Source organism: Heterocephalus glaber, unplaced genomic scaffold (genome assembly GCF_053883595.1).
Source record: "Heterocephalus glaber isolate CG9 unplaced genomic scaffold, H.glaber_assembly_v1.0 deba00001497, whole genome shotgun sequence".
NCBI lineage: Eukaryota > Metazoa > Chordata > Mammalia > Rodentia > Bathyergidae > Heterocephalus > Heterocephalus glaber.
The window spans coordinates 44,292,939-44,581,296 of record NW_028258320.1 but is presented as its reverse complement, the minus strand read 5'-3'; the positions used below and the strand labels follow the sequence as shown (position 1 = coordinate 44,581,296).

General features: G+C 37.1%; 2 protein-coding genes and 3 pseudogenes across 2 annotated transcripts; 3 read left to right on the top strand and 2 right to left on the bottom strand.

Annotated features, from left to right (window-relative positions):
* Nucleotides 1-143,350: 143,350 nt before the first annotated feature.
* LOC101710504 (cytochrome P450 2C9-like) lies at nt 143,351-180,417 on the bottom strand. Its single transcript, XM_087184950.1, has 8 exons — nt 180,234-180,417; nt 179,293-179,455; nt 178,975-179,124; nt 153,301-153,437; nt 152,344-152,485; nt 149,835-150,022; nt 146,137-146,291; nt 143,351-144,509 (listed from the first exon to the last, which is right to left on the bottom strand). The coding sequence occupies exons 1-8, from the start codon at nt 180,387-180,389 to the stop codon at nt 144,329-144,331; spliced, it is 1,272 nt and encodes a 423-aa protein (XP_087041076.1). The 5' UTR covers nt 180,390-180,417; the 3' UTR covers nt 143,351-144,328.
* LOC101710635 (solute carrier family 25 member 36-like) lies at nt 159,988-160,997 on the top strand (annotated as a pseudogene).
* A 14,912-nt stretch (nt 180,418-195,329) lies between the features above and the next one.
* Nucleotides 195,330-210,080, top strand: LOC101710137 (metal regulatory transcription factor 1-like; annotated as a pseudogene).
* Nucleotides 210,081-219,276: 9,196 nt separating this feature from the next.
* Nucleotides 219,277-273,079, bottom strand: LOC101708592 (cytochrome P450 2C55). The gene is made up of 9 exons (XM_004838543.4): nt 272,682-273,079; nt 271,931-272,093; nt 271,610-271,759; nt 260,815-260,975; nt 250,664-250,840; nt 248,953-249,094; nt 246,174-246,361; nt 222,345-222,486; nt 219,277-220,619 (listed from the first exon to the last, which is right to left on the bottom strand). Exons 1-9 carry the CDS (start codon nt 272,847-272,849, stop codon nt 220,438-220,440), a joined length of 1,473 nt encoding a protein of 490 aa, XP_004838600.1. The 5' UTR covers nt 272,850-273,079; the 3' UTR covers nt 219,277-220,437.
* LOC101708256 (SH2/SH3 adapter protein NCK1 pseudogene) lies at nt 258,258-259,755 on the top strand (annotated as a pseudogene).
* Nucleotides 273,080-288,358: the final 15,279 nt, after the last annotated feature.

The window sequence follows — 288,358 nt, the reverse complement described above, 5'->3', positions numbered from 1 at the left end:
TCAGATAACTTTGGATGGCTTATTCTATTGCAGGAGCTATGTTACAATCCCCTATTGTCATGAGGAACTCAAAATTGATTAATATGCTGTCCAAAATGTGGTTTCAACTTCAGACATTTTAGAAAATATGAAAATGAATAGAATACTTTTTTGTTTTTAGATTGACTTCCTGTTGTTGACACACAACCTGTTCAGAATGGCCAACACTACTCTATATTTTGATTATATGTTTTGCTTTAGAAATAAGAGTATTTCAGCAGTGCACTTGAGGACATTTGGGATAATTTTCACATGGTTAAGGTTCACCTTGGGAATCATGCCTAAGAATTGATTCCTCCAAGCTTGAGTCTACAGAGTTCATTTCATTTTTTATTATTTATGAAGTGCTCTGAATGTACACCACACTGCATGATGAGAAGAATGTGTCAGAAGAGAACAAGGGAGAGAATAAGAATCAAAAGTTCTCCTCCTAGGAATCTACTGTTCAAAATTTACGTGATTGAAGTCCAGCGGAACATGCCGAATCAGCCCGCTGCAGACAGGAAGGTCTGCGCACGCCCTACGGAGGTCCCAAGTTGCTCAAAACAGGGTGAATCAGCCCACGCCCCAGCAACAATCCACTGGACCACCCCACCCAAGCTCCTCTGTACACCCACCTGGTTCCACACTGCAAAGACGCAGAGGACACTGGAGCACCAGATCATGGTAATGAGTCCCACAGCTCCCAGCCCAGAGATAGGCGCTTCTGAGCCACCAGTACACTGCTCCTGGTCCGGAGGAAGGGGCTTCCCAGCCACCATCCCTACCACTGCTCTTAGCCCCGAGGAAAGGGCTTTTGGGCCACCTTCCCTACCACTGCTCCCGGCGCCTGTTCCACCTCACCCAGCTCAGAGGAGGTAATCCGTGCAGGCGCCAACATCCCCCCCCCCAGTCGAAATGAGAAAAAATGTAAATAAGTCTCAAAACCAGACTTCCAGATCACCTACAGCAACCCCAAAGGGAAATGAGATGGAAAACTCTGATAACCACCCGGACCCACTGAACTGGCAACAAAAGGGGATCTGGAAAAAATGAAATCAGAAATAATTTCTCAGATAACAGGAGAAATTGTGCCGCTAGTGCAAGACATGATTAATAAATCTAGAGAGAAACTGAGAAACATGATGGAATCCCAACATAAGAAACAAATGGAATCCATAAAACAGATGCAAATAGATTTCCAGGAGATGAAAAACTCGATTGAAAGTCTACACAGCAGAATGAGCCAATGTGAGGACAGAATTTCAGATATAGAAGATAAGATTGCAATTAGTGACCAGGAAAAGAAAAATTGCTTCAAAATTATAAGGGAACATGAGAAATCAATCCAGCAGCTGCTAGATGATGCAAAAAAGAATAACATAAGACTGATTGGAATCAAAGAAGGCACAGGAGAGAGTGCAGATGACATAAAAAAATCTCTTCACAGAACTAATGGCAGAAAACTTCCCAAGCAGGGGAAAAGAGTTTAACATACAGGTAATGAGGCATACAGGACACAAATAGCCTTGATCAAACAAAATCTACACATAGGCATATAATTGTTGAGATTTCAAAAACTCAACAGAAAAACAAAGTTGTACAAGCAGTTAGAGAAAAGAAACAAATCACATACAAAGGAAAGCCCATCAGAATCACAGCAGACTTCTCAACACAAACCATCAAGGCAAGAAGAGCTTGGAGTGACATATTCCAAGCCCTAAAACAGCCTCCAACACAGACGGATGTACCCTGCAAAGCTATCTTTCAAAAGGGACAGAGAAATATACTTTCATGACAAAGTGCACCTTAGAACTTCAGAAATACCAAAGCAGCACTCCAAAGAATTTTACACAATATCCTAGGTACAGACATTGAGGATCACAACCCCAGGAAGCAAAGTAGAATGAACCCATCTGGCATGACAAGAAATTAAATGTAAAGGGAGAGAACCCAACAAAAAGAAAAAGTCAGGGCAATGACAAGTCAATACGTCTCAGTTATAACCATCAACGTTAATAGTCTCAATTCACTAATCAAAAGAAATAGACTGGCAGAATGGGTCAAGAAACAAAATCCAACAATATGCTGCATACAAGAATCACAATTCAAAAGGAAACTCATAGACTGAAAGTTAAAGGGTGGAAAAACAATACTCCATGAGTTGGGAACCCCCCCAAAAAAGCAGGAGTAGCTATGCTCTTGGCAGATCTAGGGTTCAAACCAACAGATTAAGAGAGATAAAGAAGGACACCACATCCTTGTAAAGGGAAGAATCCAAGAGGAAGAGATGACAATCACAAATGTCTATGCACCAAATACTAGTGCACGCAACTATATAAAACAAATACTAATGGACATGAAAAGTCATATATGCACTAGTACAATTGTAGTGGGGGATCTTAACACCCCACTGTCACAAATAGATCAACTAGACTAAAAATAAGTAATGGAGTACTAGAACTCAATTGAACTCTTGAACAAATGAACTTAACAGATGTTTACAGAGTCTTCCACCCCACAAAATCAGAATACATATTCTGCTCAGCTGTACATGGTTCATTCTCCAAATTAGACCACATACACATAGAACATGTTTAAGTAAGTGCAAGGGAATTGAATTCATATTACCCCTTTATATTATCAGACCATAGAGCTATGAAATTAGAGATGCGTAGCAAAAGAAACTCAAAAAATTTCTTAAACACATGGAAGTTAAACAACACACTTCGGAATAACCAATGGGTCACAGAGGAAATTAAGACATCAGACAATTCTTTAATTAAATGAAAATGACAATACTATATATCGTAATCAATGGGACAATGAAAGGTTGCTTACAAGGGAAATTCATAGCAGTGAATAGGCATATTAGGAAAACAGAACGAGCCCAATTAAACAACCTGATGCTGAACCTCAAGCTTTTGAAAACTAACAGGACAATACCAGAACCCATACAAGGGAGGAAATTATAAAGATCAGAGGAGAAATCAATGCAATGGAGACTAAGAGAACGATACAAAAAATCAATGAAGCCAAGAGTTGGTTCTTCGAAAGAATCAACAATATTGATAAACCTTTAGCCAAACTTCTCAGAAAAAGGAAAGAAAGGGTAGAAATCCATGCAATTAGGAATGACAAGGGTGAAATTACAACGGTCCCAGCAGAAATCCAGAGGATCATCAATACCTACTTCCAGAAACTATACCCCAATAAGATGGAAAACACAGAAGATATGGACAGATTCCTAGATACATATGAATTACCAAAGTTGAACAAAGAAGACCTAAAAATTCTGAACAACACAATATCAACCAAAGAAATTGAAAATGTATTTAAAACTTATCAACAAAGAAAAGCCCAGGCACTGATGGCTTCACTGCTGACTTCTACAAGACAATTAGAGAGGAACTGCTGCCACTCCTGTTTAAACTCTTCAATGAAATTGAAAGGGAAGCAATACTCCCAAATTCATTCCTGGAACCAAGCATCACCTTGATCCCTAAACCAGAGAAAGACCCAACCAAATAGGAGAACTATGGGCCAATCTCACTAATGAACATAGATGCAAAAATCCTTAATAAGATAATGGCAAACAGAATGCAGAAGATCATCAAGAAGATCATACACTCTGATCAAGTGGGATTCATCCCAGGGATGCAGGGATGGTTCAATATACGAAAATCAATCAATGTAACACACTATATCAATAGAGTGAGGGACAAAAACCATACGATGATCTCCATAGATGCAGAAAAAGCATTTGACAAAATCCAGCATGCATTTATGATGAAAACTCCACAAAAATATTGGAATAGATGGTCTCTTCCTCAAACTGATAAAAGCCATCTATGAAAAACCAACAGCCAATATCATACTAAATGGTCAAAAACTGAAATCACACTAAAATCAGGAACAGGACAAGGATGTCCACTATCACCACTCCTGTTCAATATAGTTCTGGAAACATTAGCCACGGCAATTAGACAAGAGGAAGAAATAAAAGGAATAAAGATAGGAAACAAAGAAGTCAAATTGTCATTATTTGCAGATGACATGATACTCTGTATAGAAGACCCCAAGAACTCCACCAAAAGTCTTCTAGACTTAATAACCAAATTCAGTCAAGTAGCTAGTTACAAGGTCAACACACAAAAATCAATAGCTTTCCTCTACACCAATGACAGACTCACCGAGAGAGAAATAGGGCAAATAATTCCTTTCACAATAGCATCCAAAAAACTGAAATACCTAGGAATCAACCTAATGAAAGAAATCAAAGACCTCTTCTCTGAAAACTATGGCACTCTGAAAAGAGAGATTGAAGATGATATCAGAAAATGGACAGACATCCCCTGCTCCTGGGTAGGAAGGATTAATATAGTGAAAGTGGCCATATTTCCAAAACTGCTATATAGATTGAATGCAATTCCAATTGAGATCCCAGCTGCATACTTCATAGACCTCGAGAAAATCCAAAAGTTCATTTGGAACAAGAAGAGACCCAGAATAGCAAAAGCAATTCTAGGTAACAGAGACATGGCAGGCGGTATCACAATCCCCAACCTGCAACTATACTACAAAGCTACTGTGATTAAAAATAGCATGGTACTGGCAATGAAACAGGCTTGATGATCAGTGGAACAGATTAGAAGATGCAGAAACAACGCCAGACACACTCAGCCTTCTCATCTTCCACAAAGGAGCCAAACACCCTCACTGGAGTAAAGCCTCTTTAATAAATGGTGCTGGAACATTTGGGCTTCAACTTGCCAAAGACTAAAACTAGACCTGTATTTCTCACCATTCACTAAACTAAAATCAAAATGGATTAAAGATCTAAATATTAAAATAGAAACTCTGAACCAGTTGGAACAGAGGTTAGGTAGAACCCTTGAAGACATCAGTGTAGGAAAAGATTTTATGAACAAAACCTCAGTTGCCCATGAACTAGCACAATCACCAAATGGGATCTCTTCTTATTAACAAGCTTCTGCACAGCAAGAGAAACCACCAGCAGTGTGAAGAGACAATTCACAATGTGGGAAAAAATCTTCACCTGCTCTTCCTCAGACAAAGGTCTACTATCTCGAATCTATAAAGAACTTAGAAAGATCAGACCTCCCAAATTTAAAGACCCAATCCAAAAATGGGCATCTGAAATCAACAGACATTTCTCAAAGAAATAGAATTAGCAAATAAATACATGAAAAAATGTTCAACGTCACTGGTCATTTGTGAGATGCAAATGAAAACAACGCTGAGATTCCACTTCACTCCAGAAAGAATGGCTGCTATCATGAAATCAAGCAATTACAAATGCTGGCGGGGCTGTTGGAGAAAGAGGAACCCTGTTCCACTGCTGGTGGGAGTGTAGACTGGTGCAGGCACTGTGGAATTCAGTATGGAGATACCTCAAGGAACTAGGACTGGAACTCCCATTTGACCCCATTATTACACTGCTGGGGATCTTCCCCAAAGAATTAAAACGTCATACCAAAGTGATATATGTCCGCCAATGTTCATAGCGGTGCAGTTTGTAATAGCTAAAACTTGGAAACAGCTCCACTGCCCATCAACGAGACTGGATAAAGAAAATGTGGTTTTTTAATAAAATGGAGTACTAAGCCATAAAAAATGAGAAATTAGAGACATTTATAGCTAAGTGGATGCACATTCAGGCAATACTCTTCAGTGAAATAGGACACAGATGTGTAAATACCGAATAGTTTCTCTGGTGTGAGAAACTGCAAGTGTAAATAAGGACTAAATGTATAATAGGTAATGTGAAATAGGAAGGAAAGGGGCATAGAGGAAGGAAGTGGGAGGGCTAAGGGAAGAATAGAAGGGAATGTGGTTAATATGAGAAAATGGAAAAATAGGAAAGGAAACCTTTGTAAATAGGACTGGAGGGGTTGAAGGGAGGGCTGGGCAAGGGTGAAAAATAAGAACCAAGAGAGACTATGTAAAGGTGCCAATTTCCAATGATGAATGTCATTATATTGTATACCTATAATGTGCCAATGATTGGAATGAATAATAGATAATGCAAAATAGGAAGAAAAGGTCCAAAGCGGTAGGGTTAGTGGGAGGGGCAGGGGAAAGGAAAGAAGGGAAAGGAAAAATGCTGAGAAATGGAAAAAATGGAAATAAAGTCTTTGTAAATAGGGATGGGTGGAGGGGGTGAAGGGAGGGCTAAGAATGGGCAAAAATAAGACCCAGAATGCCTTATGTAAAGGTACAATTCCCAATGAGAAATGTAATTGTGTTGTATACCTACAATGTATCAATAGAAGAATTTAAGAAAAATAATTTACTTGATTGCTCTTATTACTGAAACCAGCACCTGCTGGATCAGTTCTTGGCTCACATCTCTAGGATGTGTGTGTGTTTGTGTGTGTGTGTGTGTGTGTGTGTGTGTGTGTAGTTTTTGCAGTGCATTAATTCAGAAATTAAACTTGTTTGACCGTGTTTTGTAGTTAGTGAAAGTACAGTGAAAATGCCATGAGAAATTTTACATGGTGATTCTGTGCTCTTCTAGTCAATGTGGCCATTCTCCTTGCCCCTCCCTGAATGCTTTGGAAGAACGTAATGTTGATCTTTAAGACTTCTTCATTCCCAGATACTATTATTCAAGACACCAATGAATACAAATTCAGGGACCCATGCCATGTTTTGTATAATCATTTAATTCTAAATTCTGTGGTTATATGAAGATGTGGAATATGTAGATAATTCCAAACAGTGCTAGTGAGACAGCACAGCCATGGGCTTTAGTTGTATTTAATTTTATAGTTTTTGTGATGTGTACTGGTTAAATATTTGAGTCTAAACAAACATTTTTCATGGCCACGATTACCACTGTGCACCTCCTTCTTTACCTTATTGGAATTTAGTCCTGTGTTTTTATAATTAGTTTCACGAAACCCTGTCCAAACTTGTTTTTTAAGCCATTAATCCTCTATCAGGCAAAAAGCCATTCATCAGATAGAAAATTGAGATTCTTCTTTATAGATTGTAGTTCAGTACTTTGAGGGTGGCACTGGTTGTTGTTGCCTTTAAGCTGTTTGGAAAACCAAAACCTCACCATCTGACAAAAAATATGACTAAGGTACTGAGAAGACCCTGTGTTCAGAAGGCCACAGATGATGATCACTGTTGAGTAACAGCCAAAGTATGTCCACTGTCACTTCTGGATAATGTCCAACTGGGCATCCAGAGAACTACACTTTTATGAATTCATTCATTTTACATTTCTGTCATCTTTGCAGTTGGTTAACATAATATGTTTGGAGTGATGATAACCTCACTGTTCGGTGCCTGTGTTACTATAATTCTGACCAAACGAACGTCTGATATTTGTCTTCCTTCTGTCCTCCTTCCCCTTTCATACCTTCTCATCTTTCCTTTTTCTTAACCTACATTCCTTTCACTTTTTTCATTTCCCTTCAAACTTACTCTAGATAGACTATAGTGGAGAAAAAAGCAAGAGATATTTTTATGTATATTTTAGGAAAATGTATGTTTTGTGGTAGAAATTGAGGGACATAAATTTTTTTTAAAACCCTAGACTATTTGAGATTATTGGAAAGCTGAATCTTCATTAAAGCCAGAAAGAACTAAAAATTTAAAATTCAAAGTAATGGACATTTAAGTAGGTGACTCTAGGGTTGTCTTAACCTTGGTCACAGTTAAGAAAAATAAAGCATACTTGTTGTCTGCATAACAATGAATTTATTTTGTGTTGAAGAAAGTAAAACTGTTCCAAACTCTTGATCTTGAACAATGTGCTTCATGTAGAAAGTTTGTGTCCATGAAACTAGTATTCAAGGCTTAAGGTGTTTAAAACAGATAGTCCTTGTTTAATGACTTAGCTATGTAATGACTGTTGAGACTTACAACCAGCCACTCAGACTGATGATCCAACTTCTTTTGGGTATAGTTCTGTGCATCTTGTTGATAAAGCCTCAGTGTCTTTTTTTTCATACAATACACCTTCTTTATACAGTACTATAATTTTTGCTGATTGTATTCTATAGTACAGTACTATAGTTTTATGTTCTATTATACACAACAGTACTGCATAGAAGAGTTATACAAATAAAAGCAAAGTCATAAAAAAAAAATAAATGCTTCATTTACATTGACTAGTCATCTAGATGCACTTTAATTTCTCCTCTGAGTAGACTTTGTCCCAATGATAGATGTTTAAATATATATTTCATCATTGTGTCTTTTCCAGTGCACATCCTGAATATTATTTAAATATGCTGGGTTGGTGAGCAGGTTTTGGAAATGTTTTTAAAATTTGTTTTGCAGCTATGACTGCATATTACTAAAAGTAATAATGTGATGAACAAATTACTCAAAATACTCCATTCTCAGAGTAATGTCCACTGGAAATTTATGACTTTGAGAAATTCATTATATTCTATGTCTTTATACTTAAATATGCCACATTGCTACAGTAAACACTGAGACCTTTTTCTCAGTAATGAAAGTCCTTGAATTATTTAAGATACTCTGCTAACATTATCTCTATTTAAACATAAAATGACTCATACATCATCACTGACCAAACGTGTTTTTTACATTAAATAATAAAAAATAGACTATAGGAAAACAGGAAAATGTCACCCTTACATAGGTCATAAGTAAAAGAATTGTGATTTAAATGAGATCTGGTCCATTGTGGTGTGCTGTGGTTTAATCACAGATGCCTAAAGAACAATTTTAATAAAACAAAGCTCAAATATTAGTTACTCCAAATGTATACCACACTGATTCTTTTTCACAAAGCAAAGTCTCCCCATTAAATATATACTCCTAATGTTTCCAGCAACAGCAGGACCAGAGATACTCAAAAAGAAGCTGAAGATAGGATTTTCATCTCCCCATCATTGCACAGATAAAACTCACCCAACATATGTGTTGGAAAGAAAAGCCAATGTGTGAGTATTGAATAGGAAGGACTCTATGAACTGTGGATTCCCCCACCTAGCAGTTGTACAAAACAAATTGTCTTCTGTTGCATGCTTTATTAATAATGATTATAAGGACATTGTCAGTTTACAAAACATTTTCACATTTGTTGTATCCCTTTGACAATGGTAAAATTATTCCCATAGTAAGACTGAAAAACTATTTTAGAGATTCAGTTCCTGGGCAAAGACACAGGGACTGCTGTTGAGAAAGTTGGTGGTGGAACCTCTATAACCTGTATCTTGCCCCCTTTCTTGCAAGCAAGACACTCACTTCTTGTACACGGTTGGTGGGAGTTCAAAATAGTATCACTATTATAGAGAACAGTGTGGAAATTTTTCAAAAATATAAAACATTAGTCTATTAAACCATCATGGTTCCACTCTGGGTATATATTCCAAAGAAATTAAATCAGAATACAACAGTAATATGTTTATTGAACCTCCATATCTATTGTGGCACTAGGGCCAATTGCTAAGTTATAAAATCAGTCTAAGTGCCTGTTGTACCCAGTGAGAGAGAACCAATCAACCAAAGACCGATATTAAATCCACACAGGAGTTTATTACCGGCCGGGACCCGAGCCGAGCTTCGGACTTGAGCCCTGACTGGGGGTTGAGAAACATGTTTTATACACCTTTGAGACCAACAGTTTCTAGCCCCCCCATGGGATAGAACTAGTAAAGCAAGTGAAAGGTACAGAAGCGGAACATCCTGGTGTTAGAACATTTGTGAAACAATAGTTGATTAATTGTTGTTTCTAAGAGACTCTCTAAGGGAGGTGTCTAAACTTCCTCCTTCTGTGTTCATCTAAAAGGCAGGCAGGTGGGTCAAGCAGCAATATGGAGTCTGTCTTGCTAACTAGGGTCTTTCAGTGCCCATCATTAGATAAATGGATAAAGAATGTGCATGTTAGTCAACAATTAAACAGAATGAAACCCTGTCACTTGCAGCAAAATGGAAAGACCTAGAGAACATTAGCTTCAGTGATATAATTTAGAAACAGAAAGATAAGTGCTGCATTTTCTCTTTTAAATGAAAGCTGAAAGAAGTCAACCAGAATTTAAAATAATGATCACTACAAGTTGAGAAAGGAATTACTTAGGAAAAACACAGACAAGTGGATTTGATCAGTGCATGCTTTATACATTTTTGGATATGTCACACTTAATCTGATTAATAGATCAGTTAATGTGTGTTAATCAAAAATAGCTGATTTTTTAAGTGAAAACAGTATTCATTTCTACTAGGTCCACCAATTCCTGATTGTGTACTATGGTTCAATAAATCATGTCTAATCAATGACTTACAAAATAAACATGAATTTTATTAATCATTATAGAAACTACTGATTAAAGCAGAGGTAAGAAACATTTACTCCTGTAACCTCCCAATCTCGATCCCAGTCTCGGTATGACCTTTATTCAGAGCAAAATAAGCAATATTTTTCCATGACTTATATGACTCTTTTAAAGGATCACATCAGCTTATTTTGGGTAAAATAAACTTAGTTGCCCTCTTTACTCCTTGAAAGATGTCTGTTCCTTTCTACAACTCTTCCATTCTGCTGAGCTGAGGCTCACACCTGGATCTTTCCTATAGCAGAATGAAAGAACCAGGCATAAATTAAAGATAGAAGGGATCTCTGGGATTGACTAGCCTAAACTTTGCTTTGATTTTAGGAGTAATACACAATTGAAGACTCAATGAAATAAGTGTCACTAATACATGAGAATAAGATCTTGTCTCAGAGTCCTGGCTTTGCAATGATAGTTCAGTGACCTCTCACTTCCCACTACACAGGATTCTCACCCAGTCCAAATCTTCAGGAGGGCATCAACATTAAGCCCTCAAGATCAACAAAATATTCCAAACCTCAGCTTAGCTAAAGTTGTGGAGTAGTGTAGGTTTTTCAAATAATAGAATTTCTTTTTAGAAAAATTTTAAGTTCACAACAAAAACAAATGGGATTACATAGTTCCCACACTCACTTTCCGTATATCAGCACTTCTCCCACATTCAACAGCCCCCTCAAGGGCTGTTTGATTCATGATAATCAAACCAAAATTTACACATCATCATTCAAACAACATAGCTTACATTGAGTTCACTCTGAGTCATATTTTCAATGCGTTTGACATACATCCTTGTAGTATCATGCACGTTGGTTTCACTGCCCTAAACATACTCTGTGCTCTCCACATTCATCCCTCTCTGGAAATTATAAACATCAGAACAGAAATCAATGCAATGAAGACTAAGAGAACAATACAGAAAATCAATTAATCAAAGAGTTGGTTATTTGAAATAATAAATAAAATCCATGAACCTTCAGCCAACCTTCAGAAAAAGGAAAGAAATACGAGAAATTAGAGACCTTTATTGCTAAATAGATGCACACTGAGGTGATACACTTAAGTGAAATAAATAGTACACACATGTGTAAATACCAAATAGTTTCTCTAGTTTGAGAAACTGAAAGTGTAAATAAGGACTAAAAGATATAATAGATCATGTGAAATAGGAAGAAAGGGGGCAAAGGGGAAGATGAAACGGGAGGGTTAGGGGAAAGGAAAGAAGGGAATGCAATTAATAGGAGAAAATAAAAAAGGAAACAAAGTCTTCGTTAATGGGGAGGAATGGAGGAGTTGAAGGGAGGGCAGGGGAAGAGAGAAAAAATAAGAACCAAGAGAGTAGTATGTAGGGGTGCAAGTTTCCATTGATGAATGTCATTATTTTGTATACCTAAAATGTATCAATAAAAGGATATACAGTTTTAAAAAAGAAGAAAAAAAAGAATGAAAAAGAAGTCACAACAGATCCAGCCCAAATCCAGAGGATCATTACTACCTACTTCAAGAACCTGTACTTTAATAAAATGGAAAACACAGAACAAATCGACAGATTATTAGATACATGCAAATTGCCTGTTAAATGGAGGAAATATAGAAATTCTAAACACTCCAATAACAATGAGTGAAATTGAAAATGTAATAAAATTTTAGCAACAAAGAAAAGCCCAGGTCCTCATGACCTCACTGCTGAATTCCAGAAGACAGTTAAAGAACTATCACCATTACTCTTTAAACTCACTAAGGAAATTGAAAGGGAAGCAAGGCTTCCAAATTCATTCCTGGAAGCAAGTGCTATTTTGATTCCAAAACCAGGGAAAGACCCAACCCAAAAAGAACTACAGGCCAATCTCCCTAATGAACATGGATGCAAAAATCCTCAACAAGATACTGGCAAACAGAATATAGAGGGTCATCAAGAAGATCATACACCCTGACCAAATCAGATTTATCCCAGGGATGCAAGGATGGTTCAACATTCATAAATCAGTAAAGGTAATACACTATTAACAGAGTCTAGGACAAAAACCATATGATCATCTCAATGGATGCAGAAGAGGCATTTGATAAAATCCAGTACCCATTCATGATAAAAATGCTACAGAAAATTGGAATAGAAGGTCTTTATCTCAACCTGATTAAGGCTAATTATGAAAAACCAACAGCCAACATCATACTATGTTGAATTTTATTTTTAATAAAGGTCTCTCTTGAAGGAGACCTGGAACCCCGGAAAGCACCAGCTTTTGAAGAAAGAAAAGGAGACCACGTGGGGATGAACAGCAGTTTAATTCTTCTGACATTATTCGACAATCACAAAGGAAAGAAGTAAGGCTTTTATACATGTAGGAAAGCAGCTTAGTTAGTCTGGCTATCATCTTTCTGATTTTAACCTCTGGTGATAACCAGTGACTTTAAGTGACTCATAAAAGCTACAGACGAATTCACAAGTCCCCTGTTTCCTTTCACCAATCCCGTACATCAAAGAGCACACTGCAGCCCTCTTCTTATCAGATAGTATCAAAAGAGCAGGACTATTTCAGCCAAAATCAAGCCCAGCGGCCCACCATAAACATCACAGATGTGCATAGTGAGTCACATCTCTCCTACCACCCATAGAGTCATTGGGTCGCGGTCCTCTGATCCCGGAAAATGGTAAATAAGAAAACTAGGAAAACCTGTTTTTCTTCTGTGGGACATTTACAAGGTCTCAAAGTTTTCTGGCATTCTTTTAACAGACTTGTGGAATTTCCCAGAAACGACTTAATTCTCTTAAACTTCTTGTGATCTACTCTTACAACTGGATAGCTGAATTCTACCATTTCCCACGATACTAAATGGTTAGAAACTGAAAATTTTCATGCTAAAATCGGGAACAAGGATGTCCATCATCACCACTCCTGTTCAATATAGTTCTGGAAACAGCCACAGCAATTAGAAAAGTGAAAGAAATAATAGGAATAAAGATAGGCAAGGAAGAAGTGAAACTGTCATTATTTCCTGATGATGTGCTTTAAATAGAAGACCGAAAAAGCTCAGCCAAAAGACTTATAGAGTTAATTGACAGCTTCAGGGAGTGGCTGCATATAAGGTCCACACCCCCAAAAAACCCAGTAGCCTTCTTATACACAAACAACCGTCTCACTGAGAGAGAAATAGGGCAAATAATTCCTTTTACAATAGCTTCCAAAAAAAAAAGAAATATCTAGGAATGAACCTAACAAAGGAAGCAAAAGACCTCTACACTGAAAACTACAGCACTCTGAAAAAAGTGATCAAAGAGGATATAAGAAAATGGAAAGACATCCCTTTTTCCTGGGTAGGAAGAACCAATATAGTGAAAATGGCCATACATCCAAAACTACTATACAGATTGAATGCAATGCCGAATGAAATTCCCACAACATACTTCACAGAACTAGAGAAAACAATCCAAAAATTCATTTGGAACCAGAAGAGACCTAGAATAACAAAAGCAATTCTAGGCAACAGAGACATGGTTGAGGGTATCACAATCCTCAACTTGAAACTATACTACAAAGCTCCTGTGATAAAAACAGCATGGTACTGGCAAAGAAACAGATCCGAGCATCAGTGTAATTGATTAGAAGATGCAGAAACTACTCCAGACATACTCAGCCACCTCATCTTTGACAAAGGAGCCAACCACCCTCATTGAAGGAAAGATAGCCTATTTAATAAGTGGTGTTGGAAAAACTGGATTTCAACCTGCCAAAGATTAAAACTAGACCCATACCTATCACCATGCACTAAACTAAGATCCAAGTGGATTAAAGATCTAAATATTAAGTCTGAAATACTAAACTTGCTGGAAGATAAGGTAGGTAGAACTTTTGAACACATTGGCATAGGAAAAGACCTTATGGACATAACCTCAGTAGCACGGGAACTAGCACAAAGAGTCAACAACTGGGATCTCATCTTATTAAAAAGCTTCTGCACTGCAAGAGAATCCACAAAGAGAGCTAAGAGGCCACCTACAGTGTGGGACAAAGTTTTTACCAGCTACTCCTCAGACAAAGGCCTACTATCTAAAATATATAAAGAACTGAAAAAGAATCAGACCATTCAAATTCAAAGACCCAATTCAAAAATGTGCATCTGAAATGAAGAGACATTTCTCAAAGAAGTAAAAGAAGCAAACAAATATATGAAAAAATGTTCAACATCACTTGTCATTAGAGAGATGTGGATGAAAACAACCCTGAGATTCCACCTCACCCCAGAAAGAAGGGCTGCTGTCAAGAAATCAACCAATAACAAATGCTGGTGGGGATGTGGGGAGAAAGGAACCCTTCTTCATTGCTGGTGGGAGTGCAGACTGGTACAACCACTGTGGAAATCAGTATAGAGATACCTCAAAGAACTAGGACTAGACGTCCCATTTGACCCAGCTATTCCCCTGCTGGGTATCTTCCCAAAAGAATTAAAAGAACCATACCACAGCAATATATGTGAACCCATGTTCATAGAAGCACAGTTTGCAATAGCTAAAACCTGGAAACAGTGCAATTGCCCATCAACTGGAAACTGGATAAAGACGTGGTTTTTTTTAATAAAATGGAGTACTACTCAGCCATAACGAGAAACTAGAGACATTTATAGCTAAATGGATGCATATTGAGGCCATACTCTTAAGTGAAATAAATAGAACACACATGTGTAAATACCGAATAGTATCTCTAGTGTGAGAAACTGAAAGTGTAAATAAGGATGAAAATGATTAAAATGAATAATTGATAATTTGAAATAGGAAGAAAAGCCCAAAAGGGTAGGGGAAGTGGGAGGGGAAGGGGAAAGAAAAAATTATGAGAAAAGGAACAAATGGAAACAAAGTCTTTGTAAATAGGGAAGGATGGAGAGGGTGTAAGGCACACAGGTAATGGGGGAAAACCAGGATACATCATGTACAAGTACAAGCACCTAATGATAAATGTAAATGTATAGTATATCTAAAATGTACCAACATGGGCTGGGGATTTAGCTCAGTGGTTCCGCCGCCTGCCTCACAAGAGCAAGTACCCAAGTTCGATCCCAGGTACCAAAACACAAAGAAGCAAATGTACCAATAAAAGAATTTAAGCAAAAAAAAAAAAAAAAGCATATTCTTCCCTCTCTTATTGCAAGCCATTGGAAACAAATGATCTTTTTATTGCCACGTGATTTGTAGGCTTATGTCACTTTGACAATAATGTTGCACTGTATTGATGTACCTCAGTGTCTTTATGCATTAACCAATTGAAGGTCTTTTTGCTTGCTTACTATTTTTAACAAAATTGAATATACCATAAATACCCATGTACAGATTTTTGAGTGGATATTCATTTTCCATGCATTTTGATAAATACCAAGGTGTATAATGGCTCCATCACACAAGTGCATTTAATATTGGAAAAAAGGCTAAAATGTCTTCCAAAGTATAATAATTACTGTCTTTTTACCAGTAATAACATGATCCCCATTGAACCATATCTTTGTCACCTTTTAGTTTTATCTAGGTTATGATGCCAGCCATCACATTCCATACTGTGGAATCTAATTTTTGTTTTAGTTGTTAAGTCCCTAATTCTGCATGATTTTGAGCATTTTTCACAGGCTTATTTGCCATTTATATGTCTTGTTAGGTGACAGGTTTCTCAGATGGTTTGCCCAATTTTTAATCAGGTTAGTCAATTTCTTACCATTCCATTCTAAATGCTCTTTTTATTTGCGGTAACAGTCCTGTATCAGTTATGTTATTTGTTAATATTTCTTCCTGTCTATAGAATGCATTCTGATTGCCTTGATAGTGGTTTTTCAAACTAATAGTTTTGCCTTTTAATTAAGGTCAATTAGTTCCCACTTTCATGGACATTTTCTTCTTTAATATCTTTTGAAAAAAATTGCTAGAGCAAAGTTATCTAGATTTTCCTCTTCTGGTTTCTTCTTAGAAAGTATAGTTTTGCATTTCACATTTAGATCTACGGTATATTTTGAGTTATCCTTTTTGATCGGTAGACTCACCTTTTTACATGTGTATGTCTAGTTGTTCCAGGAACACTTGTTGAAAAACTTATCCTTTAGTCATTGAATTGCCTTTGCTTTTTTATCAAAGATTAGTCAGCTATGTTAATGTAAATTTATTTTCACATCTCTATTCTGTTTCATTAATCTACTTGTCTGTTCTTTCACCAATATCACACTATCTGAGTTATTGCACCTTCATCCTAAGCATGGAAATCAGGTCAAGTAGGGTCATATCTCTGATTGTATAGTCCCTTGGCGTCATGTCCTGGGTTTTTGCCTCATCATATAATCATCAAAATCACATTAATTTATAGAATAGAATTTACCCTTTTCTAACATTACACTGTGTCAAATAAAAAAGACAGAACAATGTAAGTCTTTGATTCACGAATAATAGCTCTCCATTTATTTAAATATTCTTTGATTTCATTCATTAGAGTTTTTCAGTTTTCCTGAAATGATCTTGAACGTATTGTGTCAGACTTGACCTTAGAATTTCAAATTTTGGGGCACTACTCTACATGATATTGTTTTTAATTTCAAATTATGATTTGAAAACTATAATTTGTCAAAGAAAGGTAATTGACAACTCTATGTTAACTGTATATCTTCCTACTTTAAATTATTTTTCTTGTTATGTTTTGGTTGATTTTTTTTAAGGGATTTGGGGTATTTTATTTTTTGAAATTTTCTACATGGACAATCAAGTGATCTGTAAAAAAAAAAAATCACAGCTTTATTCCTTCCTTTCCATAAAGTATAACTTTAGTTTCCTTTTTGTTATTACATTAGGATTTTCAGTATGATATCAAATGAGAGTAACAGGAGGGAGTAATATTTTGCCTTGGTATTTAGCTTAGGAAGTTTCAAGTCTCTCATTATTCATGATGATGCTATCTGTAGAATTTTTCTTTAATAACATCTATTTTAACTGCTATAAAACTATGTAAAAGTTGCATATTTTAATGGGGTATTCTGTAATGTTTCAATACAAGCACATATTGTGTAATGTTCAAATCAAGTTAAATACATCTCATCATATACTTATAATTTTGAATATTAAAAGCATTCAAAAATCTTTTCTCCTGGCATTTGGAAATGTACAATACATTATTGCCATCTATGTTACCCTACTGTGCAATAGCACAACAGAACTTCTTACACCTATGTACCTGCAACTTTGTACCCATGGATTAACCTTTCCTCATCCTTCCTTTGCTCCTACTCCTACTCTGTGGTAACCACAATTATACTTTCTACTTTGATAAGATCATTTTCTGATTCCACATAAAAGTGAGACTACATGATATTTGTTCTGTGCCTAGTTTATTTCACTTAAAATAATAAATTCCAATTCAACTCACATTACCACAAATAACAGGATTTTATTTTTATAGCCAAATAGTGTTCCATTGTGTATATGTACCACATTTTCTTTATCCACTCATCAGCATAGCTCTTTTCTTTTTTTATAACAATTGTGAATCGTGCTGCAAAGAATATTGAAGTCTAAATGTCTCTTTAACATGGATTTCATTTCCTTTGGTTATATAGCCAATAATTGGATTTCTGGATCACATGGTAACTTTATTTCTAATTTTTTGAGGAACCTCGATACTGTTTCATGGAATAGTTGTACTGATTTATAGTGTCACCAATAATGTGCAAGTGTTCCCTTTTCTCCACATCTTCACCAGCACTTATCTTTAGTCTTATTGTAATAGTAATTCCTACTATTTTGAGGTAAGAAATCATTGTAATTTTAAAATGCCATTCCTTTATAATTATTGATGTTGAGCATTTTTCTAGCCCTTGCAGAACATTAGTGCCTCTTCTTTTGAGAAATGTCTGCTTAGATCTATTGCTCATTTTTAAACAAGCCATTTACTTTTTTTCTATTGAATTTTAGGAATTCCTTATATATTCCAGATATCAATCTTTCATCAGATGTAAATTTTATATACCGTCCCTGCACTCTATCATTTCCTTTACTTTGCAGGAATAAATAAATTGATATAATCTTATCTGTTTAACTTTTGTTTTCTGTGTTTTCAAGGTCTCATCAAAAAACAACAAAAAACTTTGTACTAGCCAATTATCTGATGTATTTCCCTTTGGCTTGCCACCAATATCTTCAAAGTCTCACATTTTACATTTATGACTTTAGCTTAAGTTGATTTTGGTAACTGATGAGGGTTGATTTTATTCCTCTGAATGTGTATATCCAATTTCCCAGCACCATTTATTGAAAATATCCATTCTCCAATTCATGCTATTGGTACCTTTCTAGAAAATCAGTTGACTATAGATGTTTGGATTTATTTCTAGGCTAGTTTTTTCCATTAGTTTTTTATGTCATATCATAATTTGTTTAAAAACAAAAGAATATTACACCATATATAAAAACAACACAACATAAAGATAGAACATGACTTTGACAAACGTGGCATACATACATGTACACATTATAATATAAAGCAGAATGGAAAAAGTGAAAATGTTGGCGGTCAGATCAGATGCTCCAATATGTGCACAAACTAAACTGTGGGGTCCCAAAAGAATGTCCAAAGGAATTTTCTTTAATCAACAGATGAGTTTTAGAATGAAATAACTTCAAATGGATGGTTGAAGCTTTTGCAATGAAAGTAGATGGAGACAGAAGGTATTATTTTAGGGTTCAGCTTCATACAAAGGATCAATATTCAAGAGGAAATGTGATTTCTTAAAAACAATAGAGTAAAGAAATATTTAAAAATGTGTTAATATTGCAAAAACTTTTCCTCTAATTTTTTCTCAGGAAAAAATATATCCCAAAGCAAATAAAATAAGTCAAAAAAGGAGCTGGATGCAGATACAGAAGCTCTGATAAGAGGGTCAAGGAAACCCTCAGAGAATGTTGAAAATGGATGCTAAGACAAATGAGCTCCAGTCTCTGAAAGCAGGTAGAGTCCTTGGAGTAGATTGAACATGGGAAGATGTTATTCTCAAAGAGAAAATTGATAAAATATATAATGTATTTGATCATACCACTTGATTTTCTAAACACAGAAATTGTGTTATAGCTGTACTAGGAGCTCTATTAGAAGGGAGGGGATATGGGATCAATTTGTGTGGTAATGTGGTAAGAAAACAACTTCCCTGGCAAAGGACTCTTGGAGGCTAGCTCTGGATTTTCTGTCTTCTGTGTCTGTCACTTCACTCTCTATTTTCATTTGTGCCTGGTATGATACTTAAAACCTGGTCTCCCAATAATTGCAGACTCCTTTCTGAGGCCTCTTCCAGATGTGTCCCATAATCCTTGGCCTGAATTTCATTCTCAAGTTCCAGGAGCAGGGATAGAGAGCCAGATAGGCACACCAATGAACTAGGCCCCAGGACAGTTAAATCTCAGAGGCTGACCACTCACTAGTAGAGCTGTGGCCTGTAAAGTTGAGTTAAACCAGGAACCACATGAACCAGAGGATTCAAGACCCTGAAGATTCAGCAGCACCAGGAAGAAAACAGATGGTGATGGGACATACAGTCCACAATGCTGCTCTGCCTCTTTGTTATCAGGGCACCAGTGTCCTGTCCTGTCATGTTTTCTTCTGGTGCGCATAATTTGCTGCTGGTGACACCCATGTGATCCTGAGTTCTAGGAAGGAGAAGCATCTCTGTGGGGTGTAAAGGAATATGACTCACTCTTGGGAAACTGGACCTGGAGCATAAGTATGGCCAGTGGGATGGTCCCTAATTCCTGTATGGAGTTCTGGTTCTGGGCTTACAATATTAGCCTGATTACCCTTCAGTGCACAGGTTCTCAGTAAAGAAGGGAAAAACGTGGGTGAGTAAATTAGAGGAATGGACAAAACCAGACATTAAAACATAGTCAGACTCAGAAGAAGGGTAACAAAGAGAAGGGACAGACAGATGACCAAAGCAGACAAGTCATAGTCTGGTGAAAAATGTCTGATGGGAAGAGAAATATGCCCAGCATAGAACCAGCGGCTATTTTCTCCTCTAGTTTGGATCACAGGGTTTAAGGTCATGATTAGTCTTGAGTGGTTCACAAAATTCCCAGCATAGCACACAGATGTGTGACTTCTGACTGCAGCCTGGGTTTATGGGCATTCTAGTCCCTGAAAAGATACCAAGTCTAAGAGGGGTTCACTTCCTCAGGTACAACCCATCCTGTGTGTGTGAAGCAGGTGAGACAATAGGCTGCTAATGGACAAGCATACCCACACCACCATCTCTCCTGATGTTGACCCCATAAGCCACCACACATATCCAGCCTTTGCTCAGCCCAGCTGTCTGAGATGACTTCTCAACACCTTTCTAGAGTCAATTCACATCTATCAAAAACAAGTATGGGTTTCCCAGAAAAAAGAGACACCAGACATAGGAAGGGGATATGGGCCTAGGACATGATCACTAAGAAAGTGAAAAGAGCTGGAGGTGAAGGACAAGGAGAAAAGGAATCACCTCAGGCTGGGCCTTCGGAGCCTGAGACACTAGCTCTGTTGTTTCTTTTCCTGCACTCCGCAAATCTACCCACCACTCAGTCCCTATGATGTCATTCTCTAAATCAACTCTCATGAATTAAGGTCCAGAAATACCTTTTTTTAACATGATGTTACAAAAAAACACTGTAGCATGAAAGCATATTTTGACATTGCAAATGATTCTAGTGTCTTAACTAATCTTAGAGAAGTGCAAATAGTTCACCAAGGTAAACTTTCCACTCCTTTTTTATTTTTTTGATATTGGGGCCCACTTTCTACAGCAGGCTGGCCTTTAACTCATTATGTTGGCTTCAAACTCATGGCAATCCTCCTGGCTCTGCCTCCCAAGTGCTGGGTTTACAAGTATGTGCCACCATGCCCAGCATCCACTCATGTTAACTAGACAATTCAATTGAATGAGAAGCACTTAAATGATGTTTACATAATACAATTAGCCTGCTTATTACAATAAAATCAAGATTTAAAGTGAGCAAAACAGTTGTAAAAGTAAAAATAACTAAATGTATTTCAAAATATTACTGTACAAAAAGAAAATATCCAGTGATTTAGTGTGTTTTTTTCTTTTAAAATTTTACATCTCTAATCATGTCAGGATGACCTAGAAGGTCACCATACAATTTTCTGGATGGTGATGAAATGTCCATGAAAGAATCAAACCAGTATGGCCAGAAAAAAGAAAGGATAGCCTAGTGGAAGCAAGCTCAGACTGCTGATCCAGGCATTTTGTGGGACTGGGGAGTAGAGGACACCCTTATGTCTAGAGGACTCCATTTAGATCCACCAGAAACACGGCTGGGTAACAAAGGAAAAAAAAAGTTTGGCAGCCAACTAGAGTCCAAGAACACTCAAAGAGACTCTCTGATCTTAGGTCATTCTTTGCATACCAGGGACCAAATTCTTAATGATAGGTGCTCCAATGGGATCACCAAAAGCCTGAGGATCCATTTCTAGAAGCTCAATATTAATTGTTCCTTGGATGATTCTTTTTTATTTTTGTGTTATAATCATTAACTCATTAATTTTGCAGATTAATTTCTCTGTACACATCTCCATATGTACATAGATGGTGATTTGTTTAAATCCTCCCTCATAGTACCTTCTCTGGTCCTCCTCTTTTCTCAAGCCTCCAAGTCCTTTCCCATTCAATTAGTCACTATTCTATTTTCAAGTCACCTTTTTTTTTAAATCCACTTTCAGGTCAGTTTATACATAGGAAAGAAGATATGTGATATATGTCTTACTGTACCTGACTTATTTAATATGATGACTTCCAGCTACATCCATTTTTCTGCAAATGGCATGATTCCATTCTTATTTGTAGATGAATAACAGTAATACTTCATGGTGAAATAATAATGTGAATATATATCAAACTCTTTATCCATGCATGTCAACAGATACCTAGACTGGTTCTATAAGTTGGCTATTGTGACTATTGATACAGTAACGTGGGTGTTCAGGTTTCCCTATGTTGATGGAGACCACCCTGAGTGAGCTATAAATTCATAAATTGGCTTTTCCTATTAAAAGTCTGAGGGGCCAGTGATTTAGCTCAGTGGTTCTGCCATCTGCCTCACAAGTGCAAGGTCCTGAGTTTGGTCCTCCCCCCCAAAATGTCTGAGTCTGCCTATTAGCCCACAGTGGCCTTCCTGAAGAACTAGCAGTTGGTGTGTGAGAAAGGAACAACTCCCCACACCACTGGTTACAGCAGAGGTCTCAATGATCCGATCCGTGCTGCCGTGATGTCTTTCTTGGATGACAAGACAATAATACAGCTAAAGGCAGCATAACACGTACAGAAGACTCCCATAGAGGCAAAAGTTAATCCATGGGAAGAAACAAATTTCCCATTAATCAGTGATCTGTTCCTACTAGTATATCTTATTCCCTTGTTGTTATGACCCTGCTCAAATCAGTGCTCTCCACTTCACTGTTCCCTGCACAGCCCCTTACTTCTTCTAGAAGCTGCATGTTCAATAAATAGTGACAAGCTCCAGGAGATGGAGTCTTAGCCAGATAGCTTTGACCATCCTGAGACCCTATTTATGCATTAAGATCTTGTCTTCTCGTTTATTATCCCACCGCCATACCCTTGGTCAGGTGATTGGGAGTTTGCTCAGCTTCCAGTACTATGGCATGAAGACTTCATTTCCTTCAGAAATGATTACTTTTGCTCCCCAAGAATAGTATAGATGGATGGTATTTCCACTTTTAGTCTTTTGAAGAACTTCCATACTATTTTCTATAGTGGGTTTACTAATTTATATTCCCTCAAACGTATGTATAAAATCCTTTTTCTCTGCATTATCAAAGCATTCATTTTTATTTTTTATCATAGCCATTCTGACAGGAGTGACATGGAATCTAACAGTTTTGACATGAATTTCCCTGGTGGTAAATATGTTGAGTATTTTTTCATATATTTATTGGACATTTGTATTTCTTTTGAAAACTGTCTGCTCAGCTATTTAGTTCATTCATTGATTGGATTACTTGTTCTTTTGTTGTTAATGTTGAGTACCCTATATGCTGTGAATTAAACCTCTGTCAGATGTATAGCTAGCAAATATTTTCTCTGATGGTATAGGCTATCAATTCACTCAGTGGTTTCCTTTGCTGTGCAGAAGCAATTTAAGGATATAATCCCATATATCAATTCTTGTTTTTATTTCCTGAGCTATTGGAATCTTACTAGAAAATTTCTTCCTGCACCAATACTTGTGTTTTATTTACATCTCCTCTAGCAGTTTCAATTTTTCAAGTCTTTTATTAAAGATTTTGATGCATTTTGAGCTGATTTTGGTTCAGGGGAAGAGATGAGGATCTAATTTCAATCTTTTACTGTGAATATCCAGTGTTTTTCTTTCTTTATATTTTTGTTTTTATATTTTGTATTCTTTTATTGGTACACGGTAGGTATACAACACAATTACATTTCTCATTGGGAATTGTACCTTTACATAAGGCATTCTGGGTCTTATTTTTACCCATTCCTAGCCCTCCCTTCACCCCCTCCACCCATCCCTATTTACAAAGACTTTATTTCCATTTTTTCCATTTCTCAGCATTTTTCCTTTCCCTTCTTTCCTTTCCCCTGCCCCTCCCACTAACCCTACCGCTTTGGACCTTTTCTTCCTATTTTGCATTATCTATTATTCATTCCAATCATTGGCACATTATAGGTATACAATATAATGACATTCATCATTGGAAATTGGCACCTTTACATAGTCTCTCTTGGTTCTTATTTTTCACCCTTGCCCAGCCCTCCCTTCAACCCCTCCAGTCCTATTTACAAAGGTTTCCTTTCCTATTTTTCCATTTTCTCATATTAACCACATTCCCTTCTATTCTTCCCTTAGCCCTCCCACTTCCTTCCTCTATGCCCCTTTCCTTCCTATTTCACATTACCTATTATACATTTAGTCCTTATTTACACTTGCAGTTTCTCACACCAGAGAAACTATTCGGTATTTACACATCTGTGTCCTATTTCACTGAAGAGTATTGCCTGAATGTGCATCCACTTAGCTATAAATGTCTCTAATTTCTCATTTTTTATGGCTTAGTACTCCATTTTATTAAAAAACCACATTTTCTTTATCCAGTCTCGTTGATGGGCAGTGGAGCTGTTTCCAAGTTTTAGCTATTACAAACTGCACCGCTATGAACATTGGCGGACATATATCACTTTGGTATGACGTTTTAATTCTTTGGGGAAGATCCCCAGCAGTGTAATAATGGGGTCAAATGGGAGTTCCAGTCCTAGTTCCTTGAGGTATCTCCATACTGAATTCCACAGTGCCTGCACCAGTCTACACTCCCACCAGCAGTGGAGCAGGGTTCCTCTTTCTCCAACAGCCCCGCCAGCATTTGTAATTGCTTGATTTCATGATAGCAGCCATTCTTTCTGGAGTGAAGTGGAATCTCAGCGCTGTTTTCATTTGCATCTCACAAATGACCAGTGACGTTGAACATTTTTTCATGTATTTATTTGCTAATTCTATTTCTTTGTCTGAGAAATGTCTGTTGATTTCAGATGCCCATTTTTGGATTGGGTCTTTAAATTTGGGAGGTCTGATCTTTCTAAGTTCTTTATAGATTCGAGATAGTAGACCTTTGTCTGAGGAAGAGCAGGTGAAGATTTTTTCCCACATTGTGAATTGTCTCTTCACACTGCTGGTGGTTTCTCTTGCTGTGCAGAAGCTTGTTAATAAGAAGAGATCCCATTTGGTGATTGTGCTAGTTCATGGGCAACTGAGGTTTTGTTCATAAAATCTTTTCCTACACTGATGTCTTCAAGGGTTCTACCTAACCTCTGTTCCAACTGGTTCAGAGTTTCTATTTTAATATTTAGATCTTTAATCCATTTTGATTTTAGTTTAGTGAATGGTGAGAAATACAGGTCTAGTTTTAGTCTTTGGCAAGTTGAAGCCCAAATGTTCCAGCACCATTTATTAAAGAAGCTTTACTCCAGTGAGGGTGTTTGGCTCCTTTGTGGAAGATGAGAAGGCTGAGTGTGTCTGGCGTTGTTTCTGCATCTTCTAATCTGTTCCACTGATCATCAAGCCTGTTTCATTGCCAGTACCATGCTATTTTTAATCACAGTAGCTTTGTAGTAGAGGTGCAGGTTGGGGATTGTGATACCGCCTGCCATGTCTCTGTTACCTAGAATTGCTTTTGCTATTCTGGGTCTCTTCTTGTTCCAAATGAACTTTTGGATTTTCTCGAGGTCTATGAAGTATGCAGCTGGGATCTCAATTGGAATTGCATTCAACCTATATAGCAGTTTTGGAAATATGGCCATTTTCACTATATTAATCCTTCCTACCCAGGAGCAGGGGATGTCTGTCCATTTTCTGATATCATCCTACAAGCAGTTAGAGAAAAGAAACAAATCACCTACAAAGGAAAGCCCATCAGAATCATGGCAGACTTCTCAACACAAACCCTCAACTCAAGAAGAGCCTGGAGTGAAATATTTGAAGCTCTAAAAGAAAATAACTTCCAATGTAGACTGTGGTATCCTGAAAAACTATCTTTCAAAACTGATGGGGAAATTAGCTACTTCCACGACAAAGAGCACCTGAGAAATTTCATGAACACCAAACCAGCACTCCAAGGAATTCTAAACAATATCCTAAAAAAAACCAATGAAGGCCATGAGGGTCCATGAGGTCAATGACACTCCATGAGGCCCAACAGAGGGAAGCCACCAGGCAAGGTAAGAAACTAAAGGGAAGGCAGGGGATTTAGCTCAATGGTTCTGTCACCTGCCTTGTAAGCACAAAGATCCAAGTTCAATCCCCAGTATGAAAGAGAGTGGGGGAAAAAATAAAGGAGCTAACAAAAGTAAAACATCATGAAAAGGATGAATCAATATCTATCAATTATAACCCTCAGTGTTAATGGCCTCAATTCAACAATCAAAAGAAATATACTGGCAGAATGGATTAAGAAGCAAAATCCAACAATATGTTGTATACAAGAAACACACCTAACTCAAAAAGAAAATCATAGACTGAAATAAAAAGGATGGAAAACAGTTCTCCATGTCACAGGAACCCAGAAAAAAGCAGGGGTAGCAATCTTATTTGCAGACAAAGTAGATTTCAAACCAAAACTAATTAAGAGAGATAAAGTTGGTCGCTACATCCTTGTGAAGGGAACAACCCAAGAGGAAGAGATGAAAATCATAAACATATATGCACCAAATACAAATACCCCCAAATATACAAAACAAATATTAATGGTCATTAAAAACCAAATAATCACTAACACAATGGTGGTGGGGGATATCAATACCCCACTATCACAAATAGATCATCTAGACAAAAAATTAACAACAAAATTCTAGAACTGAACCAAGTTATTGAACAAATGGACTTAGATGTTTACAGAGTGTTCCACCCCACAAAATCAGAATACACATTCTTTTTGGCTGCACATTGGTCATTCTCCAGAATAGACCACATGCTAGCTCATAGGACATGCCTAAGTAAATGCAAAAGAATTGAAGTTACACCTGTATATTGTCGGACCATAGTGCAATAAAATTGGAGATCAATAACACAAGAATCTGCAAAACCCCAACAAACACATGGAAACTGAATAACATCCTCTTGAACAACAAATGGGCCACAGAGGAAATTAAAGAACAAATTAAACAGTTTCTACAAGTAAATGAAAATGCCAGTACAACATACAGGAATCTGTGGGACACAATGAAAGCAGTTCTACATGGGAAATTCATAGCACTGACTGCCCATAATAGGAAAACAGCAAAAACTCAGCTAAATAACCTAATGCAGAACGTCAAGCTCCTAGAAAAAGAAGAGCATTACAAATCCAAAGCTCATACAAGAGAGATTCAGTAGAGTAACTAGATACAAGGTCAACACTCAGAAAACAGTAGCCTTCCTGTACACAAATAAGAGACTCACTGAGAGAAAAATTTGGGAAACAATTCCTTTTACAATAGCATCAAAAAAATGAAATATCTAGGAATCAACTAAACAAAGGAAGCAAAAGACCTCTATACTGAAAACTACAGCACTCTGAAAAAAGTGATCAAAGAGGATACAAGAAAATGGAAAGACATTCCTTTTTCCTGGGTAGGAAGAACCAATATAGTGAAAATAGCTATACTTCCAGAACTGCTATATAGATTCAATGCAATGCCAAATGAAATTCCAACAATATACTTCACAGAACTAGAGAATACAATCCAAAAATTCATTTATAGCCAGAAGAGGCCTAGAATAGCAAAAGCAATTGTAAGAAACAGAGCCATGGCAGGGGGTATCACAATCCCCAACTTGAAACTATACTACAAAGCTACTGTGATAAAAACAGCATGTTACTGGCCAAAGAACAGACCTGAGGACCAGTGGAATAGATTAGAAGATACAGAAGCAACTCCAGACATACTCAGCCACCTTATCTTTGACACAGGAGCCAACCACCATCATTGGAGAAAAGATAGCCTATTTAATAAATGGTGTTGGAAAAACTGGATTTCAACCTACCAAAGATTAAAACTAGACTCATACCTATCACAATGCACTAAACTAAGAGTGAAGTGGATTAAAGATATGAATATTAAAACAGAAACACTAAAATTGCTGGAAGATAAGTTAGGTAGAACTCTTGCAGTCACTGGCATTGGAAAAAGCTATGAACAAAACCTCAGTAGCAGGGAGCTAGCACAAAGAATCAACAACTGGGATCTCATCATATTAAAAAGCTTCTGCACTGCAAAATAAACCACCAACAGAGCTAACAGACAACTTACAATGTGGGGAACAATTTTCAGCAGCTGTGCCTCAGACAAAGGACTACTATCTAGAATATATAAAGAACTGAATAAAATCAGACCCCCCAAATTCAAAGACCCAATTCAAAAATGGGCATCTGAAAAGAACAGACATTTCTCAGACAAAGAAGTAAAAGCAGCAAAAAAAATATGAAAAAATGTTTAACATCACTCATCATTCGAGAGATGCAGATGAAAAAAACACTGATTCCAAGTCAAGCCAGAAAGAATGGCTGCTATCAAAAAATCGACCAATATCAAATGCCAGCAAGGGTGTTGGGAGAAAGGAACCCTTCTCCATTGCTGGTGCGACCAGTCTGGAAATCAGTATGGAGATACCTCAAAGAACTAGGACTAGAGGTCCCACTTGATCCAGCTATTCCCCTGTTGGTTATCTTCCCAAAAGAATTAAAAGAATCATACCACAGCGATGTATGTCCACCCCTTTTATTAGCAACACAATTTGTAACAGCTAAAGCTTGGAAGCAACCCAAGTGCCCATCAAGTGGAAACTGGATAAAGATGTGATTTTTTTTTTTTTATAAAATAGAGTACTACTCAGCCACAAAGAATGAGAATCTAGAGTCATTTATAGATAAATGATTGCATAGCGAGGCCATACTCTTAAGTGAAATAAATAGGACACACATGTGTAAATGCTGAATAGTTTCTCTAGTGTGAGAAACTGAAAGTGTAAATAGGGGTTAAAATGATTAAAATGAATAATTGATAATTTTAAATAGGAAAAAAGGTCCATAAAGGTAGGAATGAAAGGAAGGGAAGTGGAAAGGAAACAAGGGAAAGGAAAAATTATGAGAAGGAAGAAAACCCCAAAATGATGTCTATGCAAATAGGGAAGGATGGAGGGGGTAAAGGGTGCACAGGTAATGGGGAAAAAATAAGAATGAAGATACATCATGTACAGGAACGAACACCCAATGATAAATGTAAACATATTGTATGCCTAAAATGTACCAATAAAAGAACTTAAGAATAAAAAAGTCCCCCAAAGACTCACGTATTGAGGACTTAATTCTCTAATGTAGAAATGTGCAGCAGTGGAGCTTAGAGAGGTGTCATGAGGGTATAATCTCATTAATGTATAGCTGGTCTATTCGGAGGTGGTGCCTGGTTGAAGAAACTACATTATTAGGGGGTGCCTTTGAAGAGTATTTCTTATCTCCAATCCTATACACATGCTGGTTCTTTCCATTTCTCTCTGCTTCCTGGGTGCCATGAGGTGCACAGCTTTCTTCTGCCACATCCTTCCACCATCATGTTTCTGCCACAAACCCAGAAGCAAAAGCACCAAATAACAGTGGACTGAAACCTCTGAAACCATTGGCCAAAATAAACCTTTCCTCCTTTAAGTTGTTTATCTCAGGTATTGTCACAACAATGAAAGGTAACAAAGTGCCTATGAAGCTTTCTTGCCAAAAATCATAACCAGAAGCTAATCTCTAACAAACAGACATAAAACCATCCTAAGGAATGGTTTAAATGAATGTTGGCCTGAGCTGTTCAACTGGAACTGAAAACAAACTTAGATTTTATAGTTTTACATGCAAATGATATTCTTCTATTTTATTTAGTTCAGTTTAAGGATTCTTAGCTCATGAGCTATACCAAAAGAGGTGGCAGGCTGAATTTGTGTATGGGACATTTTTCCATGCCTGGCAAAACACATTCCCATAAAAATACAAATTTTCTTTATACTATTTTAAATTTTGAAATGGTATGTCCTAGCTTCAAGTACAATAGAGTGGCTTGCAATACAAGCAAATGAAATCTTTCCATAAATGTAAAAATTATGGTCTATAATGCTATGAAGCTACAGTAAGAATGCCACTAAAACAAACACTGGTCTCAAGATGCTAGATGTTTGAGGCAGAGAGATAAGTAATGTAATGGCTATAATCAGTTGACAGCAGTATTCCTGTCACATCAAACTCTGAATCAGAACAGAAAAAGTTTTGTCATTCTCACTACATAGAGGAGAAATTTGAATGCTTTAGGGAAGAAGACAAATATCACCTTAAATTCTGGATTTTTTCATATATAGTACCTAGTAAATAATCAAAGGTTATTTACATCTCAAAAATGAAACACAGTAGCCAAAGAAATGAAGTAAATAACAGACCATAATCAGGAAACTTTTCTCACATAATTGTATAAGCCAGTATTATCTTGATATTAGAATTATGAGACAAAAATTTTGCAGAAGAAAAATTTTGGACTATATTCTCTTATAAAATAAATAGGGAAGTCATGAACAATATGTAGAAGATCAAATAAACTGTGTGTACAACTGTAATTTGAATATTTAGTGAGGGAAGTGCAGCCAAAACATGCAATCATACTTATAGATGCAGAAAATCCATTTGATAAAATTATACACACAATCATGCTGGAAATTCACATAAAATATGAGAAGAGGGGAAACCTCCATAATCTAATGAAAAACTTCAAATCAAAATCTACTTGACATCATTCTCAGTAGTAATACAATAAACCTCCATCCATTTCCCCACATCAGAAATGAAATAAAATGCCTACTCTGACAATTCTGTTCAACACTATCCTGAAAACCCTATGCAGTATAATAAGTTAAAAAGAGAAATTAAGATCATAATAACCAGAAAATAAAAGTACTAACAAAGATATCAGGATAATACACACTGAAATACTTATTGAATCTATAGATAAACCATTGGCAATGAGTGGTAAGTGTTCCAAGATTACTAGATATAAAGTCATCAGAAAATAAAGTCAAATGTATTTTATATGCCAGATTCAAAGTAATAGCAAAGGCACATAAAACATTTTGACATCAACAAAAAATATTCATTCGTGAGAAAAAACTAACCAAAGATTTGTAAGCCATTGCACTGAAACCACCACTAATAAAATCAAACAAAGCCCAAATAAAATGGGCACATGATCATATTCATGAATTGAAAAATTAACAGGGCAAGATATCAGTTCTTTTCCAAGCTTATCTTGCTCTCATGACATTCATGACATTTGAATAGGTACACATACATACATCTTTTTTTAAAAAAAATTGGTACATTTTAGGTATACAATATAATGATATTCATCATTAGAAATTTACACCTTTACAAAATCTTTCTTGGTTCTTATTTTTTCCCCATTCCCCTGTCCTTCCTTCAACCCCTCCATCCCTCCTGCTTTACAAAGATTTCCTTTCCATTTTTTTCATTTCCTCATATTAATTCCATTCCCTTCTTTTCTTTGCCCTACCCCTCCCATTTCCCCTTAACCTTGGCCCCTTTTCTTCTTATTGCACATTATCTATTATATCTTTTAGTTCTTATTTACACTTTCAATTTCTCACACTAGAGAAACTATTTGGCATTTACACGTGTGTGACCTATTTATTTTACTTAAGAGTATTGCCTCAATGTGCATCCATTTAGTTATACATGTCTCTAATTTCTCATTTTTTATGGCTGAGTAGTACTCTATTTTACAGAAAGACCATATTTTCTTTATCCAGTCTCCAGTTGATGGGCATTTGGGCTGCTTCCAAGCTTTAGCTATTACAAATTGTGCTGCTATGAGCATGACTGCACATGGTATGATTTTTTTTAATTCTTTGGGGAAGATACCCAGCAGGGGAATAGCTGGGTCAAATGAGACTTCCAGTCCTAGTTCTTGGAGGTATCTCCATACTGATTTCCACAGTGGTTGCACCAGTCGACACTCCCACCAGCAGTGAAACAGTGTTCCTCTTTCCCAACAGCCCTGCCAGCATTTGTTATTGGTTGATTTCAAGATAGCAGCTATTCTTTCTAGAGTGAGGTGGAATCTCAATGTTGTTTTCATTTGCATCTCTCAAATGACCAGTGATGTTGAACATTTTTTCATATGTTTATTTACTATTTGTACTTCTTTGTCTGAGAAATGTCTTTAAATTTGGGAGGTCTGATTTTTTTTAAGTTCTTTATAGATTCTAGAGTGTAGACCTTTGTCTGAGGAACAACAGGTGAAAATTTTTTACCACATTGTGGGTTGTCTCTTCACTCTGTTGGTGGTTTCTCTTGCTGTGCAGAAACTTTTTAATAAGAAGAGACCCCATTTATTGATTGTTTGTGCTAGTTCACAGACAATTGAGGTTTTGTTCATAAAATCTTTTCCTACACCAACGTCTTTAAGAATTCTACCTGACCTCTGTTCCAGCCGGTTCAGCATTTCTGTTTTAATATTTAGAGCTTTAAATCATTTCAATTCTAGTTTAGTGCATGGTGAGAGATATAGGTCTAGTTTTAATCTTTGGCAAGTTGAAATTCAATTTTTCCAGCACCATTTATTAAAGAGGCTATCTTTCCTCCAGTGAGGGTGTTTGGGTCCTTTGTCAAAGATGAGGTGGCTGCCTGTGTCTGGAGTTCCATTTGTTTTGATTAATGAATTGAGACCATTAGCATGATAGTTATAACTGATACGTATTGACTTATCATTGCCATGACTTTTTCTTTTTGTTGGATTGTCCCCCTTTGTGTTTAATTTCTTGTTGTGCCCAATGGATTCATTCTGCTTGGCTTCCTGGCATTGTGATCCTAATTGTCTTTTCGTAGGATATTGCCTAAAATTTCTTTGGAGTGCTGGGTTGGTATTCATGAAGTTCCTAAGGTGATTTTTGTAATGAAAGTATCTTATTCTCCATCAATTTTGAAAGATTGTTTTGCAGGGCACATTAGTCTGGGTTGGAGGCTGTTTTCCTTTAGGGCTTGGAATATGTGTAGACTTTCAATGGAGTTTTTAATCTCCCGGAAATCTGCTTGTGTCTGTTTCATGGATTCCATTTGTTTCCTATGTTGGGATTCCACCTTGTTCCTCAGCTCCTCTGTAGATTTGTTAATCATGTCTTGCACTATGGGCACAATTTCTGTTCTTATCTGAGAAATTATTTCTGATTTCATTTTTTTCCAGATCCTCTTTTGTTGCCAGTTCAGGGAGTCCAGGTGGTTGAGTATCAGATTTTTCCATCTCGTTTCCCTTTGGGGTTGCTGTAGGTGATCTGGAAGTCTGGTTTTGAGACTCATTTATTTGTCTTCTCATTTCAAGGGTGGGGGGAGGTGTGCTGCTGTTGCCCATGTGGCTCACTTCCTAGGCACTGGGGGTAGTGGTATGGCAGCCTGGAAGTTTCTCCTCTGTGCTGTAGGCAGCTCTGCTCCTTGGTGCTAGGGGCAGTGGTAAGGTGGTCCAGAATGTTCACCTCCTCTGCACTGGGGGCAGTTGTGCACCTTGGCACTGGAGGCAGTGGTAAGGCAGCCCAGAAAGTTCCCCTCCTCTGCCTGAAATCTTGACTATTACATGCCTATGTGTAGATGTTTTTTGATCATGGCTAGTTGGAGTCCTGTATGCCTCACTTACCTCTATGTCAAGTTCTTTTCCCCTACTTTGGAAGTTTTCTGCCATTACTTCTGTGAAAAGTTTTTTATATCATTTGCACTCTCTCCTGTTTCTTCATTGAGTCCAATAAGTCTGATGTTATTCTTCTTTCCATCATCTAGCATGATGTATCCCTCATGGTCCTTTACTATTTTAAAGAAGGGGAAAGAAGGGAATAGTAATTTGATGCCCTGACCCTGAAGTCATTGGCCTAATCTCATTTCCAAATAATACAGAAACAAATAAATGTCTTCCACTAGTATTTCTAGTTATCTTTTCCTCATTCCTTCTGTCCTGAATTGTATGCAATGGAAAATGACACCACCCTTTATACTTTCTGAGCTCGGGTCTCCTGGGAAACCACTTTGTAAAGGTAGTACATAAGATATTGATGCATATATTGATGAATATATATATATATATATATGCGAAGAAATATACACTTCTGTATTTTATTTGTTATATGTAAACTTATGTGGACTATATGTAGACTTTATGTGGTTCTTTGTAAAACTGACTGGTAACTACATGTACTTGATGCCTTTCTATTAATATAATGGGAAAACTCTTAAGAAATAGAAAATTGGTAAAAAATTTTAATGGACAGAAATTTTTATTAAACAAGAATATAGCTTAAAAATAAAAAGTGAAAATTAAAACCATACATGTGCTTTTTAAATTTCTTCATTGGTTTTCCCCCATAAGAGCAAGCAGACTCACCCTGGAAGAGTGGTGCCTCCTGATGCAAGGCCACAACCACCCACCAACTTCATGCCAGCACTAAAGTTTGCTTCCTCATGGCCCATGGAAGCATAGGTGGGAACTAACCAAACCACCTGAACCTGGACAAGGATAATATCTAGTGACAGAAAGGAAGAACCAGACCCCACAACTGTGGACATTAAGTCGAAAAGCCCACTCCAATTCCTCCCTGCAAGAACGTAGTCAAGGACTTTCTGAACAGAACCCCAGTTGCATGGGAAATAGCACTGAGAATCTATGAATTCCCATCCTCATATCTATTAGAAAGATTCTTCACAGAAAAAGAAACAATCAACAGAGTGAATTGACCGCCTACAGAATGGGAAAGAAATTTTGCTAGCATAAATGTGTAGTGTAAATGGTCAATAAGTAGATGAAGAAATCCTTGACATTGCTATTAGATAAATACAAATTAAAACAACACTGAAATTTCATCTTACCCCAGAAAGAATGGGCATCATCAAGAAATCAAACATAACCAATGCTGGTGAAGCTGGGGAAAAAGGAACTCTTCTATATTGTTGGTGGAAATGTAAGCTAGTACAACCACTATGCAAAAAAAATATGGAGATTTAAAAGAAAAACCCAGAAACTGGAAATTCCACTTGATCTAGCCATTCTCCTAGATATCTTCCCAAATGAGTTAAAGACATCATGTTACAGTGATACACACATATCCATTTTACAAAGCAAAATTCACAATAGCTAAATCTTGGAAGCAGATTATATTTCCATTATCAGTTGATCAATTGGTAAAGAATATGTAGTATTTCCATGAAAGGTGTATTACTGTACTATAAACTTGAGCCATTTGTAGGAAAAATGGATGCACCTTGAGACCATAATGTTAAATGAGATAAATGACACATAAGCTTAAATATTGCAAGGTTTCTCTTATATGAAAAATCCAAATTATAAATAAAGAGCAAAATAAAGAGACAGTAGGTAGTAGGGAGATAGATATTTTTCAAAGGGGAGTAGGGTCAAAATTTGGAGGGAAGGGGGGAGGGGAGTGAAACAATTGATAAAGGAATTAAGATGTGTTATGTACATGTACCAACTCTACACAAAGAATATAAACATTATGTTCTGTAAATTTGTACAAAAAATGGAAAGCGTTCAAGAGGTGGATGAAGCAGAGAGAAAACAAATGGAAAGGAAATAAAAAAGCAAAGAAGATGTATTATGTATGTGTATCAACTTCCCACAAAGAGTGTAAACATTATGTACAATAAACATTCTAACAAGTTAAAAAATGAATACATGAAAAAAGTGTTAAAAATAAGTGTCTGTATTGGAAAATAAAAGTATATTGGTCTAAGGGTTACCAAAGGTGTGTGCAAACAGGTGGTCATGAACACTGACATCTGGCTAGCTTCTCAGTGAGGTCTATCTCGAGTGTCTCACTAAAATTTGTCCCCTCTATTACAACCACCCCAATTACTAATCTAATTACCTTTACACTATTTTAAGTATTTTTATATTTAATATTACCAAATTTTCCTCATAAATCTAGCTGATGGTGTTAATTCACCATAGTACTTTAAAAAATTACCACATATTCAATAGCTTATAACTAGATATAAGATGATTATCTTACTAGAGTTCAAAGTTAAAAATATCAGTTTCTTTGACCTAATAATTGTGTTGGCAAGAATGGTTCCTTCTTGAGGGTCTAGGAGAGAATTTATTTTCCCCTACTCAAGTCATCCTTGCATTCATTGGCTTATGATTCCTTGTATGCATCATTCCAATTTCTTGCTTGGGATAGCACATCATCCACTATTGATTCTTCTCTTATTTTTGCTCTTATAAGAACCTCTATCACTACATTGGGCCTATTTAGATAATCCTGTAAAACCTTCTCATGCCCTTATAATCACAATTGTGATGTGCCTTCTATCGTGTAAAGAAACATTTTGATAGGTTCACAGGTCCCAATTATTAGGACATGGACATCTCTCATGGAGAAGGATGATTTCATCATTTCATCAACCAAATCAATGTAATGTTTAATTCCTGTTCAAAGTCACCCAGCTTCTAAGTGACAGATGCAGGGGGTTATACAGGGTAATCCAGCTGGAAAGTAGAGGTTGCTATCCAATTTATAATTGACTCATTTATTTAGTATTGAGTCTAGAACCTTCCCACTGAGCTACATCCCCAGCCCTTTTAAAATTTCTTATTTAGGGTCAGGGTCTTTCTAAGTGATGAAGTTTCCCAAGCTGGGCTCAAACTCATGGTTCTTCTGCCTCAGCTTCCCAGGATGATTTTCTTTATTATTTATGATCATTTTTTTCTATTAAAATAAGTATTCTGTGATTAGTTCTTATTGCCTGCTTCATGTGTGGTTCCTAGTGGCCTCAGTTCAATAACCTCTGTGATGTTGTGTGGTCCAAATAGTGTTCATAGTGTCCTCTACATCAGACTGGACCACTATGGAGGACTTCATCCTGATGGGTATCTGTACTTATGGTAATCACAACAGATGATGAAGAGTTTCATGTAGATCAACAGAAAACAATTCAAATCTCTTGAAGGACAGCTGGAAATAAACATTTTACTATCTGAGACAGTGTATGGAGGGCTGGGGATGTTGGCTGTAAAACAATTTACCAAGGTAAGAATAAATAAAGATAAGAATTTATTCTTACATTTATTCTTTCAATTCTATAAGAATTTATTCTTACATTGTCAAGAGGGACAGCAGGTAAGTTTCCAAGAGAGGAACTGGGCCATGAGGGGTGAGAGATTGGAATTTTTATAAGGGTTTCAGCATGTGGGAAAAAGGGTCTAGGCAGGAAATGTAATTCTTTCCACATTTAATCTTCTCTGAGGCAGATTCTGTCCTGGAACTGAAAGGTCTTATGTGCAGAAGTTTGGGTGAGGGAAGGAAAGCTTATCTTTTCTGGACAGCAGGCTGTAGATATGTGACAATCACTTGAAGTCTCATCTCAAGATGGAAAATTAGAGGCAGCCAGCACTTACCAGCTTCTTCATGAACTGAAATAAAAATAATGAAACTATTACTAATAAAAATAGCTACTCATAGAAGTGGGTGACTTTGGGAAAGTGCTTACATTTAACTGTAATTAGATACTGGGAAAAAAATCCAGGAACTTTGGAGAGCAGAACAGAGGATAAAACAGAGTGTGATAGTACCTCTACACATAAACATGACAGAGGGCAGACATAGAGGCGAATGAAAGGCCTAGAAAGCACACGTGGCACAGGACTCAGCACCATGTAGCAGTGCAGTCCAAACATACATTAGACCAGAATCTGCATAGTGTCCAGGCACTGGGAAAGTTCTTCCTATTCCAGCATATAATCAAGGTTTAGTAATGTGGAGCCATCTTGAGGTTTTGCCTGAGCTTACTGCTATAGGAGTCAAAGATTCCTGGATTTCTTTGTCTCCAGGAGCCCACAGCAAATACCTATGAGTACTCACCAGTGCTCCGGTGAGTATTGGTGTTGACAACTAATTTTGCTATGCTGCAGGAGTGGGGAACAAAACTGAAACAAAACTCTTAGATCTCCATGTAGAGGGAAATTGGTTTGTGATATGTAAGGGACATGTTCTCTTTTTCAGTTTAGAGATGGCAATTAGGGAAGTCAGGTGCTGGAGCTTGGTGCTGGGGAGGTGTGGTCTCACTATGTCTGGGTCAAAGTTCTGAAACATCAGTCTTGGGATTGGAGTGCATGCTGGACCACCATTGCTTCCCCATTTAATGTAAATAGTTGTCACCTATGTAATCTCCTGGCTCCCAAGAGGAATCACAAAAGACACTGGGTTCCCTGTTGTTCTGCTATGACTAGCATCAGCTTTTCCATAAGACTGTGCAGACATAATACTGGAGTAAAATGCTGGAGGCTGAATCTGTGTTCTGCCCTAAACAGATGGTTGAGAGGTACTACAATTGTCTCTATCCACAACCATTCCCTCTCAGATGAGCAACACGGAAGAACAAAAGGTGAACAACACACAGGATATTCTTTCCTTAACATGCATAAAGGTAGAGATCACAGAAAGAACCTTCAGATATAGATTAATAACCTCCTTGTCCACAAAATTGACCTCCTTGGTAGAGAAGAAATTTTTATATTTCTCTGTCATATTTTTTGTATTTTTATACATATATACATTTAAATTTTTATTTTTCTTTTAAAAATTAATTTTATTGGTACATTTTAGATATAGATAATGATCACATTCATTGTAAAGAATTTGTACCTGAACATGATATATGTTGATTCTTCTTTTTTTTCTACTGCTTTCCCTTCAACCCCTTTTCCACTCCTTATTTACAAAAGCTTTGTTTCCATTTTTTCTTTATTTTTTCTCTTCCTTTCCTTCCTTTCTGATCTCTAGTTCCCCTTTCCATGTGAACATTTTCTTCCAGTTTCATAATATCTATTAAACATTTTGGATCTTATTGACAGTTTTGGTTTCTCACACTAGATAAACAATGTGATATTTACACATATGTTCCGATTTATTTCACTTAAGCATATGGTCTCAAGGTGCACCCATTTACCTACAAATGTCCCAAGTTTATCCTTCTTTGTGGCTGAGCAGTACTCCAATGAATAAAAAAATGCACATCTTTATCCATTCATTAGTTGATGGGTATTTTGGATGTTTCCAAAATTTACAAACTGCTACTATAAATATGAGTTTACATATCCCTGGGGTATGATGATTTTAATTCTTTTGGGAATATACCAAGAAGGGGAATAACTGGGTCAAGTGGAATATCTAGTTTTAGTTTTTGAGGAATCTTCACATTGATGTATTCAAGATGTGGAAAGCCAGTTTCCCAGTACCATTTATTAAAGAAGCTATCTTTCTTCCTTCTAGTGAAAGGGTTTGGTCCCCTTGTCAAAGATAAGGTGGCTGAATATGTTTGGAGTTGTTTCTTCATCTTGTAATTGGTATCACTGATCTTTGGATCTTTTTTTTTTGTCATAGTAGCTTTGTAATATAATTTCATGTCAGGGATTGTGATGCTCCCTGCCTTACCTTTGTTGCCCAGAATTGTTTTTGCTATTCTAGGTCTCTCATGGATCTAAATGAATTTTAGGATTGTTGTCTCTAATTCTGTGGGGTATACTCTTGATATTTTGATTGAGATTGCATTAAATCTGTATAACAAGTTTAGGAGTATGGCCATTTTCACTACATTGGTTCTTCCTACCCAAGAGCAAAGGATATCTTTCCATTTTCTGATGTCCTCTTTGATCTCCTTTTTGAGAGCACTGTAGTGGTCAATGTAAGGGTCTTTTACTTCCTTTGGTAGATTCATTCCTAAGTATTTAATTTTTTTTAGTGGTATTATCTCCCTAATTTCTCTCTCAGTGAGTTTGTTATTTGTACAGGAATGCTATTGATTTTTGAGCGTTGACTTTGTATCCAGCTATGCTATTGAACTTGGTTATTAAATCTACAATGCTCCCTAAGCTGCGACTGGACAGGTGAGACAAGCAGCTTGAAGCTCGGTGGCCATCCTGGGCCCCGCCCACACCACAGTGAGGTCCGCTTAGCCGTGCCAAAGGCACCAGTCCTCCCCCCACCACCCGTGAACCTCTGGACTTCTAGCTTTTTTGCTACCTGGTCCCGCACTACAGAGGCACAGGAGATTATAAAGACCCTTGTCCTCAGCACCACAAGATAGAGCAGAAGTTAGTAACACAAAGAGGGCTTCTCAGGCTCCTCGATGAAAACTGAAGCTCAGCAGAAAAGTAAAGAGACTCTGTACAATAAAGGCATATCAGACCACTGTACTTGGTCTGCTGCTGGCTTGCTGAGACTCATTGACTCATATATGCACACGGATTCCTACATTGCCTACTGTGACAGCAGAGACATACCCTGAAGGAGGTCCATAATTTCTATTTGCAAAAAAGAAAAGAAAAAAAATTTTTTTCTCTTAATTCTTAATTTTTACTTTCTACTCTTCAAAGTTATACTTTTCTTTCTTTTCTTTCTTTTATCTTTTTCCCTCTCTCTCACTCAATCTCTTGCTGTCCCACATTGCTCCCCATCTCCCCATTTATTCCTTTCTGCACTGAATTTGGATTTCTCCCTTATTGTTTTTTTCTTCTCTTTTTTCTTCTAATTAGGTTTAAAGGAAAGTAAATTTGGTATCTGGCCTCCCTGTTGCTGTTAGGTGATTTTATTCACATCTTTGTTCTTTCATTCTGCCTTTTTCTCTTGCCTTTTACAACTTCTTAGAGTTTGTGTGATCTTTCTGTGTCTTCTAGCCTCACCGCTAATCTTACCTGTTCTTTCTACCTGTCCCTCCCTCCCCAACTCCTTTTAACTCCCCACTGCAAAGGGGAAAGATGCTATATTGAAGAGTTTATTCATTATAAACTTATGTTGGATTGGTCCTCAGTTTTAATTTAACCCACATAGTTAAAAGTGATAGATTAATAACTACCACAAATTGTCATTTTCTAAGCTGTGCTTGAAGCTATGGTATTGCTGACTATGTCATTTGGGCTAATATGTTGTGATTGATCTAATGAGTTTTCCTTCCTGGTATAAGGAAAGTAAAATAGCCTCAGAGTCATTAGAGTCTTAAAATCCAAACACAAGCTATATCTGGAAGACACCTCTGAAAAAAATCATTCCACAAGGGTTTTAAACACAAGCAACAAAGATACCTTCATTAAGCAATTTTGAAATATCAACCCAGGAATTAAACCAAGGACAGTACCAAAACCAAAAATGAGAAGACATTTAAGCAAGGCACAAACGCAGGCTTCCATGCCACAAAAAGGAAATTGTGGGGGCAATGAGGTGGAAAAGTCTGATAAGCAACCACTTGGACACCCTGAACTGATAGCACAGGAAGTAACAAAGCAAATGCATGAGGCTCTAGAAAAATTCAAACAGAAATAATCTCCAAGATAAATACAGACATGGTGAGCAGAGTGAGAGACATGATTAGAAGCTCTAGACCAGAAACAGATAAGAAAATAGATGAGATCAGAAACATGCTGGAAGCCATGAATGCCCAGCATAAGAAAGAGATGGAAACCATGATCGCCCAACATAAGAAATAAATGGAATCCATGAAACAGATTCAAACAGATATTCAGGAGATTAAAAACTCCATTGAAAGCATGCAGAGCAGACTAAGAGAATCTGAAAACAGAATATCAGATATAGAAGACAGGATTGTGGTTAAGGACCATGAAAACAGAGATTTCTTAAAGATAGTAAGGGACAATGAAAAATCAATCCAACAGCTGCTAGATGATGCAAAGAATAACATAAGACTCATAGGAGTCCATGAAAAAACAGGAGAAAGTACAATTGACATAAAAAAACTGTTCACAGATGTAATAGTAGAAAACTTCTCAAACAGAGGTAGAGAATTGGACATACAGATAAGTAAGGCATATAGAACTCCAACCAGCCATGACCAAAAAATCTACACCTAGACATATAATAGTCAAGATCCCAGAAACCCAACAGAAGAACAAAATTCTACAGCCAGTTAGAGAAAAACAAATCACCTACAAAGGAAATTACATCAGAATCACAGCAGATTTCTCAACACAAACCCTCAAATCAAGGAGAGCTTGGAGTGAAGTATTTCAAGCCCTAAAAGAAAATAATTTCCAACCTAGATTGTTGTAGTCAGCAAAACTATCTTTCAAAATTGATGGGGAAATTAGATACTTTCATGACAAAGAATCTGAGAAACTTCCTGAGCAGTTAAACTACTTCTCTGGTCCTGTCTCTATTGAGAATCTCCCTGTCCCCCCTCAAATTTATCTCAAATCTAAATCACTACCAGCATCTGCCTACCTGGCATGTCTGGGGAAAGGATATAGAGGTTTGGCAGGTTCATCATTCATATTCTTGTCTCTCCTCCTTGTATACCACCCATGGTTCAAGTGCTGGGTTCAAGGTCTTTAAAAGCAGCAGGAGGAAATGATAAACATGAAGAAAGCTGCTTTCCCTTTTACCTTGACACTGTTTGGAAATCTGCATCCACTCTTTCCCTTGAGAGGATTGTCTTCTGTCTTTGGTATTATAGTTTCTTATCCTATTCCTTTACTCTGTACATTTGTGCAGATATTTTTAACTGCAACTTGAGGGAGCCCTCAGTAACTAGCTGTTCTTTGTTCTTTTGCCTTCCTCTCTGCCTGCAGCTTGTTGCTGCAGAGTCTTCTCCTTCTGGGAGCTACCCAGGCAATTTTGTCTGCTCCCAGAGTGAGTCCATATGAAGTAAAAGAGGCACTTTGCTTTCCATTTGCTGGGTAAGCCCTGGTCCTAGGTTCTGCCAGATAATACCTAAAAGATTGTTGAGCAACTTGAGTATCCAGTCCCAGTCAATTTTAAAATCCAATGAACATTGTGGTATTTGTTGTCTTGGCTTGCAGTTTCTTATATTTTGAATTTAAAGTTAACTTTTAGAAATGTTCTTAGAAAAGAACTATTTTTTTCCCATGTTTGGGTCTGCTTTGTTTGGCTACTGGGATAGATAAGCATGGATTTAAAAATTGTGTTCCTCCCAGCTTTCTTGCCATAACAATCATACTCTGAAACCTCCCCTTCCTTTCTTCCCCCCCCCTTCTTTGCCTTCCCTTTCCTCTGCCAGGCCATTTTTCAAATCTACAGCAAAAATATCTCAAATGTTGGTATCTGATATTTGTTACTTACCTGAAGAGTGACATTTTATTTTTAAGATGACTACAGACCTATTTTTAGATATGTTTTTGATACAGTTTTGAACAGCAACTTTTTAACTTAACGTCTTCCAGTGTTGGGAAGGTAAGAAATTTCCATGGCCAAGCCTGCCATTTGATATCATTGTCCTTTGTGTCCCCTCCCAATTTCTTCTCAGCTCTTTCCTTCCCCGAAAATTTTGGGTGTGCGTTTTTAGAGTTTGTAGTGGGTAGTTTGTAAAACTGGACCATTCTGCCTTGCTGTGGGTTGTTCAGGAAAGCCTTATTCTTATCCTTTTGTTCTTGCATTCCCCCTTCTCCCCACCCCACTCTCCTAGTACTGCTGACTGGCACAGTGGCTTCAGGAGTGGCTGCACTGTAGGAAGACAGACACCATCTCCTGGGGGAAGACAAGTGGAGTAGCCACTGGTGTACTGGGAATTTCTGGTTGGATTCTTAAGAGATTCCAGGGAGAGGGTAACAGGCCCATTGGCTAATAAGAAAGCAAACTGTTTTTCTTTGCGATTATGAGAAGACCCTATTTGCAAAGATATTTTAGAAAGGGGGGTATTTGCAGAAATTTGTTCTGTCTTTTGCTACAAAATGTGAATAGTTCAGAGTGAAAAACCTCTTGTGACAGTTGATGTCTCTCAAGAATACCCTGGATCTCCAGTGTTTTGAGGGTGCTTTGAGTCTCACAACCAGTAATCAGAAAATATTTTAATGTATTCCTATTTTAATTAAACTTCAAATTTTGCTTTAAAAAAAAGAAAAGAACTTCCAACCTAGACTGCTGTATCTGGCAAAATTATCTTTCAAAATTGAAGGGGAAATTAGATACTTTCACAACAATGAACACCGGAGAAGACAAGGATGCCATTACCACTCCTGTTCAATATTGTTCTGGAAATATGAGCCATAGCAATTAGAAAAGAGAAAGAAATAAAAGGAATAATGATAGAAAAGGAAGAAGTGAAACTCATTATTTGCAGATGATATGACACTTTACATAGAAGACCCAAAAAACTCCACCAAAAGACTTCTAGACCTAATTGACAGATTCAGTAGAGTAGCTGGATACAAGGTCAACACTCTAAAAACAATAGCCTCCTTATATGCAAATAGCAGACTCACTGAGAGAGAAATTTGTGAAATCCTTTTACAATAGCCTTAAAAAAAATGAAATATCTAGGAATCAACCTGACAAAGGAAGCAAAAGACCTCTACACTGAAAACTACAGCTCTTTGAAAAAGGACATTGAAGAAGATATAAGAAAATGGAATGACATCCCTTGTTCCTGAGTATGAAGAACCAATATAGTGAAAATGGCCATGCTTCCAAAACTATTATAGAGATTTAATGCAATGCTGATTGAAATTGCAATATACTTCACAGAACTAGAGAAAACAATCCAAAAATTCATTTAGAAACTGAAGAAACCTAGAATAGCAAAAGCAATTCTAGGCAACAGAGACATGGTTGGGGGTATCACAATCCCCAACTTGAAACTATATTACAAAGATACTGTGGTTAAAACAGCATGGTACTGGCAAAGAAACAGACCTGAAGATCAGTGGAATAGATTAGAAGATGCAGAAACTACTCCAGACATACTCAGCCACCTCATCTTTGACAAAGGAGCCAACCACCATCATTGGAGGAAAGATAACCTATTTAATAAATGGTGTTGGAAAAACTGGATTTCAACCTGCCAAAATTAAATTTAGACCCATACCTATCACCCCACACTAAACTAAGATTGAAGTAGATTAAAGATCTAAATACTAAGTCTGAAACACTAAACTTGCTGGAAGATAAGTTAGGTAGAACTCTTGATGACATTGGCATAGGAAAAGATTTTATGAACAAATCTTCAGTAGCATGGGAGCTAGCAGAAAGAATCAACAACTGGTATCTCATCATAGTAAAACTTCTGCACTGCAAGAGAAACTACCAACAGAGCTAAGAGACAACCTACAATGTGGAAAGACATAGCAGCTGTACCTCAAAGGTCAACTATTGTGAATATATAAAGAACAGAAAAATCAGACCTTTCAAATTCAAAGACCCAGTTCAAAAATGGACATCTGAAATGAACAGACATTTCTCAGACAAAGAAGTAAAAGCAGCAAATATATGAAAAATGTTCAACATCACTGGTCATTCGACAGATGCTGATGAAAACAAGACTGAGATTCCACCTCACCCCAGAACGAATGGCTCCGATCAAGAAATCAACCAATAACAAATGCTGGTGGGGGTGTGGAGAGAAAGGAACCCTTCTCCATTGTTGGTGGGAATGGAGATTGGTGCAACCACTGTGGAAAACAGTATGGAGTTACCTCAAAGAACTAGGACTACAGGTCCCATTTGACCCAGCTATTCCCCTGCTGGTTATCTTCCCCAAAGAATTCAAAGAATCATACCACAGTGATATATGTGCACCCATGTTTATAGCAGCACAGTTTGTAATAGCTAAAGATTGGAAACAGCCCAAGTGTCCATCAACTGGAAACTGGAATAAGAAGATGTGGTTTTTCTATAAAATGGAGTACTACTCAGGAATAAAGAATGAGAAACTAGAGTCATTTATAGCTAAATGGATGCATATTGAGGCCATACTCTTAAGTGAAATAAATAGGACACACATGTGTAAATACCAAATAGTTTCTCTAGTGTGAGAAATTGAAAGTGTAAATAAGGATGAAAATGATTAAAATGAATAATTGCTAATTTGAAATAGGAAGAAAAGGTCCAAGGGTTTTAGGATGGTGGGAGGCTAAGAGGAAGGGAAGAAGGGAAAGGAAAACTTATGAGACAGAAAGAAAATGGAATCAAACTGCGTAAATAGGGAAGGGTGGAGGGGGTGAAGGGTGCACTGGTAGTGGGAGAAAAAATAAGAACTAAAATACATCATGTTCTACTACAAACACTCAATGATAAATGTAAATGTATTTCATACCTAAAATGTACCAATAAATATATATATATAAATAAAAATCTACAAGTCTTTTCGTAGCATTTTTGGGGTCTTCTATATAGAGTATCATGTCATCCACAAGTAATTATAATTTAACTTCTTTCTTTCCTATCTTTTTTCCTTTTATTTCTTTCTCTTGTCTAATTTCTGTTGCTGTTTCCATAGCTATATTGAATAGGAGTGGTGATAGTGGACTCTTTTTCTATTTTTCTTTAACTCATTCCTATTTTCATTTTTAATATCTAATTTTCATTTTCTTCCATTTTCTCTTCTTCCTCTTTAAATTTTTAAATTATTTTTATTGGTGCAGTAATTACACAGAATAACATCAATATGACCGAACAGATACTTCTCAAGAAAAAAAATTAAAACATCCATTAAATACATGAAAAAATGTTTAATTTCAGCACTTGCCAGGCAAATGCAAATGAAAACTACACTGAGATTCCATCCCACCCCATTCAGAATGTCTGTTATAAACACTGCAAAAAAAAAATTGCTGGTGAGAATATGAGGAGTAGGGAACATTTCTACACTGTTGGTGTAGAAATCAGCCACTATGGAAATCAGTTTGCATGTTTCTCAGAAATCTAAAAGTAGTGATGCCATCTGATAAAGCTGTACTAGTTCTTGGTATATTACTGTTAAAGTCAGCATACTATGGCAATACCTGCATACTTATGGTTCTTGCAGCCCAGTTTACAACAGTAAAGCTAGGGAATCAGTACACATGTGCAGCAACACAAATCAAAGGTGATATATATGCATATTATTATTCAGCCATGAAGTATTATTATACTCAAATTATACCATTTTCAGGAAAATGAATGGAGCTGGAGGTCATTATATTGAATAAAATAAGCCAGACGGTGGAAGACAAATATTACATATTTTCTGTTATATTTGAAATCTATGAAAAGGAGATGGGGAGAGATGATATGAAAATATATGGAACACTATGAAAGAAGAAATAAGTGGCAAGGGGGAGGGAAGATTGAAGGGCAAGGGGGATGACAAGAGTGAAAATGATCCAAATATGTTACATCCATGTATGGCTCTGCCCAAGTGATATGCAATGGAGACTAAGAGGACCATTCAAAAAAAAAATCAATGAATCAAAGAGTTGGTTTTTTGAAAGTGATGTGGAAATGTTTTAAATAACTTAATAGATGGAATATTAAGGTAGTTGTAGAAAGAAAATAAGTAGTGTGTTAAGATTTGCTTTTCCCATAACTCCTTGTTTAAGGTGAGGATTATCTGACTCTAACCTGTAACTTCATTAACCTAACAAAGTTACCATGCCAGGGTGAATTTACAATGTATATGTGCCTTTCTTGTGTCTGTGACTTGTAAAGAGGAACTGGAATTGTATTTACACATCAAAGACCACTACTGATGAGATAATGGCTAAAAAGGATATAAAAGGGAAATGCTGAACAAAGGGGGCACAGACACTGACCAGACCAGTTTCTGGCATTCCCGCCCACTCGTGAGAAGAAATTTTATTATTTTATCCAAATTCTGTGTCTCTGTGTATTTCTTTCTGAGATTTCTGTAACAAAAGAATAAATAAAATCGATAAACCTTTAACCAAACTTATCAAGAAAAGGAAAGAAAATGCTCAAATCCATGCAATTAAGAATGAAAAAGTTGAAGTCACAAGAGACCCAGCAGAAATCCAGAGGATCATCAGTATCTACCTAGAGAACCTGTACTCTAATAAAATAGAAAACACAGAACAAACCGACAGATTCCTAGATGCATATGAATTGCCAAAGTTAAATTAAGATATAGAAATTCTAAACACCCCAATTACAATGAGACTGAAAATGTAATAAAAAATTTACCAACAAAGAAAAGCCCAGGTCCCCATGGCTTCATTGCTAAATTCTACGAGACATTTAAAGAAGAACTATCACCATTACTCTTTTTTCCCCATTAAGTTTATTGGCAGATTTTAGGTATAAAATACAGTTACACTCATCATTGGGATCTTGTACCATTACATGAGTATCTTGGTTCTTATTTTTTTCCCCTTCCCTTGCCCTCCCTTCACCACCTCCACCCTTCCCTATTTGCAAAGACTTTCCATTTTTTTCCTTTTCTCATATTTTTTTCTTTTCCCTTTTTTCCGTTCCCCAACCCTCTCATTTCCCCTGATCCTTTAGACCTTTTCTTCTTATTACAGAATATCAATTATACATTTTTTAAATTAACAAAATCAAGATCTAGGAGACATTACCACAGATTTTACAGAATTTAAAAGGATATAGAAAGCATATTACAAAAATCTGTTTTGAAATAAATTTGACAGTTTCTAAGAAGTACCTTGGAAGACAAATTAATGAAACTAAGGAGGAAATGTAAAATTTGAATAGCACCTATTAAAGAAAGTATATTCCTAACTTGAAAACCTACCTATATGAAAACAGCAGGCTCATATATATTTTAACTGATAAATTATATCAAACAATTAAAGCAGAGAAAAGAGGAACACTTCTCCCCTCATTTTAGGAACTCAACATTGTGCTAATCCTAAAACTGGATAAAGATAATAGAAGAAAAAAGCATGAACATAGAAATTTAACAAAACAATTAGAAGTCAGATCTGGCAGTATGTAGAAAGTGATTTTGTTATAGGGATGGCAGTGTTGGTTCAGCATTGGAAGATCTAGCCCCAAAAGTCATCATTTTAACAGAGGAAAGGAAAAAGCCATATGATCCTGTCACTAGCTGGAGAAAAAGTATTGGACTAAATTCTAGAGCTGTTCATGGTAAAAGCTATCAGGAGACTAGAAGTAGAACAGAAACTTCTCAACAGATTAAAGACATGTACTCCATACTTCCAGCAAAAATGCCTATATGAATGGAGAAGATACAATGCTTTCTCCCTAAGGTGGAGAACAAGGGCAGATATGCCTACTCTTCATCTGTCCATTAAACTTTGAAGCCTAGGCCTAACAAAAATAGTCTGACAAAAAAATGACACAATTAAGATAGGACTGGCAAGGTAGAAGCAAAATCTTTATATGTAGATGAAATGATCATCTACAGAGAAAATACTAAGAAATCTCTAGGAGCCCCTAGAACTTGTACTTGAATTTAGCAGGATTAGACAATACAAGGTATATACAAAAATTCAGGTCTGTGTATACTAGCTATAAATGAAGAATTGGATATTGAAATTAGAAGTTATGTAGGAGTACAAAAGACCTAGAAAATTTAAAATAACAACAACAACAACAACAAAATAACAGTGTTGGAAGATGTTTAGTACCTAATTTTAAGGCTTATTCTAAAGCTACAGTAATCAAGGCAGTGTTGGTGTAAGGAAAGACATATAGATCATTTGAATAAAACAGAGAATCTAGAAATAGAACCACACATATATGGTCCACTGAGTTTTGAAAGATTATTTAACATTAGCATTTTATAGACTATAAACTCAATTCAAGAGCCAAGGAAGAGATAGTGTTTTCAGCAAACGGCACTAGAACACCTGATACTCGTACATAAAAAATTAACCTCAACCCTTCATGTCCATATATGAAAATAATTTGAAGTAATCTATGAAACTAAATATGAAAGCCTAAAAGTGTAAAACTTTAAGAATAAATTATAAGGGAAAATGTTTATGAATTTAGGGTAGGCAACAACTACCTAGGATAAAAAAAACCATGATGTGTAAAAGAAAAAAATTGATAAATGAGATTCTGTCAAATTTTAGAACTTTAAATGACATCATTAAAGTGAAAAGTAGTCCTTAAACAGACCATATTAACAATGCATATCACCTATAATCAGAATATATGAAGAACTCTTAGAGCTCATAGACAACCCAATTGAAATGTAGACCTAAGAAGATGCAACTCTAGAATCATTAAAATACTAATCAGTACAATAACAAGATTGAATTATACACTCATTAGGGAGATGAAGTTAAAAGTTTTAAAAGCCTTGTCATGACTTTTTCTTTTTGTTGGATTCTCCTTCTTTGCATTTAATTTGTCATGACCAATGGATTCATTCTGCTGGATTTCCTGGGGTTGTGATCCTCACTGTCTTTTCCTAGGGTATTGTCTAAAACTTTTTGGAGTGCTGGTTTGGTATTCATGAAATTCCTGAGTTGTTCTTTATCATGAAAGCATCTTATTTCTCCATCAATTTTGAAAGATAGTTTTGCAGGGTACATCAATCTGGGTTGGAGGCTGTTTTCCTTTAGGGCTTGAAATACATCACTCCAAGCTCTTCTTGCCTTGAGGGTTTGCATTGAGAATTTGGCTGTGATTCTGATGGGCTTTCCTTTGTATGTGATTTGTTTCTTTTCTCTCACTACTTGTAGAATTTTGTTCTTGTGTTGGATTTCTGGAATCCTATTATATGCCTATGTGTAGATTTTTTTGATCAAGGCTAGCTGGAGGCCTATATGCCTCACTTATCTGTATGTCAAGTTCTTTTCCCCTCCTTGGGAAGTTTTCTGCCATCACTTCTGTGAACAGTTTTTTTATGTCATCTGCACTGTCTCCTGTTTCTTCATTGACACCAATCAGTCTTATGTTATTCTTTTCATCATCTAGCAGCTGCTGCATTGATTTCTCATGTTCTCTTACAATTTTAAAGCAAGTTTTCTTTTCCTGGTCATTAATTGCAATCTTATCTTCTATATGTGAAATTGTATCCTCACATTGGTTCATTCTGCTGCACAGACTTTCGATGGAGTTTTTAATCTCCTGGAAATCTGTTTGTATCTCTTATGGATTTCATTTGTTTTCTATGTTGGGATTCCATCATGTTCTTCAGCTCCTCTATGTTTTTTTAATCTGTGTCCTGTGTAGATTTATTAATCATGTCTTGCACTATGAGCACAATCTTCGGCTGTTATCTGAGTAATTATTTCTGATTTCATTTTTCCCCGATCCTCTTTTGTTGCCAGATCAAAGAGTACAGGTGGTAGAGGATCAGAGTTTTCCAACTCATTTCACTTTGGGGTTGTTGTAAGTGATCCAGAAGTTTGTTTTTGAGGCTTGTTTACATGTCTTCTCATTTCCATGGTGGGGAGGGGTGCTTCTGGTGCCACATGGCTCACCTTCTCTGCCCTAGCAGGGTGGGATGAGGGTGGGAGAGCTTCCTTCTGTGTGCTGGGACCAGCTCAGCTTCTCTGCCTTAGGAACCTGTCACCCTTCCTCTTTAAACTCATCAAGGAAAGTGAAAGGGAAGCAAGGCTTCCAAATTCATTCATGGAATAAGTGTTACTTTGATTTCAAAACCAGCGAAAGACCCAACCAAAAAAGAAAACTACAGTCCAATCTCCCCAATGAACATAGATGCAAAAATCCTCAACAAGATACTGGCAAACAGAATGCAGAGGATCATCAAGAAGATCATATACCCTGACCATGTCTGATTTATCCCAGGGATGCGAGGATGATTCAATATTCATAAATCAATAAATGTAATACACTATATTAACAGAGTCAAGGACAAAAACCATATGATCATCTCAATAGATGCATAATAGGCATTCAAAAAAATCCAACACCCATTCATGACAAAAACCCTACAGAAATTTGGAATAGAAGGTCTTTATCTCCACCTGATTAAGGCTATCTATGAAAAACCAACAGCCATCATCATTACTAAATGGTCAAAAACTGAAAACTTTCACATTAAAATCAGGAACAAGACAAGCATGCCCCATCCTGTTCAATATAATTCTGGAAACAGCCACAGCAGAGCTACTTTGATGAAAGCAGAATGGTACTGGCAAAGAAACAGACCGGAGGATCAGTGGAATAGATTAGAAGATGCAGAAACTACTCCAGACATACTCAGCCACCTCATCTTCGACAAAGGAGCCAACCACCCTCATTGCAGGAAAGATAGTCTATGTAATAAATGGTGTTGGAAAAACTGGATTTGAACCTGTCAAAGATTAAAACTAAACCCATACCTATCACCATGAACTAAACTAAGATTGAAGTGGATTAAAGATCTAAATATTAAGCCAGAAACACTAAACTTGCTGGAAGATAAGGTAGGTAGAACTGTTTAAGACACTGGCATAGGAAAAGACTTTATGAACAAAACCTCAGCAGCATGGGAATTAGCACAAAGAATCAACAACTGGGATTTCATCTTATTAAAAAGCTTCTGCACTGTAAGAGAAACCACCAACAGAGCTAAGAGACAACCTACAATGTGGGAAAAAATTTTTAGCAGCTGTACCTCAGAGAAAGGACTACTATCTAGAATATATTAAGTGATATATGTGCACCCATGTTTATAACGGCACAGTTCTTAATAGCTAAAACTTGGAAATAGCCCAAGTGGCCATCAACTGGAAACTGGATAAAGATGTGATTTCTTTTTTTTTTTATAAAAAGTACTACTCAGCCATAAAGAATGAGAAACTAGAGACATATATAGGTAAATGGATGCATATTGAGGCCAGACTCTTACGTGAAATAAATAGGACACCCATGTGTAAGTACCAAATAGTTTATCTAGTGCGAGAAACTGAAAGTGTATAAAAGGATTAAAACAATTAAAATAATTGATAATTTGAAATAGGAAGAAAAGGTCAAAAGGGGTAGGGTAAGTGGGAGGGGGAGGGGATGGGGAAAGGAAAAAACATGAGAAAAGAAAAAAATGGAAACAAAGTCTACGTTTAAAAAAAAGTGTATGTAAATAGGGAAGAGGGGGAAGGGAGCACAGGTAATGCGGAAAAAGTAAGAACCAAGTTACATCTTGTACAGGTACAACCACCCAATTGTAAATGTAAACATATTGTATACCTAAAATGTACCAGTAAAAGTATTTAAGAAAAAAAACAAAACAACATCAACAAAAAAACAAACGTGAACTAAGTCTCATGGTGGAATCACATACTTTGGATCATCTCTATTTCACTTTTTTTCCCTCTTTTTTTCCTCCCTTCCTTCTTTCCCCTCTTCCTGAATTATTTGTTCTTCTCTAATAAACTCTCTTCTACCTTCCTGTCATCCTCTCAGATTTCATTCATATATATATATATATATATATATATATATATGGTCCTTATCTTTCTGAGTATGGCTTATTTTGCTTATCATCATAATCTCAAGTTCCATCCAGTTTCCTACAAATTTTATGAGCTATTACTCTTTATGGCTGAACAATATTGCATTGTGTGTATATAGGGATGTATATATAGATACATACACACACGTATATATATATATATATATCACATTTTCTTTATCCATTCATCAATTGATAGGCATCTAGGTTGATTCTATAATCACTACTGAGCTGTAATAAACATGAAGAGAATATGAAGTAATATAAAGAGGGACGCCCATCAGAATATCAACAGGTTACTAAGCAGAAACTCCAGAGGCTAGGATAGCAAAGAATAATGTATTTCAATCACTGAAAGAAAAAACATACACTTCCAACTTAGATTATGGCATCCAAGAAAATTATCCTTCAGAATTGTTATGACTTATATCTAGATATGACCCCAAAAGCCTCATGCAGTCATGGTGGGGCTTTTCAGAGGTGGTTGGATCTAGGGTTTGTGCTGCTGGGATCAAGGATATGATGTGAGGATTGATTCATGGTGTGATGTAGAATTAAGGGTGCGAGTGCTACCCAGCCTAGCCTGGGTAAGACATAAAGGACTGTGGTGATGGCTTATCACTTGTAACTTACCTGTTTGATGCCTTCTGCTTGTCATGAACTGTTTACCCTCTGCAATGCCTCTCTGTCTTGCTACCCTTCCTTACAGCCAGACAATTATGGACAGAAACATCTACAAACTGAGAGCCAAATTTCCTCATTTAGCTTTGGGTGTTGGGTATTTTGTCTCAGGAATGAGAAAAGTAACTAAGACAATAGATGAGTAAAATGTGTCAGAAGAGAAAAAGAAGATCATTACACTGTAATGCAAGGAACAGTTCATAAGGAAGACAAGGCAATTATAAATATACATGGCCTGATTATTGGAGCATTTAGTTTCATAAAACAAATAACACAGAATATAAAAGGAGGTATACAGCCATTATATTAATACTCAGTTATTTTAATACCAATCTGTCACCAAGACAAAACACAAAGGGAACATCAGAGTTAAACTACACTATATATAAAATGGACTCAGACACCTATCAGGTATGTCTTCCAACAGGCACTGGATACACATTTTTTCACAGAACAGAAGTTTTAAAAACTACATTTACAACATAAAACAAGTTTTAAGAAATCCAAAACATTGAAATAAATTATAATATCTTACTAGATCATGGGAGAATGAAAGCAGAAAACAATAAAAAGTGAAACTACAGAAACTGTGCAATCACATGGAAATTGAACAACACACTTTGAAAATATATCACAAAGCCATAGAAACAGCATGGTATTGGCAAAAAAACACAGACTAATAGAATAGAGGACACAGAAATAAACCAATATATTGGAAGCCACCAGCTTCTTGATAAAAGTGCCAGAAACAAACACTGAAGAAAAGACAGCACCTTCAAGAAATGGTGCAGAAAAACACTGGATACCGAATTAACCCCTCTGCAGACAGGCAGGTCTGCCCACACCCTGCCGAGGTCCTGAGTCACGCAGAAGACACCGAATCACCCCACTGCAGACAGGCAGCCACCTGATTCCACATTACCAAAGCGCAGAGGACACCAGACGACCAGACGAAAATACTGAGTCCCACTGTTCCCAGCCGAGAGGTAGGGGCTTCCTGGTCACCATCCCCTCCGCTGCTCCCAGCCCAGAGGAAAGGTCTTTTGGGCCACCTTCTGTCCCGCTGCTCCCAGCCCACAGGAAAGGGCTTTTGGGTCACGATCCTTACCTCTGCTCCGGGCCCCTGTCAACCTCACCCAGCTCAGAGGAGGTAATCCGTGCAGGTGCTAACAGCCCTCCACCCCAGTCAAAATGAGAAAACACCTAAATAAGTCTCAAAACCAGACTTCCAGGTCACCTACAGCAACCCCAAAGGGAAATGAGATGGAACATTCTGATACTCAACCACCTGGACCCACTGAACTGGCAACAAAAGGGGATATGGAAAAAATGAAATCAGAAATAATTTCTCAGATAACAGGAGAAACTGTGCCCTTAGTGCAAGACATGATTAATAAATCTAGAGAGGACCTGAGGAACATGATGGAATCCCAACATAAGAAACAAATGGAATCCATAAAACAGATGCAAATAGATTTCCAGGAGATGAAAAACTCCACTGAAAGTCTACACAGCAGAATGAGCCAATGTGAGGACAGAATTTCAGATATAGAAGATAAGATTGCAATTAGTGACCAGGAAAAGATACATTGCTTCAAAATTATAAGGGAACACGAGAAATCCATCCAGCAGCTGCTAGATGATGCAAAGAAGAATAACATAGACTGATTGGGCTCAATGAAGAAACAGGAGAGAGTGCAGATGACATAAAAAAAAATCTCTTCACAGAAATAATGGCAGAAAACTTCCCAAGCAGGGGAAAAGAACTTGACATACAGATAACTGAGGCATATAGGACTCCAAATAGCCTTGATCACAAAAAATATACACATAGGCATATAATTGTTAAGATTCCAGAAAGACAACAGAAGCATAAAGTTATCCAAGCAGTTAGAAAAAGGAAACATCACATACAAAGGAAAGCCCATCAGAATCACAGCAGACTTCTCAACACAAACCATCAAGGCAAGAAGAGCTTGGAGTGACATATTCTGAGCCCTAAAAGAAAGCTTCCAACCCAGATTGATGTACCCTGCAAAACTATCTTTCAAAATGGATGGAGAAATAAGATACTTTCATGACAAAGAGCACCTTAGGAACTTTATGAATACAAAACCAGCACTCCAAAGAATTTTACACAGTAGCCAAGTAGCAGACTTTGAGGATCACAACTCCAGGAATCAAAGCACAATGAACCCATCTGGCATGACAAGAAATTAAATGGAAAGGGGGAGAACCCAACAAAAAGAAAAGGTCATGGCAATGAGAAGTCAATACTTTTCAGTTATAACAATCAATGTTAATGGTCTTAATTCACGAATCAAAAGAAATAGACTGTCAGAATGGGTCAAGAAGCAAAATCCAACAATATGCTGCATACAAGAAACACAATTCAAAAGGAAACTCATAGACTGAAAGTTAAAAGGTGGAAAACAATACTGCATGCGACAGAAACCAGAAAAAAAGCAGGAGTAGCTATCTTCTTGGCAGATCAAGTAGATTTCAAACCCACACTGATTAAGAGAGATGAAGAAGGACACTACATCCTTGTAAAGGGAAGACTCCAAGAGGAAGAGATGACTATCATAAATATCTATGCACCAAACACTAGTGCACCCAACTATAAAAAATAAATACTAATGGACACCAAAAATCATATATCCCCTAGTACAATTGTAATGGGGGACCTCAACACCCCACGGTCACAAATAGATCAACTAGACTAAAAATAAGTAATGAAATACTAGAACTCAATCGAACTCTTCACCATATGAACTTAGATGTTTACAGAGTCTTCCACCCCACAAAATCAGAAGACACGTTCTTGTCAGCTGCATTTGGGTCATTCTCCAAAATAGACCACATACTCACACATAGAACATGTTTAAATAAGTGGAAAGGAATTGAAGTTATCCCCTGTATATTATCAGACCATAGTGCGATGAAATTGGAGATCCATAGAAAAAGAAACAAAAAATTTCATAAACGTGGAAATTGAACAACACACTTCTGAATAACCAATGGCTCACAGAGGAAATTAAGATATCAGACAGATCCTTCAATTAAATGACAACGACAGTACAACATATCGGAATCTATGGGACACAATGAAAGCAAACTTAGGAGTGAAATTCCTAGCAGTGAATACGCATATTAGGAAAACAGAACGGGCCCAAGTAAACAACCTGATGCTGAACCTCAATCTTCTAGAAAAAGAAGAGCAGGACAACCCCAAAGCTCATACAAGGGAGGAAATTATAAAGATCAGAGGAGAAATCAATGCAATGGAGACTAAGAGAACGATACAAAAAAATCAAGGAAGCCGAGTTGGTTCTTTGAAAAAAATCAACAAAATTGATAAACCTTTAGTCAACCTTGTCAGAAAAAGGAAAGAAAAGGCCCAAATCCATGCAGTTCGGAATGAAAAGGGTGAAACTACAACAGACCCAGCAGAAATCCAGAGGATCATCAATACCTACTGCCAAAACCTATACACCAATAAGATGGAAAAGACAGAAGAAATGGACAGATTCCTAGATACGTATGAATTACCAAAGTTGAATGAAGAAGACCTAAAAATTCTGAACAACCCAATATCAACCAATGAAATTGAAAATGTAATTAAAAACTTATCACCTAAGAAAAGTCTGGCCCCAATGGCTTCACTGCTGAATTCTACAAAACATGTAGAGAGGAACTGCTGCCACTCCTGTTTAAACTCTTCAATGAAATTGAAAGGGAAGCAATACTCCCAAATTCATTCCTGGAACCAAGCATCACCTTGATCCCTAAACCAGAGAAAGACCCAACCAAATAGGAGAACTATGGGCCAATCTCACTAATGAACATAGATGCAAAAATCCTTAATAAGATAATGGCAAACAGAATGCAGAAGATCATCAAGAAGATCATACACTCTGATCAAGTGGGATTCATCCCAGGGATGCAGGGATGGTTCAATATACGAAAATCAATCAATGTAACACACTATATCAATAGAGTGAGGGACAAAAACCATACGATGATCTCCATAGATGCAGAAAAAGCATTTGACAAAATCCAGCATGCATTTATGATGAAAACTCCACAAAAATATTGGAATAGATGGTCTCTTCCTCAAACTGATAAAAGCCATCTATGAAAAACCAACAGCCAATATCATACTAAATGGTCAAAAACTGAAATCACACTAAAATCAGGAACAGGACAAGGATGTCCACTATCACCACTCCTGTTCAATATAGTTCTGGAAACATTAGCCACGGCAATTAGACAAGAGGAAGAAATAAAAGGAATAAAGATAGGAAACAAAGAAGTCAAATTGTCATTATTTGCAGATGACATGATACTCTGTATAGAAGACCCCAAGAACTCCACCAAAAGTCTTCTAGACTTAATAACCAAATTCAGTCAAGTAGCTAGTTACAAGGTCAACACACAAAAATCAATAGCTTTCCTCTACACCAATGACAGACTCACCGAGAGAGAAATAGGGCAAATAATTCCTTTCACAATAGCATCCAAAAAACTGAAATACCTAGGAATCAACCTAATGAAAGAAATCAAAGACCTCTTCTCTGAAAACTATGGCACTCTGAAAAGAGAGATTGAAGATGATATCAGAAAATGGACAGACATCCCCTGCTCCTGGGTAGGAAGGATTAATATAGTGAAAATGGCCATATTTCCAAAACTGCTATATAGGTTGAATGCAATTCCAATTGAGATCCCAGCTGCATACTTCATAGACCTCGAGAAAATCCAAAAGTTCATTTGGAACAAGAAGAGACCCAGAATAGCAAAAGCAATTCTAGGTAACAGAGACATGGCAGGCGGTATCACAATCCCCAACCTGCAACTCTACTACAAAGCTACTGTGATTAAAAATAGCATGGTACTGGCAATGAAACAGGCTTGATGATCAGTGGAACAGATTAGAAGATGCAGAAACAACGCCAGACACACTCAGCCTTCTCATCTTCCACAAAGGAGCCAAACACCCTCACTGGAGTAAAGCCTCTTTAATAAATGGTGCTGGAACATTTGGGCTTCAACTTGCCAAAGACTAAAACTAGACCTGTATTTCTCACCATTCACTAAACTAAAATCAAAATGGATTAAAGATCTAAATATTAAAATAGAAACTCTGAACCAGTTGGAACAGAGGTTAGGTAGAACCCTTGAAGACATCAGTGTAGGAAAAGATTTTATGAACAAAACCTCAGTTGCCCATGAACTAGCACAATCACCAAATGGGATCTCTTCTTATTAACAAGCTTCTGCACAGCAAGAGAAACCACCAGCAGTGTGAAGAGACAATTCACAATGTGGGAAAAAATCTTCACCTGCTCTTCCTCAGACAAAGGTCTACTATCTCGAATCTATAAAGAACTTAGAAAGATCAGACCTCCCAAATTTAAAGACCCAATCCAAAAATGGGCATCTGAAATCAACAGACATTTCTCAGACAAAGAAATAGAATTAGCAAATAAATACATGAAAAAATGTTCAACGTCACTGGTCATTTGTGAGATGCAAATGAAAACAGCGCTGAGATTCCACTTCACTCCAGAAAGAATGGCTGCTATCATGAAATCAAGCAATTACAAATGCTGGCGGGGCTGTTGGAGAAAGAGGAACCCTGCTCCACTGCTGGTGGGAGTGTAGACTGGTGCAGGCACTGTGGAATTCAGTATGGAGATACCTCAAGGAACTAGGACTGGAACTCCCATTTGACCCCATTATTACACTGCTGGGGATCTTCCCCAAAGAATTAAAACGTCATACCAAAGTGATATATGTCCGCCAATGTTCATAGCGGTGCAGTTTGTAATAGCTAAAACTTGGAAACAGCTCCACTGCCCATCAACGAGACTGGATAAAGAAAATGTGGTTTTTTAATAAAATGGAGTACTAAGCCATAAAAAATGAGAAATTAGAGACATTTATAGCTAAGTGGATGCACATTCAGGCAATACTCTTCAGTGAAATAGGACACAGATGTGTAAATACCGAATAGTTTCTCTGGTGTGAGAAACTGCAAGTGTAAATAAGGACTAAATGTATAATAGGTAATGTGAAATAGGAAGGAAAGGGGCATAGAGGAAGGAAGTGGGAGGGCTAAGGGAAGAATAGAAGGGAATGTGGTTAATATGAGAAAATGGAAAAATAGGAAAGGAAACCTTTGTAAATAGGACTGGAGGGGTTGAAGGGAGGGCTGGGCAAGGGTGAAAAATAAGAACCAAGAGAGACTATGTAAAGGTGCCAATTTCCAATGATGAATGTCATTATATTGTATACCTATAATGTGCCAATGATTGGAATGAATAATAGATAATGCAAAATAGGAAGAAAAGGTCCAAAGCGGTAGGGTTAGTGGGAGGGGCAGGGGAAAGGAAAGAAGGGAAAGGAAAAATGCTGAGAAATGGAAAAAATGGAAATAAAGTCTTTGTAAATAGGGATGGGTGGAGGGGGTGAAGGGAGGGCTAAGAATGGGCAAAAATAAGACCCAGAATGCCTTATGTAAAGGTACAATTCCCAATGAGAAATGTAATTGTGTTGTATACCTACAATGTATCAATAGAAGAATTTAAGAAAAATAATTTACTTGATTGCTCTTATTACTGAAACCAGCACCTGCTGGATCAGTTCTTGGCTCACATCTCTAGGATGTGTGTGTGTTTGTGTGTGTGTGTGTGTGTGTGTGTGTGTAGTTTTTGCAGTGCATTAATTCAGAAATTAAACTTGTTTGACCGTGTTTTGTAGTTAGTGAAAGTACAGTGAAAATGCCATGAGAAATTTTACATGGTGATTCTGTGCTCTTCTAGTCAATGTGGCCATTCTCCTTGCCCCTCCCTGAATGCTTTGGAAGAACGTAATGTTGATCTTTAAGACTTCTTCATTCCCAGATACTATTATTCAAGACACCAATGAATACAAATTCAGGGACCCATGCCATGTTTTGTATAATCATTTAATTCTAAATTCTGTGGTTATATGAAGATGTGGAATATGTAGATAATTCCAAACAGTGCTAGTGAGACAGCACAGCCATGGGCTTTAGTTGTATTTAATTTTATAGTTTTTGTGATGTGTACTGGTTAAATATTTGAGTCTAAACAAACATTTTTCATGGCCACGATTACCACTGTGCACCTCCTTCTTTACCTTATTGGAATTTAGTCCTGTGTTTTTATAATTAGTTTCACGAAACCCTGTCCAAACTTGTTTTTTAAGCCATTAATCCTCTATCAGGCAAAAAGCCATTCATCAGATAGAAAATTGAGATTCTTCTTTATAGATTGTAGTTCAGTACTTTGAGGGTGGCACTGGTTGTTGTTGCCTTTAAGCTGTTTGGAAAACCAAAACCTCACCATCTGACAAAAAATATGACTAAGGTACTGAGAAGACCCTGTGTTCAGAAGGCCACAGATGATGATCACTGTTGAGTAACAGCCAAAGTATGTCCACTGTCACTTCTGGATAATGTCCAACTGGGCATCCAGAGAACTACACTTTTATGAATTCATTCATTTTACATTTCTGTCATCTTTGCAGTTGGTTAACATAATATGTTTGGAGTGATGATAACCTCACTGTTCGGTGCCTGTGTTACTATAATTCTGACCAAACGAACGTCTGATATTTGTCTTCCTTCTGTCCTCCTTCCCCTTTCATACCTTCTCATCTTTCCTTTTTCTTAACCTACATTCCTTTCACTTTTTTCATTTCCCTTCAAACTTACTCTAGATAGACTATAGTGGAGAAAAAAGCAAGAGATATTTTTATGTATATTTTAGGAAAATGTATGTTTTGTGGTAGAAATTGAGGGACATAAATTTTTTTTAAAACCCTAGACTATTTGAGATTATTGGAAAGCTGAATCTTCATTAAAGCCAGAAAGAACTAAAAATTTAAAATTCAAAGTAATGGACATTTAAGTAGGTGACTCTAGGGTTGTCTTAACCTTGGTCACAGTTAAGAAAAATAAAGCATACTTGTTGTCTGCATAACAATGAATTTATTTTGTGTTGAAGAAAGTAAAACTGTTCCAAACTCTTGATCTTGAACAATGTGCTTCATGTAGAAAGTTTGTGTCCATGAAACTAGTATTCAAGGCTTAAGGTGTTTAAAACAGATAGTCCTTGTTTAATGACTTAGCTATGTAATGACTGTTGAGACTTACAACCAGCCACTCAGACTGATGATCCAACTTCTTTTGGGTATAGTTCTGTGCATCTTGTTGATAAAGCCTCAGTGTCTTTTTTTTCATACAATACACCTTCTTTATACAGTACTATAATTTTTGCTGATTGTATTCTATAGTACAGTACTATAGTTTTATGTTCTATTATACACAACAGTACTGCATAGAAGAGTTATACAAATAAAAGCAAAGTCATAAAAAAAAATAAATGCTTCATTTACATTGACTAGTCATCTAGATGCACTTTAATTTCTCCTCTGAGTAGACTTTGTCCCAATGATAGATGTTTAAATATATATTTCATCATTGTGTCTTTTCCAGTGCACATCCTGAATATTATTTAAATATGCTGGGTTGGTGAGCAGGTTTTGGAAATGTTTTTAAAATTTGTTTTGCAGCTATGACTGCATATTACTAAAAGTAATAATGTGATGAACAAATTACTCAAAATACTCCATTCTCAGAGTAATGTCCACTGGAAATTTATGACTTTGAGAAATTCATTATATTCTATGTCTTTATACTTAAATATGCCACATTGCTACAGTAAACACTGAGACCTTTTTCTCAGTAATGAAAGTCCTTGAATTATTTAAGATACTCTGCTAACATTATCTCTATTTAAACATAAAATGACTCATACATCATCACTGACCAAACGTGTTTTTTACATTAAATAATAAAAAATAGACTATAGGAAAACAGGAAAATGTCACCCTTACATAGGTCATAAGTAAAAGAATTGTGATTTAAATGAGATCTGGTCCATTGTGGTGTGCTGTGGTTTAATCACAGATGCCTAAAGAACAATTTTAATAAAACAAAGCTCAAATATTAGTTACTCCAAATGTATACCACACTGATTCTTTTTCATAAAGCAAAGTCTCCCCATTAAATATATACTCCTAATGTTTCCAGCAACAGCAGGACCAGAGATACTCAAAAAGAAGCTGAAGATAGGATTTTCATCTCCCCATCATTGCACAGATAAAACTCACCCAACATATGTGTTGGAAAGAAAAGCCAATGTGTGAGTATTGAATAGGAAGGACTCTATGAACTGTGGATTCCCCCACCTAGCAGTTGTACAAAACAAATTGTCTTCTGTTGCATGCTTTATTAATAATGATTATAAGGACATTGTCAGTTTACAAAACATTTTCACATTTGTTGTATCCCTTTGACAATGGTAAAATTATTCCCATAGTAAGACTGAAAAACTATTTTAGAGATTCAGTTCCTGGGCAAAGACACAGGGACTGCTGTTGAGAAAGTTGGTGGTGGAACCTCTATAACCTGTATCTTGCCCCCTTTCTTGCAAGCAAGACACTCACTTCTTGTACACGGTTGGTGGGAGTTCAAAATAGTATCACTATTATAGAGAACAGTGTGGAAATTTTTCAAAAATATAAAACATTAGTCTATTAAACCATCATGGTTCCACTCTGGGTATATATTCCAAAGAAATTAAATCAGAATACAACAGTAATATGTTTATTGAACCTCCATATCTATTGTGGCACTAGGGCCAATTGCTAAGTTATAAAATCAGTCTAAGTGCCTGTTGTACCCAGTGAGAGAGAACCAATCAACCAAAGACCGATATTAAATCCACACAGGAGTTTATTACCGGCCGGGACCCGAGCCGAGCTTCGGACTTGAGCCCTGACTGGGGGTTGAGAAACATGTTTTATACACCTTTGAGACCAACAGTTTCTAGCCCCCCCATGGGATAGAACTAGTAAAGCAAGTGAAAGGTACAGAAGCGGAACATCCTGGTGTTAGAACATTTGTGAAACAATAGTTGATTAATTGTTGTTTCTAAGAGACTCTCTAAGGGAGGTGTCTAAACTTCCTCCTTCTGTGTTCATCTAAAAGGCAGGCAGGTGGGTCAAGCAGCAATATGGAGTCTGTCTTGCTAACTAGGGTCTTTCAGTGCCCATCATTAGATAAATGGATAAAGAATGTGCATGTTAGTCAACAATTAAACAGAATGAAACCCTGTCACTTGCAGCAAAATGGAAAGACCTAGAGAACATTAGCTTCAGTGATATAATTTAGAAACAGAAAGATAAGTGCTGCATTTTCTCTTTTAAATGAAAGCTGAAAGAAGTCAACCAGAATTTAAAATAATGATCACTACAAGTTGAGAAAGGAATTACTTAGGAAAAACACAGACAAGTGGATTTGATCAGTGCATGCTTTATACATTTTTGGATATGTCACACTTAATCTGATTAATAGATCAGTTAATGTGTGTTAATCAAAAATAGCTGATTTTTTAAGTGAAAACAGTATTCATTTCTACTAGGTCCACCAATTCCTGATTGTGTACTATGGTTCAATAAATCATGTCTAATCAATGACTTACAAAATAAACATGAATTTTATTAATCATTATAGAAACTACTGATTAAAGCAGAGGTAAGAAACATTTACTCCTGTAACCTCCCAATCTCGATCCCAGTCTCGGTATGACCTTTATTCAGAGCAAAATAAGCAATATTTTTCCATGACTTATATGACTCTTTTAAAGGATCACATCAGCTTATTTTGGGTAAAATAAACTTAGTTGCCCTCTTTACTCCTTGAAAGATGTCTGTTCCTTTCTACAACTCTTCCATTCTGCTGAGCTGAGGCTCACACCTGGATCTTTCCTATAGCAGAATGAAAGAACCAGGCATAAATTAAAGATAGAAGGGATCTCTGGGATTGACTAGCCTAAACTTTGCTTTGATTTTAGGAGTAATACACAATTGAAGACTCAATGAAATAAGTGTCACTAATACATGAGAATAAGATCTTGTCTCAGAGTCCTGGCTTTGCAATGATAGTTCAGTGACCTCTCACTTCCCACTACACAGGATTCTCACCCAGTCCAAATCTTCAGGAGGGCATCAACATTAAGCCCTCAAGATCAACAAAATGTTCCAAACCTCAGCTTAGCTAAAGTTGTGGAGTAGTGTAGGTTTTTCAAATAATAGAATTTCTTTTTAGAAAAATTTTAAGTTCACAACAAAAACAAATGGGATTACATAGTTCCCACACTCACTTTCCGTATATCAGCACTTCTCCCACATTCAACAGCCCCCTCAAGGGCTGTTTGATTCATGATAATCAAACCAAAATTTACACATCATCATTCAAACAACATAGCTTACATTGAGTTCACTCTGAGTCATATTTTCAATGCGTTTGACATACATCCTTGTAGTATCATGCACGTTGGTTTCACTGCCCTAAACATACTCTGTGCTCTCCACATTCATCCCTCTCTGGAAATTATAAACATCAGAACAGAAATCAATGCAATGAAGACTAAGAGAACAATACAGAAAATCAATTAATCAAAGAGTTGGTTATTTGAAATAATAAATAAAATCCATGAACCTTCAGCCAACCTTCAGAAAAAGGAAAGAAATACGAGAAATTAGAGACCTTTATTGCTAAATAGATGCACACTGAGGTGATACACTTAAGTGAAATAAATAGTACACACATGTGTAAATACCAAATAGTTTCTCTAGTTTGAGAAACTGAAAGTGTAAATAAGGACTAAAAGATATAATAGATCATGTGAAATAGGAAGAAAGGGGGCAAAGGGGAAGATGAAACGGGAGGGTTAGGGGAAAGGAAAGAAGGGAATGCAATTAATAGGAGAAAATAAAAAAGGAAACAAAGTCTTCGTTAATGGGGAGGAATGGAGGAGTTGAAGGGAGGGCAGGGGAAGAGAGAAAAAATAAGAACCAAGAGAGTAGTATGTAGGGGTGCAAGTTTCCATTGATGAATGTCATTATTTTGTATACCTAAAATGTATCAATAAAAGGATATACAGTTTTAAAAAAGAAGAAAAAAAAGAATGAAAAAGAAGTCACAACAGATCCAGCCCAAATCCAGAGGATCATTACTACCTACTTCAAGAACCTGTACTTTAATAAAATGGAAAACACAGAACAAATCGACAGATTATTAGATACATGCAAATTGCCTGTTAAATGGAGGAAATATAGAAATTCTAAACACTCCAATAACAATGAGTGAAATTGAAAATGTAATAAAATTTTAGCAACAAAGAAAAGCCCAGGTCCTCATGACCTCACTGCTGAATTCCAGAAGACAGTTAAAGAACTATCACCATTACTCTTTAAACTCACTAAGGAAATTGAAAGGGAAGCAAGGCTTCCAAATTCATTCCTGGAAGCAAGTGCTATTTTGATTCCAAAACCAGGGAAAGACCCAACCCAAAAAGAACTACAGGCCAATCTCCCTAATGAACATGGATGCAAAAATCCTCAACAAGATACTGGCAAACAGAATATAGAGGGTCATCAAGAAGATCATACACCCTGACCAAATCAGATTTATCCCAGGGATGCAAGGATGGTTCAACATTCATAAATCAGTAAAGGTAATACACTATTAACAGAGTCTAGGACAAAAACCATATGATCATCTCAATGGATGCAGAAGAGGCATTTGATAAAATCCAGTACCCATTCATGATAAAAATGCTACAGAAAATTGGAATAGAAGGTCTTTATCTCAACCTGATTAAGGCTAATTATGAAAAACCAACAGCCAACATCATACTATGTTGAATTTTATTTTTAATAAAGGTCTCTCTTGAAGGAGACCTGGAACCCCGGAAAGCACCAGCTTTTGAAGAAAGAAAAGGAGACCACGTGGGGATGAACAGCAGTTTAATTCTTCTGACATTATTCGACAATCACAAAGGAAAGAAGTAAGGCTTTTATACATGTAGGAAAGCAGCTTAGTTAGTCTGGCTATCATCTTTCTGATTTTAACCTCTGGTGATAACCAGTGACTTTAAGTGACTCATAAAAGCTACAGACGAATTCACAAGTCCCCTGTTTCCTTTCACCAATCCCGTACATCAAAGAGCACACTGCAGCCCTCTTCTTATCAGATAGTATCAAAAGAGCAGGACTATTTCAGCCAAAATCAAGCCCAGCGGCCCACCATAAACATCACAGATGTGCATAGTGAGTCACATCTCTCCTACCACCCATAGAGTCATTGGGTCGCGGTCCTCTGATCCCGGAAAATGGTAAATAAGAAAACTAGGAAAACCTGTTTTTCTTCTGTGGGACATTTACAAGGTCTCAAAGTTTTCTGGCATTCTTTTAACAGACTTGTGGAATTTCCCAGAAACGACTTAATTCTCTTAAACTTCTTGTGATCTACTCTTACAACTGGATAGCTGAATTCTACCATTTCCCACGATACTAAATGGTTAGAAACTGAAAATTTTCATGCTAAAATCGGGAACAAGGATGTCCATCATCACCACTCCTGTTCAATATAGTTCTGGAAACAGCCACAGCAATTAGAAAAGTGAAAGAAATAATAGGAATAAAGATAGGCAAGGAAGAAGTGAAACTGTCATTATTTCCTGATGATGTGCTTTAAATAGAAGACCGAAAAAGCTCAGCCAAAAGACTTATAGAGTTAATTGACAGCTTCAGGGAGTGGCTGCATATAAGGTCCACACCCCCAAAAAACCCAGTAGCCTTCTTATACACAAACAACCGTCTCACTGAGAGAGAAATAGGGCAAATAATTCCTTTTACAATAGCTTCCAAAAAAAAAAGACATATCTAGGAATGAACCTAACAAAGGAAGCAAAAGACCTCTACACTGAAAACTACAGCACTCTGAAAAAAGTGATCAAAGAGGATATAAGAAAATGGAAAGACATCCCTTTTTCCTGGGTAGGAAGAACCAATATAGTGAAAATGGCCATACATCCAAAACTACTATACAGATTGAATGCAATGCCGAATGAAATTCCCACAACATACTTCACAGAACTAGAGAAAACAATCCAAAAATTCATTTGGAACCAGAAGAGACCTAGAATAACAAAAGCAATTCTAGGCAACAGAGACATGGTTGAGGGTATCACAATCCTCAACTTGAAACTATACTACAAAGCTCCTGTGATAAAAACAGCATGGTACTGGCAAAGAAACAGATCCGAGCATCAGTGTAATTGATTAGAAGATGCAGAAACTACTCCAGACATACTCAGCCACCTCATCTTTGACAAAGGAGCCAACCACCCTCATTGAAGGAAAGATAGCCTATTTAATAAGTGGTGTTGGAAAAACTGGATTTCAACCTGCCAAAGATTAAAACTAGACCCATACCTATCACCATGCACTAAACTAAGATCCAAGTGGATTAAAGATCTAAATATTAAGTCTGAAATACTAAACTTGCTGGAAGATAAGGTAGGTAGAACTTTTGAACACATTGGCATAGGAAAAGACCTTATGGACATAACCTCAGTAGCACGGGAACTAGCACAAAGAGTCAACAACTGGGATCTCATCTTATTAAAAAGCTTCTGCACTGCAAGAGAATCCACAAAGAGAGCTAAGAGGCCACCTACAGTGTGGGACAAAGTTTTTACCAGCTACTCCTCAGACAAAGGCCTACTATCTAAAATATATAAAGAACTGAAAAAGAATCAGACCATTCAAATTCAAAGACCCAATTCAAAAATGTGCATCTGAAATGAAGAGACATTTCTCAAAGAAGTAAAAGAAGCAAACAAATATATGAAAAAATGTTCAACATCACTTGTCATTAGAGAGATGTGGATGAAAACAACCCTGAGATTCCACCTCACCCCAGAAAGAAGGGCTGCTGTCAAGAAATCAACCAATAACAAATGCTGGTGGGGATGTGGGGAGAAAGGAACCCTTCTTCATTGCTGGTGGGAGTGCAGACTGGTACAACCACTGTGGAAATCAGTATAGAGATACCTCAAAGAACTAGGACTAGACGTCCCATTTGACCCAGCTATTCCCCTGCTGGGTATCTTCCCAAAAGAATTAAAAGAACCATACCACAGCAATATATGTGAACCCATGTTCATAGAAGCACAGTTTGCAATAGCTAAAACCTGGAAACAGTGCAATTGCCCATCAACTGGAAACTGGATAAAGACGTGGTTTTTTTTAATAAAATGGAGTACTACTCAGCCATAACGAGAAACTAGAGACATTTATAGCTAAATGGATGCATATTGAGGCCATACTCTTAAGTGAAATAAATAGAACACACATGTGTAAATACCGAATAGTATCTCTAGTGTGAGAAACTGAAAGTGTAAATAAGGATGAAAATGATTAAAATGAATAATTGATAATTTGAAATAGGAAGAAAAGCCCAAAAGGGTAGGGGAAGTGGGAGGGGAAGGGGAAAGAAAAAATTATGAGAAAAGGAACAAATGGAAACAAAGTCTTTGTAAATAGGGAAGGATGGAGAGGGTGTAAGGCACACAGGTAATGGGGGAAAACCAGGATACATCATGTACAAGTACAAGCACCTAATGATAAATGTAAATGTATAGTATATCTAAAATGTACCAACATGGGCTGGGGATTTAGCTCAGTGGTTCCGCCGCCTGCCTCACAAGAGCAAGTACCCAAGTTCGATCCCAGGTACCAAAACACAAAGAAGCAAATGTACCAATAAAAGAATTTAAGCAAAAAAAAAAAAAAAAGCATATTCTTCCCTCTCTTATTGCAAGCCATTGGAAACAAATGATCTTTTTATTGCCACGTGATTTGTAGGCTTATGTCACTTTGACAATAATGTTGCACTGTATTGATGTACCTCAGTGTCTTTATGCATTAACCAATTGAAGGTCTTTTTGCTTGCTTACTATTTTTAACAAAATTGAATATACCATAAATACCCATGTACAGATTTTTGAGTGGATATTCATTTTCCATGCATTTTGATAAATACCAAGGTGTATAATGGCTCCATCACACAAGTGCATTTAATATTGGAAAAAAGGCTAAAATGTCTTCCAAAGTATAATAATTACTGTCTTTTTACCAGTAATAACATGATCCCCATTGAACCATATCTTTGTCACCTTTTAGTTTTATCTAGGTTATGATGCCAGCCATCACATTCCATACTGTGGAATCTAATTTTTGTTTTAGTTGTTAAGTCCCTAATTCTGCATGATTTTGAGCATTTTTCACAGGCTTATTTGCCATTTATATGTCTTGTTAGGTGACAGGTTTCTCAGATGGTTTGCCCAATTTTTAATCAGGTTAGTCAATTTCTTACCATTCCATTCTAAATGCTCTTTTTATTTGCGGTAACAGTCCTGTATCAGTTATGTTATTTGTTAATATTTCTTCCTGTCTATAGAATGCATTCTGATTGCCTTGATAGTGGTTTTTCAAACTAATAGTTTTGCCTTTTAATTAAGGTCAATTAGTTCCCACTTTCATGGACATTTTCTTCTTTAATATCTTTTGAAAAAAATTGCTAGAGCAAAGTTATCTAGATTTTCCTCTTCTGGTTTCTTCTTAGAAAGTATAGTTTTGCATTTCACATTTAGATCTACGGTATATTTTGAGTTATCCTTTTTGATCGGTAGACTCACCTTTTTACATGTGTATGTCTAGTTGTTCCAGGAACACTTGTTGAAAAACTTATCCTTTAGTCATTGAATTGCCTTTGCTTTTTTATCAAAGATTAGTCAGCTATGTTAATGTAAATTTATTTTCACATCTCTATTCTGTTTCATTAATCTACTTGTCTGTTCTTTCACCAATATCACACTATCTGAGTTATTGCACCTTCATCCTAAGCATGGAAATCAGGTCAAGTAGGGTCATATCTCTGATTGTATAGTCCCTTGGCGTCATGTCCTGGGTTTTTGCCTCATCATATAATCATCAAAATCACATTAATTTATAGAATAGAATTTACCCTTTTCTAACATTACACTGTGTCAAATAAAAAAGACAGAACAATGTAAGTCTTTGATTCACGAATAATAGCTCTCCATTTATTTAAATATTCTTTGATTTCATTCATTAGAGTTTTTCAGTTTTCCTGAAATGATCTTGAACGTATTGTGTCAGACTTGACCTTAGAATTTCAAATTTTGGGGCACTACTCTACATGATATTGTTTTTAATTTCAAATTATGATTTGAAAACTATAATTTGTCAAAGAAAGGTAATTGACAACTCTATGTTAACTGTATATCTTCCTACTTTAAATTATTTTTCTTGTTATGTTTTGGTTGATTTTTTTTAAGGGATTTGGGGTATTTTATTTTTTGAAATTTTCTACATGGACAATCAAGTGATCTGTAAAAAAAAAAAACAGCTTTATTCCTTCCTTTCCATAAAGTATAACTTTAGTTTCCTTTTTGTTATTACATTAGGATTTTCAGTATGATATCAAATGAGAGTAACAGGAGGGAGTAATATTTTGCCTTGGTATTTAGCTTAGGAAGTTTCAAGTCTCTCATTATTCATGATGATGCTATCTGTAGAATTTTCCTTTAATAACATCTATTTTAACTGCTATAAAACTATGTAAAAGTTGCATATTTTAATGGGGTATTCTGTAATGTTTCAATACAAGCACATATTGTGTAATGTTCAAATCAAGTTAAATACATCTCATCATATACTTATAATTTTGAATATTAAAAGCATTCAAAAATCTTTTCTCCTGGCATTTGGAAATGTACAATACATTATTGCCATCTATGTTACCCTACTGTGCAATAGCACAACAGAACTTCTTACACCTATGTACCTGCAACTTTGTACCCATGGATTAACCTTTCCTCATCCTTCCTTTGCTCCTACTCCTACTCTGTGGTAACCACAATTATACTTTCTACTTTGATAAGATCATTTTCTGATTCCACATAAAAGTGAGACTACATGATATTTGTTCTGTGCCTAGTTTATTTCACTTAAAATAATAAATTCCAATTCAACTCACATTACCACAAATAACAGGATTTTATTTTTATAGCCAAATAGTGTTCCATTGTGTATATGTACCACATTTTCTTTATCCACTCATCAGCATAGCTCTTTTCTTTTTTTATAACAATTGTGAATCGTGCTGCAAAGAATATTGAAGTCTAAATGTCTCTTTAACATGGATTTCATTTCCTTTGGTTATATAGCCAATAATTGGATTTCTGGATCACATGGTAACTTTATTTCTAATTTTTTGAGGAACCTCGATACTGTTTCATGGAATAGTTGTACTGATTTATAGTGTCACCAATAATGTGCAAGTGTTCCCTTTTCTCCACATCTTCACCAGCACTTATCTTTAGTCTTATTGTAATAGTAATTCCTACTATTTTGAGGTAAGAAATCATTGTAATTTTAAAATGCCATTCCTTTATAATTATTGATGTTGAGCATTTTTCTAGCCCTTGCAGAACATTAGTGCCTCTTCTTTTGAGAAATGTCTGCTTAGATCTATTGCTCATTTTTAAACAAGCCATTTACTTTTTTTCTATTGAATTTTAGGAATTCCTTATATATTCCAGATATCAATCTTTCATCAGATGTAAATTTTATATACCGTCCCTGCACTCTATCATTTCCTTTACTTTGCAGGAATAAATAAATTGATATAATCTTATCTGTTTAACTTTTGTTTTCTGTGTTTTCAAGGTCTCATCAAAAAACAACAAAAAACTTTGTACTAGCCAATTATCTGATGTATTTCCCTTTGGCTTGCCACCAATATCTTCAAAGTCTCACATTTTACATTTATGACTTTAGCTTAAGTTGATTTTGGTAACTGATGAGGGTTGATTTTATTCCTCTGAATGTGTATATCCAATTTCCCAGCACCATTTATTGAAAATATCCATTCTCCAATTCATGCTATTGGTACCTTTCTAGAAAATCAGTTGACTATAGATGTTTGGATTTATTTCTAGGCTAGTTTTTTCCATTAGTTTTTTATGTCATATCATAATTTGTTTAAAAACAAAAGAATATTACACCATATATAAAAACAACACAACATAAAGATAGAACATGACTTTGACAAACGTGGCATACATACATGTACACATTATAATATAAAGCAGAATGGAAAAAGTGAAAATGTTGGCGGTCAGATCAGATGCTCCAATATGTGCACAAACTAAACTGTGGGGTCCCAAAAGAATGTCCAAAGGAATTTTCTTTAATCAACAGATGAGTTTTAGAATGAAATAACTTCAAATGGATGGTTGAAGCTTTTGCAATGAAAGTAGATGGAGACAGAAGGTATTATTTTAGGGTTCAGCTTCATACAAAGGATCAATATTCAAGAGGAAATGTGATTTCTTAAAAACAATAGAGTAAAGAAATATTTAAAAATGTGTTAATATTGCAAAAACTTTTCCTCTAATTTTTTCTCAGGAAAAAATATATCCCAAAGCAAATAAAATAAGTCAAAAAAGGAGCTGGATGCAGATACAGAAGCTCTGATAAGAGGGTCAAGGAAACCCTCAGAGAATGTTGAAAATGGATGCTAAGACAAATGAGCTCCAGTCTCTGAAAGCAGGTAGAGTCCTTGGAGTAGATTGAACATGGGAAGATGTTATTCTCAAAGAGAAAATTGATAAAATATATAATGTATTTGATCATACCACTTGATTTTCTAAACACAGAAATTGTGTTATAGCTGTACTAGGAGCTCTATTAGAAGGGAGGGGATATGGGATCAATTTGTGTGGTAATGTGGTAAGAAAACAACTTCCCTGGCAAAGGACTCTTGGAGGCTAGCTCTGGATTTTCTGTCTTCTGTGTCTGTCACTTCACTCTCTATTTTCATTTGTGCCTGGTATGATACTTAAAACCTGGTCTCCCAATAATTGCAGACTCCTTTCTGAGGCCTCTTCCAGATGTGTCCCATAATCCTTGGCCTGAATTTCATTCTCAAGTTCCAGGAGCAGGGATAGAGAGCCAGATAGGCACACCAATGAACTAGGCCCCAGGACAGTTAAATCTCAGAGGCTGACCACTCACTAGTAGAGCTGTGGCCTGTAAAGTTGAGTTAAACCAGGAACCACATGAACCAGAGGATTCAAGACCCTGAAGATTCAGCAGCACCAGGAAGAAAACAGATGGTGATGGGACATACAGTCCACAATGCTGCTCTGCCTCTTTGTTATCAGGGCACCAGTGTCCTGTCCTGTCATGTTTTCTTCTGGTGCGCATAATTTGCTGCTGGTGACACCCATGTGATCCTGAGTTCTAGGAAGGAGAAGCATCTCTGTGGGGTGTAAAGGAATATGACTCACTCTTGGGAAACTGGACCTGGAGCATAAGTATGGCCAGTGGGATGGTCCCTAATTCCTGTATGGAGTTCTGGTTCTGGGCTTACAATATTAGCCTGATTACCCTTCAGTGCACAGGTTCTCAGTAAAGAAGGGAAAAACGTGGGTGAGTAAATTAGAGGAATGGACAAAACCAGACATTAAAACATAGTCAGACTCAGAAGAAGGGTAACAAAGAGAAGGGACAGACAGATGACCAAAGCAGACAAGTCATAGTCTGGTGAAAAATGTCTGATGGGAAGAGAAATATGCCCAGCATAGAACCAGCGGCTATTTTCTCCTCTAGTTTGGATCACAGGGTTTAAGGTCATGATTAGTCTTGAGTGGTTCACAAAATTCCCAGCATAGCACACAGATGTGTGACTTCTGACTGCAGCCTGGGTTTATGGGCATTCTAGTCCCTGAAAAGATACCAAGTCTAAGAGGGGTTCACTTCCTCAGGTACAACCCATCCTGTGTGTGTGAAGCAGGTGAGACAATAGGCTGCTAATGGACAAGCATACCCACACCACCATCTCTCCTGATGTTGACCCCATAAGCCACCACACATATCCAGCCTTTGCTCAGCCCAGCTGTCTGAGATGACTTCTCAACACCTTTCTAGAGTCAATTCACATCTATCAAAAACAAGTATGGGTTTCCCAGAAAAAAGAGACACCAGACATAGGAAGGGGATATGGGCCTAGGACATGATCACTAAGAAAGTGAAAAGAGCTGGAGGTGAAGGACAAGGAGAAAAGGAATCACCTCAGGCTGGGCCTTCGGAGCCTGAGACACTAGCTCTGTTGTTTCTTTTCCTGCACTCCGCAAATCTACCCACCACTCAGTCCCTATGATGTCATTCTCTAAATCAACTCTCATGAATTAAGGTCCAGAAATACCTTTTTTTAACATGATGTTACAAAAAAACACTGTAGCATGAAAGCATATTTTGACATTGCAAATGATTCTAGTGTCTTAACTAATCTTAGAGAAGTGCAAATAGTTCACCAAGGTAAACTTTCCACTCCTTTTTTATTTTTTTGATATTGGGGCCCACTTTCTACAGCAGGCTGGCCTTTAACTCATTATGTTGGCTTCAAACTCATGGCAATCCTCCTGGCTCTGCCTCCCAAGTGCTGGGTTTACAAGTATGTGCCACCATGCCCAGCATCCACTCATGTTAACTAGACAATTCAATTGAATGAGAAGCACTTAAATGATGTTTACATAATACAATTAGCCTGCTTATTACAATAAAATCAAGATTTAAAGTGAGCAAAACAGTTGTAAAAGTAAAAATAACTAAATGTATTTCAAAATATTACTGTACAAAAAGAAAATATCCAGTGATTTAGTGTGTTTTTTTCTTTTAAAATTTTACATCTCTAATCATGTCAGGATGACCTAGAAGGTCACCATACAATTTTCTGGATGGTGATGAAATGTCCATGAAAGAATCAAACCAGTATGGCCAGAAAAAAGAAAGGATAGCCTAGTGGAAGCAAGCTCAGACTGCTGATCCAGGCATTTTGTGGGACTGGGGAGTAGAGGACACCCTTATGTCTAGAGGACTCCATTTAGATCCACCAGAAACACGGCTGGGTAACAAAGGAAAAAAAAAGTTTGGCAGCCAACTAGAGTCCAAGAACACTCAAAGAGACTCTCTGATCTTAGGTCATTCTTTGCATACCAGGGACCAAATTCTTAATGATAGGTGCTCCAATGGGATCACCAAAAGCCTGAGGATCCATTTCTAGAAGCTCAATATTAATTGTTCCTTGGATGATTCTTTTTTATTTTTGTGTTATAATCATTAACTCATTAATTTTGCAGATTAATTTCTCTGTACACATCTCCATATGTACATAGATGGTGATTTGTTTAAATCCTCCCTCATAGTACCTTCTCTGGTCCTCCTCTTTTCTCAAGCCTCCAAGTCCTTTCCCATTCAATTAGTCACTATTCTATTTTCAAGTCACCTTTTTTTTTAAATCCACTTTCAGGTCAGTTTATACATAGGAAAGAAGATATGTGATATATGTCTTACTGTACCTGACTTATTTAATATGATGACTTCCAGCTACATCCATTTTTCTGCAAATGGCATGATTCCATTCTTATTTGTAGATGAATAACAGTAATACTTCATGGTGAAATAATAATGTGAATATATATCAAACTCTTTATCCATGCATGTCAACAGATACCTAGACTGGTTCTATAAGTTGGCTATTGTGACTATTGATACAGTAACGTGGGTGTTCAGGTTTCCCTATGTTGATGGAGACCACCCTGAGTGAGCTATAAATTCATAAATTGGCTTTTCCTATTAAAAGTCTGAGGGGCCAGTGATTTAGCTCAGTGGTTCTGCCATCTGCCTCACAAGTGCAAGGTCCTGAGTTTGGTCCTCCCCCCCAAAATGTCTGAGTCTGCCTATTAGCCCACAGTGGCCTTCCTGAAGAACTAGCAGTTGGTGTGTGAGAAAGGAACAACTCCCCACACCACTGGTTACAGCAGAGGTCTCAATGATCCGATCCGTGCTGCCGTGATGTCTTTCTTGGATGACAAGACAATAATACAGCTAAAGGCAGCATAACACGTACAGAAGACTCCCATAGAGGCAAAAGTTAATCCATGGGAAGAAACAAATTTCCCATTAATCAGTGATCTGTTCCTACTAGTATATCTTATTCCCTTGTTGTTATGACCCTGCTCAAATCAGTGCTCTCCACTTCACTGTTCCCTGCACAGCCCCTTACTTCTTCTAGAAGCTGCATGTTCAATAAATAGTGACAAGCTCCAGGAGATGGAGTCTTAGCCAGATAGCTTTGACCATCCTGAGACCCTATTTATGCATTAAGATCTTGTCTTCTCGTTTATTATCCCACCGCCATACCCTTGGTCAGGTGATTGGGAGTTTGCTCAGCTTCCAGTACTATGGCATGAAGACTTCATTTCCTTCAGAAATGATTACTTTTGCTCCCCAAGAATAGTATAGATGGATGGTATTTCCACTTTTAGTCTTTTGAAGAACTTCCATACTATTTTCTATAGTGGGTTTACTAATTTATATTCCCTCAAACGTATGTATAAAATCCTTTTTCTCTGCATTATCAAAGCATTCATTTTTATTTTTTATCATAGCCATTCTGACAGGAGTGACATGGAATCTAACAGTTTTGACATGAATTTCCCTGGTGGTAAATATGTTGAGTATTTTTTCATATATTTATTGGACATTTGTATTTCTTTTGAAAACTGTCTGCTCAGCTATTTAGTTCATTCATTGATTGGATTACTTGTTCTTTTGTTGTTAATGTTGAGTACCCTATATGCTGTGAATTAAACCTCTGTCAGATGTATAGCTAGCAAATATTTTCTCTGATGGTATAGGCTATCAATTCACTCAGTGGTTTCCTTTGCTGTGCAGAAGCAATTTAAGGATATAATCCCATATATCAATTCTTGTTTTTATTTCCTGAGCTATTGGAATCTTACTAGAAAATTTCTTCCTGCACCAATACTTGTGTTTTATTTACATCTCCTCTAGCAGTTTCAATTTTTCAAGTCTTTTATTAAAGATTTTGATGCATTTTGAGCTGATTTTGGTTCAGGGGAAGAGATGAGGATCTAATTTCAATCTTTTACTGTGAATATCCAGTGTTTTTCTTTCTTTATATTTTTGTTTTTATATTTTGTATTCTTTTATTGGTACACGGTAGGTATACAACACAATTACATTTCTCATTGGGAATTGTACCTTTACATAAGGCATCTACGGTCTTATTTTTACCCATTCCTAGCCCTCCCTTCACCCCCTCCACCCATCCCTATTTACAAAGACTTTATTTCCATTTTTTCCATTTCTCAGCATTTTTCCTTTCCCTTCTTTCCTTTCCCCTGCCCCTCCCACTAAACTTACCCCTTTGGACCTTTTCTTCCTATTTTGCATTATCTATTATTCATTTTAATCATTAGCACATTATAGGTATACAATATAATGACATTCATCATTGGAAAATTGCACCTTTACGTAGTCTCTCTTGGTTCTTGTTTTTCAACGTTGCCCAGGCCGCCCTTCAAAACCTCCAGGCATCCCTATTTACAAAGATTTTTGTACCTATTTTTCCATTTTCTCATATTAACCACATTCCCTTCTATTCTTCCCTTAGCCCTCCCACTTCCTTCCTCTATGCCCCTTTCCTTCCTATTTCACATTACCTATTATACATTTAGTCCTTATTTACACTTGCAGTTTCTCACACCAGAGAAACTATTCGGTATTTACACATCTGTGTCCTATTTCACTGAAGAGTATTGCCTGAATGTGCATCCACTTAGCTATAAATGTCTCTAATTTCTCATTTTTTATGGCTTAGTACTCCATTTTATTAAAAAACCACATTTTCTTTATCCAGTCTCGTTGATGGGCAGTGGAGCTGTTTCCAAGTTTTAGCTATTACAAACTGCACCGCTATGAACATTGGCGGACATATATCACTTTGGTATGACGTTTTAATTCTTTGGGGAAGATCCCCAGCAGTGTAATAATGGGGTCAAATGGGAGTTCCAGTCCTAGTTCCTTGAGGTATCTCCATACTGAATTCCACAGTGCCTGCACCAGTCTACACTCCCACCAGCAGTGGAGCAGGGTTCCTCTTTCTCCAACAGCCCCGCCAGCATTTGTAATTGCTTGATTTCATGATAGCAGCCATTCTTTCTGGAGTGAAGTGGAATCTCAGCGCTGTTTTCATTTGCATCTCACAAATGACCAGTGACGTTGAACATTTTTTCATGTATTTATTTGCTAATTCTATTTCTTTGTCTGAGAAATGTCTGTTGATTTCAGATGCCCATTTTTGGATTGGGTCTTTAAATTTGGGAGGTCTGATCTTTCTAAGTTCTTTATAGATTCGAGATAGTAGACCTTTGTCTGAGGAAGAGCAGGTGAAGATTTTTTCCCACATTGTGAATTGTCTCTTCACACTGCTGGTGGTTTCTCTTGCTGTGCAGAAGCTTGTTAATAAGAAGAGATCCCATTTGGTGATTGTGCTAGTTCATGGGCAACTGAGGTTTTGTTCATAAAATCTTTTCCTACACTGATGTCTTCAAGGGTTCTACCTAACCTCTGTTCCAACTGGTTCAGAGTTTCTATTTTAATATTTAGATCTTTAATCCATTTTGATTTTAGTTTAGTGAATGGTGAGAAATACAGGTCTAGTTTTAGTCTTTGGCAAGTTGAAGCCCAAATGTTCCAGCACAATTTATTAAAGAGGCTTTACTCCAGTGAGGGTGTTTGGCTCCTTTGTGGAAGATGAGAAGGCTGAGTGTGTCTGGCGTTGTTTCTGCATCTTCTAATCTGTTCCACTGATCATCAAGCCTGTTTCATTGCCAGTACCATGCTATTTTTAATCACAGTAGCTTTGTAGTAGAGGTGCAGGTTGGGGATTGTGATACCGCCTGCCATGTCTCTGTTACCTAGAATTGCTTTTGCTATTCTGGGTCTCTTCTTGTTCCAAATGAACTTTTGGATTTTCTCGAGGTCTATGAAGTATGCAGCTGGGATCTCAATTGGAATTGCATTCAACCTATATAGCAGTTTTGGAAATATGGCCATTTTCACTATATTAATCCTTCCTACCCAGGAGCAGGGGATGTCTGTCCATTTTCTGATATCATCTTCAATCTCTCTTTTCAGAGTGCCATAGTTTTCAGAGAAGAGGTCTTTGATTTCTTTCATTAGGTTGATTCCTAGGTATTTCAGTTTTTTGGATGCTATTGTGAAAGGAATTATTTGCCCTATTTCTCTCTCGGTGAGTCTGTCATTGGTGTAGAGGAAAGCTATTGATTTTTGTGTGTTGACCTTGTAACTAGCTACTTGACTGAATTTGGTTATTAAGTCTAGAAGACTTTTGGTGGAGTTCTTGGGGTCTTCTATACAGAGTATCATGTCATCTGCAAATAATGACAATTTGACTTCTTTGTTTCCTATCTTTATTCCTTTTATTTCTTCCTCTTGTCTAATTGCCGTGGCTAATGTTTCCAGAACTATATTGAACAGGAGTGGTGATAGTGGACATCCTTGTCCTGTTCCTGATTTTAGTGTGATTTCAGTTTTTGACCATTTAGTATGATATTGGCTGTTGGTTTTTCATAGATGGCTTTTATCAGTTTGAGGAAGAGACCATCTATTCCAATATTTTTGTGGAGTTTTCATCATAAATGCATGCTGGATTTTGTCAAATGCTTTTTCTGCATCTATGGAGATCATCGTATGGTTTTTGTCCCTCACTCTATTGATATAGTGTGTTACATTGATTGATTTTCGTATATTGAACCATCCCTGCATCCCTGGGATGAATCCCACTTGATCAGAGTGTATGATCTTCTTGATGATCTTCTGCATTCTGTTTGCCATTATCTTATTAAGGATTTTTGCATCTATGTTCATTAGTGAGATTGGCCCATAGTTCTCCTATTTGGTTGGGTCTTTCTCTGGTTTAGGGATCAAGGTGATGCTTGGTTCCAGGAATGAATTTGGGAGTATTGCTTCCCTTTCAATTTCATTGAAGAGTTTAAACAGGAGTGGCAGCAGTTCCTCTCTACATGTTTTGTAGAATTCAGCAGTGAAGCCATTGGGGCCAGACTTTTCTTAGGTGATAAGTTTTTAATTACATTTTCAATTTCATTGGTTGATATTGGGTTGTTCAGAATTTTTAGGTCTTCTTCATTCAACTTTGGTAATTCATACGTATCTAGGAATCTGTCCATTTCTTCTGTCTTTTCCATCTTATTGGTGTATAGGTTTTGGCAGTAGGTATTGATGATCCTCTGGATTTCTGCTGGGTCTGTTGTAGTTTCACCCTTTTCATTCCGAACTGCATGGATTTGGGCCTTTTCTTTCCTTTTTCTGACAAGGTTGACTAAAGGTTTATCAATTTTGTTGATTTTTTTCAAAGAACCAACTCGGCTTCCTTGATTTTTTTGTATCGTTCTCTTAGTCTCCATTGCATTGATTTCTCCTCTGATCTTTATAATTTCCTCCCTTGTATGAGCTTTGGGGTTGTCCTGCTCTTCTTTTTCTAGAAGATTGAGGTTCAGCATCAGGTTGTTTACTTGGGCCCGTTCTGTTTTCCTAATATGCGTATTCACTGCTAGGAATTTCACTCCTAAGTTTGCTTTCATTGTGTCCCATAGATTCCGATATGTTGTACTGTCGTTGTCATTTAATTGAAGGATCTGTCTGATATCTTAATTTCCTCTGTGAGCCATTGGTTATTCAGAAGTGTGTTGTTCAATTTCCACGTTTATGAAATTTTTTGTTTCTTTTTCTATGGATCTCCAATTTCATCGCACTATGGTCTGATAATATACAGGGGATAACTTCAATTCCTTTCCACTTATTTAAACATGTTCTATGTGTGAGTATGTGGTCTATTTTGGAGAATGACCCAAATGCAGCTGACAAGAACGTGTCTTCTGATTTTGTGGGGTGGAAGACTCTGTAAACATCTAAGTTCATATGGTGAAGAGTTCGATTGAGTTCTAGTATTTCATTACTTATTTTTAGTCTAGTTGATCTATTTGTGACCGTGGGGTGTTGAGGTCCCCCATTACAATTGTACTAGGGGATATATGATTTTTGGTGTCCATTAGTATTTATTTTTTATAGTTGGGTGCACTAGTGTTTGGTGCATAGATATTTATGATAGTCATCTCTTCCTCTTGGAGTCTTCCCTTTACAAGGATGTAGTGTCCTTCTTCATCTCTCTTAATCAGTGTGGGTTTGAAATCTACTTGATCTGCCAAGAAGATAGCTACTCCTGCTTTTTTTCTGGTTTCTGTCGCATGCAGTATTGTTTTCCACCTTTTAACTTTCAGTCTATGAGTTTCCTTTTGAATTGTGTTTCTTGTATGCAGCATATTGTTGGATTTTGCTTCTTGACCCATTCTGACAGTCTATTTCTTTTGATTCGTGAATTAAGACCATTAACATTGATTGTTATAACTGAAAAGTATTGACTTCTCATTGCCATGACCTTTTCTTTTTGTTGGGTTCTCCCCCTTTCCATTTAATTTCTTGTCATGCCAGATGGGTTCATTGTGCTTTGATTCCTGGAGTTGTGATCCTCAAAGTCTGCTACTTGGCTACTGTGTAAAATTCTTTGGAGTGCTGGTTTTGTATTCATAAAGTTCCTAAGGTGCTCTTTGTCATGAAAGTATCTTATTTCTCCATCCATTTTGAAAGATAGTTTTGCAGGGTACATCAATCTGGGTTGGAAGCTTTCTTTTAGGGCTCAGAATATGTCACTCCAAGCTCTTCTTGCCTTGATGGTTTGTGTTGAGAAGTCTGCTGTGATTCTGATGGGCTTTCCTTTGTATGTGATGTTTCCTTTTTCTAACTGCTTGGATAACTTTATGCTTCTGTTGTCTTTCTGGAATCTTAACAATTATATGCCTATGTGTATATTTTTTGTGATCAAGGCTATTTGGAGTCCTATATGCCTCAGTTATCTGTATGTCAAGTTCTTTTCCCCTGCTTGGGAAGTTTTCTGCCATTATTTCTGTGAAGAGATTTTTTTTTATGTCATCTGCACTCTCTCCTGTTTCTTCATTGAGCCCAATCAGTCTATGTTATTCTTCTTTGCATCATCTAGCAGCTGCTGGATGGATTTCTCGTGTTCCCTTATAATTTTGAAGCAATGTATCTTTTCCTGGTCACTAATTGCAATCTTATCTTCTATATCTGAAATTCTGTCCTCACATTGGCTCATTCTGCTGTGTAGACTTTCAGTGGAGTTTTTCATCTCCTGGAAATCTATTTGCATCTGTTTTATGGATTCCATTTGTTTCTTATGTTGGGATTCCATCATGTTCCTCAGGTCCTCTCTAGATTTATTAATCATGTCTTGCACTAAGGGCACAGTTTCTCCTGTTATCTGAGAAATTATTTCTGATTTCATTTTTTCCATATCCCCTTTTGTTGCCAGTTCAGTGGGTCCAGGTGGTTGAGTATCAGAATGTTCCATCTCATTTCCCTTTGGGGTTGCTGTAGGTGACCTGGAAGTCTGGTTTTGAGACTTATTTAGGTGTTTTCTCATTTTGACTGGGGTGGAGGGCTGTTAGCACCTGCACGGATTACCTCCTCTGAGCTGGGTGAGGTTGACAGGGGCCCGGAGCAGAGGTAAGGATCGTGACCCAAAAGCCCTTTCCTGTGGGCTGGGAGCAGCGGGACAGAAGGTGGCCCAAAAGACCTTTCCTCTGGGCTGGGAGCAGCGGAGGGGATGGTGACCAGGAAGCCCCTACCTCTCGGCTGGGAACAGTGGGACTCAGTATTTTCGTCTGGTCGTCTGGTGTCCTCTGCGCTTTGGTAATGTGGAATCAGGTGGCTGCCTGTCTGCAGTGGGGTGATTCGGTGTCTTCTGCGTGACTCAGGACCTCGGCAGGGTGTGGGCAGACCTGCCTGTCTGCAGAGGGGTTAATTCGGTATCCAGTGTTTTTCTGCACCATTTCTTGAAGGTGCTGTCTTTTCTTCAGTGTTTGTTTCTGGCACTTTTATCAAGAAGCTGGTGGCTTCCAATATATTGGTTTATTTCTGTGTCCTCTATTCTATTAGTCTGTGTTTTTTTGCCAATACCATGCTGTTTCTATGGCTTTGTGATATATTTTCAAAGTGTGTTGTTCAATTTCCATGTGATTGCACAGTTTCTGTAGTTTCACTTTTTATTGTTTTCTGCTTTCATTCTCCCATGATCTAGTAAGATATTATAATTTATTTCAATGTTTTGGATTTCTTAAAACTTGTTTTATGTTGTAAATGTAGTTTTTAAAACTTCTGTTCTGTGAAAAAATGTGTATCCAGTGCCTGTTGGAAGACATACCTGATAGGTGTCTGAGTCCATTTTATATATAGTGTAGTTTAACTCTGATGTTCCCTTTGTGTTTTGTCTTGGTGACAGATTGGTATTAAAATAACTGAGTATTAATATAATGGCTGTATACCTCCTTTTATATTCTGTGTTATTTGTTTTATGAAACTAAATGCTCCAATAATCAGGCCATGTATATTTATAATTGCCTTGTCTTCCTTATGAACTGTTCCTTGCATTACAGTGTAATGATCTTCTTTTTCTCTTCTGACACATTTTACTCATCTATTGTCTTAGTTACTTTTCTCATTCCTGAGACAAAATACCCAACACCCAAAGCTAAATGAGGAAATTTGGCTCTCAGTTTGTAGATGTTTCTGTCCATAATTGTCTGGCTGTAAGGAAGGGTAGCAAGACAGAGAGGCATTGCAGAGGGTAAACAGTTCATGACAAGCAGAAGGCATCAAACAGGTAAGTTACAAGTGATAAGCCATCACCACAGTCCTTTATGTCTTACCCAGGCTAGGCTGGGTAGCACTCGCACCCTTAATTCTACATCACACCATGAATCAATCCTCACATCATATCCTTGATCCCAGCAGCACAAACCCTAGATCCAACCACCTCTGAAAAGCCCCACCATGACTGCATGAGGCTTTTGGGGGTCATATCTAGATATAAGTCATAACAATTCTGAAGGATAATTTTCTTGGATGCCATAATCTAAGTTGGAAGTGTATGTTTTTTCTTTCAGTGATTGAAATACATTATTCTTTGCTATCCTAGCCTCTGGAGTTTCTGCTTAGTAACCTGTTGATATTCTGATGGGCGTCCCTCTTTATATTACTTCATATTCTCTTCATGTTTATTACAGCTCAGTAGTGATTATAGAATCAACCTAGATGCCTATCAATTGATGAATGGATAAAGAAAATGTGATATATATATATATATACGTGTGTGTATGTATCTATATATACATCCCTATATACACACAATGCAATATTGTTCAGCCATAAAGAGTAATAGCTCATAAAATTTGTAGGAAACTGGATGGAACTTGAGATTATGATGATAAGCAAAATAAGCCATACTCAGAAAGATAAGGACCATATATATATGTGTGTATATATATATATATATATATATATATATAAAATATGAATGAAATCTGAGAGGATGACAGGAAGGTAGAAGAGAGTTTATTAGAGAAGAACAAATAATTCAGGAAGAGGGGAAAGAAGGAAGGGAGGAAAAAAAGAGGGAAAAAAAGTGAAATAGAGATGATCCAAAGTATGTGATTCCACCATGAGACTTAGTTCACGTTTGTTTTTTTGTTGATGTTGTTTTGTTTTTTTTCTTAAATACTTTTACTGGTACATTTTAGGTATACAATATGTTTACATTTACAATTGGGTGGTTGTACCTGTACAAGATGTAACTTGGTTCTTACTTTTTCCGCATTACCTGTGCTCCCTTCCCCCTCTTCCCTATTTACATACACTTTTTTTTAAACGTAGACTTTGTTTCCATTTTTTTCTTTTCTCATGTTTTTTCCTTTCCCCATCCCCTCCCCCTCCCACTTACCCTACCCCTTTTGACCTTTTCTTCCTATTTCAAATTATCAATTATTTTAATTGTTTTAATCCTTTTATACACTTTCAGTTTCTCGCACTAGATAAACTATTTGGTACTTACACATGGGTGTCCTATTTATTTCACGTAAGAGTCTGGCCTCAATATGCATCCATTTACCTATATATGTCTCTAGTTTCTCATTCTTTATGGCTGAGTAGTACTTTTTATAAAAAAAAAAAGAAATCACATCTTTATCCAGTTTCCAGTTGATGGCCACTTGGGCTATTTCCAAGTTTTAGCTATTAAGAACTGTGCCGTTATAAACATGGGTGCACATATATCACTTAATATATTCTAGATAGTAGTCCTTTCTCTGAGGTACAGCTGCTAAAAATTTTTTCCCACATTGTAGGTTGTCTCTTAGCTCTGTTGGTGGTTTCTCTTACAGTGCAGAAGCTTTTTAATAAGATGAAATCCCAGTTGTTGATTCTTTGTGCTAATTCCCATGCTGCTGAGGTTTTGTTCATAAAGTCTTTTCCTATGCCAGTGTCTTAAACAGTTCTACCTACCTTATCTTCCAGCAAGTTTAGTGTTTCTGGCTTAATATTTAGATCTTTAATCCACTTCAATCTTAGTTTAGTTCATGGTGATAGGTATGGGTTTAGTTTTAATCTTTGACAGGTTCAAATCCAGTTTTTCCAACACCATTTATTACATAGACTATCTTTCCTGCAATGAGGGTGGTTGGCTCCTTTGTCGAAGATGAGGTGGCTGAGTATGTCTGGAGTAGTTTCTGCATCTTCTAATCTATTCCACTGATCCTCCGGTCTGTTTCTTTGCCAGTACCATTCTGCTTTCATCAAAGTAGCTCTGCTGTGGCTGTTTCCAGAATTATATTGAACAGGATGGGGCATGCTTGTCTTGTTCCTGATTTTAATGTGAAAGTTTTCAGTTTTTGACCATTTAGTAATGATGATGGCTGTTGGTTTTTCATAGATAGCCTTAATCAGGTGGAGATAAAGACCTTCTATTCCAAATTTCTGTAGGGTTTTTGTCATGAATGGGTGTTGGATTTTTTTGAATGCCTATTATGCATCTATTGAGATGATCATATGGTTTTTGTCCTTGACTCTGTTAATATAGTGTATTACATTTATTGATTTATGAATATTGAATCATCCTCGCATCCCTGGGATAAATCAGACATGGTCAGGGTATATGATCTTCTTGATGATCCTCTGCATTCTGTTTGCCAGTATCTTGTTGAGGATTTTTGCATCTATGTTCATTGGGGAGATTGGACTGTAGTTTTCTTTTTTGGTTGGGTCTTTCGCTGGTTTTGAAATCAAAGTAACACTTATTCCATGAATGAATTTGGAAGCCTTGCTTCCCTTTCACTTTCCTTGATGAGTTTAAAGAGGAAGGGTGACAGGTTCCTAAGGCAGAGAAGCTGAGCTGGTCCCAGCACACAGAAGGAAGCTCTCCCACCCTCATCCCACCCTGCTAGGGCAGAGAAGGTGAGCCATGTGGCACCAGAAGCACCCCTCCCCACCATGGAAATGAGAAGACATGTAAACAAGCCTCAAAAACAAACTTCTGGATCACTTACAACAACCCCAAAGTGAAATGAGTTGGAAAACTCTGATCCTCTACCACCTGTACTCTTTGATCTGGCAACAAAAGAGGATCGGGGAAAAATGAAATCAGAAATAATTACTCAGATAACAGCCGAAGATTGTGCTCATAGTGCAAGACATGATTAATAAATCTACACAGGACACAGATTAAAAAAACATAGAGGAGCTGAAGAACATGATGGAATCCCAACATAGAAAACAAATGAAATCCATAAGAGATACAAACAGATTTCCAGGAGATTAAAAACTCCATCGAAAGTCTGTGCAGCAGAATGAACCAATGTGAGGATACAATTTCACATATAGAAGATAAGATTGCAATTAATGACCAGGAAAAGAAAACTTGCTTTAAAATTGTAAGAGAACATGAGAAATCAATGCAGCAGCTGCTAGATGATGAAAAGAATAACATAAGACTGATTGGTGTCAATGAAGAAACAGGAGACAGTGCAGATGACATAAAAAAACTGTTCACAGAAGTGATGGCAGAAAACTTCCCAAGGAGGGGAAAAGAACTTGACATACAGATAAGTGAGGCATATAGGCCTCCAGCTAGCCTTGATCAAAAAAATCTACACATAGGCATATAATAGGATTCCAGAAATCCAACACAAGAACAAAATTCTACAAGTAGTGAGAGAAAAGAAACAAATCACATACAAAGGAAAGCCCATCAGAATCACAGCCAAATTCTCAATGCAAACCCTCAAGGCAAGAAGAGCTTGGAGTGATGTATTTCAAGCCCTAAAGGAAAACAGCCTCCAACCCAGATTGATGTACCCTGCAAAACTATCTTTCAAAATTGATGGAGAAATAAGATGCTTTCATGATAAAGAACAACTCAGGAATTTCATGAATACCAAACCAGCACTCCAAAAAGTTTTAGACAATACCCTAGGAAAAGACAGTGAGGATCACAACCCCAGGAAATCCAGCAGAATGAATCCATTGGTCATGACAAATTAAATGCAAAGAAGGAGAATCCAACAAAAAGAAAAAGTCATGACAAGGCTTTTAAAACTTTTAACTTCATCTCCCTAATGAGTGTATAATTCAATCTTGTTATTGTACTGATTAGTATTTTAATGATTCTAGAGTTGCATCTTCTTAGGTCTACATTTCAATTGGGTTGTCTATGAGCTCTAAGAGTTCTTCATATATTCTGATTATAGGTGATATGCATTGTTAATATGGTCTGTTTAAGGACTACTTTTCACTTTAATGATGTCATTTAAAGTTCTAAAATTTGACAGAATCTCATTTATCAATTTTTTTCTTTTACACATCATGGTTTTTTTTATCCTAGGTAGTTGTTGCCTACCCTAAATTCATAAACATTTTCCCTTATAATTTATTCTTAAAGTTTTACACTTTTAGGCTTTCATATTTAGTTTCATAGATTACTTCAAATTATTTTCATATATGGACATAAAGGGTTGAGGTTAATTTTTTATGTACGAGTATCAGGTGTTCTAGTGCCGTTTGCTGAAAACACTATCTCTTCCTTGGCTCTTGAATTGAGTTTATAGTCTATAAAATGCTAATGTTAAATAATCTTTCAAAACTCAGTGGACCATATATGTGTGGTTCTATTTCTAGATTCTCTGTTTTATTCAAATGATCTATATGTCTTTCCTTACACCAACACTGCCTTGATTACTGTAGCTTTAGAATAAGCCTTAAAATTAGGTACTAAACATCTTCCAACACTGTTATTTTGTTGTTGTTGTTGTTGTTATTTTAAATTTTCTAGGTCTTTTGTACTCCTACATAACTTCTAATTTCAATATCCAATTCTTCATTTATAGCTAGTATACACAGACCTGAATTTTTGTATATACCTTGTATTGTCTAATCCTGCTAAATTCAAGTACAAGTTCTAGGGGCTCCTAGAGATTTCTTAGTATTTTCTCTGTAGATGATCATTTCATCTACATATAAAGATTTTGCTTCTACCTTGCCAGTCCTATCTTAATTGTGTCATTTTTTTGTCAGACTATTTTTGTTAGGCCTAGGCTTCAAAGTTTAATGGACAGATGAAGAGTAGGCATATCTGCCCTTGTTCTCCACCTTAGGGAGAAAGCATTGTATCTTCTCCATTCATATAGGCATTTTTGCTGGAAGTATGGAGTACATGTCTTTAATCTGTTGAGAAGTTTCTGTTCTACTTCTAGTCTCCTGATAGCTTTTACCATGAACAGCTCTAGAATTTAGTCCAATACTTTTTCTCCAGCTAGTGACAGGATCATATGGCTTTTTCCTTTCCTCTGTTAAAATGATGACTTTTGGGGCTAGATCTTCCAATGCTGAACCAACACTGCCATCCCTATAACAAAATCACTTTCTACATACTGCCAGATCTGACTTCTAATTGTTTTGTTAAATTTCTATGTTCATGCTTTTTTCTTCTATTATCTTTATCCAGTTTTAGGATTAGCACAATGTTGAGTTCCTAAAATGAGGGGAGAAGTGTTCCTCTTTTCTCTGCTTTAATTGTTTGATATAATTTATCAGTTAAAATATATATGAGCCTGCTGTTTTCATATAGGTAGGTTTTCAAGTTAGGAATATACTTTCTTTAATAGGTGCTATTCAAATTTTACATTTCCTCCTTAGTTTCATTAATTTGTCTTCCAAGGTACTTCTTAGAAACTGTCAAATTTATTTCAAAACAGATTTTTGTAATATGCTTTCTATATCCTTTTAAATTCTGTAAAATCTGTGGTAATGTCTCCTAGATCTTGATTTTGTTAATTTAAAAAATGTATAATTGATATTCTGTAATAAGAAGAAAAGGTCTAAAGGATCAGGGGAAATGAGAGGGTTGGGGAACGGAAAAAAGGGAAAAGAAAAAAATATGAGAAAAGGAAAAAAATGGAAAGTCTTTGCAAATAGGGAAGGGTGGAGGTGGTGAAGGGAGGGCAAGGGAAGGGGAAAAAAATAAGAACCAAGATACTCATGTAATGGTACAAGATCCCAATGATGAGTGTAACTGTATTTTATACCTAAAATCTGCCAATAAACTTAATGGGGAAAAAAGAGTAATGGTGATAGTTCTTCTTTAAATGTCTCGTAGAATTTAGCAATGAAGCCATGGGGACCTGGGCTTTTCTTTGTTGGTAAATTTTTTATTACATTTTCAGTCTCATTGTAATTGGGGTGTTTAGAATTTCTATATCTTAATTTAACTTTGGCAATTCATATGCATCTAGGAATCTGTCGGTTTGTTCTGTGTTTTCTATTTTATTAGAGTACAGGTTCTCTAGGTAGATACTGATGATCCTCTGGATTTCTGCTGGGTCTCTTGTGACTTCAACTTTTTCATTCTTAATTGCATGGATTTGAGCATTTTCTTTCCTTTTCTTGATAAGTTTGGTTAAAGGTTTATCGATTTTATTTATTCTTTTGTTACAGAAATCTCAGAAAGAAATACACAGAGACACAGAATTTGGATAAAATAATAAAATTTCTTCTCACGAGTGGGCGGGAATGCCAGAAACTGGTCTGGTCAGTGTCTGTGCCCCCTTTGTTCAGCATTTCCCTTTTATATCCTTTTTAGCCATTATCTCATCAGTAGTGGTCTTTGATGTGTAAATACAATTCCAGTTCCTCTTTACAAGTCACAGACACAAGAAAGGCACATATACATTGTAAATTCACCCTGGCATGGTAACTTTGTTAGGTTAATGAAGTTACAGGTTAGAGTCAGATAATCCTCACCTTAAACAAGGAGTTATGGGAAAAGCAAATCTTAACACACTACTTATTTTCTTTCTACAACTACCTTAATATTCCATCTATTAAGTTATTTAAAACATTTCCACATCACTTTCAAAAAACCAACTCTTTGATTCATTGATTTTTTTTTTGAATGGTCCTCTTAGTCTCCATTGCATATCACTTGGGCAGAGCCATACATGGATGTAACATATTTGGATCATTTTCACTCTTGTCATCCCCCTTGCCCTTCAATCTTCCCTCCCCCTTGCCACTTATTTCTTCTTTCATAGTGTTCCATATATTTTCATATCATCTCTCCCCATCTCCTTTTCATAGATTTCAAATATAACAGAAAATATGTAATATTTGTCTTCCACCGTCTGGCTTATTTTATTCAATATAATGACCTCCAGCTCCATTCATTTTCCTGAAAATGGTATAATTTGAGTATAATAATACTTCATGGCTGAATAATAATATGCATATATATCACCTTTGATTTGTGTTGCTGCACATGTGTACTGATTCCCTAGCTTTACTGTTGTAAACTGGGCTGCAAGAACCATAAGTATGCAGGTATTGCCATAGTATGCTGACTTTAACAGTAATATACCAAGAACTAGTACAGCTTTATCAGATGGCATCACTACTTTTAGATTTCTGAGAAACATGCAAACTGATTTCCATAGTGGCTGATTTCTACACCAACAGTGTAGAAATGTTCCCTACTCCTCATATTCTCACCAGCAATTTTTTTTTTGCAGTGTTTATAACAGACATTCTGAATGGGGTGGGATGGAATCTCAGTGTAGTTTTCATTTGCATTTGCCTGGCAAGTGCTGAAATTAAACATTTTTTCATGTATTTAATGGATGTTTTAATTTTTTTTCTTGAGAAGTATCTGTTCGGTCATATTGATGTTATTCTGTGTAATTACTGCACCAATAAAAATAATTTAAAAATTTAAAGAGGAAGAAGAGAAAATGGAAGAAAATGAAAATTAGATATTAAAAATGAAAATAGGAATGAGTTAAAGAAAAATAGAAAAAGAGTCCACTATCACCACTCCTATTCAATATAGCTATGGAAACAGCAACAGAAATTAGACAAGAGAAAGAAATAAAAGGAAAAAAGATAGGAAAGAAAGAAGTTAAATTATAATTACTTGTGGATGACATGATACTCTATATAGAAGACCCCAAAAATGCTACGAAAAGACTTGTAGATTTTTATTTATATATATATATTTATTGGTACATTTTAGGTATGAAATACATTTACATTTATCATTGAGTGTTTGTAGTAGAACATGATGTATTTTAGTTCTTATTTTTTCTCCCACTACCAGTGCACCCTTCACCCCCTCCACCCTTCCCTATTTACGCAGTTTGATTCCATTTTCTTTCTGTCTCATAAGTTTTCCTTTCCCTTCTTCCCTTCCTCTTAGCCTCCCACCATCCTAAAACCCTTGGACCTTTTCTTCCTATTTCAAATTAGCAATTATTCATTTTAATCATTTTCATCCTTATTTACACTTTCAATTTCTCACACTAGAGAAACTATTTGGTATTTACACATGTGTGTCCTATTTATTTCACTTAAGAGTATGGCCTCAATATGCATCCATTTAGCTATAAATGACTCTAGTTTCTCATTCTTTATTCCTGAGTAGTACTCCATTTTATAGAAAAACCACATCTTCTTATTCCAGTTTCCAGTTGATGGACACTTGGGCTGTTTCCAATCTTTAGCTATTACAAACTGTGCTGCTATAAACATGGGTGCACATATATCACTGTGGTATGATTCTTTGAATTCTTTGGGGAAGATAACCAGCAGGGGAATAGCTGGGTCAAATGGGACCTGTAGTCCTAGTTCTTTGAGGTAACTCCATACTGTTTTCCACAGTGGTTGCACCAATCTCCATTCCCACCAACAATGGAGAAGGGTTCCTTTCTCTCCACACCCCCACCAGCATTTGTTATTGGTTGATTTCTTGATCGGAGCCATTCGTTCTGGGGTGAGGTGGAATCTCAGTCTTGTTTTCATCAGCATCTGTCGAATGACCAGTGATGTTGAACATTTTTCATATATTTGCTGCTTTTACTTCTTTGTCTGAGAAATGTCTGTTCATTTCAGATGTCCATTTTTGAACTGGGTCTTTGAATTTGAAAGGTCTGATTTTTCTGTTCTTTATATATTCACAATAGTTGACCTTTGAGGTACAGCTGCTATGTCTTTCCACATTGTAGGTTGTCTCTTAGCTCTGTTGGTAGTTTCTCTTGCAGTGCAGAAGTTTTACTATGATGAGATACCAGTTGTTGATTCTTTCTGCTAGCTCCCATGCTACTGAAGATTTGTTCATAAAATCTTTTCCTATGCCAATGTCATCAAGAGTTCTACCTAACTTATCTTCCAGCAAGTTTAGTGTTTCAGACTTAGTATTTAGATCTTTAATCTACTTCAATCTTAGTTTAGTGTGGGGTGATAGGTATGGGTCTAAATTTAATTTTGGCAGGTTGAAATCCAGTTTTTCCAACACCATTTATTAAATAGGTTATCTTTCCTCCAATGATGGTGGTTGGCTCCTTTGTCAAAGATGAGGTGGCTGAGTATGTCTGGAGTAGTTTCTGCATCTTCTAATCTATTCCACTGATCTTCAGGTCTGTTTCTTTGCCAGTACCATGCTGTTTTAACCACAGTATCTTTGTAATATAGTTTCAAGTTGGGGATTGTGATACCCCCAACCATGTCTCTGTTGCCTAGAATTGCTTTTGCTATTCTAGGTTTCTTCAGTTTCTAAATGAATTTTTGGATTGTTTTCTCTAGTTCTGTGAAGTATATTGCAATTTCAATCAGCATTGCATTAAATCTCTATAATAGTTTTGGAAGCATGGCCATTTTCACTATATTGGTTCTTCATACTCAGGAACAAGGGATGTCATTCCATTTTCTTATATCTTCTTCAATGTCCTTTTTCAAAGAGCTGTAGTTTTCAGTGTAGAGGTCTTTTGCTTCCTTTGTCAGGTTGATTCCTAGATATTTCATTTTTTTTAAGGCTATTGTAAAAGGATTTCACAAATTTCTCTCTCAGTGAGTCTGCTATTTGCATATAAGGAGGCTATTGTTTTTAGAGTGTTGACCTTGTATCCAGCTACTCTACTGAATCTGTCAATTAGGTCTAGAAGTCTTTTGGTGGAGTTTTTTGGGTCTTCTATGTAAAGTGTCATATCATCTGCAAATAATGAGTTTCACTTCTTCCTTTTCTATCATTATTCCTTTTATTTCTTTCTCTTTTCTAATTGCTATGGCTCATATTTCCAGAACAATATTGAACAGGAGTGGTAATGGCATCCTTGTCTTCTCCGGTGTTCATTGTTGTGAAAGTATCTAATTTCCCCTTCAATTTTGAAAGATAATTTTGCCAGATACAGCAGTCTAGGTTGGAAGTTCTTTTCTTTTTTTTAAAGCAAAATTTGAAGTTTAATTAAAATAGGAATACATTAAAATATTTTCTGATTACTGGTTGTGAGACTCAAAGCACCCTCAAAACACTGGAGATCCAGGGTATTCTTGAGAGACATCAACTGTCACAAGAGGTTTTTCACTCTGAACTATTCACATTTTGTAGCAAAAGACAGAACAAATTTCTGCAAATACCCCCCTTTCTAAAATATCTTTGCAAATAGGGTCTTCTCATAATCGCAAAGAAAAACAGTTTGCTTTCTTATTAGCCAATGGGCCTGTTACCCTCTCCCTGGAATCTCTTAAGAATCCAACCAGAAATTCCCAGTACACCAGTGGCTACTCCACTTGTCTTCCCCCAGGAGATGGTGTCTGTCTTCCTACAGTGCAGCCACTCCTGAAGCCACTGTGCCAGTCAGCAGTACTAGGAGAGTGGGGTGGGGAGAAGGGGGAATGCAAGAACAAAAGGATAAGAATAAGGCTTTCCTGAACAACCCACAGCAAGGCAGAATGGTCCAGTTTTACAAACTACCCACTACAAACTCTAAAAACGCACACCCAAAATTTTCGGGGAAGGAAAGAGCTGAGAAGAAATTGGGAGGGGACACAAAGGACAATGATATCAAATGGCAGGCTTGGCCATGGAAATTTCTTACCTTCCCAACACTGGAAGACGTTAAGTTAAAAAGTTGCTGTTCAAAACTGTATCAAAAACATATCTAAAAATAGGTCTGTAGTCATCTTAAAAATAAAATGTCACTCTTCAGGTAAGTAACAAATATCAGATACCAACATTTGAGATATTTTTGCTGTAGATTTGAAAAATGGCCTGGCAGAGGAAAGGGAAGGCAAAGAAGGGGGGGGGAAGAAAGGAAGGGGAGGTTTCAGAGTATGATTGTTATGGCAAGAAAGCTGGGAGGAACACAATTTTTAAATCCATGCTTATCTATCCCAGTAGCCAAACAAAGCAGACCCAAACATGGGAAAAAAATAGTTCTTTTCTAAGAACATTTCTAAAAGTTAACTTTAAATTCAAAATATAAGAAACTGCAAGCCAAGACAACAAATACCACAATGTTCATTGGATTTTAAAATTGACTGGGACTGGATACTCAAGTTGCTCAACAATCTTTTAGGTATTATCTGGCAGAACCTAGGACCAGGGCTTACCCAGCAAATGGAAAGCAAAGTGCCTCTTTTACTTCATATGGACTCACTCTGGGAGCAGACAAAATTGCCTGGGTAGCTCCCAGAAGGAGAAGACTCTGCAGCAACAAGCTGCAGGCAGAGAGGAAGGCAAAAGAACAAAGAACAGCTAGTTACTGAGGGCTCCCTCAAGTTGCAGTTAAAAATATCTGCACAAATGTACAGAGTAAAGGAATAGGATAAGAAACTATAATACCAAAGACAGAAGACAATCCTCTCAAGGGAAAGAGTGGATGCAGATTTCCAAACAGTGTCAAGGTAAAAGGGAAAGCAGCTTTCTTCATGTTTATCATTTCCTCCTGCTGCTTTTAAAGACCTTGAACCCAGCACTTGAACCATGGGTGGTATACAAGGAGGAGAGACAAGAATATGAATGATGAACCTGCCAAACCTCTATATCCTTTCCCCAGACATGCCAGGTAGGCAGATGCTGGTAGTGATTTAGATTTGAGATAAATTTGAGGGGGGACAGGGAGATTCTCAATAGAGACAGGACCAGAGAAGTAGTTTAACTGCTCAGGAAGTTTCTCAGATTCTTTGTCATGAAAGTATCTAATTTCCCCATCAATTTTGAAAGATAGTTTTGCTGACTACAACAATCTAGGTTGGAAATTATTTTCTTTTAGGGCTTGAAATACTTCACTCCAAGCTCTCCTTGATTTGAGGGTTTGTGTTGAGAAATCTGCTGTGATTCTGATGTAATTTCCTTTGTAGGTGATTTGTTTTTCTCTAACTGGCTGTAGAATTTTGTTCTTCTGTTGGGTTTCTGGGATCTTGACTATTATATGTCTAGGTGTAGATTTTTTGGTCATGGCTGGTTGGAGTTCTATATGCCTTACTTATCTGTATGTCCAATTCTCTACCTCTGTTTGAGAAGTTTTCTACTATTACATCTGTGAACAGTTTTTTTATGTCAATTGTACTTTCTCCTGTTTTTTCATGGACTCCTATGAGTCTTATGTTATTCTTTGCATCATCTAGCAGCTGTTGGATTGATTTTTCATTGTCCCTTACTATCTTTAAGAAATCTCTGTTTTCATGGTCCTTAACCACAATCCTGTCTTCTATATCTGATATTCTGTTTTCAGATTCTCTTAGTCTGCTCTGCATGCTTTCAATGGAGTTTTTAATCTCCTGAATATCTGTTTGAATCTGTTTCATGGATTCCATTTATTTCTTATGTTGGGCGATCATGGTTTCCATCTCTTTCTTATGCTGGGCATTCATGGCTTCCAGCATGTTTCTGATCTCATCTATTTTCTTATCTGTTTCTGGTCTAGAGCTTCTAATCATGTCTCTCACTCTGCTCACCATGTCTGTATTTATCTTGGAGATTATTTCTGTTTGAATTTTTCTAGAGCCTCATGCATTTGCTTTGTTACTTCCTGTGCTATCAGTTCAGGGTGTCCAAGTGGTTGCTTATCAGACTTTTCCACCTCATTGCCCCCACAATTTCCTTTTTGTGGCATGGAAGCCTGCGTTTGTGCCTTGCTTAAATGTCTTCTCATTTTTGGTTTTGGTACTGTCCTTGGTTTAATTCCTGGGTTGATATTTCAAAATTGCTTAATGAAGGTATCTTTGTTGCTTGTGTTTAAAACCCTTGTGGAATGATTTTTTTCAGAGGTGTCTTCCAGATATAGCTTGTGTTTGGATTTTAAGACTCTAATGACTCTGAGGCTATTTTACTTTCCTTATACCAGGAAGGAAAACTCATTAGATCAATCACAACATATTAGCCCAAATGACATAGTCAGCAATACCATAGCTTCAAGCACAGCTTAGAAAATGACAATTTGTGGTAGTTATTAATCTATCACTTTTAACTATGTGGGTTAAATTAAAACTGAGGACCAATCCAACATAAGTTTATAATGAATAAACTCTTCAATATAGCATCTTTCCCCTTTGCAGTGGGGAGTTAAAAGGAGTTGGGGAGGGAGGGACAGGTAGAAAGAACAGGTAAGATTAGCGGTGAGGCTAGAAGACACAGAAAGATCACACAAACTCTAAGAAGTTGTAAAAGGCAAGAGAAAAAGGCAGAATGAAAGAACAAAGATGTGAATAAAATCACCTAACAGCAACAGGGAGGCCAGATACCAAATTTACTTTCCTTTAAACCTAATTAGAAGAAAAAAGAGAAGAAAAAAACAATAAGGGAGAAATCCAAATTCAGTGCAGAAAGGAATAAATGGGGAGATGGGGAGCAATGTGGGACAGCAAGAGATTGAGTGAGAGAGAGGGAAAAAGATAAAAGAAAGAAAAGAAAGAAAAGTATAACTTTGAAGAGTAGAAAGTAAAAATTAAGAATTAAGAGAAAAAAATTTTTTTTCTTTTCTTTTTTGCAAATAGAAATTATGGACCTCCTTCAGGGTATGTCTCTGCTGTCACAGTAGGCAATGTAGGAATCCGTGTGCATATATGAGTCAATGAGTCTCAGCAAGCCAGCAGCAGACCAAGTACAGTGGTCTGATATGCCTTTATTGTACAGAGTCTCTTTACTTTTCTGCTGAGCTTCAGTTTTCATCGAGGAGCCTGAGAAGCCCTCTTTGTGTTACTAACTTCTGCTCTATCTTGTGGTGCTGAGGACAAGGGTCTTTATAATCTCCTGTGCCTCTGTAGTGCGGGACCAGGTAGCAAAAAAGCTAGAAGTCCAGAGGTTCACGGGTGGTGGGGGGAGGACTGGTGCCTTTGGCACGGCTAAGCGGACCTCACTGTGGTGTGGGCGGGGCCCAGGATGGCCACCGAGCTTCAAGCTGCTTGTCTCACCTGTCCAGTCGCAGCTTAGGGAGCATTGTAGATTTAATAACCAAGTTCAATAGCATAGCTGGATACAAAGTCAACGCTCAAAAATCAATAGCATTCCTGTACAAATAACAAACTCACTGAGAGAGAAATTAGGGAGATAATACCACTAAAAAAAATTAAATACTTAGGAATGAATCTACCAAAGGAAGTAAAAGACCCTTACATTGACCACTACAGTGCTCTCAAAAAGGAGATCAAAGAGGACATCAGAAAATGGAAAGATATCCTTTGCTCTTGGGTAGGAAGAACCAATGTAGTGAAAATGGCCATACTCCTAAACTTGTTATACAGATTTAATGCAATCTCAATCAAAATATCAAGAGTATACCCCACAGAATTAGAGACAACAATCCTAAAATTCATTTAGATCCATGAGAGACCTAGAATAGCAAAAACAATTCTGGGCAACAAAGGTAAGGCAGGGAGCATCACAATCCCTGACATGAAATTATATTACAAAGCTACTATGACAAAAAAAAAAGATCCAAAGATCAGTGATACCAATTACAAGATGAAGAAACAACTCCAAACATATTCAGCCACCTTATCTTTGACAAGGGGACCAAACCCTTTCACTAGAAGGAAGAAAGATAGCTTCTTTAATAAATGGTACTGGGAAACTGGCTTTCCACATCTTGAATACATCAATGTGAAGATTCCTCAAAAACTAAAACTAGATATTCCACTTGACCCAGTTATTCCCCTTCTTGGTATATTCCCAAAAGAATTAAAATCATCATACCCCAGGGATATGTAAACTCATATTTATAGTAGCAGTTTGTAAATTTTGGAAACATCCAAAATACCCATCAACTAATGAATGGATAAAGATGTGCATTTTTTTATTCATTGGAGTACTGCTCAGCCACAAAGAAGGATAAACTTGGGACATTTGTAGGTAAATGGGTGCACCTTGAGACCATATGCTTAAGTGAAATAAATCGGAACATATGTGTAAATATCACATTGTTTATCTAGTGTGAGAAACCAAAACTGTCAATAAGATCCAAAATGTTTAATAGATATTATGAAACTGGAAGAAAATGTTCACATGGAAAGGGGAACTAGAGATCAGAAAGGAAGGAAAGGAAGAGAAAAAATAAAGAAAAAATGGAAACAAAGCTTTTGTAAATAAGGAGTGGAAAAGGGGTTGAAGGGAAAGCAGTAGAAAAAAAAGAAGAATCAACATATATCATGTTCAGGTACAAATTCTTTACAATGAATGTGATCATTATCTATATCTAAAATGTACCAATAAAATTAATTTTTAAAAGAAAAATAAAAATTTAAATGTATATATGTATAAAAATACAAAAAATATGACAGAGAAATATAAAAATTTCTTCTCTACCAAGGAGGTCAATTTTGTGGACAAGGAGGTTATTAATCTATATCTGAAGGTTCTTTCTGTGATCTCTACCTTTATGCATGTTAAGGAAAGAATATCCTGTGTGTTGTTCACCTTTTGTTCTTCCGTGTTGCTCATCTGAGAGGGAATGGTTGTGGATAGAGACAATTGTAGTACCTCTCAACCATCTGTTTAGGGCAGAACACAGATTCAGCCTCCAGCATTTTACTCCAGTATTATGTCTGCACAGTCTTATGGAAAAGCTGATGCTAGTCATAGCAGAACAACAGGGAACCCAGTGTCTTTTGTGATTCCTCTTGGGAGCCAGGAGATTACATAGGTGACAACTATTTACATTAAATGGGGAAGCAATGGTGGTCCAGCATGCACTCCAATCCCAAGACTGATGTTTCAGAACTTTGACCCAGACATAGTGAGACCACACCTCCCCAGCACCAAGCTCCAGCACCTGACTTCCCTAATTGCCATCTCTAAACTGAAAAAGAGAACATGTCCCTTACATATCACAAACCTATTTCCCTCTACATGGAGATCTAAGAGTTTTGTTTCAGTTTTGTTCCCCACTCCTGCAGCATAGCAAAATTAGTTGTCAACACCAATACTCACCGGAGCACTGGTGAGTACTCATAGGTATTTGCTGTGGGCTCCTGGAGACAAAGAAATCCAGGAATCTTTGACTCCTATAGCAGTAAGCTCAGGCAAAACCTCAAGATGGCTCCACATTACTAAACCTTGATTATATGCTGGAATAGGAAGAACTTTCCCAGTGCCTGGACACTATGCAGATTCTGGTCTAATGTATGTTTGGACTGCACTGCTACATGGTGCTGAGTCCTGTGCCACGTGTGCTTTCTAGGCCTTTCATTCGCCTCTATGTCTGCCCTCTGTCATGTTTATGTGTAGAGGTACTATCACACTCTGTTTTATCCTCTGTTCTGCTCTCCAAAGTTCCTGGATTTTTTTCCCAGTATCTAATTACAGTTAAATGTAAGCACTTTCCCAAAGTCACCCACTTCTATGAGTAGCTATTTTTATTAGTAATAGTTTCATTATTTTTATTTCAGTTCATGAAGAAGCTGGTAAGTGCTGGCTGCCTCTAATTTTCCATCTTGAGATGAGACTTCAAGTGATTGTCACATATCTACAGCCTGCTGTCCAGAAAAGATAAGCTTTCCTTCCCTCACCCAAACTTCTGCACATAAGACCTTTCAGTTCCAGGACAGAATCTGCCTCAGAGAAGATTAAATGTGGAAAGAATTACATTTCCTGCCTAGACCCTTTTTCCCACATGCTGAAACCCTTATAAAAATTCCAATCTCTCACCCCTCATGGCCCAGTTCCTCTCTTGGAAACTTACCTGCTGTCCCTCTTGACAATGTAAGAATAAATTCTTATAGAATTGAAAGAATAAATGTAAGAATAAATTCTTATCTTTATTTATTCTTACCTTGGTAAATTGTTTTACAGCCAACATCCCCAGCCCTCCATACACTGTCTCAGATAGTAAAATGTTTATTTCCAGCTGTCCTTCAAGAGATTTGAATTGTTTTCTGTTGATCTACATGAAACTCTTCATCATCTGTTGTGATTACCATAAGTACAGATACCCATCAGGATGAAGTCCTCCATAGTGGTCCAGTCTGATGTAGAGGACACTATGAACACTATTTGGACCACACAACATCACAGAGGTTATTGAACTGAGGCCACTAGGAACCACACATGAAGCAGGCAATAAGAACTAATCACAGAATACTTATTTTAATAGAAAAAAATGATCATAAATAATAAAGAAAATCATCCTGGGAAGCTGAGGCAGAAGAACCATGAGTTTGAGCCCAGCTTGGGAAACTTCATCACTTAGAAAGACCCTGACCCTAAATAAGAAATTTTAAAAGGGCTGGGGATGTAGCTCAGTGGGAAGGTTCTAGACTCAATACTAAATAAATGAGTCAATTATAAATTGGATAGCAACCTCTACTTTCCAGCTGGATTACCCTGTATAACCCCCTGCATCTGTCACTTAGAAGCTGGGTGACTTTGAACAGGAATTAAACATTACATTGATTTGGTTGATGAAATGATGAAATCATCCTTCTCCATGAGAGATGTCCATGTCCTAATAATTGGGACCTGTGAACCTATCAAAATGTTTCTTTACACGATAGAAGGCACATCACAATTGTGATTATAAGGGCATGAGAAGGTTTTACAGGATTATCTAAATAGGCCCAATGTAGTGATAGAGGTTCTTATAAGAGCAAAAATAAGAGAAGAATCAATAGTGGATGATGTGCTATCCCAAGCAAGAAATTGGAATGATGCATACAAGGAATCATAAGCCAATGAATGCAAGGATGACTTGAGTAGGGGAAAATAAATTCTCTCCTAGACCCTCAAGAAGGAACCATTCTTGCCAACACAATTATTAGGTCAAAGAAACTGATATTTTTAACTTTGAACTCTAGTAAGATAATCATCTTATATCTAGTTATAAGCTATTGAATATGTGGTAATTTTTTAAAGTACTATGGTGAATTAACACCATCAGCTAGATTTATGAGGAAAATTTGGTAATATTAAATATAAAAATACTTAAAATAGTGTAAAGGTAATTAGATTAGTAATTGGGGTGGTTGTAATAGAGGGGACAAATTTTAGTGAGACACTCGAGATAGACCTCACTGAGAAGCTAGCCAGATGTCAGTGTTCATGACCACCTGTTTGCACACACCTTTGGTAACCCTTAGACCAATATACTTTTATTTTCCAATACAGACACTTATTTTTAACACTTTTTTCATGTATTCATTTTTTAACTTGTTAGAATGTTTATTGTACATAATGTTTACACTCTTTGTGGGAAGTTGATACACATACATAATACATCTTCTTTGCTTTTTTATTTCCTTTCCATTTGTTTTCTCTCTGCTTCATCCACCTCTTGAACGCTTTCCATTTTTTGTACAAATTTACAGAACATAATGTTTATATTCTTTGTGTAGAGTTGGTACATGTACATAACACATCTTAATTCCTTTATCAATTGTTTCACTCCCCTCCCCCCTTCCCTCCAAATTTTGACCCTACTCCCCTTTGAAAAATATCTATCTCCCTACTACCTACTGTCTCTTTATTTTGCTCTTTATTTATAATTTGGATTTTTCATATAAGAGAAACCTTGCAATATTTAAGCTTATGTGTCATTTATCTCATTTAACATTATGGTCTCAAGGTGCATCCATTTTTCCTACAAATGGCTCAAGTTTATAGTACAGTAATACACCTTTCATGGAAATACTACATATTCTTTACCAATTGATCAACTGATAATGGAAATATAATCTGCTTCCAAGATTTAGCTATTGTGAATTTTGCTTTGTAAAATGGATATGTGTGTATCACTGTAACATGATGTCTTTAACTCATTTGGGAAGATATCTAGGAGAATGGCTAGATCAAGTGGAATTTCCAGTTTCTGGGTTTTTCTTTTAAATCTCCATATTTTTTTTGCATAGTGGTTGTACTAGCTTACATTTCCACCAACAATATAGAAGAGTTCCTTTTTCCCCAGCTTCACCAGCATTGGTTATGTTTGATTTCTTGATGATGCCCATTCTTTCTGGGGTAAGATGAAATTTCAGTGTTGTTTTAATTTGTATTTATCTAATAGCAATGTCAAGGATTTCTTCATCTACTTATTGACCATTTACACTACACATTTATGCTAGCAAAATTTCTTTCCCATTCTGTAGGCGGTCAATTCACTCTGTTGATTGTTTCTTTTTCTGTGAAGAATCTTTCTAATAGATATGAGGATGGGAATTCATAGATTCTCAGTGCTATTTCCCATGCAACTGGGGTTCTGTTCAGAAAGTCCTTGACTACGTTCTTGCAGGGAGGAATTGGAGTGGGCTTTTCGACTTAATGTCCACAGTTGTGGGGTCTGGTTCTTCCTTTCTGTCACTAGATATTATCCTTGTCCAGGTTCAGGTGGTTTGGTTAGTTCCCACCTATGCTTCCATGGGCCATGAGGAAGCAAACTTTAGTGCTGGCATGAAGTTGGTGGGTGGTTGTGGCCTTGCATCAGGAGGCACCACTCTTCCAGGGTGAGTCTGCTTGCTCTTATGGGGGAAAACCAATGAAGAAATTTAAAAAGCACATGTATGGTTTTAATTTTCACTTTTTATTTTTAAGCTATATTCTTGTTTAATAAAAATTTCTGTCCATTAAAATTTTTTACCAATTTTCTATTTCTTAAGAGTTTTCCCATTATATTAATAGAAAGGCATCAAGTACATGTAGTTACCAGTCAGTTTTACAAAGAACCACATAAAGTCTACATATAGTCCACATAAGTTTACATATAACAAATAAAATACAGAAGTGTATATTTCTTCGCATATATATATATATATATATTCATCAATATATGCATCAATATCTTATGTACTACCTTTACAAAGTGGTTTCCCAGGAGACCCGAGCTCAGAAAGTATAAAGGGTGGTGTCATTTTCCATTGCATACAATTCAGGACAGAAGGAATGAGGAAAAGATAACTAGAAATACTAGTGGAAGACATTTATTTGTTTCTGTATTATTTGGAAATGAGATTAGGCCAATGACTTCAGGGTCAGGGCATCAAATTACTATTCCCTTCTTTCCCCTTCTTTAAAATAGTAAAGGACCATGAGGGATACATCATGCTAGATGATGGAAAGAAGAATAACATCAGACTTATTGGACTCAATGAAGAAACAGGAGAGAGTGCAAATGATATAAAAAACTTTTCACAGAAGTAATGGCAGAAAACTTCCAAAGTAGGGGAAAAGAACTTGACATAGAGGTAAGTGAGGCATACAGGACTCCAACTAGCCATGATCAAAAAACATCTACACATAGGCATGTAATAGTCAAGATTTCAGGCAGAGGAGGGGAACTTTCTGGGCTGCCTTACCACTGCCTCCAGTGCCAAGGTGCACAACTGCCCCCAGTGCAGAGGAGGTGAACATTCTGGACCACCTTACCACTGCCCCTAGCACCAAGGAGCAGAGCTGCCTACAGCACAGAGGAGAAACTTCCAGGCTGCCATACCACTACCCCCAGTGCCTAGGAAGTGAGCCACATGGGCAACAGCAGCACACCTCCCCCCACCCTTGAAATGAGAAGACAAATAAATGAGTCTCAAAACCAGACTTCCAGATCACCTACAGCAACCCCAAAGGGAAACGAGATGGAAAAATCTGATACTCAACCACCTGGACTCCCTGAACTGGCAACAAAAGAGGATCTGGAAAAAAATGAAATCAGAAATAATTTCTCAGATAAGAACAGAAATTGTGCCCATAGTGCAAGACATGATTAACAAATCTACAGAGGAGCTGAGGAACAAGGTGGAATCCCAACATAGGAAACAAATGGAATCCATGAAACAGACACAAGCAGATTTCCGGGAGATTAAAAACTCCATTGAAAGTCTACACATATTCCAAGCCCTAAAGGAAAACAGCCTCCAACCCAGACTAATGTGCCCTGCAAAACAATCTTTCAAAATTGATGGAGAATAAGATACTTTCATTACAAAAATCACCTTAGGAACTTCATGAATACCAACCCAGCACTCCAAAGAAATTTTAGGCAATATCCTACGAAAAGACAATTAGGATCACAATGCCAGGAAGCCAAGCAGAATGAATCCATTGGGCACAACAAGAAATTAAACACAAAGGGGGACAATCCAACAAAAAGAAAAAGTCATGGCAATGATAAGTCAATACGTATCAGTTATAACTATCATGCTAATGGTCTCAATTCATTAATCAAAACAAATGGAACTCCAGACACAGGCAGCCACCTCATCTTTGACAAAGGACCCAAACACCCTCACTGGAGGAAAGATAGCCTCTTTAATAAATGGTGCTGGAAAAATTGAATTTCAACTTGCCAAAGATTAAAACTAGACCTATATCTCTCACCATGCACTAAACTAGAATTGAAATGATTTAAAGCTCTAAATATTAAAACAGAAATGCTGAACCGGCTGGAACAGAGGTCAGGTAGAATTCTTAAAGACGTTGGTGTAGGAAAAGATTTTATGAACAAAACCTCAATTGTCTGTGAACTAGCACAAACAATCAATAAATGGGGTCTCTTCTTATTAAAAAGTTTCTGCACAGCAAGAGAAACCACCAACAGAGTGAAGAGACAACCCACAATGTGGTAAAAAATTTTCACCTGTTGTTCCTCAGACAAAGGTCTACACTCTAGAATCTATAAAGAACTTAAAAAAAATCAGACCTCCCAAATTTAAAGACATTTCTCAGACAAAGAAGTACAAATAGTAAATAAACATATGAAAAAATGTTCAACATCACTGGTCATTTGAGAGATGCAAATGAAAACAACATTGAGATTCCACCTCACTCTAGAAAGAATAGCTGCTATCTTGAAATCAACCAATAACAAATGCTGGCAGGGCTGTTGGGAAAGAGGAACACTGTTTCACTGCTGGTGGGAGTGTCGACTGGTGCAACCACTGTGGAAATCAGTATGGAGATACCTCCAAGAACTAGGACTGGAAGTCTCATTTGACCCAGCTATTCCCCTGCTGGGTATCTTCCCCAAAGAATTAAAAAAAATCATACCATGTGCAGTCATGCTCATAGCAGCACAATTTGTAATAGCTAAAGCTTGGAAGCAGCCCAAATGCCCATCAACTGGAGACTGGATAAAGAAAATATGGTCTTTCTGTAAAATAGAGTACTACTCAGCCATAAAAAATGAGAAATTAGAGACATGTATAACTAAATGGATGCACATTGAGGCAATACTCTTAAGTAAAATAAATAGGTCACACACGTGTAAATGCCAAATAGTTTCTCTAGTGTGAGAAATTGAAAGTGTAAATAAGAACTAAAAGATATAATAGATAATGTGCAATAAGAAGAAAAGGGGCCAAGGTTAAGGGGAAATGGGAGGGGTAGGGCAAAGAAAAGAAGGGAATGGAATTAATATGAGGAAATGAAAAAAATGGAAAGGAAATCTTTGTAAAGCAGGAGGGATGGAGGGGTTGAAGGAAGGACAGGGGAATGGGGAAAAAATAAGAACCAAGAAAGATTTTGTAAAGGTGTAAATTTCTAATGATGAATATCATTATATTGTATACCTAAAATGTACCAATTTTTTTAAAAAAAAGATGTATGTATGTGTACCTATTCAAATGTCATGAATGTCATGAGAGCAAGATAAGCTTGGAAAAGAACTGATATCTTGCCCTGTTAATTTTTCAATTCATGAATATGATCATGTGCCCATTTTATTTGGGCTTTGTTTGATTTTATTAGTGGTGGTTTCAGTGCAATGGCTTACAAATCTTTGGTTAGTTTTTTCTCACGAATGAATATTTTTTGTTGATGTCAAAATGTTTTATGTGCCTTTGCTATTACTTTGAATCTGGCATATAAAATACATTTGACTTTATTTTCTGATGACTTTATATCTAGTAATCTTGGAACACTTACCACTCATTGCCAATGGTTTATCTATAGATTCAATAAGTATTTCAGTGTGTATTATCCTGATATCTTTGTTAGTACTTTTATTTTCTGGTTATTATGATCTTAATTTCTCTTTTTAACTTATTATACTGCATAGGGTTTTCAGGATAGTGTTGAACAGAATTGTCAGAGTAGGCATTTTATTTCATTTCTGATGTGGGGAAATGGATGGAGGTTTATTGTATTACTACTGAGAATGATGTCAAGTAGATTTTGATTTGAAGTTTTTCATTAGATTATGGAGGTTTCCCCTCTTCTCATATTTTATGTGAATTTCCAGCATGATTGTGTGTATAATTTTATCAAATGGATTTTCTGCATCTATAAGTATGATTGCATGTTTTGGCTGCACTTCCCTCACTAAATATTCAAATTACAGTTGTACACACAGTTTATTTGATCTTCTACATATTGTTCATGACTTCCCTATTTATTTTATAAGAGAATATAGTCCAAAATTTTTCTTCTGCAAAATTTTTGTCTCATAATTCTAATATCAAGATAATACTGGCTTATACAATTATGTGAGAAAAGTTTCCTGATTATGGTCTGTTATTTACTTCATTTCTTTGGCTACTGTGTTTCATTTTTGAGATGTAAATAACCTTTGATTATTTACTAGGTACTATATATGAAAAAATCCAGAATTTAAGGTGATATTTGTCTTCTTCCCTAAAGCATTCAAATTTCTCCTCTATGTAGTGAGAATGACAAAACTTTTTCTGTTCTGATTCAGAGTTTGATGTGACAGGAATACTGCTGTCAACTGATTATAGCCATTACATTACTTATCTCTCTGCCTCAAACATCTAGCATCTTGAGACCAGTGTTTGTTTTAGTGGCATTCTTACTGTAGCTTCATAGCATTATAGACCATAATTTTTACATTTATGGAAAGATTTCATTTGCTTGTATTGCAAGCCACTCTATTGTACTTGAAGCTAGGACATACCATTTCAAAATTTAAAATAGTATAAAGAAAATTTGTATTTTTATGGGAATGTGTTTTGCCAGGCATGGAAAAATGTCCCATACACAAATTCAGCCTGCCACCTCTTTTGGTATAGCTCATGAGCTAAGAATCCTTAAACTGAACTAAATAAAATAGAAGAATATCATTTGCATGTAAAACTATAAAATCTAAGTTTGTTTTCAGTTCCAGTTGAACAGCTCAGGCCAACATTCATTTAAACCATTCCTTAGGATGGTTTTATGTCTGTTTGTTAGAGATTAGCTTCTGGTTATGATTTTTGGCAAGAAAGCTTCATAGGCACTTTGTTACCTTTCATTGTTGTGACAATACCTGAGATAAACAACTTAAAGGAGGAAAGGTTTATTTTGGCCAATGGTTTCAGAGGTTTCAGTCCACTGTTATTTGGTGCTTTTGCTTCTGGGTTTGTGGCAGAAACATGATGGTGGAAGGATGTGGCAGAAGAAAGCTGTGCACCTCATGGCACCCAGGAAGCAGAGAGAAATGGAAAGAACCAGCATGTGTATAGGATTGGAGATAAGAAATACTCTTCAAAGGCACCCCCTAATAATGTAGTTTCTTCAACCAGGCACCACCTCCGAATAGACCAGCTATACATTAATGAGATTATACCCTCATGACACCTCTCTAAGCTCCACTGCTGCACATTTCTACATTAGAGAATTAAGTCCTCAATACGTGAGTCTTTGGGGGACTTTTTTATTCTTAAGTTCTTTTATTGGTACATTTTAGGCATACAATATGTTTACATTTATCATTGGGTGTTCGTTCCTGTACATGATGTATCTTCATTCTTATTTTTTCCCCATTACCTGTGCACCCTTTACCCCCTCCATCCTTCCCTATTTGCATAGACATCATTTTGGGGTTTTCTTCCTTCTCATAATTTTTCCTTTCCCTTGTTTCCTTTCCACTTCCCTTCCTTTCATTCCTACCTTTATGGACCTTTTTTCCTATTTAAAATTATCAATTATTCATTTTAATCATTTTAACCCCTATTTACACTTTCAGTTTCTCACACTAGAGAAACTATTCAGCATTTACACATGTGTGTCCTATTTATTTCACTTAAGAGTATGGCCTCGCTATGCAATCATTTATCTATAAATGACTCTAGATTCTCATTCTTTGTGGCTGAGTAGTACTCTATTTTATAAAAAAAAAAAATCACATCTTTATCCAGTTTCCACTTGATGGGCACTTGGGTTGCTTCCAAGCTTTAGCTGTTACAAATTGTGTTGCTAATAAAAGGGGTGGACATACATCGCTGTGGTATGATTCTTTTAATTCTTTTGGGAAGATAACCAACAGGGGAATAGCTGGATCAAGTGGGACCTCTAGTCCTAGTTCTTTGAGGTATCTCCATACTGATTTCCAGACTGGTCGCACCAGCAATGGAGAAGGGTTCCTTTCTCCCAACACCCTTGCTGGCATTTGATATTGGTCGATTTTTTGATAGCAGCCATTCTTTCTGGCTTGACTTGGAATCAGTGTTTTTTTCATCTGCATCTCTCGAATGATGAGTGATGTTAAACATTTTTTCATATTTTTTTTGCTGCTTTTACTTCTTTGTCTGAGAAATGTCTGTTCTTTTCAGATGCCCATTTTTGAATTGGGTCTTTGAATTTGGGGGGTCTGATTTTATTCAGTTCTTTATATATTCTAGATAGTAGTCCTTTGTCTGAGGCACAGCTGCTGAAAATTGTTCCCCACATTGTAAGTTGTCTGTTAGCTCTGTTGGTGGTTTATTTTGCAGTGCAGAAGCTTTTTAATATGATGAGATCCCAGTTGTTGATTCTTTGTGCTAGCTCCCTGCTACTGAGGTTTTGTTCATAGCTTTTTCCAATGCCAGTGACTGCAAGAGTTCTACCTAACTTATCTTCCAGCAATTTTAGTGTTTCTGTTTTAATATTCATATCTTTAATCCACTTCACTCTTAGTTTAGTGCATTGTGATAGGTATGAGTCTAGTTTTAATCTTTGGTAGGTTGAAATCCAGTTTTTCCAACACCATTTATTAAATAGGCTATCTTTTCTCCAATGATGGTGGTTGGCTCCTGTGTCAAAGATAAGGTGGCTGAGTATGTCTGGAGTTGCTTCTGTATCTTCTAATCTATTCCACTGGTCCTCAGGTCTGTTCTTTGGCCAGTAACATGCTGTTTTTATCACAGTAGCTTTGTAGTATAGTTTCAAGTTGGGGATTGTGATACCCCCTGCCATGGCTCTGTTTCTTACAATTGCTTTTGCTATTCTAGGCCTCTTCTGGCTATAAATGAATTTTTGGATTGTATTCTCTAGTTCTGTGAAGTATATTGTTGGAATTTCATTTGGCATTGCATTGAATCTATATAGCAGTTCTGGAAGTATAGCTATTTTCACTATATTGGTTCTTCCTACCCAGGAAAAAGGAATGTCTTTCCATTTTCTTGTATCCTCTTTGATCACTTTTTTCAGAGTGCTGTAGTTTTCAGTATAGAGGTCTTTTGCTTCCTTTGTTTAGTTGATTCCTAGATATTTCATTTTTTTGATGCTATTGTAAAAGGAATTGTTTCCCAAATTTTTCTCTCAGTGAGTCTCTTATTTGTGTACAGGAAGGCTACTGTTTTCTGAGTGTTGACCTTGTATCTAGTTACTCTACTGAATCTCTCTTGTATGAGCTTTGGATTTGTAATGCTCTTCTTTTTCTAGGAGCTTGACGTTCTGCATTAGGTTATTTAGCTGAGTTTTTGCTGTTTTCCTATTATGGGCAGTCAGTGCTATGAATTTCCCATGTAGAACTGCTTTCATTGTGTCCCACAGATTCCTGTATGTTGTACTGGCATTTTCATTTACTTGTAGAAACTGTTTAATTTGTTCTTTAATTTCCTCTGTGGCCCATTTGTTGTTCAAGAGGATGTTATTCAGTTTCCATGTGTTTGTTGGGGTTTTGCAGATTCTTGTGTTATTGATCTCCAATTTTATTGCACTATGGTCCGACAATATACAGGTGTAACTTCAATTCTTTTGCATTTACTTAGGCATGTCCTATGAGCTAGCATGTGGTCTATTCTGGAGAATGACCAATGTGCAGCCAAAAAGAATGTGTATTCTGATTTTGTGGGGTGGAACACTCTGTAAACATCTAAGTCCATTTGTTCAATAACTTGGTTCAGTTCTAGAATTTTGTTGTTAATTTTTTGTCTAGATGATCTATTTGTGATAGTGGGGTATTGATATCCCCCACCACCATTGTGTTAGTGATTATTTGGTTTTTAATGACCATTAATATTTGTTTTGTATATTTGGGGGTATTTGTATTTGGTGCATATATGTTTATGATTTTCATCTCTTCCTCTTGGGTTGTTCCCTTCACAAGGATGTAGCGACCAACTTTATCTCTCTTAATTAGTTTTGGTTTGAAATCTACTTTGTCTGCAAATAAGATTGCTACCCCTGCTTTTTTCTGGGTTCCTGTGACATGGAGAACTGTTTTCCATCCTTTTTATTTCAGTCTATGATTTTCTTTTTGAGTTAGGTGTGTTTCTTGTATACAACATATTGTTGGATTTTGCTTCTTAATCCATTCTGCCAGTATATTTCTTTTGATTGTTGAATTGAGGCCATTAACACTGAGGGTTATAATTGATAGATATTGATTCATCCTTTTCATGATGTTTTACTTTTGTTAGCTCCTTTATTTTTTCCCCCACTCTCTTTCATACTGGGGATTGAACTTGGATCTTTGTGCTTACAAGGCAGGTGACAGAACCATTGAGCTAAATCCCCTGCCTTCCCTTTAGTTTCTTACCTTGCCTGGTGGCTTCCCTCTGTTGGGCCTCATGGAGTGTCATTGACCTCATGGACCCTCATGGCCTTCATTGGTTTTTTTTAGGATATTGTTTAGAATTCCTTGGAGTGCTGGTTTGGTGTTCATGAAATTTCTCAGGTGCTCTTTGTCGTGGAAGTAGCTAATTTCCCCATCAGTTTTGAAAGATAGTTTTTCAGGATACCACAGTCTACATTGGAAGTTATTTTCTTTTAGAGCTTGAAATACTTCACTCCAGGCTCTTCTTGAGTTGAGGGTTTGTGTTGAGAAGTCTGCCATGATTCTGATGGGCTTTCCTTTGTAGGTGATTTGTTTCTTTTCTCTAACTGCTTGTAGGATTTTGTTTTTCTGTTGTGTTTCTGGGATCTTGACTATTATATGTCCAGATGTAGATTTTTTTTTTGATCATGGCTAGTTGGAGTTCTATATGCCTCACTTATCTGTCTGTCCAATTCTCTACCTCTGGGAAGTTTTCCACTATTCTGTGAATAGTTTTTTGTGTCATTTGTGCTTTCTCCTGTTTTTTCATGAGCTCCTATCAGTCTTATGTTAGTCTTCTTTGCATCATCTAGCAGTTGTTGGATTGATTTCTCATGGTCCCTTACTATTTTTAAGAAATCTCTATTTTCATGGTCTGTAACTTTGATCCTGTCTTCTATATCTGATATTCTATCTTGAGAGTCCTTTAATCTGGTGTGGATGCTTTCAATGGAGTTTTTAATCTCCTGAATATCTGTTTGAATCTGTTTTATGGATTCCATTTCTTTCTTATGTTGGGTATTCATGGCTTCCAACATGTTTCTGAGCTCATCTATTTTTTTATCTCTTTCTGTTCTAGAGCCTCTAATCATGTCTTTCACTCAGCTCACCATCTCTGTAGATATCTGGGAGATTATTTCTGTTTTGAAATTTTCTAGAGCCTCATTCATCTGTTTTGTTACTTCCTGTGCTATCAGTTCAGGGTGTCCAGGTGGTTGATTATCAGACTTTTCCACCTCGTTTCGCCCGGAGTTTACCCTTGGTGGGATGGAAGTCTGAGTTTGTGCTTTGCTTAAATGTCTTCTCATTTTTGTTTTTGGTACTGTCCTTGGTTTAACTCCTGGGTTGATACTTTGAAATTGCTTACTGTAACTTTGTTGCTTGTAATTAGAACACTTATAGAATGATTGCTTCTCAGAGGTGTCTTCCAGATATAGCTGGTCTTTACGTTTTGAGTCTTTAATGGCTCTGAGGCTATCTCATTTGCATTATACCAGGAAGGACCACTGACTAGATCAATAACAACTTAGCCTAAGTGATATAATCCAAGTGATACAATCAGCAGCACCATAGCATCAGGTACATCTTAGGAAATGACATTTTGTGGTAGTTATTAATCTTTAATATTAATACTAATTAATATTAACATTAATCTTTTAATATTAATCTTTCATGTGGTAGTTATTAACCTTTAACTGTGTGAATTAAATCAGAATTGAGGACCAACCCAACATGTTTATAGTGAATCAACTTTTCAACATAACAACTTTACCCTTAGGGATGGGGAGTTAGAAGGAGTTGTGGAGGGAGGGATAGATAGGTAGAAGGATATGGGAAGGCTAACAGTGAGGCCAGAGGACACAGATGAGAGAAGGAAAAAGAGAATAATAGAAATATAAAGAAGAAATTTGAATGAGGGCCAGAACAGGAACAAAAAAGGAGATGAACAATGTGGGACAGCAACAGAGCGAGTGTAAGATAGAGAGAAAAGAAAGAGAAAAGAAAAGAAAAAAGGAGAGAAAAAAATTTGCAAAGAGTAGGAAAAAATTAAAGATAAGAGGAGAAAAAAACAAACCAATAATACTAACTTTGGAAATAAAAAATAAAAATGAAAATGAAGGGCCTCCTTCAGGGTATGTCTCTGGTGTCCCAACAGACAATGTGGGCAGCAGTGTGCAGATATAAGTCAATGAGTCTCAGCAAGCCAGTCGCAGACCCATGAGATTCAGGCAGATTTCTGGCTGCAAGTCCCAAGTTGAGCTCCCTGTCCTCCTGTAGGGTTGAACTTTGCAGGGTTGTACTGCAGGTTCCACTGCCCTTCCCCTGAAGATAGTCTGGTTCCGATGGGAGGTGATGATCCTTCCAACTTACCCAGTTCAGTGTCCTGGTGGTCCAGTGTCCCCTGTGTATTTGTAGTGTGGAACCAGGTGGCAGTACAGCCAAGAGGCCAGGGAATTGGGGAGTTGAGGGGGGCGTCCTGCAGGCACCTTCACAGCTCTATGTATCACTGCCAGGGTCATGGGCTAGATGGGGCAGGTTCCCTGCCTGGGGCACATTTTTTTACTTAAATGATAACATTCTACCCCCCTGGTCTCCAAATTGTCATTTCCATGAGATAATGTAAAATGCATTTAGTCCATCTTTAAGAATCCCTAAATCTCACCAGTTCCAAATTACCTCAAAAGTTCAATTCCAAATTGCTTTCTGAGACTAAAGGGAAACTTTTTCTCTGAGCCCCTGTAAAATTCAACAAGCAAGACAAATACTCCCAATAGAATGACACAGAATATACATTCCCTTTTCAAAAGGGAGAAATGGGTGAATAAAAAGGAATCAGACTGAAGCAAAGCAAAATCCAATAGGGAAATCATTAAACCCTATAATTCCAGGTTGAGTGTCTAGGACAAGTGTCAGCATGATGTGAGCACCAAAGGGCATCAACTGTCCTGCTCCTGCCCACATAGCCTCTCACTTGGGATAGTTCTGCTCAATTTTATAGCATTCCTCTGAAGATGTTCCATGGTCCTGGCTTCTCTCCCTTCTTGGGGTTTTCTTGGGCTTCAACTGCTCATGATTTCATTCATCCCTTATTAGGGGTTACCTACAGGGATCATGACCCTGCCATACATTGGCTAGTTTCCCAGGCCTTCATTTGAAATCTGAGAAAGCCTTCATGACCTCACAACATTGGCAGTCTGAATACTTTCAAAACAAGCATCATGTGGATAATGCCAAGGTCTGCTGCCAACTTGAGCAGTAGGTGGGCCTGCTTGAGCCATATAATGGCACCAGAGTGCTGGATGGTTGAATATGGTGAAATATTTTTCTCAGTGACTCTGAGTGAGCAAGGTACCCTTAAACTTTCTTCTCAAAGCAAACACTTTCCAAAGAGTTTACTTTTTTTTTTTTTCTATCCCTAAGCCTGTGGTGGATAAGATATGGGCAATTCCTAATATGTGCATTTTTCCTAATTGCCTATTGCAAGGTACTTGGATTATTTTTTATTTTTATTGTTTTTCCATTAAAAAAATTTTTAAAAAACTTTTTACAAAGAATACCCCCACTTGGGGTGAAAATATATCTAGTTAAACATAAAATATAGTTTTATCATACAAAACATACACAAAATGCAAAAATGATGATACCACCATTAGACCACACACTTTCTGGCTGTAAAAATTCTCAGAATAGGGTAGAAATTAGTGCTCTGACACGGACTAGTGAACAGAGTGCTTTGACTGAGGGTCAAGTGCTATTGGTTGCAGTGATAAGGATTACTATCCTTCTCTCCTAACAATGGCCATAAATGGGGTCTGAGAAACTTCCATGAAGACCTGGCCCCTAGTTTCTCATGGCAGTGTCTGGAGACTCTGATCACAGTGTTGGGGAATTTGTTCCAGAGTTCCTCCTTGGGTTTGTAGAAGTTACAGTGGGCAAGGCTGAGAGCAACAACCCTTTTATATGATTGGAAGGTCAGAATTATATAATTTTGCACAATGGGGATAAAGGTAATAGTAACACTTTTTTGCATGTTATTATGCTTATCCCTAGAAACATAGGAGACTAATATCTTACATTTGAGATGGGGGGGGGAAGAAAGAAAAAATAGTAGAACTTTAGAATCAATTCCAAGGACTCATATGATAAGAAAAATATTCTCCTATGTAAAAAAGTTTGTAACAGAATAACAATACAATAAGCTCTAAAAATGGCTTTTAAGAACTTTGATGGAGCTCTAGCATTGTTCTTTTGCTCTGTTTCTTCATTGCCATGAACTGAGGAGCTTTGCAGTTCCCACCAAGATGTTTCTGCCTTCTTGGAGCAAGTTGGTCATGGACTGACTCCCTTAAAACTAGTCTGAAGAAAGCTGTGGACTTTCTGACTAGAAATTGCCCACAAATTCAGACACTGTTGTGTGTACAATTTCTGGAGGTTTGTGGCTACTCTGAGGTTCATCTACAATTCTCAGAGACTAGCTAAGGCACTAAGTTGCCCAGGGTGGGCTTGAATTTGGAATCCTCCTGCCTCAGACTCCCAAACTGTTGAGATCACAGAGAACTAGGTGCTGAGATAATTACACAGCAACCTTCAGAGCCCAAATCAACAGAGGTGGACAGATGTTGGGACAGAGGCAAAGGCTGATAGCCACATCCAGAGCTTATCATCAATGGAAAGCAGCCACTACAGAGCCCTCCATACTAGCAACAAAGTCTACTACTGTATAGTCAAATAAGAAAAGCTTAAAACTATCCTACAGTGGCTTTCTAATGTGTGTGTATGAAGTAAAAGAATGCAGCTGCCCTGACATGTATAAAATGGTAACTTCATTTGCAATATTGATCCAGAGCAAAGAAACTTGAAATGTTCATGCCACATCCTTTTACTATTTAAGTTTTTATAACTTTTATAAACAGGTATAATGCTATTTCTTATCACTAAGAAAAAAAGTGCTATCCTAGCCACAGGAAGAAATGCTTTGTAATATGAAATACTATGAAATGGGTACACATTTTGAACTATGCCTGAAAACATAGGTATAAAAACAAAAATAGGAATAAGACCAAACACAGATGTATAGTTTGTGTCTTCAAAACAAACAAGTGAGTATTGAAAACTGCTATATATAAAATGTCAATACCACACTTCCCCAGTGCCTGGCAATTATTAAAATATATTCATCAGCACAATAGAATAAACAATATACTTCCAACACAAACTTAAAATACCACAATGTTTTGGTTAATATGAGAAACTTCACAGTTCAAGCCCTTATCAATTACATTACTGTATTTGAAAGAAAGAATCACAATCTAAATTATATTTATGTTTCAAATTAATTTTGAATTATTATTGTAGTTTGCTTTAAAAAGGCATTTTGATAATACAGCTTTGATTTAACAGCCAGTCTGAATACAGGTAAATAAATTTGGATTTTTTTGCATTAAACAACTTGCTAATCTGAGACTTAAAATGGCACTTAGAACACTGAAAAACAATTCACAAAACAACACTTTTTCTTTATGTAACACATAAGCCTTAATAATGAAAAGGATGGGCTCCTCATGCTCAAATATTGTACAGTCAGAATGTACTAGGGTAAATGACAAGATAAACTGCAAAATCCCTTTGGATCTACACTGCAATACAAGGAGTTCCTATGGCTATAAAAGTGTTTGGCTATCTGATCACATAAACTGATTTCTTGCTTTTTAAAACCCAAGTCTCTCATTTGATAAATATCTTACCCAATAAGCAATATATAAATCATCATCTGCCTATTTCTAAAAGTCTAGATTACACTGGGCCTTATTGTCTATGTTATCATTTATGTTACAGAAATTTTCGACTTAAACCTCTTCTCTACCTCTCTGATCTTCCTCTAGAATCATGAAGGTCAATAAGTAGTGCTATATGATATCAAGCAAAAAAAGATACAAGTGAGTACATTTTATTTCTGCTACCTTGATAATACACCATCTGACTGGGTGTTAGCCTTTGGTAGTCAATCAGTTCTAACAAAAATTACAAATTTCTAATCTTTTTCTGTAAAGTTAATTATTTTCAGTACTGTGGAATATTGTTGTAGTTCATGCACTTCATGTAGCATTATTTGGGTATTTTACAATGCAGTAAATTTCAAAGTTTTTGAGAATCTTTCCCTCTAAAAAATCAGTGCCATCATGGCCTATTTCTTTTTAAATTCTGCCTATATCTTTCAGTTTTGTGAATTTCAAACAAAATTTTTAGAAATTTCAACATTTAAACATAAAACAAGTTGAACAATCTCAATATACCTACAACATCTTTTCCTACAATTTCACCGTAATTTGCTGCTGGTCCTTTCTGTTGATAGCAGGTTTCAAAGAAAAATACTTTTGGGGGCTGGGATTTAGCTCAGTGGTGCCGCACCTGCCTCACAAGCACAATGTCCTGAGTTTGACCCCTGGTACCTCCCTCCAAAAAATACTTTCAATGAGATCTTTATTTACTTTAAATGAAAAAATCCTTGAAAAAACTGCGCTTATGCATAAATCCACCTCATATGAAATTTATTTTATATCTTTTATTTACTAATTGGTTTTGCTGCCCAGATGCTCAAAGACTATATGTATTCTTTCTTTGTAATTGTCTTTTTAGTCTTTCTTTATCTTAATCATCTAAATGCTGACAAATAGCCCTGAAAATATTTACACAAAGAACTTGCAGGAATCAATACCAAATTTAGCAGCTGTTTCTCCTGGTGGATGGGATGGAAGGAAGAGGGATGATACATGCATTTTATTAATGTTTCTGTATGGCATGATCTTATAATTATCTTTTCTAAGATAGACTTTCCATAATTACAAACAATATAAGCATACTTATTTTTTTTTTTTCTTGAGACAGGGTCTTGCTATATAGTTGAGACTGGCCTTGAACTCACTTTGTGGCCCAGGCTGGCCTTGTATTCAGGCGATCCTCATGCCTCAGACTCCCAAGTGCTGGTATGACAGGCATGTGCCATCATGCCTAGCCCTAAACATACCTTTTATAATTAAAAGAAGCGTGTCTTCTATGTTGCATGCAATTGCTACTTTTCACAGTCAATTCACAACATTAGAAGTATGGCAATTTAATTATATAGATTGAGTTCATTTCATATAATTCTAAATTCAAGAATTCCTTGAACATTTTTCTGTTTCAAAATCATTTCAAAATCAGGGTATCCAATTAACCACCTGTCAATTAATATTTTCCACAAACAAGGAAGCTTATTTATTTCCAACTTACCTGTAAATATAGCTTATTGTCTTTTGTTATAGCATCCATAAGTTCTTTCTGTAGAGGTGGGTCTCCATTTACCCAGAGTCCATTGGTTGGATTATTACCACTTAAACCACGAGTGCTGTTCTGTTTTTTATACAAAAGCACATAAGCCGTGTCCTTTGGAAATCTACTTGTAATTTTCTGCACTGACTGAAATGAGGTAAATGTCACTCTGCTGTCATTAAATAAAAACCATTCTTTTGAAAAAAAAAAAAAAGAACTTTGGTGGGGCATAGTTGCTGCTGCTTTAGTTCAGATTACACTATATTCTAAGCAGTGACATCTCAGAACAGCTTCCATGTAATTCACAGGAAACCCACTCTATGGAGCTCTAACTAAATCAGTGTTGGAGGGATTGTTCTTTTTTTTCCCTGCAAATGTAAAAAACAGGGAAACATTGATCCTGAAAACCTATTTTTTCCTAGTTACTTAAATTGACTCTGTTCCATATGACATGAGTTTGATGTTGTTATTGAAGGACCCTAGTTAGCAAGACAAACTCCATATTACTGCTTGACCCACCTGCCTGTCCTTTAGATGAGCTCAAAAGGAGGAAGCTTAGAAACCTCCTCCCCTTAAAAGGTCCCTTTAGAAACAACAATTAATCAACCATTGTTTTACAAACGTTCTAATGGCAGGACATTCCACTTCTGTACCTTTCGCTTGTTTTGCTAGTTCTATCCCATATGGGGGCCTAGAAACTGTTGGCCTCAAAGGTGTATAAAACATGTTTGTCTCCCCGCAGTCAGGGCTCGAGTCCAATGCTCGGCTCGGGTAACAACCAGTAATAAACTCCTGTGTGGATTTAATATCAGTCTCTGGTTGTGTCGCGAGCAGGTACCGTGGGTAAAGAGGACTCGGACTCAGATGGCAGTTCACACACTTATATTATCATAATTCACTTCAATACAGTTATCACACAATATTAAGTCTGCCAATTACCACGTCCCTGTACCTGTACTGCGCAAGTCCTTATGGGAGCGCGACGTTTCCTCCCGTAGTGTCAGAGGGTCCGATCCGTAGACAAAGGGCGTCGAGTCGGCAATAGGCTATCCGTCTCTCCGCTTGCCTCATCCTCTGATCTCCTCTGGTCGGTGGCCAGATCAGCAGATTGACTGGTCGGTGGACGGATCACCGACTTGCTTGGGGCCTTCAGCTCCTTTTATACTATTCTAACTGGGCGTTTGTGGTATTGGTTCAGACTTATCACACTGTCCATTTCGGGGCACACCCTGTCCAGTTCGGGGTACACCCTTATCAGTTCCATACCACTTAAGGTTCTACTTTCATATCTTATGGTTACACATCACTCTTATGATTGTGTCATACTTAGATTACCGCACTCTTACAGTCACAGCACACTTTAGGGTTACAGCACACTTAGGGTTATACAATTCCATCTTATTTCAAAGTGTTCTCCACATTTTGGTTCTTTCTCACTGGGTCTAACAGTTATAATAACCTGTAATTCTCTTTGAAAACTTTGGAAAGAAAAAACAAAAGCAAAACAAAGAAACAAACATCCCCCCCCCCCCAAAAAAAACACTTTAGGAAGGCCATGTCAGGTGGCCATTTCTAAACCGGACTCAAAACTATTAAAAGTGTCTCAATCTTAAAGGAGATCTGAGAAAATAGAATGCGCCTGAATTTTCCTAGTGTGATTTAAAATTCATCTAGGAAACATTTCTAGGTAACAACACTGGTGCTGGCTGATAAGATCATGCCATCTGAGGCCAGAAGAGTGCATACTGATCAGTGCTTGCATTGGGAAGTCTGAGGCTGGGGGCGGGGGGAAAATCCCATTGCAGATACTATTAAGTCTCTAAAAAAGTGAGAGTCAGACGAGAGACAGAAAGAAACAAGTAGGTACAGTTGCTTACTTTCTTCTACATGCTCACCACACATTGTTATTGAGGATGCAAGATCAATCTCAGTATACGTGGATGGTACCATGAACTGGAACTCGGGAGCATACATAAAGATAACGCTATTCTGAGACCAATTATTGTCATCTAGCAGAGGAGTGGTGGGGCTCTCCCATCAGTGATCTTTGGGAATTATACCCATATAACAAGGAGGAACTTCTGGGTTATTAGGGGTGTTTAGCTCTACCCAACTCATATTTTAAGATTTTTCATATTATTAATTTTACTGGTACATTTTAGGTATACAATATGACATTCATCATGGGGAATTTTCATTTTACATACTCTATCTTGGTTCTTATTTTGTCCCCATTCACCTGCCCTCGCTTCAACACCTCCGGCCCTCCCTATTTACAAAGACTTTGTTTCAATTTTTTCATTTTCTCATATGAATTCCATTCCGTTCTTTCCTTTCCCCTGCCTTCCACTTTCCCTTTGTCCCTTTTCTTATTATTTTACATTATCTATTTTACCTTTTGGACCTTATTTACACTTTAAGTTTCTCTCAGCATTTACACATGTGGCCTACTTATTTAAGAGTATTGCCTAAAGGTGCACGCATTTAGCTATAAATGTCTTTAATTAATCATTCTTTATGGCTGAGTAGTACTCTTATAGAAAAACTACATCTTTATCCAGTCTCTACTTGATGGGCAATTGGGCTGTTTCCAAGTTTTAGTTATCACAAACTGTGCCACTGTGAACATGAGTGCATATGTACCACTGCATGATTCTTTTGGGAAGATATCCAGCAGGGGAATAGCTGGGTCAAATGGGAGTTCCAGTCCTAGTTCTTTGAGGTATCTCCATACTGATTTCCACAGTGGTTGCACCAGTGTACACTCCCAGCAGCAGTGGAGCAGTGTTCCTCTTTCCCCATAGCCCCACCAGCATAGAGGTCAAATGGGACCTCTAGTCCTACTTCTTTGAGGTCACAGATGACCATTTTTGGATTGGGTCTTTAAATTTGGGAGATCTGATTTTTTTTTTTTTAAGTTCTTTGTATATTCTAGATAATAGACCTTTGTCTGAGGAACTGCTGGTGAAAATTTTTTCCCACATTGTAGGTTGTCCCTTCACATTGTTGGTGGTTTCTCTTCCAGTGCAGATTTTCAATAAAAATAGATGTCACTTATTGATCGCTTATCCTAGTTCATGTGCAACTGAGATTTTATTCATAAAATCATTTCCTACACCAAAGTTTTCCAGAGTTTTACCTAACCACTCTTCCAACCAGTTTGATGTTTCTGTTGTAATATTTAGATCATTAATTCATTTTGATTTTAATTTAGTGCATGAGGAGAGATATAGGTCTAGTTTTAATATTTGCCAAGTCAAAACCTAATTTTTCCAGCACCACTTATTAAAAAGGCTATCTTTCTTCCAGTGAGGGTGTTTGGCTCCTTTGTCTGTGATGATGTGATTGTGTCTAGAGTTGTTTCTGCATCTTCTAATCCATTGCACTGGTCCTGAGGTCTGTTGCTTTGCCAATAACATGCTCTTTTTATCACAGAAGCTTTGTAGTATAGTTTCAAGTTAGGGGTTTTGATGCCCCCTGCCATGACTCTGTTGCCTAGAATTGCTTTTGCTATTCTGAGTCTCTTCTTGTTCCACATGAATTTTTGGATTTTTTTCTCAAGGTCTATGAAGAATGATGCTGAGACTTCAATTGGGATTGCATTGAATCTATATAGCAGTTTTGGAAGTATGTCCCTTTTCACTGTGTTGATTCTTCCTATCCAGGAGCAAGGGATGTCTTTCCATTTTCTGATATCATCTTCAATCTCTTTTCAGAGTGCAATAGTTTTCAGAGAAGAGGTCTTTGATTTCTTTGTTAGGTTGATTCCTAGGTATTTCAGTTTTTTGGGATGCTATTGTGAAAGGAATTGTTTGACCTAATTCTCTCTCAGTAAGTGTGTTTTTCATGTAGAGGAAAGCTATTGATTTTTGTGTATTGACCTAGTATCCAGCTACTTTACTGAATTTGGTTATTAAGTCTAGAAGACTTTTGGTGGAGTTCTTGGGGTCTTCTATATAGAGTATCATGTCATCTGCAGATAATGACAATTTGACTTCTTCATTTCCTGTCTTTATTCCTATTTCTTTCTCTTGTCTAATTGCCATGGCTAATGTTTTCCAAGGCTATATTGAACAGGAGTGGAGATGTTGGACATCCTTGTCTTGTTGCTGATTTTAGTGTGAGGGATTTCAGTTTTTGACCATTCAGTACGATGTTGGCTGTTGGTTTTTCATAGATGGCTTTTATCAGGTTGAGATAAAGGCCATCTATTCCAATTTTTTGTAGGGTTTTTATCATAAATGCATGTTGGATTTTGTCAAATGCTTTTTCTGCATCTATTGAGATGATCATATGGTTTTTGTCCTTCACTCTATTGATATAGTGTATTACATTGATTGATTTGCATATGTTGAACCATCCCTGCATCCCTGGGATGAATCCTATTTCCTCAGGTGTATGATTTTCTTGATGATCTTCTGCATTCTATTTGTCAGCATCTTATTAAGTATTTTTGCATCTATGTTCATTAATGAGATTGGCTTATAGTTCTCTCTTTTGGTTGGGTCTTTCTCTGCCTTGGGGATCAAGGTGATGCTTGCTTCCAGGAATGAATTTGGTAGTATTGCTTCCCTTTCAATTTCATGGAAGAATTTCAATGGTAGTAGCAGTAGTTCCTCTCTAAATGTTGTAGAAATCAGCAGTGAAGCCATCAGGACCTGGGCTTTTCTTAGTTGGTAAGTTTTAATTGCATTTATAATTTCATTCATATTGGGTTATTAAGAATTTTTAGATCTTCTCAGTTCAACTTTGGTAATTAGTACATATCTAGGAATCTGTCCATTTCTTGTGTTTTCCATATTATTGGTGTATAGTTTCTTGAAGTAGGTATTAATGATCATCTAGATTTCTGCTCGGTCCATTGCAATTTCATGCTTTTCTTTCCTAATTGCATGGATTTGGGCCTTTTCTTTCCTTTTTCTAATAAGGTTGGCTAAGGGTTTGTCAATTTTGTTTATTCTTTCAAAGAACCAATTCTTTGATTGGTTGATTTTTTGTATCATTCTCTTAGCCTCAATTGCATTGATTTCTGCTCTGATCTTTATAATTTCCTCCCTTGTATGAGCTTTGGGGTTTTCCTGCTCTTCTTTTTCTAGAATTCTGAGGCTCAGCATCAGGTTCTTTAATTGGGCTTGCTCTGTTTTCCTAATATGAATGTTCACTGCTATGAATTTCCCTTATAAGACTGCTTTCATTGTGTCCCATAGATTCCGATATGTTGTATTGTCATTGTCATTTAATTTTAGGAACTGTCTGATTTCTTAATTTCCTCTGTCATCCATTGGTTATTCAGAAGTGTGTTGCTCAATTTCCATGTGTTTATGAAATTCTTGCAGTATCTTTTGCTATTGATCTCCAAATTCATCCCATTATGGTCTGATAATATACAGGGGATAACTTCAATTCCTTTGCACTTACTTAAATATCTACTATAAGCAATTATGTGGTCTTTTTTGGAGTAAAACCCATGTGCACCTGAAAAGAAAGTGCATTCTAATTTTGTGGAGTGAAACACTCTGTATATATCTGTTAAGTTCATTTGTTCAAGAGTTTGATTGAGTTCTAGTATTTTATTACTTATTTTTTGTCTAGTTGATCTATCTGTGACAGTGGGGTATTGAGGTCCCCAACTACAATTGTATTAATGCATCTTTGATTTTTTCATGTCCATTAATGTTTGTTTAGTATAATTGGGGGCATTCATGTTTGGTGCATATATATTTATGATTGTCATCTCTTCCTCTTGGATTGTTCCCTTCACAAGGATGTACTGACCATTTTTGTCTGTCTTAATTAGTTTTGGTTTGAAATCTACTTTGTCTGCAAATAAGATTGCTACCCCTGCTATTTTATGGGTTCCCATGGCATGGAGAACTGTTTTCCATCCTTTTACTTTCAGTCTATGAGTTTCCTTTTGAATTAAGTGTCTTTCTTGTATACAGCATATTGTTGCATTACCTTTTTAGTCCATTCTGCCAGTCTATTTCTTTTGATTGGTGAATTGAGGCCATTAACATTAATGGTTATAATTGATACATAGTGATTTATCCTTGTCATGATGTTTTACTTTTGTTGGCTCTTTTATTTATTATTTTCCCACCCTTTCCCTTTAGTGTCTTACCTTGCTTGGTGGCTTCCCTCTGTTGGGCCTCATGGAGCTGTGACCTTCAATGTCTTTTTCTAGGATATTGTTTAGAATTGCTTGTAGTGCTGCTTTGGTGTTCATGAAATTTCTCAGGTGCTCTTTGTCGTGGAAGTAGCTAATTTCCCCATCAATTTTGAAAGATAATTTTGCAGGATACAACAGTCTAGGTTGGAAGTTATTTTCTTTTAGGGCCTGAAATACTTCACTCCAGGCTTTCCTTGAGTTGAGGGTTTGTGTTGAGAAGTCTGCCATGATTCTGATGGGCTTTCCTTTGTAGGTGATTTGTTTCTTTTCTCTAACTGCTTGTAGGATTTTGTTTTTCTGTTGTGTTTCTGGGATCTTGACTATTATATGTCCAGATGTAGATTTTTTTTTTGATCATGGCTAGTTGGAGTTCTATATGCCTCACTTATCTGTATGTCCAATTCTCTACCTCTGTCTGGGAAGTTTTCTACTATTACTCTGTGCACAGTTTTTTTTAATGTCAATTGTGCTTTCTCCTGTTTTTTCATGAGCTCCTATCAGTCTTATGTTAGTCTTCTTTGCATCATCTAGCAGTTGTTGGATTGATTTCTCATTTTTCCTTACTATTTTTAAGAAATCTGTTTTCATGGTCCTTAACCACAATCCTTTCTTCTATATCTGATATTGTCTTCACATTCCCTTAATCTGCTGTGCATAATTTCAGTGGAGTTTTTAAACTCATGGATATCTGTTTGAATCTGTTTCATGGATTCCATTCCTTTGTTATGCTTGGCAATCATGGTTTCCAATTCTTTCTTATGCTGGGCATTCATGGCCTCCAGCATGGTTCTGATCTCATCTATTTTTTTATCTGTTTCTGTTCTAAAGCCTCTAATCATATCTTCCACTCTGCTCACCATCTGTGTATTTTTCTGGGAGATTATTTCTGCTTTGATTTTTTTTTTAGAGCCCCATTTGTCTGTTTTGTTACTTCCTGTGCTCTCGGTTCAGGGTGTCCAGGTGGTTGATTCTCAGACTTTTCCACCTTGTTTCCCCCAGAACTTTCCTTTTGTGGGGCAGAAATCTGAGTCTGTGCCTTACTTAAATGTCTTCTCATTTTTGTTTTTGGTATTGTCCTCAGCTAATTCTTGCATTGATGCTTCAAAGTTGCTTATTGTAAGTATCTTTGTTGCTTGTAATTAGAATCCTTATGGAATGATTGCTTCTCAGAGGTATCTTCCAGATATACCTGATCTTTAACTTTTGAGTCCCTAATGGGTCTGAGGCTATCTCATTTTCATTATACTAGGAAAGACAACAGATTAGCTCAATCACAACACCTTAAAAGTGATACAAGCAGTCATGCAGAACATGCTAAATCAGCCTGCTGCAGACAGGCAGGTCTGTGGACACTGTACCATGGTTGTGAGTCACACAGAACATGCCAAAGCAGCCTGCGGCCCCACAGCAATCCACTGGACAATCCCCCACATTCCTCTGGCCTCTTCTCTGTACAGCCATCTGGTTCCACACTACAAATATGCAGAGGACACCGGACCACCAGACCACTGTACTAGGTAAGTTGGAGTCATCTTCACCGCCCATCAGGACTGGGACTATCTTCAGGGGAAGGGCAGCTGGAACCTGCAATACAACTCTGCAGAGTTCAACCCTACAGGAGGAAAGGGAGCTCAACTTGGGACTTGCAGCCAGAAATCTGCCTGAATCTCACGGGTCTGTGACTAGCTTGCTGAAACTCATTGACTTGTATCTGCACACTGCTACCCTCGTTGTCTATTGTGAAAGCAGAGACATACCCTGAAAGAGTCCTGTCATCTTCATTGTTATTTTTTATTCCCAAAATTAGTATTAGTTTGTGTTTTTTTCTTTTCTTTTCCTTTGCTACTCTTATCTAGTTTTTTCCTACTCTTTGCAAATATTTGTTTTTCTCTCTCTTTTTCTTTTTCTTTTCTTCTTTTCTCTTTCCTTTCTCTCTCACACTCACTCTCTTGCTCTTCCACATTGTTCATCTTCCCTTTTTGTCCCTGTTTTGGTCCTCCTTTGGAGTTCTTCTTTATTTTCCTATTATTCTCTTTTTCCTTCTCAACTGTGTCCTCTAGCCACACTGCTGACCTTCCCCTATCCTTCTTCCCATCTGTCCCTCCCTCCCCAACCCCTTCTAACTCCCCATCCCAAAGGGTAAAGTTGTTTTATTGAAGAATTTATTAACTATATGTTGGGTTTGTCCTCAATCTTGATTTAATTCACACAGCTAAAGGTGATAGATGAATAACTACCAAAAAATGTCATTTTCAAAGATGTACTTGATGCAGTGGTGCTGCTGATTGTATCCCTTGGGCTAAGGTGTTGTTATTGATCTAGTCAATGAACCATCCTAGTATAAGGAAAATAGAGACTCAAAACTTGAAGACCAGCTACATGTGGAAGACGTATCTCAGAAGCAATTATTCCATAAGGGTTCTAATAACAAGCAACAAAGATACCTACAATAAGGAATTTCAAACTATCAACCTAGGAGTTAAACCAAGGACAGTACAAAAACCAAAAATAAGACATTTAAGCAAGGCACAAACTCAGACTTCCACCCCACCAAGGGTAAATTCTGGGGGAAATGAGATGGAAAAGTGTCATAACCAACCACCTGGATACCCTGAACTGATAGCACAGGAAGTAACAAAACAGATGAATGAGGCTCTAGAAAAATTCAAAGAAGAAATAATCTCCCGGGTAAATAGAGACATGGTGAGCAGAGTGCAAGACATGATTAGGGGATCTAGAACAGAAACAGATAAAAACATAGATGAGCTCAGAAACATGCTAGAAGCTATGAATACCCAGCATAAGAAAGAAATGGAATCCATGAAACAGATTCAAACAGAAATTCAAGAGATTAAAAGCTACATTGGAAGTATCCACACCAGATTAAGAGAATCTCAAGATAGAATATCAGCAGATATAGAAGACAGAATCACAGTTACAGACCATGAAAATAGAGATTTCTTAAAAATAGTAAGGGACCATGAGAAATCAATCCAACAACTGCTAGATGATGCAAAGAAGACTAACATAAGACTGATAGGAGCTCATGAAAAAACAGGAGAAAGCACAATTGACATTAAAAAAAACTGTGCACAGAAGTAATAGTAGAAAACTTCCCAGACAGAGGTAGAGAATTGGACATACAGATAAGTGAGGCATATAGAACTCCAACTAGCCATGATCAAAAAAAAATCTACATCTGGACATATAATAGTCAAGATCCCAGAAACACAACAGAAAAACAAAATCCTACAAGCAGTTAGAGAAAAGAAACAAATCACCTACAAAGGAAAGCCTATCAGAATCATGGCAGACTTCTCAACACAAACCCTCAACTCAAGGAAAGCCTGGAGTGAAGTATTTCAGGCCCTAAAAGAAAATAACTTCCAACCTAGATTGTTGTATCCTGCAAAATTATCTTTCAAAATTGATGGGGAAATTAGCTACTTCCACGACAAAGAGCACCTGAGAAATTTCATGAACACCAAAGCAGCACTACAAGCAATTCTAAACAATATCCTAGAAAAAGACATTGAAGGTCACAGCTCCATGAGGCCCAACAGAGGGAAGCCACCAAGCAAGGTAAGACACTAAAGGGAAAGGGTGGGAAAATAATAAATAAAAGAGCCAACAAAAGTAAAACATCATGACGAGGATAAATCACTATCAATTATAACCATTAATGTTAATGACCTCAATTCACCAATCAAAAGAAATAGACTGGCAGAATGGACTAAAAAGGTAATGCAACAATATGCTGTATACAAGAAACACACCTAACTCAAAAAGAAACTCATAGACTGAAAGTAAAAGGATGGAAAACAGTTCTCCATGCCACAGGAACCCATAAAATAGCAGGGGTAGCAATCTTATTTGCAGTTAAAGTAGATTTCAAACCAAAACTAATTAAGACAGACAAAAATGGTCAGTACATCCTTGTGCAGGGAATAATCCAAGAGGAAGAGATGACAGTCCTAAATATATATGCATCAAATACAAATACCCGAACTATACAAAACAAATATTGACATGAGAAACCAAATAAACACTAACACAATTGTAGTGGGAGACCTCCATACCCCACTATCACAAATATACCTATTATCTAGAAAAAAGCTAACAAGAAAATTATAGAACTGAACTGAGCTATTGAACAAATGGACTTAATAGATGTTTACAGAGTGTTCCACCCCCACAAAATCAGAATACACATTCTTTTTGGCTGCACATTGGTCATTCTCCAGAATAGACCACATGCTAGCTCATAGGACATGTCTAAGTAAATGTAAAAGAATAGAAGTTACCCCCTGTATATTATCAGACAATAGTGCAATAAAATTGGAGATCAATAACACAAGAAACTGCAAAACCCCAACAAACACATGGAAATTGAATAACACCTTCTTGAACAAACAATGGGTCACAGAATTAATTAAAGAAGAAATTAAACAGTTTCTACAAGTAAATGAAAATGCCAGTACAACATACAGGGATCTGTGGGACACAATGAAAGCAGTTCTATACAGGAAATTCATAGCAGTGAATGCACATATTAGGAAAACAGTGAAAACTCAGATAAATAACCTAATGCAGAACCTCAAGCACCTAGAAAAAGAAGAGCACAACCAATCCAAAGCTTGCACAAGAGAGGAAATTATAAAGATAAGGGCAGAAATCAATTCAATGGAGACTAAGAGAACAATACAAAAAATCAATGAATCAAAGAGTTGGTTTTTTGGAAGAATAAATAAAATCGATAAACCTTTAGCCAATTTTAACAAAAAAAGGAAAGAAAAGCCTCAAATCCATGCAATTAAGAATGAAAAAGGTGAAGTCACAACAGATGCAAAAGAAATCCAGAAGATCATCAATACCTACTTTGAGAACCTCTACTCCAATAAAATGAAAAACACAGACGAAATGGGCAGATTCCTACATACACATGAATTGCCAAAGTTAAATGAAGAAGATATAGAAATTCTAAACACCCCAATTACAATGAGTGAAATTGAAAATGTAATAAAATATTTACTAACAAATAAAAGCCCAGGCCCTGATGGATTCACTGCTGAATTTTACAAGACATTTAAAGAAGAGCTATTGCCATTACTCTTTAAACTCATCAAGGAAATTGAAAGGGAAACAATACTTCCAAATTCATTCCTGGAAGCAAGAGCTACTTTAGTTCCAAAACCAGGGAAAGAACCAACCAAAAAAGAGTACAGGCCAATCTCCGTAATGAACATAGATGCAAAAATCCTCAACAAGATACTGCCAAACACAATACAGAGGGTCATCAAGAAGATCATACACCCTGACCAAGTCAGATTTATCCCAGGGATGCAAGGATGGTTCAATATTCATAAATCAGTAAATGTAATACACCATATTAACAAAGTCAAGGACAAAAACCATATGATCATCTCAATAGATGCAGAAAAAGCATTCGACAAAGTCCAGCACCCATTCATGATAAAAAACCCTACAGAAAATTGGAGTAGAAGGTCTTTATCTTAACCTGATTAAGGCTATCTATGAAAAGCCAACAGCCATCATCATACTAAATGGTCAAAAACTGAAAACTTTCACGCTAAAATCAGGAACAAGACAAGGATGCCCACTATCACCACTCCTGTTCAGTATAGTTCTGGAAACATTAGCCATAGCAATTAGAAAAGAGAAAGAAATAAAAAGAATAAAGATAGGAAAAGAACACGTGAAACTGTCATTATTTGCTGACGATATGATACTTTACATAGATGACCCAAAAAGCTCCCCCAGAAGATTTCTAGACTTAATTGACAGATTCAGTAGAGTAGCTGGATACAAGGTGAACACTCAAAAAAACAATAGCCTGCTTGTACACAAATAACAGATTCACTGAGGGAGAAATTAGGGAAACAATTCCTTTTACAATAGCATCCCCAAAAAAGAAATATCTAGGAATCAATCTAACAAAGGAAGCAAAAGAGCTTTACACTGAAAACCATAGCACTCTGAAAAGAGAGACCAAAGAGGATCCAAGAAAATGGAAAGACATCCCTTATTCCTGGGTAGGAAGAACCAATATAGTGAAAATGGGCATACTTCCAAAGCTACTATTCAATGCAATGTCAATTGAAATTCCAACAATATACTTCACAGAACCAGGGGAAACAATCCAAAAATTCATTTGGAACCAGAAGAGATCTAGAATAGCTAAAGCAATTCTAAGCAACAGAGACATGGCTGGGGGTATAACAATCCCCAGCTTGAAACTATACTACAAAGCTACTGTGATAAAAACAGCATGGTACTGGCAAAAGAACAGACCTGAGGATCAGTGGAATAGATTAGAAGCTGGAGAAACAACTTCAGACATACTCAGCCACCTCATCTTTGACAAAGGAGCCAATCACCCTCACTTGAGGAAAGATAGCCTATTTAATAAATGGTGTTGGAAAAACTGGATTTCAACCTGCCAAAGATTAAAACTAGACCCATACCTATCACCATGCACCAAACTAAGATCAAAGTGGATTAAAGATCTAAATATTAAGACAGAAACACTAAATTTGCTGGAAGATAAGTTAGGTAGAACTCTTGAAGACATTGGCATAGGAAAAGACTTCATGAACAAAACCTCAGCAGCATGGGAACTAGCAGAATCAACAACTGGGATCTCATCTTATTAAAAAGCTTCTGCAATGCAAAATAAACCACCAACAGAGCTAACAGACAACCTGCAATATGGGAAAAAATTTTACCAGCTGTACCTCAAAGGACTAATATCTAGAACATATAAAAGATTCAAAAAACCCAACTCCCCAAATTCAAAGACCCAATTCAAAAATGGGCGTCTGAATTGAACAGACATTTCTTAGACAAAGAGGTAAAAGCAGCAAACAAATATATGAAAAAACTGTTCAACATCACTTGTCATTCAAGAGATGCAGATGAAAACAACCCTGAGATTCCACCTCACCCCAGAAAGAATGGCTGCTATCAAGAAATCATCAAATAACAAATGCTGGCAGAGTTGTGGGGAGAAAGGAACCCTTCTCCATTGTTGGTGGGAGTGCACACTGGTGCAACCACTGTGGAAGTCAGTATGGAGAGACCTCAAAGAACTAGGACTAGATGTCCCATTTGACCCAGCTATTCCCCTGCTGGGTATCTTCCCCAAAGAATTAAAAGAATCATACCACAGTGATATATGTGCACCCATGTTCATAGCGGCACAGTTTATAATAGCTAAAGCTTGGCAGCAGCCCAAGTGCCCATCAACTGGAAACTGGATAAAGTAAATGTCGTTTTTTTTATAAAATGTAGTACTACTCAGCCATAAAGAATGAAAAACTAGAGTCATTTATAGCTAAATGGATGCATATTGAGGCCACACTCTTAAGTGAAATAAATAGGACACACATGTGTAAATACTGACTACTTTCTCTAGTGTTAGAAACTGATAGTGTAAAAAGGGTTAAAATGATTTAAATGAATAATTGATAAATTGAAATAGGAAAAAGGTCCAAAGATGAAGGAGTGAAGGGAGCAGAAGTGGAAAGGAAAAGAGGGAAAGGAAAAACTATGAGAGAAGAAAAAAAATGGAAATGAAATCTATGTAAATAGGGAAGGGCAGGGGGAGTGAAGGGCACACAGGTAATGGAGAAAAAAATAAGAACCAAGATATATCATGTACAGGTACAAACACCCAATGATAAATGTAAATAAATTGTATACCTAAAATGTACCAATAAAAGAACAAAAAAAAATGATACAATCTGCAACACCATAGCATCAAGTATCTCTTAGAAAATGACAATTTGTGGTAGTTATTAATCTATCACCTTTAACTGTGTGAATTAAATCAAAATTGAGGACCAACCCAAAATATGTTTATAGTGAATAAACTCTTCAGTATACCAACTTTACCCTTCAGGATGGGGAGTTAAAAGGAGTTGGAGAGGGAGGGATATGTAGGTAGAAGGTAGGGGAAGGTTAGCAGTGAGGCCAGAGTACACAAGCAAGAGAAGGAAAAAGAGAATAAAAGAAAAATACAGAAGAAATATGATTTAGGCCCAGAAGAGGAACACAAAGGGAGATGAAGAACTATGTGGGACAGCAAGGGAGTGAGTGAGAGACAGAAAGAAAAGAAAAAATAAAAATAAAAATTGAAAAGAGCAGAAAAAGAAAAATAAAAATTAAAAATAAAAGCAAAGAAATAGTAATAATAATTTTGAAAATAACAAATATAAGATAAAAATGAATGGCCTCCTTCAGGGTATGTCTCTGCTGTCACAATAGACAATGTGGGCAGCCGTGTGCAGATATAAGTCAATGAGTCTCAGCAGGCCAGTTGTAGACCGGTGGAATTCAGGCAGATTTCTGGCTGCAAGTCTCAAGTTGAGTTCCCTGTTCTCTGGCAGGGTTGAACTCTGCAAGGCTCTACTGCAGGTTCCAGCTGCCTTTCCCCTGAAGATAGTCCAGATTCCTATAGGAGGTGATGATTCCTCCAACTTACCAAGTACAGTGGTCTGGTGTGCCTTTACTGTATAGATTCTCTTCACTTTTCCAGTGGGCTTCAGTTTTCTATATTCAAGGAGCCTGAGAGAGGCTCTCTATCTGTTGTTCACTTCTGCAGCTCAGGACAATGGCCTTTATGTCCCCCTGTGCCTCTGTAGTGTGGAACAAGGTAGCAGCACAGCCAGGAGGCCAGAGCTGGGGGAGGGGAGCCAGTGGGCATTTCCTGGGATCCTCACTGTCTTGCTGGTCACTTGTGGGTGTGGTGAGCCAGACAGATCAGTGCTCCAAATGGCCAGAAACCTCTCAGCCCATGCACCTAATGTGCTTGCTGGTGGACATCAATGTCATCATATTGTATTTCAAAAATATACCAATAAAATTAATGGGAAAAAAGAGAAAGTATATACAGCAGAATGAGCCAATATGAAGACAGAGTATCAGATATGGAAGACATGATTGAGGTTAGTGACCATGAAAAGAAAGATTTCTTAAAGATTGCAAGAGACCACAAGAAATCAGTCCAGAAGCTGCTAGATGATGCAAAGAAGAATAAGATTGATCAGAGTAAATGAAAAAGCAGGAGATAGCACAAATGACATTAAAAAATTGTTCATAAAGGTAATGGCAGAAAATTTCCCGAGAGGGAAAAGAATTCAACATATGGATAAGTGAGAAATATAGGACTCCAAAAGAAATCTACTGTGATCAAAAAAAATTCTACACCTAGGCATATAATAGTTAAGATTCCAGAAATTCAACAGAAGAACAAAATGTTAAAAGGAATAAGAGAAGAGAATCACATACAAAGGAAAGCCCATCAGAATCACAGCAGACTTCTCAACACAAAACCTCAAGTCAAAAATACCCTGGAATGAAGTATTTCAGGCCATAAAAGACAACAACCTCCAACCTAGATTAATGTGTCCTGCAGAACTATTTTTCAAAATCAATGAGGAAATAAGATGTTTCCATGACAAAGAACATCTGAGGAACTACATGAATACCAAACCAGCACTCCAAAAAATTCTAAACAATGTCCTAGAAAAAGACAAGGAGGATTACAACTTTATTAGCTCCAATAGAATGAAGCCATAAGGCAAGGTAAGAAATTAAATGGGAAAAGGAGGATTAAAAAAAGCCAACAACAGGAAAATACTATGACAATGATAACACATATCAGTTATAATCATCAATGTAAAAGGTCTCAATTCACCAGTCAAAAGAAATAGGTTGGCAGAATGGATCAAGAAGACCCAATAATATGCTGCATAAAAGAAACACATTTAATTCAAAAAGAAATTCATAGACTGAAAGTTAAAGGATGGAAAACAATATTCCATGTGACAGGAACCCAGAAGAAAACAGGTGTAGGTACCATCTTTGCAGACAAAATGAATTTCAAACGAAAGAGATACCAAGAAGATCACTACATCCTATTAAAGCTAACAATCCAAGAGGAAGAGATGACAATCATAAATGTATATTCACCAATACTATTGCACCCAACTATATAAAACAAATATTAACAGACATGAAAAAAATCAAATAAGCACTAATATAATAGTAGTGGGGAGCCTCAGTAGCCCATTGCCACAAATAGACTGATCAAGTAGACAAAAATTAACAACAAAATACTAGAATTGGACCAAATTTTTGAATGAATGGACTTGATAGATGTCTACAGAGTGTTCCATCTCACAAAATAAGAATACACATTCTTCTCAGTTGCACACAGGTTATTCTCCAAAATAGACCACACATTAGCTCATGGAAAACATTTAAGTAAATGCAAAGGAATGGAAGATGAGTAACACCATCCTGAACAACCAATGACTCACAGAAGAAATTGAACAGTTTGCACAAGCTAATGATAATGCCAGTAAAACATACCAGAATTTATGAGACACAATGAAAGCAGTCTTATGAGGAAAATTTGTAGCAGTGAATACTCATATTAGGAAAACAAAGTGAGCTCAAATAAACACCCTAATGCTGAAACTCAAGATTCCAAAACAAAAAGAGCAAGAAAAACCTAAAGCCTGTACAAGGGAGGCAATTATAAATATCAGAGGAAAAAATGCAATGGAGAATAAGAGAATGATACAAAAAATCAGTGGAGCAAAGAGTTTCTTCAAAATAATAAATAAAATTGATGAACACTTGTTCAACTTTATAAAAAAAAAAAGGCTCAAGTCCATGCAATTAGGAATAAAAAGGGTGAAATTACAACAGACCCAGTAGAAATCCAGAGGATTATCAATACCTACTTTGAGAACCTGTATTCCAATTAGATGAAAAACACAGAACAGACAGATTTCTAGATACATATGAATTACCAAAGCTGAAACAAGAAGACATAAAATTCTAAACAATTCATTATCAATCAATGAAATTGATAATGTAATTAAAAACTGACCAAGAAAGAAAAGCCAAGGTCCTGATGGCTTTATTGCTGAATTCTACAAGACATTTAGAAAAAAATTATTACCACTAATATTTAAACTCTTCAATGAAATTTGAAGGGAGGCAATACTCCCAAATTTATTCCTAGAAAAAAGCATCACCTTGATCCCCAAAGGAGAGAAAGACTCAACCAAAAAAGAGAACTATAACCTAATCTCACTAACGAACATAGATGCAAAAATACTTAATAAGATGCTGAAAAATAGAATGCAGAAGCTCATCAAGATCATACACCCTGTCCATGTAGGAATCATCCCAGGGATGCAGAGATGGTTCAACATATCACTATGGTTCAACATAATCAATAAATGTAATACACTATATTAACATAGTCAAGGACAAAAACCATATGATCATCTCAATAGATGAAGAAAAAGCATTCAACAAAATTGAACACACATTCATGATAAAAAAAAAACTATACAAAATTGAAATAGATGATCTATATCTCAACCTGATAAAAGCCATCTATGAAAAACCAACAGCCAACATCATACTGGTCAAAAACTGAAATCCACACTAAAATCTAGAACAAGACATGAATGTCCAATATCATCACTCCTGTTCAATATAATTTTGAAATAGTCACAGCAATTAGAAAAGAGAAAGAAAGAAAAAAGAATAAAGATAGGAAATGAAGTTAAATTGTCATTATTTGCAGATGACAAGATACTCTATATAGAAGATCCCAAGAAGTCCATGAAAAGTCTTCTAGACTTAATAACCAAATTCAGTAGAGTAGCTGAACATAAGGTCAACACAAAAAAATCGATAGTTGGCCCACACCCTGCCAAGGTTCCCAGTCGCACGGAACACACGCCGAATCAGCCCGCTGCAGAAAGGCAGGTCTGTGCACACCCTACCGAGGTCCTGAGTCATGCGGAAGATGCCGAATCAGCCTGCTGCAGACAGGCAGGTCTGTGCATGCCCTACCGAGGTCCTGAGGCACACAGAAGATGCCAAATCAGCCTGCTGCAGATAGGCAGGTCTGTGCACACCCTACCGAGATCCTGAGTCATGTGGAAGACACTGAATCACCCCACTGCAGACAGGCAGCCACCAGATTCCACATTACCAAGGCGCAGAGGACACCAGACCACCAGACCAAGGTACTGAGTCCCACTGTTCCCAGCCCAGAGGTAGGGGCTTCTGAGCCGTCGTCCCACTGCTCCTGGTCCAGAAGAAGGGGGTTCCCAGTCACCATCTCTCCTGCTGCTCCCAGCCCAGAGGAAAGGTCTTTTGGGCCACCTTCTGTCCCGCTGCTCCTGGCCCAGAGGAAAGGGCTTTTGGGCAACCATCCTGCCCACCCCTCCCCCCCAGAGGGAGGGGCTTCTGAGCTGCCATCCCACTGCTCCTCATCCAGACTAAGGGGTTTGCCGGCCACCATTCCTCCAGCTGCTCCCAGCCCACAGGAAAGGGCTTTTGGGTCACCATCCCTACAGCTGCTCCCGGCCCCTGTCCCACCTCACCCAGCTCAGAGGAGGTAATCCGTGCAGGCACTAAGAGCACCCCGCCTCAGTCGAAATGAGAAAACACATAAGTCTCAAAACCAGACTTCCAGATCACCTACAGCAACACCAAAGGGAAATGAGATGGAACACTCTGATACTCAACCACCTAGACCCACTGAACTGGCAATAAAAGGGGATCTGGAAAAAATGAAATCAGAAATAATTTCTCAGATAACAGGAGAAATTGTGCCCTTAGTGCAAGACATGATAAATAAATCTAGAGAGGACCTGAGGAACATGATGGAATCCCAACATAAGAAACAAATGGAATCCATAAAACAGATGCAAATAGATTTCCAGGACATGAAAAACTCCATTGAAAGTCTACACAGCAGAATGAGCCAATGTGAGGACAGAATTTCAGATATAGAAGATAAGATTGCAATTAGTGACCAGGAAAAGAAAAACTGATTCAAAATTATAAGGGAACATGAGAAATCAATCCAGCAGCTGCTAGATGATGCAAAAAAGGATAACATAAGACTGATTGGGCTCAAAGAAGAAATAGGAGAGAGTGCAGATGACATAAAAACCTCTTCACAGAAATAATGGCAGAAAACGTCCCAAGCAGGGGAAAAGAACTTGACATACAGATAAGTGAGGCATATAGGACTCCAAATAGCCTTGATCAAAAAACATCTACACATAGGCATATAATTGTTAAGATTCCAGAAACACAACAGAACAACAAAGTTTTCCAAGCAGTCAGAGAAAAGAAACAAATCATATACAAAGGAAAGCCCGTCAGAATCACAGCAGACTTCTCAACACAAACCATCAAGGCAAGAAGAGCTTGGAGTGACATATTCCAAGCCCTAAAAGAAAACAGCCTCCAACCCACATTGATGTACCCTGCAAAACTATCTTTCAAAATGGATGGAGAAATAAGATACTTTCATGACAAAGAGCACCTTAGGAACTTTGTGAATACCAAACCAGCACTCCAAAGAATTTTACACAATATCCTAGGAACAGACATTGAGGATCACAACCCCAGGAAGCAAAGCAGAATGAACCCATCTGGCATGACAAGAAATTAAATGTAAAGGGGGAGAACCCAACAAAAAGAAGAAGTCATGGCAATGACAAATCAATATGTTTCAGTTATAACCATCAACGTTAATGGTCTCAATTCACCAATCAAAAGAAATAGACTGTCAGAATGGATCAAGAAGCAAAATCCAACAATATGCTGCATACAAGAAACACACTTAATTCAAAAGGAAACTCATAGACTGAAAGTTAAAGGGTGGAAAACAATACTGCATGTGACAGGAGCCCAAAAAAAGGCAGGAGTAGCTATCCTCTTGGCAGATCAAGTAGATTTCAAACCCACACTGATTAAGAGAGATGAAGAAGGACACTACATCCTTGGAAAGGGAAGATTCCAAGAGGAAGAGATGACAGTCATAAATACCTATGCACCAAACACTAGTGCACCCAACTACATAAAACAAATACTAATGGACATGAAAAGCCATATATGCACTAATACAATTGTAGTGGGGGACCTCAACACCCCACTGTCACAGATAGATCAACAGACTAAAAATAAGTAATGAAATACTAGAACTCAATCGAACTCTTGAACAAATGAACTTAACAGATGTTTACAGAGTCTTCCACCCCACAAAATCAGAATACACATTCTTCTCAGCTGCACATGGCTCATTCTCAAAAATAGACCACATACTCACACATAGAACATGTTTAAGTAAGTGGAAAGGAATTGAAGTTATCCCCTGTATATTATCAGACCATAGTGCGATGAAATTGGAGATCCATAGAAAAAGAAACTCAAAAAATTTCATAAACACGTGGAAATTGAACAACACACCTCTGAATAACCAATGGGACACAGAGGAAATTAAAGAAGAAATCAGACAGTTCCTTCAATTAAATGACAATGACAATACAACATATCGGAATCTATGGAACACAATGAAAGCAGTCTTAAGTGGGAAATTCCTAGCAGTGAATACGCATATTAGGAAAACAGAACGGGCCCAAGTAAACAACCTGATGCTGAACCTCAATCTTCTAGAAAAAGAAGAGCAGGACAACCCCAAAGCTCATACAAGGGAGGAAATTATAAAGATCAGAGGAGAAATCAATGCAATGGAGACTAAGAGAACGATACAAAAAAATCAAGGAAGCCAAGAGTTGGTTCTTTGAAAAAAATCAACAAAATTGATAAACCTTTAGTCAACCTTGTCAGAAAAAGGAAAGAAAAGGCCCAAATCCATGCAGTTCGGAATGAAAAGGGTGAAACTACAACAGACCCAGCAGAAATCCAGAGGATCATCAATACCTACTTCTAGAACCTATACGCCAATAAGATGGACAACACAGAAGAAATGGACAGATTCCTAGATACAGATGAATTACCAAAGTTAAACGAAGAAGACCTAAAAATTCTGAACAACCCAATATCAACCAATGAAATTGAAAATGTAATTAATGACTTGTCACCTAAGAAAAGCCCGGGTCCCGATGGCTTCACTGCTGAATTCTACAAGACATTTAGAGAGGAACTGCTGCCACTACTGTTTAAACTCGTCAATGAAATTGAAAGGGAAGCAATACTCCCAAATTCATTCCTGGAACCAAGCATCACCTTGATCCCCAAAGCAGAGAAAGACCCAACCGAAAAAGAGAACTATAGGCCAATCTCACTAATGAACATAGATGCAAAAATCCTTAATAAGATAATGGCAAACAGAATGCAGAAGATCATCAAGATCATACACCCTGATCAAGTGGGATTCATCCCAGGGATGCAGGGATGGTTCAATATACGAAAATCAATCACTGTAATACACTATATCAATAGAGCCAAGGACAAAAACCATATGATTATCTCCATAGATGCAGAAAAAGCATTTGACAAAATCCAACATGCATTTATGATAAAAACCCTACAAAAAATTGGAATAGATGGTCTCTGCCTCAAACTGATAGAAGCCATCTATGAAAAACCAATAGCCAATATCATACTAAATGGTCAAAAACTGAAATCCTTCACACTAAAATCAGGAACAAGACAAGGATGTCCACTATCACCACTCTTGTTCAATATAGTTCTGGAAACATTCGCCATGGCAATTAGACAAGAGAAAGAAATAAAAGGAATAAAGATAGGAAATGAAGAAGTCAAATTGTCATTATTTGCAGATGACATGATACTCAATATAGAAGACCCCAAGAACTCCACCAAAAGTCTTCTAGACTTAATAACCAAATTCAGTCAAGTAGCTGGTTACAAGGTCAACACACAAAAATCAATAGCTTTCCTCTACACCAATGACAGACTCACTGAGAGAAATAGGGTAAATAATTCCTTTCACAATAGCATCCAAAAAACTGAAATACCTAGGAATCAACCTAACGAATGAAATCAAAGACCTCTTCTCTGAAAACTATGGCACTCTGAAAAGAGAGATTGAAGATGATATCAGAAAATGGACAGACATCCCCTGCTCCTGGGTAGGAAGGATTAATATAGTGAAAATGGCCATACTTCCAAAACTGCTATATAGATTTAATGCAATTCCAATTGAGATCCCAGCAGCATACTTCATAGACCTCGAGAAAACAATCCAAAAATTCATTTGGAGCAAGAAGAGACCCAGAATAGCAAAAGCAATTCTAGGTAACAGACACATGGCAGGGGGTATCACAATCCCCAACCTGCAACTCTACTACAAAGCTACTGTGATAAAAACAGCATGGTCCTGGCAAAGAAACAGGCTTGAGGATCAGTTGAACAGATTAGAAGATGAGGAAACAATGCCAGACACACTCAGCCATCTCATCTTTGACAAAGGAGCCAAACACCCTCACTGGAGGAAAGATAGTCTCTTTAATAAATGGTGCTGGAAAAATTGGGCTTCAACTTGCCAAAGATTAAAACTAGACCTGTATCTCTCACCATGCACTAAACTAAAATCAGAATGAATTAAAGATCTAAGTATTGAAATAGAAACTCTGAACCAGTTGGAACAGAGGTTAGGTAGAACCCTTGAAGACATCAGTGTAGGAAAAGATTTTATGAACAAAACCTCAGTTGCCCATGAACTAGCACAAACAATCAACAAATGGGATCTTTTCTTATTAAAAAGCTTCTGCACAGCAAGAGAAAGCACCAGCAGTGTGAAGAGACAATCCACAATGTGGGAAAATATCTTCACCTGCTCTTCCTCAGACAAAGGTCTACTATCTTGAAACTATAAAGAACTTAAAAAGATCAGACCTCCCAAATTTAAAGACCCAATCCAAAAATGGGCATCTGAAATCAACAGACATTTCTCAGACAAAGAAGTAGAAATAGCAAATAAGCATATGAAAAAATGTTCAAAGTCACTTGTCATTTGAGAGATGCAAATTAAAACAGCGCTGAGATTCCACTTCACTCCAGAAAGAATGGCTGCTATCATGAAATCAACCAATAACAAATGCTGGTGGGGCTGTGGGGAAAGAGGAACCCTGCTCCACTGCTGGTGGGAGTGTAGACTGGTGCAAGCACTGTGGAAATCGGTATGGAGATACCTCAAAGAACTAGGCCTGGAAATCCCATTTGACCCCGCTATTCCACTTCTGGGGATCTTCCCCAAAGAATTAAAAGAATCATACCACAGTGATATATGTGTGCCCATGTTCATAGCAGCACAGTTTTTAATAGCTAAAACTTGGAAACAGCCCCAATGCCCATCAACTGGAGACTGGATAAAGAAAATGTGGGTTTTTTATAAAATGGAGTATTACTCAGCCATAAAAAATGAGAAATTACAGACATTTATAGCTAAGTGGATGCACATTCAGGCAATACTCTTAAGTGAAATAAATAGGACACACATGTGTAAATACCGGATAGTTTCTCTGGTGTGAGAAACTGAAAGTGTAAATAAGGACTAAATGTATAATAGGTAATGTGAAATATTAAGAAAAGGGGCAAAGGGAAAGGAAGTGGGAGGGCTAAGGGAAAGGATAGGAAGGAATGGGATTAATATGAGAAAATGAAAAATAGGAACAAAATTTTTGTAAATAGGGAGGGTTGGAGGGGTTGAAGGGAGGGCTGGGCAAGGGTGAAAAATAAGAACCAAGAGAGATTATGTAAAGGTGCAAATTTCCAATGATGAATGTCATTATATTGTATACCTAAAATGTACCAATGATTAGAATGAATAATCGATAATGTAAAATAGGAATAAAAGGTCCAAAGGGGTAGGGGTAGTGGGAGGCACAGGGGAAAGGAAAGAAGGGAAAGGAAAAAATGATGAGTAATGGAAAAAATGGAAATAAAGTCTTTGTAAATAGGGAAGGGTGGAGGGGGTGAAGGGAGGGCTAGGAATGGGGAAAAAATAAGAACCAAGGTGCATTATGTAAAGGTACAATTCCCAATGAGAAATGTAATTGTGTTGTATACCTACAATGTACCAATAAAAGAATTTAATACAAGAAAAATTTTTAAAAAATTAAAAAAAAAAATACTCTGACAAAGAGGCTTCCCCAGGGAGATAAACTCAAAAAGAATAATGATAGATTTCACTTCTCATTTGTGTGGATCAAAACAGAGAGAAGGGAAAAAGATAACTAGGACTAACTTGTGTTGGTTGTTTAGTTGTGTATATTCTGGAAATGAAATGAAGTTAATGACTTTAGGGATATGGCAGCAAATTATCGTTGCATTTATATTGATGGTAAACGAATGTATGAACAGTAGGAAAATTATAGAAACTGGTGTGGCTTTCCTGATGTGTTGTTCTTGTTTGAAGAGAAGAGAATAATATAACACAAGGTTGCAATATGCAAGCATAAATTCATACATAGCTCTAAGTTAGAAACATAAATTAAAAGATTATTCTAACTCCTTATGTTCAAAATACCAAAACAGGGGCATGAATTCTAATAATATTCATGCCTCTATTGGTGATTCTCACATTTCCCTCTAGTTTGGAGCTATGCTGGATATACTATCTTGCAGATCCAAACTTTAACACCAGGTGACACTCAAGAACTTTTCCACCCTTCTCTTCACATTCTGTCTTTATCATATCATTGTGAGGATCAAACTGGCATCTGTGAATTTTATTTTCTTTCTTTTCACACCTGCATTATATAATAAAAGAAATTATAAAAAATAAGCCAGGAACTCATAATAATTTTTATTTATAATATGCAAGGAAAATTATGCTGAATTATCATTTTGTGCTTTTACACTAATCATTAATAATTCAGCATTGTATAAGATTTAGCAATGTGATAGTCATTGCGTGTGTTACAGAACATAGGAAATAGCATATATATTTGTGATGCGACACAGGGAAATCTCCAAAATTGAGGGAGGGCATTTGGTTAATCTAGAAGGAATGAGGAAATGTAAGAAGAGACATTGAGGAAAGCATCCCTGATGGGGGAAGGATGTGAATGATCCACAAAAGGAGAACATTGCAGACAATTGCAGAGAAGCAGGCCAACAAGGTCCTCTTCAGATAGGAATAAAGCAGAGCTTGTACAATGGTGGTAGAGAAACAAATCCATTGACAATTGGGGTGGTTTCAAGGTACTTTGGGTCAACCACTGATTTCAGGTTAAAATGTTGTAAAATGGTGGTCAGAAATAAAAACAACTCCATGCAGGCCAGGCCCTCTCCCAAACACATCCATTTTCTGGAAAATGACATACATAGAAGATAGTCCTTCCATGTCTGAAACTATGACTATAAGAAGCACAGTGTTTATTATGAGCACAATGAGAATATGCAGAACTGTTTGAAGGATAATTAGATGGATGAGCAGATGGATAGATGGATGGGTGTATGGGTAGTGAATGGACAAGTGAATAAAGAGTGCATACACTTGATCTCCACATTTGACCTTGAAAAGGTTTTATTCAAAAAAATATTTATTGAGCATCAGGTTTAAGCCAAGCACCATTCCACATCATAAGAGCTCTTTTGACAATTCAGGTTTTCATCTACATTTTTCTAGAAACACACATTTCTTAAGTTTCTGTTCCAAATCTGATGCTCCACAATCTTTCATTCCATTTTGCAGGCCTTACATTCCCAGCTCTAGACATAAATAATTTTCATCAATCTCCAATATTTTATGTAAGCTTCTCTTTGGATTTTTCTTATACTACATTCATGATGTAGGTCAAATTTAATTTATTTTCTATACTCTTTGTGATCCTTATAAGCACTAAAATATTGCAATTCTGGAATTCCTCCATATCATGTGTGCTTTCACTGAAGAATGGATCATTTTCAGTAATAATTTTCTGTTTATTTGTCTATTGTGTTGATATATGAATTCTTAAAAATAGAGTTCTGTCCATTTCACCATAGTATGAATTGTCAAGTATAAAGCAGGTATCAAAAATAAGAAAAGATATTCACAGAAAGAAGAAAAGAGATTCCAAGATCAGAGACTCACTATACATTACTGGTGTGGAGATCCAATATTCAAGATATATGGCTGCAGTTGGAGGAAGACCAGAGAGTTCAATGATAATTGCATGGTTTCTTGCCACATCCACCATGTTTTTGTGATCCTATGGGGTTTGGCAGATGTTCTGATACCTTAAAATTGAGCAAATATCTTCTTCTTGTGGTTCATTGCCTCCTTAAGAATGCTTTGTCTTTTCCTCCTTCCATTTTCCCTGTCCCTTTTGAGGCAGCTCAAATGTGTTTCTTGTTTTACTTATTTTGTTTTCCATTTTACTCTTTAGAGGGAAGAATGAGAGAGGAAGAAGCTCATGGCCTCTCACCCTTAACACCACCCCTGAAAGCAATCTTTGCTTCCCTCCTTTACACCATATTCCTAATCAACTGATACTGTTTGCTCATCTGCTTACTTCAGTCAGTGTGAGGCTCTCCTGTGCTGTTCTATGGTTGTAGATATTTGAGTCAGGATAATGAAGCTAGCAGGTGAGCAACGCCACAGAAAAATTAATCATTGTTTGGCATAGTATATCTTTTCATCATTGGTGAGCAAGGTCTAAATGAGTTTTACTTTCTATCCTGAAATCTCAGGTGATATATTTAGAGTAATAATTCAATCAACCTATACTGTATTCTAGCTTTCTCAGTTTGGAAAAACTTGGTCAATACCAAAATCCCCACTAGTTAGGCCCAATAATGAACTTGTACCATTATCAGGAAAAATACATGGGCATTAAGTGGGGTACTTCTAATCATGTGTAAATAGGAAATCTACTAGCTACAGAGAAGAAAGAGTGTAAGCTGTAACAGAGCCCAGAAAAGTATCTTGTTTCCAGAAGACACATAGAAACAAACTTCTATTACCTGTGGAGAAAGGCATGAAGTAGTCACTTTTCTTAAACTTGCCACTCTCGTCTAGAAAGTGGTGAGGGTCAAATGTCTCTGGGTTAGAAAATTCTTTGTCATCATGTAGCACAGATGTCAGTGATGTCAATATGCTTGTACCCTGGAAACAACAGGCAGAGATAGATCAAGTTATAAGGAAGTCATGGAGCTGAAATATACCATGGAAATCACTGAATGCAATCTTTTGATCTATAACTGAGGAAACCATGTCAGAAGTATTTCTAGATAGACAGAATCTGTAACAAACAGGGATGGGTTAGAGAACAATGGCAGTGATCTTTCTAATGGTGTCCTTCAATCCCATTTGAAATAATGAGTACTAGGTGTTCGCTCCCAGAAGTTCTGCATTTGCCTCTTTATCATCAAGGTTGGGTATGTGTCTCTCCCTACCTGCTGATCTATTTCATCACTGCAGATTTCACACAACTCATGAGTTATATTTAAATCAAAGCCTCTGTCTGCACAGGAAATATCTTTAGTATTTGTTCATAAAGCTTTGTAAATAAACATCTAGTTAACAACGTTCTCTTCTGTAATAAGTCTAAAACAAATATAAAAATATTAAGAATTTATCGCTGCATACAGTCTGCCTTACTTTATAAACAATGAGAAGATCTTTGTTACATATTAAGTCAGCCTGAAAATAAAACAAATAATAAAATTGGAAATATTATTTTATAATAATTCAGGACAGGATCATCACTTCAGGCAACAATCATTGTTTTAAAGCTAAAACAATGGGTGAGTGATTTAGAAAGTCAGAATTTCATACTGCCTTAAAGTGCCATGGCATATATTTTTATTCATTACATAAAAAGCCAAACCTCTACAATGGGCAATTCTGGCATATGTTACCCTATTGCAGGAGGAACTTAGCACAATCAATATTGGCACAGGCAACATTAAAATCTTCATTTTACTTACATGGTTCAATGGAACATACACAGCATGTATAAAGTTTTCTTGCCAAAATCATAGGAATCTAAGCTTTAGAAACCATTCACACAAAATCAGCCTGAGGAACATTTTAAATGAATGGTGAACTGAATTCTTCAGTAAAGTCAACATACTGAAAAGAATTAAGCCAAGAAAGGGGAACTGCTTCTAGTTGCAGCTGAGTACAGAAACAAGATAACCACCATTCTGTGCTTATGGTTGAGTGGACCCTGAATTGCAAAGGAAAAAACTACTAAAATTAGATAAATATTAGCAAAATCTAAATATATGCTCTATATTAGAAATATTGGATAAATGATAACTCCTGAATATGAATGTAATTGTTAATACATTTAGAGATTAAAACAATGCTAAGATTCCATCTTACTCCAGAAAGAATGGCAATCAAGAAATAAAACAATAACAAATGCTAGCATGGATGTGATAAAAAGGAACCCTCCTTCATTGTTGGTGGGAATGCACACTAGTACAACTGTTATGGAAATCAGTATGGAGATCTCTCAAAGAACTAAAATTAGGAATTTCATATGACCCAGCTGTCCCCCTGCTAGGTATCTTCTTCAAAGAGCTTAAGTCATTACACTACAGTGACACATGCATATCTATGTTTATAGCAACACAATTCATAATAGCTAAATCCTGGAAGCATCCTGTATACCCCTCAACAGACAATTGAAAAAAGAAAATGTGGTATTTGTATATAATCTAATACTACTTGACTATAAAGAATGACACATTTGAGACATTTGTAGGAAAATGGATGCACCTGGAAAATATAATGTTGAGTGAAATAAAGCAGACACACAAGCTTAAATACCATATGATGTCTCTCATTTGATTGAGGCAAAGTACAAACAAAGAAAATAATAAAGGATGGGTAGAAAGGTACAAAGGGATGGACCTCTTGCAATAGGGATGTGGTCCAAGAGAACAAGGATGAGAGGTGAGGAGGAAGGGAAGGGGAAATAAGCAGAAAAAAGATATGCCATGTACAGGAACCTAATAACCCCAATTAATGTAAATATTATAGGCCATAACATGAGCTAAGACAATAATTTTAATAGGATGGGGATAGGAGAAGTGGAGGAAGATAGGGGAACTGGAGATAGGGGAACTGGAGGGAGAGGGAGGGGAGTGGGAGGGGAGGGGGAAGGGAGGAGAATGAGATTTGAAAAAAAAGAAAAAAATGCTGTAATATGTACATGTAACTATTCCCCAAGATGACTGTAAACTACATGAACTGCAAATATACACAAATAAAATTTAAAAATTCTGTAAAGATGTTGGCAACAGTGACATAAGGTAATAACTACAGTCAAGTGTCAACTGTATTGATATCAAATCCAATTCTGAATTAGAGTAGGAATTGCTATGTCATCATGACTGCCTAGGAATGTACCCATTCTGGAAGAATGTACCCATTCTGGAAGAAGATTAAGATGTTCTGAAATTCTGCATTTTTCACATATAATAACAAAATTAATCAAAAGTTAAGAATCTCAAAAATACAACAATGTGGTCACCAAAATGAAAAGAACCACATCATAGAAAATTCTTTTCTTATCTTTTCCATTATCTTGATATTAGACATCAGACCAGACAATTTGGCAGAATAAAATTATGGACTAATATCTGTTATGAATTTAAATAGAAAAATCATGAACAATATGTTATAGACAAAACTTAATTGTGTGTACATACTTGTAAATTGTATGTATAGTGAGGTAAGTGTAGCTAATACACAACTATACCAATATATGCAGAGACTACATTTGATAAATTTGTACACACTTTCATTAAAAAATTTACATAAAAATAATAGAAGATGGTAAATTTCAATAACCTGATAAACAAACATTAATCAAATGCTAAAGATGTCATTCTCATCATGAGATATTGAAGCTCTATCCCTTCCTGCAGATCAGAAATGAAATTAGCTCGCCCAATACCACTAACTTTGTTCAACACTGTCCTGAAACTCCCAGCCAATGCAATAAGGCAATAAGGACAAATTAACCACACAGAATTCAAAAGTAAGAAATAAAAAATAACCCAGAAACCAGGAGAAGGCATACTGAAAGTTGAAATAAATCTCCAGATAAACCATTGGTCATTAGTAGTAAATTTTGCAATGTTACTAGATATAAGATCATCATAATAGCAAGTATAAAGAGCTGGCAAAGGCATTTTAAAAACTCACATCAACAAAAGTGTTCATTATACCAACAATCTAACATGACATTTACAAAACACTATACTGAAAACATTGGTGAGAAAATAAAACAGCCCAAATAAACTGGGAATATAACTAATTCATAAATGGAAAGTTCAATGGGTCAAAAAACCAACTGTTTCAAAATTTACTTATGCTTTTACTATCACCCTCATATTAAAAAAATATTTGGGATATTAACAAGCTAAGCCTTTAACACTGACTTGGCAGTATAAATACCTAAGAAGAGATAATATCACACAAGTAGAATAAATTTTTAAGACATACATGACCAGAGATAAAGATATATTAAAAAGCATTATTGCAAAACATAAAAACAGCATAAAGTCCATCAAGCTGTCACATGCAAAATGTTTGCACTTTTATCATCTTGTGTTGGTAGAGATTGGAATCATACAGTAAATTTGAAGACAGTGAGAACCCTGTGGTTCCATGTAGAAGGAATAAACTCACTTTAGGAATCAAGTAGTTTCTGAATTTAATGTCACAGGTCACTGCATGGGGTAGGCTGTTTGGGAAGAGGTTAATGTATCTCTGAATCTCATGCAATACAGCATCTGTGTAGTGCATGTGGCTCCTGTCCTGCATGCAGGGGCTCCTCTGTCTGCCGATCACATGGTCAATCTCTTCCTGGACCTTAGCTAGTAAGACACACACAAGAAATGAAGGACTAGGAGAAAAATGGCACATTGGTCAAAGCAATTCAGGGATACATGGAGCGTGACAAAGACTTCTCAATGGCATTAGAAATATAATTATTTGCCCAAAAGTGCACTTAGATACATGGATTCAAGATAAGATACATACAAATCACTCTCCTGAAAACTAGACACTATGATTTATGTCTTAAAAATAAACAGCAAAATATTGTCCTTGCAAATAAAATTGGAATCAAAAGTTGATTTTTAAATTATTAAAATATTGATTTATTTTAAAAACTTTATATTATTTTAAATCAATTACAACAGATCTATATCTGTGTGTGTGTTTTGTGCGTGAGTTCCATTGTCCTCTCACATCCAAAATGTGACCACTGAACAGTTTACCAGGTTCTACTGAAGCTTATATTCATATTTCTAAGCAATAACACTCTATTTTTTTCTTTCCCAATGCTAAAACATAGCTAATGATTTCCTCATATGGGAAGACAAGAATCTTTATCTTTATCTTGATGCAGTATATATAAACAATATCCACAAAGAGATACACAAATAAGCACCAAAGAACACACAAATATTAAGGTTTTGGGAAAATATGCAGGACTTAACATACCCTATTTTATTAATAGGAAGATATTAATTACTCCTGAGAATTATGATGCTATTCTGAATCAAACTCATTCATATATGACATGGGATATTTCTCTGAAACTTTTTATATGTTTCTTTTCAATCCTGATGAACTGAAATTCATGGCCTATTCCCTCGATTGAATGTTTTTATTTCATTCATTCTTCTGGACACTCGCAGCAAATTTTCTACTAAGATGGAAAAATATGGAGGTCTGTACTCCACAGTTTTTCACTCTCTAAAGAATATATCTGATTGGCAAGCTTCAGGAAACAAGATGAACAAGAAAGCTGAGTCTCTTGAGTAGTAGACCCATACCAAGCATCTTTTTCAACTCTTCACCTCACAATTTCTGGCACTGCCCAAGACTTCTGAGCACAGACTTTGTTTCTTAGGCTCAGAATCTTGTAAGAGCAAAGTTTTCTTTTCCTGTGAAGAAAACTCAGTCACCTGGTGAGTGGAAATGTGGAGAGAACCAAAGCAAGGGAAGCCTCCTTTTTCAAGTTGATTCTCTGCCTTCTTTAACATCTATTATTTCCAAACAGTGATCCTTAGAAGGACTGCAGGAACACCGCTTGTCTTTCTTCCTCTCTAACATCACCTCCCCACTCAGTTAATTATTGCCCTTGAAGCTACTCTCCATGTTTCAATGTTTTGGTGAAGACTTGCTGACTATTTTCTGTCATCTTCTACTGCAACATATATTAAAAGAACTAATTCTCATTCATAATTATTCACATTCAAGTGGAATTCTGACACAGGTCCCAAAGAAAGCATATTTCTTACCTGGTACATAACTGAAACTCTTAAAGGCAAATTATTAAAATAAATTTGTTCATTACTGATCACCCACCTTAAAATTTTTATTTTGTTAAACAGAAGTTTTATGGAACAGACTTCAATAATAAATAAAATCCTTGCCAGGCCTGGTGGCACATGCCTGTAATCTCAGTACACTGGGAGGCTGTAGTGGGAAGATGAAAATTTGAGCACTGAGAAACTTTGTAACTGAGCAAGACCTTGTCTCAAAATAAAAATAAAAATAAAAATAAAAATTTCTGGAGAAATAGATAAATGCAAAGTCCCTGGATTCAGTTGCCAGCACCATAAGTAAAAACAACAATAATTCTATTAGAACAATCATCTTCCTAAATGGAAACACCTTTCTGATGTATCTGTTTATAGATTTTAGATTTATAGATTAATTTGTAGATTAGAATTATCTTAGATAGCCTTATCATATGCTAGGATTTCCACTTATGCTTTAGTAAGGAGAATTTTCTTTTCCCTAAACTAGAATTAGAACTATTAGAATGAGAAAATTTATTTGTGGTATGCTGCACAAAGTAGCCTTTTCAAAATAAAAATTAATATCTGATCCTATTCCAATTTATGTTGGCTGTGGCAGCCATGAATCAATTCCTTGGAACTCAACACTGCACCAGAGTTTTCTCACTTTTCTTGCTGCCATGCTGTCTTCATTTTTTTTTTTTTGAGTCATTATGCCATTATGCTCAAAGATGTTTTAATCTTATCATCAAATGTGGACAGAGTGCACCTGGGATTACAAAAGATTAAATAGTAAAGCTTTACTAAGACAACAACATGAGTATACTACCAATATCTTCCCAGCATCTTCCTGAAATTCACTTGTTCATCATCTGTAGTCATACCTGTGACCTGTGGGTGCTTTATCAGGAGCAGGAGAACATACCTCAGTGTTGTGCTTGTTGTCTCAGTCCCAGCAACAAACAAATTAGATACAGTGACTAACAAGTTTTCACAGGTAAATTCCATTTGTTGATTGTGCTTTTCCTAGGAATAATTTGATTCTATTATCTAACAAGTTATTTGCCAGCCTATGTAATGACAGTGATTCCAAAGACACTCACATTACAAAGGTAATCAACACAAAACCTGGAGAGTGAATATTAGATTACACTTCTGTAAGTATGGAAGAGGCTGGAGATCAGGTAACCCAAACTTAATTTCTATGCCTTTATATCATGCCTGCCTAAAATTTCTATTCATGAGAGTTTAGAATTCTTTTCCATTCTCCTGTACGCTTTCTGCAATGATGAAGTCCATTTTCTTTTTTTCTTTCTTTCCTTTTTTTTTTTTTGGTGGTACCAGGGATCAAACTTGGGTCCTTGCACTCGTGAGGCAGGTGGCAGAACCACTTAGCTAAATCCCTGGCCCAAGTCCAATTTCATTTAATGACATGTTATATCTTCTCTAACATCATTATAAATTGTGTCGATTTTAGTAGTGATGCCATTTCTTTCATTTTTTTATTTAGTTATTAGTGTCTTATATTTTATTGAATCTGTCTAGCTAATTGTCACTTTGTCTCAAAAACCAGATTCCATTTTTCCTCAGCTAGATTATTTTTACCCAAGGGGTAAATGTATTCTAATCAGGGTCTAATTAATATTCTAAATAGGGTCAATGTATTCTAATTATTTTTTTAATTTTTCATGATGTCTAGTGTAGTTTTATGCACACAATACAATCCCAAAGGGCTTGTCAAGCAATAGTGGTCTGACCATTTAAACACCCCCAGTAAATACAGAATTAAGTCAGCACCAAACAATCAAGAAAGCCAAACTGTACTGGTATTTGCATTTTACCTGCTCCATTTTGATCAAGAAACAATCAATAAAATCCTTAGGATTGCTAATATCCAGCGATGCTTGGTGTTCTTTTTCTTTGTCCAAAATATAATTTCTAATATAAACAGTATTTTTAAATATTCTGTTATGACTCTCTGGAAGATAATGAGAGTAGGGAAATTATTGTAGACTTACAAGAGAAAAGAATAACATATGTAAAACAAATGAAAATATATGTTCCATGTAGCAAGCTCTGGTGAGAAATTAAAACCATAAATGTAAATTTTAAAACACGTCTATCATCAGGCATAATTTTTATTGCAAATATATAGTAACTCTCTATGCTCATGGAAAGATTTGTAGAGAACATGATGACCCAAATATCAAAGATGACAACCATTTCCAGTATTCATACATCTTCTTTATTCTATAAAATCATTTTGACATCATTTCACTTTTTTTCATTGATTCTTCACCACATTCTTTTTAAATGTTGTGCATGAATTAATGGCATAGATACTGGCAGGAGAGCACTGGTTTCTGCCAGAAGTCTTGGGGCTTTGAGTATGTCATGAAGTAGAAAATAGCCCTCCTACTTCCAGTGTTGTGAAACTTCAGGACCAGTGGCTGTCTTGGCCACAAGCCTGAGACCCACCCATGCTTGCTACTTGGGAACAGGGGAAGATTTCATTCCCAATCACAAGTTTGAGAATATAGCTACCACAGGGCTGGGGATTTAGCTCAGTGGTGCAGCTGTCTGCCTTGAAAACACAAGGTCCCAAGTTCGATCCCTAGTACCAAAACAAACAAACAAAAGAATATAGCTACCACTATAAAATCCCAGTTTCATCAGAGCCTATGTTCCCAGAGTTAGGAAAAGTACTGGCTGATCTAGGTAGAATCAGCTATGGCCAACACTCATGAAGCATGGTCTAAGGGAGATTCCCTACCCATTTCATTGACTCTGGTGGATACAGCTCCAAATTCCCTGTTTCACACATTTAGGTGTATTAGAAACTGGAATGTCTGCTGGACAAAACCCTGTAACTATATGAAGGCAACAACCAAAGACCATACCTCCTACCAACACCTGCACACAAATTTTAGGGTCAAGGGAACATGTCTTCTTTTTTTTTTTTTTTTTTTGCATTAATGATGGCATTTATTAGGGCACCTGAGTGAGCACTGTGCTTTGTGGATTCCTGGAAGCCAGTGTATTCCCGTCTGCCAGCTCCTGCCACCCAGCACATACCCCGCCTGCTGGCTCTTTGTCCCTCCCCACCCCAGCACCCACCCCTGGTGTCTGTTAATCTATAATCAGAGTCCACATGCAGATGTTAACATGATGCCTGCACTGCCCAAGGTGACTCATCTGAGGCTGTGAGTTCCTGGTCTCCTCTGTGTCAATATCTAACCCACCACACTGTCACAAACCAGTGCTATTTGCCCAGCACCAAGCAGATAATAACAGGAGGGAATGGAGCAAACGAATTCTCCTTTTCCCTAGAAATGGCCTCAGAAGAGCTTTAGGGGCAAAACTGCTTCCCCCACCACTCTTTCTATTTTTTGTCCAAAAAGGAGCAGCTCTGCTGGCTGTGAGTGCTGATGGCAAGAGACATTTGTACCCTCCAGCTGGAGGCCATTCCTGGGCCATGGTGTCTGAGCACCGGCACCCCCACCCTGAAGCCTCTGTGGTGGTGATGATGAAATCAAGGCTAGAGAGTGCCCCAGATGAAAGGGCCACCATGCCTGTTCACAGGGGCACTTGCAGCCACCCTTCTCTCTGAGGGCCCCAACAGGAAGGTTCTGGGGACGATGCTGTGTGAATACACAGCTTAATGGTTACAGCTCACTGATGCCCTCTCTAAGGTGACATCTACATTTAGTCCAATTACAGGATCCAGAGATTTGCAAACATTCATTTACAAGGGAACATGTCTTAATCAACCCAAAACCATGCAACTCCATTTTCTGGAAACAAAAGTCTCACTACCACCCATCCTAATGCCTGGACTCCACTTCATGACACAGTGAACATCACACCAGCTGCACAGGCATCATGTAAGGACACAGGAAACATAAAAGGAAACATGACACTGCCAAAGAATAACAATAATTCTGCAGAAAGAGATTTCAGTTTGAAGGAAATCCATAAGATGTCTGACAAAAAATTTTAAATAATGATTCTATGGAAATTCAGTGGGACACAAAAGAATGTAATAAGCAACATAAATCAGTGAGAAAATACAGAGGATGTGGATGAAAAATTCACCAATAAGCTATAAATTATAAAAAAATAGAAACTAAAAATTTGAATCAATAAAATGAAAAACACAATAGAGACCTGCTGCAACAGACTAGCTCAAGAAGAGAAAGAATTTTGGTCCTTAAAAACCAGTCCAAAACTTAACACAGCCAGTGTAAAAAAAATGATAAATTTTTAAGACTGAAGAAACCTATAAGACATGGGACAAAGTGACTACACCAAATAAAGGCATGTTGGAAACTCAAGAAGACAAAAAAAAAAAATTGAAACTATTTCATGAAATAATGGCATGAATTTCCCAAATCTTCAAAGAGACATGGACATTCAGAACCAAGAAGCTCAAAGGCCCTCACTAGAATCAACCAAACCAGGCTTGCACAAAAACATATTGTTGTCAAAATGTCAAAAGCACAAAACAAAGACAGAATCCTAAAAATCACAAAAGAAAATTGTCAAGTCACATATAAGGGTGGGCACATCATACTTAGAGCATAATTTTCTGTGGAAACTTTACAGGTAAGAAAACAGTAGGAAGATGGAAGATACATACAAAATACTAAAAGAAAAACAAATCCCTCTGCCCCTGAATACTAAGCAAAATTATCCTTTAAAACTGAAGGAGAAATACGTTCTTTCCCAGATAAGGAATACCTGAGGAAATTAATCACTACCAACCCAAACGTGTAAGAAAAACTTAAGGGAATCCTACCACAGATATGAAAAGGTAATAACTAGCATGATTAAAGCACAAATGTATAATACTCACTACAAGAATGGATAAACAAAACAGAAAGCCATGAGAATTAGAATTTAGCATGTTGTGAAACTACCAAATCACAAAAATAATAAAAGAAATGGACAGGAACAAAATACATATAAATCAAGCAGAATAAAATTAACAAAATGACAGGAATAAGTTCATACTTACCAATAATAACTTTGAATGTAAATAAACAGCAATGGAAAGAAAATAGCTGGCTGAATGTATTTAAACAAAAACCCTTATATGCTGCATATAAGAAATCCTAAAAAGGACCCGAGTTCGATCCCTGGTACCAAAAAAAAAAAGAAATCCTAAAGATATGAATAAACTAAAATGGAAGGTTGAAAAAGATATATCGCACAAATGGAAATAAAAAATGAGCCTGAGTAGCTATCTTCATATCAGATGAAGTAGACTTTAAATCAAAAGCTATAAAAGGGGATAAAGTTATAATTATATATTATTAGGATGGAAATTAAACAAGAAGATATTGCAAACATACATACACCTAAAACAGAAACACCCAAATATGTAAGGCAAGCATTATTTCTAAGGGTAGAAATAGATTCTAATACAATATTTGAAGATTTTAGCACCACACTAATATAAATAGTACAATTGGTGCTACAGGACCATTTCTCTCCACTTGCTCCTGGACCACACCCCTCCACTCAGCTGAACCTGAGCAATGTCCCAGAGCCAACCCCTCAACCTTTGTCCTAAGGCTCACTACCCAGAACAGGTAAGAAAATCAAAGAACCCTGAGCCTGTCCTGGAAAATTCCAAAATCCCAAGAGGATGTATGGGTGTCAGATTCTCCTACGTGACCTAGAGTAAACTTTCTTTACCTAAATCTCATTGAAGGTTCATGCATGTGGGCTGCATCTCATACATCCAATTACAACAGAGTGAATTATGGAAAGGACACGAGTAGTAGACACAGCTAACATGACTCAGCACCCTGGAAGCCCCAGTGAGAGGTATCCTAGACCCAGTGTAACATTTTAAATTCCTACATCCATTATCCTCATCACTAGTGCCATACTCATTTCACTGGAGCAAGCCCACTCACTCCAAGCACACAGTCACTTGACTAAACTTTGCTACTTTTTTTCTTATCATGGCATATAATGTCCAATTCTTTGTTCATCATTCATAAGGACCCGGGAACCCACCTGGGAACCCATCATCCATGGTAACATCGAAGTCAGCATAGCCAGGAGGTAAGGCCTTTTGGGGGGAGAGTTTATATTTCTTTTCCTTTCTTTCTAATTTTTGTGCCCTTGGTCACTCATTTCAGTCACAGATCAAATCTTTAAATATCAGGACAGTGTCTGCCACATGAAAAGAAAACTCCCATGAAAAGATAACTTAGCCATGGCATGGAAAATTTTAGCCTCCACCAGGAGCAAGAAAACTTCCTCGAATCTCTCAGGTTTATGTTTGTGCAACATCTCTTTTGCCATGAACCCCTGCAGCTTGGGGATTCCTTTTCAGTATCTAGAGTCTCCTAAGCTTCTAGGAAACTGAATGATTGTACATAAAAGCACTGAAGGTTTCTCATGACCTAATTCTTATTCTTATTCCTCCTGCCCACACAGCTATCATAGTGAATAGCTCATCCATTCTACCTGATCCCCCACTTGGATGCCTTCTGAGACATTGGAACAAATTTGGTTCCCTTAAGAAAAAAACATATTCTTATGTAATGAATAATGTACTTTTGCGGGGGGGGGGGGGGGGGGGAATCAAGAAGTGTGGCCCCCTAATGGCTGACTGAAGTATAACACCATACTCCAATTAGGTCTTTTTTTATGAGACAGAAAATGGTCAGAGGTGCCTTTTGTCCAAGCCTGCATGGCCCTCTACCAAAAGCCTGATATTTGCCATAGAACTAATCCTTTCTCAGGTTTCATGCTGCTGAAGACTTCCTGTTGTCACCCCCTCCCTCCTATAGGCTACTTCCTTACCAATCTGCACCATCAGTGCCACAAGGAGATAAAGACAACCTCCTGAGCCCACCTCATACTATGTCTGGGTCTGCCTACTACCTACCAAAAAGCCCAGGGCTCAGGGAACTCAACATCTAAACCTGCCACCAGTCTACTCCTTTCAGAAGTAGTAGGCGCAGATGGTAGCATTCAAGTTCAGGTCCTTTTCTAGTCATGAATACCCAACAATGCAAAGAGAAACTGGGTAAATTCTTTGAGGACTGTGACAATGAACCCATACCCTGACAATGGCTTTTTATCTGACCTGGCAAGATATCAAGTTCAACTTGGTTCCTTGTTGCATGGAAATAGAAAGAGGATTACAAGAATTGCAAGATGGGTCAGTGATAATGTCTTTTGGGCTGTACCTGATAGTAATTAGCCAACTGAAGTGTTATTTGTGCCCTAAGAAGAGGCCTGGATAGGATTATAATACTGGAAGTGGAGAAACCAAATGGAGGTTATACCTCCACACTATCTTAGCAGGTATGTGCAAGAGCATGCCCAAGCCTGTAAATTATGATAAACTGAGAACCATGAATCATGGCTCTAATAAAAATTCAGCAGCTTTAGGGCTGGGGATTTAGCTCAGTGGTTCCACTGCCTGCCTTGAAAGCACAAGGTCTCAGGTTCAATCCCTGCTACAAAAAAAAGAAAAAAAAGAAAGAAAGAAAAGAAAATCCAGCAGCTTTCCAGCACTGGCTTGAAGAAGCACGCCATAAATGCACTAATTTAAACCTGGAGTCTAGAGAGGGCCAAATTGTTCTGAGTCCATATTTTATTAGCTAACCAGCTCCAAACATTAGGAGGAAGCTCCAAAAATTCCAACATGGGCCAAAAGCTAGGATAAGCCAATTCGTTGATGTGGTTTACACGATTGTTATCAACCATGATAAAAACAAATGGCAGTTGAGTAAGGAGAAATGGCAGGCTAAAGCTATGCTGGCTCTAATGGATAAGGCTCATGATAAAGCCCACAGCTCCAAAAGAAACCAAGATAATTCAAAGTTTGACAGAGGCAAGTCTCGGGGCTTCAAGTGCAAGCAATTGGAGCATTTGTCAGGCCTTAGAGCACTTAAGGCCAGGCCTCAAGATAAAAATGGAATGCCTACGTATCTTGAATGCCTACCTACCTCCCCAAGGCATAAACAATAATAGATATTCTAAATAGGTATCAGTCACCTGGGTGGGTAATCAGGATCTCCTGACCCATCTCAAAAAGGGTCCTTGTTCTTTCCATGTATACTTGTTACATGATTTACTTCCCCAATGGATCAACATTACCTAAGTGGCTATACTTGTAATCTTATTGGTTGATCATAGTTTTGTCCCACCTTGTACCTACCTCATGATTTTGCTCTATAAAACTTCCTTTGAGAAGTGGGCTCTTTGGAAACCCACTTCCTGGGTCCCCTCCTGTCTCTCTCAGGCAGGCCTCTCTCCCTTAATAAAATTTCCTACTCCCAGACTACTCAAACCCCAGCTGCAGCCGCCCCACCCTACTCACACTGAGTTCCCAGGAGAGCCCCTAGCTTGAGTGGGTGGCACACTGGGAGAGCTGCCCTTTGGGCCTTCCCCTCACAGTCCCAGGGCTTGTACATATCCTTCAGGACCAAAGCGCCCGCACTAGCAGGCATCCGCATCCGCATCCTGCCTCAGCTCCTGGAGGACATGCTGGAGAGAGAATGAGCCAGAGGGACACTCTAGTGCATTTGTTTGCCAGGGGGATGTGGTAGCATAGTGGGAGCTATTCTGACATGTTCACTGGAAGTTGTAAAAATGGGCGGCAGTTATCTTCTGTGACACTTTATATCTCTGAAGTTCAGCTGAACACCATGGCTGGAGCCAGTGTTAACCAAGTAGTGTATCCTGGACCTTTCTATTGCCTAAAAGTAATCTTGGAAAAAGAAGGGCCTCTTCCTTGTTTAGAGGATTAGGCCCCAATATAGTGGGGGTGGCCCCCTCTAGAACAATATACTTTGCTGCTTACTCCAACTGCAAGGAAAAATTGAATGGTGTATTTGTTCCTGATTCTACCCAGGTTCACTTGATTTCAGCTGCAGTGGCAGGTCACTTCCTGTAGAAATATAGACTAACTTAAACCTCATTTTACTGCAATCACTGCAACCAACCCCATTTGGCTTATAAAGACTCATTTACAGCTGATGCAAGGAACCATGGGGAAAAGCAAATGGGTGCTTTTGAATGTATCCATAAAGTGTATCAGACAGACAGACTTAAAGGATTTTACAGGGGCATGTCTGCTTCCTATGCTGGCAAATCAGAGACATACATTTTGTTATTTATGAAGGTATAAAGCAAAAACTACTGGAATGTAAGCCTTCTATGATAGAAAATGGTGATGAGTCTGTGAAAGAAGCATCAGATTTTGTGGGAATGATGATTCCTGCTGCCACCTCAAAAACTTGTGCCACAACTAATAGCATATCCACATGAAGTTTTAAGAACAAGATTATGTGAAGAATGCACAAAATATAGATCCTTTTTTCAGACACTGTCTTTGGTGGTTCAAGAAGAAGGTTATGAGTCCCTTTACCATGGTCTAACAACTCATTTGGTGAGACAGATTCCAAACACAGCCATTATGATGGCCACCTACGAATTAGTGGTCTACCTACTCAATGGATAGCAGCACAGGCTGCCACACTGCAAGAGGGAAGACCAAAAGATTACAGTGGATCATGGAATATTGGAGCCAGCATGGTGGACAGAAAAAATAGTTTGGGAACATGTACTGTAACTATCCCTAGGTAGAAGTTTGGTGAAGATAGCCACACCACATTACTTAGTCTTTCAGTAATGTGGAAAAACCTCAGCCACCTCTAAAGGAAATGCCTTTGGAAGCACTCCTTTGTCAAAATTGCCATTTCTCTTCCATGTCAACCAGATACTGTTGTGTTTTACTGACCTATAACATTAAGAGTATAGTGTTTATTCCATGAGCATTTTTCCAATCTTCTAAACAAAGCCATCCTTAAATATATACTTACTGTAGATAACATAAATATCTAACTTCTGACTTTTAATTCCTGTAATACTGTATGATAACAATGATTGGTAGATACTCAGTATTATTCCCATTTTGCTGAGATGACTTGGCACCAGTAATCACTATTTTTGACAACCATGGAACTGTATTCTAAATATCTGGTGTATTAAAATATTTGAGTCTCTTCAGCTGACAGGTGCTTGGTGTTTATTATAATGTAGACTTCAGATTGTTACCATATAAAACTCATATCATAATACTTTGCAGAATAAGAAATTAAACAATAAAATATTGGTCCTTGACCATTTCAGTGACTTCAGTGTGCCCTCTTATTTTATGTAATGTTATGGAATATGAATGAATGCATTTGTCTTTTGTAATTTACTAGTTTTGAACATGAATCATCACCTATCTATCATATCTAGGTATCATTTACTTAAATTAGAAATTTTTATTGCTTTTGTTTGCTTCACATTATGAATTTGTACCTGAATTTATTTCCAGGTTAGTCAGTATAGATTATACTTACTTGGTAAAGAAAATGGTAATTTTCAGTTTGACCCTTAAAAAATTTTTTAAGGTGATATTAATGTCTGGGACAGTGTTTTTAATTGACTTTTATAAATGAACAAGGTGATTTTAACAATGAAATTTATTCTGACCTAGTTTCCTGAATGATATATCATAGAAAGATTCAGGTTCATTTGGGTTAAATGTGCTAATAGGATATAGTTTTTAAATTTTGCTGTTGAGTCATCTGTACCTTTTAATACTTTAATTATATCATATGTATGATCTTTATGAAGATGTTTGCTATAATACTGTTAGGAGACTTTGCCTACAGATATTGTTCTCCTGGTGAATGAGACTTCTACAATTAAACTCCAGTGTGGTAGTCATTTCAGTATACCTTAACTTCACATTTTATACAATGGCTTTATCTTAAGACTGACTTTTTGTGAATGCATTTTGTGGCCTTTTTGGGAGGTAAGAGAGTTAGGAGAAAATTTCATGTTGAGTTTAAATATATATATTGGTCATGTATTAGACAAAAATAGTATGTTCATAACATTTTTCAGAGTTCTGGCTCTGTATTTTTTGAAGATCTTAAAATATGTTAAGTGTTCTGTGTACACTGTAGTGCCACACATTATGGAAAAGCAGCAAGTCATTGCAAGCTTTCTTTGCCGACACCAATGAACATAGTACCCTCTTAAATTCCCCCATCTTGATTTCTTTGTAATCAACAAAACTGGATGTTTTTGAGATGCTCAGTTCAAATTTAAAATATTCCAATCTATTTGGAGAGCAAAGGCAAATTTAGTCATTACCTTTGGAAGTATTAATATCTTTTATGATAAATTTTAGCTTTGAATTTATTGTAAGACCAAAAAGAATCCCTCCCCAAATGGGTTTCTAACTTCAGTCTGTAGAGAAGGTCTCAATCTGTAATGTTTGCCTTTTCAGGTGCCATTTATACTGCCTAAAACAGTGCCATTTGCCTTGTGAAAATCCATAAGTATTAACTGTGTTGAATGTAGAACACTCTCCCTAGTCTTACTCATCTCAGTGCCCCACAAATGATGAAGAATGATATGAAAACCAGCAGCTAAGAAACATCTTAGTTACAGCAAATTCATAAGTATCCTTCTGTTTGTATTTAGTAAGTAAATCTTACATTGACCTTTAGTGCATTGTGTTCAGCTTTTTTTAAGTACAGTGGATCCTTAAGTTATGACCATCCTGACATATGAATAACTTGGGTTATGACCAGAATTTTATTTTAAAATTATGCTTAAATCATTGAGTTATCCCTTGATTGCTGCTGCTTGTGCTTTCAGATGGTCTCAGATGCTGATTTAACCCTTAAAGAGTTCTGGAAGGAGCATACAGCATCCTTTCCTGTGTGTGGTTAATTGAGAAATCCTGGGCCATTGTCTCTCTAAGGAATCAGAGATCTGCCTGTATACAGAGAGAGAATTTGAAGGCTGTGTAGTGGAGCCTGAGCCTTCATTGACCAACCTGAGTTACAATCAGCCCTTGGGAATGAATTGATTTCATAAGTCAAGAGTCCACTGCGTTACGTATGTACTGGAAAGAAAAGACACGTTGAGTTTCAGATTTTATTTGTGCAGTAACTAGAAAGGAGCAGGTGAAGTCTTTTCTGTTTTTTTCCTCCTGAATACAATCTGCCATAGTTTACAAATGACAATTCAAAAAAGAAAACTATATATAAACGTTACATATAGTTTGTCTCTCAAATTTTTTTTGAAGATTTAAAAATTGATTGTTTTCAGGAAGAAAAATGCATACTCAAAAGTACTGGACTTTTTTAAAACTATGGGTTGTATTCATTTGTTTGCTATCAGATAATTTTAAAATTTTCTAATACAGAGGTAGTCAACACTCCAAATTAGTATTTTTTTTACAGAGCTTTCTTAAAAAATTGAACTGAACTCACTCAGGTTCAATCAGTATATACTGGAAGTACACCCTCATAGAACACCCTCCTAGCTGATAGAACTCTTCTGCCCATAACTCCTAGAAATGGTTCCACATCCTGAGGATTGCCAACCCTGTGATTGAGCTATACAGTGCTTTTAATTCCAGAGGAAAAAACTCCCACTAAACCTCTGTCATGATTCCCACTGTATAACTTTGTAGAACCAACCTTACTAGGTGAGGCCCAAATAGATTTGTAACTCTGAAAATCCATGATAGAGCCTTTTGTCTCCTAAAACCTAATACCCACTGTGGATGTTAGGACCAGCAGAGTTGGGGTTGTTCAAAATAATGAGTAAGGGCTGGGGATTTAGCTTAGTGGTGCTACACCTGCCTCACAAGCACAAGGTCCTGAATTTGATCCCTAGAACCAAAATAATAATAATAATAATAATGAATGTTTATTCCTTCACTAGAGTATAAACATTTTGGTGCTCTTAAATTTGTTTTTAGTCACAAAGTATTGATTTGAATTTGAAGGAGTTAAGTGCTAGAAATCAATCTGTCCCTTCCTCTTTAGAATTCTTTATGTCTGCCTTTTGTTTACATGCTCATCTGCCCAAATTTAGTGTTATAGGAACAGACTTCTTTGGGGCTGATAAATAACGACCTTTTTCTCCTATAGTATTGATCATGACTTGAACATTCCTAAGAATATACATATTTCTGAATGATTTAAATTGAAAGAAATTTTAATATACAAAATACAAGGTGCTTTCTGTCTATTCAAATCTCTTCTCCATCATGTGTTTATATTTCCCATTAATCTGTACACTGATTTTTTTGCTACTCTTCAAAACTGAAAATTCGAGTTCTGTTTTTATGTTAAACCTTTTGAATGTGTACCCCAGTGTATGTGAACAATTATGATACATAGCTAAATAGTGAACTTCAAAGAGTCAATAACTTTTGCCCATTCATGTGAGTTTTGCTATTGCATTTATGTACATGGCTATAAATTATGTACATTTATTCTGTATTTATGTTAACTAGCTGAATTTTACTTTAATTGTTAAAATTCAAACAATTAAAATAAGCTTATGAAACTTAAAAAATTAATTAATTAATTAAAATTTCCTACTCTTCTTGATTTTGGGAACATGAACTCAGCGTATCAGACATCTAGCAGGTGGGGAGTTATAATATTTCCCTATATCATTTGGAGGTCCTATGTCACTAGTAGAAGGAAAGAAAAAGTAAAAATCACAATTAAAATAAAGTTGAAACAAAACATATACAAAGATCAGTGAAACAAACACTTTTGAAAGGCTAAACAAAGTTGACAAACATTTAGATAAACTAACCAAGAAATATAGAGAAGACTTAAATAAACAAAACTAGATATGAAAAAGGAAACATTAAAACTGATACTGAGGTGGGGTCAGGGATTTAGCTCAGTGGCACAGAGCCTGCCTCACAAGTACAAGCTCCTGAGTTCAATCCACACACCCCAAAAAACAGATACTGATAAATGAAAGAAAGGCAGATGAAAAGTAGGAAACAAAAACTGCAATTTTAAAATTGTACTTTTATGAAAAACAAGCTTTAGGACACAAATATTAATATGCCCTTTTCCCTTACAAGCATCTCATTCAAAAGGCAGAAAAATTCCTGAGTCTTAAAAGCACAAATAGCCTCAGCCTATGCTTTTCAGGAGTAAATGGGTCATCATCCTTCATTAAAAAGGTCAATTGCCTTTAATTTAATTGAACCCAATAGATTCCCAAATTCAATAGACTTCTTCCCATCCTCAAGAAAGCATATTTCAGTTTCAAACATATATGAATTGTCTCCATTCTACCATAGCTCACCAGATGGGTAAACCTAACAGATGTTGGGAACAGGCATCTTAGATCACCCATTCTGAGAATACCCCAAGGACACATAAAAACACTCACACTCTGACCATAATCTACCTCTGACTCTTAAGGGGCCCCGTGTACCTTTTTGTTGTTGTTGTTGTTAAATTCTTTTATTGGTTACATTTTAGGTATACAACACAATTATATTTCTCATTGGGAATTGTACCTTTACATAATGCATCTTGGTTCTTATTTTTTCCCCATTCCTAGCCCTCCCTTCACCCCTCCACCCTTCCCTATTTACAAAGACTTTATTTCCATTTTTTCCATTTCTCATCATTTTTCCTTTCCCTTCTTTCCTTTCCCCTGTCACTCCTACTACCCCTACCTCTTTGGACCTTTTCTTCCTATTTTGCATTATCGATTACTCATTCCAATCATTGGTACATTTTAGGTATACAACATAATGACATTCGAGAGAAGGTGAGCTGGTCGCAACACCCAGAAGGAAGCTCCCTGCCTCCATCCCAGGCTCCTAGGGCAGAGAAGCTGAGCCGGTCCCAGCACCCAGAAGGCAGCTACCCCGCTGCCATCCCAAGCTCCTAGGGCAGAGAAAGTGAGCTGCATGGGTGCCAGAAGCACCCCCCACCCCATGGAAATGAGAAGACACATAAACAAGCCTCAGAAACAGACTTACAGATCACCTACAGCAACCCCAAAGGGAAACGAGATGGAACAATCTGATACTCAACCACCTGGACTCTCTGAACTGGCAACAAAAGAGGATCTGGGAAAAATGAAATAAGAAATAATTACTCAGATAACAGCAAAGATTGTGCTCATGGTGCAAGACATGATTAATAAATCTAGAGAAGATGCAGATAAAAAAATAGAGGATCTGAAGAACATGATGGAATCCCAACATAGGAAACAAATTGAAGCCATAAAACAGATACAAACAGATTCCCAAGAGATTAAAAACTCCATTGAAAGTCTGCGCAGCAGAATGAACCAATGTGAGGATAGGATTTCACATATAGAAGAAAAGATTGCAATTAGTGAAGGGGAAAACAAAAATTGCTTTAAAATTGTAAGGGAACACAAGAAATCAATCCAGCAGCTTCTAGACAATGCAAAGAAGAATAACATAAGACTGATTGGAGTCAATGAAGAAAGAAGAGAGAGTGCAGATGACATACAAAACCTGTTCACAGAGTGATGGCAAAAAACTTTCCAAGCAGGGGGAAAGAACTTGACATACAGATAAGTGAGGCATATAGGACTCCAACTAGCCTTGATCCAAAAAAAATCTACACATAGGCATGTAATTGCTAAGATTCCAGAAATCCAACAGAAGAACAAAATTCTACAAGCAGTTAGAGAAAAGAAACAAATCACATACAAAGGAAAGACCATCAGAATCACAGCAGACTTCTCAATGCAAACCCTCAAGGCAAGAAGACCTTGGAGTGAAGTATTTCAAGCCCTAAAGGAAAACAGCCTCTAGCCCAGATTGATGTACCCTGCAAAACTATCTTTCAAAATTGATGGAGAAATAAGATACTTTCATGATAAAGAGCACCTCAGGAACTTCATGAATAAAAAATCAGCACTCCAAAAATTTTAGACTATATCCTAGGAAAAAACAATGAGGATCACAACTCCAGGAAACCCAGCAGAATGAATCCATTGGTCATGACAAATTAAACAGAAAGGGGGAGAATCCAACAAAAAGAAAAAGTCATGACAAGGCTTTTAAAACTTTTAACTTCATCTCCCTAATGAGTGTATAATTCAATCTTGTTATTGTACTGATTAGTATTTTTCTGATTCTAGAATTGCACACCTTTCCTTGTGCTGTACTGGCTATTTATCATCTTCTTGTGTCTACTTTTTAATTGTGTTGTCTATGAGCTCTAAGAGTTCTTTATATATTCTGGTCATAGGTTATATCATTGTAAATATGGTCTGTTTAAGGACTACTTTTCATTTTAATGATGTCATTTAAAGTTCCAAATTTTGATGGAATCTCATTTATCAATTTTTTTCTTTTATATATCATGTCTTTTGTATCCTAGGTAGTTTTTGCCTATCCTAAATTCATAATCATTTTCCCTTATAATTTCTTCTTAAAATTTTATACTTTTAGTCTTTCATATTTAAGATCATAGATCCCTTCAAGTTATTTTTATGTGTGGAAATAAAGGATTGAGGTTAATTTTTTATATACAGATATCAGGTGTTCTAGAGCCATTTGCTGAAAACACTATCTCTTCCTTGGCTCTTGAATTGCGTTTATATTCTATAAAATGCTAATGTTAAATAATCTTTCAAAACTCAGTGGACCATATATGTGTGGTTCTATTTCTAGATTCTCTGTTTTATTCCCATGATCTATATGTTTTTCCTTACACCAACACTGCCTTGATTACTGTAGCTTTAGAAGAAATTTTTAAATTACATACTAAACATCTTCCAAAACTGTTTTTTTAAACTTTTCTAGGTCCTTTGTACTCCTACATAACTTTTAAATTTCAATATCCAATTCTTCCTTTATAGCAAGTATACACAGACCTGAATTCTCATGTATACCTTGTGTTTTCTAATCCTGCTAAATTCAAATACAAGTTCTAGGGGCTCCTAGAGATTTCTCAGTATTTTCTCTGTAGATGATCATTTCACCTACATATAAAGATTTTGCTTCTGCCGTGCCAATCCTATCCTATTTGTGCCATTTTGTTGCCAGACTATTTTGGTGGGGACTAGGTTTCAAAGTTTAATGGACAGATAAAGAGTAAGCATATCTGTCCTTGTTCCCCACCTTAAGGAGAAAGCATTGTATTTTCTCCATTCATATAAGGCATTCTCACTGGAAGTATGGCGTACATGTCTTTAATCTGTTGAGAAGGTTCTGTTCTACTTCTAGTCTCCTGATAGCTTTTATCATGAACAGCTGTAGAATTTAGTCCAATACTTTTTCTTCAACTAGTGACAGGATCATATGGCTTTTTCTTTTCCTCTGTTAAAATGATGACTTTTGGGGGTGGATCTTCCAATGCTGAACCAACACTGCCATCCCTATAATAAAACCACTTTCTACATACTGCCTGATTTGACTTCTAATAGTTTGTTTTGTTAGACAAATTTCTATCTATATGCATGCATTTTTCTTCTATTATCTTCATCCAGTTTTAGGATTAGCACATGCTGATTTCCTAAAATGACGGGAGAAGTGTTCCTTCTTTTTTCTGCTTTAAATGTTTGATATAATTTATCCGTTAAAATGTATATGAGCCTGTTGTTGTCATATAGGTAGGTTTTTCAAGCTAGGACTATACTTTTTTTAATAGGTGCTATTCAAATTTTATATTTCCTCCAGAGTTAGTTTCATTAATTTGTCTTCCAAGTTACTTCTTAGATTTTGTCAAATTTATTTCAAAAAAGATTTTTGTAATATGCTTTCTATATCCTTTTAAATTCTTTAAAATCTGTGGTAATGTTTCCTAGATCTTGATATTGTAATTTTAAAAATGTGTAATTGATATTGTGTAATAGGAAGAAAAGTTCTAAAGGAGCTGGGGTAGGGGAAAGGAAAGAAGGGGAAAGAAAAAATATGAGAAAAGGAAAAATATAGAAACAAAGTCTTTGCAAATAGGGAAGGGTGGAGAGGATGATGGGAAGGCAGGGGAAGGGGGAAAAAATAAGAACCAAGATACTTGTGTAATGGTACAAGATCCCAATGATGAATGTAACTGTATTTTATACCTAAAATGTACCAATAAACTTAATGGGGAAAAAAAAGATATTATGATATTGACATGAATTTATTGGGGTGGAAGGATATCCACTAGAGTTCTTTAAGTTAAAGAAAAAGCAGATTGCAGAACAGTATATATGGGGCCAGGGATTTAGCTCAGTGGTTCTGCCTCCTGCCTCACAACTGCAACTACCAGAGTTCAATCCCTGGTACAAAAAAAAAAAAAAAAAAAGCAGAACAGTATATATGGCAATGTCAATTATTTTAATTTTCAAAAATGCATTAATGGATAGAGATAGCAAAAAATTATCTGGAATACTGTCACTTGACTGTTTTAATCTGTTTCTAGGAATAAAATGCAGAGCAGGTTTTTCTTCCAATTTAAGAATATTTTGGGCTTCTGGTTCTATAAAAATTTTGCTAAGTGGAGGAAATAAAGAATTGCTATATGTATATTAGGTGATGGATATGTTAATTACCTTGATTTTAGTAATCATTTTAGAAGGTATCTTAAACACATATGATTTTGTCAAATACACTCCATAAAAAAACATCAAACAATATAATTGAGAGGATCAAGGGAGCAAACTAAAGGATGCAGAAACAACTCCAGACATACGCAACCACCTTATCTTTGAGAAAGGAGCCAAACACCTTCACTGGAAGAAAGCCTCTTTAAACAATGGTGCTGGAAAAACTGGCTTTCTACATGCCAACAATTGAAACTAGACCCCTATCTTTCACCATGCACTAACTTAAAATTAAAATGGATCAAAGATCTAAATATAAAAACAGAAACACTAAATCTGCTGGAAGGGAGAATAGGTAGGCCACTTGAGGACATAGGAGTAAGCAAAGACTTCATGAACAAAACCCAGACTGCATGATAAATACTGCAAAGAATTAACAACTGGGACCTCATCTTATTAAAAAGCTTTTGCACAGCAAGAGAAACCACCAACAGAATGAAGAGACAACTCACAGAGTGGGAAAAATTTTTACCAGCTGTTTAGATAAAGGACTATTATCTAGAATATATAAAAAACTTAAAAGAATCAGGCCTCCCAAATTTAAAGATCCAACGCAAAAATGGGCATCTGAAATAAAAAGACACTTCTCAGATAAAGAATTAGAAACCACAAATAAATACATAAAAAAATGTTCAATAAAACTGGTCATTAGAGAGATGCAAATTAAAACAGTGCTGAGATTCCATCTCAACCCAGAAAGAATAACTGCTGTCAAGAAATCAACCAATAACAAATGCTGGAGGAGATGTGGGGGAAAAGGAAACCTTTTCCACTGCTGGGGGCAGTGTAGACTAGTGCAACCATTGTGGAAATTGGTGTGATTTCTCAAAAAACTAAAACTAGAAGTTCCATTTGAGCCAGCGATACCTCTTCTTGGTATCTTCCCAAAAGAATTAAAAATATCATACCACAGTGATATATGCACACTCATGTTTACAGAAGCACAGTTTGTAATAGCTAAATCTTGGAAAGAGCCCAAATGCCCATCAGCTGATGAATGGATAAAGAAGATGTGGGTTTTTTATACAATGGAGTACTACTCTGCCGTAAAGAAGGATGAGCTTCAGACATTTATAGCTAAATGGATGGACCTTGAGACCATACTCCTAAGTGAAATAAATTGGACACATATGTTTAAATACTGCAATATTTCTCTGGTGTGAGAAACGTAACATGGAAATAAGGACTGAAATGTATAATGATGTTGGGAAATGGGAAGTGTTCAAAAGGGAAGGGGAATAAGGAAGGAGGGAGGGAGGAAAGAAGGAAGTGACAGAAGAAGTGAAAATAGAAGGAAAAATGGGAACAAAACTTTTGTACATAAGGAGGGGAGAGGGCTGGGGGAATCAGATAAAATAAAATAAAAATTATTTTAAAATATAATAGTATATAATTTTAAAATTGTGTTTTGTACAAGAAGAGAAAGATAAAGTGACAGTAGAGAAGCTCATGCATTGAAAGGAATAAATGTGAAAATAGAGCATGTTCAATGTCATATGAGAAGAAAAAGTTGTACAAAGAATATTATGGACAATATATAGTTGTTTGCTTAAAAATAAAATAAGAACGAATCCACTGGACAACCCCGCCCCCTCCTCTGTACAGCCACCTGGTTCCACACTACAAAGACACAGAGGACACTGGACCACCAGACCAGGGTATTGAGTCCCACCGCTCCCGGCCCAGAGATAGGGGCTTCTAAGCCGCCATCCCACTGCTCCTGGTCCAGAGGAAGGGGCTTCCTGGCCACCAACCCTCCTGCTGCTCCCAGCCCACAGGAAAGGGCTTTTGTGCCACCATCCCTACTGCTGCAATGGCTCCTGTCCCACCTCTCCCAGCTCAGAGGAGGTAATGCGTGCAGGCACTAACAGCACCACCACCCGCCCCCCACCAGTTGAAATGAGAAACATGTAAAGAAGTCTCAAAACCAGACTTCCAGATCACCTATAACAACCCCAAAGGGAAATGAGATGGAACACTCTGATACTCAACCAGCTGGACCCACTGAACTGGCAACAAAAGGGGATCTGGAAAAAATGAAATCAGAAATAATTTCTCAGATAACAGGAAAAATTGTGCTCCTAGTGCAAGACATGATTAATAAATCTAGAGAGGAGCTGAGGAACATGAAGGAATCCCAACATAGGAAATAAATGCAATCCATAAAACAGATGCAAATAGATTTCCAGGAGATGAAAAACTCCATTGAAAGTCTACACAGCAGAATGAGCCAATGTGAGGACAGAATTTCAGATATAGAAGATAAGATTGCAATTAGTGACCAGGAAAAGAAAAACTGATTCAAAATTATAAGGGAACATGAGAAATCAATCCAGCAGCTGCTAGACGATGCAAAGAAGAATAACATAAGACTGACTGGAGTCAATGAAGAAAGAAGAGAGAGTGCAGATGACATTAAAAAACTCTTCACAGAAGTAATGGCAGAAAACTTCCCAAGCAGGGGAAAAGAGCTTGACATACAGATAAGTGAGGCATATGGGACTCCAAAGAGGCTTGATCAAAAAAGATCTGCACAAAGGCATATAACTGTTAAGATTCCAGAAACTCAATAGAAAAACAAAGTTCTACAAACAGAGAAAAGAAACAAATCACATACAAAGGAAAGCCCATCAGAATCACAACAGACTTCTCAGCACAAACCATCAAGGCAAGAAGAGCTTGGAGTGACATATTTCAAGCCCTAAAAGAAAACAGCTTCCAACCCAGATTGATGTACCCTGCAAAACTATCTTTCAAAATGGATGGAGAAATAAGATACTTTCATGACAAAGAGCACATTAGGAACTTCATGAATACCAAAGAAGCACTCCAAAAAATTTTACACAATATCCTAGGAACAGACATTGAGGATCACAACCCCAGGAAGCAAAGCAGAATGAACCCATCTGGCATGACAAGAAATTGAATGTAAAGGAGGAAAACCCAACAAAAAGAAAAAGGCATGGCATTGGTAAGTCAATAAGTTTTAGTTATAACCATCAACGTTAATGATCTCAATTCACCAATCAAAAGAAACAGACTGGCAGAATGGGTCAAGAAGCAAAATCCAACAATATGCTTCATACAAGAAACACACTTAATTCAAAAGGAAACTCATAGACTGAAACTTACAGGGTGGATAACAATACTCCATGAGACGGGAACCCCAAAAAAAAGCAGGAGTAGCTATCCTCTTGGCAGATCAAGTAGATTTCAAACCAACACTGATTAAGAGAGACAAAGAAGGACACTATATCCTTGTAAAGGGAAGAATCCAAGAGGAAGAGATGACAATCATAAATATCTATGCACCAAACACTAGTGGACCCAACTATATAAAACAAATACTAGTGGAAATGAAAAGTCATACATGCACTAATACAATTGTAGTGGGGTCCCTCAACACCTCACTGTCACAAATAGATAGGTCAACTAGGCTAAAAATAAGTAATAAGTTACTAGAACTCAATCAAACTCTTGAACAAATGAACTTAACAGATGTTTACAGAGTCTTCCACCCCACAAAATCAGAATACATAGTCTTCTCAGCTGCACATGGGTCATTCTCCAAAATAGACCACATACTCACACATAGAACATGTTTAAGTAAGTGCAAAGGAATTGAAATTATCCCCTGTATTTTATCAGACCATACTGCAATGAAATTGGAGATCCATAGCAAAAGAAACTGGAAAAATTTCATAAACACGTGGAAATGGAACAACACACTTCTGAATAAACAAGGGGTCACAGAGGAAATTAAAGAAGAAATCAGACAGTTCCTTCAATTAAATGACAATGACAATACAACATATCGGAATCTATGGGACACAATGAAAGCAGTCTTACGAGGGAAATTCATAGCAGTGAATACACATATTAGGAAAACAGAATGAGCCCAATTAAACAACCTGATGCTGAACCTCAAGCTTCTAGAAAAAGAAGAGCAGGACAACCCCAGAGCTCATACAAGGGAGGAAATTATAAAGATCAGAGGAGAAATCAATGCAATGGAGACTAAGAGAATGATACAAAAAATCAATGAAGCCAAGAGTTGGTTCTTCGAAACAATCAACAAAATTGACAAACCCTTAGCCCACCTTATCAGAAAAAAGGAAAGAAAAGGCCCAAATCCATGCAATTAGGAATGAAAAGGGTGAAATTACAACAGACCCAGCAGAAATCCAGAGGATCATCAATACCTACTTCCAGAAACTATATGCCAATAAGATGGAAAACACAGAAGAAATGGACAGATTCCTAGATATATATGAATTACCAAAGTTAAACAAAGAAGACCTAAAAATTCTGAACAACCCAGTATCAACCAATGAAATTGAAAATGTAATTAAAAACTTATCAACTAAGAAACGCCTGGGCCCTGATGGCTTCACTACTGAATTCTATAAGACATTTAGAGATTAACTGCTGCTACTACTGTTTAAACTCTTCAATGAAATTGAAAGGAAAGCAATACTCCCAAATTCATTCCTGGAAGCAAGCATCACCTTGATCCCTAAACCAGAGAAAGACCCAACTGAAAAGGAGAACTATAGGCCAATCTCACTAATGAACATAGATGCAAAACTCCTTAATAAGATACTGGCAAACAGAATGCAGAAGATCATCAAGAAGAACATACACCCTGATCAAGTGGGATTCATCCCAGGGATGCAGGGATGGTTCAACATACACAAATCAATCAATGTAATACACTATATCAATAGAGCCAAGGACAAAAACCATATGATTATCTCCATAGAGGCAGAAAAAGCATTTGACAAAATCCAACATACATTTATGATAAAAACCCTACAAAAAATTGGAATAGATGGCCTTTATCTCAACCTGATAAAAGCCATCTATGAAAAACCAACAGCCAATATCACACTAAATGGTCAAAAACTGAAATCCTTCACACTAAAATCAGGAACAAGACAAGGATGTCCACTATCATCACTCTTGTTCAATATAATTTTGGAAACAGCCATGGGAATTAGACAAGAGAAAGAAATAAAAGAAATAAAGATAGGAAATGAAGAAGTCAAATTGTCATTATTTGCAGATGACATGATACTGTATATAGAAGACCCCAAGAACTCCACCAAAAGTCTTCTAGGCTTAATAACCAAATTCAGTCAAGTAGCTGGTTACAAGGTCAACACACAAAAATCAATAGCTTTTCTCTACACGAATGACAGACTCACTGAGAGAAAAATAGGGCAAATAATTCCTTTCACAATAGCATCCAAACACCTGAAATACCTAGGAATCAATCTAACAAAAGAAATCAAAGACCTCTTCTCTGAAAACTATGGCACTCTGAAAAGAGAGATTGAAGATGGTATCAGAAAATGGACAGACATCCCCTGCTCCTGGGTAGGAAGGATCAACATAGTGAAAATGGCCATACTTCCAAAACTGCTATATAGATTTAATGCAATTCCAATTGAGATCCCAGCAACATACTTCATGGACTTTGAGAAAACAATCCAAAAATTCATTTGGGACAAGAAGAGACCCAGAATAGCAAAGCAATTCTAGGTAACAGAGACATGGCAGGGGGTATCACAATCCTCAACTTGAAACTCTACTACAAAGCTACTGTGATAAAAACAGCATGGTACTGGCAAAGAAACAGACCTGAGGACCAGTGGAACAGATTAGAAGATGCAGAAAGTTGATCCAGACACACTCAGCCATCTCATCTTTGATAAAGGAGCCAAACACCTCATTGGCGGGAAGATAACCTCTTTAATAAATGGTGCTGGAACAATTGGGCTTCAACTTGCCAAAGATTAAAGGTACGCCTATATCTCTCGCAATGCACTAAACTAAAATCAAAATGGATTAAAGATCTAAATATTGAAATAGAAACTCTGAACCAGTTGGAACAGAGGTTAGGTAGAACCCTTGAAGACATCAGTGTAGGAAAAGATTTTATGAACAAAACCTCAGTTGCCCATGAACTAGCACAAACAATTCACAAGTGGGATCTCTTCTTATTAAAAGGCTTCTTCCCAGCAAGAGAAACCACCAGCAGTATGAAGAGACAACCCACAATCTGGGAAAAAATTTTCACCTGCTCTTCCTCAGACAAAGGTCTACTATCTCGAATCTATAAAGAACTTCAAAAGATCAGATCTCCCAAATTTAAAGACCCAATCGAAAAATGGGCATCTGAAATCAACAGACATTTCTCAGACAAAGAAGTAGAAATAGCAAATAAATAAATGAAAAAATATTCAACATCACTGGTCATTCAAGAGATGCAAATGAAAACAATCCTGAGATTCTACCTCACTCCAGAAAGAATGGCTGCTATCATGAAATCAACCAATAACAAATGCTGGTGGGGCTGTGGAGAAAGAGGAACCCTGCTCCACTACTGGTGGGAGTGTAGACTGGTGCCACCACTGTGGAAATCAGTATGGAGATACCTCAAAGAACTAGGACTGGAAATCCTATTTGACCCCACTATTCCACTGCTGGTAATCTTCCCCAAAGAATTAAAAGAATCATACCACAGTGATATATGTGCGCCCGTGTTCATAGCAGCACAGTTTGTGACAGCTAAAACTTGGAAACAGCCCAAATGCCCATCAACTGGAGACTGGATAAAGAAAATGTGGTTTTTTTATAAAATGGAGTACTACTCAGCCATAAAAAATGAGAAATTAGAGACATTTATAGCTAAGTGGATGCACATTGAGGCGATACTCTTAAGTGAAATAAATAGGACACACATGTATAAATATCAAATAGTTTCTCTGGTGTGAGAAACTGAAAGTGTAAATAAGGACTAAATGTATAATAGGTAATGTGAAATAGGAAGAAAGTGGGAGGGGTAAGGGAAAGGAAAGAAGGGAAAGGAAAAATGCTGAGAAATGGAAAAAATGGAAATAATGTCTTTGTAAATAGGGAAGGGTGGAGGGGTGAAGGGAGGGCTAGGAATGGGGAAAAAATAAGAACCAAGATGCATTATGTAAAGGTACAATTCCCAGTGAGAAATGTAATTGTGTTGTATAACTACAATGTACCAATACAAGAATTTAACAAAAAATAAATAAATAAATGAAGATAAATAAATAAAATAAGACCTTTTATTTCTTTTTTTTTTTTTTTTTTTTTGTACCAGGGATCAAACTTGGGACCTTGCGCTTGCGAGGCAGGCGCCGGAACCACTGAGCTAAATCCCCGGGCCAAGACCTTTTATTTCTAATATTAACCCCAGGTAAGAAAAACGAAAACAGGAATTTGATAATGATTTTTTTTTTCTCAATGGTTAAAAAATTATTTCCCTCTTTAGGCACTAAATATCCATAATCTCCAATCAAACACAAAATTAATTATGTAGACCAAGCTGACCTTTGTTAATTCTGGGATTTTTTTCTATGTATGGAGAATATGTCCTAATAAATATTAAATTTTGTACATCACATAGGCCAAGTCTATTATTTTACAATCAAAATATTAAATCACAAAATTTCATTTTTATACTTCTGTACTAATGTGTGGTTACTTCTGTAATCAAATGATAAATACACTTTATGTATAAATAGCTTCCAAATTCAGACCATAAAGAGGGAGCTCTGATTATTGGTTCTGATTAATAGTAGAGCATTTAAACAATGTGAAACCTGTTGAACTAGATGCTTGAATGTCAATTTCTCTTAAATATTACCAGGCTTTATGCTATTAGAAAGAGTTTTAGCCAAACAGGTGAAGGATAATTTGGAAAGGCTGGCAATTTTGTGTATATGTCCATGTGGTTGTCATTCAAAGGGTAAATTGATTTATGGTATCTTCCATCACTTTACTTGGAAGAGAAAATTAAAAACACAATAATTTTCAAATCCAACGTGATAATCATATTACCTTAACAAGCACTTCATAGATAGTAGAGCTGGCAGTGAGAGGAAAACAATTACCATACTTTTTCAACTCAAAATCTAATAAATATATTGAGAAAGATAGAGAATACCAAATGTAGGACTGAATGTGTTCAGGACTCAATAGTTATTGATAGCAATGAAAACTAGATAAATCAATCATTTTAGGAATGGTCATTTGTGTATTTTATAGAATCATGCTACAGCATATATTTCCTCGAAAATATATAAATCACTAGAGTATGTATCAGGTAACAAGGAATTGTGATTGTCTTAAATAGTGCTGTGTTCACAAACAATAATTGAGAATTGTATGAAGATATACCTAAGCTATCAAAACAGATTACATCATTACTAGCTTGAACTATTTTTATGGTTTATATCTAGTGTCTCCCCAAAGCCTCAGGCACTCATTGTTTGGGCATTTAGGAGATGATTGGATCATGGGAGCATGATACTCTCCAGTGGATAATTTCACTGATGAGTTTATAGCTAAATGTGATGTTGAGAAGTAAAGCCTGGTCAGAGGAAGTGGGTCACTGTGGGCATGGCCTGGAAAGGTATATCTTCCTCCTTCCTCCTTCCTCCTTCCTCCTTGATATCCCTCTCTCTCTCTCTGTCTCTCTCTCTCCCCCCCCATCCTCATTCTCTTTTTCCTGCTACCATGCCTTGAGCTGTTTGTTCCCTGCCATGCTGCCCTGCCTTGGAGACAACCAACTAGGAACTGATCCCTCTACGAACTGTAAGCCAATAAACCTTTCCTCTTTTAAATTGCAAGTGTAAGGTATTGTGTCTCAACAATGAGAAAGTAACAAAGACAACCACATTCATGGGCCTGGAAGAAAAGTTGTGAAATGCTACTGAAGCTGATCGACAAACATAATTCCAGCAAATGAAAGCAAATGTTACGTGATTCTGATTTGAAAACAAATGAAATAAATTGTGGGACAAAATAACATTAAAAGACATTTTATACACACATTACAGGCACAGTCATGCCTGTATACTCAGCATAAATGAACAAACACTCCCTGGCTCGCTGCTTCAAATCATCCCTCCTCGACATGAAGACTGAGAGCCAGAACAAAGAATGGAATCTCTGCTACATCTGAAGTTTCCAAGGACCACATTAGAGAAGAGAGCTGTATTTGAAGGTCAGTAATAAGAAGAGACACCCACCGTTGGTTTTTCTCAGCTCCTCCACAAGGTAGCGGGCTTCCTCCTGAACACAATCCTCAATGCTCCTCCTCCCCATCCCCAAATTCCTCAGGATCATGAGAGAGAACGGCCGGATCTCTTTCCACATCTTTCCATTACTAAAAGTAATTCCTAAATGAAGGGAAGAAGAAAGCAGGTAAAATATCCCAGGAAAGGAAAAGAGAGCTAAGATATGGCAGCAAGACAATGCCAAGCTCTACCTGAGGAGCTCTTCCAGTGTCTGTTTCAGTCTTCTGTATCACCATGACCACTGAGCAATACAAGCACAAGCCCACGTACCAAGACCTTTTCCAGTTTTTTCAAAAACTGGAAGACTACCCCTTCCAGAAAATTTATCCCCAAGATCAACCAGGGCTTCCTTCACAGCTTCATATCCATGCAGCACCACAGTGGGCTTCATGCCCAAATACACAGTGTACACAGGGCCATAGACTTTTGAGAACTGGAAAATGGAAATGAGATGCATATAATAAAAAAAACTGTCAGTATTTCCTCTATATACTGTGCCTGATTCCAAATGATATTATTGCTATGTTTTAAATGGTTTTTTCTACCATGCACAGCTTTAAATGTTTCCAAATTTTATATATTATTATGATGGCGATTGTCATAGCTGCCAATTATATATGGTCTATGATTTGCCATGTAATGGCCCATTCAGTTGGTAACACAAGTAACACTTCTCCCATCAACACATCAAGCAGTTTTATTTGACTTGTTTTACAAGGAAAGAAACAGAGTTCAGAGAATTCCAAATTACTTTCCAGTATTCCACAGCTAAAATATAGAAGACACGAAATCTGCAGAAAACTTCAAATTTTATGGAAATTCTGGATAAAACATAGAGCTAGTATGGTATATGATTTATATAATAAAATCTCTAATCGCAAACACATCCCTTATGATTGACTTTCAGCCAAAAATAATAACAAATAGTTATAAAACAAAGAAAGAAGTACTCACAACTTTTGCCACTGTGTAATTTTGATTCCACCCTATAAGGATCTAAATGTTTATCTCTACACAATCTGTCACTTCATTCCCCTATTTCTGACAATGACAAATTGAAAAAGGCAACAGGTATATCAAAGTTTACAAAGAGTGGTTTGTTTTACAATCATTTATTATAATAGTGTGTGCCTTTAGAAATATATTTTTCTTTAAAAACACATCCATTTACTTTTCTTGTAAGCAACTATAAGAAAATAAAGTATACTTACATGGGTTAAAGATTTGTTAATGTTCTTAGCATCTATTTGCAAGATATTTGCAATAATTGAAAGAGGAGTGGGGCCAGGTGGAAGCTTCCCTCTCCCAGAGCTGTGTCTCCAGAATGAAAGGAGATACAGACAGGAGAGACAGAGAACCAGGACCATGACTGCATCCACTGAAGCCTCTCTTCTTATTGAGACAAGAGTGAGCGTGCAATGGAATGATTTATAACATTCCTTCCTAATTCAATATGCACTTTTTTGACACATGACCAAACAGCGAGGTGCACTTTAATCTCTTCCCTGAGTACTTTGTCCCAATGATAGCCATTTAATTAAAATGTTCTTTACCCATGTTCTCTGTTTCCCAGTTCCCTTCCAAGAGATTGTTTATATGTTGATGACAATGTATTGATGATTTGAAATAATCCATAATGCTTCCAATGTGCAGATATGATTGTGTAATGTTCTGATGATGCAAGAAAATTACTCAAAATTCTGCATTCTTATAATAATGGCCAGTTGGTAATTTATGCCTTTGAAGAATAGTTTAGGATATTCTATGACATGCATGTTTAAAAACATCATATTGTTATATCAAACACTAGGAAACTTTGTTCTTGGCAATTTAAGCCTTTCAACTGCTTAATATATATACTGTACTAACATTATCTATCCCTAAACACAAAATACCTGACATGTCTCGTATATCTTCGATGATATAACCTATATTAAGTTTTTAGCTAAATAAAGTTGCATGTCCTTCAAATTAAATACTAAAAAATAGAACACAGAAATTTGTTTTCTAAAATTTTATATACCGAACGGGAGACTAGGAAAATAGGAGAGCTGTCAGCATTATACAGCTCATAGGTGAAAGAACTGGGGTTTCAATGACACTTTCATATGTTTATTGTGCCTCCCCACATCTTCCTGAACATTTTTGGGACAACAAAACAAACTTCATACATTAGCTACTCTGAATTTAAACTGTACTGACTCTTTGAAGGCCACAGGCTCCCCATTAAATACAAGCTACTAACTTGATTCCAAAGACAACATGACAACAAGTATTTAAGAAGAGCTGAAACTTGACCAGCAGAAATGTGAGAAGACCAAGTCTCAGAGAATTAAGTGCAGATGACTCAATGATCTATGGTTTCCCCCATCTTTCAGCCAGAAAAACTGATTCTGTTGACTTTTATCTGTCATGGTCATAGGTGAAAAATGAAATGATGAATAGCAAGGAAGGAAAAGCATAGATACAGCTACAGTTGTGAGTGCAGTAAAGGTTAGAAGGAAGGGAAATCATTACAACAAAAGTACAGCAAAACAACAATATGCACTTCTGAATGAGAGCAAACATTTAGTTATGAGGATTCAATCATTAATAAAATGATATATATTACTATATCACTAATGACATTGCTTAACCAAAGACATATTTTTCCTTAAATTCTTTTATTGGTACATTTTAGGTATACAATACATTTACATTTATCATTGGGTACATGATGTATCTTGGTTCTTATTTTTTCCCCATTACCTGTCCTCCCTTCACCCACTCCACCCTTCCTTATTTGCAAAGACTTTGTTTCCATTTTTTCCTTTTCTCATAATTTTTCCTTTCCCTTCTTTACTTTCCCCTTCCCCTCCCTCTTCTGCTACCCCTTTGGACCTTTTCTTCCTATTTCAAATTATCAATTATTCATTTTAATCATTTTAATCCAATTTACACTTTCAGTTTCTCACACCAGAGAAACTATTCAGTATTTATTTACACATGTGTGTTCTATTTATTTCACTTGAGTATGACCTCAATATGCACCTATTTAGATATAAATGTCTCTAGTTTGTCATTCTTTATGGCTGAGTAGTACTCCATTTTATTAAAAAACCACATTTTTTTTATCCAGTCTCCAGTTGATGGGCAATTGGGCTGCTTCCAAGCTTCAGCTATTATGAACTATGCCACTATAAACATGGGTGCACATATATCGGTGTGGTATGATTCTTTTAATTCTTTTGGGAAGATACCCATCAGGGGAATAGCTGGGTCAAATGGGACCTCTAGTCCTAGTTCTTTGCGGTATCTCCATACTGATTTCCACAGTGGTTGCACCAGTCTACACTCCGAACATAAACGGAGAAGGGTTCCTTTCTCTGTGCTACCCCACCAATATTTGTTATTGGTTGATTTCTTGATAGCAGCCATTCTTTCTGAGGTGAGGTGGAATCTCAGCATTGTTTTCATCTGCATCTCTCGAATGACCAGTGATATTGAACATTTTTTCCTATGTTTATTTGCTGCTTTTACTTCTTTGTCTGAGAAATGTCTGTTCATTTCAGATACCCCCTTTTTAATTGGGTCTTTAAATCTGGGGGGGTCTGATTTTTTTAAGTTCTTTATATATTCTCAATAGTAGACCTTTGTCTGAGGTACAGCTGCTTAAAAACTTTTCCCACATTGTAGGTTGTCTGTAGGTTGTCTGTTTCCCACATTGTAGGTTAGCTCTGTTGGTGGTTTCTCTTGCAGCTTTTTAATAAGATGAGACTCCAGTTGTTGATTCTTTTTGCTAGTTCCTGTGCTACTGAGATTTTGTTCATAAAGTCCCAAAGACATATTTTGTAAAGATAACGCCATTTCCCTTCTAAATTGACTAATAAAGTTATTTCTAATATATTTTAGTAAGAAAAACTCTCATAAATACTTTGTTAAATAATTATTATTAATCGTTTTTATAGGGAAACAAAATTTGCAAAGAATTTTCACACTAATAATATTCTTTTAGCTAAAATAACATTATTCCTATAGTAAGGCTAGGAAACTGGGCCTTGGAGATTCAGTCCCTTGGCTAAGAACACACAGACTATACTTGAGAAAGCTGATATTGACACTGACATACTCTGAATCTTGGACCCTTCCCTCCAAGCAGAATTTTCACATCTTATACATTGTTGACACAAATGTAAATTAGTATAGCCATTATGGAGAGCAGTATAAAAGTTTCTCACAAAGCAAAAAATACATCTACTATATAAATCAGCAATCCTACTTCTGGGTATATATATAACAATGAAATTAGCATACCATGGTGATATGTTTATTTCATGACCACATTTATTGTGGCTCTGTATCCATTTGCTAAGATATGGAATTTTCCTAAAAGCCCATCAACAGATGAACGGACAAAGAAAATGTGGAATATATAAAGAGTAGAATACTATTCAGATCTAAAGAAGGATTAAATTCTATCATTTGCAACAAAATGGATGAAACTGGAGGACATTAGGGTAAGTGAAATAAGCCAGACCCAGAAAAATAAGGATTACATGTTCCATCAAAAGTGGAAGCTAAATGAAGTCAACCTGAATGTGGAACAGTAATTAATACAAGTTGGGAAAGTGTAGGTTGGGGTAGACAAGGAGAGGTGATTTTAACCAATACATGTATAGACATATCACACAGAAGCCAATTGATACATTACCAAAAAAAACCCAGAAGACTAAAAAAAATTACTTCTACTAAGATTACCAAGAGTTTCTGATTATGGGGCTGGGGATTTAGCTCACCTGTCTTACAAGCACCACATCCCACGCTTGATCCCTGGTACAAAAAAAGAAAAAACGAGTTCCTGATTGTGTACTCTGGCTCCATATTTTGCAATTTGCCTAATCAGTGACTTTCAAAATAAACATGACTTTTATTAACTATTATAAAAACTATTGATTAAAATAGAGGTCAGTAAAACTTGGTTTTGTAGCCTGCAGACTGTGAGTGACCCAAGTACTGGTGAGGCCTTTATCCAGGACAAAATGACAATGATAAGATTATTAATTTGCAGGACTTGCAACTCTAAAAGAATCATAATCAACTAATCATAATCATATAAAATAATCATATCAACTTACTTGAAGTAAAATGATCTCAGGTGCTCCCTCTAGAACAATCACTTTATCCCTTAAAAGATATTCATTCTTTGACCCATTTTGCCAAGCTGAGGCTCCAACATGGACCATTCCCTTAACAGAGTGAAAAATAATCATACATAAGATAGAAGAAATCTCTGAGATCAACTCACCTAAACTTTGATTTGTTTGGGGTTTTTTTTATGTTTTGTTTTGTTTTGTTTTGTTTTGGTACTGGGGATTGAACTCAGGACCTCACACTTGCCGGGCAGGTGCTGTAACCACTGAGCTACATCCCCAGCCCCAACTTTGCTTTGTTTTTAAGGAATGTGAAATTGATGACTTAGTAATGCCACTAGTAGTATCACTAATGTACAGTACAAGATCTTGCCTCAATATCCTACTTCCCTAATATGTATTTTAATGATTTCTCACTTCCCTTTCCACAGGATGTTCACCCAATTCAAGTATTCTGCATTAAGCCTTAGAGTCACCAAATAATGCAAACCTCATCTTGGCTAGAGTTGTGGATTAGAGGTTTTTTAAATTTGAAAAATAATTATATTTAGAGTAGTTTTAAGTTTGTAACCAAACTAAATATAAAGTACACAGTTCCTATATGCACCCTGCTGATATCCACATACAACCTCTCCCATATTTAACAGACATCACATATGTAGTCCATTAGATTCAGTCAAACCAACATTACCACATCATTATTCAAAGTCCATAGATTATATAATGTTCATTCAGTGAAGCTCAGCTGGTCCCAGCACCCAGAAGGAAGCTGCCTGCCTCCAACCCAGGCTCCTAGGGCAGGGAAGCTCAGCCGGTCCCAGCACCCGGAAGGAAGCTCCCCCGCTGACATCCCAGGCTCCTAGGGCCAAGAAGGTGAGCTGGTCCCAGCACCCGGAAGGAAGCTCCCCTGCTGGCATCCCAAGCTCCTAGGGCACAAAAGGTGAGCCACGTGGGCGCCAGAAGCACCCACACACACACCGGAAATGAGAAGACAGATAAAAAAGCCTCAAAAACAGACTTCCAGATCACCTACAGCAACCCCAAAGGGACACGAGATGGGACACTCTGATACTCAACCACCTGGACTCTCTGAACTGGCAACAAAAGAGGATCTGGGAAAAATGAAATCAGAAATAATTACTCAGATAACAGCAAAGATTTTGCTCATGGTGCAAGACATGATTAATTAATCTAGAGAGGACACAGATAAAAAAAATACAGGATCTGAGGAACATGATGGAATCCCAACATAGGAAACAAATGGAATCCATAAAACAGATACAAACAGATTTCCAAAACAGCAAAAACTCCATCAAAAGTCTGAGCAGCAGAATGAACTAATGTGAGGATAGAATTTCACATATAGAAGATAAGATTGCAATTAGTGAGGAGGAAAAGAAAAAATGCTTTAAAATTGTAAGGGAACACAAGAAATCAATCCAGCAGCTGCTAGACGATGCAAAGAATAACCTAAGACTGATGGGAGTCAATGAAGAAAGAGGAGAGAGTGCAGATAACATAAAAAACTGTTCACAGAAGTGATGGCAGAAAACTTCCCAAGGAGGGGAAAAGAACTTGACATACAGATAAGTGAGGCATATAGGACTCCAGCTAGCCTTCATCAAAAAAAATCTACACACAGGCATGTAATAGTTAGGATTCCAGAAATCCAACAGAAGAATAAAATTCTACAAGCAGTGAGAGAAAAGAAGCAAACCACATACAAAGGAAAGCCCATCAGAATCACAGCAGACTTCTCAATGCAAACCCTCAAGGCAAGAAGAGCTTGGAGTGATGTATTTCATGCCCTAAAGGAAAACAGCCTCCAACCCAGATTGATGTACCCTGCAAAACTATCTTTCAAAATTGATGGAGCTATAAGATACTTTCATGGCAAAGAGCACCTCAGGAACTTCATGAATACCAAACTGGCACTCCAAAAAGCTTTAGACAATACCCTAGGAAAAGACAATGAAGATCACAACCCCAGGAAACCCAGCAGAATGAATCCATTGGGCATGACAAATTAAACGCAAAGGGGGAGAATACAACAAAAAGAAAAAGTCATGACAAGGCTTTTAAAACTTTGAACTTCATCTCCCTAATGAGTGTATAATTCAATCGTATTATTGTATTGATCAGTATTTTTCTGATTCTTTAGTTGCCCAGCATTCCTTGTGCTATACTGGCTATTTATCATCTTCTTATGTTTACATTTTAATTGGGTTGTCTATTAATGAGCTCTAAGAATTCTTTATATATTCTGGTCATAGGTTATATGCATTGTAAATATGGTCTGTTTAAGGACTACTTTTCATTTTAATGATGTCATTTAAAGTTCTAAAGCTTGATGGAATCTCATCAATTTATTTTCTTTTATACATCATGGTTTTTGTATCCTAGGTAGTACTTGCCTACCCTGAATTCATAAATATTTTCCCTTATAATTTATTCTTAAAGTTTTATACTTTTAGGCTTTCTTATTTAAGTTCATAGATCCCTTTAAGTTATTTTCATGTATGGAAAAAAGGGTTGAGGTTAATTTTTTATATACGGATACCAGGTGTTCTAGTGCCATTTGCTGAAGACACTGTCTCTTCCTCAGCTCTTGAATTGAGTTTATATTCTATAAAATGCTAAGGTTAAATAATCTTTCAAAACTCAGTGGATCATATATGCGTGGTTCTATTTCTAGATTCTCTGTTTTATTCAAATGATCTATATGTCTTTCCTTACACCAACACTGCCTTGATTACTGTAGCTTTAGAAGAAGTCTTAAAATTGGGTGTTAAACGTCTTCCAACACCGTTCTTTTTCTTTTTCTGTTTACTCCTCTAGGTCCTTTGTGCTCCTATATAACTTTAAAATTTCAATATCCAGTTCTTCATTTATAGCAAATATACACAGACCTGAATTTTTATATATACCTTGTGTTTTCTAATCCTACTAAATTCAAATACAAGTTCTAGGGGCTCCTAGAGATTTCTTAGTATTTTCTCTGTAGATGATCATTTCATCTACATATAAAGATTTTGCTTTGGCCATGCCAATCCTATCCTAATTGTGTCATTTTATTGCCAGACTATTTTGGTTTAGACCTATGTTTCAAAGTCTAATGGACAGATGATGAGTAGGCATATCTGCCCTTGTTCCCCACTTTAGGGAGAAAGCATTGTATTGTCTCCATTCATAGAAGGAGTTTTTGTTGGAAGTATGGAGTACATGTCTTTGATCTGTTGAGAAGGTTCTGTTCTACTTCTAGTCTCCTGATAGCTTTTACTATGAACAGCTGTAGAATTTAGTCCAATACTTTTTCTTCAACTAGTGACAGGATCATATGGCTTTTTCCTTTCCTCTGTTAAAATGATGACTTTTGGGGGTGGATCTTCCAATGCTGAACCAACACTGCCATCCCTATAATAAAACCACTTTCTACATACTGCCTGATTTGACTTCTAAGAGTTTGTTTTGTTAAACAAATTTCTATCTATGTTCATACTTTTTTCTTCTATTATCTTTATCCAGTTTTAAGATTAGCACAATGTTGAGTTCCTAAAATGATGGAGAAGTGTTCCCTTCTTTTTTCTGCTTTAATTGTTTGATATAATTTATCAGTTAAAATGTTTATGAGCCTGTTGTTGTCATATAGGTAGGTTTTCGAGCTAGGAATATACTTTCTTTAATAGGTGCTATTCAAATTTTATATTTCCTCCAGAGTTAGTTTCATTAATTTGTCTTCTGAGTTACTTCTTAGAAGTTGTCAAAATTTATTTCAAAAAAGATTTTTGTAATATGCTTTCTATATCCTTTTAAATTCTGTAAAATGTGTGGTAATGTCTCCTAGATCTTAATATTGTAATTTTTAAAATGTATAACTGATATTGTGTAACAGGAAGAAAAGGTTTAAAAGAGCAGGGGAATTGGGTGGGATAGGGGAAGGAAAAAAGGGAAAGGAAAAAATATGAGAAGAGGAAAAAAATGGATACAAGGTCTTTGCAAATAGGGAAGGATGGAGGGGGTGAAGGGAGGGCAAAGGAAGAGGAAAAAAATAAGCACCAAGAGACTCATGTAATGGTACAAGATCGCAATGATGAATGTAACTGTATTGTATACCTAAAATGTACCAATAAAGTTAGTGGGGAATAAAAAGTTCATTCTTTGTGTCATACATTTAATGAATTTTGACTAATACATAATGATATGTATTCAGTATTGTACTATCCTACAGAACAGTTTCACTGCCCTACAAACCTTTTTTGCTCTGTTTTTTTATCCCTGTTTTCTCCCCAAACCCATAGAAATGAATGATCATTTTAGAGGACACAATGTTATATACACTGTAGTTGGAATTTCACAGCATGTAGCCTTTTCCATTTCAATTCTTTTACTTAATAATATTCAAAAATTCCTCTGTGTTTTTTTCTGCCTTAATACTTCATTTTAATTTACCAGTAAATAACAGCATTGTATGGATGTCTCAGATTCTAATTACATTAACCTATTAAAGGACTTCTTTGCTTTCAAATTCAGCAAAAATGAACAAATCTGCTATAAATATCTATGTGCAGGTTTTTGTATGGACATAATTTTCAATTCATTTGGACAAATACCAAGGAGGACAAATCTTAAATCACATTGTAAATGTATTATGCTATTGTAAAAAGCTGTAAAAATGTATTTCAAAGTGTTACCATTCTGCAATTCCAACAGCAATAACTGAGAGTCCCCTTGAAATATGTGTCTTCTAATTCTTGATTTTATCTGGGTTTTAATGCCAGCTACTGTATAGGTACACAGAGGAATCCTACTGTCATTTTAGCTAGCAAGTCTCCAATGATATATCATGTTGACCATTTTCTTTCTTATTGGTTTAGATTGCAATAAATAGTAATTATAATTATCTGAAGGAATATATATATATAAAATCTTAATCATGTTTACCTCCCCTCCCCTTCCCTTCCCTCTCCTTGCCTATTCTCCCATTCCCTATCCTCTTCCTATCTACACAAAGTTGAACCCCTGTTTCCTATCATCTCTTTTATTTTTCTCTGTAAATTATTTATATTTTGAGTTTTGCATGTAAGAGAAATCATACAATATTTAATCTTCTCTGTAGGTTTATTTCACTTAGCATTATGGTCTCAAGCATTCATTTTCCTACAAATGACTCAAATTTATCTTTATGCCTGCAGAATGCTACATGTATATATACCGTGTTTTCTTTGTTCATCTGCTGAAGGTCATATAAGCTGCTACCAAAATTTAGCTATTGTAAGTGTGCTGCTATAAACATAAGCATGCATGTATCACTCTACTATGGTGTCTTTAACTCTTTTGTATTGTTATTTTAGTCTCAATTTTATTAATTTCTGTTCTGATCTTTATAATTCCTTTCCTTGTATTAGTTTCAGATTTGGATATTCTTTTTGTCTAGGCCTTTCAGATGCATCATTAAATTATTTATTTGGAATGGCTCTATTATTTTAATGTGAGTGTTCACTGCTGCAAACTTCCCTATAAAATTGCTTTCATTGTGTTGGTATGTTGCATTGCCATTATCATTTGATTTTAAGAACTCTGTTTTCTTCATTGATTTTTTTCTCTAACCATTGATTACTTACTATTGCTGTGTTTGTGTAGTTTCTGTGTTTTCTTTTGCTATTGATTCCTAGTTTCATTGTGCTAGCATGCAGGTGATCATTTCAATACTTTTGTACTCATTTAGCATACTTTACTACCTAAAATATTATCTATTTTGGAAAATGTTCCATGTGCTACTGAGAAAATTTTTTTTCTATTGTTGTAGGATGAAACACTTTATAGATATCTGTTAAATCCTTTTGTCCAGTGTTGTGGTTTAACTCTGATTTTTTTTGTTGATTGTTTGATTGATCTGTCTATTTGTGAGAGTGGGAAATGGACACACCCCTGTATGATTGTACTGGTGTTTAACTGTCATTTTATGTCTAGTAGTTTTTCAATTATGAAATTGGGTGCACTAGCATTTCCTTCAAATGTATTTCCAACTATTATTGCTTTCTGTAGAATTATTACTTTTCCCAGTATGTGATGGCCTGCTTTGTCTCTTCTGATTAGTTTGGTTTGAAATCTGCTTTGTCTGAAATAGGATAGCTCCTTCTGTTGCTTTGGGGCTCCATTTGCATGGAGAATCATTTTCAATTTTTTCACTTTCAGTCTATGTGCTTCTCTGGGTATGAGGTGTGTCTATTCCAGGCAAAATATGATTGGATTTTGTTTTTCTATCCAATCTGCCAGTCTGTGTCTTTTGATTAGGAGATAAGATCATTAACATTGAGAGTTATTATTGTAAAGTATTTACTCAGTCCTCTCATTGCAGGATTTTGCCAGCAATGATTCTCTTTTATTTCCTTTCATTTAACTGTCTCTCAATAAGATGTATACTTTTTCTTTTTTTGTTAGATGTATACGTTTCTTTGGGCTCTTTGGTGCTACTGTTCTCTATAATATTCTCTATAATATTCCCTTGAATATCTTCTGCAACGCTGGCTTAGTAATCATGAATATTTATTAGATTTCTTTATCATGGAAAGTATTTCTCTATCAAGTTGTAAAGATACTTCTCCAGGGTATAGAAGTCTGGGCTGACAATTATTTTCTGTTAGGGCTTGAAAACCTTTATACCCTCAATATAAACAAGGGTATGAGCAAGCAGGCCCACACAGGACAAATGGCATCCCACCCCAGACCTACAGGGCCTCTCCAACAACATGGACAAGCAGGTCCATGCAGGGGACACACACACACACACACACACACACACACACAGATGAGACCATCCAGCAACCTCAAGCTTGCTCTGCACTTTGTTCCCTCTTGTCATGGGGCAATAGAGATGAGGACTATTCAAACAACCTGATCCTAGATAAGGACAATGCCTGGAGAGAAAAGGGAGCAACCAGACCACAACTGTCACCACTAAGTCCAGCAGTCTACCTGAACCCTGCCCCTGTGGTCAATATCCAGCAGAGATCAAAAGGCTGATTGTAATTCCCATCTATCAGCAGGATCAAGGACAGAACTTGGCTTGGTCAGTAACAACAGTCTGGAATGAAAAGACAAGAGAGGCCTTTGGTGCACCTCAAATACCAACAGGCCCTGAAGCTAGGTGGAGAAAATCATGACTGGTTGGATCCCAAGACTGGAGATCTTGGAAAGGAAACATACCTTCAAAAACACAGGAATGTTTTGTTGACTCAATCTTTTTTTGGTTTTGGGTTTTTTTTGTTTGTTTGTTTTACTTTTTCTTTCGTTTGTTTTTGAGGGAGTTGGGGTGTTTTCTCTCCTTTCTTGCACTTTTAGCTTCTTTTCTCTCCTTTTCTCTTTTCCCCTTTCAAATTTGCTTTTCTGTTCTTTCTTATCTTTCATTTCCTGTATTTTTCTACTTATCCTTTTTCTTCTTTTTTGTTTGTTCATGTTGTCCTGCAACTGTTCTCTAACACTATTAATTTCCTTTTATACTCAATAGAACATACTACCTCACTTTTTTCTAGTTCTCCACACCTTCTAACTTTACTAGTATAAATATTAAGGGTTCTGAATCTCTAGATAGCTAGTTAATTTTATGCTTTTGCTATTGAATACTGTTTTAATTTTAGTAAAGGTAAAGTTGTTCCATTCAGTGGCATTGACTGTAAGTCAATATTTTATTTGCTTTAATGATTATAATATAATTACGCATCTCTTTTTTGTGACTGAGTCAGGCTGAACATCAACTAGGAATTCTTTACTATAATATAAGTCAGAATACAAGGCTGGATACAAGGTCAACACTCAAAAAACAATAGCCTTCTTATATGCAAATAGCAGACTCACTGAGAGAGAAATTTGTGAAATCCTTTTACAATAGCCTTAAAAAAATGAAATATCTAGGAATCAACCTAACAAAAGAAGCAAAAGACATCTACACTGAAAACTACAGCTCTTTGAAAAAGGACATTGAAGAAGATATAAGAAAATGAAATGACATCCCTTGTTCCTGAGTATGAAGAACCAATATAGTGAAAATGGCCATGCTTCCAAAACTATTATAGAGATTTAATGCAATGCTGATTGAAATTCCAACAATATACTTCACAGAACTAGAGAAAACAATCCAAAAATTCATTTAGAAGCTGAAGAAACCTAGAATAGCAAAAGCAATTCTAGGCAACAGAGACATGGTTGTGGGTATCACAATCCCCGACTTGAAACTATACTACAAAGATACTGTGATTAAAACAGCATGGTACTGGCAAAGAAACAGACCTGAAGATCAGTGGAATAGATTAGAAGATGCAGAAACTACTCCAGACATACTCAGCCACCTCATCTTTGACAAAGGAGCCAACCACCATCATTGGAGGAAAGATAGCCTATTTAATAAATGGTGTTGGAAAATCTGGATTTCAACCTGCCAAAATTAAATTTAGACCCATACCTATCACCCCACACTAAACTAAGATCGAAGTAGATTAAAGATCTAAATACTAAGTCTGAAACACTAAACTTGCTGGAAGATAAGTTAGGTAGAACTCTTGATGACATTGGCATAGGAAAAGATTTTATGAACAAATCTTCAGTAGCATAGGAGCTAGCAGAAAGAATCAACAACTGGTATCTCATCATAGTAAAACTTCTGCACTGCAAGAGAAACTACCAACAGAGCTAAGAGACAACCTACAATGTGGAAAGACATATTTAGCAGCTGTACCTCAAAGGTCAACTATTGTGAATATATAAGGAACTGAGAAAAATCAGACCCTTCAAATTCAAAGACCCAGTTCAAAAATGGACATCTGAAATGAACAGACATTTCTCAGATAAAGAAGTAAAAACAGCAAATAAATACATGAAAAAATGTTCAACATCACTGGTCATTCAAGAGATGCTGATGAAAACAAGACTGAGATTCCACCTCACCCCAGAACGAATGGCTCCAATCAAGAAATCAACCAATAACAAATGCTGGTGGGGGTGTGGAGAGAAAGGAACCCTTCTCCATTGTTGGTGGGAATGTAGATTGGTGCAACCACTATGGAAATCAGTATGGAGTTACCTCAAAGAACTAGGACTACAGGTCCATTTGACCCAGCTATTCCCCTGCTGGTTATCTTCCCCAAAGAATTAAAAGAATCATACCGCAGTGATATATGTGCACCCATGTTCATAGCTGCACAGTTTGTAATGGCTAAAGCTTGGAAGCAGCCCAAGTGCCCATCAATTGGAAACTGGATAAAGAAGGTGTGGTTTTTTTATAAAATGTAATACTACTCAGCCATAAAGAATGAAAAACTAGAGTCATTTATAGCTAAATGGACGCCAAATATAGAGGCCATACTCTTAAGTGAAATAAATAGGACACACGTGTAAATACCAAATAGTTTCACTAGTGTGAGAAACTGATAGTTTAAAAAGGGTTAAAATAATTAAAATGAATAATTGATAATTTGAAATAGGAAAAAAGGTCCAAAGATGAAGGGGTAAAGGGAGGGGAAGAGGAAAGGCAAGGAGGGAAAGGAAAAACTATGAGAAAAGAAAAAAAATGGGAATGATGTCTGTGTAAATAGGGAAGGGTGGAGGGGGTGAAGGGCACACAGGTAATGGGGAAAAAATAAGAACCAAGATACATCATGTACAAGTACAAACACCCAATGATAAATGTAAATGAATTGTATACCTAAAATGTACCAATAAAAGAACTTAGAAAAAAAAGAAAGAAAAGCAAATAAAAATTAATATCCTTAGTTGTTACCATGAGATAACTGGCAGTGGTATTAAAGTACTATTTTGTTCTTTCCCCCTATGTTATCTGTATTGTACTAACCAACCCCAAAAATCATTGAGCTGTTCTTCAAAAAAAAAAAGAAATGAAAAGGCTTGACATAGTATAACTATTTTTTGTTGTTCAGTAGCCCACCTGGAAACATAACCCAACCGAGTAGGCTGTCAGATTCTTGGCTTGGTATTACTAATGGATGGAATTGCACAATGAAGAATTACCACATTATTCCTTTTGTTGGTTTTCTAAATTGCTGAATAAATTGTTAATCCATTAATCAGTTGATCATAAATTGTGATTAAAACTATCCAGTGATTTCTTCTTAATTGAAAACTATTATGTGAAGTATTTCTATCCAGAGAGGTAACATTCTAAAAATATTAAACAATTTAGCTAAAGTCTTTTAAAGTACTAAATTATATATCAAGCAATTAAAATGAATTTTGAAAGAATAAGTCATACTTTCCAAACAACATTGGTAATTTCTTAATTTGTGAATCTCTTGTTTTAGGAGTTGGAATAGTTTGAGATTTTGTTTCTATAATTTTTCTTATATCTTCTTCCACCACATAAATGCATTTCTTAACTTATAAAGTGCAATTTTTTAATGCTTTTGTAAATTTGATTGAGAAATTGACATGGGATATTATTTGTACTAAGAAATAACTTGACCTAAAACACCTTTTATAGGCACACAGGGTTTTTTGGTTTGTCTTTTACTATCTTAAAGTTAAAGGTGTTTCTGTCATAATTATAAACAAATTAACCTGTGTTAAAACATATTTTGGGGTACCCTATTTACGTATATTTCATGCTCTAAAATTTTGAAGGTTAAATCAAAGTGGCATGTTATAGAATATTCAAGAAAAGAAGTAATTACACTTAACACCAGATTTTTAGATTTCAGTGAACATTTTGGTAAGGAATAATATATTACACACAATGAAAGCACTGATGAAACTTTGAAAGTTTCTTTCTATGAAATATAAATTATCCAATATCTAAATCCAAATTAGGCATGGAAAGTCAGCATTAATGTTGGATTTTTGTGTTTTATATTTGCATATTTTTTATATTTATATATTTTTAAATATTTTTATATATTTTATAGTTTATATATTTTTATATTTATAATGTTCAAATGCAAATTAAACATTTAATATTTGTCAACATGCTTCTTACAAAGTAGACTTTAAAGTACTAAGCTCTGTTTTTTTGCATTTTGCAATCTAAAGCATGCACCAGCTAAAACATTAATTTTAAGGCAATCATGGCACCACTGGGGAGAGGAGAAGCTACTGTTGCCGTCATTGCCAGGAGCCATAGAGAAAGCTCATTACCTTTCCATTTCTCACAATTGGGCCGAGCACAATTGCATCATGGGGGAACACAGTCCAGACGACAACATCATCTTCTTTGAGGCAGAGGAAGTTGACAAGATGCTCAGGTTTGTGGATGCAAACGGACTGGTGCCTTCCTCATCTGGAACTGTTTATGACAGGACCACTGATCTTACTGAGCAGGACTCTGGCACTTTGGAGGATGAAGATGATGACGGACAATGTGAAGAACACTTGCCTTTTCTAGTAGGGGGTGAAGAGGGCTTTCACCTAATAGATCAGGAAGCAATGTCCTAGGGTTATGTGCAACACATTATCTCACCTGATCAGATTCATTTGACTATAAACCCTGGTTCCACACCCACACCAAGAAATATCGAAGGTGCAACTCTTTCTCTGTAGTCAGAATGTCCACAAAGAAAATGTAAACAAATAAAGCAGTACCAGTGCACCTTTGAGGGCTGTCCCGGCACCTACAACCCAGCAGGCAACCTGTGCACCCACCAGAAGACTCACCGAGAAGAGTATACTCTCGTCTGTAATCAGACGGGCTGTGGCAAGGCCTTCCTCACCTCTTACAGCCTCAGGATTCACTAGTAAGTGCACTCAAAAGAGCAGCCATTTGAGTGTGATGTGCAGGCCTGTGAAAAGGCATTCAATATGCTCTACAGGCTGAAAGCACATCAGAGGCTTCACACAGGGAGATGTTTAACTGTGAATCTGAAGGCTGCAGCAAATACTTCACCACATTTGGTGATCTGAGGAAGCACATTCGAAACTACACAGGAGAAAAGCCATTTTGCTGTGATCATGATGGCCGTGGAAAAGCATTTGCAGGAAGCCACCACCTTAAAATGCATGTCCTCACACACTGGTGAAAGACCCTTCTTCTGCCCAAACAATGGCTGTGAGAAAACATTCAGCACTCGGTACATTTTCAAAAGTCACATGAAAGCTCACAATAATAACAAAAGACCCTCATACAATGCACTTCCACAACACAATGGATCAGAGGATACAAATCATGCACTTTATCTGAGTGATTTGCACCTTCTGTCCACAGATTCTGAATTGGGAGAAAATTCTAATACAACAGAGGGCCAGGAACTCAGCACAATTTCACCAGCAATCATCTTTGAATCAAGGTTCCAGGATTCAGATGATAGAACAATTCAAGAAGAGCCTCAGCAGACAGCTCCCTGATAGAAAGTTTTTTTAAAATTAATTTTATTGGGGAGCAGCTTGAAGCCAAGCGGCTGTCCCGGGCCCCGCCCGCGCCACGGTGAGGTTCAGGGAGTGTCTTGCAGCCCAAACCCCATCCGACGCTAAGCTGGACCTGCTAGGTGAAAGGAGCAGCTTGAAGCTGCTCGGCCAGCCGTCCTGGGCCCCGCCCATGCCATGCTGAGGTCTGCTTAGCTGCTTGGGCGCCTTTCCAGGCCCAATTCCTCCCCACCACCCCGTGTGCGCCTCTGGCCTTCTGGCTTTTCTGCTACCTGGTCCCACACTACAGAGGCACAAGAGATTATAAAGACCCTTGTCCTGAGCGCCACAAGATAGAGCAGAACTTAGTAACACAAAGAGGGCTTCTCAGGCTCCTCAATGAAAACTCAAGCTCAGTGGAAAAGTAAAGAGAATCTGTACAATAAAGGCACATCAGACCACTGTACTTGGTCTGCTGCTGGCTTGTTGAGACTCACTGACTCATATATGCACACGGATTCCTACGTTGCCTATTGTGACAGCAGAGACATACCCTGAAGGAGGCCCATAATTTCTAGTGCTACTTGCTAAAAAGAAAAAAAAAATTTTTTCTCCTATTTTCAATTCTTAATTTTTACTTTCTCTCTACTCTTCAAAGTTATACTTTTCTTTCTTTTCTTTCTTTTATCTTTTTCCCTCTCTCTCACTCAATCTCTTGCTGTCCCACATTGCTCATCTCCCCATTTGCTCCTTTCTGCACTGAATTTGGATTTCTCCCCTACTGTTTTTTTTCTTCTCTTTTTCCTTCTCTTTATTATCATTAGGTTTAAAGGAAAGTAAATTTGGTATCTAGACTCCCTGTTGCTGTAAGGTGATTCTAGTCACATGTTTGTTCTTTCATTCTGCCATTTTCTCTTGCCTTTAACAACTTAGAGTTTCTGTGATCTTTCTGTGTCTTCAGGCCTGACCCCTAATCTTACCTGTTCTTTCTGCCTGTCCCTCCCTCCCCAACTCCTTTTAACTCCCCACCCCAAGGGGAAAGATGCTATATTGAAGAGCTTATTCATTATAAACTTAGGTTATGTTGGTCCTCTGTTTTAATTTAACTCACATAGTTAAAAGTGATAGATTAATAACTACTACAAATTGTCATTTTCTAAGCTGTGCTTGAAGCTATGGTATTGCTGACTATGTGTTTTGGGCTAACAAGTTGTGATTGATCTAATTAGTTTTCCTTCCTGGTATAAGGAAAATAAAATAGCCAAACACAAGCTATATCTAGAAGACACCTCTGAAAAGCAATCATTCCACAAGGGTTCTAAACACAAGCAAGATACCTACATTAAGCAATTTTGAAATATCAACCCAGGAATTAAACCAAGGACAGTACCAAAAACAAAACTGAGAAGACATTTAAGCAAGGCACAAACGCAGGCTTCCACACCACAAAAAGGAAATTCTGGGGGAAATGAGGTGGAAAAGTCTGACAAGCAACCACTTGGACCGCCTGAACTGATAGCACAGGAAGTAACAAAGCAGATACATGAGGCTCTAGAAAAATTCAAAGCAGAAATAATCTCCCAGATAAATACAGACATGGTGAGCAGAATGAAAGACATGATTAGAAGCTCTAGAGAAGAAACAGATAAGAAAATAGATGAGATCAGAAACATGCTGGAAGCCAGGAATGCCCACCATAAGAAAGAAATGGAAAACATGGTCACCGAACATAAGAAAGAAATGCAATCCATGAAACAGATTCAAACAGATATTCAAGACATTAAAAACTCCACTGAAAGCATGCAGAGCAGACTAAGAGAATCTGAAGACAGAATTAAGGACCACGAAAAGAGAGATTTCTTAAAGATAGTAAGGGACCATGAGAAAATCCGACAGCAGCTAGATGATGCAAAGAAGAATAACATTAAGACTCATAGGAGTCCACGAAAAAACAGGAGAAAGTACAATTGACATTAAAAAAAACTGTTCACAGAAGTAATAGTAGAAAACTTCCCAGACAGAGGTAGAGAATTGGACATACAGATAAGTAAGGCATATAGAACTCCAACCAGCCATGACCAAAAAAAAATCTACACCTAGACATATGATAGTCAAGATCCCAGAAACCCAACAGAAGAACAAAATTCTACAGCCAGTTAGAGAAAAGAAACAAATCACCTACAAAGGAAAGCCCATCAAAATCATGGCAGATTTCTCAACACAAACCCTCAAATCAAGGAGAGCCTGGAGTCAAGTAATTCAAGCCCTAAAAGAAAATAACTTCAAACCTAGACTGTTGTATCTGGCAAAACTATCTTTCAAAATTGATGGGGAAATTAGATACTTTCATGACAAAGAACACCTGAGAAATTTCATGAACACCAAACCAGCACTAAAAACAATTTTAAGCAATATCCTAGAAAAAGACAATGAAGGCCACAACTCCATGAGGCCCAGGAGAGAGAAGGCACCACCTAAGGTAAGACACTAAAGTGAAAGGGGGGAAAAAAAGAAATAAAAGAACCAACAACAATAAAACATCATGACAATGATGAGTCAATATCTGTCAATTATAACTATCAATGTTAATGGATTCAATTCACCAATCAAAAGAAAATAGACTGGCAGAATGGATTAGGAAGCAAAACCCTGCAATATGCTGCATACAAAAAAAAAAAACCTAACTCAAAAAGAAATTCATAGACTGAAAGTAAAAGGATGGAAAACAGTTCTCCATGCCACAGGAACCCAGAAAAAAGCAGGCGTAGCAATTTTATTTGCAGACAAAGTAGATTTCAAACCAAAACTAATGAAGAGAGACAAAGATGGTCACTACAACCTTGTGAAAGGAACAACCCAAGAGGAAGAGATGACAATCCTAAATACATATGCACCAAATGCAGATGCCCCCAACTATACAAAACAAATGTTAATGGACATGAAAAACCAAATAAGCACTAATACAGTTGTAGTGGGGGATCTCAACACCCCTCTATCACAAATAGACAGATCATCTAGAAAAAAATTAACAATGAAATTCTAGAACTGAACCAAGCTATTGAACAAATGGACTTAATAGACATTTACAGAGTGTTCCACCCCACAAAATCAGAATACACATTCTTTTCAGCTGCACATGGGTCATTCTCCAAAATAGACCACATGCTAGCTCATAGGACATATCTAAGTAAATGTAAAAGAATCCAAGTTATCCCCTGTATATTATCAGAAGATAGTGCAATACAATTGGAGATCAATAACATAAGAGACCGCAAAACTCCCACAAATACATGGAAATTGAACAACACCCTCCTGAACAACCAATGGGTGACAGAGAAAATTAAAGAAGAAATTAGACAGTTTCTACAAGTAAATGATAATGCCAGTAGAACATACAGGAATCTGTGGGACACAATGAAAGCAGTTCTATGTGGGAAATTCATAGCAGTGAATGCCAATATTAGGACAACAGAGAGAACTCAGTTAAATAACATAATGCAGAACCTCAAGCTCCTAGAAAAAGAACCACATAACAAGCCCAAAGCTTGTACAAGAAAAGAAATTATAAAGATCCAAGCAGAAATCAATTCAATGGAGACTAAGAGAACAATACAAAAAAATCAATGAATCAAAGAGTTGGTTTTTTGGAAGAATAAATAAAATCAATAAACCTTTAGCCAATTTTAACAAAAAAAGGAAAGAAAAGACTCAAATCCATGCAATTAAGAATGAAAAAGGTGAAGCCACACCAAATCCAGCAGAAATTCAGAGAATCATCCATACCTACTTTGAGAACCTGTGCTCTAATAAAATGGAAAACACAGAAAAAATGGACAGATTCCCAGATATATATGAATTGCCAAAATTAAATGAAGCAGATATAGAAATTCTAAACACCCCAATTACAATGAGTGAAAGTGAAAATGTAATTAAAAAAAACTTACCAACAACGAAAAGCTCAGGTCCTGATGGCTTCACTGCTGAATTCTACAAGACATTTAAAGAAGAACTATCACCATTACTCTTTAAACTCATCAAGGAAATTAAAAGGGAAACAAGGCTTCCAAATTCATTCCTGGAAGCAGGTGTTACTTTGATCCCAAGACCAGGGAAAGACCCAACCCAAAAAGAGAACTACATACCAATCTCCCTAATGAACATAGATGCAAAAATCCTCAACAAGATACTGGCAAACAAAACACAGAATGTCACCAAGAAGATCATACACCCTGACCAAGTCAAATTTATCCCAGGGATGCAAGGCTGGTTCAACATTCATAAATCAAAAATTGTAATACACTATATTAACAGAATCAAGGACAAAAACCATATGATCATCTCAATAGATACAGAAAAGACATTTGACACAATCCAACACCCATTTATGATAAAAAATGCTACAGTAAATTGGAATAAAAGGTTTTTATCTCAACCTGATTAAGGCTATCTATGAAAAACCAACAGCCAGCATCATACTAAATGGTCAAAAACTGAAAACTTTCACACTAAACTCAGGAAAAAGACAAGGATGACCACTATCACCACTCCTGTTCAATATTGTTCTGGAAACAGCCATAGCAGTTAGAAAAGAGAAAGAAATAAAAGGAATAAAGATAGGAAAGGAACAAGTGAAACTGTCATTATTTGTTGATGAAATGATACTTTACATAGAAGATCCAAAAAACTCTGTCAAAAGTCTGCTAGACCTAATTGACAGATTCAGTAGAGTAGCTGGATACAAGGTCAACACTCAAAAAACAATAGGCTTCTTATACACAAATAACAGACCAATTGAGAGAGAAATTCGGGAAATAATTTCTTTTACAATAGCATCTAAAAAAATGAAATATCTAGGAATCAACCTAACAAAGGAAGCAAAAGACATCTACACTGAAAGCTACAGCTCTCTGAAAAAGGAGATTGAGGAGGATATAAGAAAATGGAATGACATCCCTTGTTCCTGGGTAGAAAGAACCAATATAGTGAAAATGGCCATACTTCCAAAACTACTATATAGATTCAATGCAATGCCAATTCAAATTCCAGCAATATACTTCACAGAACTAGAGAAAACAATCCAAAAATTCATTTGGAACAAGAAGATACCCAGAATAGCAAAAGTAATTCTAGGCAACAGAGACATGGCTGGGGGTATCACAATCCCCAACTTGAAACTATACTACAAAGATACAGTGATAAAAACAGCATAGTACTGGCAAAGAAAGAGACGCAAGGATCATTGGACTAGATTAGAAGATGCAGAAACGACTCCAGACATACTCAGCCACTTCATCTTTGACAAAGGAGCCAACCACCCCCATTGGAGGAAAGATAGCCTATTTAATAAATGGTGTTGGAAAAACTGGATTTCAACCTGCCAAAGATTAAAACTAGACCCATATCTATCACCATCCATTAAACTAAGATTGAAGTGGATTAAAGATCTAAATATTAAGCCAGAAACACTAAACTTGCTGCAAGATAAGTTAGGTAGAACTCTTGATGACATTGGCATAGGAAAAGATTTTATGGACAAATCTTCAGTAGTGAGAGCTAGCAGAAAGAATTCCCAGTTGTCTCATTGTACTAAAAAGCTTCTGCACTGCAAGAGAAACTACCAACAGAGCTAAGAGACAACCTACAATGTGGCAAGAAATATTTAGCAGCTGTACCTCAAAGGTCTACTATCGAGAATATACAAAGAACTGAAAAAATCAGACCTCTCAAATTCAAAGACCCAATTCAAAAATGGGCATCTGAAATGAACAGACATTTCTCAGACAAAGAAGTAAAAACAGCAAGTAAATATATGAAAGAATGTTCAACATCACTGGTCATTCGAGAGATGCAGATGAAAACAACACTGAGATTCCACCTCACCCCACAAAGATTGGCTGCTATCAAGAAATCAAGAAATAACAAACACTGGAGGGGGTGCGGAGAGAAAGGAACCCTTCTCCATTGTTGGTGGAAATGAAGACTGGTGCAACCACTGTGGAAAACAGTATGGAGATACCTCAAAGAACTAGAACTATGGGTCCCATTTGACCCAGCTATTCCCCTACTGGGAATCTTCCCCAAAGAATTAAAAGAATCATACCACAGCGATATATGTGCACCTATGTTTATAGCAGCACAGTTTGTAATAGCTAAAGCTTGGAAACAGCCCAAGTGTCCATCAACTGGAAACTGGATAAAGAAGATGTGTTTTTTCTATAAAATGGAGTACTACTCAGGAATAAAGAATGAGAAACTAGAGCCATTTATAGCTAAATGGATGCATATTGAGGCCATACTCTTAAGTGAAATAAATAGGACACACGTGTAAATACCAAATAGTTTCTCTAGTGTGAGAAATTGAAAGTGTAAATAAGGATGAAAATGATTAAAATGAATAATTTATAATTTGAAATAAGAAAAGGTCCAAGGGTTAGGGGATGGTGGGAGGGGAAGGGGAAAGGGAAGAAGGGAAAGGAAAAATTATGAGAAAGAAGAAAAATGGAATCAAATTCTGTGTAAATAGGGAAGGGTGGAGGGGGTAAAGGGTGTACAGCTAATGGGAGAAAAAATAAAAACTAAGATCCATCATGTTCTGGTACAAACACCCAATGATAAATATAAATGTATTTTATACCTAAAATGTACCAATAAATATATATATAAATTTTAAAATAATTTTATTGGTACATTGCAGGTATACAATATAATGACATTCATCATTGGAAATTTGCACCTTTACATAATCATCTTGTTTCTTATTTTTTCCCCATTCCCCTGCCCTCCCTTCAACCTGTCCACCCCTCCCTATTCACAAAGACTTTGTTTCCATTTTTCCTTTTTCTCATATTAATTCCATTCCCTTCTTTCTTTTCCCTTACCCCACCACTTCCCATTCCCCTTTGAATCTCTTCTTCCTATTTCACATTATCCATTATACCTTTTAGTCCTTATTTACACTTTCAGTTTCTCACACTAGAGAAACTATTCAGTATTTACATGTGTGTCCTATTTATTTCACTTAAGAGTATGGCCTCTATATGCAACCATTTAGCTATAAATGTCTCTTGCTTCTCCTTCTTTATAATAGAGTAATACTCTACTTCATTAAAAAAGCAACACATTTTCTTTATCCAGTCTCCAGTTGATGGGCAATTGGGTTGCTTCCAACTTTTAGCTATCAAAAATTGTCCTGCTATGAACATAGGTGTACATATATCACTGTGGTATGATTCTTTTAATTCTTTGGGGAAGATACCCAGCAGGGGAATAACTGGGTCAAATGGGACTTCCAAACCTAGTTCTTTGAGGTATCTCCATACTGATTTTCGCAGTGGTTGCACCAGTCTACACTTCCACCAGCAGTGGAGAAGGGTTCCTCTTTCCCCACAGCCCTGCCAGCATTTGTTATTGGCTGATTTCATGATAGTAGCCATTCTTTCTGGTATGAGGTGGAACCTCACTATTGTTTTCATTTGCATCTCTTGAATGACCAGTGATATTGAACACTTTTTCATATGTTTATTTGCTATTTCTACTTCTTTGTCTGAGAAATGCCTGTTCATTTCAGATGTCCACTTTTGGATTGGTTCTTTAAATTTGGGAGATCTGATTTTTTTTTTAGTTCTTTATATATTCTAGATAGTAGACCTTAGTCTGAGGGACAGCTGGTGAAAAATTTTTCCCACTTTGTGGGTTGTCTCTTCACACTGTTGGTGGTTTCTCTGGCTGTGCAGAATCTTTTCAGTAAGAAGAGGTCCCACTTGTTCATTGTTTGTGCTAGTTCACAGGCAACTGAGGTTTTGTTCATAAAATCTTTCCTACACCAATGACTTCAAGAGTTCTACCTAACCTCTCTTCCAGGCAGTTTAGTTTTTCTGTTTTATATTTAGAGCTTTAATCCATTTTGATTTTAGTTTAGTGCATGGTGAGAGATACAGGTCTAGTTTTAATCTTCACAAGTTGAAGTGCAATTTTTCCTGCACCATTTACTAAAGAGGCTATCTTTCCTCCAGTGAGGGTGTTTGGCTCCTTTGTCAAAGATGAGGTGGCTGAATGTGTCTGGAGTTGTTTCTGCATCTTCTAATCTGTTCCACTGGTCCTCAGGTCTGTTTCTTTGCTAGTACCATGCTCTTTTTATCATAGTAGCTTTGTGGAATTTTTTCAGGATGGAGATTGTGATACCCCTACCTTGTCTTTATAGCCTAGTATTGCTTTTGCTATTCTAGGTCTCTTCTGGTTCCAAATGAATTTTTGGGTTGTTTTCTCAAGGTCCATGAAGTATGCTGCTGGGATTTCAAGTGGGATTTCATTGAATCTATATAGCAGTTTTGGAAGTATGGGCATTTTCACCGTGTTGGTCCTTCCTACCCAGGAGCAAAGGATGTCTTTCCATTTTCTGATATCATCTTCAATCTCTCTTTTCAGAGTGCTATAGTTTTCAGAGAAGAGGTCTTAATTTCTTTTGTGAGGTTGATTCCTAGGTATTTCAGCTTTTTGGATGCTATTGTGAAAGGAATTGTTTGCCATATTTCTTTTTCAGTGAGTCTGTTGTTCATGTACAGAAAAGCTATTGATTTTTGTGTGTTGACCTTGTATCCAGTTACTTGACTGAATTTGGTTATTAAGTCTAGAAGACTTTTGGTGGAATTCTTGGGTCTTCTCTATAGAGTATCATGTCATCTGCAAATGATGACAATTTGACTTCTTCATTTCCTATCTTTCTTCCTTTTATTTCTTTCTCTTGTCTAATTGCCATGGATAATGTTTCCACAACTGTATTGAACAAGAGTGGTGTTAGTGGACATCCTTGTATTGTTCCTGATTCTAGTGTGAAGGATTTCAGTTTTTGACCATTTAGTACGGTATTGGCTGTTGGATTTTCATAGATGGCTTTTATCAGATTGAGGTAGAGACTGTCAATTCCAATTTTTTGGAGCGTTTGTATCATAAATGCATGTTGGATTTTGTCAAATGTTTTTTCTGCCTCTATTGAGGTGATTATATGGTTTCTGTCCTTGGCTCTATTAAAATAGAATATTGCGTTGATTGATTTGCATATGTTGAACCACTCCTGTATCCCTGGGATGAATCCTACTTGGTCAGGGTGTATGATCTTCTTGATGATCTTCTATATTCTCTTTGCCAGTATCTTATTAAGGATTTTTGCATCTATGTTCATTAGTGAGATTGACCTATAGTTCTCTTTTTCGGTTGGGTCTTTCTCTGCTTTGGGGATCAAGGTGATGCTTGCTTCCAGGAATGAATTTGGGAGTATTGCTTCCCTTTCAATTTCACTGAAGAGTTTAAGCAGTAGTGGCAGTAGTTCCTCTCTAAATGTCTTGTAGAATTCAGCAGTGAAGCCATCAGGACCTGGGCTTTTCTTAGTTGATAAGTTTTTAATTACATTTTCAATTTCTCTGATTGATATTGGGTCATTTAGAATCTTTAGCTCATCTTTGTTCAACTTTGGTAATTCACACATATCTAGGATTCTGTCCATTTCTTCTGTATTTTCCATCTTATTGGCATATAGCTTCTCAACATAGGTATTTATGATCCTCTGGATTTCTGCTGGGTCTGTTGTAAATTCACCCTTTTCATTCCTAATTGCATGGATTTGGGCCTTTTCTTTCCTTTTTTGATGAAGTTGGATAAGGGTTTGTCAATTTTGTTTATTCTTTCAAATAACCAACACTTGACTTCCTTGATTTTTTGTATTATTCCCTTCATTTCCATTGAATTGATTTCTACCCTGATCTTTGTAATTTCCTCCCTTGTATGAGCCTTGGGTTTGTCTTGCTCTTCTTTTTCTAGAAGCTTAGGTTCAACATCAGGTTGTTTAATTGGGCTCACTCTGCTTTCCTAACATGAGTATTCACTGCTATGAATTTCCCTCATAAGACTGCTTTCATTATGTCCCATAGCTTCCAAAATGTTGTATTGACATTGTCATTTAATTGAAGGAACTGTCTGATTTCTTCTTTAATTTCCTCTGTGACCCATTGGTTATTCAGAAGTGTGTTGTTCCATTTCTACGTGTTTATGAAATTTTTTGAGTTTCTTTTGCTATGGATCTCCAATTTCATCGCATTATGGTCTGATTATATACAGGGGATAACTTCAATTTCTTTGCACTTTCTTAAACATGTTCTATGTGTGAGTATGTATTGTATTTTTGAGAGTGACCCATGTGCAGCTGAGAAGAATGTGTATTCTGATTTTGTGGGGTGGAAGACTCTGTAAACACCTGTTAAGTTCATTTGTTCAAGAGTTTGAGATCTAGTATTTCATTGTTTATTTTTTGTCTAGTTGATCTATTTGTAACAGAGGGGTATTGAAGTTCCCCCACTACCATTTTATTAGTGCTTATTTGATTTTTCATGTCCACTAGTATTTGTTTTATATATTTGGGCACACTAGTATTAGGTGCATATATATTTAGGATTGTCACCTCTTCCTCTTGGATTGTTCCCTTTACAAGGACATAGTGTCCTTCTTTGTCTCTCTTAATCAGTATTGGTTTGAAATCCACTTGATCTGCAAAGAGGATAGCTACTAAAAATTAAAAATTAAAAAAAAGTCTGGGTTTAGTTCAGTGTTTTCACCGTCTGCTGCGCAAGTGCAAAGACCCAAGTTTGATCCCCAGTACCAAAAAGAAAAAATGAAGAGGATACCTATTCCTGCTTCTTTTAGTATTGTTTTACACCCTTTAAGTTTCAGTCTATGAGTTTCTTTTTGAATTAAGTGTGTTTCTTGTATGCAGCATATTTTTGGATCTTGCTTCTTCACCCATTCTGCCAGTCTCTTTCTTTTGATTGGTGAATTGAGACCATTAACTTTGATAGTTATTACTGATATGTATAGAAATCCCTGTTATGACTTTTCTTTTTCTTGGCTTCTCCCCTTTAATTTTAATTTCTTGTTGTGTCTGATGGATTCATTCTGCAGGGCTTCCTGGGGTTTTGGTCCTCATTGTCTTTTCCTAGGATATTGTCTAAAATTTTTTGGAGTGCTGGCTTGGTATTCATGAAGTTCCCAAAGTGCTCTTTGTCATGAAAGTACCTTATTTCTCCATCAATTTTGAAAGATAGTTTTGCAGGGTACATCAATCTGGGTTGGAGTCTGTTGTCCTTTAGGGCTTGAAATACTTCACTCCATGCTCTTCGTGCCTTGTGGGTTTGTGTTGAGAAGTCTACTGTGATTCTGATGGGTTTTCCTTTGTATGTGATTTGTTTCTTGTCTCTAACTGCTTGTAGAATTTTGTTCTTCTGTTGGGTTTCTGGAATCTTAACTATTATATGCCTATGTGAAGTTGGTTTTTTTTTTTTGATCAAGGCTAGTTGGAGTCCTATATGCCTCACTTATCCATACGTCAAGTTCTTTTCCCCTCCTTGGGATGTTTTCTGCCATCACTTCTGTGAACAGTTTTTTTAATGTCATCTGCACTCTGTCCTGTTTCTTCATTGACTCTGATCAGTCTGATGTTATTCTTCTTTGCATCATCTAGCAGCTGCTGCATTGATTTCTCATGGTCCCTTACTATTTTTAAGAATTTTTTCTTTTCCTCATCACTAATTGCAATCCTACCTTCTATATCTGAAATTCCAACCTCTCATTTGCTCATTCTGCTGTGTAAACTTTCAATGGAGTTTTAGTCTCCTGGAAATCTGTTTGCATCAGTTTTGGGTTTTTTTGGGGGGGTGGTACCAGGGATCAAACTCAGGTCCTTCTGCTTTGGAGGCAGGTGGCGGAACCACTGAGCTAAATCCCCAGCCTGTGTTTGCATCTGTTTTATGGATTCCATTTGTTTCCTATTTTGGGATTCCATCATGTTTCTCAGCTCCTCCATTTTTTTTTCTGTGTCCACTCTAGATTCATTAATCATGTCTTGTACTATGGGCACAGTCTCTGCTGTTATATGAGAAATTATTTCTGATTCCATTTTTTCAAGATCCTCTTTCTTTGACAGTTCAGGGAGTCCAGGTGGTTGAGTAGCAGATTTTTCCATCTCATTGCCCCTTGGGGTTGCTTTAAGTGATCTGGAAGTCTGGTTTTGAGACTTATTCACGTGTCTTCTCATTTCAACAGATGCAGCCTGCTGTGCCTTTGTTGAGGTGACTTTTTGCTCATGCAGTGGTCTTGAATTCTCAGCAAGCCGCCAAGCAGCCTTTACTCTGCTGCTCACCAGTACACAGATTCCTGGGTTGAGAGTGGTGGCCTTCTGGATCCCTGAGCTCACCTGTTGTCTGAGTGGGCTTCTGAATGGGGCCTGTGCACACTTGGGATGGTATCTAGGCATATTCTTGCAGGAGCCCCTATGCAGTTGTTGTCTGGGAGGGCCTTTGGCTGGTGGCTGTGCACCCCAGTTCCTGTTGTCTGTGAAGACTTTGGTTAGGGTCTCCTGCACTTATCTATGGTATCTGGGTGACCCTCTGGATATTGCTTGTGTGCCTATGTAGCTCTTTTCCAGGTGGGTCCTTGGCCATGGCCAATGGAATGGTGGGCCTCTGGCTGAAGTTTGTGCACCTGTGCAGTTCTTTTCTGGGTGTGCCTCTGGCTTGAGTAGATGTGCCCAAGCCTCTGGTGTCAGGGCAGACCGCTGGCTGGGATCTGCCTGCAGCCTCACTGGTCTGGGCCACACAGCTGCTCCCCTGGATCTGCGCACACTTACCAATGGGATGGGGGGGCAGCTGAAGCGTGTGTGCCTGTGCAGCTCTTTTCTGGGTGGGCCTTTGGTGGGGTGGAGCCCTGGCTGGGATCCACCTGCAGCCTCACAAGTCTGGGCCATGTAGCTGCTCCCCAGTATCTGCACGCACTTTCCAATGGAATGGTGGGCCTTGATTGACAGTTTTAAGGGTGATGCAGAGTCAGTCAGTGATGTCCCACCACCCATAGGAAATTCAGCATCTTTATCTCTCCTGCTTGTACTGCAGCCTGGAATCTTGGAGCCACCCCAGCCTCTGCTACCAGCCTCAGCTCTGTCCACTCCTCCACCTGCTCCCTCCCTAGGTCCTCGTTCCCAGCAAGCTACATATGGCAACCCCCCCTGCTCTCATACAACCTCCAGAAGTGCCTGTTCTCCACAGCATGTAGTTTGCTGCTAATCATCAAGAGTTTCTTCTGCACCCCCAGGCACCATAGCCAATTATGCCAGAACTTTTTGTTGTTGCTGGGTCTTCTGCATCAGCACCAGTGGTGACATCAGCCATGGCAGCACCAGCCCCACCACAAATGACTACAGAGCCCCTACCAGCCATGGTCCAGACTCTGCCACTGGATGCCAACTCTGTCCAAACTAACAATCCCACTGTAACCATTACCCTGACTCCCAACACGGGTATCCTGGGGTCCAGCCTAGTCATGGGAGAACAGAACTTACAATGGATATTAAATGGTGCCACCAGTTCACCACAAAACCAAGAACAAACTCAAACATTGAAAGTTGAGAAGGTGATTTTTACCACTGCAGTACCAGTAGCCAGTAGCACAGGGAGCTCTGTTCAGCAGATTTGCCTCAGTGTTTCCATGATGATCACCAAACAAGAGGAGGCATGTCAGTGTCCGTGTGCATGCTGGGACTCTGCCAAGTAGTGGGCAGCTGGTGGAGTAAGGGCTGTTCTTCCCCACCTCCTCCAGAGTCAAGCCCCTCCCACCTGCTGATGGGCCCAGCCTGCAGCTACCTCCCTACACTTTGTCCTCACCCCTATTCCCTCCTTGGACCCTCTTCCTATAAGCAAAGAAGACAGGCTGAGGCTCCTTCAGACTCTCAGAGAGAAACATTAAGCACCGTGGATGAGTCAGAACTTCTGCCCTCCAGAGCCTGTACACCCCATCCTGATTCCCACTGAAGCACTGCTGCAGGGGGAGGAGGAGATGGGCTTGACGCAGCTTTGGTAAGTGAAGGGCCCATGTGTGCTCCTCTCCAAGAAGAGGGCAAACAGGAAGCAGGAGGTGCTATGCCTACCATCATGGGGGTAGAAATTGGAAGGATGATGAAATTCGCTGTTTGAAAGCTTCATCTTCCAGATATATTTTCTTTAGTCTCATCCCAGGAACATCCATTTTTAAGGAACTGATCTTTGGGGAAAAAACAAAAAACCAACAAAAAAAGCGCTAAGTTATAAATGAACTGTTTGGCTTCACTGTATGTCACTTTTGCTTATTGTCACATGAATTTGGAAATTTAGGTTACTTGTATGCATAAAAATTCTAAATGAAAGGGTGTGGTTTCCATCAATCTATTACTGCCCATCACTTGCACTGGAGTCTTTGTGGATTGGGCAGGAGAGGTCCGGGTGTCAGGTTGTGCTCCTCCCTGTGTGTCTTTTTTAATCTGAGGCTGACATTTGCCCAACTATCAGGCTCTCCCTCTATCCAAGTGGGCAGTGGCAAAGGCAGGTGAAACAGGTGACTTGGACAATGTTTGGGTGAGATGGCTTTGTTGTTTGTACTTAGTGTTGGTAGAGCTCAGGATGGATCTGCAGGCTGTCCTGTAGCCTACTCTGCACAGACCACAGCTCAAAGCCTGGCCCGCCAGATGTGGGGACAATCTGGTTCTTCAGGGGTCCTAGGCAGGTTGTTGACTGCTGTCTGTTGATGGTATGTGTGCAGGGCAGGCTCTAGCACAGCGATGGCAATCCTTGTAGAGCTTTCAGTGATAGCTCTGAAACACCTGGCTACAGTATGTGTGCCGCAGGTTCACCACCACTGCTCTGGCAGCACAATCACAGCCTTTGCCTCTTTGGTTCTCTGAACTGCTTCCCAGAGCTTGCAGGTCACAGTGAGCTTTCCTTGTTTGTTTTGTCCTAGAGTGAACATGTGTCTTAGGGCCAGTTTCCAGCCAGTGGGCTGCCCTCCTTTGAGTCCTGTTTTCTTCTTCAGAGCAAAAGAGCTACATCTTTCTTCTTAGTAGAAGGGGCAGATTGAAGGGAGCTTGTAGGAGGTAGTGGGTAACTGGTAGGCCAGATTTCTGGTTCTAGGTTCTAGCCAGGCTTTTGGTTGCCCCTTTCCATCTCCACTCCTCCTCTGCATTTTGCATACAGCCTAGCACAGTGCAAACAAGAATATGACTTGTTCAACTCAGTCATGTGCTTTCTAAACAAAAAGGAAGAAAAAATGATGATTTTCTACTCAGGGTAAAACAAAATATTCTCCTTCCACTAAAAAGCCTGAAATGTTCCAATAAAGTTGTCTCATTTGGAATGTTTCATTAAGTTGTGTTATAGGAAAATGTGTGTGTGTGTGTGTGTGTGTGTGTAGAATTATATCCATCTGTCTGCGTTTGGCTCCAAGTCATTGCCTCTGAAAACATAAAATACAGTGCACACTAGAATGGAAAGTTTCCCTCACCTGGCTGCTTAATGTAGTCATGAGGCCTCACCAAGTGCAGAAACTAGGCATGGCTCAGAATGTGGAATAGGCCTCTGTCAAGAACTCTTTCCCTACCTCCAGCAAGGAGCAGGTTTCCATAAACAACGCAGTGAGAGCCATCCAGTGAGAGATCTGCACTGGTCCCTCTCTGGCTCTGAGCTTACCTGGGATGCACATTACTTACCTTGGAGCCAGAGACTCTGCCTTTAGCAAGGATTTACAGGGAAAAGCTTGAACAAGAGGGTAGTTTTGGTACTGCTGTTACTGCCATGAGAAGAAATGGGCTTAAATGCAAACAGCTGATTTCTCATTCTAGAAGTTTAGACAGGAGAACTGATTTCTTTTTTTTTTTTTTTGGATTGTAAATTTTATTTTGTAAGCAACAATCAAAATATATTTGTGCTACTGATTTCTTCAAATATTGAATGAGATCTTAACAAAACTTGTCTACTTTGATGTGTTCTTATACAACTTTGGAATCTGCAAAGATCCTGACTAAAGAAACAGAAGTAATTGCACAACTGAGACTAAAGGTGTTGCAGTGCTGCAAATGATGCCAGATGTCTTACATTTAACCAAACACACCTTCCGAGGTCCCTTGATTTTGAGCATTAGGAAGAAGAGAGGACTATATATTGAAAGTTTCATTAAAAGCTTTTTGCTTTTTTTATTTAAATTCAACCATACAGAGTAAAAGGACAAACAAGTTTGATTAACTTAGACTGTTTATAAGTAAAGAAGTAGTAAATATGGGCCTTATCTCTAATTGGTTTAAAGTTCAAGATGAATACCACTCACCTTTTCCAGGAACTCTTACACTGAGTAATTAACATAATATGTAGTTATGAGCTCTTGGAAGTATATGCCCTCAACCTCATCCATTCATGATACCCCCAGACAATCCCTGCTTAATTACATGCAAAAATGTTCAACATCACTATATAAATGCAAATCCAAACCACAGTGAGATCTTGCCTCCTCAGTGTAAGAATGGTCACTATCAAAAAGAAAAGCTGTAACAAGCACTGGCAATAATGTGGAGAAAAGGGAGTGTGTTACACCATTGGTATGAATGTAAATTAGCATGATCATTATGGAAAATAACATGGAGGCTCTCAAAAAATTAAAATTATAACTACCTCTAGTGTGAGAAACTGAAAGTGTAAATAAGGATGAAAATGATTAAAATGAATAACTGATAATTTGAGATAGGAAAAGGTCCAAAGGTGGAGGGGTGGCAAGAGGGGAAGGGGAAAGGGAAGAAAGGAAAGGGAAAATTATGAGAAAGAAAAAAAATGGAAACAAAGTCTATGTAAATAGGGAAGGCTGGTGGGGGTGAAGAGCACATAGGTAACGGGAGAAAAAATAAGAACTAAGATACATCATGTTCAGGTACAAACACCCAATGATAAATGTAAATGTATTGTATACCTAAAATGTACCAATTAATATATTTTTAAAAACTTATAACTACCATATGCTTTCCCCAGCAATCCCTCTCCTGGGGATATATGCAAACTATAGTCTAGAACTAGACTAGGAGTCTTTTGTTAGAGTTTGTGGGGGTCTCCTATGTAAAGTATCATATCATCTGCAAATAATGATCATTTTATTATTTCCTTTCTTGTTCATATGCAGTGTTTCTGTTTTTATATCTAGGTCTTTGATCAATTTTGATTTGATTTTAGTACAGGATCTAGATTCATTTTTTTCTGCGTGTGGATAGTCATTTTTCCCAGTACCATTTGTTAAAAAGGCTGCCTTTTCTCCAGAGTATATTTTTGGTTCTGTTGTCAAAGATCAGGTGGCTGAGGTGCCTGAGATTGTTTCTGAAGCCTCAATTCAGTTCCATTGCTCTGCATTTCTATATTTGTGCCATGTTTTCTTTGGTTGTTTTTTTTTTTTTTGGTACCGGGGATCGAACTAGGGTCCCTCCGCTTGCAAGGCAGGTGCCCAATTTCTTTTTAAACTTTTGTACTCTCTGCCCCCAAAGACTGGTGGATTTTGGCAACCACTGATCTCAGCAGACTTTGATAAGGCATCTCCTACTACCACAGTGGGCCACTCTCCCTGGGAAACCAAGTGCAAGTGAGGGCTGTCCTGGCTCTCTCTAGGCCTTACACCAATACGAAGCCTTGAACTTGGACATGAAAGCAGTGGATGGAACTCCAAAGTTAGCTTGTGGCAGATGGTAGTTACGACCTTCCCACATGTCCATCCTCTGATGACCTGTGATTCTGGTTCCTAGGACATGAGGTGGAAAGCAGGGGGTCCAGAGAGCAGATGAAGCATCTAGGGGTTAAATGTTGCTTCTTGGTTACTGTCCTTACGGTGAGCCCTTCTCAGGTCACTGGCTTTTCCACTCTCCACAAAGGTGGTGAAGATGCATCTTAAAACAGTATTTAGACTGATAAGATTTTTCTTATTGAGGAAGGTGAAGCATCTGCCTTTTGTGGGTGGTTTGGATTACAAAAGAGACTATCAGATTTGACCAGGAAGCACCCCAGGAGCATGCTTCAAATGCTTAGCAGTACAGGTTTATTCCACAGGGTAGGCAGACCTTCCTTCCATCCCTTCCCATGCTCCTTCCCTTCCCATCCTTCTCCCACAACCTTGGGCTCCAGTGTCAAGGACCTTGGCTAGGAGAGGTTCCCTGGCTACACTGGAGGTAGAAAAACTTTCATGAAAAGTGTGGTTTCCCAAACCCAGAAATGAACCTTGAGTAATTCTAGAAGGTAGAATCAGCCTTTTCTTCTCCCCATGGTAACCATAACAATTTTCACCCTATAGTCCTATACTTTGGCTCCCACTAGCAACTCCAGTTAGACTGCCCCTCCTAGGGTGCTAGTCGGCACCAAGAAGAGGAGTCTGTGGACTTAGGAGGAGGTGATAAGGAAACTAGCAGGTGCCACCAAACTGCCCTTGTGAACTGGGCCCTTCTCAGGTAGGTGGGTGGGACACTGAGGGAAATGGCTCAGTCTTCCCTGACAGGGTCTGGCCAGTCTCATGCGGGCCTCACTAGTTTGGTAGCAGGAGGGGTGTCATTTATTGAATTTTACCCGCCTTGAGGAGATTATGGTACAAACCCCAGGAGAGTCCTTGAGAGGTGAATCCTTCTCTGGGTAGAAAGGCAAGAGGCTGCTCAACACCACCTCTGGGAGAGTCAGTAGATTGGAGAGTCATTTTCAGGTTCAAGACAGTGGGCTGATGAGGATAATGAGGGTAGGTGGGTTTTCTTGAGAGACTTTGTATAATGTTGAATATGTCCAGAGGGACAAGTTTGCAGAACTTCATATTGGTATATTAAAGAAATAATAAAATAAAAAGCATTTTAGGTTATTTTATCTTTAATCCAATTGCTGCAATTTCTGTTGTGTGTATATATATGCATATATACATATACTTTCCACAAAGTTTTATTTTTTGCTCAGAATAAGAAGTTAAATTAAGGTGTGAAAAGAAAGCACTTGTCTTGGTGCATTATTTGTAGCTTGATGGTCATTGTCACATGCGGCCCTGGCCTGGTCGTGTTTTTCTGCTCCCTCAGCCTGTGCCCTTAGGAGGCTGTCTGTAGGGAAACACTATTTTTCATCCTCAACAACTGCTCAAACTATGCAAGCCTTCCCCGTGTGCCCCAGGGCGCCCCCACAGGCTCTCGGAAGAACTGCTGTGGGTGTTGTTTTCTCCAGCTGAGTGTTGAGGCCCTTTTTCACCACTTCTTGTTCCCTCTCCAAGAGGTTCTAAGAAAAAAGGCTTCCAGCCTCCATTAACAAAGCTACTAATAATCTGTTTTATTAACTTTATTCCTTTTCCCTCCTCCTGCCATTTAATCTTCAATTAATTTTCAGGCTCTAGACTACAGAAGTTTTAAATACACTTCAACAAAGCAGAAAGATTTCCACAGATGCTATGTGCAAGTGGTTCTGCTGGACATAGATGGAAAACTGTCCATTCCTTAACATGTAGGGGTGCAGGGTTGGCAGTAAAACCCAGTAATGTGTATTTCTGATCGGTCAGTCTATTCAGCCTGTTTCTTCTTGCATATTCTTGCGAGGGGGAGAGGGGAAGGGTCCTTGTTTCTTCTCATGCCCTTTGGGGATGCTAATGATCAGTCTGGGCATTTCTCACTGCTATTCTTGATCAAGAGGGCTTCTCAATCTGCATTGAAAAGTGCAAATTGAACTGGACCTTTATGTCAAGATGTACATAGTACAAGCTTTTTTTTATTATTGGAAATGAGGTTTAAAACCACACACTACCCTTTTGGTGGTGTGCCCACTGGGCCAAAAATTGGTTGATACTGTCACCTTCTCAGCTCAATGCAGTTTCTACTTTTTCTTATGGGAAAATTTTTTCATAAAAACCCAGGGGTGTTTTTTGCAATATCTTTGTTGTCCTTGTAGTGATGCCAAGTCAGAGGCTTCTCTTGGCGTTTTCCTCTCATGTTCTCAGGCCTCTCAAAGGCTATTTGACTCAACAGTCTACATCTTTTGTTGTGTTTTGGAGAAATGGGGGTGGGGTCAGAGTTCAAGGTAGCTAGTCTAGTTTCTTTCCAGAAGGTGGCTAGAAACAGGTTTTTGTTGAGTCTCTGGCAGAAATCTTCTAGCTAGGAAAGGCAAGAGACCCCGAGAGCCTTTTTTGACACACACTAATCATTGGCTGGTAGTCTTGGTGACAGTTTTTAAAATCTCAAAACTTTTATTTGGATTATGTAAAAGTCTATCAAATTTATTTAAGTGTGAAACTTGGGAACAACAGATTTCCACTGAGTGATATGAAAATGTTACAGGTTCAGTACTTCCAAAGGAAGAAACCTCCAAATCCAAAAAAGAATAAATATGAATTTGTATTTTTGAAGAATGTGAAATAATGGTGTTTGCTTAATTGCTCATTTTGTATAAACTTAATATTGTACTTTAAAATATCTAAGAAGTGAAAATTTAACATTTTGGAATTGAAGAAGCAATATTAAATACTAATGAAATCCTAATTAAATGCTTATTTAAAAAACATTTTTAGTTTTCCAATCAGAAAGGTTTAAAGGAATTTAATGTAGTTTTAATTTGTACTTGTTCTTTTTAAGCTATTTTCATGTTTAAGAGCCATTACTATTTCTTCCTTTTTATAATATATACAATCAAATTATCTTCCATGCCTCTACTTTAATTACCTTTGAAGTTTTCCTGGCATTATGTTAAGTAGAAAATAGCAACTTATAAACCAATACATAAAACGTGAACCAGTTACGGATCAGATCTAAAATGTCCCACAGAAGTCTCATGTGTTTGGATGTGAGGCCTGATCAGAAGAGACAGGTCACTGGGGGCATTACCTGGAAGTATGTATTCTTGTCCCCAGCTCCTTCTTTCTACTCTTCTTCCTGCCACCATGGGATGTGCAGCTGTCATATACCCAGCCCTTTTCACCATGCCCCTTCTGCCCTGAATCCTTATGACCATGGACTTAAAATGAATCAAAATATACTTCTCCTCCTTAAAGTTGCAGATATCAGGTCTTTTGTCCCTGTATGAGGCAGTGGCTATAAAACTGGCACCAGAGAAGTGGGGTCATTGCTGTGACTATACCTGAACACATTTAGAAGCATTTGGAATTTGGTTACAAGAGGAGTTTGGAAAAGTTTAGAGAAGTGGGCTAGAAAATTCCTAGATTGCTGTGAGCAGAGATTAAAGAGAGATTCTAGTCAGAGCTCAGAAGACTAGAATGCTGATAGGAATTTGACCTGCTAAGGCAAGGCTAAGGACGTTTCAATTGAGAATGAATACTTTATTGGAAACTGGACTAGGAGCCATGTGTATTTCATTATAGCAAAAACTTTGTCTTCATTTTGCCCATATCTTAAGATTTTGCAGGAGATAGAAGTTAAGAGCAGCAGAGTAATTAATCTAGTGGAGAAAATTTCAAGCCATCCCAATGTTCAGGCTGTGGCATGAGTACTGATAGCTGCTTCTAGTCAGATCTAAAATCAGGAGCAAACAGCAAAGCTGAATGATTTGAAAAGTTTGTAGTTTTGTCAGGAAGAAAGTGCCAGTGTTTCGGCAAAGGACAGCATAGTTTCTGTAAAGGTTTACATTAAAAAGAAGCCAAGTGGGCTGGGGATTTAGCTCTGGTGGCACCTGCCTCACAAGCGCAAGGTCCTAAGTTCAATCCCTGGTACCAAAAAGAAAAAAAAGAAGCCAAGTGTTTTGCATCAAGACTATAGGAAAGATGATTTAAAGTCATCTGAAGAATCAGCAAGATGTCACCCTTCACAGGCTCAGAGGTACAAAACTGTAAACTTTTCATTTGAGAAGAGATCCCCTGGACCCCCTTCTTCAGAAGGGACACCTGGGAATTGATTCCCCAGTACTTGTTTCATTGTACTCAGCCATCCAGGCACTTGGAGGCTAGTGCAGCCATGGTCCAAGGGGATAAGACTACTGCTTGAGGTTGCTGCATACCTTTGGAATCATCCATGTGGTGTTGATTTTACAGGGAAGAAGAATGCAAGGCTTATGGGGTCATGGAGGCTTCTGATCAGATTTCATAAGATCTGGGAGTCTACACAGTTTGCCCCTATGAGGGTAGTGCATGAAGCTCTGAGAGTAAAGTCAAAGGGGCAGTGGAGATCCTAGAAAGTTGGAGATGCCAGGAATGTGGAACATCAGCCGAGGAAAGTTTCAAGCAGTGAAAGGAACCACTCCCACAGGAAGCCCATGAGGTCTACAACCAACAAAGCAATGTGGGCAGGGGAACTCAAGGCCTTTGGGGTTCTCATCTTGCCAAAACTTGCCTAAGGTGATAGATAAAGGTACATTTAATGTTTGCCTTGTGAGGTTTTGGTCTTGCTTTGGTTCAATTCCTTTCTATCCCCCTATTTCTCCCTTTTGGAATAGGAATGTTTACCCTGTCCCATTGTATGTGGGAAGTATTTAAGTTTCTTTCTTATTTTTAAAGAGGCTAACAGCTAAGAATTTGCTTTGAGTCTCAGAAGAGATTTGGAACTTTTCAATAATGCCAGAACTGTTAAGACTTTGGTAACTCTTAGAGTTGGACTAACTGCATAATGAGATTAACATGAGTCTTTTGTGGGCCAAGGGGAGATGTTATGGTTTAGATCTGAAATAATCCCCAAGAGCATTATGTGTTAATAGACGGGGCCCAGTTGGAACAGGTGGGTCACTGGGATCATGACCTAGAAGGGTATATTCTTGTCCCTGGCCACTCCTTTCACTCTGCTTCCTGGCTACCATGAATAACCAGCTGTCCTTTGCCCAAGCTCTTCCACTATGCCATTTCTAACTTGGAGCCTGCTAAGCACACACTGAAACTATGAGCCAAAGTAAACCTCTCATCTTTTAAGTTGTGTACATCAGGTATTTTGCCCCAGTGATAAGAAAGTGATCAAGACAGAACTCAATATTTTAAGAACCACTTTTAATATGAGATGTATATGTACATAATAACATGTATATGTGAATATATACCATGTACACAGTTATGTGTAAGTATGTATTTATGCATAGATTTGGATGTGTTATCTCACAAACACATGCCAAAATATGCTTTTCTCTGGGAGATGATCTGAGGAAACCTTAATGGATGATATCTTTAGTGTTTCATACACTTCAAGACCAGAGGATAGGAAAAAAGATTACCAGAATTTGATATGTGTACAAAATGTTTGGTTGTCTATGCACTAGAAATGGCAGGATTTTAGGGTCACAGCATCAAATTGTCATAACACTTATATTGAGTGTAAAACAGGTGATAAAAAGTAGAAAAATAATAGGACTAGGTGGATGTTTCCAAGGATTTTGTTGTTGTTTAGGGAGAAAAGAATAACAGATCACCTTATTAACAATATGTACACATAAATTCATACTCTAAGTTGGAAACTTAAAACAAAAAGAATATCCCAAATATTTATTTTCTGTTGATATTAACACCAAAGCAGAGGCATAAGATATACTAACACCTAATATTTACCCTCCCTACAGCTGACTCCTCAATGTTTCCATACAGTCATAGCTGCTCTTGGACATAGTTTCTGTCTTTCAAATCCAAATCTCCCATAACTCTAAGAGACATTCGACCAATACAGCTTTTCTGCCTTATTCTTGGGCCCTTTCTACGCAGATCATTATGAGGAACAGCATAACTACTGAGACTAATTTCTTACCTATGTTATGTGCAAAAAAAGGAAAGTCTGACACATCACCCAGCAATTAACTATACTTTTTACTCACAACAATTAATAATGGCTTTTAATTGTCATAATTAATTATTTTGTTACTTAATAATGAGATCATTTTCATAACCTGTCATAAGGTAAGTATTAGCACTTGTGATGTTAATACAATTTTTACAGAGCATAGAGGATTGTAGATATATTTGTGTAGTGACCATAATATTTTCCTTACCAAGGAATGGATGTTCATTGGATTATGAGGGATTGGAAAAATGTAAAAGGAGAGCTGAGGGATGGTATCCATGATGATGGGAAAGAGATGGATTATGCCCCTATTGAGGCAAAGTTGCAGGTGTCAGCACAGCAGTACCCAAAGCATTGTGCCACTCTTCAGACAGGAATAAAACAGATCTCGTACAAAGGTGGCACATGGCCAAATGTATTGGCAATTGGGATGGTTTCAATGTCCTTTGTATCAACCAAGGATTTCAGGTTAAAATTCTGTAGAATGGTGGTCAAGAACAAAAACAGCTCCATGCGAGCCAGGCCCTCTCCCACACACATCCGTTTTCCTGAAAAAAAAAAAACAAAAACATACAGGATTCTCCCCTTAAACATTAGGTTCTGAAATATAACAAAAAAAGATACATTAACTAATTTATGGGTATGTAAAATATGAGGTTGTTGGATAGACAAATACATAGAAGAATACATTTGCTTTCTACTTTATAGCTCATGTAATCAGACTTGTCACAATTTCAATGCCTATTCACATTATAACTGCTATTTTTGACATTTCAAGTTTTCAAAACTCTTTTTCTAAAAAAAAAACTCACATCCTGTCCACTGGCCAGCAGGAAGAATGTTTCTCTTTGCACCTTTCTGGACAATACTCAGCCATAGATTATTTTTCCCTACTATATCTTCAAAGTCAGCTGCCTACACATGTCATTCTTTCAGTTTAAAACTTTAAATGGCTCTCCTGTCTGTCTTATGAGACAAGGTGCAATTACCTTAACCTGGTCTTTCACATCCTGTTCCCTCTCTGGTGTTCAATCTCATCCTTCCATTTCTCACACTCTTTCCTTTAAGATCTGGGCATAGCCCCTCTTCTTCAGTCTCCAGCACCATGAAATTTCCAGCTTCATCTCATGCTGTTCCATTTGGCTAAAAACCACTGCTCTTATTCTTCCTTACAGGTGTATGTCCTAGGCCATTTCCTTTCTGTAATCATTATAATCCCCCCATGAAACAGAATCTCACCCTCAGAAACATGGACCACTTTGAATATCATTCTGTTATTTTTTTCATTCCTGGCAAAATGAGTTCCTTAAAAGAAGGGCTCATTTCTTGACATCTTGATATGTACAGTACCAGGCCCAACATACACATCAAAGCTATAGCAAAAAATGAAGGCAACTCCATGTCTAGATTCTCAGCATGCACAATTTAACAGTGAGCTGAATGTTCAAGATGCACGATCACAAGTGAAGATACGTCAGTGTGCTCTGGAATCACTTCAGAATGTCCTTTCACATTCCCAAAATTTTTCTCAGCCTGCTGTCTTTTGAGGTTTTTGGTTTGGTTTGGTTTTGGAGGTTTTTTGGCAGAGTCTGACTCCTGCATCTACAGAAAATGGCCTCTCCTGTACCCTACTGCCACCTGTGAAGTGCCCTTCCCATCACTTCTTTCCTTGCTCCAAACCTACTATGAGTCACCTTCACTGTCCTTTCGCCTGTTAGAATGTGTCAGGGTATAAAAAAGCAAAACTCAAACAACTTCTGCTTCTGTCCTCCTCAGCAATTTGTGCTAGTCCCCTTGGATTACTGACTCTCTTTACTCTTCCCTAACTCAGGAGGGAACACATACATGCTCTAGGATACTTGCATCCACCCAGCTCAGTCTGGGAGTGAGGGACACCACAGGACAGACACCCAAAGGGTAGACTTAGATTATTTTTGCCATACAACAAAGGAAAGTCTAAATGAATTTCACTTTTAAGAGGAACTCCTGGGTAGCTCGAAGACATATCCAGAGACAGAGTTCAATTGACTTATCCGCTAGCTTTCCCAATTAGAATTGAAGACCAGGTCAGATATTTTGCAAAGCCCCACTAATTTTTCCAAATAATGAGGATATATCATGATCAGGGAAAGTGTATGGGTAATGGAGTTGTGCTCCTGATGGTATACAAAGAGCAAATGTACCAGCAACAGAGGAGGCACTATGTAAGTTGCATCTGATCCTAAAACCTTATTTTGTCCCCAAAAGTACATATGGAAATAAATTTCCATTACCTATTGAGAAAGGCATGAAGTAGTCACTTTTCTTAAAGTTGCTATTCTCATCCAGAAAGTGGCCAGGATCAAATATCTCTGGATTGGAGAATTCTTGGTCATCATGCAGCACAGAAGTCAGAGATGTTATTAAATTTGTGCCCTGGAAATGACAGATGAGTGGAGTTATAAAGAAGTTGAGTGGATAGAAATGTTGGAACTGGTCTAGACCAATTTCTAATTTATGAATGAGGAAGCTCTTATCCGAAGAAAAGTATAACACTTCCAGACAGACAGACCAAGTAATAGCAAACACAAGTTTAAAGCCAGGAGCAGTGACTATGAAAGGTGACCTCCATTAGCAGTTCAAACACTGAGATCTTGGGAATTTTGGTACAAAATTTTCAGAATATGCTCTATTATCAAGCTGGGAACTGGTGCCTATCACACCTGTTGCTCTATTTCATCATTTCAGGTTTTATATATTTTGTATGTGGATTATGGCTTAAAATAGAAACCTTCACTCACCCTTGAAAAGTTAGGAGTTTTTAGAATTCTTTCATTTGGGGCTTTTTAAAGTGGAAGTTGGATCTATTTACAGATGATTTAGGGGAATGATATCAACAAGTACACTGACAGTTATTGTTCATCACTGAAATGAAATGTGTTTCTCTTAATTTAAAAAATGGGAAAATTTATTATTACAGATGAATCCTAAAACAGAAAAGAAACTTAGAGGCCCGGGGATTTAGCTCAATGGTTCTGCCACCTGACTCGCAAGCCCAAGGACCTGAGTTCGATCCCCAGTACAAAAAAGAAAAGAAAAGAAACTTAGAAGTCATTGCCCAACAGTACAGCTAAAGTCATCAACTTTTAGCAAGCATCATCCATCAATGTTAAAACTTTGAGAAAACTGGAAAATAATATTTACAATGTCTTAAAGGACCATCAATTTTTTTAATTAATTGCTTTTGAAAAACAGAAATCCAACAATGGAGAGATCTAGAAGACAACTCCTTAATAAGTGCTATCTTAAGCATCGCTAATAATGGAACAAAGTGAAATTACATGGCCCTAGGCACAATATCATGAAGTGGGACATACATAACATATGTATTTATATTCTTGCCCAAAACACATAACTGGAATCTAATCTCCTGGAAAACATTCACACAAAACCAGACAGAGGAAGGTTTTACATGTCAGGGGCTTCAACTCTTCAAATGTTTCAGTATATCAAAATGACACAAAGGAAAAGTAAACATTCTTGATTTAAGAGAGCTAAAGGGACAAGATAACCAGATTTGTTTCTTTATTGCATTATGAGAAGTTCTCCAAAATTCTATAAATGTTTTAGGATAACTAGAAAAATATAATTATAGACTGTCATATTATTCCATTGATAATTTCTCGAATGTAACTGCAGTTACTGCTGTGTTGCAGAAAGTCTTTTTTGTGGTTTTTTAACACAATGAGAATACTATTCAACCATAAAGAAGGATAAACTTGAGACATTTCTAGGTAAATGGATGCACCTTGAGACCATACTCTTAAGTGAAAGAAATCACATACCACATATGTAAATATCGCATTATCACTGTCTCTCTGGTGTGAGAAAATGAAACTGTAAATAAAGACCAAAATGTATAACAGATATTGTGAAAGAGGAAGAAAATGTTCAAATGAGAAAGAGAACTAGGGAAGGGGGCAGGGGAAAGGAAGTAAGAGAAAAGAAGGGAAAAAAAAGGAGAAAAGGATAAAATGGAAACAAAGCTTTTGTAAATAAGGAGACGAACGGGGGTTGAAGGGAGGGGAAGGGAATGGGAAAAAAAGAAGAATCAAGATATATCATGTACAGGTACAAATTCCCTGTGATGAATGTGATCATTATGTATATTTAAATTGAATCAATAAACTTAATTTTTTAAAAAGGAAGTCTTAGGGCAGTGAAGCTCAGCCCGTCCCAGCACTCGGAAGGAAGCTCCCCGCCTCCATCCCAGGCTCCTAGGGCAGTGACGCTCAGCTGGTCCCAGCACCCAGAAGGAAGCTCCCCTGCTGCCATCCCAAGCTCCTAGGGCACAGAAGGTGAGCCGCGTGGGCGGCAGAAGCACTCCCCCCGCCCCACCGTGGAAATGAGAAGACACATGAACAAGCCATGAAAGCAGACTTCCAGATCACCTACAGCAACCCCAAAGGGAAATGAGATGAAACAATCTGATACTCAACCACCTGGACTCTCTGAACTGGCAACAAAAGAGGATCTGGGAAAAATGAAATCAGAAATAATTACTCAGATAACAGCAAAGATTGTGCTCATGGTGCAAGACATGATTAATAAATCTAGAGACGACACAGATAAAAAAATAGAGGAGCTGAGGAACATGATGGAATCCCAACATAGGAAACAAATGGAATCCATAAAACAGATACAAACAGATTTCCAGGAGATTAAAAACTCCATCAAAAGTCTGCACAGCACAATGAACCAATGTGAGGATAGAATTTCACATATAGAAGATAAGATTGCAATTAGTGAGGAGGAAAAGAAAAATTGCTTTAAAATTGTAAGGGAACAAAAGAAATCAATCCAACAGCTGCTAGACGATGCAAAGAAGAATAACATAAGACTGATTGGAGTCAATGAAGAAAGAGGAGAGAGTGCAGATGACATAAAAAAACTCTTCACAGAAGTGATGGCAGAAGACTTCCCAAGGAGGGGAAAAGTACTTGACATACAGAGAAGTGAGGCATATGAGACTCCAGCTAACCTTAATCAAAAAAAATCTACACATAGGCATATAATAGTTAGGATTCCAGAAACCCAACACAAGAAAAAAATTCTACAAGTAGTGAGAGAAAAGAAACAAATCACATACAAAGGAAAGCCCATCAGAATCACAGCAGACGTCTCAATGCCAACCCTCAAGGCAAGAAGAGCTTGGAGTGATGTATTTCAAGCCCTAAAGGAAAACAGCCTCCAACCCAGATTGATGTACCCTGTGAAACTATCTTTCAAAATTGATGGAGAAATAAGATGCTTTCATGATAAAGAGCACCTCAGGAACTTCATGAATACCAAACTGGCACTCCAAAAAATTTTAGACAATACCCTAGGAAAAGACAGGGAGGATCACAATCCCAGGAAACCCAGCAGAAGGAATCCATTGGTCATGACAAATTAAATGCAAAGGGGGAGAATCCAACAAAAAGAAAAAGTCATGACAAGGCTTTTAAAACTTTTGACTTCATCTCCCTGAGTGTATAATTCAATCTTATTATTGTAGTGATTAGTATTTTTCTGATTCTAGAATTGCACACCATTCCTTGTGCTATACTGGCTATTTATCATCTTTTTATGTCTACATTTTAATTGGGTTGTCTATTAATGAGCTCTAAGAATTCTTTATATATTCTGGTCATAGGTTATATGCATTGTAAATATGGTCTGTTTAAGGACTACTTTTCATTTTAATGATGTCATTTAAAGTTCTAAAGTTTGATGGAATCTCAATTTATTTTCTTTTATACATCATGGTTTTTGTATCCTAGGTAGTACTTGCCTACCCTGAATTCATAAATATTTTCCCTTATAATTTCTTCTTAAAGTTTTATACTTTTAGGCTTTCTTATTTAGGTTCATAGATCCCTTCAAGTTATTTTCATGTATGGAAAAAAAGGGTTGAGGTTAATTTTTTATATACGGATACCAGGTGTTCTAGTGCCGTTTGCTAAAGACACTGTCTCTTCCTCAGCTCTTGAATCAAGTTTATATTCTATAAAATGCTAATGTTAAATAATCTTTCAAAACTCAGTGGATCATATACGTGTGGTTCTATTTCTAGATTCTGTTTTATTCCAATGATCTATATGTCTTTCCTTATACCAACACTGCCTTGATTACTGTAGCTTTAGAAGAAGTCTTAAAATTGGGTGCTAAACATCTTCCAACATTGTTTTTGTTTTTGTTTTTGGCTTTTCTGGGTCCTTTGTACTCCTACATAACTTTAAAATTTCAATATCCAGTTCTTCATTTATAGCAAGTATACACAGACCTGAATTTTTATATATACCTTGTGTCTTCTAATCCTGCTAAATTCAAGTACAAGTTCTAGGGGCTCCTAGAGATTTCTTAGTATTTTCTCTGTAGGTGATCATTTCATCTACATATAAAGATTTTGCTTCTGCCGTGCCAATCCTATCCTAGTCGTGTCATTTTATTGCCAGACTATTTTGGTTTAGACCTATGTTTCAAAGTCTAATGGACAGATGAAGAGTAGGCACATATGCCCTTGTTCCCCACTTTAGGGAAAAAGCATTGTATCATCTCCATCAATAGAAGGAGTTTTTGTTGGAAGTGTGGAGTACATGTCTTTGATCTGTTGAGAAGGTTCTGTTCTACTTCTAGTCTCCTCATAGCTTTTACCATGAATAGCTATAGAATTTAGTCCAATACTCTTTCTCCAACTAGTGACCAGATCATATGGCTTTCTCCTTTCCTCTGTTAAAATGATTACTTTTAGGGGTGGATCTTCCAATGCTGAAACAACACTGCCATCCCTATAACAAAACCACTTTCTACATACTGCCAGATCTGACTTCTAAGAGTTTGTTTTGTTAAACAAATTTCTATCTCTGTTCATACTTTTTGCTTCTATTATCTTTATCCAGTTTTAGGATTAGCACAATGTTGAGTTCCTAAAATGATGGGAGAAGTGTTCCTTCTTTTTTCTGCTTTAATTGTTTGATATAATTTATCAGTTAAAATGTTTATGAGCTTGTTGTTGTCATATAGGTAGGTTTTCAAGCTAGGAATATACTTTCTTTAATAGGTGCTATTCAAATTTTATATTTCCTCCAGAGTTAGTTTCATTAATTTGTCTTCTAAGTTACTTCTTAGAACTTGTCAAATTTATTTCAAAAAAGATTTTTGTAATATGCTTTCTATATCCTTTTAAATTCTGTAAAATCTGTGGTAATGTCTCCTAGATCTTAATACTGTAATTTAAAAAATGTATAACTGATATTGTGTAACAGGAAGAAAAGGTCTAAAAGAGCAGGGGAATTGGGTGGGAGGGGTAGGGGAACGGAAAAAAGGGAAAGGAAAAAATATGAGAAAAGGAAAATAATGGAAACGAGGTCTTTGCAAATAGGAAAGGGTGGAGGGGGTGAAGGGAGGGCAAGGGAATGGGAAAAAATAAGAACCAAGAGACTCATGTAATGGTACAAGATCCCAATGATGAATGTAACTGTATTGTATACCTAAAATGTACCAACAAAGTTAATGGGGAAAAAAAAAAGGAAGTCTTTATTCTTGGAAGATATAAACAGAAGTATTTAGGTGTGAAGTGTGATAGATTAGATAAGATAGCTAGAAATATATTTATATATATGCATTTTATATATGATATATTTATTTTCTGTCTATTCACACACATTCTTTTAAAATATAATTTATATTTTAAATTTTTCAATTCAAAGTTAGAGAGAAATTCTATATCTCAGAGTTTTAAAACTTGAGCATATAATTTTGTTTTAAAACAATTTAACTTATTAGTTCTTTAAATTGTTACTTGGTATATTTTCAAACAAACAATATATGAGTCTACGTTACAAAAGCATATATGTTTTTATCAAAAAGGGTGAGATGGTTGAATATCCATGAAGAAAAGAATGATAAACATTACTTCACACTATAAGTTAAAATGATCTTTTAATAAAATGTGGACCCATATGTAACAGGTAAAACTGTAAGATATTTAGAAGAATACTTAAGAGTATTTGAGACTTTGGGCTGGCAAATAATATTTTATATATGAAGAAACATTAGAAGGCACAAATTAAATCATTGACAAGTTGGGCTCTATAAAAATTTAAAACTTCTTGAGAGAGATTTTAAGGAATCAAAAGTTATATTAAAAGAAAAAAGCACAGCCTAGGAGTAAATTTTTGTAAAACTTATCATAAAGAATTTTTATATAAAATGTAAAGATCAACAATTAAAAATAAAAATCTAAGCACCCTGTGTTAGTTACTATTCTCTTGTTGCTAAGACAAAATACCCAGCACCAAAAATTAAAAGGGGGGGTTATCTGGCTTACAGTTAATAGAAGTTTCAGTCCATAACCAGCCGACTCCAAAGCAGGGATGACAAACAAGCATGGCAGAGCAGAAACATTATGGCACACACAAGGTAGCAAGGTAACAAGAGAGTTTAACAGCATCTTCCTGACCCTTTTATCTTATTCACACTACTGGGATTTGGATGGTGCCAAACTAATCATTCACGTATATCGGTTTGATAATCACACACCTTTAACCCAAGCATCACACATTCCAGATTCAACTACCCCTGAAAAAGAAAGTCCCACCTCCTCTGCATGAGGCTTTGAGGGGCAGGACATCTAAACACAAACCATACCATACCCCAATAAAAATGACTATATAATTTCTTTTTCTTTTTTTTCTTTTTTTTTTTTTTGGTACTGGGAATTGAACTCAGGACCTTGCGCTTGCAAGGCAGGTGCCGGAACCACTGAGCTAACTCCCCAGCCCCAGTGACTATATAATTTGAGCATAGAATCAAAGGAGATAAATGAATGGACTATCAACACTTGAGAAAAAGCAAACCATTTTTATTTGCCAAGAAAACGAGAGTTAAAACAAAATGTGATATCATTACCCAACAACTATAGTGGCCAAAATACAGAAAGACAACCAGTGAAAAAGTGTGGAGAACATCTGCAGCAACTGGGACAGTCATACATTGCTAATGGCAATGTAAAATGGCACAGCCATACTAAAAAAACTGGTGGTGTGACAAAAGATTAACATTTAAGCAACAATCCTAACCCTAGGTATTATTAATAGAAATGGAAATTTATCTCCACATAGGAAACTGTATGCAAATGTTCATAGCACCTCTATTAAAATAGTCAAAAACTAAAAATAATTTGAATACCCATCAACTAGGGAACAGATAAACAATATGTGGTTCTCCTTATTTTGGAATCCTCCTCACAAATAAAAACAAACTAAAGTAGAATAACAAGAATGAATCTTACACACATTCTGCCACTAAAAAAGCCAGAGAAAAGACTGATATTGATTATAAATTATTCCATTAACATCACATCTCATTATTTGCAATCTTGAGAAGGTAAATTATAAGTCTAAAAATAAAATCAATGGTTATTGGGGGCTACAAGTAATAGAAAAGCATTGATTCCAAAGGAACATGAAGGAAATTTGAAAAAGATGGAAATGTTTTATATATTGGCTGTTTTGGTGGTTACATGAATTTATGTATTTTTTCTCTTATATGAGAAACTCAGAGCAAAAATAAAGAGCAAGGAGCTGGGGATTTAGCTCAGTGGCACCATGCCTGCCTCGCAAGCACAAGGTCCTGAGTTTGATCCCCGATACCAAAAGAAAAAAAAAGAAAATAAATAATAAATAAATAGCAAAATAAAATACAGAAAATAGAAATTAGGGAAATAGATCATTCTAAAAGGAGAAGGAGATCAAGAAATGGAGGGAAGAGAAAAGGAGGGAAGGGATAATGGATAGGAAAAAAGGAATTGGGATGTGTTATGTATATGTACCAATTCTACACAAGGAATGTAAATATTATGTACTGCAAACAAGTACAAAAAAAAGGGAAGGAGATCAAGGGATAGATGGAAAATGGAGAGGAGAGGGAGGAAAGGAAAGGAAGATTTAAAAAAGGAATTAAGATGTGTTATGTACATGTACCAAGTTCCCATAAGGAATATAAACATTATATAAACTAAAATATTTAAAAATCAACAAAAAAATCAGAGTTTGTTATGGCTTGTATCTAGATGTCCCTCTAAAGCCTCATGAAGTCATAGATGGGGCTTTTTCAGAGGTGGCTGGATCTTGAGTGTGTGATGCTGGGATAAAGGGTATGTAATTACTAAAATCAGTCCACTGATTGGTTTGGTACAGCCCTAATCCTGGTAGCCTAGATACAATATAAAAGGGTCAGAAAGATGCTGTTAAGGTCCCTTGCTTGATTGCTTTGCTACTTTCTGCCCACCATGAACTGTTTGTCCTCTGCAATTCCTGTCTGCCATGCCACCCTACCTTGGAGTCAGCGAATTATGGACTGAACCCTCTACAAACTGTGAGCTAAATAAACCTTTCCTCCCTTAACTTATGAGTGTTGGATATTTTGTCCCAGCAACAAGAAAAGTAACTAAGATGGAGTTGAACCACACCTTTCAACAAATGGATTTAACAGATATTTACAGAGTGTTGTATCCAACAACCACAGAATACACATTCTTCTCAGCAGCACAGAACTTTCTCCAAAATAGGCTACATGATAGGCTGAAGCAGGATTTAAAGGAAAACAAGTTTTTCCCATTCTTGGTCAGTCCCTGCCCAGGATCACACCCCCACCCCATATCCCTGTAGCTATAACTCCCTGTTCTGGTACAGGTAAAATTGGCAACTATGTCCTGTGAACAAGTTTATCTCATCTTGTTCTCATAAGATTCACAGGGCTCTGTCTTCTTTCAAGGCTAAATTACAAAACTGTCTCCCCTTGTCCTGTTTATGTAAACTCACTAGCTACATCTTTTCTTTAATACTTAGTCTTTTTTGGGCAGAAGTCTGACTGAGATGGTGTACACCTAAATAAATCCTCCTGTTTCCCATTGTTCTCTCCTGTCTCTTGGATTCTGCAACAAAGCCATTAAGCTTGCTTAAATAAATACAAAAGAATTAAAATTATCCCAAACATATTATCAGACCATAGAGCAAGCTTAATAATCTAGAAGAAATGAACTAATTTTTGGACACATACATACACATTAGCATTAGTTTTTTATGTATTCTAGATATTAGTCCTCTATCTGAGGAACAGCTAGAAAAATGTTTTCCCATTCTGTAATTTGTCTCTTCATTCTACTGGTTGCTTCCTTTTCTGTACAGAAGCTTTTTGACTTGATATAATCCCCTTTGTTGATTCATGGTGATATATAAATAATGTGCAACAGACCAGGCCTTTGTCTGTTGCCAACCCTTCCCTGTATTTTTGCCATAGGATGTTCTGTTCAAACAACATAACAGTGTTCCTGCCCAATGGATCAAAACATTCTGTTCAAGCAATGTAACTGTTTGTGCTGCAGGACGTTTGTACTTAAGGTTTCAAAAATGTTGTTAACTCTGTCCATCCTTCTCAATGAGCATAATCTCCCAGTAGGTGGGCTCACCCCTACACATACCACCAAAGATCTCTATATAAGGGTGCTTGCATTTCTATTCAGGGCTCAGACTTCAGAGTACTAACTCCTGAGTCCATCAGCATAATAAAGAATTCCTCCATTTCTCTGAGTGCCATTCAACTTCTTCACCACTAGAGACTTTCAAATAGCCAAAACAACTTGGCTGTAACAGCTGGCTATAACACAGAGCTGTAACACTTGGCGGCAATGCTGAGCTGTCTCACTTCTCCATAGCAATGGTATTATATCCTGTGTAACTGAAGTTCTGTTCAAGTACTCTTTGCCTATGCCTAAGTCTTCAAGAGTTCTGCCAATATTTTTCTCCCAGCAGATTCAATGTTTCTGTTCCTATATCTAAGTCCTTGATCTACTTTTATTTGATTCTAGACCAGACACCCTGTAGATATTTTTTAACTGTTTTAAAGATCACAAAATGTGTATATGCATCTGAACATCACACAGTACCCGAGTAATATGTACAGTTTTTGTAGTTCTATGTATCAGTTTAAAAATTAATTTAATTTAAATAAAAAGTAAAGTAGGAGCAGATGGGTGAGGACTTCAGCCACGTGGAGCTGGGGCTGCCGCCCCTGCCCCCACCCAGCCTCCGCCTGCAGCACCACCACCACCACCTGCACCTCTGGCCTCCTGGCTGCGGTGGTACCTGGTTCCACACTGCAGAGGCACAGCGGGTCATAAAGGCCATTGACCTGATCTCCAGAAGACAGAGCAGAAGTGAACAACAGAAAGAGGGCCTCTCTCAGGCTCTTTGATGAAAACTGAAGCCTACTAGAAAAATGAAGAGAATATCTGCAATAAAGGCACACTAGACCATCATAGTGGGTAAACTGGAGGGATCATGACCTCCCATCAGAACCTGGACTATCTTAAGGGGAAGGGCAGCTGGAACCTGCAGTAGAACCTTGCAGAGTTCAACCCTACAGGAGGGCAGGGAGCTCAACTTGGGACTTGCAGCCAGAAATCAGCATGAATCTCACAGGTCTGCTCCTGGCTTGCTGAGACTAATTGACTTATATCTACACACTGCCGTCCACATTATCTTTTGTGACAGCAGAGACATTCCCTGAAGGAGACCCTTCATTTTTATTCTTTATTTGTTATTCTCAAAATTCTTATTTTTTTCTCTTATTTTTAATTTTTTCTACTCTTTTCAAATTTTTTTTTCTCTTTCTTTTTTTCTTTCTTTTTTTCTTCTTTTCTTTCTGTCTGTCACTCTCTCACTCTCGCTCTCTTGCTCTCCCACATTGCTTTTCATCTCCCTTTTTGTTCCTGTTTTGGCCCCAATGCAGATTTTGTCTTTCTTTTTCATTTCTTCTCTTTTTACTTCTCTCCATTATCATTAGTTTTAAAGGAAAGTAAATACAGTTTCTACCCTCCCTATTGGTTTTAGGTTGTTCTGTTCTCATCTTTGTTGCTTCATTCTGTCTTTTCCTCTTGTTTTCAACAGTTTCCTAGAGGTCGTGCGAGCTTCCTCTGTCCTCTGGCCACACTACTAACCTTTCCCTATCCTACCTATCTATCCTTCCCTCCCCAACTCCTTCTAAGTTCCCATCCTGAAGGGTAAAGTTGCTATATTGAAGAGTTTATTCACTATAAACATATTTTGTGTTGGTTCTTGATTTTGATTTAATTCTCACAGTTAAAGATGATAGATCAGTAACTACCACAAATTGTTGTTTTTTTGTTTTTTGTTTGGGTTTTTTTGGCGGGGGTGGCTACCAGGGATCGAACTCAGGACCTTGCTCTTGCAAGGCAGGCAGCCGAACCACTGAGCTAAATCCCTGGCCCACAAATTGTTGTTTTCTAAGCTGTGCCTCATGCTATTGTGTTGGTATCACTTGGGGTAAGGTGTTGTGATTGATCTAATCAGTTGTTCTTCCCGGTATAATGAAAGTGAGATAGCCTCAGAGTCATTAGAGACTCAAGACATAAAGACCAGCTATATCTGGAAGACACCTCTGAGAAACAATCATTCTGTAAGGCTTCAAAACACAAGCAACAAAGACACTTACAATAAACAATATCAAAGTATCAACCCAGGAATTAAACCAAGGACAGTACCAACAACAAAAATAGAAATGAGAAGACATTTAAGCAAGGCACAAATGCAGAATCCTAGCTCACCAAAGGAAAATTCTGGTGGAAATGAGGTGGAAAGGTCTGATAATCAACCACCTGGACACCCTGAACTGATAGTACGGGAAGTAACAAAACAGATGAATGAGGCTCTAGAAAAAATCAAAACAGAAATAATCTCCCCGATAACTACAGAAATGGTGAGCAGAATGAAAGACATGATTAGAGACTCTAGAACAGAAACAGATTAAATAATAGATGATTTCAGGACCATCATAGAAACCATGAATGCCCAACATAGGAAAGAAATGGAAACCATGAACGACTAATATAGGAAAGAAATGGAAACCATGAATGCCCAACATAGGAAAGAAATGGAATCCATGAAACAGATTTGAACAGATATCCAGGAGATTAAAAACTCTATTGAGAGCATACACACCAGTCTAAGGCAATCTGAAAACCCAATATCAGATATAGAAGACAGGATGGCAGTCAGTGACCATGAAAAGAGAGATCTCTTAAAAACAGTAAGGAACCATGGGATATTGATGCAACAGTTTCTAGATGATGCAAAGAATAATATAAGACTGATAGGAGTCCATGAAAATGCAGGAGAAAGTATAAATCATATTTTTAAAAAACTGTTGACAGAATTAATAACAGAAAATATCCCAAAAAGAGCAAAAGAATTTCACATAAAGATAAATGAAGCATATAGGACTCCAACTAGCCATGATCAAAAAAACTCTACACCTAGACACATAATAACCAAGATACTGGAAATCCAACAGAAGAACAAAATACTACAAGCAGTTATAGAAAAGGAAGAAAGCACATGCAAAGAAAAGCCCATCAGAATCACAGCAGACTCTTCAACACAAACCCTCAAGTCAAGGAGAGGCTGGAATGAGGTATTTCAAGCCCTAAAAGAAAACAACTTCCAACCTAGACTGATATATCCTGCAAAACTATCTTTCAAAATTGATAGGGAAATAAGATACTTCCATGACAAAGAACAGCTGAGAAATTTCATGAACTCTAAACCAACACTCCAAACAATTCTAACCAATATCCTAGAAAAAGACAACATAGGTCACAACTGCATGAGGCCCAACAGAGCAAATCCACCAGGCAAGGCAAGAAATTAAAGGGAGAGGGAGGAAAATAAAAAAGAACCAACAACAGGAAAATAACATGACAATGATAAGTCAATATATATCAGTTATAAACATCAATGTTAATGGCCTCAATTCACAAATCAAAAGAAACAGACTGGCAGAATGGATTAAGAAGCAAAATCCAACAATATGCTGTATACAAGTAATGCACCTAGTTCAATAAGAAACTCATAGACTGAAAGTAAAAGGATGGAAAACAGTTCTCCATGTGACATGAACCCAGAAAAAGAGGGAGTAGCTATCTTATTTGCAAACAAAGTAAATTTCAAACCAAAACTAATTAAGGGAGACAAAGAAGGTCACTACATCTCTGTAAAGCAAACAATCCAAGAGGAAACGATGACAAACATAAATATAAATGCACTAAATACTAATGCCCCCAGTTATACAAAACAAGTATTAGGGGACATGAAAAACCAAATAAGGACTAATGCAATAGTAGTAAGGGAACTTAATACCCCACTGTCCCAAATAGACAGATCATCTAGACAAAAATCAACAACAAAATAATAGAATGGAACCAAGCTTTTGAACAAATGGACTTAATAAACATCTACAGAATATTCCACATCACAAAATCAAAATATACATTCTTTTCAGCTGTGCATGGGTCATTTTTCAAAATAGACCACATAGTAGTTCACAGAACATGTTTAAGTACATGCAAAGGAATTAAAGTTATCCTATGTATATATCAGACTATAGTGCAATTAAACTGGAGATCAATAGCATAAGAAACTGCAAAAACTTCACAAACACATGGAAACTGAATAACAATCTCCTGAATAACCAATGGGTCACAGAGGAAATTAAAGAAATTAGACAGTTTTTAGGAATAAATGACAATGCCAATACGACATACAGGAATCTATGGGACACAATGAAAGGAATTCTAAGAGGAAAATTTGGTCTGGGGATTTAGCTCAGTGCTTTTGCTGCCTGCTGCATAAGTGCAAGGACCCAAGTTCAATCCCGGGTACCAAAAAAAAAAAAAAAGAGGGAAATTCCTAGCAGTGAATGCCCACATTAGAAAAACAGAGTGAGCTCAAATAAACAACTGAATGCTGAACCTTAAGCTCCTGGAAAAGAAAAGCAAGACAAGCCCAAATCTCCTAAAAGGGAGAAAATTATAAAGATCAGAGCAGAAATCAATGCAATGGAGACTAAGAAAACAATACAAAAAAATCAATGAATCAAAGAGTTGGTTTTTAAAAAGAATAAATAAAACTCATACACCCTTAACCAACCTTGTCCAAAAGAGGAAACAAAAGGCTCAAATACATGCAATTAGGAATGAAAAAGTCACAACAGATCTAGCAGAAATCCAGAGGATCATCATTATCTACTTTCAGAACCTGTACTCTAATAAAATGGAAAACACAGAAGAACTGGACGAATTTCTAGATACATATGAATTACCGAAGTGAAATGAAGAAGATATAAAAATTCTAAACACCCCAATTAAAATCAGTGAAAATGAAAATGTAATTAAAAATCTACCAACAAAGAAAAGCCCAGGTTCTGAAGACATCACTGCTGAATTCTACAAAACATTTAGAGAAGAACTATTGCCACTACTCTTTAAACTTTTCAATGAAATTGAAAGGGAAGCAATACTTCCAAATTCATTCCAGAAGCAAGTATTACTTTGATTGCAAAACCAGGGAAAGACAAAACCAAAAAAGAGAACTACAGGCAAATCTCCCTAATGAACATAGATGCAAAAATCCTCAATAAGATACTGGTAAACAAAATACAGAGGGTCATAAAGATTGTATACCCAAGTCAGATTTATCCCAGGGATGCAAGGATGGTTCAACATACGTAAATGAATAAATGTAATATACTATATTGACAGAGTCAAGGACAAAAACCATGTGAACATCTCAATAAATGCAGAAAAAGCATTCAACAAAATTCAACACCCAATCATGAGAAAAGCCCTGCAGAAAATTGGAATAAATGGTCTTTATCTCAACTTGATAAAGGCTAGCTATGAAAAAGCAACAGCCAACATCAAACTAAATGATCAAAAACTGAAAACCTTCATGCCAAAATCAGGAACAAGACAATGATGTCCACTATCAAAACTCCTGTTCAATATAGTTTTGGCAACATTGGGCACAGCAATTAGACAAGAGAAAGAAATAAAAGCAATAAAGATAGAAAAGGAAGAAGTTAAACTGTCATTATTTGCTGACGATATGATACTCTACATAGAAGACCCAAAAAACTCCACCAAAAGACTTCTACACTTAATTGATAGATTCAGTAGAGTAGCTGGAGACAAGGTAAACACTCAAAAGTCAATAGCCTTCTTGTACAAAAATAACAGACTCACTGAGAGAGAAATTTAGGAAGCAATCCCTTTCACCATAGCATCCAAACAAATGAAATATGTAGGAATCAATCTAACGAAGGAGACAAAAGGCCTCTACATTGAGAACCACAACACTCAGAAAAAAGAAATCGAAGAGGATATAAGAAAATGGAAAGACATCCCTTGTTTCTGGGTAGGAAGAACCAAATATAGTGAAAATGGCCATACTTCCAAAACTGCTATACGGATTCACTGCAATCCCTATTGAAATCCCAACAGTATATTTCATGGAACTAGAGAAAACAATCCAAAAATTAATTTGGAACCAGAAGAGACCTAGAATAGCTAAAGCAATTTTAGGCAACAAAGACATGGCAGGGGGTATCACAACTCCCAACTTGAAACTATACTACAAAGCCACTGTGATAAAAACAGCATGGTACTGGCAAAGAAACAGACCCACGGATCAGTGGACTATAATAGAAGATGCAGAAACAATTCCACACATACTCAGCCACCTCACCTTTGACAAAGGAGGCAACCATCCTCACTGAAGGAAAGATAACCTCTTTAATAAATGCTGTTGGGATCTGTCCAGCCACTCCTGGCCCAGAGGAAGGGACTTCAGAGCCACTTTCCCACCACTCCATGCCCAGAGGAAGGGGGTTTTGAGCCCCCATCTGTCCCGCCACTCCCAGCCTAGAGGAAGGGGTGTCCAGGCCACCATCCATCCTGCTGCTCCCAGCCCAGAGGTAGGGGCTTCTGAGCCACCATCCCACTGCTCCCGGCCCAGAGGAAGGGGCATCTGGGCCACCATCCAGCCCGCCACTCCTGGCCTAGAGGAAGGGGCTTCTGGGCCACTGTCCAACCGCTCCTGGCACAGAGGAAGGGGCCTCTGGGCCACCATCTGTCCCACTGCCCCCAGCCCCTGTCTCACCTCTCCCAGTTCAGAAGAGATCAGCCATGCGGGAGCCAACAGCACAGGCCCCCCCACCCCCAGTTGAAATGAGAAGACATGTAAATAAGTCTCAAAACCAGACTTCCAGATCACCTACAGCAACCCCAAAGGGAAATGAGACAGAACACTCTGATACTCAACCACCTGGACCCACTGAAATGGCAACAAAAGGAGATCTGGAAAAAATGAAATCAGAAATAATTTCTCAGGTAACATCAGAGATTGTGCTCCTAGTGCAAGACATGATTAATAAATCTAGAGAGGAGCTGAGGAACATGATGGAATCCCAACATAGAAAACAAATGGAATCCATAAAACAGATGCAAATAGATTTCCAGAACATTAAAAACTCCATTGAAAGTCTACACAGCACAATGAGCCAATGTGAGGACAGGATTTCAGATATAGAAGATAAGATTGCAACCAATGACCAGGAAAAGAAAAATTGCTTCAAAATTGTAAGGGAACACGAGAAATCAATCCAGCAGCTGCTAGACAATGCAAAGAAGAAGAACATAAGACTGATTGGAGTCAAAGAAGAAAAAGGAGAGAGTGCAGATGACATTAAAAAAAACTCTTCACAGAAGTAATGGCAAAATACTTCCCAAGCAGGGGAAAAGAACTTGACATACAGATAAGTGAGGCATATAGGACTCTAAAGAGCCTTGATCAAAAAATAAAATCTACACAAAGGCATATAATTGTTAAGATTCCAGAAACTCAACAGAAGAACAAAGTTCTACAAGCAGTGAGAGAAAAGAAACAAATCACATACAAAGGAAAGCCCATCAGAATCACGGCAGACTCCTCAGCACAAACCATCAAGGCAAGAAGAGCTTGGAGTGACATATTCCAAGCCCTAAAAGAAAACAGCCTCCAACCCAGATTGATGTACCCTGCAAAACTATCTTTCAGAATGGATGGAGAAATAAGATACTTTCATGACAAAGAGCACATTAGGAACTTTGTGAATACCAAACCAGCACACCAAAAAATTTTACACAGTGTCCTAGGAACAGACATTGAGGATCACAACCCCAGGAAGCAAAGCAGAATGAACACATCTGGCAGGATAAGAAATTAAATGTAAAGGGGGAGAACCCAACAAAAAGAAAAAGTCATGGCAATGACAAGTCAATATGTTTCAGTTATAACCATCAATGTTACTGGTCTCAATTCACCAATCAAAAGAAATAGACTGGCAGAATGGGTCAAGAAGCAAAATCCAACAATATGCTGCATATAAGAAACACACAATTCAAAAGGAAACGCATAGACTGAAAGTTAAAGGGTAGAAAACAATATTCCATGTGAGGGGAACCCAAAAAAAAGCAGGAGTAGCTATCCTCTTTGCGGATCAAGTAGATTTCAAACCAACACTGATGAAGAGAGACAAAGAAGGACACTACATCCTTGTAAATGGAACAATCCAACAGGAGGAGATGACGATCATAAATACCTATGCACCAAACACTAGTGCACCCAAATATATAAAACAAATACTAACAGACATGAAAAGTCATATATGCACTAATACAATTGTAGTTGGGGACCTCAACACCCCACTGTCACAAATACATAGATCAACTAGACTAAAAATAAGTAATAAGTTACTACAACTCAATTGAACTCTTGAACAAATGAACTTAACAGATGTTTACAGAGTCTTCCACCCCACAAAATCAGAATACGTAGTCTTCTCAGCTGCACATGGATCATTCTCCAAAGTAGTCCACATACTCACGCATAGAACATGTTTAAGTAAGTGCAAAGGAATTGAAGTTATCCCCTGTATATTATCAGACCATAGTGGGATGAAATTGGAGATCCATAGCAAAAGAAACTCAAAAAATTTCATAAACACTTGGAAATTGAACAACACACTTCTGAATAACCAATGGGTCACAGAGGAAATTAAAGAAGAAATTAGACAATTCCTTCAATTAAATGACAATGACAATACAACATATTGGAATCTATGGGACACAATGAAAGCAGTCTTACGAGGGAAATTCATAGCAGTGAATACACATATTAGGAAAACAGAACGAGCCCAATTAAACAAGCTGATGCTGAACCTCAAGCTTCTAGAAAAAGAAGAGCAAGACAAACCTAAAGCTCATACCAAGGAGGAAATTATAAAGATAAGAGGAGAAATCAATGCAATGGAGACTAAGAGAATGATACCAAAAAATCAATGAAGCCAAAAGTTGATACTTCAAAAGAATCAACAAAATTGACAAACCCTTAGCCCACCTTATCAGAAAAAGGAAAGAAAAGGCCCAAATCCATGCAATTAGGAATGAAAAGGGTGAAGTGACAACAGACCCAGCAGAAATCCAGAGGATCATCAATACCTACTTCCAGAACCTATACGCCAATAAGATGGAAAACACAGAAGAAATGGACAGATTCCTAGATACATATGAATTACCAAAGTTGAACGAAGAAGACCTAAAAATTCTAAACAATCCAATATCAACCAATGAAATTGAAAGCTTAATAAAAAACTTATCAACTAAGAAAAGCCCGGGCCCTGATGGTTTCACTGCTGAATTCTACAACACATTTAGAGAAGAACTATTGCCACTACTGTTTAACTCTGCAATGAAATTGAAAGGGAAGCAATACTCCCAAATTCATTCCTAGAAGCAAGCATCACCTTGATCCCCAAAGCAGAGAAAGACCCAACCGAAAAGGAGAACTATAGGCTAATCTCAGTAATGAACATAGATGGAAAAATCCTTAATAAGATAATGGCAAATAGAATGCAGAAGATCATCAAGAAGAACATACACCCTGATCAAGTGGAATTCATCCCAGGGATGCAGGGATGGTTCAACATACACAAATCAATCAATGTAATACACTATATCAATAGAGTCAAGGACAAAAACCGTATGATTATCTCCATAGATGCAGAAAAAGCATTTGACAAAATCCAACATGCATTTATGATTAAAAACCCTACAAAAAATTGGAATAGATGGTCTCTACCTCAAACTGATAGAAGCCATCTACAAAAAACCATCAGCCAATATCATACTAAATGGTCAAAAACTGAAATCCTTCACACTAAAATCAGGAACAAGACAAGGATGTCCACTATCACCACTCTTGTTCAATATAGTTCTGGAAACATTAGCCATGGCAATTAGACAAGAGAAAGAAATAAAAGAAATAAAGATAGGAAATGAAGAATTGTCATTATTTGCAGATGACATGATACTGTATATAGAAGACCCCAAGAACTCCACCAAAAGTCTTCTAGACTTAATAACCAAATTCAGTCAAGTAGCTGGTTGCAAGGTCAACACACAAAAATCAATAGCTTTCCTCTACACCAATGACAGACTCACTAAGAGAGAAACAGGGCAAATAATTCCTTTCACAATAGCATCCAAAAAACTGAAATACCTAGGAATCAACCTAACAAAAGAAATCAAAGACCTCTTCTCTGAAAACTATAGCACTCTGAAAAGAGAGATTGAAGATGATATCAGAAAATGGACAGACATCCCCTGCTCCTGGGCAGGAAGGATTAATATAGTGAAAATGGCCGTACTTCCAAAACTGCTATATAGATTCAAAGCAATTCCAATTGAGATCCCAGCAGCATACTTCACAGACCTTGAGAAAACAATCCAAAAATTCATTTGGAACAAGAAAAGACCCAGAACACTAAAAGCAATTCTAGGTAACAGAGACATGGCAGGGGATACCACAATCCCCAACTTGAAACTCTACTACAAAGCTACTGTGATTAAAAACAGCATGTTACTGGCAAAGAAACAGACCTGAGGACCAGTGGAACAGATTAGAAGATGCAGAAACAATGCCAGACACACTCAGCCATCTCATCTTTGATAAAGGAGCCAAACACCCTCACTGGAGGAAAGATAGCCTCTTTAATAAATGGTGCTGGAAAAATTGGGTTTCAACTTGCCAAAGATTAAAACTAGACCTCTATCTCTCACCATGCACTAAACTAAAATCAAAATGGATTAAAGATCTAACTCTTAAAATAGAAACGCTGAATCAGCTGGAACAGAGGTTAGGTAGAACTCTTGAAGACATTGGTGTAGGAAAAGATTTTATGAACAAAACCTCCGCTGCCCGTGAACTAGCACAATCAACAAGTGGGATCTCTTCTTATTAAAAAGCTTCTGCACAGCAAGAGAAACCACCAGCAGTGTGAAGAGACAACCCACAATCTGGGAAAAAATCTTCACCTGCTTTTCCTCAGACTAAGGTCTACTATCTCGAATCTATAAAGGACTTAAAAAGATCAGACCTCCCAAATTTAAAGACCCAATCCGAAAATGGGCATCTGAAACGAACAGACATTTCTCAGACAAAGAAGTAGAAATAGTAAATAAATACATGAAAAAATGTTCAACATCACTGGTCATTCAAGAGATGCAAATGAAAACAATCCTGAGATTCCACCTCACTCCAGAAAGAATGGCTGCTATCATGAAATCAACCAAAAACAAATGCTGGCGGGGCTATGGGGAAAGAGGAACCCTGCCCACTGCTGGTAGGAGTATAGACTGGAGCAACCACTGTGGAAATCAGTATGGAGATACCTCAAAGAACTAGGACTGGAAGTCCCATTTGACCCCACTATTCCACTGCTGGGGATCTTCCCTAAAGAATTAAAAGAATCATATCATAGTGATATATGTGCACCCATGTTCATAGCAGCACAGTTTGTGTTAGCTAAAACTTGGAAACAGCCCAAATACCCATCAACTGGATAAAGAAAATGTGGTTTTTTTATAAAATGGAGTACTACTCAGCCATAAAAAATGAGAAATTACAGACATTTATAGCTAAGTGGATGCACATTGAGGCGATACTCTTAAGTGAAATAAATAGGTCACACATGTATAAATACCAAATAGTTTCTCTGGTGTGAGAAACTGAAAGTGTAAATAAGGACTAAATGTATAATAGGTAATGTAAAATAGGAAGAAAAGGGGCAAAGGGGAAGAAAGTGGGAGGGGTAAGGGAAAGGAAAGAAAGGAATAGGATTAATATGAGAAAATGGAAAAATAGGAACAAAATCTTTGTAAATAGGGAGGAATGGAGGGGTTGAAGGGAGGGCTGGGCAAGGGTGAAAAATAAGAACCAAGAGAGATTATGTAAAGGTGCAAATTTCCAATGATGAATGTCATTATATTGTATACCTAAAATGTACCAATGATTAAAATGAATAATCGATAATGTAAAATAGGAAGAAAAGGTCCAAAGGGGTAAGGGTAGTGGGAGGGGCAGGGAAAAGGAAAGAAGGGAAAGGAAAAATGATGAGAAATGGAAAAAATGAAAATAAAGTCTGTGTAAATAGGGAAGGGTGGAGGGGATAAAGGGAGGGCTAGGAATGGTTAAAAAATAAGAACCAAGATGCATCATATAAAGGTACAAGTTCCCAATGAGAAATGTAAATGTGTTGTGTACGTAAAATATACCAATAAAAGAATTTAAGTAATAAATAAATAAATAAATAAGTGGTATTGGAAAAACTGGATTTCAACCTGCCAAAGATTAAAACTAGACCCATACCTTTCACCATGCACTAAACTAAAATCAAAGTGGATTAAAGATCTAAATATTAAAACAGAAACACTAAAGTTGCTGGAAAATAGGTAGAACTCTCAAAGATATTGGCATAGGAAAGGGCTTTATGAACAAATCCTCAGTAGCATGGGAACTAGCCCAAAAAAATCAGTAACTGGGATCTCATCTTATTAAAAAGCTTCTGCACAGCAAGAGAAACCACCAACAGAGCTAAGAAACAAGCTACAATGTGGGAAAAAATTTTTACTAGCTGTTCCTCAGACAAACATCTACTATTCAGAATAAAGAACTCAAAAAAATCGGACCTCCCAAATTTAAAGACTCAATCCAAAAATGGGCATCTGAAATGAACAGACATTTCTCAGACAAAACAGTAAAAACAGCAAATAAACATATGAAAAAATGTTCAACATCACTGGTTATTCAAGAGATGCAGATGAAAACAATGCTGAGATTCCACTTCTCAAAAAGAATGGCTGCTATCATGAAATCAGACAATTAACAAGTGCTGGCGGGGTTGTGGGGAGAAAGGAACACTTCTTTTTTTTTCTTTAATTGTTTTATTGGTACATTTTAGGTATACAATATGTTTATATTTATCATTGGGTGCTTGTACCTGTACATGATGTATTTTGGTTCTTATTTTTTCCCCATTACCTGTGCTCCCTTTCCCCTCTCTACCCTTCCCTATTTACATAGACTTTGTTTTCATTTTTTTCTTTTCTCATATTTTTTCCTTTCCCTTCTTTCCTTTCCCCTTGCCCTCCCACTTTCTGTACCCCTTTAGACCTTTTCTTCCTATTTCAAATTATCAATTATTCATTTTAATTGTTTTAATCCTTATTTACATTTTCAGTTCCTCACACTAGAGAAACTATTCAGTATTTACACATGTGTGTCCTATTTATTTCACTTAAGAGTATGGCTTCAATATGCATCCATTTAGCTATAAATGTCTCTAGTTTCTCCTTCTTTATGGCTGAGTAGTACTCCATTTTATTAAAAAAAAAAACACATCGGGGCACTGGAGATTTAGCTCAGTAGTTCCGCTGCCTGTCTCGCAAGCACAAGGAACCAAGTTCAATCCCCAGTACCAAAAAAAGTTAAACAATAAATAAAACACATGTTTATCCAATTTCTACTTGATGGGCACTTGGGCTGTTTCCAAGCTTTAGCTATTACAAACTGTGCCACTATAAACATGGGTGCACATATTTCACTGTGGTATGATTCTTTTAATTCTTTGGGGAAGATATGCAGCCTGGGAATAGATGGGTCAAATGGGACTTCCAATCCTGGGAGTGCAGACCAGTGCAACCACTGTGGAAATCAGTATGGAGATACCTCGAACAACTAGGATTTTTATAGAGACATTTATAACTAAATGAATGTATATTGAGGCCATACTCTTAAGTGAAATAAATAGGACACACGTGTAAATACTGAATAGTTTCTCTGTTGTGAAAAGCTAAAAGTGTAAATAAGAATCAAAATGTATAATTGATATTATGAAATAGGAAGAAAATGTTTAAAGGAATAGGCTACATGGGAGGGGAAGGAGAAAGGAAAGAAGGGAAAAGAAAAAATATGAGAAAAGGAAAAAATGGAACAAAGTCTTTGTAAATAGGGAAGGATGGCGGGGGTGAAGGGAAGGCAGGGGAATGGGGAAAAAATAAGAACCAAGATACATCATGTAAAGGTACAAGATCCCAATGATGAATGTAACTGTACTGTATACCTAAAATGTACCAATAAACTAAATAGAAAAAAAGATAAATTATCTATGAGTTGGAAAATAATAAAACAAGTATTAAACTTTCTAACAGAATTATGCACACAGAAAAATAAACCAGCAAACTACCATGTTCAAGTGAATTTAGCAAGGTTTCTGGGGATAAAGTTATCAAAATAATAAATTATACTTTCATGTGGGCATACTAAAAAGAGCATCTTAAAAAGTAAATAAGTACAATAAACTCAAAAACCTCATTTACTTAGGAAAAATAATAGATGTGGAAGCTACTGTATTAAAAACAAAACACCAAGAAAATTAAAAAACAAATAAGTTGAAAACATAATCATGTCCATAAGTTGAAAGATTTAACGTCATGACATCACTAATTTCCAAATTGATCTATATATTTAATATACCCTGATAACAATCTCAGAACAGTCTTTTGAGAAATTGAAAAGCTGAATTTTTAACATTTATTTGGAGATAAAAACAACTAACAAGGGCCAGAAAACAATTATTAAAGCAGAATAAATTTGAAAAATGCCAGTTATCAAAACATACTATAAACTTTTTAACCTCAAACTGAAAACAGCACAAAGCCTATCAAGGTGCCACACATTTGAGTTTTGCACTTATATTATCTTGTGTTGGTAGAGGATTGAAACCATGGGGTGAATTTGGGAACTATAAGAGAGCACTGAAGTTCAGTGTAACAGAAACAAGCTTACCTTGGGAATGAAGTAGTTTCTGAATCTGAGGTTACAGGTTGCTGCACGGGGTACATTGTTGGGAATGAGGTTAATGTACCTCTGGATCTCATGCACCATGGCATCTGTATAGGGCATGTGACTCCTGTCTTGCATGCAGGGGCTCCGGTGTCGGCCAATCACACGGTCAATCTCTTCTTGCACTTTAGCTGATAAGACACAATAAAGAAATGATAGAATAAGAGAAAAAGGTACAATTGTCATAGCAATGCAAGCTTATGTGAAGCATGATGAACGTGTGCCAACAGCATCATAAGGTTATCAGTACACCTAGAATTAGATAGATAATTGCTATGTTATGTATACATATAACTCTCCTACAACCTAAGCATTAAGATAAGTCTGCACATACCTAGACATTACTCTACATGATAATCAATACCAAAAAATGATGAAATATTTCAATATTTAAATATCTTATACACATGGATTCCAGAAATTACTATCTGTGCAGAAATGAATGAACACATATGAAGAACACATATTAACTTCATATAAAAGTAATAATGGTCCTTAATGGTCCAAATTCAATTCTAGATTTAACTCATGAAAAATCCAAATGAAGGACAGTAATTTTTGTTTACTTTTTTAACCAAACTGAACTTTTAAAAGGCTACCACAGGTGTCTGAAAAGAAAGAAAAGTTGTTTTATCTAATACTGCAAGTGGTTTTCATATCCTGGAAATTTAATAGTTTTAGAGTTAAAGACATCTCTTCTTGTTAGAGAAGAAGAAAGCCCTTCACCATTGTGGAATGATGCCCTGGCTTTAAGCTTCACATCATGATTCTATTGAGAATTATATGTGGTACTTATAATTACTCAATTAATTTCTCACTTTGCAATTAGATTTAGCACAGTAAGAATCACTCTGGGTAGATCAAGATATTCTTTCACAACAGATGAATAGTCTATAACACTGTAAGATACCGATCTTTACAACTGTTTAATCAGTTTTATTTTTATACAGTATTAGTGACCTAAGTTATTTTACTGTTGTTTTTGTAAACCAAATGAAATTATAAAAGAAGATCCTGACAGTAGTTATTTTGTACATATGTATATATGTTACCCAAATAATTATAAACAATAAAGATTGAAGTATTCCAGCAAAAAACAATGAATTCTACTAATAGATATGTATTGTGGATGGGTTTGTGTGTGTTGTGTGTGTTTATCTGCAACTTGCAATGGTATGTTTCGCATCCTCACATTTCCCAAAGGCATTCACTATAACATTCTAGAAATTTCTTCTACAATTTAGGTTCACATTTATAAATAATACCTATTTCTACTACTTGATAGTACTATTTTTGGACAATTTCTAAAACTTCCTAGTAATGGTGATGAGGACTTACATCTCCATCACCGCCTCATACAAAATATACAGACACATACACACACACTTTCTGTCACTCCATGTTTCTCAATGTAATTATATCATAATTCATATTATAGCTTCATTGTATACATTGATATGACTTCAGATATCTTGTTCACAAGTAAAACACCTAGAATTATACTTCAGTTTTGGGTTTAAAAGTATCTATTTCAATTCTTAATTTTTAGATGCAAGTATAGAATTATTGCAAATGCTCACATATGTTTCAAACCTCTAGCAATAACTTTCTATTATTAAAAAGATCAAATAATTGACCATTTCTCTTTTGGTTTTGGTGTCTTCCCTCACACCTCAATTTTCTACATGGTCTCTTCCAGGCATGGTGCCCAATGGCCTCCCTGACACTCATCCTCCTCCATGAGCTTGCCTGATTCCTGGAGCCCATGACTTCCTCCACCTCTGTTTCAGACATTTGGATGGAGCACATCTTTTTAGTATCTTCTAAAAAACAAAAAACAGCAACTTTCTTGCCAACTTCTAAGTATAAAAATATCCTTTGTTTATGAATACACAAGATGACAGCTGTTCTTGAGAACTGTGTAACCATTCTGATTCTTAATCTTCATAAATGACCTGATTTATGCCTGAAAGTTTCACTGATTTTCTGCTTTAAACCTGAGTTCTAAAACTCCATAATTCTGTGTCATGGGATGAATGTTTTCATTTCATTCACTTTATCATTTGGTTAGAATTTTCTTTCTAGATGGCAGAAAAAGAGATGTTTCCACTAGAACTACTCATTCTCTGGAGTTTACACTGGCTGCTGAATTTCAGGAACAAGATGGAGAAAAGAGCTAATGGCCTTGGAACTGAGTGGACTCTTACATAACCCTTAGTTTCATCAGTTAATCACATTCTTTCCCTGTCTCTTCGTGTCCCTAAATAGGTCTCTGAGGCTCAGTTTTTCTAGAGAGAGAGCCTCTCTTTCCTTTAGGTGAAAAGAGTTACCTCATTAATGAACAGGTAGAGGGTACCTGGTCAGGGAAAGCCTCCTGTTTTCAGAACATAACTACTATTCAAAGTGCTCTGTTCTTTCAAAATCTAACATACAATGCTAGGCCAATTAATTTTACCTGTGCTTGCAGCACATCCCCTTCCATGAAATCCAGATACTTTATTCAGTGTATGCTGTCAGCAAAATCCAGAGCTTTGATGCTTTTGCTATTGTTCACACCCCACTTCTCTCATTCATTTTCCTCTATCTGTCAGAATTTGTCTCATTTTTATTCTTTCATCATATTTGTAGAAATAATAACTAATAGCACAGAAATTTCAATAATTAAGACTAGGAGAAAAGTTTGGAGATTAGCAGTTCCTCAACTACATCTCTGTTGTCATACCTGTGACCTCTGGGTACTTTAGCAGAAGCAAGAGTCCGTATCTCAGGGTGGTGCTTGTTGTTTCTGTTCCAGCTATAAACAGGTCAGTTACAGTGGCCATCAAGTTTTCAATAGTAAATTCAGAATGCTGACTGTGCTTTTCCTAAAATTGTTATCATCTAATTATTAGTTACCATCATATTAAATTACAAAATAATACAGACAGTTCAAAAAATAAACAAAATTGAAAAATAGACACTATATTATTAATATTACAAAACTTCCAGGGCTGGGATTTAGCTCAGTGGTGCCAGCACCTGCCTCACAAACCCAAGGTCCTAAGTTTGATCCCCAGTACAAAAAAGAAAAGAATATTATAAAACTTCATTGCATGGCAGAATGTGAATTGTTTGAGCCGATCTTCATTTTCTACACCCCTTATTTCTTTCATTTTTTCCTTTTTTTTATTTTTTAATTCATTATGTTTATTGGTACATTTTAGGTATACAATATGATGGTATTCATCATTGGGAATTTGTACCTTTTTGGGGGGGATTTGTATCTTTACATGATATATCTGGGTTCTTATTTTTTTCCTCATTCCCCTGCCCTTCCTTCAACCCTTCCACCCTCCCTATTTACAAAGACTTGATCGTTTCAAAATTCCATTTTGTGGGTTTATTGCAATTATGTTAGCCATGAAAAATACTTCATGTCAACGATATAACAGAAGAAAACTACTGATGCATTTTCTCTTTCCTTCTTCTTACACAAAACACATACATGACAATGGAAGCAATGACACAAATAGGCACTACATAAATGAACTGTCAGGGAAACAATTCAACAGGAAGAGATAACAATTGTAGATATCTATTACACCAAATGTCAGGGCACCCAACTCCATAAAACAAAAACTATTGGACTTTAAAAGACAGATACACATCAATACTATCATAGTAGGGGCTTCAATACCCCACTCTTACAATTGGCTAGGTCAACCAAACAGAAAACAAGGAAATCTCAGAGTTAAACTACACCACTGAACAAGTGGACTAAACAGATATCTATAATGCCTCATTCAACAACAGAATATACATTTTTCTCAAGAGCACATGTAACTTTTTCTAAAATAGACCATAACTTAGGCCATAAAGTATGCTTAAATAAATAAATTAAAATTAAATAAATTAAATAAATTGAAATAATCCCCTGCATACTATCTAGACAGACAAGAGCCTGACATTTTCATTTTTCTCCTGCTGCCTGAAAAGGGAACACAACTTGACCAGTGGCTGCTCCCCACCTTTGCTCTCCCTTAACCCCTCCCCCACCATGAACTGGAACAGTTTGCTTCAGTACCCTTCCTGGCTTTCTAGCAGTGTCCTCTCTGGCTATCAAGCTGCCACTCCCCATTCCAACAAGAGTGCAGATAGTCAGTATGGAGCCCCTCCCTTACCCCACCACTTTAGATGCTACTGTTGCCTTTTTGAAGAAGGAAGAGAACGTCCTGGTGTGGCTAAGATCTCATGCAATTTGCCTTTTATCAGAATATTACTACATAAAAATATTTCATGTGTTCTAATTGTTTAAGGATTCTGATACTACAGATCCATGCACACAGTAAGTACTAAGGTGCTTAACGGGTGTTTCATATATGACTAGTTACACATTCCCAGTAAGTACAGAACTTCCCAATGATCCTCAAAATGCAAGAAAATACTACTTTTACCTGCTCCATTTTGATCAGGAAACAATCAATGAAGTCACGAGGATTGTGGATGTCCAAGGATTCTTGGTGCTCTTTGACTTTTTTCAAAACGTAAGTTTTTATATGAGCAAAATTTTTAAGTACTTTTTTGTGACTCCCTGGGAGATAATCAATGAAAGCAGGGAAAATATTGCAGACCTTAAAGATTAGAAAATATTCATTAGACCCAATGTGGTGATGCAAACCTGTAATCCCAATAAATCAGGAGGCTGTGGGCTGTGGTGGGAAGATTGCTTAAGCACAAGGTTCAAGACGAGTCTTAACAAAATGAGACCCTATATTTTAAAAAATTATTGAATTAGAAACATATGCATCCCCATAATGTAAAAAATGATTTATTACATTCACAAGCAAATATGAAATATGGAAATATGAACACAGACTGGCTATTTGAAGATAGTAAGAAATTATTGATTTTTTTAGGGTGACAAATATATCTTGGTTTTGTTAAAAAAAGAAAGATATTGAAGTATTTATGGATCAAATGTAAGTGATATGTGTGGGATATGCTTTAGTCTGTGGATTGGCTAATATGGTGGTTAAGTGATGAATATACAGGCATTCATTACACTAGTCTGACTACTTTGAATATGTTCACAATTCTTTAAAATGAAAAAGCTAAAAATTAAAACATTAGAAACGTATATTGAAGTCATACATAACATATGACAATACCTAGTATGCTAATAGAAACACTCAGCAAAGTCTTTGTAAATAGGGAAGGGTAGAGGGGGTGAAGGGAGGGCAGGGAAATGGGGAAAAAATAAGAATCAAGATACATCATGTAAAGGTACAAGATCCCAATGATGAATGTAACTGTACTGTATACCTAAAACATACTAATAAAGTTAATGGGGAAAAAATTTTTTAAAAGAAACTGCTCGTTCAAAAATAGAAATTTTGGGGGCTAGGGATTTAGCTCAGTGGTTCCAACGCCTGCCTTGCAAATGCAAAGTCCTGAGTTCAAACCCCGGCCCCGCCCCTCAAAAAAAAAATAGAAATTTTTTTCTTTGACTCAATCTTTTCTTGATTTTTCTACTTTTTATTATTTTTGTCTTTCATTTATGAGGCTTCTTGGAGGTTTATATTTTTTATACCCTTTTTTTCCTCTTTTAGATTCTTTTCTCTCCTTTTTTCTTTTTTCATTTCTTTTTTCTCTTCCTTCTTATTTTTCTTTTATTTCTTGTATTTTGTTGTTTATATTTTTTCTTCTTTTTCTCACTTGATTTTTCCTCAACTGTTCTCTAACACTGTTGATTTCCTTTTATACCTCAGTAGGGCTCCCTCCTCACTTTTTCCACCTTTCTAACTCCTAGTATACACTAGCACAGAATATACTAGTATACTAGTAAGCTTTATGAATCTCTAGATAGCTAACTTCATTGTTAGTAGAAGTAAAGTTGTTCCATTAGTAGATACTTACTATAGGTCAATAGTATGTCAATATTTGGTTTGTCTTAGAATTTGTTTGCCTTAGTGTTTACACTATAATTATATATCTCTTTTCTATAGTTAAGGTTGGTACATTATTAGTTCCTAGGGTTTATCGATACTTGGTTTGTATTTGATACTATAAATGATGCTGGTTTTACTATAGCCAAGGTGACATAGCTGTTGGTGTTAATTGCTTGGAATACCAATATATAGGTTGCTTTGGGGTCATTAACAATACTGTGGCACATTCCTGGAAAACTGGGTACTGGGAAAAAAGGAATTAAGATGCATTAGGTACATGTACAAACTCCACACAGGAATGTAAACAGTATGTACTGCAATCATGTACAGTGCTAATTTTAAAAAATATTTAAAAGTTTTAAAAATTTTTTAAATATATAAAAGTGGGAGAAGGTGAGACAATCCCAGCACCAGGAGGAGGCTCCCCAGCCAACATTCCACCACTCCCAGGGCAGAGGAGGTGAGCTGCATGGGTGCCAGCAGCACACACCCCAAGCCCCCACCCCCAGTTGAAATGAGAAGACACAAAAAAAAGCCTCAAAAACAGAATTCCAGATCACCCACAGCAACCCCAAAGGGAAAAGAGGTGGAACAATCTGATACTCAACCACCTGGACTCCCTGAACTGGCAACAAAAGAGGATCTGGAAAAAATAAAATCAGAAATAATTTCTCAGATAACAGCAGAGATTTTGCCCATAGTGCAAAACATGATTAATAAATCTAGAGAGGACACAGATAAAAAAAATAGAGGAGCTGAGGAACATGATGGAATCCCAACATAGGAAACAAATGGAATCCATAATACAGATAACAAACAGATTTCCAGGAGATTAAAAACTCCATTGACAGTCTATGCAGCAGAATGAACCAATATGAGGACAGAATTTCCGATGTAGAAGATAAGATTACAATTAGTAACCAGGAAAAGAAAAATTGCTTCAAAATTATAAGGGACCACGAAAAATCAATCCAGCATCTGCTAGACGATGCAAAGAAGAACATAAGACTGATTGGAGTCAAGGAAGAAACAGGAGAGGGTGCAGATGACATAGAAAAACTGTTCACAGAAGTGATGGCAGAAAACTTCCCAAGCAGGGGAAACGAACTTGACATACAGATAAGGGAGGCATATAGGAATCCAACTAGACTTGATAAAAAAAAAAGTCTACACATAGGCATATAACTGTTAAGATTCCAGAAACTCAACAGAAGAACAAAATTCTACAAGCAGTGAGAGAAAAGAAACAAATCACATACAAAGGAAAGCCCATCAGAATCACAATAGACTTCTCAATGCAAACCCTCAAGGCAAGAAGAGCTTGGAGTGATGTATTCCAAAGCCCTAAAGGAAAACAGCCTCCAACCCAGATTGATGTACCCTGCAAAACTATCTTTCAAAATTGATGGAGAAATAAGATACTTTCATGATAAAGGGAACCTTAGGAACTTCATGAATACCAAACCAGCACTCCAAAAATTTTAGACAATATCCTAGGAAAAGACAATGAGGATCGCAACCCCAGGAAGCCCAGCAGAATGAATCCATTGGGCATGACAAATTAAACGCAAAGGGGGAGAATCCAACAAAAAGAAAAAGTCATGAGAGGCTTTTAAAACCCTGAACTTCGGCCGGTGATTTAGCGCAGCGGTTTCACCGCCTACTGCGCAAGCGCAAGGACCCGAGTTCAATCCCTGGTACCAAAAAAAAACAAAAACAAAAAAAGAGTTGCCTTTAGCCGGGGATTTAGCTCAGTGGTTTCGCCGCCTGCTGCGCAAGCAGAAGGACCTGAGTTCGATCCCCGGTACCAAAAAAAACTTTTAACTTCATCTACCTAATGAGTGTATAATTCAATCATGTTATTGTACTGATCAGTATTTTCTGATTCTAGCGTTGCACACCTTTTCCTTGTACTATACTGGCTATTTATCACCTTCTTCTGTCTACTTTTTAATTGGGTTGTCTATTAATGAGCTGTAAAAGTTCTTTATATATTCTGGTCAGAGGTTATATGCATTGTAAATATGGTCTGTTTAAGGACTACTTTTCATTTTAACGATGTCATTTAAAGTTCTACATTTTGATGGAATCTCATTTATCAATTTTTTTCTTTTATACATCATGTTTTTTGTATCCTAGGTAGTTCTTGCCTACCCTAAATTCATAAACATTTTCCCTTATAATTTCTTCTTAAAGTTTTGTACTTTTAGGCTTTCATATTTAGGTTCATAGATCCTTTCAAGTTATTTTTATGTATGGAAATAAAGGGTTGAGGTTAATTTTTTATATACAGATACCCGGTGTTCTAGAGCCATTTGCCGAAAACGCTATCTTTTCCTCTGCTCTTGAATTGAGTTTATATTCTACAAAATGTTAATGTTAGTCTTTCAAAACTCAGTGGACCATATATGAGTGGTTCTATTTCTAGATTTTCTTTTTTATTCCAATGACCTAAATGTCTTTCCTTACACCAGCACTACCTTGATTACTGTAGCTTTAGAGGAAGTCTTAAAATTAGGTACTAAACGTCTTCCAACATTGGTTTTTTTTTTTCTTTTTCTTTTTACTTTTCTAGGTCCTTTGTACTCCTACATAACTTTTAAATTTCAACATCCAATTCTTCATTTATAACAAGTATGCATAGACCTGAATTTTTATATATACCTTGTGCTTTCTAATCCTGCTAAACTCAAATACAAGTTCTAGGGGCTCCTAGAGATTTCTCAGTATTTTCTCTGTAAATGATCATTTCATCTACATATAAAGATTTTGCTTCTACCTTGCCAATCCTATCCTAATTGTGTCATTTTATTGCCAAACTATTTTGATTTAGGCCTATGTTTCAAAATTTAATGGACAGATGAAGAGTAGGCATATCTGCCCTTGTTTCCCACCCTAGGGAGAAAGCATTGTATCTTCTCCATTCATATAAGGTGTTTTTGAGGGAAGTATGGAGTACATGTCTTTAATCTATTGAGAAGGTTCTGTTCTACTTCTAGTCTCCTGATAGCTTTTATTATGAACAGCTGTAGAATTTAGTCCAATACTTTTTCTTCAACTAGTGACAGGATCATATGGCTTTTTCCTTTCCTCTGTTAAAATGATGACTTTTGGGGGTGGATCTCCCAATGCTGAAACAACACTGCCATCCCTATAATAAAACCACTTTCTACATACTGCCAGATCTGACTTCTAAGAGTTTGTTTTATTAAACAAATTTTTATCTATGTTCATACTTTTTTCTTCTATTATACTTATCCAGTTTTAGGATTAACACAATGTTGATTTCCTAAAATGAGGGGGAAGTGTTCCTTCTTTTTTCTGCTTTAAATGTTTCATATAATTTATCAGTTAAAATGTTTATGAGCCTGTTGTTGTCATATAGGTAGGTTTTCAAGCTAGGAATATACTTTAATAGGTACTATTGAAATTTTATATTTCCTCCAGAGTTAGTTTCATTAATTTGTCTTCCAAGGTACTTCTTAGAAGTTGTCAAAATTTATTTCAAAAAAGATTTTTGTAATATGCTTTCTATATCCTTTTAAATTCTGTAAAATCTGTGGTAATGTTTCCTAGATCTTGATATTATAATTTTTAAATGTATAATTGATATTGTGTAACAGGAAGAAAAGGTCTAAAGGAACAGGGGAAGTGGGATGGGTAGGGGAAAGGAAAGAAGGGAAAAGAAACAATATGAGAAAAGGAAAAAATGGAAACAAAGTCTTTGCAAATAGGGAAGGGTGGAGGGGGTGAAGGGAAAGGGGATAAAAATACGAACCAAGATATTCATGTAAAGGTACAAGATCCCAATGATGAATGTAACTGTATTTTATACCTAAAATGTACCAATAAACTTAATGGGGAAATAAAAGAAAAAAATAAATAAAAATATATAGAAGTATAGTGAATAAAAAGAATTCTCATCTTTTTCATGTTTTTTAAAATTTTGAGCAAAATCATTTCATTAAACATATAAAGGAATCATCTATTGTTAGTTTTAAATGAGAAAACTATACAGTCTAAGAAGATAAGAATTTCCTATATGTGTAGAACTATTTACATTTTTTATATTAAGACATTTCCATACCATTTCTCTTACTTTACTTTCTAACTTGAAATACAGAATAACATGAATTGCTATGATTTTCATTTTATAGATGAAGACAGAGGTTAAGGAAGTTTAGGCGACCCTATATAGAATACAGAGCCACTCCATGCTATTTCTACTACTACCAATAAAGATAGCGTCACAATTTTATAACACAGAGGGTTGCAAAGATACTATGAAAACCCAACTCAACATTTCATGGGTATGCAGCTGTACACCAGAAAGGTTAAATTGTTACACAATTATATTTGAGGCCAAGTGTAGGATGTGCTAGCACAACAGAGAGCCTTACAGTGATGTGGAGTTATGCATAATACATTCTAAAAGCCAATCATTCTGTCATCCTACCCCTTTTTACTTTCTCACCTAGGACCCTAGCGGAAAGGATCAAACAACCCACAATGTTCAGAGATTCCTAGCAGTGTCTATATGCCCAAACATTCTTATCATTGATGTCCTAAATTAGGGTATTTCTGCCAATTAAGGTCATGAAGAAGTCTCTAATTGTTGGTTGGCAGACAAGCCTCTGGACAATGGAAGCTTTCAACAAAAGCTCCATAGGTGTCCTTCTGAGAAGTTGCCAAGAACTGCTTCAGTGTGGTGTTTGGCAGGGAAATCCCTGACCAATAAGCTTGAACACCAGCCCTTATATTCAGGCAATTGTCTTCTTGCCTGCAAAATAATGGACTCAGATATATTCCTAAGGTGTTAATGCCATGATGCTAAGATCTGGACAGGACTGTGGTGTCCAAACTTTCACTTCACAGTTGGCACAATAGATAGCCCATTCCTACACAAAATTTTCAAAAAACATCAAGCAAAAACTGTCACAATCGGGCCGGGGATTTAGCTCAGTGGTTTTGCAGCCTGCTGCGCAAGTGCAAGGATCCGAGTTTGATCCCTGGCACCAAAAATAAAATAAAAAAACTGTCACAATCAACTTTATTTTGGGGAAATAGTCAAGAGTTCACAACAACAAAAAGGAAACTGAATCGAAAGGAGAGTGGGCCAACTCCACAAAAGGAATGTAAACATTATGTGGTCCAAACATGTATTAATTTTTTAAAAGTTTCTAAAAAGAGAGTGCACAACAAAAATGGTAGAAAATTTTTGTGGCATTGTTTTTGTCCTTGTCCCATCTTCCTCCTTGACTTGGCCCAGGCTTTGACAAGGACAGCTCTGTTCCCAGTGGAGGCCTCTGGTTCTGGGTTCCAGGGAACAGAGATTGTTTGTTCTAACCTGGCTGAGGACCCCTGGAACTACTGAAGCAAAGCACTTGTCTTTGTATAATCACTTACTGGGAGTAAGGCAGTGGGCAATATTGCAAACCTTATAATGCCACTAAATGCGCATGCTCCACTCCTCTCCCGAGAGCTCCAGCGGAGCGCAGGCCTCGAGCCGCAATGGCCATCCCGGCGTCTGCGGCGGCGTCTGGGTGCCCTCCTCAGCAGACTGGAGCCTCCTGGGCTGGCATGGGGAAGGTGAGACGGCCTTGCTGGTTGCCAGAGACGGAGACAGCACTTTAGTCGCCCATCTATCCGCACAGCCTGTTAACTCGTTGCGACGCTTCCTCTTAGCGAAGTTAGGCCCGGGAACGCCGTCTGCTGGCGCCGAGCGGAGCCGGAGGGGGCGGGGAGGCCGTTGAGCCGAGCCTGGACGTATGCACTGCTTCTCCGCGCGACCATCAAGCCTCGGCCCAGGGCGGTGCGACCCCGCGGCCTTCCCCTCCTTCGGAGCGCCGCCTCTGCGAGGCTTGGAGGTCGGGTGTGCGGCGATTTGCCGCTCCATGTGTCCCTCAAAAAAATCCCGCTTCCAGTTGTGGCGTAATCCGAAGCTGGGGAGGAAGGGACGTGGTAGGGCAGATAAGGCGCTTTCACCCTTCTCCACCCGGGGTCAGCGGAGCGAACCGAGCCCGCGGACTGTGGACACATTCTGAACGCGCCTTTCTCCCTTCTCCCTCGGACCCCAGCCGCCTTCTTCATTGTGAGGAAATCTGGGCAGTACTGTCGTCGTGTGGATCTGCTTTAGAAAGCTGTTGTGTGATTGCTACCAAAAAGGAAGGAATAAACCTCAATGAAAGAACAGAGAGAGACAAAGGCATCTAGACTGATTCCATAACTTGGCTGTTATGAACTGTGCTGTGATAAACATGGGATTGCAGTGCTGAAACTATTGAAAGATGGCAGAAGAAGTGGTAGTAGTAGCCAAATTTGATTACGTGACCCAACAAGAACAAGAGCTGGACATCAAGAAGAATGACAGATTATGGCTTCTGGATGATTCTAAGTCCTGGTGACGAGTTAGAAATTCTATGAATAAAACAGGTTTTGTGCCTTCTAACTATGTGGAAAGGAAAAACAATGCTCAAAAAGCATCTATTGTAAAAAACCTAAAGGATACCTTAGGCATTGGAAAAGTGAAAAGAAAACCTAGTGTTCCAGATTCTGCATCTCCTGCTAATGACAGTTTTGTTGACCCAAGGGAATGTTTTTATGACCTCTACACGCCTGCCTATGTGAAATTTAACTACATGGCTGAGAGAGAAGATGAATTACCATTGATAAAAGGAACAAAAGTGATTGTCATGGAGAAATGCAGTGATGAGTGGTGGCGGGGTAGCTACAATGGACAAATTGGATGGTTCCCTTCAAACTATGTAACTGAGGAAGGTGACAGTCCTTTGGGTGACCATGCGGGTTCACTGTCAGAGAAATTAGCAGCAGTTGTCAGTAACCTAAATACTGGGCAAGTGTTGCATATGGTACAGGCTCTTTACCCATTCAGTTCATCCAGTGATGAAGAACTTAATTTTGAGAAAGGCGATGTAATGGATGTTATTGAAAAGCCAGAAAATGGCCTAGAGTGGTGGAAATGCAGGAAGATCAATGGGATGGTTGATCTGGTGCCAAAAAACTACTTTACCACTATGCAGAATAATTCATTAACTTCAGGTTTCGAACCACCACCTCCACAGTGTGATTATATTAGGCCTTCACTCACTGAAAAGCTTGCTGGCAGTCCTTGGTATTATGGCAAAGTTACCAGACATCAAGCAGAAATGGCATTAAATGAAAGGGGACATGAAGGAGATTTTCTCATCCAGGATAGTGAATCTTCGCCAAATGATTTTTCAGTATCATTAAAAGCACAAGGGATAAACAAGCATTTTAAAGTCCAACTAAAAGAGACCTTCTACTGCATTGGGCAGCATAAATTCAGCACCATGGAAGAACTTGTAGAACATTACAAAAAGGCACCAATTTTTACAAGTGAACAAGGAGAAAAGTTTTATCTGGTCAAACATTTATCATGATACTGCAAATCAGAAGTGACTGTTAATACAGCTTTATTCCTCATGTAATTGAAGACTGAGAAAATGTTGGTTCAATCCTGCTTGATTGGAAATTGCTGTTTTTAACTCTGAATGAGAAATGAATATAATACATAAGTATTTTTGTTATCACTCAGCCCATACATATATATTATATATGCAATGCATCTGTATAGATCAATTTCTTATTCTTGGTCTTTTATTTTAAAGTTTTCTTCTTTGCTGTTTTTCTCTTTGCTTCTAATATTAAGGTTTTGTATTTTGAGGAAAAAAATTAATGCAGATCAGAAGTCTGTATGGAAGAATTCCTTTATTGCCTTTTTTGTATTTCCTTCTAAAGGCCCCTGCTAGTTCTGCCACAATTTCTCTTCATATAAAATTATATCTATACATGACATATACTAAAGTAAATTTCTTGGAAAGTGTTATCTTTCCTGTGACTAGCAATAATAAATGGAAAATTAGAAATTAAAAAAAATAAATAATAATGCCACTAAACAACCCAGGGCCACCTGAAACAAACAAGTATAGTTAAGGCACATGGTAAAACACTGAAACCCTGGGAAGGAAAGCTGAGGAGAGTATTTTTGGAAAATTAAGACACCCAAAAGTGCCCACATACTTGCCTACTGCTGAATTTTAAAAGCTAGAAACCTACACAGGGCAAGACAAAGGCTAAGAAAGCACCTGAAAAGACCATAAGCTTTCAACTCTGCTCACTTCTAGACTGTTTAATAGCAAGTAAAGGCTATGACAAGAAGTGCCTGCCACAGAGACAATCTAGAAGAAGTTTCCTCCTCTTTTCTCTCCTTTCTTTCCTTCCTTGCTTCCTTCTATATTCTCCCACATTGCTGTACTCAAGGAAATCTTTGTCAAATCTTGCTGTACATAAGCAAAAGGAACAGAGAATTCAGAGACCACATCTCACAATGCATAAACATTTTTATAATATTTGAGAGAAGTCATTGAACAAGTAGCTATAGCCTACAGAAAGAAAGAGGGAGGGAGGGAAGGAGGGGAGTATAGCAAGAAAAAAAATCTGAGAGAGAGAGGAAGAGAGAGGATGAGAACAAAAATGAATCTAATTCTATGTTCTAGGCAAAATTTTATAAACAAATCTTTGAAGTAAATGTTTGAGAAATGGACACTAATGTAGAATTTCGGACTTGTCAAAGAAATTAGTACAAATGATTTATTAGGAAAATATCTTGGTCTCACCTGCATCCATGGGGAATTCAAAATCTTGAAGTTTTCATTGAATTTTTGCATCAAGATAAGAAAATTCTCATCTTTATAATCAAAACGTTTCTGGAAAATAATGGAGCAGATCACATTACAGGGAGCACATCCCAGGATAAAGGTGGGATCACAGGATGAACCTAAGGAAATGGAAACATTTTTAAAAGACTGTTAAAATACACTTATAAAAGTCTTGCCTTTGAACTAACAATGGTAATTTTAGAGTCTCTAAAGCAATACTGATATAGAACTCACCTTATAGAAATTACTCTCACATGCTTAAAATCAACATATCACTTTTTCTTCTACATTTCATTTGACCATTCTACTCTAGCTTGTTTGATAATCATTTTGCAAATTTACCTAAATATCACTATCTTTGTGTACATATTTCTTGTTTTGTTTTGTTTTGTTTTGGGTACCGGGGATCAAACTCGGGACCTTGCGCTTGCAAGGCAGGCACCAGAACCAGTGAGCTAAATTCCTGGTCCTATGTGTACATATTTCTTACCCAAGGTCCATATTGTTTTGGAGGATCAAAGAAAATAAGTGACCAGTTTTAAGAACACCTCAAAATTCAAGTTATCAGTGCAGAATCGCATCTCTATGGAAGGCAAAGAGGAAGACTAAAGAGAGAGTACAGGAAACACAGGTATTTGATGAAACAAATGGAAAAGTCAAAAATCATCCTTATCATAATGAAAAGAAAAACAAATGAACAAATTATAATAAGATTTGTTTGCCAAAAGTGAAACAAATCTTCATTTCAAATTTAAATCACAGACACAGGAAAACACAAAAGATTAAATTAATAAACATATTCTATTTCTTTGTTTCAATAATGAAAAAGGAAAAAATAAAATTTCCTGCTCTAGGAAATAGTCTCCATCATCACCAGATTCCATTTTTTTTGTATTAAATTCTTTTATTGGTACATTGTAGGTATACAACACAATTACATCTCTCACTGGGAATTGTACCTTTATATAATGCATCTTGGTTCTTACTTTTTCCCCATTCCTAGCCCTCCTTTCACACCCTCCACCTTTCCCTATTTACAAAGACTTTATTTCCATTTTTTCCATTTCTCATCATTTTTTCCTTTCCCTTCTTTCCTTTCCCCTGTGCCTCCCACTACCCCTACCCCTTTGGACCTTTGCTTCCTATTTTACATTATCGATTATTCATTCTAATAATTGGTACATTTTAGGTATACAATATAATGACATTCATCATTGGAAATTTGCACCTTTACATAGTCTCTCTTGGTTCTTGTTTTTCAACCTTGCCCAGCCCTCCCTTCAACCACTCCAGCCCTCCCTATTTACAAAAATTTTGTTCGTATTTTTCCATTCTCTCATATTAATCCTATTCCCTTCTATCCTTTCCCTTAGCCCTCCCACTTCCTTCCCCTGTGCCCCTTTTCTTCCTATTTCACATGACCTATTATACATTTAGCCCTTATTTACACTTTCAGTTTCTTACACCAGAGAAACTATTCGGTATTTACACATCTGTGTCCTATTTATTTCACTTAAGAGTATTGCCTCAATGTGCATCCACTTAGCTATAAATGTCTCTAATTTCTCATTGTTTATGGCTGAATAGTACTCCATTTTATAAAAAAAAAACCACATTTTCTTGATCCAGTCTCCAGTTGATGGGCATTGGGGCTGTTTCCAAGTTTTAGCTATTACAAACTGCGCTGCTACGAACATGGGTGCACATATATCACTGTGGTATGATTCTTTTAATTCTTTAGGGAAGATCCCCAGCAGTGGAATAGTGGGGTCAAATGGGACTTCCAGTCCTAGTTCTTTGAGGTATCTCCATACTGATTTCCACAGTGGTTGCACCAGTGTACACTCCCACCAGCAGTGGAGCAGTGTTCCTCTTTCCCCACAGCCCTGACAGCATTTGTTACTGGTTGATTTCATGATAGCAGCCATTCTTTCTGGAGTGAAGTGGAAACCAGATTCCATTTTTAATTTATTTGGATGAAGCCTGCACTCTGTGGAATTCATGATTATTGTCCAATATAGTTATCATCAGAATACTGTTATTACAAGGTTTTTTAATTTAAAACTCATTTAAGACAATTCTATCATGTTACAGAAAAATAAAGCAGAGTAAAGATTTTATATAGGAAATATTTAAATGAAATTGTTGCAACCAAATCATCAATAAATTTTTTATGTGAAAGCCCCCAAACACACATCATAGATATAATGAGTCAGGAGACTAGGGTGTGGCAAGCCAGCTGAGCAAGTGGGTGTTCCAGGACATACACAGAAAAACAGTTCCAATCAGAAAGTGTGATCTTCAATTTTTCTTGTGATAACTCAAGCAGGATTTTGATAGGACAGCCTAGACCTGACATCAGCATGAGTGGGAGATACAAAAGACTGTCACTATTGAGCTCTGAGCTACTGTGCTTTCTCTCACAGTGGTTCACTCTCACCCTGTAGAGTGTACTTCTTTTCTCGCTTTTAATTGGTCCACACTCGCTCTGGAGAGCATGTTTCTTTTTCTACCTTTAATAAATGTAAAATCTTACTACCTTTTATGCTTATTTTATCCAATACTTTCTTCAGGACAAGAAGAACCCAGAAAGAATCTCTAAAAGGAGTCCCTGGCACCTGAGAACCTGGGAACAATAATGATGACTTGAATGAAAAATGTGCTGAAGAAACAATAGGGAATTAAATAATAGAAATCTGTGATTAATAGCTCTTATATCAGGTTCCTCTTCACTGAAATACCAACCACACTAAGATTTCAGAAAAGCTCTTACTTTCCCCTGGAAGAAAAGGGAAAATTTGACATTAGCAATTCAAGATTTCTGTGAGTATATATGTGATATACTGCAAATCAGATTTTCAATCTTTCCCTTCATTTAGGAAAGATAATAAAAAATTAAAATAACTTAGAATCCATGCCAAAAGTCAGATACATTGTGAGAAGCACTTCATAAATGAGTAGATTGGACAGTGGGGGAGGGTTAATAATTATCATAAAAGATCTAGCACAAAATCCAATTTTTTTTTCATATTCTAGTCACTTTATTGGTACATTTTAGGTATCCAATATACTGACATTCATCACTGGAAATTTGCACCTTTACATAATCTCTCCTGGTTCCTATGTTTCACCCTTCCCCTGTCCTCCTTTCAACCCATCTATTCCTCCCCGTTACAAAGACTTTGTTTCCATGTTTTCATTTTCTTGTATTAATTCCATTCCCTTCTTTCCTTTCACCTACCCATTCCACTTCCCCTTCCCCTTTGCCCCTTTTCTTCCTCTTTCACATTATCTATTATACCTTTTAGTCCTTACTTGCACTTTCAGTTTCTCACACTAGAGAAACTATTCGGGACCTCCATCCGACACTCTGCCCATTGCGACCAGCCAGCACAAGCAGGTGAGACAAGCAGCGTGAAGCTCCCTGGCTCCGTCCCGGGCCCCGCCCACACCACGGTGAGGTCCCAGGCACATCTTGGAGCCCTGGCCCCATCTGGTGCTCCAGTTAGTGGCGCGGGTACATGCAAGGCCCAGTCTCACCCCATCCCCCCACCCCGCCTCTGGGCTTCTGGCTCTTCTGCTACGTGGTTCCATACTACAGAGGCACAGGGGATTATAAAGGCCCTTGTCCTGAATGCCACAAGATATAGCAGAAGTTAGCAACAGAAAGAGGGCCTCTCAGGCTCCTCGATGAAAACTGAAGCTCAGTGGAAAAGTAGAGACTCTCTACAATAAAGGCAGACAACCACACTTGGTAAGTTGGAGGGATCATCACCTCCCATCGGAACCTGCACTATCTTCAGCGGAAGGGCAACTGGAACCTGCAGCAGAACTTTGCAAAGTTCAACCCTGCAGGAGGACAGGGAGCTCAACTTGGGACTAGCAGCCAGAAATATGCCTCAATCTCACAGGTCTGGTACTGGCTTGCTGAGACTCATTGACTTGTATATGCACATGGCTGCCTATGTTGCCTACTGTGACAGCAGAGACATACCCTGAATGAGCCCCTTCATTTTTATTTTTTGTTACTTGCAAAAAAGAAAAAAAAAATTTTTCTTATTTTTAATTAATTTTTACTTTTTTCTACTCTTCAAATTTTACTTTTCTCTTCCTGTTTTTCTTTTTTTCATCTTTTCTCTCTCTCTCTCTCTCTCTCTCATTGTCTCCCCATCCCACATTGCTCTTCATCTCCACATTTGTTCCTTTCTGCACTGAATTCAGATTTATCCTTTATTTTTCCTTCCTTCTCTTTTTCACTCTCTTGATTATCATTAATTTTAAAGGAAAGTAAAGACAGTATCTACCCCTTGTTGCTGTTAGGTGGTTCTGTTCACATCTTAGTTCTTTCATTCTGTCTTTTCCTCTTGCCTTTAACAATTTCTTAGAGCTTGTGTGACTTTCCTGTGTCTTCTGGCCTCACCACTAATCTTTCCTGATCTTTCTACCTGTTCCTCCCTCCCCAACTCCTTCTAACTCTCCATCCTGAAGAGTAAAGTTGCTATACTGAAGAGTTTATTTATTCACTAGAAACATGTTGGGTTGGTCCTCAGTTTTTATTTAATTCACACAGTTAAATGTGATAGATTAATAACTACCACAAATTGTCATGTTCTAAGCTATACTTGATGCTATGGTATTGCTGATCGTATCATTTGGCCTAACATGTTGTGATTGATCTAATCACTTTTCCTTCCTGGTACAATGAAAATGAAATAGCCTCAGAGTCATTAGAGTCTCAAAACCTAAATACAAGCTATACTTGGAAGGCATCTCTGAAAAGCAATCATTCCACAAGGGTTTTAAACACAAGCAACAAGTATACCTACATTAAGCAATTTTAAAGTATCAACCCAGGAATTAAACCAAGGACAGTACCAAAACCAAAAATGAGAAGGCATTTAAGCAAGGCACAAACACAGGCTTCCACTCCACAAAAGGCAAATTATGGGGGGAATGAGGTGGAAAAGCCTGATAATAAACCACTGGATGCCTTGAACTAATAGCACAGGAAGTAACAAAGCAGATGCATGAGGCTCTACAAAAATTCAAAGCAGAAATAATCTCCCAGATAAATACAGACATGGTGAGCAGAGTGAGAGACATGATTAGAGGCTCTAGAGCAGAAACAGATAAGAAAACAGATGAGATCAGAAACATGCTGGAAGCCATAAATACCCACCATAAGAAAGAAATGGAAACCATGGTCACCCAACATAAGAAAGAAATGCAATCCATGAAACAGATTCAAACAGATATTCAGGCGATTAAAAACTCCATTGAAAGCATGCAGAGCAGACTAAAAGAATCTGAAGACAGAATATCAGATATAGAAGACAGGATTGCTGTTAAGAACAATGAAAACAAAAATTTATTAAAGATAGTAAGGGACAATGAGAAATCAATCTAACAGCTGCTAGATGATGCAAAGAAGAATAACATAAGATTCATAGGAGTCCACGAAAAAACAGGAGAAAGTACAATTGACATTAAAAAAAACTCTTCACAGAAGTAATAGTAGAAAATTTCCCAGACAGAGGTAAAGAAGTGGACATATAGATAAGTGATGCATATAGAACTCCAACTAGCCATAATCAAAAAAAAACTACACCTGGACATATAGTAGTCAAGATCCCAGAAACCCAACAGAAGAACAAAATTCTACAGGCAGTTAGAGAAAAGAAACAAATCACCTACAAAGGAAAGCCCATAAGAATCATGGCAGATTTCTCAACACAAACCCTCAAATCAAGGAGAGACTGGAGTGAAGTATTTCAAGCCCAAAAAGAAAATAATTTCCAACCTAGACTGTTGTATCCTGCAAAATTATCTTTCAAAATCGATGGGGAAATTAGATACTTTAACGACAAAGAACACCTGAGAAACTTAATGAGCACCAAACCAGCACTCCAAACAATTTGAAGCAATATCCTAGAAAAAGACAATGAAGGTCACAACTCCATGAGGCCCAACAAAGGGAAGCCCACCAGGCAAGGTAAGACACTAAAGGGAAAGGGGGGGGGGGAAAGAGCCAACAACAGTAAAACATCATGACAAGGATGAGTCAATATCTCTCAGTTATAACTGTCAATTTAATGGCCTCAATTCACCAATCAAAAGAAATAGACTGACAGAATGGATTAAGAAGAAAAACCCAGCAATATGCTCTATACAAGAAATACACCTTGGGCCGGGGATTTAGCTCAGTGGTTCCGGCGCCTGCCACGCAAGCGCAAGGTCCGGAGTGCAATCCCTGATGCCAAAAAAAAACAAAAAAACAAAAAACCAAGAAATACAACTAACTCATACAGAAATTCATAGACTGAAAGTAAAAGGATGAAAAACAGTTCTCCATGCCACAGGAACCCAGAAAAAAGCAGGCATAGCAATTTTATTTGCAGACAAAGTAGATTTCAAACCAAAACTAATTAAGAAAGACAAAGATGGTCACTACAACCTTGTGAAAGGAACAATCCAAGAGGAAGAGATGACAATCCTATATATATATGCACCAAATATAAATGCCTGAACTATGCAAAACAAATATTAATGGACATGAAAAACCAAATAAGCACTAATACAATTGTACTGGGGGAACTCAACACCCATCTATCGCAAATTGACAGATTATCTACAAAAAAAATTAACAATGAAATTCTAAAACTGAACCAAGCTATTGAACAAATGCACTTAATAGATGTTTACAGAGTGTAACCCCACAAAATCAGAATACACATTCTTTTCAGCTGCACACTGGTCATTTTCCAAAAGAGATCACATGCTAGCTCATAGAACATGTCTAAGTAAATGTAAAAGAATTGAAGTTATCCCCTGTATATTATCAGAACACAGTGCAATAAAATTGGAGGTCAATAACATAAGAAATCACAAAACTCCCACAAACACATGCAAATTGAAAAACACCCACCTGAATAAACAATGGGTAACAGAGGAAATTAAAGAAAAATTAGACAGTTTCTACAAGTAAATGATAATGCCAATACAATGTACAGGAATCTGTGGGACACAATGAAACCAGTTCCACATGGAAAATTCATAGCAGTGAATGCCCATATTAGGACAACAGAGAGAACTCACTTAAATAACCTAATGCAGAACCTCAAACTCCTAGAAAAAGAAGAGCATAACAAACCCAAAGCTCACACAAGAAAGGAAATTATAAAGATCCGAGCAGAAATCAATGCAATGGAGACTAAGAGAATGATACAAAAAAAATCAATGAATCAAAGAGCTGGTTTTTGAAAGAATAAATAAAATCAATAAAGCAGTAGGCAACATTATCAAAAAAAGGAAAGAAAAGCCTCAAATCCATGCAATTAAGAATGAAAAAAGGCAAAGCCACAACAGAGCTAGCAGAAATCCAAAGGATCATCAATACCTACTTTGAGAACCTGTACTCTAATAAAATGGAAAACACAGAAGAAATAGATGGATTACTAGATACAAACAAATTGCTAAGTTAAATGAAGAAGATATACAAATTCTAAACACCCCCAAAACAATGAGTGAAATTGAAAATGTAATAAAAAATTTAGCAACAAAGAAAAACCCAGGTCCTGATGGCTACACTGCTGAATTCTACAAGACATTTAAAGAAGAACTATCGCCATTATTCTTTAAACTCATCAAGGAAATTGAAAGGGAAGCAAGGCTTCCAAATTCATTCCTGGAACCAAGCTTTTCTTTGATTCCAAAACCAGGGAAAGACTCAACCCAAAAAGAGAACTACAGGTCAATGTCCATAATGAACATAGATGCAAAAATGCTCAACAAGATACTGGCAAACAGAATACAGAATGTCATCAAGAAGATCATACACCCTGACCAAGTCAGATTTATCCCAGGGATGCAAGGATGGTTCAAAATATGTAGATCAATAAATGTAATACACTATATAACAGAGTCAAGGACAAAAACCATATGTTCATCTCAATAGATGCAGAAAAGGCATTTGACAAAATCCAACACCCACTCATGATAAAAAACGCTACAGAAAATTGGAATAGAAGGTCTTTATCTCAACCTGATTAAGGCTATCTATGAAAAACCAACAGCCAAAATCATACTAAATGGTCAAAAACTGAAAACTTTCAGGCTAAAATCAGGAACAAGACAAGGATGTTCACTATCACCACTCCTGTTCAATACTGTTCTGGAAACATTAGCCACAGCAATTAGAAAAGAGAAAGAAATAAAAGGAATAAAGATAGGAAAGGAAGAAGTGAAACTGTCATTATTTGCTGATGATGTGATACTTTACATAGAAGACCCAAAAATCTCAGTCAAAAGTCTTCTAGACCTCATTGACAGATTCAGTAGAGTAGCTGGATACAAGGTCAACACTAAAAAGTCAATAGCCTTCTTGTACAAAAATAGCAGACCCATTGAGAGAGAAATTCGGGAAATAATTCCATGTACAATACATTTTAAAAAATGAAATATCTAGGAATCAAGCTAACAAAGGAAGCAAAAGACTTCTACACTGAAAACTACAGTACTGTGAAAAAGGAGATCGAAGAGGACATAAGAAAGTGGAAATATATCCCTTGTTCCTGGGTAGGAAAAACCTATATATTGAAAATGACCATACTTTCAAAACTACTATATAGATTCAATGCAATTCTGATTGAAATTCCAACAATATACTTCACAGAACTAGAGAAAACAATCCAAAAATTCATTTGGAATCAGAGGAAACCTAGAATAGCAAAAGCAATTCTAGGCAACAGAGACATGTCTGGGGATATCACAATCCCCAACTTGAAACTATACTACAAAGCCACTGTGATTAAAAACAGCATGGTACTGGCAAAGAAACAGACCTGAGGATCAGTGGAATAGATTAGAAGATGCAGAAAAACAACTCCAGACATACTCAGCCACCTCATCTTTGACAAAGGAGCCAACCACCATCATTGGAGGAAAGATAGCCTATTTAATAAATGATGTTGGAAAAACTGGATTTCAACCTGCCAAAGATTAAAACTAGACCCATATCTCTCACCATGCACTAAACTAAGAGTGAAGTGGATTAAAGATATAAATATTAAGACAGAAACGCTAAACTTGCTGGAAGATAAGTTAGGTAGAACTCTTAAAGACATTAGCATAGGAAAAGACTTTATGAACAAATCCTCAGTAGCATGGGGGCTAGCACAAAGAATCAACAACTGGGATCTCCTCTTATTAAAAAGCTTCTGCACTGCAAGAGAAACCACCAACAGAGCTAAGAGACAACCTACAATGTGGGAAAAAATTTTTAGCAGCTGTACCTCAGGCAAAGGTCTACTATCTAGAATATATAAAGAACTGAAAAAAATCAGACTCCCCAAATTCAAAGACCCAATTCAAAAATGGGAATCCAAAATGAACAGACATTTCTCAGACAAAGAAGTAAAAGCAGCAAATAAATACATGAAAAAATGTTCAACATCACTCGTCATTCGAGAGATGCAGATGAAAACCACACTGAGGTTCCACCTCACCCCACAAAGAAAGGCTGCTATCAAAAAATCAACAAATAATAAATGCTGGCAGGGGTGTGGCGAGAAAGGAACCCTACTCTGTTGTTGGTGGGAGTGCAGACTGGTGCAACCACTGTGGAAATCAGTGTGGAGATACCTCAAAGAACTAGGACTAGAGGTTCCATTTGACCCAGCTATTCCCCTGCTGGAGATCCTCCCAAAATTAGAAGAATCATACCACACCAATATATGTGCACCCATGTTTATAGTGGCACAGTTTGTAATAGCTAAAGCTTGGAAACAGCCCAAGTGCCCATCAAATGGAAACTGGATAAAGAAGATGTGGTTTTTTATAAAATGGAGTACTACTCAGCCATAAAGAATGAGAAACTAGAGACATTTATAGTTAAATGGATGCATATTGAGGCCATACTCTCAAGTGAAATAAATAGGACACACATGTGTAAATACCAAATTGTTTCCCTAGTGTGAGAAACTGAAAGTGTAAATAAGGATTAAAATGATTAAAATGAACAATTGATAATTTGAAATAGGAAAAGGTCCAAAGGTGTAGGGGTAGTGGGAGCAGAGGGGAAAGGGAAGAAGGGAAAGGAAAAATTATGAGAAAAGAAAACAAAATGGGAATGAAATCTATGTAAATAGGGAAGGGTGGAGGGGGTGAAGGGTGCACAGGTAATGGGAGAAACAGTTAGAGCTAAGATACATCATGTACAGGTACAAGCACCCAATGATAAATGTAAACATAGTGCATACCTAAAATGTACCAGTAAAAGAATTAAAAAGAAAAAGAAAAAAAAAGATATGGGCAATTAAGTGACAGCACATGTCATTTTTTTCCTGCTCCGAAAGATGTGATGACATCATTCAACCAAGTCCACTTGACAAGTATTCCCTGGTAAAATGTTCTAGCTAATATCACTATAGAAAAATAAGTTACTCTTTAACAGTTGTTTTAAATGAGGCTTGAAATCTCCTATCTTCATAATGTACTGATTTGAAAACACATAAGCAAGAAGTAGCAGAATTAAATTAGAGTTTTACCCATACTATATGAACTGTCATTATGTAAAAACAGAACAAGGACAGATACACAAAAGTTCCTATGGCTCTTGCTTTATATCAGCCCCCTCCACATAAGGCCTGACCACTTCCACCCAGAATAAAATATCTGGCCACCCTGCAAGGTTTAGAAGGACATCATTAGAGAAGAGAGCAGTCTGTGAAGGTCAGTGATATAAAGAGGCACCCACCATTTGTTTTTCTTAATTCTTCCACAAGGCAGCATGCTTCTTCTTGAATGCGGTCCTCAATGCTCCTCTTCCCCATCCCAAAATTCCTCAGAGTCATCAGCGTGAAACGCCGAATCTCCTTCCATTTTGTTCCATTGCTGAAAATGATTCCTATCAGAATGGAAAACAGAAACTAGAAGGCAGATCCAAGGCAAGAAAGAAGAAAGTGAGGTGAGGCAGCCACCAAGAAAGCCAAGATCTGCCTTAGTAGCTCTTCTATTCTCATCCCCATGACCAATGCCCAACAAATACACATGCATATGTATCCACATGCACACTTACCTTGGCCACTATTAGTTTTTTCAACAATTGGAAAACTGCCTCTTCCTGAAAATTCCTCTCCAAGATCATCCAGGGCTTCCTTCACGGCTTCATATCCATGCACCACCACAGTAGGCTTCATGCCAAAATACAGAGTGAACACAGGGCCATACGCTTTTGAAAACTAGAAATAGGAAAGAAAATCACAGCAAATAGCAGCAAAAGAAGTATGCTCCATGCTGTACATTTATAGGTCACAGACAAGAGCTCTGTGAAGAGCCTAAAAGCATTCTTATATCACTTAAATGACCCTCATTTTTTCTTTCCTTCTTCTTTCTTTCACATATATGTATTGCAAACCCACAGTTCCTTCACATCAGACATAATTTGCATCTTTGGAGAACTTTAACTATCATGGCTAAACAAAAAAATATACAGCACATAAAGTAGATGGCTTCTGGAATAAAACCTCATCTCAAACCACTTTTATTACCATTCACCTTAGGCAAAAAGTAATAGCAAATGAATGAAACTAAAAAGGGTAGCAGCAGTTTATTAATTTGATTCTACCTTACAACTTAAATATTTCCATACTGACAAAATGCATTATATCATTCCACTATTTGTTGTGACACACCAATAATAATAACCCACAGGAAGTATTTGCTTTATGATAACATGATTTAATATTTTGCTTCCAAAAATTTATTTTACTAAAAAGTTGGATTTAATTTCCCTGTGCAGCCACTACAGGAGCATGAAGCATACTTACATTGGTGAAGGACTTGCTGATGTCCGTAATGTCTATCTGCAGGATATTTCCAATAATTGGAAGAGGAGTGGGGCCAGGAGGAAGCTTCCTTCTCCCAGAGCTCTGTCTCCAGAGTGAAAAGAGAAGCAGACAGGAGAGACCAAGCACCAGGACCACAACTGGATCCATTGAAGCCTTTCTTCTCTTAATGAGACAACAATGAGCTTGAAATCCAAAGCTTTTATAATGTTCACTGATAACTTACTTGTGACTCTTTGACACATAAGTAGCCAATCAGTTAAGCAAACTTTTAATCTCTCTTCTGAGTGGACTCTGACCCACTGAAAAACATAAAAATAAGATGTTATTGGCTGTTGTTGTCCATTCCACTGCCCCACGCTGGAGATCCTGGTGTAACTATTCTAGGGTGGGGCTAGGGTACTGTTTGGTTCCTCTAAACACTTCAGGTGTTGCCAATGTACAGCCAGAATCTAGAATCAATGAGGAAATTTTTTATCAAAAATTGTTCGGTCTTGTCAATCTTGTTAGACTGATGACCAGTTGAGAATTTATAACATTAATGGCAACCCATGTACCTTATTCCTTGCATATATGATATTGTTTATCCAGTAATCCTTCTCAAACACTGAGATGTGTTCACTGAAAACAAAAGCCTTCTGAAATATTTTAATGTATTGTACTAACATTACAACTGCATGAACATGAAACAGCTAACATAACTCCTACAACTTAAATGACCAAGCATGTATTAAGTAATTAGCTAAGTAAATATGCACACTTTTTGCTACCAAGTCCCTAAAAAGCACCAGAAGGCAGGAATTAGTATTTTTTAAATTATCAAATAGAGAAAGAGAGACTGGGAGAACGGGAGACCTGTCTGGATGGCTCAGCTCATAGCTAGAGACCTGGGGTTTGAATGAGACTAATGTAATTTCTAGGCTCTTTTAGTAAGAAAAATTAAGCCTGTAAAAGCATGAGTTAAACAATGTTTTACTGGTAATGTTTAGGAAGACTCTGACAACTTACAAAGAACTCTCACACCTATTCTGTCCCTTTTGATTCTTTAAAAGTAAACTATTCCCATGTTAATGTTGAGGAAGCTGGGCCTTAAAGATTCAGTTCCTCAGCCAAGGACACACAGACTATGAGTTATAGAGCTGAGGCTGGAACCATCTTGCACCCTTCCCTCTAAGAAAGACATTCAGTTCACCTGGGTTCACCAACATTCACTATGTACTTTGATTCCACCTCAGTGACATGCAAAATAACCATGGACTTAGTTAATAATTACAGCACATGTTGACTAAAATGAGTGTCAGAAAAGCTTGGCATATAACATTTATTACTTAAGTGAATGCCAGTCTTGATGAACTTTATCCAGGGCAAAGAGAAGCAATAATTTGCTGCCTGACTCATATGCCTCTAAATTCTTACAGAACCACAATCACTCTCTTAAGAGCAACCATTTTATTCCTTTGGGCAGCCCTCAGCCACCAAACCTGCACTATATAGTTTGAACTTGGAACCTCCAGAACTGTGAATTTAAACAATTTCTTTCCTCCAAAACTAGCCTGTGTCAGATATTTCTGTTTTTAAGATGGAGTCTCCCTATTATGCTGCCTAGGCTGGCCTAGAACTCAAGATTCTCCTATTTCTACTTCCCAAGTACCTAGAATTGTAGGCATGTGTCACTAAGCCAGGCTCAGTTATTTCTTTTTTTTTTGGTACTGGGGATCAAACTCAGGACCTTGCACTGGAACCACTGAGCTAAATCCCCGGCCCTCAATTATTTCTCTATAGTGATAAAAAAAAAATTGTGTTTCACTTGTATCTATTTTTTCCTTGATTATTGGCATCTGATCAGATCTCCAATCACCTGACCAAGGGTATGACGGCAGGATATTAAAACAAGATGGGCCAGGGATTTAGCTCAATGGTTTCTCTGCCTGTTGTGCAAGCAGAAGGACCCGAGTTCGATCCCCAGTACCAAAAAAAAGACAAGACAAGATCTTAATGCATAAATGGGGGGCCCAGAATGGTCAAAGCTCTTATCAGGCTAAGACACTGTCTCCTGGAGCTTGCCACTATTTATGGAACACACAGCTTCTTGAAGGGGTAAGGGGTGGTGCAGAGAACAGTGGAGTGGAGAGCACTGACTTGAGCAGGGTCCTAGCAACAAGGGAACAAGACATTCTAGTAGGAACAGATCACTGATTCATGGGAAATTTATTTTTTCCTATACATTAATTTCTGCCTCCACAGAAGTTTTCTGTACAAGTCATGCTGCCCTTAGCTGCACTATTGTCTTGCCAGCCAAGATGTCACAGCATCACAGATCATTGAGACCTCTACTGCAACCAGTGGTGTGGGGAGTGGTTCCTTTCCCACACACCAACTTCTGGCTCTTCAGGCAAGCCATTGTGGGCTAATAGGCAGACTCAGACTGTTAACATGAAAAGTCAATTTATAAATTTGCAGCTTGCTCAGGGTGGTCTTCATCACTTGATATGGTTATGGTTCCTTGATATGGTTGCTTCCTGTATGGGGCTATTTTGTATAGTGCAAATATGTACATTCCTAGTCGTGTCTTTTCGGTATCCCACTGTATTGTGTTTGTGTTCCATATAAATGTACTAGTGGAACTGAAGAATATGCACACATTCATTTTAAGTAAATTTTGCCAGAGAATTGTTCAAATGGCTTAGTCAGTTTACAATTATATTGAGAATGCCTGTTACTACAAATTAATAAAACACATAATGTAATCCTATTTTCATTTTAACCATTGGGATAGATTATATAATTTCTCATTCAAGTTTTAATCTGGATTTCCATAAAATTTAATGATGTGAAGCACATTTTTAGATGCCTACTGGAAATAATAACTCTTCTTTGTAAAAGGCTGGTTATCTTGTACGTATAACTCCAAAACTGGTATCATTTTTAAACAATCACAGAAAATTTTATGATGTACAGATAATTGCTTTGGGGCAGGCGGGGTTGGTACCGGGGGTTGAACTCAGGTCCTTGAGCTTGCGAGGCAGGCCCTGGAACCACTGAGCTAAATCTCCGGCCAGATAATTGTTTTAATGTGAAATTAAATTGTTGACTTTCTTTCAAAGACTTGAAATATTTTATTATGTATTTCTTACAAATAAAATAATTTTCTGATATAACTATAGCCAAACCATTAAGATCAGGAAATAGTATTGATATATTCAGACGTTCTAAACCTTATCCTGTTAGTACATAATGGAAATAACCCCCCAGACTCAAATTGTCAATGTCAGAAAGAATGCACTCAGATATGAGGCAAGGGGTCTCAACAAGCCTTTTATGTTTACTTCTTCAGAAGGGCACAAGCATGAGGTAGCAGGTGTTCAGGGAAGCCTTAGCAGGCTTATTTCATACCTGATGCATAAGAAGCAGCTGATCTTTTTACCAATTGGGTTGAAGGTTCATAATCTATCCTGGTTGGCTAGTCTAAACAGCACAAAAGATTTCTGGGCAGGGTTGCTAATGGAGGGGAGAGTAAGGGTATGGGTCCCAGAAAGTCTTTGGCTGTTGATAAGTTATCTTTGGCCATTAGCTGTGTTCTCAGAATCTAAATTGACCAACCATTTTTGTAACTCAGTGTGCTCAAAATAAAGATGGGGGGCATCCTAGAGTGAACTAAAGTTTAAGACAGAGACACTCTTTTGTTCATTTTTTTATATAAAAAATACATTGTTTCATATAGGCCATAACTAATAAGTCCCAAAGATATTCATTATGTCACACTGAGAATTCACTTCAGAATCCAAAATCATAGTTGTTGTGTCTCTTTAGTAAACCTCATTATGGAATAATTCTTCAAGTCTTCCCTTGACTTCCATGACCCTAACACCCTTTAAGAGCATAAGCCCAATGTATATAAAATGTCTCTCAAGCTTCATGAATACCAAACCAGCACTCCAAAAAATTTAAACAATATTCTATGAAAAGACAGTGAGGGTCACAACCCCATGAAGCCCCTCAGAATGAATGCATGAAGCAAGACAAGAAATTAAATGCAAAGGGGGAGAATCCAACAAAAACAAAAGGTCATGACAAGGATAAGTCAATACATAACAGTTATAACCATCAACATTAATGGTCTTAATTCACCAATCAAAGGAAAGAGACTGGCATAAAGGGTCAAGAAGCAAGATCCAGGGCTGGGATTTAGCTCAGTGTTGCCACCACCTGCCTGGCAAGCACAAAGTCCCGAGTTTGATGCGCAGTGCAAAAAAAAAAAAAAAAAAAACAAGACTCAACAAAATGCTCCATACAAGAAACACACTTAATTCAAAAAGAAACTCATAGCCACCGACACCACCCGGCACATGGTGAGGACGCCAGCAGAGTGGAGCCCCCGCTCCGTCCCCGCACTCCACACACCGTGACCAGCTTAGCTCCCCCGCTCTGGCCTCCTGGCTATACCGCTACTTGGCTCCACACTACAGAGGCACAGGGGGTCATAAAGGCCATAGTCCTGAGCTCCAGAAGAAAGAGCAGAAGTGAAGAACAGAAAGAGGGCCTCTCTCAGGCTCCTCGATGAAAACAGAAGCCCACTGGAAAAGTGAAGAGAATCTCTGCAATAAAGGCACAACAGACCACAGTACTTGGTAAGTTGGAGGAATCATCACCTTCCAACAGAACCTGGACTATCTTCAGGGGAAGGGCAGCTGGAACCTGCAGTAGAACTTTGCAGAATTCAACCCTGCAGGAGGACAGGGAGCTCAACTTGGGACTAGCGGCCAGAAATCTGCCTGACTCTCACAGGTCTGCTACAGTCTTGCTAAGACTCATTGACATATCTGCACACGGCTGCCCATGTTGTCTATTGTGACAGCAGAGACACATCCTGAAGGAGGCCATCCATTTTTATTTTTTGTTATTTGCAAAAAATATTTTTCTCTATTTTTAATTTTTAAATTTTTTTCTACTCTTTTCAAATTTTTCTTTTTCTCTTCTTTTTTTTCTTCCTTTTCTCTTTTCTTCCTCTCTCTCACTTGTTCTCTTGCTATCCCACATTATTCTTCATCTCCTTTTTTATTCCTGTTCTGGACCTAATTCAGATTTCTTCTTTATTTTTCCTTTCTTCTCTTTTTCCTTCTCTCATTTATAATTAGTTTTAAAAGAAAGTACATACAGTATCTACCCTCCCTATTGCTGTCAGGTTGTTCTGTTCACATCTATGTTCTTTCATTCTGCCTTTTCATCTTGTCTTCAACAGTTTCTTAGAGTTTGTGTGATCTTCCTGTATCCTCTGGTCTCACTGCTAACCTTTCCCTATTCTTCTACCTATCTATCCCTCCCTCCCCAACTCCTTCAAACTCCCCATCCTGAAGGGTAAAGTTCCTATATTGAAGAGTTTATTCACTATAAACATATGTTGGGCTGGTCCTCAATTTTGATATAATTCACACAGTTGAAGGTTATAGATTAATAACTACCACAAATTGTCATTTTCTAAACTATACTTGATGCCATGGTATTGCTGATTGTATCATTTGGGATAAGGTGTTGTGATTGCCTTCTTGGTATAATGAAAATGAGATAGCCTCAGAGTCATTAGAAACTGAAAACCTAAAGACCAGCTATATCTGGAAGACACCTCTGAAAAGCAATCATTCCACAAGGGTTCTAAACACAAGCACAAAGATACTTACAATAAGCAATTTTGAAGTGTCAACCCAGGAATTAAACCAAGGACAGTACCAAAAACAAAAATGAGAAGGCATTTAAGCAAGTCACAAACTCAGACTTCCACCCCACCAAAGGCAAATTCTGGGGAAAACAAGGTGGAAAAATATGGTAATCAACCACCTGGACACCCTGAACTGATAGCACAGGAAGTAACAACAGAGATGAATGAGGCTCTAGAAAAATTCAAAACAGAAATAATTTCCAAGAAAACTATAGAGATAGTGAGCAGAATGAAAGACATGATTAGAGGCTCTAGAACAGAAACAGATTAGAAAAATAGATGATGGGCCAGGGATTTAGCTCAGTGGTTCCTACACCTGCCTTGCAAGTGCAAGGTCCCAAGTTTGATCCCTGGTACCAAAAAAAAAAAAAATAGATGAGCTCAGAACCATGCTGGAAGCCATGAATGCACAGCATAAGAAAGAAATGGAAACCACAATTGCCCAACATAAGAAAGAAATGGAATCCATGAAACAGATTCAAACAGATATCCAAGAGATTAAAAACTCCATTGAAAGTATTCACAGTAGATTAAGGGAATGTGAAGCTAGAGTATCAGATATAGAAGTGACCATGAAAACAGAGATTTCTTAAAAATAGTAAGGAACCATGAGAAACCTGACCCTGTATATTATCAGACCATAGTGCAATAAAATTGGAGATCAATACCATAAGAAACTGCAAAACCCCCACAAACACATGGATATTGAATAGCACTCTCCTGAACAACCAGTGGGTCACAGGAGAAATTAGACAGTTTCTACAAGTAAATGACAATGCCAGTACAACATACAGGAATCTATCAGACACAAGGAAAGCAGTTATACAAGGGAAATTCATAACAGTAAATGCTCACATTAGGAAAACAGAGAGAGCTCAAATAAACAACATAATGCTGAACCTCAAGCTCCAAGAAAAAAAGCATGACAAACCAAAAGCTCATACAAGACAGGAAATTATAAAGGTCTCAGCAGAAATCAATGCAATGGAGACTAAAAGAACGATACAAAAATCAATGAATCAAAGAGTTGGTTTTTTGAATGAATAAATAAAATCAATAAACCTTAAACCAACCTTATCTACAAAAGGAAAGAAAAGTCTCCAATATATGCAATTGAGAACAAAAAAGGTGAAGTCACAACAGAGCCAGTAGAAATCCAGAGTATCATCAATACCTACTTCAAGGACCCACACTCTAATAAAATGGAAAACACAGAAGAAATGGACAGATTCCTAGATACATACGAATTGCCAAAGTTAAATGAAGAAGACATTGAAATTTTAAACACCCCAATTACAATGAGTGAAATTCAAAACATAATTAAAAATTTACCAACAAAGAAAAGCCCAGATCCTGATGACTTCACTGCTGAATTCTACAAGACATTTAGAGAAGATTTGTTGCCACAACTCTTTACATTTCTTAATGAAATTGAACGGGAAGCAATACTTCCAAATTCATTCCTGGAAACAAGTGTTACTTTGATTCCAAAACCAGGGAAAGACCCAACCAAAAAAGAGAACTATAGGCCAATCTCCCTAATGAACAAAAAAAATCTTTAATAACATACTGGCAAATAGAATAGAGAGGGTCATCAAGAAGATCATACACCCTGACCAAGTCAGATTTATCCCAGGGATGCAAGGATGGTTCAAAATATGTAGATCAATAAATGTAATACACTATATAACAGAGTCAAGGACAAAAACCATGTGATCATCTCAATAGATGCAGAAAAAGCATTCAACAAAATTCAACATCCAATCATGAGAAAGCCCTGCAGAAAATTGGAATAGATGGTCTTTATCTCAACTTGATAAAGGCTATCTATGAAAAACCAACACCCAACATCATACTAAATGGTCAAAAACTGAAAACCTTCATGCTAAATCAGGAAAAAGACAAGGATGCCCACTATCAACACTCCTGTTCAATATAGTTTTGGAAACATTAGCCACAGCAATTAGACAAGAGAAAGAAATAAAAGCAATAAAGGTAGAAAAGGAAGAAGTTAACCTGTCATTATTTGCTGATGATAGGATACTCTACATAGAAGACCAAAAAAACTCCGCCAAAAGACTTCTAGACTTAATTGACAGATTCAATAGAGTAGCTTGAGACAAGATAAACACTCAAAAGTTAATAGCATTCTTGTACACAAATAGCAGACTCACTGAGAGAGAAATTAGGGAAACAATCCCTTTCACAATAGCATCCAAAGAAATGAAATATCCAGGAATCAATCTAATGGAGACAACAGAACTCTACATTGAGAACTACAACACTGAAAAAAGAAATCAAAGAGAATATAAGAAAATGGAAAGACATCCCTTGTTTCTGGGTAGGAAGAACCAAATATAGTGAAAATGGCCATACTTCCAAAACTGATATATAGATTTAATACAATCCCAAATGAAATTCCAACAATATATTTCACAGAACTAGAGGACACAATTCAAAAATTCATTGGGAACCAGAAGAGACCTAGAATAGCAAAAGCAATTGTAGGCAACAGAAACATGGCTGGGAGTATCACAATCCCCAACTTGAAACTATACTACAAAGCCACTGTGATAAAATCAGCATGGTACTGGCAAAGGAACAGACCCGAGGATCAGTGGAATAGATTAGAAGATGCAGAAACAACTGCAGACATACTCAGCCACCTCATCTTTTACAAAGGGGCCAATCATCCTCACTGGAAGAAAGATAGCCTCTTTAATAAGTGGTGTTGGAAAAACTGGATTTCAACCTGGCAAAGATTAAAACTAGACCCCTACCTTTCACCAAGTGCTAAACTAAAATCAAAGTGGATTAAAGATCTAAATATTAAAACAGAAACACCAAACTTGCTGGAAGATAGGTAGAACTTCAAAGACACTGACATAGGAAAGGACTTTATGAACAAATCCTCACTAGCACAGAAACTCGCACAAAGAATCAACAACTGGGATCTCACCTTATTAAAAAGCTTCTTCACTGCAAGTTTAACCACCAACAGAGCTAAGAGACAACCTACAATGTGGGAAAAAGCTTTTACCAGCTGTTCCTCCGACAAAGGTCTACTATCTGGAATATATAAAGAATTCAAAAAAATCAGACACCCCCAAATATAATGACCCAATTCAAAACTGGGCATCTGAAATGAACAGATATTTCTCAGAAAAAGAAGTAAAAGCAGCAAATACACATATGAAAAAATGTTCAACATCACTGGTCATTCGAGAGATGCAGATGAAAATGATGCTGACATTGCACCTCACACCAGAAAGAATGGCTGCTATCAAGAAATCAACCAATAACAAATGCTGGTGGGAGTGTGGAACCCTTCTTGTTGGTGGAAGTGCAGACTGATGCAACCATTGTGGAAATCAGTATGGACATACCTCAAACAACTAGGATTAGAAGTCCCATTTGACCCAGCTATTCCTCTACTGGGTGTCTTCCCAAAAGAATTAAAAGAGGGCCAGGGATTTAGCTCCGTGGTTTCGCCGCCTGCTGCACAAGCGCAAGGACCCCAGTTCAATCCCCGGTACCAAGAAAAAAAAAAAAAGAATTAAAGGAATCATACCACAGTGATATATGCACACCCATGTTTATAGTGGCACAGTTTGTAATAGCTAAAACTAGGAAACAACCCAATTGCCTATCAACTGGAGACTGGATAAAGAAGATGTGGGGTTTTTTAAATAAAATGGAGTACTACTTAGCCATAAAGAATGAGAAACTGGAGACATTTGTAGCTAAGTGGATGCACATTGAGGCTATACTCTTAAGTGAAATAAATAGGACACACATGTGTAAACACCAAATAGTTTCTCTGGTGTGAAAAACTAAAAGTATAAATAAGAATAAAAATGTATAATTGGTATCATGAAATAGGAAGAAAATGTCTAAAGGAGTAGGGGAAGTGGGAGGGGTAGGGGAAAGGAAAAGGAAAAGAAAAAAATACGAGAAAAGGAAAAACATGGAAACAAAGTCTTTGTAAATAGGGAAGGATGCAGGGGGTGAAGGGAGGGCAGGGGAATGAGGAAAAAAATAAGAACCAAGATACGTTATGTAAAGGTACAAGATCCCAATGAGGAATGTAACTGTATTTTATACCTAAAATGTACCAATAAACTTAATGGAAAAAAATAAAATAAACAGCAAAAAATAAAATAAAATAAATTGCTTTGAGCCTGATTAATGGTATTCACCCTAAATTCTCATATGCTTAATATTAGTATTGCTGTACCAGTTTGTTATTTCATTTTGTTAGCTCCTCAGAAATATATTTTTGCATTTCTTAATTTTCAATACTTTTGTGTCATTGTGTTTAGCTATAACATCATAAACATCATTATTTCAGTTTTAACAAAAAGAGTGATAACTTCTTTGCACATGACTATTATATTTCCAGTTTTTGTGGTTTAGTTTTCCCTTTCAATAAGTTACATCATGTGTTTGATAACTTACTATCAAGCATTATTGATAATATTATCAATTAAGATTATCTGACTGCAAATAACATAAGTCCATCACAAGTTGGTTTAAAAAATAGGTTTATTCACTACTTCATATAATAGGAAGCCTGTATTTGAGCATGCTTCAGAATTGGTTGACTCTTTATTTCAATGATGTCATGCGGGTAGGTATTTCTAGCTCTCATCTTGGTCTTCTTATCAGTAGCGTCATTCTCAGACTAATAGCAAGATGTGTGAAGAATTTTCAGGCATGATACCCAGTAACAACAGCATCTAGAGGATCAAGAGAGACTACGTGGTGTTCTCTTGGGATCAAGGGAACTTTGCCTCAGGAATTTGATAAAAAATTAGCCAAGAATTCAAGAAGAGAATTCTGATCAGAAGTTTTGAGGAAATCATTAGTAATATATGCAAAAATTATATATTGCCATTCCCTGGATCTAGGGCTTGGATCAGCTTCTGCCAGGCATTTAGCTGCCTGGTGAAATGGGTCATATCTGAATTACATTGGTATTACTCTAGTAGGAAGGAAAAAGAAGACAGGAGAGAATGTTGGATAACTGAAAGAGAGCAATCGGCACAAATGTTCAAGATTATCAAATAATTTTTTATTTGCTGAGGTCTTCCAAACCTTAAATTATGTTAGGTTAGATAGTCTTATTGTTTCCCTGTGTGTGGATACTGAAAGACAAAAATTCTGTAAATATATAAAATAAAAATTTTATAGGAGAATTATTTTATAATATAACTTGATGTGAATAATCTAGTTAATATTTTTAATACTATGGGTCTAGTCATTATTAGAGTTCAAGATCCACCATTCCAAAATACAACTAGGAAATGAATACACTACCAACCCCCAAACATGCCTCTGGTGTATAGAAAAACTGCAGGCATAGGAGTAGTTTCTACCCCCACTTGCTCCAATTGGGGGAGTTTCAGGGTTCTTCTATGAAAACTCTTATTCTTAAAAAAATCTCTTTTTTTCATGTCTGATGTTTTGGAGTTCTTAGTTTTTGGGGTTTTTTTTTTTTTTGTATTTTGTTGCTCATCTATTTCTATATACTTGGTTTTCTAAAATTTCTCAATTTATGGTTTGTTACTATCCCTCTTCTGAATTTTCAGTGCTGCTGTAGATTTTTGTCTTTCTTTGGTCACTTGAAAGAAGATATTGGGAGGGAAAAGAAGTAAACAATTCAGTCATCTATCTTGAACTCAATGACATATTTTGTAAACCAGAATAATAAAAATCATTTTATTGCCCAAGATGTTGGAACAAGAATAAAATAAGAAAAAATGTCCTCTAATATCAGTTATCAGAATGTATTAATATAAACCACCCTCAAAACTTTGTGGCTTAAAGGGTTTATTGTTTCTCATGCATGTCAGTGAGCTGGGGTCAGCTGGTCTTGACAGGATTTGGCTGGTTGGCTGAGCTGCCTTGGCTGGATCTCTCACATATCTGTGGCCTGCTGATGTTTAGAGACTTGTTGAAGACACTGCTGGGAATTTTTCCTCATCCTGCCACCAAATAGCCAGCCCCAGCATGTTTTTGTAACACTGGCAGAGTCACAGAGAACAAGTATAACTGAGTAAGCACTTCTCAAGCCTCAGCTTGCAGCACCGCTAATTTCCCATGGGCTTAAGGAACTCACAGGACAGGCCCATGCTTATAGTAGGTTGACACTGAAAAATACCCAGCAAACGTTGTGAATACGAAGAGAGATGTGATATTTATATGCATTCCCTTCCACAGCTATTTCTCACAGCACTTAATTGTGACTTTCAAATGCAAGGAAATATAAAGACAGGAGATAGTTGAAATAGTCTTTGAAAGCATTGTGAAATTATTTTGTTAATTCTACCCATTCTTCAATGCTTTATTCGAATACAGACTCTTCCATTAATCTTTCCTGATTCTCACAACAGAAAGTATTTTCATCCCTTTCAGATTTCCACAAATCTACCTTTTTTAAGACCCTCAATATCTGGCATCTTATAACTCTCCAAGTGAATGTACTTTATTCCCTAGTAGAGAATAATATCCTTGGACATTTGCCTTAATTCCTAGCCCAGGCCTTGATGGGAAGTAATTGTTCAATAAATGTTTATCAAATAAACAAGAATAAACAACTAGATATAATCAGGTTTTTTGTCCTGTTTTGAGACAGAATCTTGTCAAGTTACTCATGCTATTTATTTTATTTTATTTTTTTTGGTACTGGAGATCGAACTCAGGTCCTTGTGCTTGCGAGGCAGGCAGCGGAACCACTGAGCTAAATCCGCGGCCCTGCTCATGCTATTCTTGAACTTGTAGTCCTCCTGCCTCAGCCTTCCAAGTAGCTGGGATTAGAGGTGCTCAGCTGAACAATTTCTTTAAAAGAAGCAGACACACATCACACTAGATTTCCTGGTGACAATTTATTTCTCTTAACATTACTAGAGGTGGACATCCATAGTGATTTTTTTGGCAGTATAAATGTGGTAGTATTGGATGGTTGAATTAGGAGACTAATCTCATAGTAACTAGGTAGACTTCTGAAACTGTGGCTTTTCTCTAGCATTTGTAAAGATAATCTTTTTAAAAATCTAACGTTTGCAAATGGAATCTGGTATTTGCAAAGATCCAGTTTCATTATTTTAAAATGTCTACTTGTATGAAGTTCTCAGAGAGGTAAAGCTAATGTATGATGCTAAATATCAGAGCAGCGGCAGCTTCTGGAGACAAGGATTGACAAGGAAAAGGCATCAGGCAACTTTCCAGGAAAAGGAGTTGCTCTATACTTGGATAGGCTGTGTGTGGGTCACTCAGGTGTTTGTGTTTGTCAAAACAGACTAAACTGTACACTCAGCTCTTATCAGAAGGCCCCAGTAACCCTCAAATAAGAAAAATGCTTAAGGCTATTTTCTAGAAGAAAAGGTGTTTTGAGTCCCTGAAAAATAACCTTTTTCTCACATTCTGGTCTACACTGACCTTGTATTTATCCTCTTCTTTGTTGGATTGTGTTTTTGCTTTTTGAGACAGGGTAAATGTGTGTGGGACGATATACTTTCCTAAACTGGAAGTACTTTGCGTGTTATTTTATAATATGCCTATTGTATAATTTAGCTTTGTTCCTCCTGAACAGTCTGCAGCTATCACACTTTTGTGCTGAATAAAAGTGAAGATTGCCTGGAAAATTTGGGAAGGGAATGGAAACAGAAGATTGATCTTCTGTATCTCTTGCTGTTACTCAGCCCATCTCAGCTGCTGCTCACTTCTGCAGAGGGCTGCATCTTTAGTGATGGTAACCTTGGGTTTGTTAGAAAAGGGAGGAAAAGCCTTTCTTTCATTGAATCCTGGCTTTATTGACTCACAGGAAACAAAAAGGGGCATGTGGGTAGGTAGAAGAATCTGTTTGCCATCAGTGTGTTTTTAGTCAATTTTAAAATGCATAAAGCATTTGTTAGGAGGATATGAAGCAGAGTTTCAATCACATGCTGTTACAATCATCCAAAGGGCAACAGCTTTGTTTTGATTTTGTTGTCCTCAGCATATTTTATGTTAGCCTACTTCAGAATTTTTGTCAGAAACCAGCTTGTGGACAACAAGAAAAAAAAGTACCACAGTGATCGTGTAATGATAGTGATAACTATCATGTGTGCATAGCACTACTATGAAGAGTGTCACTGTGCACAGTTCTAAGCATTTTACTTGGGCCAAATATTTTGATATAAGTTGTTATAAAGTCAGCTGTTAAAGGTAACTCCATGTAAGAGTTCAAATTACTAACTAATTGGCTTTTCTCTTTAAAAATTAAAATATGGGGCGGGGGATTTAGCTCAGTGGCACTGTGCCTGCCTGGCAAGAGCAAGGTCCTGAGATTGATCCCCAGTACTGGGGGAAAAATTAAAATATATTAAATAATAGCATAAGTTATTTAACTACTACTTTATAATAGTGGCTTATAATTTTATGTATTTTAAGGAATGCTATAATATAGCGTGTGCCATCTTTGGGCACAGTTCAATCACTATCAGTTACTGCCTGGTTTTTGTCCTCTTTTCCTCTGTGACTCTGTTATCTTCTCTCTCTCTCTCTCTCTCTCTCTCTCTCTCTCTCTCTGAGACAAGGTCTAGCTAGTAGTTCAGGCTAGTCTCGAACTCTGGGTGACTCTCCTGCCTCAACCTCTTGAGTGCTGGTATTATGGATGGGAGCCATAATACCTGGCTTCTTATCTCTTCTTTTTAAGGAAAAATGTCTTGGAGCTGCCTAAGCTCCCAGTTTAAGCCTCCAGCTAAAGCTGCACTCTTCACCCTCCATCCCAACATTAATGGCCTTTTGTTACTGTGCCTGCAAGCATCTCACTTGGACCAGGGCCCTCTCAATGTTTTCACTGGTCAGTTTGGCTTCTGAAATACCCCTTAGTCCTTTCTTCCTCTACTTGACAAAGCAGGAAATTTTTCATGAGTGATTCTGGCCTTTTTTCTTCAGCCAATATGGAGAGAATTTAGGAATTATATTATTTTAGTTGGGAAAGATTATTTTGGAATTACCCAATTCAAAAGATTTCCTGTAGGTATGGAGGACAATCTAAACTAAAATCAAAGTGGATTAAAGATCTAAATATCAAGAAAGAAACACTAAACTTGCTGGAAGATGTTAGGTAGAACTTTGAAGACATTGGCATACGAAAGGACTTTATGAACAAAACCTCAGTAGGATAGGAACTAGCACAAAGAATCAGTAACTGGGAGCTCATCTTATTAAAAATCTTCTGCACTGCAAGAGAAACCACCAACAGAGCTAAGAGACAACCTACAATGTGGGAAAATAATTTTAGCAGCTGTACCTCAGACAAAGGAGTACTATCTAAAATATATAAAGAGAAGCTCAGCCAGTCCCAGCACCTGGAAGGAAGCTCTCCACCTCCATCCCAGGCTCCTAGGGCAGAGAAGGTGAGCCTGTCCCAGCACCCAGAAGGAAGCTCCCCCGCTGCCATCCCAAGCTCCCCTAGGGCAGAGAAGGTGAGCCGCATGGGCGCCAGAAGCACCCCCTCCCGTGGAAATGAGAAGACACGTAAACAAGTCTCAAAAACAGTCTTCTGGATCACCTACCGCAACCCCAAAGGGAAACGAGATGGAACAATCTGATACTCAACTACCTGGACTCTCTGAACTGGCAACAAAAGAGGATCTGGGAAAAATGAAATCAGAAATAATTACTCAGAAAACAGCAAAGATTGTGCTCATGGTGCAAGACATGATTAATAAGTCTAGAGATGACACAGATAAAAAAATAGAGGATCTGAAGAACATGGTGGAATCCCAACATAGGAAACAAATGGAATCCATAAAACAGATACAAACAGATTTCCAAAACAGCAAAAACTCCATCAAAAGTCTGAGCAGCAGAATGAACCAATGTGAGGATAGAATTTCACATATAGAAGATAAGATTCCAATTAGTGACCAGGAAAAGAAAAATTGCTTTAAAATTG

Bases quoted from the DNA above. Each gene is read 5' to 3' on its own strand.
- LOC101710504 (XM_087184950.1), bottom strand. From the start codon at position 180,389: ATGGTCCTGGTTCTCTGTCTCTCCTGTCTGTATCTCCTTTCATTCTGG. The intron at 179,125-179,292 runs GTACGTGGGCTT...CCCTTCATTTAG, and splicing joins AAAAACTGGAAAAGGTCTTG to GAATTACTTTTAGTAATGGA. The intron at 153,438-178,974 runs GTGGGTGTCTCT...ATTATCTTCCAG, and splicing joins GGAGCTGAGAAAAACCAACG to AGAGTCATAACAGAATATTT.
- LOC101708592 (XM_004838543.4), bottom strand. From the start codon at position 272,849: ATGGATCCAGTTGTGGTCCTGGTGCTTGGTCTCTCCTGTCTGCTTCTC. The intron at 272,094-272,681 runs GTAAGTATGCTT...TCCTATTTCTAG, and splicing joins TCAGCAAGTCCTTCACCAAT to TTTTCAAAAGCGTATGGCCC. The intron at 250,841-260,814 runs GTGAGACCAAGA...CTAATCTTTAAG, and splicing joins TGAATTCCCCATGGATGCAG to GTCTGCAATATTTTCCCTGC.